General features: G+C 38.7%; 8 protein-coding genes across 13 annotated transcripts; 3 read left to right on the top strand and 5 right to left on the bottom strand.

Moving 5' to 3' along the window:
• The first annotated feature begins 50,414 nt into the window (after nt 1-50,414).
• On the top strand, nt 50,415-122,474 carry LOC129769739 (calpain-C). Of its 5 annotated transcripts, none has more exons than XM_055772186.1 (10): nt 50,415-50,855; nt 51,197-51,379; nt 117,497-118,083; nt 118,141-118,408; nt 118,470-118,953; nt 121,069-121,426; nt 121,488-121,599; nt 121,665-121,855; nt 121,918-122,050; nt 122,112-122,474. In XM_055772186.1, exons 3-10 carry the CDS (start codon nt 117,620-117,622, stop codon nt 122,136-122,138), a joined length of 2,037 nt encoding a protein of 678 aa, XP_055628161.1. In that variant the 5' UTR covers nt 50,415-50,855; nt 51,197-51,379; nt 117,497-117,619; the 3' UTR covers nt 122,139-122,474. The 5 variants fall into 5 exon arrangements, with proteins under 5 accessions (XP_055628161.1, XP_055628158.1, XP_055628163.1 ...); XM_055772183.1 differs by having other exon boundaries at nt 51,117-51,379; XM_055772188.1 differs by having other exon boundaries at nt 50,434-50,552.
• A 2,195-nt stretch (nt 122,475-124,669) lies between these two features.
• On the bottom strand, nt 124,670-174,548 carry LOC129767513 (glycosyltransferase 25 family member). The gene is made up of 5 exons (XM_055768497.1): nt 174,237-174,548; nt 173,949-174,177; nt 125,853-126,382; nt 125,589-125,792; nt 124,670-125,521 (listed from the first exon to the last, which is right to left on the bottom strand). Exons 1-5 carry the CDS (start codon nt 174,419-174,421, stop codon nt 124,852-124,854), a joined length of 1,818 nt encoding a protein of 605 aa, XP_055624472.1. The 5' UTR covers nt 174,422-174,548; the 3' UTR covers nt 124,670-124,851.
• LOC129767512 (zinc finger protein 493-like) lies at nt 140,940-143,501 on the bottom strand. Its single transcript, XM_055768496.1, has 2 exons — nt 141,314-143,501; nt 140,940-141,152 (listed from the first exon to the last, which is right to left on the bottom strand). The coding sequence occupies exons 1-2, from the start codon at nt 143,330-143,332 to the stop codon at nt 141,135-141,137; spliced, it is 2,037 nt and encodes a 678-aa protein (XP_055624471.1). The 5' UTR covers nt 143,333-143,501; the 3' UTR covers nt 140,940-141,134.
• LOC129767514 (zinc finger protein 184-like) lies at nt 150,515-153,340 on the bottom strand. Its single transcript, XM_055768498.1, has 2 exons — nt 151,531-153,340; nt 150,515-151,325 (listed from the first exon to the last, which is right to left on the bottom strand). The coding sequence occupies exons 1-2, from the start codon at nt 153,211-153,213 to the stop codon at nt 151,308-151,310; spliced, it is 1,701 nt and encodes a 566-aa protein (XP_055624473.1). The 5' UTR covers nt 153,214-153,340; the 3' UTR covers nt 150,515-151,307.
• Nucleotides 174,549-174,855: 307 nt separating the features above from the next.
• On the bottom strand, nt 174,856-175,768 carry LOC129767515 (uncharacterized protein C16orf52 homolog A). Its single transcript, XM_055768499.1, has 3 exons — nt 175,533-175,768; nt 175,255-175,467; nt 174,856-175,196 (listed from the first exon to the last, which is right to left on the bottom strand). Exons 1-3 carry the CDS (start codon nt 175,633-175,635, stop codon nt 175,009-175,011), a joined length of 504 nt encoding a protein of 167 aa, XP_055624474.1. The 5' UTR covers nt 175,636-175,768; the 3' UTR covers nt 174,856-175,008.
• A 39,267-nt stretch (nt 175,769-215,035) lies between these two features.
• LOC129767420 (uncharacterized) lies at nt 215,036-218,085 on the top strand. Its single transcript, XM_055768316.1, has 2 exons — nt 215,036-217,009; nt 217,086-218,085. The coding sequence occupies exons 1-2, from the start codon at nt 215,642-215,644 to the stop codon at nt 217,266-217,268; spliced, it is 1,551 nt and encodes a 516-aa protein (XP_055624291.1). The 5' UTR covers nt 215,036-215,641; the 3' UTR covers nt 217,269-218,085.
• A 13,245-nt stretch (nt 218,086-231,330) lies between these two features.
• LOC129769344 (H/ACA ribonucleoprotein complex subunit 2-like protein) lies at nt 231,331-232,180 on the bottom strand. The gene is made up of 3 exons (XM_055771559.1): nt 231,912-232,180; nt 231,779-231,851; nt 231,331-231,713 (listed from the first exon to the last, which is right to left on the bottom strand). The coding sequence occupies exons 1-3, from the start codon at nt 232,069-232,071 to the stop codon at nt 231,482-231,484; spliced, it is 465 nt and encodes a 154-aa protein (XP_055627534.1). The 5' UTR covers nt 232,072-232,180; the 3' UTR covers nt 231,331-231,481.
• Nucleotides 232,181-236,847: 4,667 nt separating this feature from the next.
• Nucleotides 236,848-263,836, top strand: LOC129768171 (membrane-bound transcription factor site-1 protease). 2 transcript variants are annotated; one of them, XM_055769631.1, is made up of 4 exons: nt 236,848-237,721; nt 250,350-253,326; nt 253,384-253,662; nt 263,104-263,836. In XM_055769631.1, the coding sequence occupies exons 1-4, from the start codon at nt 237,320-237,322 to the stop codon at nt 263,520-263,522; spliced, it is 4,077 nt and encodes a 1,358-aa protein (XP_055625606.1). In that variant the 5' UTR covers nt 236,848-237,319; the 3' UTR covers nt 263,523-263,836. The 2 variants fall into 2 exon arrangements, with proteins under 2 accessions (XP_055625606.1, XP_055625607.1); XM_055769632.1 differs by having other exon boundaries at nt 253,384-253,667; nt 263,104-263,247.
• Nucleotides 263,837-287,369: the final 23,533 nt, after the last annotated feature.

The raw sequence follows: 287,369 nt of genomic DNA, 5'->3' as shown, positions 1-287,369 counted from the left end.
AAACAAACAAACTTTTAATATGAAAATTATAAATGAATATTATTTTTTCTGTATCAAATATGTATTTTATATGATAGGAGCATTGTACCACTGCGACCTTTAGTTTGATCTATTATAGTGATATAGTATATAAACAGTCTTTTTTTGGAAACTCTAAAAATAATGTTAAAAGAAACTTTTGTCTAATGATTTTATATTATAACTAGCTGACTCGGCGAACTTCGTTCAACCCAAAATTGATTTTTTTGATATAAATACTTTCAAACATTCACGTCTTATTACTAAGCGAACGTTCGTGAGTTCAATCGCAGAACTCTTCATTGAGTGGTCACCTTTTAATCCTTTACAATTTCCTTTTGGGGGCTGTCCACATACCACGTGGACAGAAAGAGCACGATTTTAGACTCCCCCCCATCCGTGGACAAGCGTGAACATTTTCATACTCCTACCCCCCACGTGGACATTTTTCTCTTTTTAATGAAAATAACTAAGGAAATAACTAAATTCCATTTAAGTTTACAGGCAAACCTTTTTTTGTGCGGGGGATAGGGACCGCACAAAAAAGTCGCATAAAAAAAATCGTGCAAAACTTCACCAACAGCTTTAAAAAATCGTGTTCGGTACACATTTTGAAAAAAAAAACTTTTTTGTGCGGTAGATAGGGACCGCATAAAATAAGTTTCCCCCAAGAAAATGACTCAAATCCAAGCCATTCACCGTTCAATTTCCTTTTGTTCCCCTGCTTTGCGATGGGACACTTTACCTTTTCGGTTGCGCGTAACTGTTTTGTGCTTTTAGTTGCATGTCGAAACATATTGTTGCTTGCAATCATGTCATGCAAAAACTTAGAAAAACTTAGAGCAATTGATGAGAGGAGGGGTATGATTTCAGAAGTGGATAATTGAGACGCAAATATGATTTTTTCGCACTGAAATGCATATAAACCATCGAAAAAAACTAAATGGACGATAACTTCGTCAAATATGCTTCTTTTCATACACCACACAAAAAAAAAATCGTTAAAAAAAAAAAACGCACAAGAACAGAAAATCGCACAAAAAAAAAATTCGCACAAAAAAAACCGCACAAAACTGTATTTTATTTCAAGTTTTACTAGCTGTACCCTGCTGTACTAGGTTTGCTGTGGCTCATTGTTGTTTTACGGTAGAGAAATGAGTAGCATAACAAAGCACATGTTTCATTTAATTTTAAAATATTTGTGAGTAAACTTTTGTTTTTGTTTTTCCATTATCAGCGAAGATATGCAGGCTCTCTAGTTCTCCAACACGGAAACTCGTAATGTACAGTTGACCAGGTGAGGAACAATCCGCATCTGAATATAAACTACACAACTTCAAAAATCGAATAAAAATAAATGGATTTAAAATAATTTTCAAATACAATTTCAGTTCAGGATTTTTTCAACAATTGTAATAAAATTTGTTGATATCACATTGAATACATAGGTACAATAATGTTAATTTAAGTTCACAGCTTTATTTCAGAAGTGTACTTATTCCATCTTGAAATCCACTAACATCTTCGCCAGTGATAATCCAATTAATCTGATTGATTCGCTATCATTCGATTCAAATGAAATTCCAGTAGTATCTTTTTCACAGAGATATTCTCGATCTAATGAAAAATCATTCTTTCATTTTGGATTATGAATATTTAATGACATAACGATCGCACAGCAAATCGATGCACAGTTTTTAAATGTTCTATTCAAGACCCAGTTATTGCTTTGACTCAAAATTTTCGATATTGCATTCCGGTCTTTTATTTTTTTTTTGTTGAGTGCAGATCTTTGCCCACTCCGGAATATGATCGATCACAGCAAATGCCGATTCATCTTCACTCTGAATTTCCGATTCACCTTTAATCTGTAGCGCAATACGAAACCTTTTCCGCCATAGTTCGGAAAATTTTCAGAGGATATTGAAAGTGTATCCAAATATTTTATTATTTTTCAAATCCTTATCGACCATTCTGCAATTCATTAACCTTTTGCGGTCGTATGTCTGCTCTCAGCCACCACAGCGAGGATTCATACTAAATACTATATCCAACCGCATGCAATAATTTACACTACTTTTGTACGAATTTTAATGTCTAGTGAATTTGATCATGAATTAATACGCAGTTTCTATGGATAATAGATAACGGTACTCGGTGTAAACAAAAGATTTATAGCGTTGAGAGATAAGAGGATCATAGGAAATTATGACGACTAGTGGTGCATGGATCATCTTTCGCAAATGTAAATATTAAATCCTAGAAATTTTAAAATTCCAATAATTTGAAAAATTGTTAATTTTCGAGAAAAGTAATGTAAAAAAATGGTTTTACACGTAATTTTTCATGAAAAACTATACAGACATTTCCGTTCTAAAGCTAACTGTTCTCGAGTTTGAAAAAAATCTATAGAAAATTATATTTGATGAATAAACCATATTCGTAATATCATGAAAACTCAACCATTATGGGATTGTTTAATTTTTATAGTTTTTGGTTATGAACGTCTATGTATAGCCCGTAACTACAAAAGTCATAGGATCATAGGAAATAGCTCGGTTGTTCACAGTTTACGTGAGTTATTTGCAGAATATGGATTTCAGTGAAGAAGTCCAATGATTTAGTAAATATATATGATGCACTCTCAGTAAATATCTGATTCTCAACTCAATAATTACGGAATACGCGGAGTTTTGAAACTCTTGAATATGAAACAGTATTTATTTAATTTAGAGTGTATCGGCGATTATATTTTAATTTTTTTTTTATTCTTCGTGTCCACGTGGACATAGTCTATACTCCCTCCCCTCTCTCCGTGGACAAACGTGGATATTTTGATAACCCCCACCCCCCCTAAAGTTGTCCACGTGATATATGGATGGCCCCTTACTATAGAGCAATTCCAAATGAAATCGTCCTAAAATATAGATTTTAAAAACATGTATTTTTGTATCGAATGAAAGTTTGTACTCCGTTTGGGTTGGAGGAATTATGAGTTTTCCACAGCAATTGAGAATTTTTTGACTCAATCGTAACTTTTCAAAATGGCGTATCGAGTTTGGTTAGTGAAATCTTTGATAATCTATACCTCAAAAACTATGACTCGTTACGAAATAGTGTCGTAGAAAGAGTTATAGAGTGTTGACGTTTAAACGTGAAAAAAATATACACTGAAAAAAAAATAGTACTATTATATTTATTTACGAAAAAGAAACTTTAATTTGCAATACCTAAAAAATATTTATATATGTTTTAATTTGAAATAGAAGTCATGCAGAAAATTCAAAAAATAAGTCCAAGATGGTAAAACTATTTTTGCCAAACTTCGTGGAACATTGAGTTTTTATGAATTTTCGAAGCTACGATTTTTTGTATATTAACCATCAATTTTAGCCACAAATTATGAATCTTGATGTGATGATTTAAAACGAAAAAGCTCACATTTCCTCCTAAATGCACACCTTTTTCGATCGATGCAACATGGCCTGGTTGACCAGCACTTCTCCAATTTTGATGAAGTCAAAAATTGGATCGATTCGTGGTTAGCCGACAAACCGGCCGATTATTTCCGCAAAGAGATCCGTGAATTGCCAGAAATATGGGAAAAAGTTGTGACTAGCGATGGGCAATACTTTAAATATTAAATTTGTAACCATTTTTACAGAATAAAGCATTAATTTTTGAAAAAAAGTAACTCACCGGTACCCCTATAAAAAATATTTTTTAACACAAACTTTTAATATATTATTCGTGTTACACAATCAAAACACGAACAGTTTTCAATGTAGAATTGAAATCCTAACAACACAAATAAACCTCGTTGATTCAACCGGACGTTATGGGTACAAAAATAATTTACTTGTTTACGTTATGCCTAGATTGTACGTGAAGTCAGGTATCTTCAAGGGTCCTCTGTATATGTATATGAAGTAACTCAGATTCAAACATCGTTCATCAGTCGAACAATCTTTCTTATAGAGTGAATAACAGTTTACCACAATGGACTGCATCAAAATTTTCTCGTGGTGTAGACCGTTTGCGAAAAACGGTAAGAAACGTTCATCTGAAAAACGATTTTTAACCATGTCAGTGATAAAGAAACTTAAGTTAATGGAATGCAATGCATTTTAGATACATCTTTAAAAATTTGCGAATCATGCCGTTTGGTCAGGTTATATCTCGAGAACGGTTAGTTCTAGGATAAAACGTTATACATAGTATTTAATGAAGATTCCATTTTTCATGATTCCACTTTTGTTAAATGCTTAAGATTTCACAAAGTATTGAAATTTAAAAAAAAAATCAAAGATTCATATCTCCATTTTGGGAAGATTACCATGGTACCACTATACGTCGAATTTTGTTAAATTGGAAGGACTTCCCAATTAAAATATACAAAACGTATTGAAGGAAGGGGGGATGTTTTGAGAGTTAAAAGTTTATAATAATAAATTTAATTTTTGAGAAAGATTTTTGAGCTGTTCATTTAAAATGTTATTTAGAGTGATTTTATTCAAGTCCGATACACGACATATTGGTGATATAATAATGATGTTTTGAATCATAGATGCTTTAAACTTTCTCAGCTTTCTCAGTTTCGTTTTGTTTTCGCTGCCATCTGGTCGCTAGCTGGATGACTGATGAATGACCGAATAATTTATTTATTTAATTTTCATGAATTCGAGCATTGTTCCCGCGTTCCGCGCGTCAATGTGCAGCACATTTCAAGCCGGATATGAAGAAGGTAGTTTTCAGTGGTGAAGGCTGTGTGGTGCAAAACTGAAGATGGTATTTGTTCCGCATCGGTTGCTGTCGCCGGCGCCATCACCACGACATGACCGATACGGTTCGGATATTCTGTTGCCATTTTGCGAAAGTTGGTGCATGCTGTAGTTTGTTTCAAATGTATTTTATATTGATAGGCGCATAAGAATATTTTCAAGGGAATGAAGCAAACATCTGTGCGATCTGTTGAGAAATGGTCGGCAGTAGAAATTTCGAACCGGATTGATTGTGTGGTGGCGACGGAAGCGACAGCCATAGCAGCGCAAATTTTCACCTTTAGTTTTCAACCGAAGAACACCTCACCACAGTAAAACACCTTCTTTACATTCGGTTTGAAATGCGCTTTTGCGCCACTTGTAACATCGAAACAATGCAAGAATTCGCGAAAATTGAATGATCGATCGGAAAAAGTCACCAATAAGCTACCTGTCGGAAGAAAACATTAAAAATTCCTTTCATTATTTTGAGTATTACATTAAAATGCTTTGAACTTTTTTTAAACAACTCTTTAGTTGATTGATGTTTTCAATTTATGGCTTTCGAGAGAACAGCGAAAATACAAAAGTATTCTCCACAAAAGCAATCTCCACCAGCATTAGGAAAGACTATTAACTACTCGCTAGCTGGTACTGGTAGACTGGAATTGACTAGAGAAAGGATGAAGGTGTGCGTGTTGAATTGTAAAGACTTTCAACTTTTGCACTTGGAGTTCGGCTCCTTTAAACCTATGTAACTGAGCCTGTAAAAATAAACGATTTAAATAAAAAAAAACTTTTGCACTTAGTTTGTCTTTAGCCTTGAAAAAGCAAATTTGGCCCAAAATTATTCTAAACTCTTGACCTTGAAAGGAGCCGTTTTGGACGACTTCGACGTCGTCTGGTTGTTAGCTGTATGATTACCGATCCACAATTAAGAAGTTGACAGCTTAAACTTGTTTGTATTGAAGAGGTTCTGAAATTCGCAATTCATTCGTCTCTAAGAAGGTGGCTTGAGTGAGACGAATATTTATATGGTCGATCCGTTTTCTTAATGTTCTTATCATCTTTGGATGGAATGGTATGCACGGTGGATAGCTACGATTGTTTTCGCAGTGGTATTGATGTATTCAAATTATATTTTGCCTTTACTTCATTTACTCCTTGCGGTAGGTATAATTTGAGGAGCTCAAATTGGGCCAATTGATAGGTGAAAATTAGCACGTGTTGATAATGCTTGACATTTTACAATAATTTTTTTTAATTCGGAAACAATATTTTGTGATAGACGCGTAGAAATATTTCTTATCAATTGATGCAAACATTTTTGCGATCTATATCTCCCTGTTAGTCATAGTCCTACGTCAATAAAGACGAGCGCCTCAAACCGGCATAACTTAAAAAACTGGATGCCAACAGACGCGCTCAAAATTTTGACGAAGAACGAAGGCGATCTAGTGTAGTAGTTAACATCCGTACCTCTCACGCTAAAGGTTACGAGTTTAATTCTCACTCCAGACATTCTTCCTTTGGAATAGAAGTGAAACTGTGGTTCGAAAGAAGAAGCAGCCAAAAAAGGTTGAATGTCACTATAATACAGAAAAATAAGTACGAAGGATGCAAGCCGAGGGATGACAAAACGAACAAGGGACATCTCTCAGGCCTGCAATTTTATAAGGTCACTGCCAAAGGAGATGTCCCCAGAAAATTTAAGTTCGTTTGAGTTGATAAATTTGCCCGGAAGTTCTGTGGAGAGAAAACCAAAGTTCTCGTCACAAACAGGACAATGGGCACGGAAATGTATAAGGAGGAGTGCCTGCAGAAACCTCTCTTTCCGTTTATTATGGCTCACAAAGGTACGGCGAAGTTTTGGCCAGATGGGCTCAATCCCCCAAATTGTTCCCCATTCCGCTCAATCGAAAAAAATTGGCAATTGTCAAGCAGAAATTGAAGAAGGATGCAAACGTGACGTGGAATGCTATAGACATGAAGAGATCTTGGAATAAAATGAACACTGAAGTTGGACAACAGAGAGTTCAAGCTTTGATGGAGGGTATTCAAAGAAAAGTACGAAAATTCATCAAAACTGAAATTGTTTGAAAATATTAGAACGAAAGGAACATTTTTTTCCTGAAAAGAACAAGAAACTATCTGCATTTTGATATAAAAACATTCATTGTACTTTTAACCAATCCCGAGATACAACTGCTTTTGTGCTTTCGGATTCTAAATGAATCAAGCTTAAGAGCATTGATCAGGTTAATACAAAATCGCGTTGTGTAGCGTAAGCTAATCAAATTCCGTGATGTCGCACGGTAATGACGTATTCACTTTAACGTACATTTTCCATAAAGTGTATACTCTGGATTCTTTTTCACGTGATTTTTTGTGTGATTTTATTTTGCGCGAGAGCGTGTGCGAGTGTAGTTGTGACGAGCGTGCGTCGGTGATGGGGTAATCTTTTTTTACATGATTCTGATTATGATTACGCGATTTTTTTTAAAAGTGATATTATTTTTTGCGCGCGCGCATCAGTCGCGTAAAAAAAGAATACAGTGTATTGGGAAGATTTATCTAAACCATATAATAATATACTGCCATCCAGTGATTCATAAGTAATGAATTAGGAGTTATGAGTTATGGGAAAAATGATTTTTCGGGCCACCCTTAATTGAAAATGAGCACTCCAATGAAAAAAAAAGAGTCTAATATTTTTCGATAAGGAACAAAATTACCACTTTTCACGAAAATACAAGAATCTCTACAGGGGAACTTTGATATAACGTACACACTTTCAATGAACGAATTTCATGCCAACTCGCCTTAGGAATTGGCAGCACCATTTCGGATTGCAGTGAAAATATGCCTAAGGTAAAAATGCTCTTCTTCCAATGTATGAGAGACTTCTTGGTAGTCGTATGGACTAATCATATAATTTTCGTTCAAAATTTAAAAAAAATATGTTTAAAAAAATAATAATTTTGAATATATATTTTTTTAATGTAATTTTTTTTAATTCGTTTTTTTAATGAAAGCTTGAACAATTTCCTATATTTCATTGTTGGACCAAAATTCTGTTGTTATTACAGGTTTCAAATTTAAATTTTTTGGATTTTTTCAACTTGTTTAGAAAAAAAATATCTTGAAATCTGAAATCTTGAAATATCTTGAGGGGGGAGGGTGTATAGATAATGTCTACGTGGACAAGATAAATACATAATTTGAAAAACAAACATCTTTTTTCAGCAGTGAATGAAATTTATTCTGTATTTCCGAGAAATTTATTGGTATTTATTAATAAAAAGATTGAGCTGGCTGACAGTGTTTACCGGACGAAAATCCATATTTTTCATATCGTTAAACTTTTTTTCTTAAATGTGTATCATGATAGTAACGCACATCAACCGAGAGTAATCGATTTATTTTCATTGGTTTAAGATGATAAGGATGACAGGATGAAGACCCCTTCAAAGCATGTTAGAATTTTGTAATATTAGAAATACACGACATTGTTTTCCTACATTGGGTTTTTGGTTCAACATCCGTAAAAACCGTTTAGATTTCATCTTTTGAAAACTCCCAAGGCGAAAATGGAATACAAACAATAACTCTTTTATGGACGCACAAACTGTATATCTCGAGAAGTGTTCTTATCAGCGATGCTCTTCTTCGCTTCTATTGGTTCTATTGGTCGGACTCGATTATATGTGATTCGATTATATACAATTTTGGACTCTATTATATAAAATCAGAAAATTTTTTTTTTTTACAATTCAAATATGATTTGTTTCAAGAAAAAAAGTAACCTTTCCACGTTAAGGCGAAATTTAAGTGGTTATTATATGTATAGTGGGGTAAAAATCGCGATTTTTGAAAATTTTGCTTGAATTTTCACCAGGAATTGTTTATATCGATATTGCAGCTAAATTAAGAAAGATAGAAGTTGGGTGTCAAAGAACAAATTGTAGAGCGATTAGAGAGCTTTAATTTAATTGACAGAAACAATCAAGTTTAATATGAATTTTCGGGATAAAATTAATAACAACACATTAAAAATTACTAACTTTTAAGTTTTCACTTCTAAAATGACATAAATTTAGATGTTTTATTTCAATATCCTGTACTCATTTATTTCATCTTTCAAACAGTTTTCCGTAGCTTATTTTTTAATGTAGACCCAGTTTGGGGTAACTGAGTCCGAAATAAAAAAAAAATTCTATAACTCTGTCATTGCTGAAATTCGAACATATGAGTAGAAGGATATTTTTTATCAAATATGATCGTCTATCACCTCCTGAGAGATTCTGGATATTTTTTTTCACGTAAAAAAGGTATTTTGTGACTTTAAGGGGATGAATCAAAAATTAAATTCTTCTTTTATATTACAAAACTGTTTTTTTTCTTTGTTGACACGATTATATACAGGATTCGATTATATACAGTGAAAAGAAATCGGAGACTGTATATAATCGAGTCCGCGCTGTAACGATAATCAAATCGAGACGCTGATCATGAATCCTCAGTACACGACACATGAATCAGAAACTTCTTAACAAATACAGTAGAACTCCGATTATCCGCGAAATAGTTTGGCAAGCTCACCGCGAATAATGAAAATCGCTAATAACGCGTTAATAGACTAAAAATGGAGTGCAAAAACGAAATAAAAATATTTTAGCATGAGAACTATGTTTTATCCATCTACAGAAATCATTAACTAATTTTAGGTCAAGTTTTCGAAAAATCGAACAGCAACTTTGATAATTTCTCATGGCTTTGGAAAGTAACCATATGGTAAGGTTTTGCCATCAAATGATAGTTTACTCTATTAGCCAACACCTACTATCATTTTCATTGAATTTTGTATAACTTTATCGGGGTATAAATAAAGCAACTATATGCAGAAAGTGCACAACCATACATAACCTAACAAAAAAAGAAAACCTTATGAATTTCAAAAATATTAGGCAGTCAAAAAAGCTCTGCGGTATTTTTTTGAATTTTCATTTGTTCATAAAATTAGTTACAATCATCTGCTTTAAGTCAAATATGCGCCGTTTTGTTCGATGACTTGTTCCCAACGAGATACCAACTTCATAATACCCCTGTTATAGAAGCTCGCTTCCTTATACTTATGACAGACATACAGCTGTACTTGCGTTGTACTTCGAAAATTGTATGTCTGTCACCATGTACAGCGCTAGAACCATGCAAGCAACTCGGTACAATCGCTGTACCTGTACCGACCTGTTTTACCGCTGTACATGGCTACAGTTGTACTGTGCGCAGCGCCATAGACGGTTAGTGGTGGGTAGCATGAACAAGCAGAATCAAATCACTTGATAAACGTTCTATTCATTGACTTTCTTTTAAGTTAATAACTCAGATTGGAAACTTTTTTGTTATGTTTGATAGTTTAGACACTAAAAAAAAACCTTTTTCATTGAAATATGTGGTGGAAATTGGAAAAATATCTGATTGTCAGTTTGACATACGGTACAATGTACAACCAAAGTATGTCTGTCATGGTACGATGGTACCTGTACAACACTGTACACGTACAATGCAAGTACAGCTGTATGTCTGTCCCTGGTATTATTGGCAAAAAACTCGGATAGCCAATTTTCACAGGCCTCTTTTGTGGCTAACTTCTGACTACCTAGCTCGTTCGCCGTGTACAAAAACAGATGGTAGTCACTTGGTGCAAGGTCCGGACTATACGGCGGATGCAAAAGAACCTCCCATCCGAGCTCCCGGAGCTTCTGGTGCGTCAACAAAGAAGTGTGTGGCCTGGCGTTGTCCTGATGGAAGACAATGCGGCCTCTGTTTATCAAAGATGACCTCTTCTTCATGAGTGCTACCTTCAAGCGGTCCAGTTGTTGGCAGTACAGGTCCGAATTGAGCGTTTGGCCATAGGGAAGCAGCTCATAAAAGATTATTCCTTGACAATCCCACCAAACACACAGCAGAACCTTCCTGACCGTTAATGAGGGCTTGGCCACCGTCTGAGCCGCTTCAGCGGGCTTCAACCACGACCGTTTGCGCTTCACGTTGTTGAAAGTGACCCACTTTTCATCGCCAGTCACCATCCGCTTTAGAAACGGGTCGATTTTGTTGCGATTCAATAGCGATTCACATGCGTCGATACGGCCAAATATGTTTTTTTGCGTCAACGTGTGTGGCACCCATACATCGAGCTTCTTTGTGAATCCAAGCTTCTTCAAATGGTTAATAACGGTTTGATGACTTATCCCCAGCTCTTGGCCGATGCTACGGCTGCTACTATGCCGGTCTTTCTCGGCTAATTCAGCGATTTTGTCGCGTGGTGCATCTTCGACGACCTCTACACTAGAACGAAAACGTTGAAACCATCGTTGTGCGGTGGAAATGGAAACTGTATCGGGTCCATAAACTGCACAAATTTTATGGGCAGCTTGAGATGCATTTTTGCCTTTTTTTTTATCCCATCCGTTTATTAGGCTCATTTAGCAATTCAGCTGTCACAGAGCCGAATTTATTCGTATACATTTTTATGTTAAGATAACTATTGTTATGTATTAATTAGGCTTAAGATTCCTATCCATCGATAAACATTTGTTTTTTTTTATGTATAACACAGTAGCTGTTTAGGCCTAAGAATATTCCAATTCTATCGATACACAACACATGCTGAGTATTCCATTTCTATCGATACACAACATATGCCGCCTTTTTCGGCGTTAGAATATTCCTATTGTTCGAATGTTCACAGTTGGACTGTTCACAACGGGACTGCTGATATGAGGCTTCCATTGCTGTGTTAGAATTAGCACCAATTACCGATGCAGCAGATCGTAATGTGAGCGGTAAGGGACTGGGATTACCGACACATGATGATTGTTGCGTGGACGTAGTAGCTAGAATAACACACAAAGATGGTCAGTTGAGGGGCCCTGAGTTATTAGCTCATGATCGTTCGCTTAGTAGCGGACACGCAACCAATTAGGCTATGAAGACCCCCCTCATTTTTGCCTTTGTCATAGTAGTACTGTAAAATATGTCGGATTTTCTCTTTATTTTGCTCCATATTTGCGACACTTTAACTCACGAACGACTTAACCAAACAAAACTCTGTCAAGGACTATATTATAGCGCGCAAAAATACCTTTCCAACAAGCTATAGTATGACTCGATACAATGAATACAACTAGAACTACGCGCTTACAACGACACCTCGCGGAAATACCGCAGGACTTTTTTGACAGCCTAATATGTAAACTTTTCTTTAGTATTACTTTGATAAAAGATCACACATCACACATCACACGTTTTTGTTTGACGGTTTTCCGATTTTTTTGTCATTTTTCGAAAAACGGAAGGACGGAAAAAATGGTTCTTAAAGATTGGGGTTTCTGTAACACCAATAATCAAAATCACACCAATGGTTTTTGTTAAAAAAATGATTATTGCAGCTTGGTTGTTAATAAGATTAACTATCTATCTGTAAGGTCGTGCCAAAACAAAAGAGTGCCTAGCTCGCACTGATAAATCGGATCATCCGCTCGCTAATAATCGGGGTTGTACAGTATATATGCTAATGACAGCTGGTGAAGTCTGGTTACGTAAAACGCTACAACATATGGGTTCTACACTATTTTACCAAAAAACATTCAATGGAACGTATTTCAAACTCAAAGTTTTCAAGCAAGTCGAGACTGGTGATTCAAAATCTAAGCATTCACAACAATGTTGAGTGAAAAAAAATTCTTTGGGCCAGTCAAATGACCTCTGTTAGATATCCTCAGAGCCTGTCTCCACCAGGAGAGAGTCATTCTTTGTGTCTGAAAGACTGGCAAGCAATTCTGTATTATGATTTCCAGAATAATGCCAAACCTGCCAAGTCTCTTTGACAGCCCGGAAGAATTCTTGGAGTTTGGCTGCGATTAGCTTGTTCACCCACCGTATTTCCCAGATATTGCATCCCCAGATTATCATTTGTTCAGACGGTGGGAAAAATAATATGACAAGAATTTCGACTCATTAGATATCATGAAAAGCACGCTGCGCAGTTTTTAACAAAAAAAAAAACAAATAAATTCTGCGAAGATGGAATTTCAAAGTTGCGTGAAGGATTGCATCAGATATTAGGCACTAACTAACGTCTATTAGTTTGAACAATTTAAGTGTTGATTAAATCAAAACTACATAACACTCCACAACGTTTCAATATCTTGAACAGCGTAATGAAATCCATATCGCTTTTTTATACCTCTGAGGTCTTTTTTCGCCTCAGATTTTCTTCTATGATTTTGACTAATTCCACTAACGAAGCCCTTGATTTCATTGTTAGATTTTCTCCAAAACTTAAGCTGCTCAGCTAGTTTACGTCAGTTTACGCTACAAAATGTCCGAGATAAGATTTATAAGTGATGCTTTGATATAACGTAAATATAAAGTAATATAACGTAATAACAACGTAAATATAATTTGAACGAAATTAAGAATTTATACAAATAACTTCACGGGCAATCTTGGGAAACAAATAAAATATGAGTACAAACCGCTACTATTGATAAACTATTAATAAACTTTTTTATCAATTTAAAAACATAGCATAGCATATGGAATTTACACGAAATTCTATTACTTTCTCGATTTGTTTCCAAAAAAAATGGAGAAATGTCCACGTGGACAACAGGGGGAGGGGTATAGCTTGTCCACGGAGGGAGAGGGGGGTGTCTAGAATCGTACTTTTTCTGTCCACGTGGTATGTGGATAGCCCCTTATGGTCGTGGGTGTCACCCCTTTGAGGGCGCCCCCTACACTACGCCGCAGGATCGCGTCCATTGTGAATACTTTAGAGGGAACGATATTGAATAAACTAGTGTTCCGAATTTCCTAAGTTTCGATCAATAAAGTTGAATGTATTATCATTAACAGTGAAAAAAGTTAGTTAGATAAGCCGTAGAAGTAGAATAATTATACTGTATAAAAAGCCGCTTTCTATAATCCATTTTCATTGTGCCATAATTAGTCCGATACATTGCGTATTACTTCACATGAAATGGTATTGCGCATCAGTTCAATCGAAAGAATCGCTGCGAGTACTATTTCTATGCGATATCAATACAAAACAAATTCCACTGCAACGCCATTGTTTGCTTTTCTTCAGCTAGTGGATTTTTTTATATTCATTAGCTGCTCAACGTGACTATTAGTTGTAACCAATTACTGATTTAATCGCCCCGAGCGCCGCCGCAGTCATTTTTTTTTATTAATCACAATTTGACATATAAGTCACATTGGAATGTGACTCAGACGCAAATCGACTGATAATGAATCCTCCGAGTGCTCGTCTCAGCGCTCAAGCCGCCAGACTTGGCGACTTACTTCCACACGCAGATAGAGGAAGCTACAAAACGATTTGCATTCCATACTTATCGCACAAAAAAAAATCCCGACATTCCGCGGCGAACTTACCGTTGCTGATCCAAGGGCCGTGAATGTCAAGTGTTTACTATTGTTGATGTGTTATCGGGTTAAATATTGACTCAACGCTTTATCGAGAGTAGTATCTAGAGATGAGTTCTTCTTATTCAATCCGCATTCGGTGTACACAATGAGAATCGACTCGATTATGCAAGAAGTATTGTCTGTCAAGCATTCGCATGGAATATGAGGAATTGTTTCTACATTATGGATTTCGTACGAAACACACCCGCACAAACCTCGTGCTCCGTGGGAGTGATAGTGCATTCCTGCATGTACTTTCGCGCTGCACATTTAGTCGAGAGTGAGATTTGTTTAATTTTCTCCCGTCGATTTGCGTCCCACGCACGACATGTTTTCTTCAAAACGGAATGTATCTACTGGACGGCTAAGTTTGATCATTGTTTCAGCATGAACATTATCAGCTATGAGAATGCGATATCGCTACGAACTGATTTAGTAAAAAATATTGAATCCGAAAAAAAAATCCAAATGATATTCAATATTCTGGCCAACGCGTCTTCGTTTCATTCTTTCAAAGAAATAAAAACACAATTGAAGCAACCCAAGGTACTAATATTATATTTTATTATCTGATAGGATTGTCCCGGATCGTGTCAGGGTAGTTAATAAATTCGATTCAATTGAAAACAAAGACCGAAAGTTTCATTAAGCCATTAATTGATACACACTGTGGTCATCTGAAGAAGAATCCAGATCAATCCACTTTTTGTGAGGATGAATGTTTCTTTGTCGATCTATCAAAATTTATAACAAATGAAGTCTAATATTATAATGGAAAACTCTATTAGGGGGTATTATAGTGTAGAGGCACGAATTTCGGACGTTTTTTCGAGCTCCGAAAAAATAAAACAAATAATATTGTTACTATCCATTGTAACAATATTCGTTTATCTATCTTTCAACAATAAAATAAAAATTGAACAAAAAAAATTCAAATTTAGAAATGGTTCGAGCTGGTGAAGTGAGGTGAAAAACAATGAAAAAATCGAAGTTTTATTTTTTTCTGATATACGATTTAAAATTGATTAACTTAGTTCACAACGCATTCTTGAATGCAAAGAAAAATGATTCTAAATTTGATACTTCCTTATCAACAAAAAACTCTTCCCAAAAACCAGTTGCCTGCATTCCATCGATCATTCGAATCATACTGGTACCATTAGGACAAATGAGCAATGCTTTGTCTAATCACAACCATTCTTTCGGCGTGAATCACTAGAAATAAAAATAATGTGGGGTTGATTATGCAGGACATAGATGGCTGGTAATCGCATCAAATCGATTAATAACGCTTCAAAGCGAATATGTTTATTCCGTTCAAGACAATATACATAGATGGCAGGTATTTGTTTTAATTTCAAAGTCGTATTTCGTTATTTCTAACACACACCGAGAGGATGAAAAATAAATGATTCTAACTAATCTAGAATGATTCGATATATGTTATTATCATTATTAAAATGTATAGAATCAATGCTTACGCGTGTACGTTTGTATTCGATAGTACTTCCGTAAGCTGACGAATGAAATATGGGACATACTGTTGAATCATGAAAAATAAGTAATTTTATTCCAAATAAATATAATTTTCAAGAAACAACACAATACTCATCTTGAGAGTGAAAAAATATAACATAAATTGCCTCTTCGGTTATCATCGAAATGATGCTCTCATCAAACTTGTTTGCTGCATTTTGTCAATCTGACGACTTATGCTGGTACCAGGCAATGCTTTGTTTAATCGTAATCATTCTTTCGGCGAGAATTCGCTCGGAATAAAAATAATGTAGGGCTGATTATGCTGGATCGCATGTGAACGTTAATCTAATCGGAAATAATGACGGTTCAAATAAATATGTATAATTCGTTCAGATTCCAATTAGTGTTGTTTTTAGACGGAGTTTTTGTTCTATACTTTTGATGTTGTTTTTAATTTAACTCTTCCATACAGGTTATGAATACTGTATTGGCATAATAAAGATAATAAGGCGTCGTGCACAAATTACGTAACGCGATAAGGGGGGGAGGGGGTCAAGATTGCGTTACTTTCTGTGTATTAGAGATAGAAAATTGCGTTACGTAGGGGGGGAGCGGGTTAAAAATACGGATTTTTAGCGTTACGTAATTTGTGCACGACGCCTAAATCATGATTTCATTTCAGCGGCGCCATTTTGAAATTACATCCCTAACTCGAGTAATAAACCCTCAGGTATGTATAAGCGAATAGCTCCGACAATGATAATTACAAAGGTAATTCTGAAGTTCGAAAAAACATTTTTCTATTCTACACTTCTAAAGACGCGTCCACATTACGCCAATCGGCCTTGGCCGCCCGGTAAAGCCGACTAAATGTGGACGTACCGCCCGGGCTTGCCGACGTGCCGAAAACCGACTCGAATCAAACCGAACCCAACCCGAAACAAGTGGGTCCGGTTCGAGAAAGTCGAACCAAAACAAAACGAAGTGAATTAGCGTTGACGACATTGTACTTTGTGTTCGTGAAGGCTTCGTGCATCCGATGGGTCTTCGGCTTCGTGCACCCGATGGGGCGTCCACATTACATAACCAACCGAATATGTCGCCTGGTACAGGCCAATCGGCATCATTAGTCATAATGTGGACGAGCCTTAAGATATCAGCTTTCGGCATAGACCAGTGGTGGCCAACCTGCGGCCCTCCAGCGTTGTTCATGCGGCTCGCAGCCTGATTTAAAGAAAAAATTGTAATGGGTTGTATCTTGGACACGACCGCAGTTTTCGACTTAGAACTACGGAAGTATATTACTCAATCCACTTGTTTATCACTTCGGATATTATTTTAGAATGCATCGAATTTTTTGTAATATCTTTTTAGCTATTTAATTTTTTATTACTTCAATAGTCTCGAAAGAGTCGAGTAGAGTCGAAAGCTATCAGCACTTCTCGTTTAGTTGGTTTAGCTCGCATCAGATTTTCTCCTTCCCACTCAGATATCGATCACAAACTATGAATCTTTTGCTCCTATATTCCGCTTGAGATGTGATCGAATCCCACAACATGCAACAGTAAGGTTACCCTGCTGGAATTTGGAAACATAGTTTCATGAAATGTACGTTTATCTAAATAGATGCAGTGTATATCTATATTCCAAAATTCTGGATACTCTTCCATATCCGCACTAGCACAAAAAATTCTCGTATGCTGCTCTTCTTTGTCGTGGCACACCTCGATACAGAGAGCTTCCTCTCCTTGTATCGAGCTGTGTGTATGTGTATGAAATCAGCATTAGGCATAAATGATAGCCGCTCGTTGTGTTATACTAGCTCAATCGCATCTGTGTTTTCATTCTATTCTATTTTTGGTTTCCGCCTCCAGCCCTGAGAAGCACCCTTGTAGAAAGAAACTCTATTCCATACTCCTCCTTCACCCGACAAGAAAACAATCCTCTCCCGTTCGACGCTCTGCGGCAACCATGTTGCTTCGATTACCACCAAACGAGAAGTGGTGTGGCTTCAAATCGCGGATGGCTTGTTTAAACACGGGCAGAAACGAATGTACCAGTTGCTTGTTATTGACAGCTCTGTTCGGGAATGCACACAAATCGGCAGAACAAATGTATGGGAAAATGAAAATGCTTCCACTTTTCATTAATTTAAACTGTTTAGGTTCTATTGGATTTTACTGTAGAGTATATCAAACGAATCTTAGAGAACTTCAGATTCCATTGATGTGCAAAGTATCAGAAATTTTTTTCTTAAAAAATAGTTATTAACGTTAACTTTATTTCACAAAAACGTGACCTATTTTCTGATTTGGTACCCTTCCTGGAAGACGTAGTTCTACGTCAAGAAAAAAAATCATCTGAGCGTAATTAAGAATATAGTTGAAATTTCAATCGATTTAAAATAACTTTGTGATCAATTCTTGTGAATCATGTGTATCCAAGCTTATCATTTTCTTTTCCGTTTTTTCCGTGCTAATATAACTATCTGACAATTGTTCTCGTTAGTACTCAAAGGACTTTTCACGTTTTTGGTTCTGTTTTGCTCACAATCGAATAAATTCGTGCAAGTAACAACCGGGTTTATACGTTGTCAGTTACTCGGTGGCGAGTAAACGTCAAACGATCCACAGAATTACGAACGTACCCATACCATGAAATTTGATATTTGATTTGTATGCTGCATTAGTAAAAAAGAAAAGTGGCTGACGAAGGACTTGTGTTCCAGGGAAAATTGTCTGAAATATACTTCTTACGTGCATAAATCAGAAATTGTTTATTTGATTTGTGATGAAGCTGCTGTTGTTTTGAAATTTCAATCTGAAACGAAAGTATGAGTCGAAACATGCGCCGAAAATGGATAAATTTGTTGCCACATCCTGTGCTGGAAAATTGGCTGAGTTAGGAGCGCAAATTGTTTGTTTGAATGTTCGAAAGAACGAGTTGCCGACTATGTATTTTATTCAGTGGTGATAGATGAGAGAAGGATTTCGTAGTTACCGAGGAATTGGTCTTGACGGATATCGTCCAAATCATCAATCAACTCGCATGCATTGGATCATCGTGAGTTTCAAGCTTCTTTTCGTCTATTCTTTTTTTCACTTGGAAACAAACGCAAGTTCAAACAACAAAGGGTAAATTTTTATTTTACCCATTTTCTGAGAATTTGAGAATTTCTCAAGTGTCGACAACTAGGAAAAATGTCCAGTCGATTAATGCTGATTTTTCTCGCAGATTTTGGTACTTTAAAGCATATGAAAGAATTCTCCAGTTTTCTCTATCTCATTCAGTTTCGAATTCAGTTTCGACGATGTACATGCCGCTGAAACCATGCAGATATAACTCATTGAAACGCAATGTGATTTAGAGCTGCGTGACAAATTTGAAAACCTTGATGTCTTGGATTTCTTTTCCAAATTTGTTCCAGAACTAATAAAACATGCTCATTTCATTACTTCTTTGTTTGAACCCACAAATATTTGTGAGCAATAGTTTCAGTTATGAAAGAATTGAAATCAAAGCCAAGAAACAAAATCCACCAGCTATGGGCAAAATCGTAATTCGTTAAACAACGCTCATTCACAGATAAAACTCACCCTTCTATTCTCCGTTTATGCCTCACTTTATTTGAGACAGAAAACATTCACCTATCATCTTCGCAAAGTTCATTCTCGAGTTAAACTGAAAAATACTGTCTCTATTCCACTCATCTATTCTCAGAGAATTTTGCATTCCCTCATTTACCTCTCGGAATGACGTTAGATGGTGAGAGAATCAAATTGGAAACATTTGCTTGAGCCAGCGAGTGTCTCTATAAAATCATTCGTTATTCACTCAAATAGCAATTATTGAAGCCTCGATCTCGGCAGTAAAATATACGTAGAAAGTTGAAATCGAGTTGTTTCCTGTGCACTATTGCAATGAAATTTTTTTGTTTCTAGTATGAAACGATCTAAGCCAACGCAAAAGACCATATTAATGCAAGTTTTTATTGGTGATCGGGAAGGTAGATTCTTGTGCATTACCGTTAACAAATGCGCTTGAAAGCTGACAAGGAAGAAAGTAGAAGGGAAAATGAAATCATACATACACGAAGATTCAATCTGATTGAGTTGACTCAATCGTTATTTTTTTCGTGCGATCCTTCCAAAGGAGTATTCATGCATCGAATGTTGTTTTGCATTCTTTGTTTTGTTATGTTCACTCTCAGTCCCGAATGAAGATGGTCGAAGAGTGAAAAATGATTCATCGTGCAATCTCACGATTGCTTGCTGCATTCTCTTCGCCATGATTATTCCAAGCAGATACAAAAGTGTTTTATAATTAGGTATGGAGAAACGAGCGAATGAACTTTTCCATACTTGGCTTCGACTACTAATATGTCGATCAACTTCGGCTATTTCTGTGATTTTCTCGACAATATGATAATGATATATAATATATAAAATAATGAATTTCTTTTTCCCCAAACTAATACAGGTCGGACTTGATTATATACAGACTCGATTATATACAATTTTGGACTCGATTAAATACAGTATGAAAAAAAAGTTCGAAATATGGCTTATTCAAATAAAAAATGTAATATGTCAACGTAAAGGTGAGATTTAAGTGGCTATTATAAGCAGCAGCGTGCGGGTGGCAAACCCGGCATTTACCGGGGGCGCTGTCCCTTTGGGGCGCCAAAATCGAAAAACTTTGCTTACTCAAGCTTACTCTTTATATTCTGTGTCTACCTGGTAGCATTTTTGCAAAGGGTTTTTGTACGATGAACATTATGTGGGCAACGAAAAAGTTGCGACTCAATGTTGGATCCCTGATAGCTAGGCGACTGTGAAACAACCGTTTTTAATCCTGAACTATTTGTCCAGCCTAACGCAAGGCAAATATTTGACTAGAGAATAATCGAAGCTGGTAATGATATATTGGGTTGGGGAAAAAGGAATGTCGTATATTGTCAATATATGGCAACACTTAAACATATCATGTGTTGTACTTATCGCATCGGGTCATACTATACGGCTATTTAAAGACGACAATCTGTGCTACAAGTGTCGTTTTGACAGTGTTGTCATTGTCCTTTTCAGTCTCAAGTTATAGCGCGTCAAAAATGGAGTCCACCACGCAAGAAATTCGCCATATTTTACGTTTTTACTACCTGCGAGGTAAAACTGCAACGAAGGCGGCCGAAAAAATCCGTGTAGTTTATGGACCCGATACTGTAACGATTCGCACAGCACAGCGTTGGTTTGATCGATTTCGTTCTGGTGTAGTGGGTGTCGAAGATACACCCCGTACTGGAAGGCCAATCGTCGTGGAAACCGATAAAATCGTTGAAATCATTCACCGGTAGATCGGCATGTGAGCACTCGCTCGATTGGTCAGGAACTGGGAATAGACCATAAAACCGTTTGGAACCATTTGCAGAAGAGTGGATTCCAAAAAAGCTGGATGTATGGGTGCCACACGAGTTGGCGCAAAAATATCTTTAAGACCGAATCAACGCCTGCGATGCACTGGTGAAACGGAAGAAACTCAACCTATTTTTGAAGAAGATGGTGACTGGTGATGAAAACTGGATCACGTACGACAACCTAAAGCGAAAAAAGTCGTGGTAGACGCGTGGTGAGCCGGCCCAAACCATCGCTAAGCCTGGATTGACGGCCAGGAAGGTTTTGCTGTGTGTTTGGTGGGATTGGAAGGGAATCGCCCACTATGAGCTGCTCAACTATGGCCAGACCCTCAACTCGGTTCTCTACTGTGAGCAGCTAAACCGTTTGAAGCAGGCGATTGACCAGAAGCGGTCAGAAATGATCAATAGGAATGGTGTTGTTTTCCACCAGTACAACGCTCGGCCTCACACATCTTTGATGACCCGCCAGAAGCTACGGGAGCTCGGATGGGATGTCCTATTGCACCCACCGTATAGTCCGGACCTGGCTCCACGTAATTATCATCTCTTCCGGTCCATGCAAAACGCTCTTGGTGATACTAAGTTGGCCTCAAAAGGCCATGCGAAAACTGGTTGTCTGAGTTTTTTGCAAATAAGGAGGGGGGGTTTTTATAAGGGGGGGATAATGAAGTTGCCTTCTAAATGGCAACAAGTTTGCGAACAAAACGGCGCATATTCGACTTAAATTGGATAATTTTGAGTATTTTAAATAAAGCGACAAACTTCGATCAGAAATACGATATTTCTTTTTCCCCAACCTTATATCTAGTCTTCTAAATACGAATAACAATTTAAAAACTAGTGCAACAATCAAAAAAAGTGGTTTTTTGGGGCGCCATATTCATAGTTTGCCGGGGGCGCTGTCTACTCTCACTACGCCGCTGATTACAAGTACAATGGAGTAAAAATCGTGATTGATTCGTAAAAATTTTGCTTGAATTTCCACCAGAACTTTTTCATAAAGATATTGCAGAGAAATTAACAAAGATAGAAGTTGGGTGTCCAAGAAAAAATCATAGAGCGGTTAGCAAGCTTTAATTTTGTTGATATAAATAATCAAGTTTATTATGACATTAATAATAACACAGGTATAACATTAATAATAACACCTTCAAAACTACTTTTTTTGAAGTTACACTACTTTAGATGTTTAACAACTATATCCTGTACTAAATGTTTTCATCTTTCAAACGGATGTAAAAGGCTGTCCACATACCACGTGGACAGGAAAATCGGGATTTTACACTCCCTCCCTCCCCCTCCGTGGACAAGCGTGGACATTTTCATACCCCTCCCCCTGTTGTCCACGTGGACATTTTTGTTTATTTAATTAGTATAATTGAGGAAATAACTGGATTGCGCTTACATTAAATTTTAATTTCATTTAAGTTTTTTTCAAATTTTACTAGCTGTACCCTGCCACGCTTTGGCTATCTAGTATTCCAACATGGAAACGCGCAATATACAGTTGAACAATCCGCACTCGAAACTACATTACACATTTCCAAAGATTGATCTTGAGCAACGCCAATCGAATAAAATTAAATGGATTTAAATTCATTATCGGATACAATTTTAGTTCACGATTTTTTAAACACTTGCAAAGAAATGTGTTGCTACCACATAGAATACGTATTCAATACTAGAAAGTTGATTCAGGCTCACAGCTTTACTTCAGAAGTGTGCTTATTTCATCTGAAAATCTTAAAGCTTCCTGATGGGTTGGCAGTAGCAACAACAATTCTTGAAGTGGATTTTATATTGTGTCATAATATGAGCTCCATCAATGGCGAACTTTTCGAGTTTATGAAGAGCACAAAAACAAACATAACAATTTTATATGCATAGATTTTTTTATCAATTAAAAAGAATTTCAAGAAAAGAAAAGATGGAATAGAGACCATGCACTGATATCAAAAGATCTTCATTTTATAAAGGACTAGCTGACCCGGCAAACTTCGTCCCGCCCAAAATTTGTTTTTTGTTATCAATACCTTCAAACATTCACGTTTTCTTACTATTAGCATGTTCATGGGTCCAATCGCAGAACTGTTCATTGATTGATCTTCTAATCGACCCCGTTAAACTTTTTATGGCACCTCCCCCTTGAAGAGTGTGGTGGAGTGTCTAACCACCGTAAAACATTTATTGCACCCTAAAACCTTCACATGAAAATTTGGTTCCATTTGCTTGATTAACTCTCGAGTAATGCAGAAATTTGAGTTTCATTTGTATGGCAGCCTCAGAGAGGGGGGTGGAGAGTTTAACCACCATAGAAACATTTATTGCATCCTAATACCTCAATATGTCTAATTTGGTTTCATTTGATTGATTAATTCTCGAGTAATGCAGAAATTAGTGTTTCGTTTGTATGGCAGCCCCCCTTTTTAAAGAGGGGGGTGGAGAGTCTAACCACCATAAAAACATTTATTGCACCCTAAAACCTCCATATACCAAATTTCGTTTCATTTGCATGATTAATTCCCGAGTAATGTAGAAATTTGTGTTTAATTTGTATGGCAGGAGACCCTTCCCCCCACCACCCCTTAGAGAGAGGGGAGGGCAACCCATCACGAAAACCTTCCCCGGCCCCAAAAACCCCTACATACCAACTTGAAAATATTCTATACAAGGTCCAGTTGTTGCTTTGACAAATACATTATTTTATAACATAGTTGTAGCGTTTCAAAAATCATTAAATAAATTCGATGTCGCATTTTGCTCCTCTATTTTTTTTTGTCGAGTGTAGTTTTTTTGCCCACTTCGGAGTAAGGTTGGACACAGGAAATGTCGATTCATTTACACATTCGCTTCACTTTAAGTCATCAGCGCCATGCGAAACCATTTCCGCAATAGTTCCGGGAATTTTCCGAGGGTACTAATAGCGTATTAGAAATATTTTCGATGTTTATTTTTTGATTTTTCAACTGCTTATTGACCATTCTTCATTGTGTGTCTAGATGGCTTTCAAAATGCTCGTGGGGGAAAACTACCACCCTTACTCTATATTTCGATAGACTTGATATAATTCCATTCTGTATTCCGTTCAAGTTGTTTTTGTATTTCGTTCAATTTGCTTCTCTTCGAACATTAAATGGGCAAAAAATAGGGAATGCAAAATTATATCTCGAACGAAATAATGATTTCGAACGAAATGCAAATCCGTCGGAATGCAGAATCGGTGTATACATCAGAAAACTCACGACTCATTGATTTTTTTACTAACCTTGCCCGGAAAGTTATTTGTATTGCTCTGTGGTTTTCCTCCGCTAAATTCCTTATCGAAACATCACTTATCAAATTCGAAGAGTTTACTAAAGAACAATTCAACGCCAAATTAATGAGCCGCTGCCCCGATCCTCTCCATTTTTTTTAAATTTGTACATTTTAGGTTTGAAAAGTGCTGCCCGATTGAAATAAGTTTTTGAGAAATCAAATAATTTAATAGAAAGTTAATTGATTCCTCAAAAACATGAAGAAATGTTTAACTCATTTCAGGCCAAGCGTTCGAAAAATCGAACAGCAAATTTGATAAGGATCGTATTTGATGAAAAAAACTTCCACGCTTATGGTTAAATCTCATCTACGAAAGAATTATTGAACTTTTCCGTGAGACCGTTTTTAGACATTAATTAAAAAATTACGCTGCTTAGCACGATTCAATTGCTTTCATTTGAGAAAATTGTGCATAAATTATGTTGTGAATCATTTAATTTTTTGCAAGATAAATTGAAGGATAACAGTGTAGTGTCAAGGAAAGAATTGTAGAATGGATGGACAGCTTCAATTTGGTTGATAGAAACAATCCAGTTTATCATGCATTTTTGGAAAATTTATAATAACCTATAAAAGCACAAAAACTTATGTTTCATCTTTACCTCTAAAATTTACTTGGTTCCATCAACTTAAATGTTTTACAACTGCATTCTACGTAAAATTTTCTTATCCTTCAAATGAGAAGCATAATTATTCGAAGTAGCGTGCTTTCTAAATTAGAGTCAGTTCAAGACATAAAATTCGACTCAAGAAAAGTTCAACAACTCTAGTTGAGAATAGACGAAATGCGTACAATTTTTTCATCAAATATGATCCTCTATCACTTCCTGAAATATTCCGAATCAGCTACCTAATTCCACGTATATTTTTATCAGAACCTGGTGGTTGTATTCAAAAAAAAGTTAGGAAACACCTTTCTCACATTAAAAAATTAATTTATCCGGAAACTCTCAGTAAATGATAGATATATATATTTGATGAAATAAAAACATTCTACTCATATGGTCGAATTTAAAAAATTACGGTGTTATTGAACTTCTTTATTGCTTCGGGATCTGTTTGTCTTAATCCCTTTATAAGGCCGTGGCAAATATATTGTCTTCGAAAAAAATATTTTCTTTGCTGCACTGTGAAAATTATTATAATATTTTGATTAAACAAAGACTTCCGAAGGTTTCGGACTCCAACTTTTTTAGGACTGAAAAGATAGTACGATATTAAATTGGAAGTCATTTTTATGTAGAAAAACCGCGTCGGTAGGAAATTCTGTTTTTACTGGAATCGTTTTATTTGGGGTCTACTCTCTAGGATCATGCAGATTTTTTTTTTTCAATAAAATAAATGGTGTATTTGACGAAAAATTCAAATTTTCAATTCAAGTCTGTATAAAAAAACATTTTTTCTCGCAGCACTAGAAATATTGTTTCGAATTTTGCACAACCAAAGGCGCAATAAAATGATTTTACAAGGCAGCGGTAAACAGTGTTTTTGGGTTAACGGGCAGTGGCAGCTGTATTGCCACCAATTTTCTCAACTGTTTATAGAGTTAAAATTTGATCAAAGGTAAATAAGCAAGGTAAATCCCTTGCCTAGTTTCTACGGCCTTATAGAGGATTAAACTAGCTTTATTTCAAAAAGTGTTTTTAATAATTTTATCCCAAAAAATCATATTAAATATGATTGTTTTCATCAACTAAATTGAAGCTCTCTAACCACTTTACATTTTGTTCGTTGACACCCATCATCTATCTTTCGAGATTTCGCTGCAATATCGTTGTAAAAAATTCTGGTGAGAATTCGATCAAAAGCTTTAAAAATCACGATTTTCACTCCACTGTACTTATAATAGCAGATAAAATGTCACCTTAACGTTGAAATATTATATTTTCATGCATAAAAAATATTTTAAATATAAAAACAAAATTACAAACTGTATATAATCGAGTCTTTATATAATCAAGCACGACCAGTAACAGGCAACTCTTTTCAGTTTGGTTGTTCATCGAATTGAATTCTGTAAGAAAAAAATAATAGTAAACTGGGTTGTAGTTAATAAGTTCACGAAATTGTTACAAACTCTGAACAGAGCATTGCCATTCTGCTAATTTTCTTACATTTGCCAGTCTTTTGGTACGACACAAAAAAACTAGCACACCTCTAGAAATGTCAAATCATATTGGGCCACGAGAGTCATTCCATCTACGAAACATAAAACTCTCAGTTGCGAAGCTTTCATGGGTACTATAGTCATCATCACGGCGTTTAAACACTCTTTATGGTGAATTTTGAAATCTTTCAATACAAGGGCGCGCTCATGTCGATTTATAGCATTGTCCATTTATAGCTCCGGTCAAACACTCATGAAAGCTCCGTTCATGTCGCCAAGTGGGTTTGAAGCTTGATTTAGAAAATTCGACTACGGAAGGCTTGAATCGCTTCGTCGAAGACATGAAGCACAATATACAGTCAATCGCAAAATTGAGTGTACGCTCGTGCTGGTTTGTTATTTTTTAGTTTTTCGGGTTCAAAAAATAAATAATTAAAATAAACTGACCAGACGTCCCGCGTTACGCGTGACAGTCTTGCATTTCAACAAAATGTCCCGCGTAGGATTAAGTCCCGCGAAACGTCCCGCATTTGGCAAAAGGAACAAAAATGTTCCGCGATATTAATATATTTCAGTATTACAATTTGATCATGTTGATTTTCTTAAATGAATGAACCTCAAAATAAAACTCTTATTTGACAGACTGTTCAAGAGCGATTCCAATGCATTCAACGATTAATACGTTGAGCTGGTTTCATTGCACCGACACTGGACTTTTTGTTTAGAGAGTGTCAACAAGAACCGACGATTTTTATAAAGATTTATTTTTAAGATTTTGATGAAGATTTATAATGATTTTTATAAAAGTCCCCTATTGATCCGCAGAGACCAACGTGAGTCAAACGAAAAGTTCATCTTTCGTCCTCTAGCTCGGTCAGGGCTTAATGTGTTAAATAAGCCGGAAGAACTAGTGTATGCTGGACAGGAAGAGGCATGGTTGTTTGATGAAGTATCACAAATGAAGCAAATGTTGGCCGGAACAGTGCTGCTGCTTATCAACAGCTTTCAATAATTTTCGTTGTAGGCTTAATAAACGTAATATTTAAGGAAAATTTATTCCATTAAATTATTTTTTGTAGTAGTAGTCCGAAAATAGTCCGTTTTTTCAATGCATTCGTTAACACTAAATTGGATGAAAAATGGATTGAAATTTTCGAGCATTTCATTCGGTAATTTGAAGAAAATTGTTGAATTTGAATCGTGTTTGCCAGGCTTTAATGCCCTAACTGAGCTGAGTAATTTTCAGGCGTAAACAAAATCTAAACCACCGAAAAATCACAACTGAATGACGATACTTAGAAAGAAATAATACAGATCAGGTTTAATTGCAAGGGCACATTTTAAGTGTTTCACGAATAAATGAGACTCGCTAAACTATGGTTTATTTTCACATAACGTATATACATAACATTTTGTTTTTCGTGTTCCGCGTTAGACCTTTGACCATCTGGTCACTTTAAATTAAAAGCGACTTATATTCATCGTATAATCGATCCTTTTTACTCTTATGTAGTGATAAAAAAATTAAAATGATCACATTTCTGCTTCATTTTAAAAAAATAAACAGAACAATTTCAATAAACACGTTGAGTCCCATTTTTTTCTTGCTGCGATTTCCATTCAGTCCGCATCAAGAGCGTTTGCACAGTATAAGTGTATCAGAAATTCGGCTAGAAATAAGTCACATTTTGTAATTACATCTGAAAACAAACCTTATGTATTTTTATTTCTTATTTTGTAAATGTCAGTTCCAGTCAGTCAGCGCTTTCCTACCAAAAAGCTCAATGTCGTGCCCTAGGGACCGAAGCTTAATGTGTCAAGACGTGGCAAAATTGAGTGAACAGTTCAAGTTTTTCTTTTAAAGAAAACTGAAATCAATTCAGAAATGTTAACAGATAACAATTCTCCTATTATGTGGTATGGCTCCATTTGGCGTCCAGATTTATGGTCACTGTAGGTGGAATGCTCTTCCAGATCTCCCTAATCGTCGTTTTGAGTTTCGCTTTGTTACCTTGATTTATATTTCAGACGGTTCTTGAACTGGGAATCTTCTTTCGTTCTTTCGAAATGTTCGCACAATTACTCGTTCATCATCAGAAGACAGGATACGTTTGTGTCCTCTTCTCGGGAGATTTTCCATGATTCCTTCGTATTTCCACTTGTTTATGATTTTCTTTACTGTATAGTGTGTTCTTCCGATCCCACAATCACTGACGGAAAAAAGTACGCGAATTCGCAAAGATCTTACATACAAGGTTAATTTGTTCGGAGAAATTTATGGGGCACATTCAATTTGCGATGCCTAGAATAGAGATTGTTTTTAATTTTTAGGAATGAACAAATAGCACAACACTTTTCGCGGAATTTTATTGCACATACATAATTAAATGTGTGAGTAATTAATTTGCATCTAAATTATCAATGTACTCAAAATATTTTATGCCAAATAAATGGAAAGTTTCGTCAAGAAGCATGTGTACCCTCAATTTTTCGATTGACTGTATTTGTTTTCACTCTTTCCCAAGCGTCACATTTCCTCATAAATTTTATATTTTCTCAGGGTAAAATATATTGTGTCATTTGCTAATATTGGTTCAGTTCAGATATGGAACTTTAACAACAAAACAACAATCATTGTAGCGATTTGAGATAAAATTAAGTATTTTATTCATCGTCACGGAAAATGCTATAATTTTGTTGTTGTTTGAAATTGATTGAAATTCAAAATATACTATTACGTATGTAGAAAATAGCAATGGCCACAAATTGATTCCAGAGAAGCTCGCTCAACCACTTTCATTTTCAACATTCCAGCTGCTCGTTAGCACATCCGACAGGACTGGCTTTCTTGCCTATCGTTTGTTTGGACATAATTCGGACAGTTAGATAGCGATTTGAGTGAAACGCCGTGCCTGAACTCTATTGACCTGTGGCGTCCAAGTTATTTGCAGATGGTGGACATGCGTGTGACCAATTGTACAATTTGTCCAATGGTTTGTTGCAAATTCAAATTCAGAATGAAAATGTAAATGTTTCTGATGCATAGAGTTCGAAAAGCCTTCATACTGTGGCATAAATTACACAACACATAAAATTACCATTCGAAGCAACCGTAACATCAAGATTGAACCTGTCGTTGCTTTTGCTCTTGAACATTATGCACCGTGACTACGATTCGTCGTCGTCGTCATATTCTTCTGTGTGGGGTGGCATCGGCCATTTATTTGTGTCGAAAAGTATTGAATACATTCCCATTCTTGTCCGACTCCGAACCATGATTTGAATGTATATTAGCTGACCGACACTTTCAAAATATTAATGAAGGGCCACTTGTTTCAAGTTTCAGCTTAAGGCAATGCGAACCGGAATGGGACCCGCCGATTCGGTTTTTGCTTGCCTGATTGTCCATTTATGAAAAAACTAAATAAATATTGTAAGCAAGGTAGAAATGAAGGTATGGGGAGAAAGGAAAATCAAATGTAACGGAATGTGTCGAAACTTCGAACACAAAATAGGTTTATTCGATTGTGTCAATCAACTTACCGACTCTTTAGATTACACATTTTGGTATTTACTTATGCGGTTAAGTTAGTTTATCATTCGGGCTTTCAATGCCATCCTTGCCAGAAGAAATAATACCAAAGACATAGCAGTAATATGAATTAAATCTAGGTCATGAAACCGAAACGGTACATGCAGAAAAAGGAAGTAGAACCAGTTTTGTACATATAGCCGGAACTTAATAAATCATTACGCCGTGAAAGTACGTAAATATGATTCGCTTTTGCAATGCACGTAGCATTATATGTGTTTCGCTGTGCCACGGCACGAATCATGGTTCCAGTAATTGTCATTGATGTCACACATGCTGACTATAAGATACCGTAATTTACGGTTGAAGAAAAGTGTTATTTGAGTAATTATCGTATCGCGTGTGAATTTGTGGCAAACGGCTTGAGTGAGTGTTCTAACGCTCAGAGTATTTAAGTTTTTAGTACATTAGTTAGAACTTTTCAAAAACCCCTATGTAACGCTTTAGGTGTTATTCTAAATTTTCAAAATATTCATTGGAATTCGTTCTGTGACACATCGTTGCTTCAAAGCCGATGCCACTAGTAAGGTACTGATTTTCAGACAGCTTCTACGCTTCTACGATTTTAATGAGAGGTTGAATATGGCTGCAAGTGGTGTACTCAGGACGTCTATACAGTATTTAATCTTAAGGTTTTTCTGGTCTTCGTTTGAAAAACTCCACCTGCATTGGTTCTGATGGAATCCCCGCCTTGGTGATTAAAAACTGTATAGACGTCCTGAGTACACCACTTGCAGCCATATTCAACCTCTCATTAAAATCTGGAATTTTCCCTAACGGTTGGAAGGATTCGTTCATTTTTCCTGTTTTTAAGAAAGGCGACAAGCATTCTGTTACGAGCTATCGAGGCATTGCGGCATTGTGTGCTGTGGCCAAACTTTTCGAATTAATCGTCCTAGACTACGTTAAACACAATTGTTCCAGTTGTATAGCCGCTGAACAACATGGATTCATGAGGAAAAGATCAACATCAACAAATCTAGTGCAATACACATCATTTATAATCCGCGAGCTTGATAACGGGAAACAGGTTGATGCTATCTATACTGACTTCTCGGCTGCGTTTGTCAAAATCAACCATAAGATTGCTGTTGCCAAACTAGAACGGCTTGGCTTTCATCTCACGGGTCGTCAAATGTCCGTCAAAATAGGCGATCATGTTTCTCAACCTTTTTCTGTGTCTTCCGGTGTACCACAAGGCAGTCATCTCGGTCCATTCGTATTTCTGATGTATTTGAATGACATTCACTTCTCAATCAAATTCCAGAAGCTGTCTTATGCGGATGATTTCTAGCTGTACTTTGTCATAACTCGCACTGACGCAGTTTTCCTTCAACAAGAGTTGGACATATTTGTTGAGTGGTGTCAAAACAATATGATGATACTGAATGCTTCGAAATGCTCTGTCATCAGTTTCTGTAGGAAGAAATCACCCACCTGCTTTACATACTCTCTTCGTGGGCAGTCACTAAACCGAGAATCTATTGTGAAGGATTTGTGAGTCATGCTAGACTCTCATCTCACCTTGGAACAGCATGTGTTATATGTCGCCAGCAAAGCATCTTCTCTGCTTGGATTTATATTTCGCTTTGCAAAGGATTTCAGAGACATTGCATGTTTGAAAACCTTGTACTGTTCAATCAGCAATCAACATTAGTATACTGTTCAGTAGTTTGGGAGTTCTACAACAATGCAGTCAATCGTATTAAGTCCATTCACAGGAGATTTGTACGCTTTGCTCTTCGGAAACTACCCTGGAGGGATCCCGTTAACCTGCCAAGTTACGAAAGTAGGTGTAATTTGTTGAGCCTGCAACTTCTAAATGTGCGTCGAGATCTGTCTAAGACAATGTTTATTGCTGATCTATTACGGCCAGATATAGACTGCGTTGCACTTCTCCGACAGTTACACATACATATAATTTGTTATTCTAGCTGACTGTGCTGTGTTTTTCGTCAATTTGAGTGTTTTTATCTGTGAATCAAGTGCTCCAAAAGCTTCATCATGGATAAGAGCTGCTATGAATGCGCTGAACTGATCAAAAATCTGAATCTAATAAAATGTTATCTGTGCGATTCTGTTGCACATATAAAATGCTTCGGTTGGATTCGCTCGAATCTCGATTTTGTCAACGGACAATCGAAGATATTGTGGTTCTGCACTGATTGCCGGAAATCTGTTGATCAATTGGAAAACTATTTGGTGGAACCCGGTCAGCTGACAATATTTCTGTTGCCGTTGAAACTGTGCCTAAACCAGTTGATAAATTCTGGTTATACCTCTCACGTATTGCCCCGCACGTCTCCGAAGCAGAACTTGCTACTCTTGGGCAGACATGCTCAGCCAATTGTTAAAAAATTAATCAAAAAAGACGCTGATCTGAAGTCGCTTGCCTTTGTATCACTTAAAGTCGGGCTGGATTTGAATTTGAAAGAAATTTCACTGGATCCATCTACTTGGCCTCAGGGAATTTACTTTCGAGCCTTTGAAGAGCGGGGAAGTGGCTTCCGGGATTTTTGGCTTCCCAGTGCGACTGTACTTCCACGAATCGACCTATCAACGCCTACTCTATCAGCTCGTCAGCCAGCTCAAACTTGGATGATCTTCCATCGGTGGACTTTGGGGGCCACCGGGCCCCCAATCCAGTTAAGTTAATGCCTTTTATGAATTTGCAAAAAGATCATTATGTCTCTTTCAGCCATAGCTCATCATTTTCCGACGTCGCTGCACGTTTGCCTCAGTCGAATGTTCCTGCTCCTGAGCCTACGCTTTTTTATTATCAAAATACTCGGGGCCTTCGCAGTAAAATTTTGGAATTCAGACTGGCAGTATAGGAATCACCATATGATTGCATCGTCCTCACAGAAACCTGATCCCAATGCGTTTGACTTCCGGCGTGGTGATCATGATGCAATTAATGCTGCACTTTGCAATGCCGATTGGACCTTTTTGACGATCTGTAATGATGCTGATGATGCAGTTGATAGCTTCACCGTTATGATTCATGAATTAATTCTACAACATGACCCTCGGGTTCGTCCACGCCGTAAACCGGTATGGGGAAATCAAGAACTTGGCCGTCTCAAACGCCCCAAAAATGCCTACCTTCGCGCTTATCACTCACTCAGATGTGCTCGCAACTGTCATCTTTTCAAGTTGGCAAGCCGAGAATACAAAACATTGAACAGAATATTATATTTCAACTATGTGCGTAAAACGGAACGTAATCTTCGAGGCAACCCGAAGAACTTTTGGCGATATGTTAATGGTAAACGTAAAGAAGATGGCATTCCGTCGACTATGTTTCTTGATGATGAAGTGGCGACTTCCACCAGTAGTAAATGTGCTTTGTTTGCAAAATATGTCATGAGTGTTTTCAGCGAGGAATCAATATCACCAGATAACACAGGGTTTTCCAACTTTAAATTCCGAAAGTAAATTGAAATAAAACACACCTAGAATTCGAATTTCGATGAAACTTTTATTTCAAATTAATGTTTGGTTTATGCCATTATGTATGAAATACAACATCATTCAAATGTCCACCTAGGGCTTCCTCGCACACCTTGATCCGGAACAGGTAATTTTCGATGACTTTTCGGCACATATGGGGCGGTATCTCGGTCATAACTTCACGAATGTTGTCTTTCAAATGTTCAAGAGTTTGCAGAGAGTTGGCATAGACACGGTCTTTCGCATAACCCCACAAAAAAAAAAGTCTAGCGGGTTCAAATCGCATGATCTGGACGGCCAATTGGCATCACCAAAACGCGAAATTATGCGTCCCTCAAATTTCGTTCGCAATATGGCCATGTTCGGTCGTGTTGTGTGGCAAGTGGCGCCGTCCTGCTGAAACCACATGTCATCCGTATCCATATCTTCAATTTGTGGCAAAAAAAATCGGTCAATATGCGGCCATAGCGCTCACCATTCACAGTTACCGTCTCGCCGTCCTCATTTTCAAAGAAATACGCCCGATGACTCCACCAGACCATAATGCGCACCAAACAGTGACTTTTGGCGGATGCAATAGCCTCTCAACAATCACGTGCGGATTTTCTGAGCCCCATATACGGAAATTTTGGGTGTTCACATAGCCACCGAGCTCGAAATGTGCCTCATCGCTGAAGAAAATTTGATGCGAAAATTCAGCATTTTGCTGCTGTTGTTCGTTCACCCGAACGCACATTACGATGATGCACAGGTCTCACAATATCCGCTACGGATCCAGTTTGTTCGAATTTAGGCACTACATTAGCGATTGTGCGCTCTGTAGGCCGTCCATCACGACCAAAATCCGTCCGTAATGCTCGAAAAACATTTGCCGATTTTTCATCATTTTTATAGTATAATTTAACAAAATTAACACGTTGTGCGATGCTAAAACGATCTATATTGTAAAATGGCAGACATTCAACTAACGATATGACGCTTTGGTTGACAGCTATGTCAAACGGTTGTCAGCGCAGGGCTGTATACTTTCGGAAGCCCGAAATGGAAAACCCTGTACAATTAATGCTTGCGTTGCGTTTCGTTGCAAGTGACAGTTTTTCAGCTGGTACTTTTTCCGTTGTTGCAGAGGACGCTGCTTACGCAGTATATAAAATGAAACAATCTTTTTGTCCAGAGCCTGATGGTATTCCTGCTGCTTTATTGAAAAAATGTTGTGAAACACTGAAATCTCCAATCGCTTCAATATTCAACATCTCTCTACGAAGGCAAAAGTTTCCTGATCGCTGGAAATCATCATTCATGTTTCTTGTGTTTAAGAAAGGCAATAAGCACAGTGTGGAGAACTATCGCGGAATCACTTCTCTGTGCGCTTGCTCTAAGGTATTTGAGGCCATTGTTTTGTTCTAGAATGGTTCCGGAGTACCGCAAGGTAGCATTTTAGGCCTTTGCCATTCTCGCTGTTCGTTAGCGACACTACTCGACTATTGCCTCATGGAACCAGGTTATGCTACGCTGACGATGTAAAAATTTATCTGTCAATTGAGACCGCCTCAGACTATCTGCAACTCCAAAACTTGATTGACTTATTCGCGGAGTGGTGCAGCATGAATCACACGACTATCAGTATTCTGAAATGCACCGCTATTAGCTTTACTCGTAAAAAACAGCCCATAGTTTTTAACTATAGCATTAATGGCTCGTTACTCCAGCGCAGTGACATCGTCACGGATCTCGGTGTTATTTCGAATAGCCCAATGTCGTTTAGACAGCACTACATCTATATCATCAACACAGCGTATCGTCAGCTTGGAATTATCTTTCGGATTGGCAGAGAATTCTGCGATCCTGGCACTTTACGAACTCTCTATTGCTCTTTAGTACGTTCCATCCTTGAGTCTAGCTGTGTTGTTTGGAATCCGCATTATGACTATTGGATACTTCATCTCGAACGGATACAAAAATGCTTCATTCGTAAAATTTGTCGTATGCTACCTTGGAGAAATTATGATGCTTTACCACCTTATGAGGAACTTTGCCAGCTAGTTGGCATAGCTACTCTTGAGCAGCGACGCAAGGATATCATTGCAAAAACGGTTCATCAAATTCTGTCAGGATATTTTGACCGTCCTGCTGTTCTGTCGCGACTCCAGCTGTACTGCCCTCTTCGTCCTCAACGGAATCAACAATTGTTACAGGTTGAAGCGCACCGCACTAATTATGGACTTCATGAACCTATTCGGCAGATGGCGTTGGAATATAATCGTCGTGGAAATTGATTGTCTTTTTAGACTGTTTTGTGTGCAACTGTGAAATGTATGCTTAGTATAATATCTTTATCATTGTTATTATTTTTTGTTACTTGCTCTATTTTAATGTTATTTTCAGTTGTATACTTTTTTGTGAAAAAGTATTGGGTTTTTATGCCGCTTTGAGTTAAAATTTTACGTTTGCTCAAGGTGGCTTTTCCCAATCTGAGTATATTTTACCATTAATACCTATAGTGGGATGATGTTGAATTAAAAATAAATAAATAAATAAATAAATAAATAAGACGAATTACTTCACGTTCCCACTCGTTTCTGAATATTCCGGCATCCCGTACAAACTATGGTGCAAATGAACCTCTAACCAGCAAGTGTAAAATATTCAACAAATGTTATAATATTATTTGACTTTAATAATTCTCGTGCTAGTCTTAAGTTTATGTTTTACGATAATTTATCACCATGACTATTGAATGTATAATTTGTTTGTAATAATGTAATAATGTTTGTGTTATGTATAAGCTAGTTTAAGTAAATTGTATCTGTTGGTTTGAATGTAATCTGTTGATTCAATAAGAGGTTTTGTGCTCTTACGGGCTGGGGCAAAGTCTGCTCCGTTCAGTGTAGGCTTATTCCTCTCAAATAAACAAATATATATAAATAAAAATGTAAGGCAAAATCTGTTGGTAAGCGGAAAACCCGAGGAAGGAATTGTTCAATTTGAGTCATCTATATTTCGTTGTATTCGTCTCTTCCCGTAGATCAATATAGCGGAGAGAAAAATCGGAAAATTCAGAAAATTGTATTCCCATATGTTCTACAATTAGCTAAGCGTTGTTAGTCCATTTGATGTTGGCGCTAACGAAATTGATTTCTGTTCAAAAATGGAAACAGATTTTCAGACGGAATAACTCATTCCTATATCTTCTATCTATATAAACAAAAATGGAACGCCAAATGTGTTGGTGTGCCCTAATCCCGAGGAATTAATGGTCCGATTTGAGCTGTCTTTATTTTGTAATGTTCTCTGTATCAAACATGTATTCCATGCAACGGAGAAACATGTTGTTTCCGAATGCTTGAAGAATCTTGAACGAGAATTGTGTCTGAAAATAATTTTATATTATAGGGACGATTTTTTGTAGAAGTACAGCTAGTAAACAAATAAAAAAACCTTGGTAGGTCATACCAATTATTAAACTTTACATATCACAGAACTGAGAGCTTAAGGCCACTTTTACACTCCTAAAATCAAATATCGGCTAAGTGCAACACTTGGCGGGAAATGTTCACCCTACTACTCGATTGCTTCCAACCAGTTGTTAATAGTGTATCAAAAGGTTTAGCCTTCATTCACATTGTATCGCTAGGGGGCAAAAGAAAACACGTTCGCTTTTGTTCATAACTTTTGAATATGAGAAAAGTGATACTCACCTGCAGCCGATTTACGTTGGTGAGAAAGAGAGTTTATTTATGTTGATGTAAGCATACGTACATGCATCGCGAGAGCTGAAGAAGTCGGGTTTTGAATGCAATTTATACTTCTCTAAACAACAACATGTTTAGTGTAAAGTGTTCTGGTTGTATAAGAAAAGCAAAGCCACTTTTACTACAGCAGCCAAGCATATTTCATTTCTTGGCTCATTCGGCCTAGGTTATGTGCTTTTTTTCATCGTTACCCAATACCTAAACATGAATCGAACTACTTCGGTAACGGTGGGAAATTTGGTTTTCGTTGATGAGAACTTAACTTGTATTTCAAGAGCAATGATGATTGATAATGTACAATTTTATGTGATAGGCTTCGTCACACGATTCGACCGCATTTCATCATTCTATTCTTGCGTATGTGTATAATTGTATACTGTGAATCATTGCAACAGTAACACTTTTTTGCATTATTCACTCGCGGTATAGCACATGTCTATTGCGTACAGCGAATTTACCTCCGTTTCACTGCAAGAAACTATACAAACATAAGTAGTATTGGAAGCAAAACAAAAAAAAAGGGATTGAATGAACGGAATTCAAATTCAAAAATGGACTAACTTCGGATGGCGATGAAAAAAAAACTACAAAAGATAATTCTGTTGGGTAGCCCCCCACCGATTACACTACAACGGCTCGTCAACTGACAGCAGTCAGGTTTGACAGATTTTACAGATGCAAGAGACACGAGTTCGAAATAGCAAGAGTTAGACGTATTTTGTATTGTCATAACGTTTTAGTAAACATATTTAAATTTGTTGTTTATGAGTTATGCGTTTCATTCCAACGAAGAAACAACAGTTGGCGACGAGGAGGTGGAAGTTTTCGCGCCAGTCCGGAAAAGCACTCGCAAAAAAACGTGGTCAGGAGAATATCGCGATGGCGGAGAACAATGCTCATCATCTACAGCAGTAGGAGCAACCACTGAACATCCAGGAACAGATGTTGCAAATTCTTTCCAACCAGCAGCTGCTAAAGACGCTGGACTCTGGACTCGCTTTCGAGCAATATGGCGGAGTTCGTGTATGACAAAGACAATGGATACACGTTCGACGTATGGTTTTACAGGTATGTCGACCTTTTTGACAAGGATGGAAGCTCGATGAAGCTCCATGACGTAGCGAAAGCTCGATTGCTTCTGCGAAAACATAGCCCACACGACCCCGAGCGCTACAATAGCTTCATTCTGCCAAGGATCGCTCGTGAATTTACGTTCACAGAGACAGTCGAGAGGATAAAGTTATTATTCGGAGCGACAGTTTCCATCTTCGCCGGCGATTAAACTGTCTACAGCTCACAAAGGAGGAGAGTGACAATAACCTGGCATACTCGTGCAAGGTGAACAAAGCATGCGTTGATTCCAGTTTTGAAGCCGAAGCGTCCGGTAGCGTACTGCCCCGGGCGCATTCCAACAGCTGATGGACACGATGCTCGCACGATACCGCGTATCGTTGATTATTTGGATGACACGTAGGAGGTGCTCCCTTGGCCGAGTGGTTAGCGTCATAACTAACATGCCGGGTGTTCGGGTTCGATTCCCGTTCTGGTCGGGGGAATTTTTCGTCAAAGAAATTTCCTCCGACTTGCACTGTGATCACGCGTATTCTAGAGCTTGCCACTCAAAATGCATTCAAGGCGTGTTATTTGGCGTAGAAATCTCAACTAAGTACTAATAAAAAATGACGCAAGTAATACTACGTTGAGACGGCGAAGTTCCTCTAGGAACGTTAGTGTCATTGAAGAAGAAGAAGAAATTCCTCTGGATAATATTCGGACGGCGTTTCGTACTTGAGACCGATCATAAGCCTTTTCTCGCCATATTTGGGTCGAAAAAGGGCATCCCCACGTACACCGCTAACCGGCTCCAGAGATGGACGTTGACACTGCTTCTCTAAGATTTCGACCTACACTTCGTGTCGACGGATGCTTTCGGACACGCGGACCTCTTGTCCCGCCTAATCAATTGCCATGTTCGTCCGGAAGAGGACTATGTTATAGCGAACATCGAGTTCGAGAGCACCATCCGCAGCATCATGAACCAATTCCTGAAAGTCCAACCAGCTTCGTTCAAGACCGTTCAAGCCAAAAACCGCATACTGCAACTGGTGACCAAACACGTCAACACCACGTGGCATACAAAGAAAACGAGCATTCAAGAGTTCTTCCAGCGTAACGAGCCGAAAGTTCGAATGTACGAGTGCGGAAACACTGGTTACCGACAATGGGACGCAGTTTACCAGCGAAATGTTCGAGGCCTACTGCGAGTTGAACGCCATTCTTCACCTAAAGACCGTTCCCTTCCATCCGCAGTCGAATGTCCTCGCGGAAAAATTCGTCGACACCGTCGACACGTTTGACACCAAAAAACGTCTGAAGGGAAACGCTGCAAGATGCCATCAACACTTTTCTACAGTGCTACAGGTCCACACTAGGATTGGGCGATGTTTATAAAAAGTTCGATCTTATCGAATCGAACATAAATTTTTAGAAGTAATATGCAATTAAATTTTAAGTTTTTTTTAATCGGTCATGTTCTATAACCATCTGAAGGTTCTTTTTGTCAATGGTTCTCAACGAATCACTTATTAAATTGCATTAAAATTATTTTTTTTTCTGAATAGCATTTTCGTTTCCATTTTCAATTATGGTAAAGAAACATATTTTCAACACATTAAAGCAATATTTATAGACGCTAAACATATTAATTCACCAAAACCATTTTACAAAAAAGCACCACGAATGACCAGAACCGAATCCCATAATGCGACATATCGAACGTCTTGGTTTGTCAAAACTAGCTCATTAGTGAGCATTTCAAGGGGTTTAGGATAACCTGAATGGTCTCCGGATGACCTGCAGATCAATGTTTCAATCGAGTTATGGAAAGACGTGACCACACCTTTAGGTGGAGAAATAATTTTCTATACATTTTTGTGCATATGACACTAGAAAATCCTGAAAAACATAGATTGATCAATTTCAAATAAAAAAAATTGTAATGGGTTGTATCTAGGATACGACCGCAACTTTCGACGTAGAACTACGGAATGGAATGAATAATATAATTCCGCTTGTTTTAGAATGCATCGAAATATTTGTAATAACTTTTTAGCTATTTAATTATTTATTACTTCAGTAGACTCGAAAGAGTCGAGTAGATTCGATAACTATCAGAATTTCTCGTTTGTTTGGTTCAACTCGCATCTGACTTTCTCTTTCCTACTCAGATATCGATCACATGAACCCTTTTGCTCCTATATTCCGCTTGAGATGTGATCGAACCTCACAATATGCAACATTTCATTCATGAAATATACGTTTATCTAAATAAATGCAGTGTATATCTATATTCCAACATTCTGGATACTCCTCCATATCCGCACTAGCACGAAAAATGCTAGTATGCTGCTCTTCTTTGTCGTAGCACATCTCGATACAGAAGCCTTCCTCTTCTTGTATCGAGGTGTTTGTGTATGTGTGTGAAATCAGCATCAGACATGACTGATATCCGTTGTGTTATGCTAGCCCACTTGCATCTGTGTTTTCATTCTATTCTATTTTTTGGTTTCCGCCTCTAGCCCTGAGAAGGGCCCTTGTGGAATGAAACTGTATTCAATACTCCTCCTTCACCCGACAAGAAAACAATCCTCTCCCGCTCGACGCTCTGCGGCAACCATGTTGCTTCGATGACCACCAAACCAGAAGTGGAGTGGCTTCAAATCACGGATGGCTTATTTAAACCAAATATGTTGAAAACGGGCAGAAACGAATGTATCAGTTGCTCGTTATTGACAGCTCTGTTCGGGAATGCACACAAATCGGCAGAACAAATGTATGGGAAAATGAGAATGCTTCCAGTTGTCATTAATTTGAACTGTTTAGGTATTAGTGAATTGTACTGTATACAATTTCTCAAACAATTCTTAGAGAATTTCCGATTCCATTGGTATGCAAAGTATCAGAATTTGTTCGCTGTGAAAATAGTTAAAGGGTGTGTCACATCAAATTGCATCACGGAAAAAACGCTGTAAAAAATCGCCCAGTAGACCGATCCTTTTGAAAATTTCAGACAGTAAAATTAAAACTATTAAACAACTTTTGGCATTTTCTTTTTATTCATACTTCGAGCCCAAGCCCGTATGCTCGCACCTTCCTCTTTACCCCGTCCAAACGTCAGGTTGTAGTTTTTTTTTGAACAGAAATCCATTTTCTCTTGAAGTCCGCCTCCGATTTGACAACTTTTGGGTTCTTCCGGAGGGCCTGCTTCATAATCGCCCAATATTTCTCTATTGGGCGAAGCTCCGGCGCGTTGGGCGGGTTCATTTCCTTTGGCACGAAGGTGACCCCGTTGGCTTCGTACCACTCCAACACGTCCTTTGAAAAGTGGCACGAAGCAAGATCCGGCCAGAAGATGGTCGGGCCCTCGTGCTGCTTCAATAGTGGTAGTAAGCGCTTCTGTAGGCACTCCTTAAGGTAAACCTGCCCGTTTACCGTGCCGGTCATCACGAAGTGGGCGCTCCGCTTTCCGCAAGAGCAGATCGCTTGCCACACCATGTACTTTTGACGTAGGACTACGTCTTTCATTTCTATACCGGTGTGTGAAATCAAAGTTTCGAAAACGAAAGCGTTACGCCGGAGACCGAGATTTTGAGCGTTAATAGCTCTTAAACAACTGAACGAAATGGTATGATAAACACTTCATTCGAAAGATAAAATGTCTACGCGTTCTATACTTGTTACTTTCTGATCCAAAAACTTGTTTCAATAGTCTTAAAATTGCTTTCAAAACAGGCTATTGAAATCACCAATCGGTATAGAAGCGAGCGCCGCTCGGAAATCCACTCAGTTCTAATTTAACAGCGATTGGAGCATGTTGTCGCTGTTGTGGTGTAGCTCTTCGTTTATCATGAAAGCGCGAATGAACGGTGTCACCAAGAGCCTGTTTGTGCACCTAAGGCCAGAAGGGAATCCATCTGGAGGAGAGTGATGCCACAAACGGTTCCCCGGGAAGATCTCGAAGCAGCCGCTACACACACAAACACACATACACGCGCGAAATTCTTTCCGTTTGGATGCCATTCAGCATCGAGAAAGATCCGGAAAATAATCTGCCAGTTCCTCTGGGAATTTAAAAACACATTCATGTGAAAGAGTTTATTTGAATGTTTTCTATCCATGTAACACTGTGACTAAATACATTTGGTTTTGTGATTTTTCAATCAATCGCAATTAACAGAATAGCTTCTGAAGATTATTCTTCCCCATCAGTAGGATATTTCCGTATCCAATATTGTATGCGCCCGCAATCGATTATTGCTCAGTCGCCGAAAGTTCCGAGCTCAGAGAGTTCATTCCCCTCTAGTTTGCCTTCCAAATTGCCATCGTAAACCACACATTCTCTCGATTCAATCACGCACAAAAAGCATACTTAAGCGATATTCTGGTGGTGAGGTGCATTCATTTTTCGTGAGGACATCGACAAGACAACATAGTTGCTGAGGGTGCTGGACGGCGAAGAATCGAGATCTGCCCTGAAACGCAAGCAGTTTGTTTGAAACTGTGAGGGAGCACAGAGAAGCCGATCCTTCAGGAGAAGAGAAGGTGACCATCGAAGCAGCCGCTACACACACACATACACGCACGGAATTCTTTTCGTTTGGATGACATTCAGCATCGAGAAAAATCCGGATAATAATCTGCCAGTTCCTCTGGGAATTTAAAAATACATTCATGTGAAAGAGTTTATTTGAATGTTTTCTGTGACCAAATATGTTTCAATCAAGTGCTATTAACAGATGGTTATCGAGATGGCATAAACCACTGGTGGGCTTCCAGTATCGAGGAAAATGTGGAAATATCTAATCGTTACTGAAAATAATCTGCCAGTTCCTCTGGGAATTTACAAATACATTCATGTGAAAGAGTTTATTTGAATGTTTTCTATCCATGTAACACTGTGACCAAATACATTTGGTTTTGTGATTTTTCAATCAATCGCAATTAACAGGATAGCTTCTGAAGATTATTCTTCCCCATCAGTAGGTTATTTCGTTTCCAATATTGGATGCATAAAACCTTGTGCCTCCAACGTAACGTTCTCGTTTTTGAAGTCCCGCAAATATTCATTCATTCAGAATGAATTCAGATTCAACTTCAAACAAATGATCTCTAAATCAACGATAGTCCTACGTCACCCTTGCGGTTATACCATAGATATAACCCACTTCCTGTTTTTGGCAACCTTGGATAGTTTCTGCTGGCGAATCTCCTCCGGAACGCTGAATTTGTCCTCTGCGGAGAAGAACAACAGGCCCGGCAGCTGACGAAAGTCCGCTTTGACGTAGGTTTCGTCGTCCATTACCAGGCACTGCGGCTTCGTCAGCATTGCGGTGTACATCTTCCGGGCTCGCGTCTTCCCCACCATGTTTTGCCTTTCGTCGCGGTTAGGAGCCTTCTGAACCTTGTATGTACGCAGGCCCTCCCGCTGCTTGGTCCGCTGGACGAATGAACTTGACAAATTTAGCTTATTGGCGACATCCCGGACCGAACATCTCGGATCACGTCTAAACTGCTTAACTACGCGCTTGTGATCTTTTTCACTGACGGAGCATCCATTTTTACCGTTCTTCACCTTCCGGTCGATGGTTAGGTTCTCGATGTATCGTTTTAGTACTCTGCTGACCGTGGATTGGACGATTCCCAGCATCTTACCGATGTCCCGATGTGACAACTCCGGATTCTCGAAATGAGTGCACAGGATTAATTCACGACGCTCTTTTTCGTTCGACGACATTTTTCCAAATTTACGAAAAATTGACAGTGAAGCATGGCCAACGTGATCTATACACTCTTATCTGATTATAAGCGAAAGCTGAAGATATAATTCCTAAAAATTAAATTTCTACAGCGTTTTTTTCGTGATGCAATTTGATGTGACACACCCTTTATTAAAGTTAACTTTATTTCACAAAAACGTGCCCTGTTTTCTGATTTGGCACCCCTCCTGAAAGACGTAGCTTTACGTCAAAAAAATAAATTCCAAATTAACGCTTAAGGATTTTTTTGAACAAAACTTTCCATAACGCTATGTGACCTTAGCACCAGTACTGATTTTAAAAATAATTGGGTATAAATCTAACTAAAGCAATCGGAAATATTCACATTTTTCTGAAAATAGTGATTTGCCCCCGGTTTACGGTCGTTTCTTTGAACAGGGAATACAAATTTCATATTTCTATTCAAATATCAAAAGCATTTTGTTTTGTTTTGCAGCATGAAGGCCACAGCCACAGAGCGTTCATCATGTGCCGCCAGCTATTTTTATTTGATAAATTATTTAATTGAAAAATCATTATTAGAAATTCAACAACTGGCCAGAACTCAGCTGACAATGATCCCATAAAAGCCAATCGTGCCATACCTCTGTCATTTAGTCGAACAGTCGTACAGTGTACAGAAGTAAATCGTAGAAGGAGCAATACAAATGTTGACATTATGTTTAAAAGAAATGTTAGCTAGCCTTTGGTGAGAAAAAAATCGAAGTATACTGAAAAACAAATCTACAAAATGATCGAAAAGACCGAAAGCAAAAAAAAAACGATTTTCCACACCACGTCGCACTGCTCCAGAGGGAACATCTGCTCGGCAGACGAATTCGCACGTCGTTAGAGCTGCTTCGACCACCAACTTCGGCGCACAAAATCGAAAACTCCAAGCAAGATCAGCAGTTTGACCGGCGGCATGGCGCTAAACCAAGAAAATACTTCCGTCAGGATCTCGTCTGGGCCAAAGTGTTCCGGAACAACAAATGGCACTGGGAAGGAGGAGAAGTGCACGAACGCATTGGCAAGGTCTTGTATAACGTTTGGTTACCTGGGAAGCAAACCTTGATAAGGTCCCACTGCAATCATTTGCGAAAACGTCATCATTCCGAAAATCAACTGCCTGCGACCGAATCAGCGAAACAGTCGAAAGTTCCGTTGAGTATCCTGTTGGACTACTGGAACCTGCACAGTCCGACACCCGAAGGAAGGAAGAGCGGCCTCCTCTACCTCTAGAGCTGGATAAATTGCTACCGAAGGTCAGTGCTTCCGTGGCCGACTGGTTAGCGTCATAACTAACATGCCGGGTGTTCGGGTTCGATTCCCGTTCTGGTCGGGGGAATTTTTCGTCAAAAGAAATTTCCTCCGACTTGCACTGTGGTCACGCGTATTCTAGAGCTTGCCACTCAGAATGCATTCAAGGCGTGTTATTTGGCATAGAAATCTCAACTAAGTACTAATAAAAAAAATGACGCAAGTAATACTACGTTGAGACGGCGAAGTTCCTCTAGGAACGTTAGTGCCATTGAAGAAGAAGAAGAAGGTCAGTGTTCAGCGACAGTGCAATTCCCCTAGACAACTGTAACAACTGACAGCAGCTCGCAGATCTTCTAGGACTCGAAGACTTCCTGCGAGATATGATCCTTACCACTTTTTAAAAAAGGGGGGAGGTGTTGGGTAGCCCTCACCGATTACACCACAACGGCTCGTCAGATGCTACAACGGATGGGTCGGCGGCAAGAGAACTGTCATCTACATAAAGAGACATGAGTTTGAAAAAGCACGAGTTAGACGCATTTTGTATTGTCATAACGTTTTAAAGATGAGCAAAACGATTCATTTCAGCGAGTGGCTCAGAGCCGTGCGCTCAATGAAAAGAGCCGGCTCATTTGAGCGGTTCGATGGCTCTTTTCAAGAACTGGTTTATTCGGATATGTAAAGAATTGAGGATGTAAAAAATAAGGTTTAAAACAACAATCAGTGCAGAGAATAGTAAAAATATTACTTTACTGAAGGTTTTCTCTGATATATTTCCATCACAATAATCTTGTTTACTTTGTTTATTTATAAATATTATCTTTTCGATGTTATCTGGTGAAAGTCTGCTACATTTTTCACTGCAAACTTGTCCTGCTTTAGGAAAAACTCGCTCACATGGTACTGAAGTCGCCCGAATACATAATATTAAAAAAATGGTAGAGCCGCAGAGAGATAGATTTCCTTTCATTCCACCAAAGCAAAGGGTCACTTATTCTCAGCAAATCTGGTTCCGCCAAATATTTATCTACAATAGATATTGCAACAGCTTTTGGATCATGTGAGGATCGAAGATTGCCAACCAATGCATCAAACTCCTCCCATACAGATGACCGCGCTTCATCACCAACGATTGGTGGTAGTTTCGTAGGCGTGTAAAGGGCTAACACGAAATTATTGCGACACCGAAAATGTCATGCCAATTCTCTTATAATGTTTAGAATCAAACCAAAATTTTAGGTTAGTTTTATACATATATTTACTTCAAAAATCAAAAGAAAAGTTAATCGATGGAGCTTTGAGTGTAAAATTGAACGTATCCAGTACCAGTTTCTCAGTTTTTTTTTCCATTTTCTTAACATGTCCTTCTCGTCTTTGACTGTCTTCTTGCTCTTCCGAAGTTCCCGCTTAATTATTGCCCAGTACTGCTCCACCGGGCGCAGCAGCTCCGGACAGTTTGGCGGGTTAATGTTCTTTGGAGCAAAATGGACAGCCTCATACCACTCCAGGACACTTTTAGAATAGTGGCATGATGCCAAATCTGGCCAAAATAGCGGAGCATCGTCGTGCTGCTGCAAGAACGGCAAAAGGCGCTTCTCGAGGCACTCAGATTTGTAGATCTGGCCATTTACTGTGCCCAAGAGCAGATGGCCTGCCAAACGAGATATTTGAAGGCGAACTTCAACATTTTTTTCTTCTTAAATTTGTCGTCCACATCGAACTTGCTCTTGACGGTGAAAAACTCCAACCCCGGAATTTGCTCAAAATCGGCTTTTATGTACGTTTCGTCGTCCATCACACAGCAGCCATATTTTGTCAGCATCTTCTCGTAGAGCTTCGGTGCCCGAGTTTTAGCCGTCGATAGTTGCCGCTCATCGCGGTTTGGGAAGTTATGTACCTTGTATGTATGTGATCCAGCTCTCTTTTTTGCATTCTGGACGTAGCTCTGCGACATGCCGAACTTTTTAGCCAAATCACGGCTTGAGACGTTGGGGTTTGTTTTAATCATCCGCTTCACCTTTCCCTCCGTCTTTTTGTTCTTCGGTCCCGGTTTTCTTCCAGCTCCTTGAATGGTGAATGTTCAACATTTTTCCCAACTGCTGGTGCGACGGTCAGGAAATTCCAGGTGTTTGGAAAGAATTTGTTCTCTCGACTCGCGTTGGTTCACCTCCGTTTTCGTTGAATTCAATATCCATATGCGGGAGTTGCATGAAAAAAGTAATTGGCCATCTTGGAGTTGGATTGATCATAAATAACTGTGCTCTACTAGACAAGCCCTTTCATTTGATACCCATATGATGGGTTTTTCAGAAGAAATTTAGTCTGTCATTTGGAACGGTCGCCATTTTGGATTTACATTTTTTATAAATAACTGCGTCCTACCAAAGGGTGTGTCACTTCAAATTGCATCACGGAAAAAACGCTGTAGAAATTTAATTTTTAGGAATTATATCTTCAGCTTCCGCTTATAATCATTGCTTCACTGTCAATTTTTCGTAAATTTGGAAAAATGTGGTCGAACAAAAAAGAGCGACGTGAATTAATGCTGTGCACTCATTTCGAGAATCTGGAGTTGTCACATCGGGACATCGGTAAGATGCTGGGAATCGTCCAATCCACGGTCAGCAGAGTACTAAAACGATACTTCGAGAACCTAACCATCGACCGGAAGGTGAAGAACGGCAAAAATGGATGCTCCGTCAGTGAAAAAGATCACAAGCGCGTAGTTAAGCAGTTTAAACGCGATCCGAGAAGTTCGGTCCGGGATGTCGCCAATAAGCTGAATTTGTCAAGTTCATTCGTCCAGCGGACCAAGCAGCGGGAGGGCCTGCGTACATACAAGGTTCAGAAGGCTCCTAACTGCGACGAAAGGCAAAACATGGTGGGAAGACGCGAGCCCGGAAGTTGTACACCGAAATGCTGACGAAGCCGCATTGCCTGGTAATGGACGAAGAAACCTACGTCAAAGCGGACTTTCGTCAGCTGCCGGGCCTGTTGTTCTTCTCCGCAGAGGACAAATTCAGCGTTCCGGAGGAGATTCGCAAGCAGAAACTATCCAAGTTTGCCAAAAAGTACATGGTGTGGCAAGCGATCTGCTCTTGCGGAAAGCGGAGCGCCCCCTTCGTGATGACCGGCACGGTAAACGGGCAGGTTTACCTTAAGGAGTGCCTACAGAAGCGCTTACTACCACTATTGAAGCAGCACGAGGGCCCGACCATCTTCTGGCCGGATCTCGCTTCTGCCACTATTCAAAGGACGTGTTGGAGTGGTACGAAGCCAACGGGGTCACCTTCGTGCCAAAGGAAATGAACCCGCCCAACGCGCCGGAGCTTCGCCACATAGAGAAATACTGGGCGATTATGAAGCAGGCCCTCCGGAAGAACCCAAAAGTTGTCAAATCGGAGGCGGACTTCAAGAGAAAATGGATTTCTGTTAAAAAAAACTACAACCTGACGTTGTACAGAACCTTATGGACGGGGTAAAGAGGAAGGTGCGAGCATACGGGCTTGAGCTCGAAGTATGAATAAAAAGAAAATACCAAAAGTTGTTTAATAGTTTTTATTTTACTGTCTAAAATTTTCAAAAGGATCGGTCTACTGGGCGAATTTCTACAGCGTTTTTTCCGTGATGCAATTTGATGTGACACACCCTTTAGTCAAGTCCTTTCATTAGATACCAATATTTATGGGGTTTCGAGAAAATATGTAATCCTTCAAAATTTACAAACATACAAAGAGCTAAATAAAACCGCCTAAAAAGCAGCATGGGAAACATATATTTCTTCCGCACTGCCGCAGGCCACGGTTCGTCAGAAGGGGTGTACGATCCATGGTTCTTAACCAATAAACCGGCTATTACAAAAAAACACGGTTCTTTTATGAGCCGTGGATCTTTTTTTGAACCACGGTTCATTTAAGAGCCGTTCATTTGAGAGCCGCGGCTCATTTTTAAAGAACCGTGGATCGTACGTTCTTTCCCACGAACCGGCTCAAATGAGCGGCTCGTGAGCGCTCGCCCATCTCTAAAACGTTTTAGTAAATATATTTTAATTTGTTGTTTATGAGTTACGCGTTTCACTCCCACGAAGAAACACAACAAACTCGATAAACCAAATTTTTCTTAAATCCTAGGAAAAAGTAGATAATTAGTAGACTATTATGCCATTTCATAGTCGTTGATTTATATTTTAGAAAAACAAAAAATGGCTTTCGTTCCTAAATGGGCACTTTAGGGTATGACATAATGAAAAATACACTTGCGTAAATTTGTTTTACCGTGTTTTGTTCATCGATGCACAACCTCGGTTTTGACAGCTGGTTGTTTACATCTGACACAAACATAATTTTCGTAGCTGTTTAGTTAACTTTTGGTGCGTAGTGAGGTGTTTTTGACGCTACTCCATTCACGCTTAAAAATGTGTTCGCCAAACAATTCCACGAATAACTTACGACTCCAAGCTGAATTTGGGTTTGGAAAGTGACTCAATGAAATCGATTTTGACAGCCACGCACAAACAAGTGGTGCCACCTGGTGTAAAAACCCGGTTTCAAGTTTTGCTCTCAATACGAATTCGATTTTGAAGAAACCATGCATGTTGTCCAACCCAAACCAACACCAATATCTTACAAACTATGTTATGCGAAAACTCCACATTACCAGACAATATACACAAAAAGTAAGCTACGAATGCAGAAAGGTGGAGTAAAAATCCGCTATACTCACAAAGCAAGACAACCAGAAAGCAAAATCGAGGAGAAAAAAATTGACGTTCGACTCCGCGATATGAAAGTCGCCTTCGCGTGCGCTCTCCTCGAAAAAAAAAACAACTTCGTCTCAAAAGTTCCAAGGCAACGTTCTCAACAGCGCGACTCCAAACTCCGCGCGAGCGAGCGAATCTCCTCGGTTCGCTTTTCGACGCTTTCATTGCCAACGTTTGCCTTCCGATGTTTCTCGCTTTACGCCTTTGCGCAACCAGTTGGTTGGAAACGCTCGTCGGACGCGGACAAATTTTGTACGGTGTTTTTCGCGGTCGCGATCAACCTTTCCATCCAGCTCTCTCTTTCCTCCGCGGCGGATCTCTTGAACTAATTTAGGTGAATTCTTGGCGCTCCTCATGGTTTTTTTTTGTGTGTGGTTTTGTGGTTGTGCGGGAAGAAACGATGGATGATGGACGTTCATGGTGAAATCGTTTGATGGTTTTAGATTTTAACGGATAATATATCAACGAGTTTAAATTTTGCTCACGAAAGATTCTAGCAAAAAAGTGACGAACCCTGGCGTAAAAGTGGCGTGGCGATTGGTGTGACATATTTGGAAGCTCGCCAAAATCAGTGAAAATTTATGCATCAGTACAGGTTCAAAGAAGGAATCACCAGTTTCTATTATTTTACTGGCAAGTGAGTGAGATCATCGACAGGCGGCGAAGAATCGACCGAAGATAAAACGGTGATTGTTGGTTATGTGCTCTCTCCTGACTGCAAACACCCGTTGTGTGAAAATTAGTACGTTCAAGTGAAAACTCCCTCCTTTCCTATCCGTCCGTTTCAGCCTGATTAGTGAGAAGCAAAAAGAAGCCCCGCTGTTTTGTGAAATTGTTCCGTTCATGTTTTCTGTTGTTTTCTAAAAAAACTCTGTTTTTCTGTTTTCATTTCTTGAAGAAAACTCTGAAAGTGGTGAAGAGTTGTAATCAACATTCTGTGCCCAAGTTTCCCAATCTCCAGCTTTTGTTTTTGTCTAGAAAACTGATAACAGCGAGTTAAACAAATCGAAACGAAACCTGTTTGTCTAGTTCAGGAAGTGAAAAAGTGTAACGAACGAGATATTTTTCCACCCATCGTTATCCATCTGCATAATTTGTTGGATTATTTCCTGCTGAGTGGAATATATGAACCATCAGATCTGAAAACTTTGGTCACATCTAGTAAGTAAATTCTGTGCTGTTTCTGAGCTTTCAAAAGAGACTGAAGTGAATGATTGAATTATGGTGTGTCAATCCCTCAATCCGTTACAACATTATTTCTATTACATTTCACTGTCACAGTATCAATCTGTGTCAACATAAATCATCCCAATGCCAAAAACAGCACGGTTGTTGGCAATTTGGACTATTCTCTTTTACCGAAATCCATAAATTTTTCACGGAAATTGTATATAATCGTATACCCCAGTAGCAGGGCTTCAAAAATAATTTGGAGACCCACCGGAAATTATGTGTTTTTTAGATTATACATGTTTTTGTTTTTCAGTTTCATCAGCGACTGGAATATGGCGAAGAGCCACAAAAATGTATTTTTACCGAACTCGTTTCACCGTTTTTGATTAGATTTCTGTGTGTGTCGAAGGGTACAGTCATAATGAGTTATAAGGGTGTTTCAAAGACCAATCGAATGGGATCGATGATTACAACCACGGGATATGACAGTCTGCGTGAATTTAAAAACATGAAACATGAAATGATTTGGAAATTTCTTTACATATATTGGGTCGGGGAAAAAGAAATGTCTTATATTGTCAATATATGGCAACACTTAAACATATCTTGTGTTGTACTTATCGCATCGGGTCATACTATACGGCTATTTAAAGACGACAATCTGTGCTACAAGTGTCGTTTTGACAGTGTTGTGATTGACCTTTTCAGTCTCAAGTTATAGCGCGTCAAAGATGGAGTCCACCAAGCAAGAAAATCGCCATATTTTACGATTTTACTACCTGCGAGGTAAAACTGCAACGAAGGCGGCCGAAAAAATTCCGGCCCAAACCATCGCCAAGCCCGGATTGACGGCCAGGAAGGTTTTGCTGTATGTTTGGTGGGATTGGAAGGGAATCATCCACTATGAGCTGCTCAACTATGGCCAGACCCTCAACTCGGTTCTCTACTGTGAGCAGCTTGACCGTTTGAAGCAGGCGATAGACCAGAAGCGGCCAAAAATGATCAATAGGAATGGTGTTGTTTTCCACCAGGACAAAGGTCGGCTACACACATCTTTGATGACCCGCCAGAAGCTACGGGAGCTCGGATGGGATGTCCTATTGCACCCACCGTATAGTCCGAACCTGGCTTCAAGTGATTATCATCTCTTCCGGTCCATGCAAAACGCTCTTGGTGATACTAAGTTGGCCTCAAAAGAGGCTTGCGAAAACTCGCTGTCTGAGTTTTTTGCAAATAAGGAGGGAGGGGGTTTTGGGGGGAGGGGATGGAGGGGATAATGAAGATCAGAAATACGACATTTCTTTTTCCCTAACCCTATATTACATTTGCTTGACGTTCTGATAGCAGTTTCTCGATCGATTACCAAAGCCCAGTGCATTCATGTTTTCTGAAGGTCTTTTCACTTTTTTAGGCAGGTCTCACTCAGGTATGAATTGGATTGAACCTACTAGTATCACATAACTTCAAAAAAATGACTGGAAAGAATGCAATGCATTCGTAGAGATGCATTAAATTTGTAAGTCCAATTTTAAGCATAATTTTACCTTTTGTATCATGGGTAGACATAGTAATTATTGACTAGACGATGTTGATTGTATCTATGTCAAGCCACCAAGCATATACGCTGTAGTAAAAATAAAATGCTCTAATGAGGTGTTCTTCTTCTTCTTAAATGGTAAGATGGTCAGTGACGATATCTTGGAATCTGAGCGTCCAAAAAATTAGCGATCTAAGGATGAAAAATAGCGAATTGCTGATGCAACAAAATAAACAAATTGGAAAAACTTTTTATTAAGTAGGTTGAAAAATACGGACATGGTTCCGATTTTGCCAAAGAAACATTCATGGTTTGAGCATTATAAAATGTATTCTAAAACCGGTTAATAACCATGACAAAAATCGGCTCAAACGTAAAACAAAGGTTTATTGTACGTATTAGCATTAAGTGTTGATGGAAATCGCTTTAAAAATAATTTTTATTTAGTTTTCATGAATATTCTTTTTTATATATATAGAGGGGCTAGTTGGACACACAAATTGCTCGTTTGAGAACAACGCATATAAAATTTTCAGGTATGCCGTGTTTCATTTCGCAAACTATAAACAAATATAGAAAGCATATGCTTTACTGCTAAACCCAGTGTATTTGAAACGAGACAACCACCACACAAACCGCTTGAAATATAATTGTCATATTTATATTTTTTGCTGTAAAATTTTCATTCAATATAATAAACGCTATCATTGAATATCAGAACTCGCAATAATGTATTGAGTAATGTAGCATACCTGGATACTTTGGGGCGAACGGTTCAATGTCATCAAAACAAATGCAAGCAAGAATGCAAGCGGTTGTGCGCCGCAGGGAAGCCAGGTGATTTTTTTCAAAAGTCGTGGTACGAGAAAATGTCTTCACCATAATATCGGAGGAAAGTTCCTCGGAACGGAACTGTGATAACACTATTTGTTTATTTTAGCTTTGAAATTTTGGTTGTAACTCAAACCATATCTATGAAACTAATTGAAGAAAAGGTATGTAACCGGAAGACCTTCGACTTGTGAAGTGGTCGTTTGAAAGATCTAGGTTAATCTATTGTATAGTAGGCCCAAAATAATAGAAACTCAATGTCACAATTTTCGAGCGCAAATAAACTAATGTCTTCTAAAGACAATATATATTCAGACCGTTTGCTGATACTAAAGTCCTACTTTTTTTGTCCGATATTTTCGGACAATAGTTAGAATTTCATGGAAATAATGATTTTTAAAAATCCACGTACGCTATCATACTGCAATGTCTTCACATATTTCATAATGTCATCAAAATGTCTTTACAAAATCAAATGTCTTCAAGATGAAGACATGTCTTCAAACCTGGCATCTCTGGTGCGCCACAAAGTGGAAGAAAGACGAGATCGTTAGAAAAGATTGCCTGACTAATTTTCAACAACGATGATAATTTAATGTTTTCATTACTTTGTTTTTTCACTTGCTACATGATATTAGTTAACTGTTTGATTCAATTAATTAATTTATTATGAAGGAAACTTCTAATGGAAAAACGTTTATTATTTGCTCAAAAAAACATGCCTATTATTGACCAACTTACCCCGTGTGTGGGGTTAGTTGGTCAATTTATTCTGAAATATAAAGACGTTAAATAAAAGAAAAATGTCAAATAACTGATTCGCTGGTTATTTTTCATTGAAAGGGTAAAAGATAAGCTTCATTGTGGTACTTAACATTCTAACGCAAAACTTCGTACTACAAAGTTATAGCCAAATTTATTCAAAAATGACCGACTAGCCCCGCCCTACCCTACAGCAATTTCCCATTCTAAATCAATTTATTGGTATGTTTTTATCTAAATTTCTATTTTTTATTGAAGTTTTCGTCGTTTGACCATCGGATTCTGCAGATGATCCTAAAAGCTATTGGTTTGTTCTCGCCTAGTTCAGTAGCTGATGTTTCTACAGCTTCAACACAAATGAAGATATCATCAGACGTTTTCCAAAATCTCCAAAGTCTGGTTCTGCTACATCAGATTTGATGTATTATTCGTGGCATATATCGCTTAGTAAATTCGGGTGTTTCAGCTTCTTTTGTTCAATTCAACAACCAATAACAAAACGTGGTTCATAAAACAATAAAATAGATTTGGTCATTAAGTCGTTCAAATGATTCGTTTAATTTTTTGGTTTCGGTCGTTGTTGAATCTCTCTAGGTTGTATTTTCATTGTTTTGGGCTTCAATATTTCCTGAACTGAGTTTATCCCTTCTTTTCGATTTTAGCTGTGCAGAAGATAACTGTAAATATCTAGACCGCAATGTGTTTTTCTGATACGGACTATACAGTCCCGTTTTTCTAGACCGTGTTAGGGAAACACCTTACGATCTACACAAATTTATATGAAATTAGAAGCTCTTTCTTCAACCCTATTTCAGCATATTATTGACTATATGGAAATAGGGAATAACGTTTTTTTTATATATCTTCTTCTTCTTCTTATATGGCACTAACGTTCCTAGAGGAACTCCGCCGTCTCAACGTAGTATTACTTGCGTCATTTTCATTAGTACTTAGTTGAGATTTCTATGCCAAATAACACGCCTTGAATGTATTCTTAGTGGCAAGCTCTAGAATACGCGTGACCACAGTGCAAGTCAGAGGAAATTTCTTTGAAGAAAAATTTCCCCGACCAGAACGGGAATCGAACCCGAACCCCCGGCATGTTAGGTTTTGACGCTAACCACTCGGCCACGGGAGCACTTTTTTTTATATATCTACTACCCGAAAACGCAATCCTGTGTCAAAACGTATCGATTGAATATAGATATATTCAATTCTTCAAGAGAGAAGTTCCAAAGCAAAATAATTTCCACGATAGTAGGAGCGCACTTTTGAAATTTACATTCTCTTCTGTACTGTGCTGTAGTAAGAAAAAGATGAAAAGAGTAACGCAGACGATTGTATCAGAATTAAACAAATTCAAAATCAAATGAGAAGTAAGATGGGAAAAGATATTATTTACATCAAGGCATAACTATTACTGGAACGTTATTTTGACAAATCTGTATATTCTGTATGAAGCCCAAAAAATCTGTAATCTGTATCTACAGATTTTTGTTTTCAAAAAGTCTGAAAAATCTGTAGTTTATTTTTACTACAGTGTATACGCTTGTTGGCTTTACGTGGATACAATCAATATCGTCTAATCAATAATAACTATGTCTATCCATGATACAAAAAGTAAAATTATGTTTCAAAATTGCAGAAAATCTGTGGATTATTCTGTAGATATGGTAACTCTGGTTGACATCAATCAAAATTTTGGTTGAATTTAAAAGTTGAATGACTAATTATGTACAGTAATCGTACGATAACTCGATAACTGGAACCTGGTAACTGGAACCTGGGAACCTGGTAAACAATTGACGCCATATTCAATTCGAAGATTTGCGGCGAGGGGCATTCGAATGTAATTTGAGATGTTATGAAAATTGAAATTATTTTCGCGTGACAAAAACATTGATTAAATTACAGAGAAATATTTTCCTCTAATTATAAATCATACCTATTATTGCACTCAATGCAAACTTTTTGTTCATCCAATCTCAAGATCAAACAATTCATTCAAGTTTCCCTCGATTTGATTTGACGTTTCACATGCGGGTCCAGTTTGAAAGCGACGAACAAACTTCTTGTTTTGGTATGTGATTAGAAAAATAAACACTTCCGACTTGTTTTGTTAAAAAATAGAAAGAAATATTCTGATTTACGAGCGAAGTTTCGGTTCCAAGGCTAGTCAATGATGAAATAGTGAACATCAAGAACGCATTGATTACCGGCACATAGAGAAATTTGCTTCCTCAAATTAGTCATTTAGTAAAAAAGCGAAATTCACAAAAGAAATCTGATTTAATGTGATAGAATGAGCATCCCACGATATCAGTGAATAGATTTACGACAAATAGTATCTTCGAAAGCGGCTTGAAGTTTTACCAAGGCCTAAAATTATTTTCGATTTCTTTAGCATCATTCTTAGCAGCTCTTCACCGAAGAAGAGAAGATCGTACGAGACGTGTTGTGACTAGTGTTGTCCATATAACCGATAAATAAATTAATCGCCGAAATCTTAATTGATGAAAAAAAGGAGTTTAGTATTTTCGCAAACGACTTGCTTTACCCGCTCCCCCTCTAGCAATGGCATGAGACAGAGAAACTTCTAACTACAATAAGGTCCTCCGACTCGTGGACTAGTAAAACATATGTTGATTAAAGCGTCAACCACATTTCATAGCTACCGTTGAGCTCTCCCGCGAACTGATGTGATTTTTTAAATTTGATTAAGAACACTTTATCACTTGTGACATTCGTGTCATAAGAACTGTTGTGATGGTTCACGGGTTAGCAATCGGATTCACCATATATCACGTTACGAGTATTGTTTTGAAAAATCTAAAATAACGACCATGAAAATGGAAAACTTGCTACTTTTGCTGTCGGAAACTAATTCGGCTTCTAATTTTGAAGAGTATATTCACGTGATGGCATTGAGCTTTGCGTGTTTTCATTGGGAAAAAATGATGCTTTCAAAATAATAGTTATGGATGAAAATTTTATTTTACTTTTTGAGACGAAAAATACATCAAATTACTGGTCAGCTGTTCGGATAAATTTTCGAACTTTTCGAGTGATACCACCCATCGTTTTATGCAAAGTACTGCCTTCCAAACGTAGTATTGCCTGCGTTTTTAATTCAATGCTTAGTTGAGGTTCCTATGCATGATACCACATTTTAATTGTATTCTCAATGGCAAAATCGAAAATAAACGTATACTGATGCAAGTCCAAAGAACTTTTATCGACGAACATCTTGAACTGCGCCAGTTATTAATGGCGATGTCATCGTCTCACGTCTAAGAAATCTTTCCCCCGAATGAATATTAAAATCGAAGGATGATGAGAAAACTCTAGGCCTCGTGTTGGATGTTCACACGCAATGTAATTCATTTATGTTCATGATGGGTTAATTTCTTGTAATGGCAGAATATCTTTGAAGAGTGCTACTCATTGTTCCGAAAATATCCATGTTAAAAGAAGATGCATTATCAATGCTGGAGTTGATCTGCGAAGCTCTTCTGGAAAAGAAACCATCGAAATGTCAGCTGTCAGTATGAGAGTATAATACATCACATGAAGTAAAACTATTCCTTCGAATCGGATTTATTGGAACTAATGTCAGATAATGTCATCAAAATCGTTTAAAGAAATGTTTAATCGTTTAAGAAATGAGTTGACAATTTCGAGTAAAATTCAATTATATAAATCAATAATATCGCCACGCATAGACTTCTGTTCATCCATTCTTTTTCTTGCTAACGAAACACAAATGTTGAGGTCACATCGTTTACAAAATAAAGAAATGCGGTTAATTTTGCGTTGTAATAGATTCACTTCCTCAGCTTTCATGCTAAACACGCTTCAATGGCTATCTGTGAAGCAAAGGATTGTATATTTAACCATGGTGTTCGTTTTCAAATTTATAAATGGATTGCTGCCTCGGTATTTGTGTGATCGAATTGAAAGAGGAAGTAATATTCATAGATATAATACCAGAAAATCAGACGGAACACGTACTCTTAACTTCTTAAGTAGAGTGTCACAGAGTTCCCTATTTTTTAAAGGAGTTAGTTATTTCAATTCGATACCTAGGCACATTAAAAGAGCAACCACATTAGTGGATTTTAAAATGTAATTTAAATGGTTAAATTGTAATTAACGAAATTGTTTTTTAAAGAAGTATGTTTGTGTATGTGTATGGAAGAGCGAATTGCCATCATCGTATCAATGATAATGAAGAAGTTTTTGTATGTTCATAGAAATGAAAAGAGAAAGAAAAAATAAAATAGAGAGTAGTCTACATAAGTTTGAGCACGCGCGCGCTAATACAGCAATGAGAAATTTGAATTGTGATAGCGATTGGAACATAGTAGAGTTTGCTCTTATTGTGAAATTGGATATGTATGTTTCGGTCACACTTTTGACGCCCAACGCGACGTTTTTGAGTTTCTTGCAGACCCCAACTTGCGATTAAATTATTAAATGAAGATCAAACTTAGTTTATAGATAACTTTTACAAGATCTAGCAATGATTGTTTTCAATTAAAGACGAATTGATGACAATAACACATACCGAAGTCATAGTATAGGGGTTTTGCAAAAAACTGCAGTACAAACCATCCGTACTATAAATTAATAAAAAGTATAATATAAACAGTATAATATTATGGTCATGATTTTATTATTTTTCTTCATATCCTACAGTTACATTTAGGTGTCTATTCTATCAAATACCTTCTAAAAATCCTAATCAATTCGAGCGAGGAAAGTGTCACCCATATCTGGGTGACGGGGCGTCGAAAGTGTTAAAAAGGAGCACAGCTACGATTGGGGTTTGTTTAAGATCGAGGGAAGGAATGTTGACGAGTAGAGGAGGCTCACTAGCGATTTCTGAAGGATCAAGCAGACAACCGTCAGAATGATGGGAAAGGCTACAACCTGAAATTCATCCAACGGGTCAAATGTTCGGTTAATCTGAAGAGTTAATAGTCTGACAATTTTGGCAGTCAGGTTACAGTGAACTCAGAAGATGCTATGGGATAGCTTGACAACAAGCGTTTCTTCTTGAGATTTGACTGAACTGAAAGATTTGATGTTACCTCTTACAAAAATGTCCGAAGAAGCTTTTGAATAGACGAAGCTTAGTCAAATACCGATATCACAAAGAGGTGATTTCATATTAATTAAATTAATTAATTAACAACTAGATAATCGACCAACTCAAACCTATGTAGAGGAATGAGCGGGATTATTATTATTATTATAATTATTATTATGAAAGTTATTTGAGCTTTGTAAAAGAAGGCATTGTTGTGGTGGAAAGAGTTTTTCTTCTGTAAACTAAATTGTCTTCTCATGATATTTTTTTTCATTCCTAATGATTACAAGAATAACCTGAGTTTATTGTTTTACCAATTTGAAAGTAATTCACTTACAAAATTCTTTGTGGATTCCAAAAACTGGTGCTAACACATACTTGATCAATATCTGAACTCTAGGTCACTTCGAAACTCATACACAGAGATGCTAACCTTCCTGATTTTTCAGGATTTCCCGACTTTTTAGCACGCTTCCTGATATCCTGTCAAACACTCAATTTATACTGATTTTTTTAAATGATTCTGGTTTTTCCTGATTTTTGTACTCTTTTCTGTCATGATAGTTCTCCTGTTCGCACTTGTATATATCATACATTAAGTTAGGTTCTCTAGACGTAAATCTGTACATAACTTTTCTATCTCTACCCTCAATTGTTTCGAGGTTTTCCAAAATTACTCAAGAGAAAATTTTTGAATCCACAGTCAATATAAAAAGATTTTATATATAATTTGTTCGTCTGATTCAAAGTAGAATCAACTTTAATTATGAGACTATGGTAAATATATCTATAACAGTACTAAATATCATAAAAATTAGGAAAAATTCAACAAGTCTTCCACTGCTGATATGCTTTTCTTACTTGTCGAGTAAAGATTCATCCCAAAGCATGGATGATGAATTCAGTGAAAATTTGAATATTGATTTCTCTGCAATTGACTGCAGTGATGCTGTAGGTTTTTCGGAAAAAATATAAACGATCCAAAAGTCAGGTGAAACACTAGTATTTCCGCTTATGCGAGGATTTATACCCTGTTTATAATTTCTTTTACATATCCAGTTTTCGTCAGAAGGAAGATATACTCTGTTCCTGATGAGATTTCGAATGGATTCTGTCTTATGAGCTACTTCCAAGCAACTGATTCTCATACGTATGGCTTCGACGAGGGAGCAAACATGTTCTGGGAGGATAGAATATTTAAACTGTGTGAAAGATGATGAAAGATTGTGAAACAGAACTACGTATATAATGAAATTATATATCTTTAATTGAAAATGATGTTTTTGTTTTCTTTAAAATCGACATTAACTTTTCGGACAACCCAATATGGGCTATCCTGATTTATCCTGATTTATATTTTCATTCTCCCTGATTTTTAAAAATTATAGTAGGCAACCCTGCTTAGAAAAACAAATCCATCGTGGTGTCACTCGTCGAACGACAAAACTCATTGAGTAACCTTATAATACTTTGATTTTTTGGAATTGGCAATTGGAAACACGGATATACCAGAGAAATTCTACTAACATTGAAAACTCATAATTTTCTATATTATAGATGCAAGAATCTCGTAAATAATTCAAGCAATAAACACTCAAAATTGAATCATTTTCGTGCCTCGAATGCTTTGAATTTATAGTATCAATTTGTACCCCCAGTATATTCCCGAAATACGGTATCCTACATCAAAAAATACAAAATATTCTGAATTGCATTCATGCCAGATGAAAGCACATTGAAGCAAAGCGTGGTCGCTACTATAGCCGAAACCCGTGCAAACAGAAATTTACATAGACTATTGCTACAATTGAATTGCTGCCGTTCTACGCATAGTTGTCCCATTTTTCAAAATCAACAACTGAGAAAAACGCAATCAAAATTTCCTACCATATTTGTCTACCAGAAGCTTGAACCATTTCAGTTTAGCAATACACCTGCTTTTTAATGAGCAGTAAACTATTGTCTAATGATATGTGAAAAGTTCCTTGCACCTCAATCAATCAAGCTTGATTATAAGTTTCCAAATTCATAGTGGGACAGCTATGCCTAGAATATCAACGTGGGACAATTGAACTTGATGTTGTTTTTTGAAATACTGGGAATAAAAAACATGCATGAAAACTTCGTTTTTTGAAGAATGGAGAATTACAATAACTTTTTTTTGCGTTTTTCCTGAAGATTAGGCATGAACATCGTTTTATGAAGTAAAGAGAAAACTGTCAAAAAGTAACATGGGACAATGCGTAGATCGGCAGATTGTGAATTAAAAAGATGATGATGATCTGCGCGATTTTGAATATTCAATGAAGACATAAAACAAATGAATGAGTGTCAGCTGCCTACCTATCTCATTTGGATAGTAATCAATGAATACAGAATTCTAAACTCGATCAACTCCCGAACTGTTCGTTCAGTATGAATTTGAACGGTGTGTATGGTGTCGACATTCTTCATCGACAAGCAAATCGCCATCGGCTAGAGCTATTGGAATTTTTTTATCGCTCAAAACTCCTTGCGCTGACGGGGGACCGGTCATCCTTGAGCCGGCCTCTTCGAACGCTTAGCTAATATTGGCAGTTCCATTATTGCTGTTAATGTTTGTGCCTTTGTGCTTGTATGTATATAACCTGCCTCCGAACAGCACGAAACGCGTGTCCATCGAATCCGAAAGCAATCCAAGACAAGATGTTGACGGCTGGGATGAAGGTCAAATGTGAAAGAAATGCCAAAGCGTTGAGTATCCGTAACGCACTGATGAAGTGCGATACCTTTACTCCTACTACAAGTGCTAAACGGTTGGTGTATCAAGGTGTGTGAACATGTGTTTGCTATTTGAATTCCATTTCCAATATGTGCAGAGGCGTGTTGGGGAGGAAGTGAAACAATATATTATGAAACTTCCCGCAGTCAATAGAAACCACAAAAGCTGAATATCTAAATAATAGAATAACTGTAAAATTATTGAATTGTGACATAGCATTGCTATCTTTCATGCAAGCATGTTTTGAAAACATCAATTTAATGCAGAAGACGAAGAGAAAAACTAAGAATGTGACGTTCAAACTCTATCTATGACCAACAATAACAAGAATGCTGAAAATAACGTAACGAATGTCCTATTTTGTAAATGAAGGAAACCTCGTCTCGAATACCATTTATTGAAAAGAATAAATCAACAAGCTTCATGAACTTGTAACTATTTCACCCAGTGCACAACGGAGTTCGTTTGATATGAAACTCAACACATAAAACGCTCAACCGGTGGGCAATGTGTACGAACATAACTGTTTTCATCATGTGCAGTTGTGGCAACGCTTTCGTCTTACTTCCCCACAATATCAGTTAATGGAGCTGACAGAGTTCTTGCCTATGAACGGTTGGTCGATTAGCGCACAGACCATGAGGTGGTTTGTTTATGTTGTGGTTCAGCGTTTCAACCCACTTCAGCAGAATATTTTCGAAGTGAGAGTTGAGCATGGTGGAGCGCTCAGAAGTCGGACTTGAGTAATAAAGACAGACAGACTGACTGATTGCACGATGAATTCTTAATTGCTTGGTTTGCTGTACTAGCAGTTTTTTGTTGAAATATTTCTTTCCAGAGTTGTTACAGGTGCAAAATTTCAAAGGAAAAGGATTGCAAAGGAAATTTACCCGAAACACACAGTTGAATTTATAAAATAAAAATATCAAAATTCAATTATTTCAGAAAATGATTACTTCTTCGATAAAAGAATTGCTCTTCGATTGATTAAGTTTTAACTGTCTGAATTGTACATTCTGTCGAATATATGCCAGAAATGTGTAATGTTAAATCTTCCCGTTGAACATTTTTTATTTTTTTTAAATTGGTGCTACTGTCAGTGTACTTAATGTCAGTTTTGAGCGCGATATTTCATTCAGTATGTTTACAGCGACAAGCTAACTTTTTTTGCTCGGGAATTTTAGATATGGTTAATTCTATTAATCCAAGGAATTGTACGAAATTGTGTGTTGCAAACAAAATTTCTTGTGTTGAAACTTTGGAAATGTTGCAGAACACATTTGGTTACTCAACTAAGTCGAAAACGCGGGTGTATAAATAGTATAATGCATTTAAAGACGGCCGAGAAGGGATGAACGATTTACCACGTCATAACCATCCATCTTTATAACTGATGAAAAAATCGATAAAATGAAAGGAATGGTGATCGGTGAATTGTCATTCAAGTACAGGGTTTTCCATTTCGGGCTTCCGAAAGTATACAGCCCTGCGCTGACAACCGTTTGACATAGCTGTCAACCAAAGCGTCATATCGTTAGTTAAATGTCTGCCATTTTACAATATGGATCGTTTTAGCATCGCACAACGTGTTAATTTTGTGAAATTATACTATAAAAATGATGAAAAACCGGCAAATGTTTTTCGAGCATTACGGACGGATTTTGGTCGTCATGGACGGTCTACAGAGCACACAATCGCTAATGTTGTGCGTAAATTCGAACAAACTTGATCCGTAGCGGATATTGTGAAACCTGTGCTTCATCGTAATGTGCGTTCGGCCGAAAATATTGCTGCTGTTGCTGCCAGTGTGGAGGATGACCCGAATGTTTCGATTCCACGGCGTGCTCAGCAATTGGGCTTGTCAAACACATCATTGTGGCGAATTTTGCATTTGGACTTGCACCTACATCCATATAAAGTCCAACTGGTACAAAATTTAGAGCGTGGTGACCATGGAATGCGTCGGGCATACGTCGATTGGGTGAACGAACAACAGCAGCAAAATGCTGAATTTTCGCATCAAATTTTCTTCAGCGGTGAGGCACATTTCGAGCTCGGTGGCTATGTGAACACCCAAAATTTCCGTATATGGGGCTCAGAAAATACACACGTGATTGTTGAGAGGCCGTTGCATCCGCCAAAAGTCACTGTTTGGTGCGCATTATGGTCTGGTGGAGTCATCGGGCCGTATTTCTTTGAAAATGAGGACGGCGAGACGGTAACTGTGAATGATGAGCGCTATGGTCGCATGTTAACCGATTTTTTTTGCCACAAATTGAAGATATGGATACGGATGACATGTGGTTTCAGCAGGACGGCGCCACGTGCCACACAACACGACCGAACATGACCATATTGCGAACGAAATTTGAGGGACGCATAATTTCGCGTTTTGGTGATGCCAATTGGCCGTCCAGATCATGCGATTTGAACCCGCTAGACTTTTTTTGTGGGGTTATGCGAAAGACCGTGTCTATGCCAACTCTCCGCAAATTCTTGAACATTTGAAAGACAACATTCGTGAAGTTATGACCGAGATACCGCCCCATATGTGCCGAAAAGTCATCGAAAATTACCTGTTCCGGATCAAGGTGTGCGAGGAAGCCCTAGGTGGACATTTGAATGATGTTGTATTTCACACATAATGGCATAAACCAAACTTTAATTTGAAATAAAAGTTTCATCGAAATTCGAATTCTAAGTGTGTTTTATTTCAATTTACTTTCGGAATTTAAAGTTGGAAAACCCTGTACAAGAGAGCTAGCCCGTGAATTAAATATCTCTCACGAGACCGTTCGCCATATTTTAGTTGATGTTTTGGGCATCAGAAAAGTCGTAGCACGACTAGTGTCAAAAGAGCTCAATTTTGTTCCAAAACAATTCAACTACATATGTAAATAAATGTACATGAAGGGGCTGCTCAAACCTTGCTTCCGTTGAGTTGTTGCTGCCCCAGCGCGCACTTTTGGTTGCGGATTTGGTGCTCTGTTATGATCACGAAAGTTCATGTGTGCCTTTCCAGGATGCTTTGGTCGACGACCTTCTTGCTCACCTTCCTCTCCAGTACTATACTGGATCGCCTGATGATTGGTTCGAGTATACCTCTCGCAAACTCGTCAGGTTATGTTTTGTATAAACAACGGACTGTATTCGCGATCGTTCTTTTAAAGAGTGCGAAGGCTGGTAGTCTCGTTGAACAGTTCGACATCCCTCTTTACCATAGCTCATCGGAGATTTCACCCTCATGCGTAGGTACATTAGTTTCCCCACTTCACAGCCCATTCGTTGGAGTATCCTCTGACGACGACTGATATCCGATCAACGAGCCAATTTAACAATTAATGTTTACGATGTAGACGTGAATGCGGAAAGGTGTTTCTGGAGTCTGAGCGTCAGGTATCACGCGAGAAACTTGCAATGGCCCCAACAGATCTGAGCTGTGCTTAAAGTATGGTGAAGTGGGTCAGAGGCAAGAGATTGTACGAAGCAACCGAAGTACATGCTCTTTAAACAGGTTGACGGAAGCTGAGTGACGTACAGGGCAAAGATGAGTGCGATACAAGTTATGGGTAGGTACCCCATTCAAGAAGGTCTTACAAACTGACGATGATGCTAGTCTAGACTTATAGGCTTTTTACCAACAAACCCTCTGCAATTTCACCATTTTCTGTTGACCCATTGATGTGTGTACCTGTCTATAGATTTTAGTTCGGCTTATTAACATTTTCATCGAATGCAGGGTGCGGCATAAAAAATACGAAAATTTATGGTATTTCTTTCAAATCCTATTATCATCTGCTTTAAGCAATAATATCAACATTTTCGAATTCAGTTTGTCTCCAAAGGGTCTGATATGATATGATAAAATTTCGAAATGCCTGAAAATATAAATACAGGTAAACTTCGATATAACGTACATTTCACTTTCAAAATTGTACGTTGTATCGAATTGTACGTGTATCGAAGCATAAGAAAGAACTCTCAAACATAGTCTATAATACTTTATTGTGTTGCTTATTTAGTAGAGTTAATGAATAACTTCAATCAGAAAACGAAGCCAGCCTTTCTCATAATGTTTCCCTTCGTACTGTTGATTTAAACTTGATTCATTTAGAATCCGGAATCACAAAACCAGCTGTATTTCGGGATTGATTGAAGGTACAAAACTTGTTTTAGCATCACAATACAGATAATTCATTGTTCTATCAGAAAAAAAATATTGAAACAAATTTTCCTTTACACTTTGGAAATGTGTAAGTTATATCGAGGTAAAATGTACGTTATATCGAGTGATGTTATATCGAGGGTACGTTATAACGAGGGTACGTTATATCGAAGTTTCCCTGTAATTGTTTTGTACAGCGAAAAACAGTCTAAACATTAAGAGACATATACCTAGAAAAGCCGTAGGAACATATTTAGCACTCCAATACTCGCGCATTGGTCTGTCAGACCGAGAAATCAATAATTCGTTCATTTCTCAGAAAATATCAACACTACGAATTTGCGATTCTCCCTAGCTTCTTGATTCGTCGTTTGTCATCGTTTAGCGTGTTGCATGTGTTGGTACAAAGGGGACGTGTGCCACTTTTTTAACACTTTCGGTCTGACACACCGACGCGAGTATAGGAGCAACTTTTTTGGACAAGTTACTTTTTTCATATTCTAGAATATTGTTGAATGAAATGTATAAATTAATGTTAGTAGAGTGGAATATTTATTGAATATAATGCATAAGATCATAACCGGACTATTCTTATTTGATTTCAGTCGCTTTTGTAACTGGATTGAACGCATTCATATGTTAACTATTCGTCGATATATGCGTCGTTAGATTCATAAGTTCAAAAGCAAAATATAAATGTTTGACTTTTGTACAGTTATTCACTAAATATAATGGTCATACTTGTGAAAGAATTTCACTTGTGGAATAACTGTAAACAGTAAACTATAAATTATTCGGAGGCTTATGGTAATTTCTAACAATTACAGTTTCGGGGATCTTTTTTTATAATGGACAATATCGACAAGAAAACAAGAAAAAGAAAAGGAAGTTCCTAGAAATCCTTTTATATCATCTTTTTATGCCCCATCTAAAAAAGGCATTAATTCTTAGTTTACCAAGAATACAGAGACAAAGAATATTAGAAATATGCAAACTTTATATTCCAGGACCTTTATCATCTGGTAATTATCTAGAAGGTCGTTATACATTCTTCTCTTCGATAAAAGATCCGAAAAACACGCAACAACTGCATGAAATGTAAAAAATATGTTTGTTTCGAGCATGCAGTTATGCTATGTTCTGATTCTTACTCCAATGAAACCACAATCGATTAATACGTTTTTATGTTATTTTATAGCTCTTTATACTTCCATGAATTATATTCAGTTGCTTACTTTTAAATAAAAACAGTGAAAAATACGAATTTTGTTGTTTATGTTTGAGTATCAAAAATTACTCTATTTTGAGGAGGCTGAATTAGATGACTATTAAAACATAATACAGACGAAGAAAACATATTTTTTGGAGTTTTCTCATTTAATCATACCCTCTTCTTCAAATAAATGCCAATAAAGCCTGAAAAATACACAATGGCAACATTACAGAGAAGTTCAATTTTCGGTCTATGACACCGTGCGCGAGTATACGTGTTATGATTTTGCACGCGAGTACAGTAAAAAAAATTCAAAATTTCAATATTTTTTTTAGTGCTTAAATTTTTGATTCATTTTTTTTTGATAATTTTTCTTGATACACCGTAGTGAGATGCACATTCAGAATTTTTTTTTCAAATTTTTATCTCGAAGCTTTTGAGGATGGCGTGAAATAAACGAAAAAGTACGTTTTTCACTATAGATCCTATGTCAAACCACATAGGTCAAAAAACCGCCAAAATTTCTTATTTAAGATCCTCTACATTATTTGCCATACAGCTAGTGATTTGGTTTGGGGGCACTTTTTACTCCCTTACCCGGTCAGGCCCTTTGTTCGATGTTTTTTTTCCATTTATATCAATGACATCCTCATAACGATGCTGAAAACTAGAACCATGCCTTTCGAGCGTAGTCTTCCGATATCAACTGCCATGCGCGCGTCATGACAGACTTCAGGGTCATTAGGATGAGATGTTTTGCAGGCATGTGCTTCAACATACGCACAAATCGAATAGTACAACGAGTTAATGTTCAGACTCCGGACTGCTAAGGGGGCCACAAATCTTTCGGTCAAAACTTCATGTTTTCCAACAGCCATTGTTGGGTCTGGTTTGAAGTGTGGACGTGGCGCTCAATCCTGTTGTGAGACAACGTATTGATCCCCAGAAAAGTTGGCCTTCACCCTATTTTGTTCTAAATCACATCAGGATTCATAATTTGTGGCTAGAATTAATTGTTAACACACAAAAATTCTAAGTTTTGAAAATTCATAAAAAAACGATGTTTACCATCTTGGATTAATTTTTAAAATTTTCTACATTACTTCTATATTATAAAAAAAATTTTTTTAGGACGATTTCATTTGGAATTGCTTTATTATAAAATGAAAAAAGGGGAAACGGCATTCCCTTTGTCGTGCATGCCCAAGCGATCGCTAATCGGATTCCACTAGGTCACTGGGAGTGCAGCTATCGCCAAAATGAAGTGAGATGTATTGATCCCCATTGGTCCGCTTTTGTTCAAATGAAACTCTTCAGGTCTTCTGACTCAACTCATCACAAGATTCCTCTGGCTGATAGTTTTAATTCAAGTGATCTACAGATTCCACAGGATTGCGGTAGGATCGGACAACAGCAACACTCATGAAAATCAAAGACAGTTGCCATAAGATAATATTGAAGAAAGGAAACCAGAAGAGACTGGAAATGAAAAGCTTGCGAGGCTTAATTTCTGGAAATCATTGCCGAATAGGTGATTTTCTGAATTTACGTGGTATGATTTCGAATCAAAGATGAGTGTGTTCCGGTGCAAGTCTATCGGGATCTTCGAACTCATGCGCTGGTGTTATTCTGTGAGCAAACGGCACAAAAAAAAAGAAACACCCAGCAATTTATGTGACTCCGTTTCGCTTTTTTTTGTGCAACCCTTCTCCATTCTCACATTTTTAGATTACGATATTTTCCTGCAATTAAAGCAATTTATGTGCCGCCAAAGCGAGAGCACATACGCGAGTTTATCGCGAATCTCGGCTTCATTTCTCTCACATTTCGCCGAGTGAGTTAAGCATTTAAATTGCCAACCGGTAAAAGTAAAGATAGCATCGCACCACGCAAATCAGGTTTGTCATTTGTGTTTCGCGAAAGATCACCGATGTTGTTCGCATTGTTCCGAGAAGTGTATCAGAGACGGCGGAAGACAAATTGTGCGACCTGTGGCAGGCTGCTCACCCTCCTGCCGTCATCTTAATAATTACAGATATTCCTACTACTGCCGCCTGAGTTGCACTTCTCGTCCACAGGTGGTATAGGTGAACGTTTGTGTCGTCAAGATTGTGCAAAATTGGTTTGGCTTTCGCGAATATGTGCGTCGAAAGCAGTTTTTTTTTGTTATTTTTGTTTCTAGGTTTTTTGTCCGGTTAAATTTATTCCTTTTGTGCCACCGGAATTTTGTCGTTTTCAGTTTTCGAGGTCCTGCTGGTGATTAAGTTTTATTGGCAAAGTGTTGATATCCATATAATGTGATACGTCCAATATTAAAAGTCACGTAATGCTATGAGGAGCAGCGTTCATTCACACAAATTAATTAATAGTAATATAGGTCAAAACATCCGGTCAGATCCGATTTTAGTAACCATCTTCGAATGCGATTTTCAAAGATTGATGGTACTTCGATTATTGTAGGCCTAAAAACAACGTACTATCTTCCATGAATATACAAAAAAATTCAATCTAATTTTCAAATTTAAAAAAAAAAATTTTATATTATTTATAATATCAATTCACATTTAATGAATTCTGAGAGTTTTGTTGAGCACTCTACGCTTCATAACTAGGTCTATGTCGTACCGGCGATTACAATATAAGTCTCGATCAAGACGTTACAAAGAAGAAATCGAAATGAATGTTCTGTCTACCATGAATGACTGAAATCTCTTACCTACTCGAGGACAATGCCCAACACCCACTTACAAATATAAAACATTAAAAGATTAACTCGTGTTCTACCAGAACAAAAAAACTAGTTTGATCTACCTATATGAGTGAAATCATTCGAGTTCGCACCAAGTAAGTGTTCAGGTGTCAGCAGAAATACGCCCACGAATGAAACAAATCTTTGCGACATAAAAAATGTTGTTACTTTCATGAGCCAATGTCGAAGCGAGAGATATATGTACAAAACAACGACCACAGAACAGCTTTGCAATTAGTTCAATATTCAAGAATGTCGGGTAGCGTAACGCGTAGGATTTTCCTTCTGCTTTGCATTGTTTACTTGTGCTCTTAACTAGTTTCCAATTAAATTTGATACCGGTCTCGATAACAGCCAGCTAAGCCGGCTTAGTAGACTTGCAGTAATCACGTCTGCCCCGAGGCCGAGAAACATTGCTCTACTGCAATCCACATCTTCCACAGATTCCGTAGTTCACGTGGGCCGATTTCAGTTTTCTTTCGACAATTGGACATTGTTCTTCGAAAGCGAGCTCACCTTGTACAAATTCAGAAACAACGGGGACGCAACTTCGTGGGCTCAAATTGCTTCAATGTTTCATTGGCAAACAAATGGATGTGCAATGTGCGTCAATTCAGTGCTCCTCCACGCTCCGTGGACGATATCGCGGGTCGGTTAACAATGTGCTTTTAAATATATTTCAATGTCATTCGGTACTGCCCCCACAATAAAATACCTTCAAGGTGCGATAGTGAAGCGCCTTTTATTCGTTAGCGTTAATTCTTCGAGGAATGCTTACTGTTTCTTCGTTCGGTCAATTGTTCCAACAAAACATCTGTTCAGATAACTTAGTGAGGTTTATGGTTCCACCCCATCCAATATCGCATTACATTGGTACACTATTAATTTGCTCATAATGACGGTGACCAAGGAAAAATTAGCAAGTATGTAAAAACAAAACAATAATAGCGTCTCACAAAAGTATTTTCCATTCAGAATTTGGCCGCACAATATTTCCAAATTTTTCATGAAAAAAATAAAGTACAAAATCGGTAAGAATATATTTAAAATATTCTTCTGCTTTTTTGATGAGCAAATTTATTCAAACTTTCCGCTTAGTAGCTCTCATCATTTTTTACGCTCGACAGTTGCCCAGTATTTTTCCGTAGGACGAAAATCTGGACAATTTGGTGGACTTGGTGGATTTTTCAATAAATTTAAATATTATTTTGCTCATACCATTCTACGGCCTCACAGTTGTAATGGTAGCGGGCACGTTGGACCAGAATTCAAGGTACCTTCGTGTGATCGAATGAATGGAAAATTATCTCCTTAAAACACTGTTCCTTGAAAAGATGTACATTCGCAGTTGATCCAGAGATGAAAACCCTTGTTTTCTTTTCACAACCACACATGCAATCATCAACTAGATAGCGAATTAATCTGCGAAAACAAATTTGAACCTACCAGGAGAATTTTTGCGCGTCGTCGCGTTCTATCTCCGTTAGCTTTTCAACGCATGTATACATTGTGATGATATTTTTACCAGTAAGCGAACAACCCTTCCGGATCAAAACACTGTCTTCAATTGCCTGGCACAACAACTAGAGGCGCTACAGTAACTAGAATGAATCGGCCAAATACTAACAGGAACAGACTTTATTTAAATGATTAGGTTGGACTCGATTATGTACAGACTCGTTTATACACTGCGTTTCGGAACTATAACATTCATTTTTTTCTTAGTTTCCAAAGATATGTAAGAAGTCGGTTGAATTGAAGTATATAGTGTAGGATATAATAACTATCTCCATTTATGAGACTGACCATTTGAACTTTATTGTTGTGTCCAGGCGCGAAATATTCAAAAAACTAAAATTACAGTGTTTCATAATTATAGAACCAGATGGAAACTCTCACTCCTTTACAAAATTAACGTCAATTTCACATTAATTATCATTTTTTTTTCCCTTGTTGGGTGTGAACCACTGCGTCCATTAGTTTGAACTATTGTGGTATGCCCCATTTTTTGTACTACGCTTCAAGCTTATCTACTGCTTATTGATGAAGAAGTAGACTGAAAGCTATAGCGAGATAGGTGCCAATCAGGAATAATCTGTTTTTTTTTTTTAATTCGTTTATTTTTACAGGCTCAGTTACTTAAGTTTAAAGGAGCCGAATTCTTAAATATAATTTTAAAACTATATATATAAACAATTTTCTTACATCTATGGTTAGTAAGGTGGAAAACCGATTACTCGCGGTGTACTCGAGTTTAGGAGGGTGACATATTTTTAGGAGAAGGATGGGATATAAGGAAATTGTAACAATGTTGATGAACACTCAATTTATAAATCTATTCGTATATCTATAGTGTATTTACATTTCAACTTATTCTACTATTTATAGCAAGGGGACGAATTACCCGCAAAGGAAGGAAAGGAGGGTATAAGGATGTAGGGGCAATCACACACGAAGATCTACAGCTTTAAAGAAAACATATATATGGGACATGTAATCAAGGTCTAACCGAGCCAACACATCTCTCACCGGCACATTGGGCTGTCTTCCTCGGGCCCGAAGGGAGTTTTTTAAATTCGATCTGGCGACCAGATACACCTCGCACGACCAAACAATGTGATCGATGTCGTGATAACCTTGGCCACAAACGCAGAGATTGCTGCTGGCAAGATTGAAACGGAAGAGTAGTGCATCTAACGAACAGTGATTGGACATGAGTCGGGAGAAGGTGCGAATAAAGTCCCGACTCAAGTCCAGACTTTTGAACCACGGTTTGAGGCTAACCTTAGGGATAATCGAGTGAAACCACCGGCCCAATTCATCTTCATTCCACTTGCGTTGCCAGTTAGCGATGGTATTTTTGCGGACTAAAGAATAAAATTCATTGAAGGCGATTTGACGCTGATAAATATCGCCTTCAATTGCACCTACCTTTACTAATGAGTCAGCCCTCTCATTACCCGGAATGGAGCAATGTGAAGGGACCCAGATAAAGGTAATGACATAACAGCGTCTGGATAAAGCACTCAAAATTTCTCGTATTCTCTCAAGGAAGTACGGCGAGTGCTTTTCCGGCCTCACTGAACGGATAGCTTCGACAGAGCTAAGACTATCCGTTACAATGTAATAGTGTTCAACAGGTCGTGAGGCGACGCTGTCCAGCGCCCAATGAATTGCTGCCAATTCAGCAATATACACTGAGCAAGGATTCTGAAGACTGTGTGAGGTGCTAAAAAATTCGTTGAACACTCCAAATCCTGTGGACTCGTTTATAGTGGACCCATCAGTAAAGTACATATTATCACAATTGATACCCCCATACTTTTCATCGAAGATCGTTGGAGCGATCCTCGATCGTTGGTAATCTGAATATCCATGGATATCTTGCTTCATGGACAGATCAAAATGCACAGAGGAATTGATGTAGTCAGGGAAACAAACACGGTTGGGAATATACGAAGAAGGATCAACCTGCATGGAGATGAATTCATGATATGAACTCATGAATCCGGAGTGAAAATTTAGCTCGATCAGCTGCTCAAAATTTCCGATCACCAATGGGTTCATGACCTTACACCGGATGAAGAATCGAAGAGATAATAAATTGAAGCGATCTTTTAGTGGGAGTAGGCCTGCCAAAACCTCGAGACTCATGGTATGCGTTGAGGGCATACATCCCAACGCAATACGGAGACAAAGATACTGAATTCGCTCGAGTTTAATGAGGTGTGTTTTGGCAGCTGATTGAAAACAGAAACTGCCATACTCCATCACTGAGAGAATAGTTGTTCGATACAACATTATAAGATCTTCGGGATGGGCTCCCCACAAGGTGCCGGTAATTGTACGGAGAAAGTTTATTCTTTGTTGGCATTTTTTACTCAGATACCTAATATGGGCCCCCCAAGTACATTTGGAGTCGAACCAGACCCCAAGATACTTGAATGACATAGCATGAGTGATCGGTTTACCCAAAAGTTGAAGCTTTGGTTTTGCTGGTCTATGCTTCCTAGAAAAAACCATCATCTCTGTTTTCTCCGTGGAGAATTCGATCCCTAGACCAATGGCCCAGGCTGAAAAATTGTTCAAAGTATCTTGTAAGGGTCCTTGCAGGTCGGATTCGTTTGATCCTACGACAGACACCACTCCATCATCTGCAAGTTGTCTTAGGCTGCAATTTTGTGTAAGACAATTGTCGATGTCGCTTACATAGAAGTTGTACAAAAGGGGGCTTAAACATGAGGCCTGGGGGAGGCCCATGTAAGAGACCCGACTTACTGCCGAATCTCCGTGAGAAAAGTTCAAATGTTTCTCACAAAGCAAGTTATATAACATATTATTCAATAGAGGCGGCAGACCCCGAGAGTGTAATTTGTCCGACAAAACCTCTATTGAAACAGAATCGAAGGCCCCCTTTATGTCCAAGAATACTGAAGCCATTTGTTTTTTTTCGGCGTAAGCCATTTGAATTTCTGAAGAAAGCAACGCAAGACAATCATTCGTCCCCTTGCCCCTGCGGAACCCATATTGTGTATCTGAGAGTAGGCCATTCGTTTCAACCCATCGATCAAGGCGAAACAAGATCATTTTCTCCAACAATTTCCGTATACAAGACAGCATTGCTATTGGGCGGTACGAATTGAAGTCGGACGCGGGTTTTCCGGGTTTTTGAATAGCTATAACTCGTACTTGTCTCCAATCATCTGGAACAATATTATTCTCCAGAACCCGATTGAATAAATTCAACAAGCGAATTGTTACATGAGAGCAGAGCAAGAGAGAATTCTACCATCGAAAACTCGGAATCAAGATCGCACCTATCTTGTGGTATATCTCGAACAATTTTTTGCACAGGAGCGGAATCAGGACAAACCTTCCGTGCAAAATTAAAAATCCATCGATGTGAATATTCTTCGCTTTCATTCGTTGAAGAGCGATTTCTCATGTTTCGAGCCACTTTCCATAATTTTTTCATTGACGTTTCTCGTGACAAACCTCCCACGAAATTTCGCCAATAAGCACGTTTTTTCCCTTTGATTAAGTTTTTAAATTGATCTTCAAGGGCTAAATACGTTTGAAAATTTTCAGGGGTTCCACGTTTCCGAAAAGCTTTAAATGCATTCGATTTTTCTACATAAAGCTTGGAACATTGGCTATCCCACCATAGATTGGGACGCCTTCGGGAAATGGTGGAACCTGGGATGGGTTTCGTTTGAGCGCGAACCGCGCTGTCATATATCAAACGAGAAAGGAAGTTATACTCCTCCAATGGAGGTAAACCATCTCTGGAATTGATGGCTAGAGCAATCGCGTCCGCATATTTTTTCCAGTCGATGTGTCTTGTGAGGTCATATGCCATGTTTATAGATTCAGAAGAATTCGACCCAATGGTGATGGAAATTTTGATTGGCAAGTGATCACTACCGTTGGGGTCCTGGATTACATTCCACTTGCAATCTAACGATAGTGAATTCGAGCAAAGCGAGAGGTCAAGAGCACTTGGATTAACAGGAGGTTTAGGTACACGTGTTGTTTCCCCAGTGTTCAAAACGGTCATATTGAAGCTGTTACAAAGGTCATATATCAACAATGAACGATTGTCGTCGTACTGTTCCCCCCAGGCAGTTCCGTGAGAGTTGAAGTCTCCCAAGATCAATCGTGGCTCAGGAAGGAGTGAGCACATGTCATCAAGTTGTTTGCGGCTAACCGCAGCTCTCGGAGGCCAATACAAGCTGACAATACAGAGGTCTTTGCCTCTGATGTTTGCATGACAAGCAACAGCTTCGATCCCTCCAATAGGTGGAAGGTCAATTCTAAAAAATGAGTGGCACTTATTGATCCCCAAAAGCACCCCTCCGTATCTATCATCACGGTCCAAGCGTATAATATTAAAATCGTGGAAAGAGATATCATCTCGCGAAGAAAGCCAAGTTTCGGACAGAGCAAAAACATCACAATTGTAGTTATGAATTAAAATTTTGAATGTATCCAATTTAGGGATAAGACTACGACAATTCCACTGTAAAACAGTGATATCTCCGACCTCTCTATTTAAATTAGACATCAAGAGAGATAATCATTGCAAGGAGGGGCCATGTTTGCATCAATTGTTGCAAAATTGTCTTTAATACTGGAAGCATTGAGATGACAAGGGTTCTGATGGAGTCGGAAACATTAAAACACTTGAAGATTTGGTCCAAAAGGTCAGACAACTTTATAAATCCCGATTGGGAAGTTGAACTGGACGGAATAACAGGGACAGTTGGGGTTTTTGATGTCCCCTCGAGTGCTGGGCCATTCGAAGGTGAATTATTCCCACGGAAACCAGGAGGAACCTGATTTTGCTTGTCCGCTGCACTCGATTTTTTAGGCATGCTAACAGGGGGTATCACCGGAGGGGCTTGTCCTTGAACTTTGGGAGTGGTCACATTTTTGCGCCGGGGATTCCCTTGGAAAATGAACGGTGTGCCCCCGTTAGCTGTGTCCGCTTCTATTTCGTCAACGGGCAACGTGGCGAAGACATTTTGTGTGTTGATTGGTTGTTGTTGTTGGGCCAGTGGAGAAGCGCCCTTTAAAATATCCGCAAAAGTGCGTTTCGAGCGTTCCTTCAAAGAGCGCTTCTGTTTCTCCCAGCGACTCTTGTAATTTTCACAAACTGAGAGCTCGTGTGGGGATCCCCCGCAATATGGACATTTATGCTCAGTCGCACTGCAGGATTTCCCCTCATGTTGCTCTCCGCAAGTGGCACAGCGCTCCTTGTTGGCACAATAATCCGAAGTGTGACCAACTGACTTGCATTTGTTGCAAGTCATGGGCTTTGGCACGAAGAGTCGCACAGGTAGTCTCAATTTGTCCACCATAACGTAGTCAGGGAGGGCGGCACCAGCAAAGGTGACTCGAAACGAGTCGGACGGCGTAAATTTAGTTTGGTCCCCATCATGGGAAAGTTTCCCGAGTTGGCGACAGTCCAAGATTTTCACTTCCATTGAGGGGAGCTTCTTGAACTTGCCTTTTCCTTCTGCTTTTATTTGTTCGCTCGTCAGACCCGTTTCAGTTATCACCCCCTCAATTTCTACGTTATGGGAGGATATAAATGTTCGATATTCGAGAGTGAAATGTTGATCAGCAACAATCTCGTTTGCGTGTTTCCGTTCATTCACGACAACTCGCAATTTGTTCGGTCTAACCCTGCGAATTTCAGATACAGAAGTGTATCTGGCCAGATCTTTCATGATCTGAATCACGTTAAGGTTTTTTCCTTTCGGTTTTGGCCGGAGGAAAACAACCCAAGGGCCAGTTCCAGGTGCATCTTCTGGATAAACTCTGACACGTGGAGCGGAGACAACAGAGGGGGAAGACGAGGACGAGGACGAGGACGAGGACGAGGATGAGGATGAGGACGAGGACGAGGATTGGGTTGGATCGGAAGCATCAGAAGGGGGAAGCGAAATCGATGATGGGAGAGGGGGAGTGGAAGTAACAGTGGGTTGAGAAGGGAGGCTTGCAATTTTCTTAGAGGGGGGCTTGGTAGGATGAGCGGATTCGTCCCCAGAAGAATTATCTTCCTTATGAGGGACTCGTTTATGTTTTTTCCCAGATCTTATATGAGATTCATTATCGGAGATCTCCATCTCTGGAGATCCTCCACTATTCTCCATTTTACAAAAATTTCTGTCTTATTTCTAAATTATTATTGATTTTAACAATAATCTTAATATATAAGTTGTTCCAATAATGCGCTCTACTGCCCTAATCAGGGAGAGACAGAGGCTACGCGCTACGGAGACAACACAATAGCGCAAGAATAGCTTACGCAGCCACGTGATGATGAATCCCGTTTGCGACAGTCACGCGATGGCGATCCCGTTATGCCGAATCAGTTCAACAGCCGCAATCCGGCTCGCTGCAAGAGCGCTGCTTCCTTTGTTCCTTCGTTCCACTTCACAAAAGGTCAGGTCGAAAGCGGACAGCAATGACCTTCACTCGTACACGATTCACTCGTACCAATAGCACAATAGCAAAAGTGGCAACGCACAATACCGACACTGAACTTTACTCGTCAAGAGTTGGATAGCGAATGAGGAATAATCTGTTTGATAAAATTTATAGTCCTGATCGGCGACACAGACCAAACTTCCTTGGGCTCCAGAATAGCCTTATCAAGGTGTTGAAGTCTGCTTCTTGTTAGTGCTCCGCATTTGCAGAGCAAATGTTCCCAGGTTTCGCTTTCGGCATTACAAAAGCGACAAATATCATCTTGCACTAAACCTATGTTTTTGAGATGGTATTTACTCGGACAGTGTCCTGTTATAAGACCAGTGAATGTGCTGAAGTCTTTCTTATTAAGACTCAGCAATTGTTGAGTAATTTTAATACTCGGCGTGATAAATTTTTTTGAGATATATTGGATGAGAGATATTGGATGAAATCGATCAAATCACTTACACCCCTTTCATTCTGAGTCCCTCAAATAATATTGGAAGCTATTATACCGGAAACAAGCGAATTGAATGGAACAATCTCGTAGTCCAACGTCAATAATGTGTTTTTAACGCCATCCTCTATGATATTTTTAATAGAGAACCCTCTAAGACAGTGGTGGCCAGGTACAGACACGGAGCGGGCCGCATTAGAGTTTTTGTTATAGCCGCGGGCCGCAATGATTTTTTTCTTACTACTTTTCATAATGAAATGTGAAATATACGTATTTAACTGGTACTTTTTTGACTTACTGTTCATTTTAAATTAGAATGAATTCAATTCTATACCTGTGAAACTCATAACTCGAGAACAAAATAAGATAAAAACCCAAAACTTTTATTGAAGGTATTAAAGTATCCAGAATTAACATTTTTGGCAAATTTATTCGCTTCTTCACGCAGAGTCGAAAACAATAAGGCCAATCGTCAATCGCTGCAGCTTCTCGATAGAATTCTTTAACGATTGGTAATTCCAATGAGAACATCCACAGGCCCGTAATTTGGGGAGATGAAGTCTGGCAGGCTTGTTGTCAGTCTCGTTTTTTAACCATTCCAGGAATTTTTTGCATCGTTCCAAACATATTCGCTTCAATCTGGCCGTCAATACATGACTCACACATCGATGTACGCACCAATTAATTTCGACTGATAGACACTTTTGTTTTTGTTTGAAGAGGATTGCGTTGAACGCGTTCATGAAAACGTAGATAACATTGTACAGTCTACCGACCTCGGACTTCCCTTTATGGGCCTACCGCCCACAACAGCTGTTTCTTTGTACTGATGTAGTGTACGGAACACGAATCGTTCATCGATAGGAAACGGTTTGAGCAGCTTGTAGATCTGTTTTGCCGGTTTCCTGCGTGATTCCACGTTGGCATCTTAACGTGACAGTTGCCACATGCTCCACGTACAGACCGAACTTTATCGTTGCTAGGAAACAGAACAGGTATCGTTGGGACCTTGAAACTTGGTGAGAGAGAAGTTCAACACTGTTTCGATTTCATTCGAACTACTTTTCTTGAGCCATTTTATCAGCTGTATGACACCCGCCATGTTTTTGGTGCCAACATCTCAAACATCAAAAGTATTTGTTTTCTTCAAAATCCGCGATCCGCGTTGGCGGCATTGTGCTTCGTTTACTAGTTTAGGGGAGCGTCAACGAATAGCTGATTTTCAGTCGGAATGAACGTTTTCAAAATTAAAATTATGAATGAAAATTAGCTTTTCTATATCAAATTACCATTCTATTTCAATTAAAAACATTTTTGTTTGCAGGTGGTTGAAAAGTCTCATACGAAAATTGTTTATGAAGACAATTTTATATTATAATAAAAAAAATCAGCAACACTTTTGGAATTGTATAGCCATATGGTTTAATGAAAGTCAGAAATACGTGTTTCAAGTAATTAAATAACATGATGTGAAAATTTTCATTCAAATTTTAAAATTTAAAAACCGGCTACGTGTCTTCTAATCTGATAGAGATTACACCAACGAGTTTGGGATACAAATTATGGCCCTAATTTGAAGTCGCCACCAGACGTCGACACCATCGCGAATTACCAATTTACCACCATCTGACATATCGTGATGTCGATGATGAACTTTTACTTCAGAGGGATAGTGAGATATACGGTGACGGTAGGTAGAGTGAGATAGCGATAATCGTGTCATACACCTGCATTTTATCTAAATCAGCTTGAATGTGAGAGATAAGGTGGAAACAGAATGACGCGTTGTGCGTTGCTTCTCATCAGCAGTCATTGCTTGCGTTTTGTACTAAAACATTCGCCCGACACAGTCTGTTGATTTGCAGTCACAATCTAGCATTCGCGTCACCAGTTTTCATGTAAACAAAAACAAAATAAAGTTCGTACGAAAATCTTATTCTTGTTGTGTCCACGGATCAGTTGAATGTTTTTAAAAACAACACATTGACATATCCGCGCTGGCGGCATTGAGCGTTGTTTACTAGTCTAGGGGAGAGTGAAAGAATAGCTGATTTTCAGTCGGAATGGACACATTTTCAAAATGAATGAAAATTAGCTTTTCTATATCAAACTAGTATTCTATTGAAATGAAAAACATTTTTGTTTGCAGGTGGTGAAAAAGTCTCATACGAAAATTGTTTATGAAGACAACTCTATATTATGATGAAAAAATTCAGCAACAATGTTGGAATTGTTTAGCCATATGGTTGAATGAAAGTCAGAAACACGTGTTTCAAGTAATCAAATAACATGATGTGAAAATTTTCATTCAAATTTTAGAATTCAGAAACCGGCTTCGTGTGTTCTAATCTGATAGAGATTACACTAATGAGTTTGGGACCCGAATTATGGCCCTGATTTGAAGTTGTCACCAGACGTCGACACCATGCCATTGTCATCGCGAATTCGGCGCAAGCAGTTTAGAACAAATGTTAGCGTTTAGTACAACGATGCTAATGACGCAACGCATTATTGTGTTCGACTAAATGGAAACACACCTATTTAATATGAAGTGTCAAAGCACAATTGTCGCAACGCGACGCATAGCGCGGCTTTCTGGTCCCACCTACAGCGATGTGAAGCGTGTCTTCCAAACGACTTTCAGTGATTTTGTTCCTAGACTTTGATTTTAATTCTTTCATAACTAAAACAATTGCTCACAAATATTTGCGGATTCAAACAAAAAAGTAATAAAATGAGCATGTTTTATTAGTTCTGGAAATCGTGCTTCTGGAACATATCTGGAGTAGGAATCCAAGTCATCATGGTTTTGAAATTTGGCACGCAACTCTAAAGGTGGGACCAGAATGCCGCGCTATGCGTCGCGTAGCGACAATTGTGCTTTGACACTTCATTTTAAATATGTGTGTTTCCATTAAGTCGAACACAATAATGCGTTGCGTCATTAGCATCATTGTACTAAACGCTAACATTTGTTCTAAACTGCTTGCGTCGAATTTGCGATGACAGTGGCATGGTGTCGACGTCTGGTGGCAACTTCAAATCAGGACCATAATTCGGGTCCCAAACTCATTAGTGTAATCTCTATCAGATTAGAACACACGAAGCCGGTTTCTGAATTCTAAAATTTGAATGAAAATTTTCACATCATGTTATTTGATTACTTGAAACACGTGTTTCTGACTTTCATTCAACCATATGGCTGAACAATTCCAACATTGTTGCAATTTTTTTTCATCATAATATGAAGTTGTCTTCACAAACCATTTTCGTATGAGACTTTTTCACAACCTGCAAACAAAAATTTTTCTTTTTAATAGAATACTAGTTTGATATGGAAAAGCTAATTTTAATTCATAATTTTAATTTTAAAAACGTGTTCATTACGACTGAAAATCAGCTCTTTCACGCTCCCCTAAACTAGAAAACGAAGCTCAATGCCGCCAGCGCGGGTATGTCAATGAATTGTTTTTAAAAACTGATCCTCGGACACAATAAGAATAAGATTTTCATACGAATTTTATTTTGTTTTTGTACATGAAAAGTGGTGACGCGAATGCTAGATTGTGACTGCAAATCAACAGACTGCGTCGGGCGAATGTTTTAGTACAAAACGCAAGCAATGACAGCGGATGAGAAGCAACGCACAACGCGGCATTCTGTTTCCACCTTAAATCACACTGCGTATCAATGAGATCCATCTGCGTGTTTTCTGCATCGAAACTGAATGGGGTAGAGAAAATTGGAGAATTATCTCATGGGCTTTGAATCACCAATATCTCCGAAAAAAATTAATCGACTTACACAAATCAAATGTTTCATGGTATGGGCACATTCGTAATTCTTCGGATCATTGACGTTTAGTCGCCAGCGAGTAACTGACAACGTATAAACCCGGTTTTACTGCCGTTAATTACATGAATTTATGTGAGTGTGAGCAGATAAGAACCAAAAACTTGAAAAAGTCTTTTGAGTACTAACGAGAACGATTGTCAGAAGATTAAATTAGCACGAAAAAAAAACGGAAAATAAAACAGAAAAAGATTAGTTTGGATACACACGATTAACAAGAATTACTCGCAAAGTTATGCCGCGGGCCGCACAAACAACGTCGGAGGGCCACAGGATGGCCACCACTGCTCTACGACTACAAGAGAAAACTCTAAGCGACTTAACACTTTGCGGACCGCTCACGAGATTTCTCGTGTTTCGCGCCCCATCCGTTGCGGACCGCTCACGAGATTTCTCGTTTTCGCGTTCCTTCTTTACGGACTTGTGTGAAATTAGCGGATAAAAGATTTTGTTGCGTGCAAGTTTCTGTTCAACGTCTTGCTGGATTTAATGAATAATGAATTATTTCAGTTAAAATAAATTGATTGTTTATCAAGAAACAACCTTCAAAATAATGCTCATTAGATAGAGAATTGAATCATTCATCTTTCCACATAATTCATTTTTTTCTTGATAGTGACAAAGAAGTGAGCATGGAGCCGAATTCTTAACTATATTTTTATAACTATATATAAACAATTTCTTAATTCTATGGTTAGTAAGGTAGAAAACTGATTACTCGCGGTTGACTCCCTCCCATACAACTTGGCCTATAACTTTTCTCAGACCCTTTTCCGATTAATGTGGAAAAGGAATTGTGGCTGGAAGATAGATGAAATATTTATCTATCCGATTTCCGAGCGGCGCTCGCTTATATACCGATTGGTGATTTCAATAGCCTATTTTGAAAGCAAATTTAAGACTATTGAAACAAGTTTTTGGATCAGAAAGTAACAAGTATAGAACGCGTAGACATTTTATCTTTCGAATGAAGTGTTTATCATACCATTTCGTTCAGTTGTTTAGGAGCTATTAACACTCAAAATCTCGGTCTCCGGCGTAACGCTTTCGTTTTCGAAACTTTGATTTTACACCCCGGTATAGAAATGAAAGACGTAGTCCTACGTCAAAACTTGCAAGCAAAGCAAGCCACTTCACACAAGTCAAAACGTGCGGTCCCAGGCGTATGTCTTACATATTTCTTCCCGGTCCTTAAAGTGTTAAGAAATTTGTAACGCGATAGAGAATTTTCATAACGTATTTTTTTTTTATCAGTTCTGCCACACACATACTGTTGTTAATGTTATGCGTTGTTAGACATCTCCATTCATCGTTGCCAAGTATAATTTTTTGAATGCAGAAAACATTAAAAATAAAATTCGGGTAAGATCAGGGGCGCTTGTTTTCAGATAGAAAACCTTTTCACTCTCATATGACAGTATGAGTTTATTTAAATAGAGTGTTCCGAAAGCTTGTTTTCGCCTTTCGAAAGAAGAGAAAACAGTTCTGTATAATGGCGTACGAATTCGATTTTATATCACGGAATGTGCGGAAGGTGTTTTAATAACGTAACCTAAAAAATAACAAGACCTAATAAAATACATATATACAGCCATTCCATGCCAAACCGATATAGTGGTTCTCAGATTTAAGTCAAAAGTGGTAGTTTTGTTCATTATCGCAAATTACTAGACCCGTATTTTTTTATGTTTTTGTTAGGGTTACCATTTCCATTTTAGGGTGGTCCGAAAATTCAATTTTTTCGCATTTTTGCCAAAAATGACTTTTTTTTCCTAAAATTCATAACTTTCGAACCACTGGACCAATTCAGATGTTTGATATATTAAATTAAAGCCAATTTGCTGGTCTTTTTTGGAACTAAAGTTGCAGAAAACTACGTACTACAGTTGCAGAAAACTTAAAGTATTTTTTCGTTATTATCGATTGTATTTGTTTTTTTTTATAGTTTTCATGGTCTCGAGACCAAAGGCACTATATTTTTTTATATTTTTTCTGGAAAGCTGAGAATTTTTCACATATGTCGAAACCACGGAGGGGCTTTTTCGTTTTTGAGTTATGATTTTTCAAAGTTAACCGGTGGTCCGAAAAATCAAACCATGTACTGACGTTCAAATACGTTTAAATATTTCAGTCAAAATTTTCCATGTTCGATGTTTGGCATTGTTTGTCACAAATTTGACACTTTTTGACAAAATAAAATGATCATTACAGTTTAGTGGAAGGCAATGTCAAACATCGAACATGGGAAAAAATATTGTATAATTTAATTGACATATGGTTTTAGTAGCAGGTCAAAGGTCAAAGCAAAGTATTTTTATATATTCTCTTAGAAACAAAATTTTTAACTGCATTTCCGGTTACATGTATATTATTATTATGTATTATATTTTTATACACACATTTTAGTGATTTCTGTTGTATCGTCCACTCGTGCGGTTTAACCTAAAATGAAGGGAGAAAAAATAATGCTGAATAAATTCAAAGATCGCGTGTCACAAGTTAATAACTTCTTTCTTTCTTTCTTTGTTTTTAAGAGGCTTTACACTTTGAAGTTCATTCGCCTCTAAGTTAATAACTGTGCCACCGATGTAAGCCTGAGGCAAGATCAACCTGAGCAGGTTGCGCGCTAATATGAAAGTGATATCATGTCTCATTTCTTGTTGGCTATTCCATGCCACATGGTAGTTTACATCTCAGTTCAGAGAACAGTAGCCGGTGTAACGAATTCTGAGAGTAGGCCATTCGTTTCAACCCATCGATCAAGGCGAAACAAGATCATTTTCTCCAACAATTTCCGTATACAAGACAGCATTGCTATTGGGCGGTACGAATTGAAGTCGGACGCGGGTTTTCCGGGTTTTTGAATAGCTATAACTCGTACTTGTCTCCAATCATCTGGAACAATATTATTCTCCAGAACCCGATTGAATAAATTCAACAAGCGAATTGTTACATGAGAGCAGAGCAAGAGAGAATTCTACCATCGAAAACTCGGAATCAAGATCGCACCTATCTTGTGGTATATCTCGAACAATTTTTTGCACAGGAGCGGAATCAGGACAAACCTTCCGTGCAAAATTAAAAATCCATCGATGTGAATATTCTTCGCTTTCATTCGTTGAAGAGCGATTTCTCATGTTTCGAGCCACTTTCCATAATTTTTTCATTGACGTTTCTCGTGACAAACCTCCCACGAAATTTCGCCAATAAGCACGTTTTTTCCCTTTGATTAAGTTTTTAAATTGATCTTCAAGGGCTAAATACGTTTGAAAATTTTCAGGGGTTCCACGTTTCCGAAAAGCTTTAAATGCATTCGATTTTTCTACATAAAGCTTGGAACATTGGCTATCCCACCATAGATTGGGACGCCTTCGGGAAATGGTGGAACCTGGGATGGGTTTCGTTTGAGCGCGAACCGCGCTGTCATATATCAAACGAGAAAGGAAGTTATACTCCTCCAATGGAGGTAAACCATCTCTGGAATTGATGGCTAGAGCAATCGCGTCCGCATATTTTTTCCAGTCGATGTGTCTTGTGAGGTCATATGCCATGTTTATAGATTCAGAAGAATTCGACCCAATGGTGATGGAAATTTTGATTGGCAAGTGATCACTACCGTTGGGGTCCTGGATTACATTCCACTTGCAATCTAACGATAGTGAATTCGAGCAAAGCGAGAGGTCAAGAGCACTTGGATTAACAGGAGGTTTAGGTACACGTGTTGTTTCCCCAGTGTTCAAAACGGTCATATTGAAGCTGTTACAAAGGTCATATATCAACAATGAACGATTGTCGTCGTACTGTTCCCCCCAGGCAGTTCCGTGAGAGTTGAAGTCTCCCAAGATCAATCGTGGCTCAGGAAGGAGTGAGCACATGTCATCAAGTTGTTTGCGGCTAACCGCAGCTCTCGGAGGCCAATACAAGCTGACAATACAGAGGTCTTTGCCTCTGATGTTTGCATGACAAGCAACAGCTTCGATCCCTCCAATAGGTGGAAGGTCAATTCTAAAAAATGAGTGGCACTTATTGATCCCCAAAAGCACCCCTCCGTATCTATCATCACGGTCCAAGCGTATAATATTAAAATCGTGGAAAGAGATATCATCTCGCGAAGAAAGCCAAGTTTCGGACAGAGCAAAAACATCACAATTGTAGTTATGAATTAAAATTTTGAATGTATCCAATTTAGGGATAAGACTACGACAATTCCACTGTAAAACAGTGATATCTCCGACCTCTCTATTTAAATTAGACATCAAGAGAGATAATCATTGCAAGGAGGGGCCATGTTTGCATCAATTGTTGCAAAATTGTCTTTAATACTGGAAGCATTGAGATGACAAGGGTTCTGATGGAGTCGGAAACATTAAAACACTTGAAGATTTGGTCCAAAAGGTCAGACAACTTTATAAATCCCGATTGGGAAGTTGAACTGGACGGAATAACAGGGACAGTTGGGGTTTTTGATGTCCCCTCGAGTGCTGGGCCATTCGAAGGTGAATTATTCCCACGGAAACCAGGAGGAACCTGATTTTGCTTGTCCGCTGCACTCGATTTTTTAGGCATGCTAACAGGGGGTATCACCGGAGGGGCTTGTCCTTGAACTTTGGGAGTGGTCACATTTTTGCGCCGGGGATTCCCTTGGAAAATGAACGGTGTGCCCCCGTTAGCTGTGTCCGCTTCTATTTCGTCAACGGGCAACGTGGCGAAGACATTTTGTGTGTTGATTGGTTGTTGTTGTTGGGCCAGTGGAGAAGCGCCCTTTAAAATATCCGCAAAAGTGCGTTTCGAGCGTTCCTTCAAAGAGCGCTTCTGTTTCTCCCAGCGACTCTTGTAATTTTCACAAACTGAGAGCTCGTGTGGGGATCCCCCGCAATATGGACATTTATGCTCAGTCGCACTGCAGGATTTCCCCTCATGTTGCTCTCCGCAAGTGGCACAGCGCTCCTTGTTGGCACAATAATCCGAAGTGTGACCAACTGACTTGCATTTGTTGCAAGTCATGGGCTTTGGCACGAAGAGTCGCACAGGTAGTCTCAATTTGTCCACCATAACGTAGTCAGGGAGGGCGGCACCAGCAAAGGTGACTCGAAACGAGTCGGACGGCGTAAATTTAGTTTGGTCCCCATCATGGGAAAGTTTCCCGAGTTGGCGACAGTCCAAGATTTTCACTTCCATTGAGGGGAGCTTCTTGAACTTGCCTTTTCCTTCTGCTTTTATTTGTTCGCTCGTCAGACCCGTTTCAGTTATCACCCCCTCAATTTCTACGTTATGGGAGGATATAAATGTTCGATATTCGAGAGTGAAATGTTGATCAGCAACAATCTCGTTTGCGTGTTTCCGTTCATTCACGACAACTCGCAATTTGTTCGGTCTAACCCTGCGAATTTCAGATACAGAAGTGTATCTGGCCAGATCTTTCATGATCTGAATCACGTTAAGGTTTTTTCCTTTCGGTTTTGGCCGGAGGAAAACAACCCAAGGGCCAGTTCCAGGTGCATCTTCTGGATAAACTCTGACACGTGGAGCGGAGACAACAGAGGGGGAAGACGAGGACGAGGACGAGGACGAGGACGAGGATGAGGATGAGGACGAGGACGAGGATTGGGTTGGATCGGAAGCATCAGAAGGGGGAAGCGAAATCGATGATGGGAGAGGGGGAGTGGAAGTAACAGTGGGTTGAGAAGGGAGGCTTGCAATTTTCTTAGAGGGGGGCTTGGTAGGATGAGCGGATTCGTCCCCAGAAGAATTATCTTCCTTATGAGGGACTCGTTTATGTTTTTTCCCAGATCTTATATGAGATTCATTATCGGAGATCTCCATCTCTGGAGATCCTCCACTATTCTCCATTTTACAAAAATTTCTGTCTTATTTCTAAATTATTATTGATTTTAACAATAATCTTAATATATAAGTTGTTCCAATAATGCGCTCTACTGCCCTAATCAGGGAGAGACAGAGGCTACGCGCTACGGAGACAACACAATAGCGCAAGAATAGCTTACGCAGCCACGTGATGATGAATCCCGTTTGCGACAGTCACGCGATGGCGATCCCGTTATGCCGAATCAGTTCAACAGCCGCAATCCGGCTCGCTGCAAGAGCGCTGCTTCCTTTGTTCCTTCGTTCCACTTCACAAAAGGTCAGGTCGAAAGCGGACAGCAATGACCTTCACTCGTACACGATTCACTCGTACCAATAGCACAATAGCAAAAGTGGCAACGCACAATACCGACACTGAACTTTACTCGTCAAGAGTTGGATAGCGAATGAGGAATAATCTGTTTGATAAAATTTATAGTCCTGATCGGCGACACAGACCAAACTTCCTTGGGCTCCAGAATAGCCTTATCAAGGTGTTGAAGTCTGCTTCTTGTTAGTGCTCCGCATTTGCAGAGCAAATGTTCCCAGGTTTCGCTTTCGGCATTACAAAAGCGACAAATATCATCTTGCACTAAACCTATGTTTTTGAGATGGTATTTACTCGGACAGTGTCCTGTTATAAGACCAGTGAATGTGCTGAAGTCTTTCTTATTAAGACTCAGCAATTGTTGAGTAATTTTAATACTCGGCGTGATAAATTTTTTTGAGATATATTGGATGAGAGATATTGGATGAAATCGATCAAATCACTTACACCCCTTTCATTCTGAGTCCCTCAAATAATATTGGAAGCTATTATACCGGAAACAAGCGAATTGAATGGAACAATCTCGTAGTCCAACGTCAATAATGTGTTTTTAACGCCATCCTCTATGATATTTTTAATAGAGAACCCTCTAAGACAGTGGTGGCCAGGTACAGACACGGAGCGGGCCGCATTAGAGTTTTTGTTATAGCCGCGGGCCGCAATGATTTTTTTCTTACTACTTTTCATAATGAAATGTGAAATATACGTATTTAACTGGTACTTTTTTGACTTACTGTTCATTTTAAATTAGAATGAATTCAATTCTATACCTGTGAAACTCATAACTCGAGAACAAAATAAGATAAAAACCCAAAACTTTTATTGAAGGTATTAAAGTATCCAGAATTAACATTTTTGGCAAATTTATTCGCTTCTTCACGCAGAGTCGAAAACAATAAGGCCAATCGTCAATCGCTGCAGCTTCTCGATAGAATTCTTTAACGATTGGTAATTCCAATGAGAACATCCACAGGCCCGTAATTTGGGGAGATGAAGTCTGGCAGGCTTGTTGTCAGTCTCGTTTTTTAACCATTCCAGGAATTTTTTGCATCGTTCCAAACATATTCGCTTCAATCTGGCCGTCAATACATGACTCACACATCGATGTACGCACCAATTAATTTCGACTGATAGACACTTTTGTTTTTGTTTGAAGAGGATTGCGTTGAACGCGTTCATGAAAACGTAGATAACATTGTACAGTCTACCGACCTCGGACTTCCCTTTATGGGCCTACCGCCCACAACAGCTGTTTCTTTGTACTGATGTAGTGTACGGAACACGAATCGTTCATCGATAGGAAACGGTTTGAGCAGCTTGTAGATCTGTTTTGCCGGTTTCCTGCGTGATTCCACGTTGGCATCTTAACGTGACAGTTGCCACATGCTCCACGTACAGACCGAACTTTATCGTTGCTAGGAAACAGAACAGGTATCGTTGGGACCTTGAAACTTGGTGAGAGAGAAGTTCAACACTGTTTCGATTTCATTCGAACTACTTTTCTTGAGCCATTTTATCAGCTGTATGACACCCGCCATGTTTTTGGTGCCAACATCTCAAACATCAAAAGTATTTGTTTTCTTCAAAATCCGCGATCCGCGTTGGCGGCATTGTGCTTCGTTTACTAGTTTAGGGGAGCGTCAACGAATAGCTGATTTTCAGTCGGAATGAACGTTTTCAAAATTAAAATTATGAATGAAAATTAGCTTTTCTATATCAAATTACCATTCTATTTCAATTAAAAACATTTTTGTTTGCAGGTGGTTGAAAAGTCTCATACGAAAATTGTTTATGAAGACAATTTTATATTATAATAAAAAAAATCAGCAACACTTTTGGAATTGTATAGCCATATGGTTTAATGAAAGTCAGAAATACGTGTTTCAAGTAATTAAATAACATGATGTGAAAATTTTCATTCAAATTTTAAAATTTAAAAACCGGCTACGTGTCTTCTAATCTGATAGAGATTACACCAACGAGTTTGGGATACAAATTATGGCCCTAATTTGAAGTCGCCACCAGACGTCGACACCATCGCGAATTACCAATTTACCACCATCTGACATATCGTGATGTCGATGATGAACTTTTACTTCAGAGGGATAGTGAGATATACGGTGACGGTAGGTAGAGTGAGATAGCGATAATCGTGTCATACACCTGCATTTTATCTAAATCAGCTTGAATGTGAGAGATAAGGTGGAAACAGAATGACGCGTTGTGCGTTGCTTCTCATCAGCAGTCATTGCTTGCGTTTTGTACTAAAACATTCGCCCGACACAGTCTGTTGATTTGCAGTCACAATCTAGCATTCGCGTCACCAGTTTTCATGTAAACAAAAACAAAATAAAGTTCGTACGAAAATCTTATTCTTGTTGTGTCCACGGATCAGTTGAATGTTTTTAAAAACAACACATTGACATATCCGCGCTGGCGGCATTGAGCGTTGTTTACTAGTCTAGGGGAGAGTGAAAGAATAGCTGATTTTCAGTCGGAATGGACACATTTTCAAAATGAATGAAAATTAGCTTTTCTATATCAAACTAGTATTCTATTGAAATGAAAAACATTTTTGTTTGCAGGTGGTGAAAAAGTCTCATACGAAAATTGTTTATGAAGACAACTCTATATTATGATGAAAAAATTCAGCAACAATGTTGGAATTGTTTAGCCATATGGTTGAATGAAAGTCAGAAACACGTGTTTCAAGTAATCAAATAACATGATGTGAAAATTTTCATTCAAATTTTAGAATTCAGAAACCGGCTTCGTGTGTTCTAATCTGATAGAGATTACACTAATGAGTTTGGGACCCGAATTATGGCCCTGATTTGAAGTTGTCACCAGACGTCGACACCATGCCATTGTCATCGCGAATTCGGCGCAAGCAGTTTAGAACAAATGTTAGCGTTTAGTACAACGATGCTAATGACGCAACGCATTATTGTGTTCGACTAAATGGAAACACACCTATTTAATATGAAGTGTCAAAGCACAATTGTCGCAACGCGACGCATAGCGCGGCTTTCTGGTCCCACCTACAGCGATGTGAAGCGTGTCTTCCAAACGACTTTCAGTGATTTTGTTCCTAGACTTTGATTTTAATTCTTTCATAACTAAAACAATTGCTCACAAATATTTGCGGATTCAAACAAAAAAGTAATAAAATGAGCATGTTTTATTAGTTCTGGAAATCGTGCTTCTGGAACATATCTGGAGTAGGAATCCAAGTCATCATGGTTTTGAAATTTGGCACGCAACTCTAAAGGTGGGACCAGAATGCCGCGCTATGCGTCGCGTAGCGACAATTGTGCTTTGACACTTCATTTTAAATATGTGTGTTTCCATTAAGTCGAACACAATAATGCGTTGCGTCATTAGCATCATTGTACTAAACGCTAACATTTGTTCTAAACTGCTTGCGTCGAATTTGCGATGACAGTGGCATGGTGTCGACGTCTGGTGGCAACTTCAAATCAGGACCATAATTCGGGTCCCAAACTCATTAGTGTAATCTCTATCAGATTAGAACACACGAAGCCGGTTTCTGAATTCTAAAATTTGAATGAAAATTTTCACATCATGTTATTTGATTACTTGAAACACGTGTTTCTGACTTTCATTCAACCATATGGCTGAACAATTCCAACATTGTTGCAATTTTTTTTCATCATAATATGAAGTTGTCTTCACAAACCATTTTCGTATGAGACTTTTTCACAACCTGCAAACAAAAATTTTTCTTTTTAATAGAATACTAGTTTGATATGGAAAAGCTAATTTTAATTCATAATTTTAATTTTAAAAACGTGTTCATTACGACTGAAAATCAGCTCTTTCACGCTCCCCTAAACTAGAAAACGAAGCTCAATGCCGCCAGCGCGGGTATGTCAATGAATTGTTTTTAAAAACTGATCCTCGGACACAATAAGAATAAGATTTTCATACGAATTTTATTTTGTTTTTGTACATGAAAAGTGGTGACGCGAATGCTAGATTGTGACTGCAAATCAACAGACTGCGTCGGGCGAATGTTTTAGTACAAAACGCAAGCAATGACAGCGGATGAGAAGCAACGCACAACGCGGCATTCTGTTTCCACCTTAAATCACACTGCGTATCAATGAGATCCATCTGCGTGTTTTCTGCATCGAAACTGAATGGGGTAGAGAAAATTGGAGAATTATCTCATGGGCTTTGAATCACCAATATCTCCGAAAAAAATTAATCGACTTACACAAATCAAATGTTTCATGGTATGGGCACATTCGTAATTCTTCGGATCATTGACGTTTAGTCGCCAGCGAGTAACTGACAACGTATAAACCCGGTTTTACTGCCGTTAATTACATGAATTTATGTGAGTGTGAGCAGATAAGAACCAAAAACTTGAAAAAGTCTTTTGAGTACTAACGAGAACGATTGTCAGAAGATTAAATTAGCACGAAAAAAAAACGGAAAATAAAACAGAAAAAGATTAGTTTGGATACACACGATTAACAAGAATTACTCGCAAAGTTATGCCGCGGGCCGCACAAACAACGTCGGAGGGCCACAGGATGGCCACCACTGCTCTACGACTACAAGAGAAAACTCTAAGCGACTTAACACTTTGCGGACCGCTCACGAGATTTCTCGTGTTTCGCGCCCCATCCGTTGCGGACCGCTCACGAGATTTCTCGTTTTCGCGTTCCTTCTTTACGGACTTGTGTGAAATTAGCGGATAAAAGATTTTGTTGCGTGCAAGTTTCTGTTCAACGTCTTGCTGGATTTAATGAATAATGAATTATTTCAGTTAAAATAAATTGATTGTTTATCAAGAAACAACCTTCAAAATAATGCTCATTAGATAGAGAATTGAATCATTCATCTTTCCACATAATTCATTTTTTTCTTGATAGTGACAAAGAAGTGAGCATGGAGCCGAATTCTTAACTATATTTTTATAACTATATATAAACAATTTCTTAATTCTATGGTTAGTAAGGTAGAAAACTGATTACTCGCGGTTGACTCCCTCCCATACAACTTGGCCTATAACTTTTCTCAGACCCTTTTCCGATTAATGTGGAAAAGGAATTGTGGCTGGAAGATAGATGAAATATTTATCTATCCGATTTCCGAGCGGCGCTCGCTTATATACCGATTGGTGATTTCAATAGCCTATTTTGAAAGCAAATTTAAGACTATTGAAACAAGTTTTTGGATCAGAAAGTAACAAGTATAGAACGCGTAGACATTTTATCTTTCGAATGAAGTGTTTATCATACCATTTCGTTCAGTTGTTTAGGAGCTATTAACACTCAAAATCTCGGTCTCCGGCGTAACGCTTTCGTTTTCGAAACTTTGATTTTACACCCCGGTATAGAAATGAAAGACGTAGTCCTACGTCAAAACTTGCAAGCAAAGCAAGCCACTTCACACAAGTCAAAACGTGCGGTCCCAGGCGTATGTCTTACATATTTCTTCCCGGTCCTTAAAGTGTTAAGAAATTTGTAACGCGATAGAGAATTTTCATAACGTATTTTTTTTTTATCAGTTCTGCCACACACATACTGTTGTTAATGTTATGCGTTGTTAGACATCTCCATTCATCGTTGCCAAGTATAATTTTTTGAATGCAGAAAACATTAAAAATAAAATTCGGGTAAGATCAGGGGCGCTTGTTTTCAGATAGAAAACCTTTTCACTCTCATATGACAGTATGAGTTTATTTAAATAGAGTGTTCCGAAAGCTTGTTTTCGCCTTTCGAAAGAAGAGAAAACAGTTCTGTATAATGGCGTACGAATTCGATTTTATATCACGGAATGTGCGGAAGGTGTTTTAATAACGTAACCTAAAAAATAACAAGACCTAATAAAATACATATATACAGCCATTCCATGCCAAACCGATATAGTGGTTCTCAGATTTAAGTCAAAAGTGGTAGTTTTGTTCATTATCGCAAATTACTAGACCCGTATTTTTTTATGTTTTTGTTAGGGTTACCATTTCCATTTTAGGGTGGTCCGAAAATTCAATTTTTTCGCATTTTTGCCAAAAATGACTTTTTTTTCCTAAAATTCATAACTTTCGAACCACTGGACCAATTCAGATGTTTGATATATTAAATTAAAGCCAATTTGCTGGTCTTTTTTGGAACTAAAGTTGCAGAAAACTACGTACTACAGTTGCAGAAAACTTAAAGTATTTTTTCGTTATTATCGATTGTATTTGTTTTTTTTTATAGTTTTCATGGTCTCGAGACCAAAGGCACTATATTTTTTTATATTTTTTCTGGAAAGCTGAGAATTTTTCACATATGTCGAAACCACGGAGGGGCTTTTTCGTTTTTGAGTTATGATTTTTCAAAGTTAACCGGTGGTCCGAAAAATCAAACCATGTACTGACGTTCAAATACGTTTAAATATTTCAGTCAAAATTTTCCATGTTCGATGTTTGGCATTGTTTGTCACAAATTTGACACTTTTTGACAAAATAAAATGATCATTACAGTTTAGTGGAAGGCAATGTCAAACATCGAACATGGGAAAAAATATTGTATAATTTAATTGACATATGGTTTTAGTAGCAGGTCAAAGGTCAAAGCAAAGTATTTTTATATATTCTCTTAGAAACAAAATTTTTAACTGCATTTCCGGTTACATGTATATTATTATTATGTATTATATTTTTATACACACATTTTAGTGATTTCTGTTGTATCGTCCACTCGTGCGGTTTAACCTAAAATGAAGGGAGAAAAAATAATGCTGAATAAATTCAAAGATCGCGTGTCACAAGTTAATAACTTCTTTCTTTCTTTCTTTGTTTTTAAGAGGCTTTACACTTTGAAGTTCATTCGCCTCTAAGTTAATAACTGTGCCACCGATGTAAGCCTGAGGCAAGATCAACCTGAGCAGGTTGCGCGCTAATATGAAAGTGATATCATGTCTCATTTCTTGTTGGCTATTCCATGCCACATGGTAGTTTACATCTCAGTTCAGAGAACAGTAGCCGGTGTAACGAATTCCGCTGCTACGAATTCGACTTACATAATGTTACTAGCCACAACAACGATGTTTCAATGAATGCAGCAGGTATAGAAATGCGTGACACAAATTCACTTACTAACCTGCTTTTAGCTCTGTCACGGTTACGGCTTCTCAATCCATAGTTTAGCCCTCGTGTCTCTGCTTCTGTAATTATGCGATCGAAAAAAGGTTCGTCGCAAAAAGCATTAAGCTTTCCCGCTCGACGCTGCTTTCGTGCGCTTCTTCAAGTCGTCCTTCCGCCAAGAGACAAAAACGTTCGTACCATGTAAATAAAGCAATTAATGATTATAAAACATTGTTATTTTTTATAGGTTACATGTGTGGTTTGTGCCACCGCAGTGCAACAGTTCGTGCTTCAATGTGGCATACGTGAAGCCTCGGATCTTGCGAGTGTATCGTCCAGTCGACATGGGGAAAATGTAAAAATACATATTCACAATCAAGGTTGCGTCAATGCGACACTATTGGAAATTGTGGATTGCAAATAAAAAGCATATTTTACTTACACTACGATGTTTTACTCAACATACAGCATGTAACTTAGTGTCAAACTAACACCGACGCGCACAACACGTTTCTTCGGATGCCATTCAATCCATCCATCAGCCGATGGCATCGACAACATGCCTTTTCTCACAATTTGAAAAGGAAAGGATGCTGCAAAACAACTTTCTCCACCCAACCGTTGAGTCTCGTTGAATTACGGTTCGTTCTCTATTATTTACGTGGCGAAATTGCAGTCGAAACCCCCGGGACAGGGACTCAATTCATCTTTCGTTGTGCCTTCTTTTTGGGCGATTGAGAGAAGCATTTCTGTGTAAAGATCTTCTTCGGACAGTACCATCTGTGTGTATTTATATATGTAGGGCCTAGATGGCACATATTTTATGTAATATGCTAGCGCGAACAGGTAAGACTCGTTCAACCTGGTCAGTCATTTAGTGATAGAGATGCCGTCGTTTAGATGCCAAGAGCAACCCAATCAGTTGCAGAGCGAGCTATCGTAGCCACAAGATGCAACGAAGTGAGATGGTTATTAGGTCGAGAAATGATAAGGTACATCGTCCACGCGATGGGAAACGGTAGGTAATATAGACGGATTACGTGTTGATGGAAGAGCTGGTTGGCCAAATTAGGCTGAAGAATGAATACTCAGTCTCAGTTCTTTAAGTTGCCTTAAGTTTGCAGACTTTGAAATTATAGAGGCTAATATTAGGCTGTCAAAAAAGTCCTGCGGTATTTTTATTTTTATTTTCATTTGTTCATAAAATTAGTTACAATCATCTGTTTTAAGTCAAATATGCGCCGTTTTGTTCGATGACTTGTTCCCAACGAGATGCCAACTTCATAATACCCCTGTTATAGAAGCTCGCTTCCTTATTGGCAAAAAACTCGGATAGCCAATTTTCACAGGCCTCTTTTGTGGCTAACTTCTGACTACCTAGCTCGTTCGCCATGGACAAAAACAGGTGGTAGTCACTTGGTGCAAGGTCCGGACTATACGGCGGATGCAAAAGAACCTCCCATCCGAGCTCCCGGAGCTTCAGGCGCGTCACCAAAGAAGTGTGTGGCCTGGCGTTGTCCTGATGGAAGACAATGCGGCCTCTGTTTATCAAAGATGGCCTCTCCTTCATGAGTGCTACCTTCAAGCGGTCCAGTTGTTGGCAGTACAGGTCTGAATTGAGCGGTTGGCCAAAGGGAAGCAGCTCATAATAGATTATTCCTTGACAATCCCACCAAACACACAGCAGAACCTTCCTGGCCGTTAATGGGGGCTTGGCCACCGTCTGAGCCGCTTCAGCGGGCTTCGACCACGACCGTTTGCGCTTCACTTTGTCGTAAGTGACCCACTTTTCATCACCTGTCACCATCCGCTTCAGAAACGGGTCGATTTTGTTGCGATTCAGCAGCAATTCACATGCGTCGATACGGTCAAAGATGTTTTTTTGCGTCAACGTGTGTGGCACCCATACATCGAGCTTCTTTGTGAATCCAAGCAGCTTGAGATGCATTTTTGCCTTTGTCATAGTAGTACTGTAAAATATGTCGGATTTTCTCTTTATTTTGCTCGATATTTGCGACACTATAACTCACGACCGACTTAACCAAACAAAACACTGTCAAGGATTATATTATAGCAAAAATACCTTTCCAACAAGCTATAGTATGACTCGATACAATGAATACAACTAGAACTACCCGCTTACAACGACACCTAGCGGAAATACCGCAGGACTTTTTTGACAGACTAATACAATGAATAATTACGAAATAATTACGGTAAACTTTGAAAAATCACAACTTAAAAACGAAAAAAAAGCCTCTCTGGTTTCGAGATATGTTATTTACAAAATTCTCAGCTTTCAAAAAAAAAAAAAAATAATATAGCGCCTTTGGTCCCGAGACCATGAAAACTATAAATAATAAGTACATTGTATAATTACGAGATAATTACGGTAAACTTTGAAAAATCATAACTTAAAAACAAAAACAGGAAGTGGGTTGCATCTGTAGTATAACCGCAAGGGTGGCGTAGGACTATCGTTGATTTAGTGAAGCAATCACACAAAAGTTGTATAATACATAATACATTGCTTGTATTGTGATATGATTTGTATTCCATTTCCAATAGACAAAATATCTGTTGCATCGAATCAGTCTACATAATTTTTGCGTTCGCTCATCTTTTCTCACAACACCCATTTCTCGTTTGAGAAATTGTTGAGTAAACATTGTTTGCCAGTGCGCGTAGAGCGGGAATTCCTTCTTAAGATTCATTTCACCTCTAATAAATTGCCGAAAGACGTGGTCTTACGTTGATCGCACTTGATTGAGAAATCACAAAACCAAATGTATTTGGTCGCAGTATTATATGGAAAGAAAACATTAAAATAAACTCTTTCGCTTGAATGTAATTTTCAATTCCAAGGGGAACTGGCAGATTATTTTTCAGCAACGATGATATCAATTCGGAATCTTCTCGATGCTGGCTAACAACCAAACGAAAAGAGTTCCGCGCGTGTATGCGTGTGTGTGTCTGGCGGCTGCTCCGATGCCTCAAGCGGAACCGTGGCATCACTCTCCTCCTGATGGATTCCCTTCTGGCCTAAGGTGCACAAACAGGCTCTTGGTGACACCGTTCATCAGCGCTTTATTGATAAACGAAGTTAGCTTCACCACAACAGCGACAACATGCTCCAATCGCCGTTCAATTATAACGGAGTGGATTTCCGAGCGGCACTCGCTTATATACCGATTGGTGATTTCAATAGCCTGTTTTGAAAGCAATTTTAAGACTATTGAAACAAGTTTTTGGATCAAAAAGTAACAAGTATAGAACGCGTAGACATTTTATCTTTCGAATGGAGTGTTTATCATACCATTTCGTTCAGTTGTTTAGGAGCTATTAACGCTCAAAATCTCGGTCTCCTGCGTAAAGCTTTCGTTTTCCAAACTTTGATTTTACACCCCGGTATAGAAATGAAAGACGTAGTCCTACGTAAAAAAATGCCTATCTGTTTTCGAAATATGTTATGTAAAAAATTCTCAGCTTTAAAAAAAATGTACCGCATTTGGTCCCGAGACCATGAAAACTATAAATAATAAATACAATGAATAATTACGGTAAACTTTGAAAAATCATAACTTAAAAACAAAAAAAAACGCCTCTCTGGTTTCGTGATATGTTATGTAAAAAACTCTCAGCTTTCCAAAAAAAAATATAAAATAATATAGCGCCTTTGGTCCCGAGACCATGAAAACAATAAAAAACCAATACAATCATTAATAACGAAACCAAAATAAACATTTTGTGCAACTCTGATATTTTTTCAAAAAAGGTCAACTAATTGGCTTTAATTTGATATATCGATCATTTAAATCGGTAGTTCAGTAGTTCAAAAGTTATAAACTGTTGAAAAAATTCATTTTTTGAAAAAAGTGAAAAAAAATATTTTTCGGACCACCCTAAAATGGAAAAAATACGGGTCTAATGGTTTGCGACAAAGAACAAAATTTCCACTTAATAATGTGAGTAATGTGATAATGTGAGTGGGATAGTTGTCTGGTCTGGCTCATTTTGCTAGCAAATTCATTTGTTCCAGCTTCCGCCTCCTGCAGAACTCCTACAGCTTACGGTCTCAAGCAGAGGACGATAAATGCTTATATGTAAATAAATTTCAAATGAAATGTGTCTTCATGAGGGCGTTAGTAGTACTTAGTTGGGTTTCTGAAACGAACTGGTTAGATGACGGACCTGTGATTCGCAACTACAACCAACGTAGCTTAGAATGGTATGTCCAATAAAAACTAACAAGTTATTATGATGAATGAAACAAAAAATGGATTTGTGCCGGTCACTAACATTTGCGCTAGACTCAGACGTGGTGTATAATCGCGGTGCGTTGGTGAATCAAGTTTCTCTGCGAGACAAGAAAAAATAATGCACACGGCTAAACCTGTTTGTACGCTTTCTTCTATTTACGGTATTCAAACGTCAGCCTATTATCGATCGCGCTCGCGTCCGACTTTTATTCCTGACCCCATCAAGACAGACTTTTTCGTCCTGCCATACTGAGCCACAAGCGCACAGTTGAACAAATACATGTGTTGTGCAAAGAAAATTAGAATGTTAATGTGGCAATTCCAGGAAGTAATTGACTTTACCTGTCGATGCATTCTCTCTATCATTATCTGCTGATGAAAACACAAATGAGTGCACGAAGTCGTAGTCGATATTTTTTTAAATGAAACGCCCTGTTCAATGGTATATTGTCGAAAATAATAACATTGAAATATAGTAACGAATCCTCAGCATTCAGCATTAATCTCACCTTACAGTCTTTCGACTTTACCACATTAATCATGTTACCTGGACAGCCGGGTTGCAGATGCTGCAGAGCGAACTCACTCGAACGGATGAGAATAACAACGGCAAATGAAAAAAAAGGTATCGTTTTGGTGAAAGTGAAAATACAACGCAAGACTCCATCCACTTTGTCGTGGCTTCTCATGGACATGATTTATTCATCTGGTTTTGGGCATGAATGACGAAATCAACCAACCAAGTAAGTGTTGGCTCTCATTTCTGTCAGGTTGCGATAAAAGTTCAAGCGCTTCGGGCAGGCAGGTTTCCACAGGGAAAGATGAGATAACGTTTGGAAAGTTTCGAAACCTTACGGGCAAACACAGATGAGATTGATTGTGCGAATTTTTTCAGCCCATCACATTCGCTTCTCTCCTGTGTCCGTGCTATCACTTCCAGGGCTGTATACGAATGTAATGGAATGCTTGTTTTTACGATGTATCGTAAATTCTCGAGTTAATTTTATTGGTGGAGTGCGATTAACGCACGACGTAACGTCCACAGAATGGGACATAATTTCAAGTATTCTCCCAAGCAACTTTCATCGCAGAATTCATCTACACCATCGACGTTACGTAAAATCCAGGGAGGGTCCTATGCGGCCATCTCTTTATAGCATAGAAAACCTTGAGCATAGAAATCATAACCTAAAATTAAAATCGAAGTGCCTCGTGCGATCCTGCAACAGTAATTTTAATTTCAAATCACCAAACAAAGTTTCCGGATGGGTATCCAAACATCGTTTGCCAAAGTAAACTATCCAACGTAATCAAATAACGGGTGTTCAACAAAAAATGAGAATTTCAGTGATATAGTCAAAAAAAAATTTCAAGCAATTCAGTTTTTTTATTAAAAACAACGGATGTTCTTCAAAAAAAAATCAGTAAATATTGGCAAAGAGGCCGTGTTTAGCCGTACTTGATAGAGATGCTCTCAAAAGAGCGCTGGACGGCACTGACGTCTATTTTCCGGATGCCATTTCGCATCCTCGTGGTCAGCTGCTTGGTGTCCGTGACCCGCCAATTATTCTTGTACACCAGGCCACTGATGGAGCCGAAAAAAATCTCGATCGGACAGCACCTTGGGTACGTACGGTATCTGTTTTTCCTCGAGGTACACCAACGCCTTCTTGGCGTAATGGGAAGACCCCTTGTCCGGCCAGAAAACGTACTTCTCATCAGAATGATGCTCCTCTAAGAACGGAACCAGAATCTTCTTTAGGCACTCCTCCTGATACACCTTCTGGTTGATGGCAAGTCCGCTCGGCGCTCGGTTAAACCAGGGCTTTGAAATTCCTTTGTCGGAGATTGAAATATACAGCATAACTTTCTCCCCAAACTTATGCTTGTATTTGTACTTCACCCGGGGGTGTGGACGCCCTGTTGCTAGTATAGTTCCGGTCATTGCCGGGAATGTAGGACTTTGACAGCGGAAAATATCTCTTGTCGTCCAGCACGAACGACGTTCCGCGATAATTCTTCGTCATCCACCGGTACTAAGATTCCACGGTCGCTATCTTCTCGTCCGTGTATTCTGGGGACATAGTCTTCTTCCGACAGACGATGCTCTCCTGCTTGAGCGTTCTGTGAATGTAGGAATGGGAGCAGCGAAATTTGCGGCCAGCGTCACGCCAACTCATACCGTCCTTGTTATCGAACAGCTTTTTCAGAGATTCCTTCTTCTTTTTCGTCATGATCTTTCCCGGACTTCCCCGGACTACACTCTATCCAACTTTCGTTGCAACACAAACAGTTAGTATTTCAAAAAGATACATTCGTACATTGTTGAATGCTTACAATAAAGTATATTTAACGTCAATTTCGTTCAAAAGAGTTGTTTGTTTATTTATTGTGCTTCAATGTGATAATTTCAGCTGTCCAGTTTCTATAAGACCACTTCAAAATTCATAAGCATTATTGATTAAAAATTCAAAACGGTCGGCTGATGCACATGTCAATAATTGGCAACCTTGCCATTTCGACTAATAAACTTGAAAATTCGTGTTGGAATACTATTTATCAAATTCTACTGAACGGATTTCTCGATATGCGAAATTGCGACCTTGAGCTCATCAATCTTGGTGTACCGTTTCCCGGATCCCCCTAAGATTTTCAACAGGATTCAAGTTTGGAGAGCGAGCCGGCCAGTCCAAAAAATTAAGCTTTGGTCCTTAATCCGTTGCTTAGTTTACTTACTGGTAAGAATAGTAGCATTGTTTTGTTGGAATGTTATTTTTTCGTGACGATATCCACGTAAAACGGTAGGAGAAAGGATTCCAGAACAAGTGTGTAATCGTTTAATGATGTGAAAGCTATCATGAGCTTTCCGGTTGCACAGAATCCCGCCCAAACCATGCACGAGCCTCAACCAAAATTTATGGTTGAAAAATACTGTTCCTTCTTCCGTAAATCACGCCAGTACCCGTTGAAACCATGAGGACCATCCAAATTAAACTTTTTTTCGTCAGTGAAGGTAGTCTATGTATTGAAGGAATTTTCGTTATGGTATATAGCAAAATGTATTCTTTTGGAAACATTCTTTGTCACAACATACCATGTCCTATTGTCGGTTCATGTGAGCTTTGGCAAAACTCAGACGTCTTCCGATGTGAGATGGTGTAAAATGAGGAGCTTTAACCTTTTAAACCCACTTTATGTGAGGATTTTTTACCAAAATTTGAGGAATTGTCGCCCGAGTAGTTGAGAAGATGAAACATTGCTTTATTTGCACAACCGATTTTGAGGTCTTGGAAACTGTACTAACTATTCCCCGCTTATCCCGGTCAGAGAGCTTCGATTTAAGTGGAGCTCTCTCCTTCTTACCGTATACTTGAGAATTCATCAAATAATTGAGCACTACTAGATGGGATCAATTCGACGAGCAATGTCTCTGATATCAACATTTTCTTGGTGAATTGCATCGATTTGTCTTTCTTTTTTCTCCGTGAGCACTTTTCCCTTCGGCATTTTCCAGATTTATTGATCAAAACAACTAAAACAACGGAAATTGCAACTGGTCTTATAGAAACTTGACAGTTGAAAAATACGAAAACATTCGTTTACGCACAGCGCTTGCAAACGCACATATGAAAATCATTCAGTGTATGGTAATCACCAACACTTACACACTAGAATATAAACTGAAGCATTGTTTGTTTACAATAACACAAAGCAGCAAGATCTTATAGAAGTTGGGCAGAGTGTACCGGTCTTCCGTTCGACGTTCCGAGATGTCAGGATCCGGTAAACAATGCTCTTCGGCACATTTTCGTCCCGAAAGTGATCTACTGTAAACTTTTTTCCTTGACTTTCATGCGTTTCGAAGAACCGTACAACGCGCTCGCAGAGTGCTTGTTGTTTCGACGTCACCTTTGATCAAACTGACAGCACCCGAGCGAAAAGAAACGAGCATCCCGTTTCTAGGGAGCCCAGAGAGGAAGAAGTGAGAAAAAAATTTACGCTCTTTACTTTTTTTTACTTTTTTTTTACAGAAAGGTATTGAAATCATTCTCAATTTTTCATGAACACCCGTTAGTTGACGACTTTCTGTGAAGTAAAGCAAAAGGTTTTGTAGTCGTGGGCTGTGCTGATGATCTAGTCATAATGGTTCATGGGAAGTTCGACGTCGTGATATCGAGCACGATGCAGATGGTGAGAAACCTCACAAAATCATGGTGTCTTACAGAAGGTCTGAACATAAATCCCTTAAAAACAATTATTTCTTTCACCAAAAATAAAACAACATCCGCGGTCTTTGCATCTCGGGGAAGAGGAAATAAAACACAGCGCTTCAGTGAAATATCTAAGCGTAATTCTAAATGCTAAACTAAACTGGACTCACACTTAGATTCAATCATCAGTAAGGTCAATATAGCCGTATTTGCATGTTCTGAAATGATAGGCAGAACATGGGGCCTTAAACCAAGAATGGTTATGGTAATGAAATTCATGGTGTTGTTCATTTCGAAACCTCTCCGGAGGGCAAACGGTCAATAAAGAGTATAACTTTGGCGTTATGAGGCATTTGAGAGAGAAAATTAGTCGCAAACGGTCAGATTAGTGGAAGGATAATACTTGGATTTTGCACCAGCTCATCGCTCGATCATTGTGAACGAGTGTTTGACCAAAAATAGCAAGAATGTGATTGGACAAACATCGTACTCTCCAGATACGGCCTCGTTACTTCTTCCTATTTCCGAAACTCAAATTAGCGCTTCGTGGGACCCTGTTTGACAGCATTGAAGGCATAAAACGAATTCACTGCGTGAATTGAAACCAATTCCTGAATACAGCTTTAAAAAGTGTTTCGATGACTGGATTGTTTATTGGAAAAAGTGTATTTCTTCAGAAAGAACCTATTTCGAAGGCGGTAATATGAATTTAGACGATGAATATAGTATTTTCTTTAAAACACAAATTCCCCCAAAATCAGGTTGACAGAATGTATTCCTGTTAGACGTAGTAATTTGTCAAAGTTTGGCAGACTTTCATACATATTTACGTACAACGAAAAATGTTATTTGAAACTAGCAAAATACATACTGTATAAGTTGTGTTACATAAACCGACTTTTCATAAGAAGGACTAATATTTTAGTAAAAAGTATTATTGTTGCAGTTTGTATTACTAATTATTAATCACACTTGACATTTACTTAATTTTATATCTATTTATTGGTGAGAACTGATGAAGAAATCATCCACCTAGAAGCGATATTGTGCTATTACGCAGTATAAACGGACAGACACTCAACTATTTTGCTTCTAGACCGTCCACCTTTGGCGATATGATTTCCGTTTATGGACGCTGAGCATTCCTTAGGAATAGAATAAACAGAATTTTCACAGTTCTTCTCACTCCCACTGGCAACTGTCCGTTTCACTTCACCAGTACAATTATTTCAATAATTTAAATTTTCCACTCACATATGTATTTACTGTTTCGTACATATCTAATTACCCAGAAGCATCGTCGGTGAGCTGGAAAAGCCTTTTTCGAATGAGCACAAAGAATCATTTAATTTTTCAAATCACACATGCTCGGATTACAAAATGACGAATACACTACTGTCATCTATCCTAATAAAGCACGTGTGTAGATTTGATGCCCAAGCGTTTGTTGGAATCATTGTTGGCGACAGCACAGTGACGCGAGAAATTGTGATTCGAACTAAAAACAAAAAAAAACTGGAATTCATCATTGACACATACCGTTCATACGGCTCTCGCAATGTTTTTCTTCAATGGCACTTAAGTTCCCAACGTTCGCCTCCTCAACGTAGTATTACTAGCTCGTTTTTATTAGCACTTAGTTGAGATTTCTATGCCAAGCAACACGTCTTGAATGTATTCTGACTGACAAACTCTAGAATATGTGTAACTATAGCGCAGTTAAAAGGGCTTCTTCGACGAAATATTCCCCACCCAGGACAAGACGGATATTCCATAAACATCTTTTCTCATTTTGAATAAGTACTTATGAACGTGCGGTTAGAGGAGACGAAACAAACAAGAGAGTGCACTCGATGGAATAAATGGATGTGATCATTCGACATGGTCAGGTTAACGCCATACTACGATGTCGTGAGCTGTGCCAATAATTTATGGTCGACATGTACGCGAAGGTAGAGAGCGAATGACTGCGAATGACACAATCAACGATAGCGGCGTGAGGAAAAATACATTCACCTGCGAGATGCTATCATGAGCAATGCTGACACAGCTTTTCCTATTGCCATGTGTGATGTCAATGCATTGTACGTGTGTTCAAACAAAAAATGAAGTACGGTCGGATTTAATACCACATATCGCTGGGTTGTTGAATTGAATAAGCGAGGATCACCTCATACACACATTGTTAGTTTGGTCAGTCGACAAAATACGCTCTGAGAAAATCAATAACGTAACTGATCAACTATTCACTTGTATTCTGGAATTTAATTGAGTTAGAATTACCCGAACGGATTGCAATTTTGCATTCTGTAATCCGTTCGACTCAAGTTCAATCAAGTTGTGTAAATGCGGCAACCATGTCACGCAATTCGACATAGACTACATGGAGCTCCGTGTTCTATTTCTATGAAAATGATAATGGATTTTCGGGTGGAATAAAAACTCATTCACAACAAAAATTATAACTGAAAATTAACTCTACGAATCAAATATGTTTCCTATGTAAAATGTAACACATTCTCTGCAAGTGGGGGAAATCTTGAACGAAAAATGTACCTGATGATGATTTTATATTATGGATAGAGTTATGGTGGAGATACAAGGAAATTTATAGAAAAAAAAGTTAAGTTAGTGGTCGAACTATGTCTTCCAAGTATTCAAACTGCATCGAGTAATAATTTTCGTCCAAATTTTAACTATTTAAAATTTCTTTCGAGTTTGCCAATCTGTTAGAGATTAAATTGCTCCACGAATATGGATGATTTTGAGTCGAACGGATTTAAGAATGGAAAAGTCGATAATTCTGCCTGAAAACTCAATATTATCTTCGACACTTCACTAACTCGTAAAACGTAGTTCAATGGCGTGCCGTTTATTTCGTTTCCACCGTGAAGTGTATTCGAGAATCAGGCCCATTACTTTTTTCACTTTACATTCAACTTTTAAGAGATCAAACATGTCAGACATTGAATCAAGTAACATCATACGAGGGTCACTATTCATATTTCGGAAATAGGAACAAAAACAAATAGTTAAGCTGCGAATATATTTTTATTGTTTTTCAAAGTACTCGCCACGATGATCGATACACTTTTGCATGCGCTTAAACCAATTTAAAAGGATTTATTCCAATCGACACGAGCCTTTTTTTTGAGCGATTGTCAAATTATGTGGGATCCAACGTGAACATAATTTTCGCACAACTAAGTGTTCATGTAAAATCGCATATATGCTGGTGGAACTAATGCTTAGGGATGCCTCAATCTCACAATAGGTTACATGACGATCTTGCTTAATCATTTCGTGCACAGCATCGATGTTTTCTGGCACTACTGTCGATTTTGGACGACCTTCACGAAACTCGTCGGACAGCGAACTACAACCACGATTGAATTCACTATACCAGCGATACACAGTGGTTTTTGAAGGAGCTTCATCGCCAAAAGTCAAATTAAGTTGATTGACGCACTCTTGTTGTGATAATCCACGTCGAAAGTCGTAAAAAATCATCGCACGAAAATGTTCACGATTCAGTTCCATTTTTTGCTGTTTTGCCGTGAGTATCTTCCGAGTCGGCTTCCGAAGTTCATTGGATGTTGTGATAAATAACTGCATTTCATTAACCCACTTAACGGATGTTTGAGTTCTGTTACTGCCTCTGTTGTACATATGCTTCACGGCGAAAGAAAAGCTGACAGACGGTGTGAAAACATACCAGACTGGAAATCGCTTTTGTTAGGAGTGGAAAACGTGCGATGAGGGAAAAAAATATATAAACCTCTGGTTTACTTTTTTATCACATATTTTACAACCCTGTGCCGACATCAAGGTCGGTTGCTGCTAATGGCTACGGTTAATTTGCAATTTCGAAATGCTCAACGAGACGTCATAATTATGTTTTATGGTTCATTCTTCTGTCCGCGATGAACTTGAAGAACGAAGGCTGGGATTGGAAATCGAGAGTTGTTGTTGCTGCAGCAAGAGATTGATTGAATTCGGACGAGAATAACGATAAGTCGAATGGAGGATCGCGGAGTTACTGAATGTGCATAATAACTAGAGCATCCATCTAAATGCGCCCAAATCACAAGAAACTTGCGTTATTTTGTTATAGCATCTATAATTTGTATCGGTACAATTTACTTGCCTATAGAAAGTGAACGAAAACATAAAAATTGACGCCCATTAACACAACTTGTGAGCCACTTGAATTGTGTAAGCTTTTGTATTCCAAAGCGGTATATTTGCAAGCATGGTGATTTTTGAGATTATGATGCAGGTCTTTTCGATTTTTCTTCTACTTTGATAGGTAGGTGCTCGCCTATTCATGATCTAACAAAATGATTTTCTTCGGCTACCAAACTGTTAGTCAACATCTAACGATGTGTTGTTTGATGTAATGGAGTGCTTCAGTGAGGTCATACCATTAAATAGGAAGTATAACTTTGAAAACGCCACGATCAGTTTTATATGTTCGTTGTTGTTTGTATAGACACGGTGCTCTGGAAAAGATGTTTTGTTTTCAAAATTAGAACAAAGACTATTAATTTATAAAAAGGAATTCATATTTTTTCAAATAGTTTGCTTTGAATTTTACATCAGGAGTGGCCACACTTTTTGTTTTTTCTCTATTATAGAGACTTTCACCACTGGTTCATCACTTTCACCACCATTTTTGGATGAATGTCGGGAGTGAGAATTGAACTCGTGACCGTTAGCGTGAGAGGTATGGATGTTACCACTACACCAGATCGCCTCCACCAAACTTTTTGTCATTGCGGGCAACTAATTGTTCAAATGACAGGTCGCGGTCTACCAACGTTGATTGTATTAACGAATCATTGAAGTTTATGCACTATAGAATCACTCATTTTTTCTGAGTTTCCTAGAGACGAATGAACTCTCAGAGTTTAAAGTCTCTCTAATTCAATACCTTCCTTCCTTCCTGAGTTTCCAGAGATATAAAAGATATCGGTTGAATTGAAGTATATAGTGTAGGATATATATCTATCTTCATCTAAAAGACTAGCCATTTGAACTTAACTGTTGTGTCCAGGCGCGAAACATTTAAAAAACTTTAAAAAACCAGATGGAAAAACTCTTACTCCTTTACAAAAATAACGTCAATTTCATATGAATTACAACAAGTTTCTAATCCGTATGTCATCCTTAGTTCTCAATCCGTTCAAATAACCCATTCGGGGTGCTTTCGACCAAGCTGCGCCATGTTGTAGTGTGTAACTCGTTCTACGCAGAGGATACTGCTCGTTTAAGCTCTTCAAATCACTCATACTGCTTGTAGTTCTTGATAGAGTTGATCTGGTAAACAAGCTGACCAGTCCAGAATCTGAAGCCCCTATTCATTAAACCTTGCTATGACTTTCCGGATATCATGGATTGATGCCAAATCACCCAACTATCACATTGGTTTTGATGCAAAAACAGCAGAAAATGATTCTGGAGTACTTCGTTGCACTTCTGACTGTTCATTCGTTTTGGAGATAAGTTATCTATCTACATCAGGCCTTTTTGAGAAAATTTTCCGTGATCCTATGATGAGATTTGCTTTCCACCCATTTTCACGTCACTACGCACGAAATGTTGACCAAAAAGCTACGAAAATAATGTTTTTGTGAGATGTAAACAACCAGCTGACAAAACCGAGGGGTACATAGATGAACAAAATACAGTAAAACAAATTTACGCAAGTTGTTTTTATGCCATACCCGAAAATACCCATTTAGGAACAAAAGTCATTTTCATTTGTTTTTCTAAAAAATAAATCAATGATACTGAAATGACAAAATGGTCTACTAATTACCTACTTTTACGTGGTATTGACTGGAATACCGAAAAGTTTGAACAAACTTTTAATATTGGAGCACTTTGATTTCAAATAGGGTTGGATTTTTTGTGCCCCTCACTGTAGATGTAGCACTACATACAAAACACAATGATTTTGTCGAAAAGATGAAAGCATAGACTACTGACTGTCACAAATGTTGAACCAAAATATAGAATATCAGCCATTCCATGCCAAACCGATATAGTGGTTCTTGTAATAATGTAGTTTATTCACAGTTGAAATAATAAAGACCTAATTCAACTCGTTTACAACTTTAATTTATCCGCCGCTATCTTCAATGCGTCCGTCCGCAACCAAACGTTGGCTCCTTTCCAGTATGCCTTTTTCCCAATTCCTCTCTCCTTCCCAAGTATATATAATTCAGGTACATATAATAAAGTTTTCTATTAATAGTAGAACCGTACAGTTCTCAGATTTTTGTGAAAAGTAGTAATTTTGTTCTTTACCGCAAAACATTAGACCCGTATTTTTCTATTTTTTCATTAGGGTGACCATTTCCATTTTAGGGTTATCCGAAAAAATCATTTTTTCCACTATGACTTTTTTTCAAAAATTTATAACCTTCGAACCACTCAACCGATTTAAATAATCGACATATCAAATTGAAGTCAATAAACTAGCCTTCCATACGTTGAAGTTGCAAAAACAATGGATTTAATTTTCGCAATTATTGATTGTAGTCGTTTTTTATTATTTTTATGGCTTTGGACTAGAGGGCGCTATATTTTTTTATATTTTTTCTTGGAAGCTGAGGATTTTTTACATAACATATCTCGATATCAGAGTTGCTATTTTTCGGCATCACCATGGAGGTCCGCTCAAAATAGCATTTGTTCCCCATTTCAGGGGCGGCTGATCACTGTTCTCATGCCTGTGGGGACTCTAAAAAGAGCTGTTCACGCCGGTCCTCCGGCGAGACAGGGGGTTGGTGCAGGCCCTGCAAGTCGTCCGTAAAAATGAAATGCACAGGAAAATTCACAAAGAAATTCCAGACAGGACAATCGGTCAGACCCACGCAAAGAACACGGACTAGTGATTGAAAACTCGGTACATGGAACTGCAAGTCTCTTAATTTTCTTGTGAGTACCCGAATTTTTCGGAAATATTGAGAGCCCGCAATATCAACATCGTAGCGCTGCAGGAGGTGTGCTGGAAAAATTCGATGGTGCGATCGTTCTAAGGTATACCCCACCAGAGCTGCGGCAACACACACGAGCTGGGTACAGCATTCATAGGGAGGGGGAGATGCAGAAGCGGGTGATTGGCTGGTAGTCGATCAATGAAACGATGTGCAGATTGAGGATGCAAGGCCACTTCTTCAATATCAACACTATTAACGTCCACAGCCCCCATCTAGCTTGCATCGATGACGATAAGGAAGAATTCTACGACATAAAAATCGTCATCAGTGATTTGAACGCTTAGGTCGGCCAAGAGGAGGAGTTCAGACCGGTAATTCATAGGTTCAGCGCCCATCAGATAACCAACGAAAACGTCCTAAGACTTATTGACTTCGCTGCCTCCAAGAACATGGCTATACGTAGCATAAACTGACCAGACGTCCCGCGTTACGCGGGACAGTCCCGCATTTCAACAAAATGTCCCGCGTAAGATTCCGTCCCGCGAAACGTCCCGCATTTGGCAAACATCGAAATCCCGAAAATGTCCCGCGATATCAATATATTGCAATATCACAATTTGATCATGTTGATTTTCTTAAATGGATGAACCTCAAACAAAATTTTATTTGGCAGACTGTTCAAGAGCGCTTCTAATACATCCAAAAATTAATACGTTGAGCTGGTTTCATCGCACCGACATTGGGCTTTCTGTTTAGAGAGTGTCAACTGGAAGCGACAGCAACAAAATTGGAAAGTGATTTTTATAAAAGTCCCCTATTGATCCGCAGGGACCAACGTGAGTCAGACGACAAGTTCATCTTTAGTCCCCTAGCTCGGTCAGGGCTTAACGTTTTAAATAATCCGGAAGAACTAGTGTATACTCGTCAGGAAGAGGCAGAGTTGTTTGATGAAGTATCGTAAATGAAGCGCTGGGCGGTCTTACGGAAGTTGGCCGGAACCTGAAACATGGCCGATGAAAAGATGTATACCGGCGTGTTATTTTACCTTTTCGTGGCTTTGGTGGAAGTTTTTCACTTCTTTCGCCGGAAAGAAGTTTTTCACCAGCATCTCAAGCTACTCCTTCTAGGTGATTGCCTGCTGCTCAGATACGGCTGGTCTCGTCTGACGTTTCCGCATAAAAATGTCCATGTTGGCCAGATTCTTCTCCACCGTTTGGCCAGTTGCTTCGATCTCCCGGATTAAGGAGCGGCAAAGAGATGATATTGTAAATACTAGATCGGCTATATCTGGCGGACACAAAGTGCCTCAGGATGTCCAACTCTTTCGTTGTGGGGTGGAGCTTGCAGTATGGAAAAATCATCAAGATGCTTGACAGTGCTGCTGCAGCGTATCAACAGCCTTGAACCATTTTTGTTGTAGACTTAATAAACGTAAGATTTAAAGAAAATTTGTTCCTATAAATTATCTATCATCTATCCCAAATTACTCCATTTTTTGAATGCATACGTTAACACTAAAATCGATGAAAAATGAATAGAAATTTTCGAGCATTCCATTCGGTAATTTGAAAATTGTAGAATTTGAATCGTGCTTGCCAGGCGTAAATGCTCTGATTGAGTGAGTGATTTTCGGGCGTAAATAAAATCTAAACCACCGAAAAATCACAACTGAGTGCCGATACTCAGAAAGAAATAATACTGATCAGTTTAGACTCGCTGAACTATGGTTTATGCTCAGATGACGTATATACATAACGTTTTGTTTTATGTGTCCCGCGTTAGACCTCTGACCATCTGGTCACTTTAACGTAGCACCTTCTTTCAGTGCAGCCTCCAATACTGTTACACCAGGAGATCATCACAGCAAACAGAAACACAAATTGGCCACGTTTTATCGTCAGTCGGATATCATCGACGTCAGAACCTATCGTGTCGTTAACATCGATTCCGACCAATACCTGGCGATGGTCAAACTGCGCTCTAAACTGTCAGTCGTCAATAACATAAGACACCAGCGCTCACCACGGTACTACCTACGACGACTACAGGAGCCTGCGTAACCGGGGGTAGACGAACTGGATGCTGCTCCCCTCAATGAATGCTGAAACACCTTGAAAGCAGCAATTAGCAGCACAGCAGATACCGTCATCGGGTACGAACAACGAGGACAACGGAACGAATGGTTTGACGACGAGTGCCGAGCGCTTCTGAACGAGAAGGATGCAGCACGCGCAGCCATGTTGCAACGAGCAACTCGACAAAACGTGGAACGATACAGACTGAAGGGAAGGTAGCAAACACATCTCTTTATCGTTTATCGTTCGAGAATCGCGATTTTTTTTCAAGAAACTAAACAACTCTCACAAACGCTTTGTGCCGTGAGCCGAAATGTACAGGAGCAAGGAAGGAGGCATCTTGACGAACGAACGCGATGTGTTCGAAAGGTGGAGACAGCACTACGATGAAAACCTGAACAGCGCGCAGACAGGATACCAAGACGACATTGAAGAGGACTACACCGGTGCAGTGAAAAACAACGGTAATCTGCCCCATCTATGTAAAAGGTGACTGAATGGTGCCTACAAAATTCTTTCTCAGATCCTCTTTCGCCGTATATCGCCAATAGTAAGTAGATTTGTGGGAAGTTATCAGACCGGATTCATGCCCGGTTGCTCGACGACGGACCAAATTTTTACATTGATTGGCAACAACAACAGCCGTGAAATTCGAAGACGCATAGTCAATGGAAGTCGTGTCTACTATGGTCTCCGCAAATCCTTGAGGTCCAACAAACTTCGACCCCGTACGATGTTCCGGTTGTTCTCTAAGGGTACGAAACATGGACGATGCTTGAAGGAGTGCTCAGAACAATATACGGTGGTGTACAGGAAAACGGAGTATGGAGAAGGAGAATGAACCACGAACTAACGCAACTCTACGGCGAACCCAGCATCCAGGAAGTCGCCAAGGCTGAACGAGTGCGGTGGGCAGGGCATGTTGCAAGATTGCCGGACAGCAGCGCTGCAAAGATGGTGTTCACGTCGAATCCGATAGGAACAAGAAGAGAGGAGTCCAGTGAGCGAGGTGGTTGGACCAGGTGGAGAAGGACTTGATAAGAATCGATGCAGCCGGGAGTTGGAGAACTGCAGTCATGGATAGGGTTTTTTTGGCGAAATGTTCTAATTTCTCAATGGGATATAGAATCATTGTAAATAAATGAATAAAATACAGTCTTAAAAGTAATGTTTGATTACTGAAATCTTGTTAATTGTTAATTGGATACTTCTTAGAATGGCCACCAAATGTAAGGATCGTGATTGCGATTGATTCGAAGTGTTTTCACATAACAGTTGATTTCGTTACCATTGGAATATTTTTCCTAAACCCGTCGCTGACTATATGTACTATCTCGTCTTAGTATAAATGCTGTTTATGCAGCAAAATGATAGAATACCTCGAATATACAGGAGAGGTTAGAACTTATAATTGAGGGGCTTAGAATGCAAGGGGTGTAAGTGACTTGATCGATTTCTCTTCATCAACTTTTTCGTTCCAATATGAGTTTGCTATACCATCCGATAGATGAGGTTCTGACCTTTCTTCAAAATTGTCAAATACAGCTGGGAATGAATTTGCAGCTAAGTTATGACCAAACGAGAGAGTCGATGTAGAGAAATCGATCAAATCACTTACACCCCTTTCATTCTAAGCCCCTCAATTCTTGTTATTTCATCAAACGATATCAGAAGCCAAACGCATTGCTCCATGAAGCTATAAAGCATGTTTTGTGGAGAAGTCTCGCAGATTATCATCCCTGAAGACACACCCCACAAAAATCTCATCATTGTGATAGAAAATCCTCATCAGAAAAATATCTGCTTAAGATTCCTTGTTGAAAACTTGATACTCTATCAAAGGATATTCTAAAAGAAAATTTCGTCATCGTTCACTACAATAATGCAAAAATTTGTTGATCCTTCTCCCTCCAATGTAATCCTTTTTTGGTTCATGCATACATGCAGTTTGTTCCAGTTATATCAAAATATTCAAAATACTATCCGTTTCATCACTACTAATTACTGTCATATGCTCTGAGGGAGCATAAGGAAAAAATGAGAGAGAGACGTGATATTGCTCTGGGTTTTTTTATGCGGGTAAAAGAAAACCACGTTAATTGGAAAATCCGCGTAAAAAAACCTCGTAAATATAAATATAGCAATAAACCACGTAAGAAAAACTGGGTATATATTAACAGTCAACTTGTATAATTTCAATTTAAAATATGAAAATCTTAAAAATCGGTAGTCTACTTTGCATTTTATTAATGAAGAAGATATGAAATTTTCGTCGGTGCCATAAGTCATCGAAAAAAATCGAGAACATGGGTTGAACGACTCAAATTTTACTGTTTATGATGAAAAAATTGAGTTTCAAGAGTTCTATTTATCAACGTAACTGTTCACTCATTTGGAATATTTTACAGGGTCTTTCAGATTGAACGCTCACGCAGAAATATCGAATAGCTCCTTATAAAAATGGTTTTCGCTCCGTCGATGGTAACTCTGCATTCCCCACTTCGGGACGATAACAGTCTGATCGGATGGTTTTTAGTGTCAGGATGTACAATTTACAAGAAAGTGTATTTTTAGTGAAATCGTATTATTCGAGCAACCGAAGCCTTAATGAAACTTTGTTCTCTTATGGTAAGAATTTCAACATTTCTCGTCGTAAATGTTTCTAGTAAGGCGTCGTGCACAAATTACGTAATGCGATAAGGGGGGGGGGGGGGGGGTAGGGGCGTCGAGGTTGCGTTACTTTCTGTGTATTAGAGATATTAAATTGCGTTACGTAGGGGGGAGGGGGTCCAAAATCCGGATTTTTAGCGTTACGTAATTTGTGCACGACGCCTAAGTGTGATCTCACGTCTTGTGAAGAAGTTCGAGGAAACCGGTAGTGTTCTCGATAACAACGCTGGCAAATGTGGCGCCAAACGAACCGCGTGCACACCGCAGGAAATCGAGCGGTTGCAGCAAAGCGTCCGCGCTAATCCCCGCATCAGTCTCACTCGTTTAGCTCAAGAGATCGGGGTGTTCTCTTCCACCACGTACCGAATGTTGACGGAAGACATCGAAATGGACTTCCAACAGGACGGAGCGAAGCCTCATACCGCCAATGAAACGTTGTTGTTTCTACGTAGAGTTTTCAGAGATCGCGTCATTTCCAATCGCTTTCCTGCTCTGTTTAACTGTAGATGGAATTGGCCGCGCTATAGTCCGGATTTAAGTCTGCTCGATTACTTCCTCTGGATGTACTTGGAGGACTGTTGCTATGTTAATAAGCCACAAAATTTAGAGGAACTTAGAGAAGAGATAATTCGGATTTTCAATTGCATCGCAGTCGTAATGTTAGAGTTGTGCATGAAGAATTTTTTTTCACTGTTTAAAACGCGTTATCGAAAAAAGAGGTGGTCGCATCGAAAATGTCCTAAAATAAGCTTTATTTTCGTTTTTTTAAAATAAAAATCGATTCACTTTTGCAGAAGTTATTACAATTTGTTGCGTGAGCATTTAATCTGAAAGACCCTGTAAAAGCCCAAGTATAATGTATTCATACTAACTACTAGGAACAATAATGAGAAACATTCTGTTTATTTTGCCATTTTTATCACGAAAACGATAAAAATATGTGCCAACTCAGAAGAAATGTGCTGGTACTTTATCATAATTCATTGAGCGGAAGTACTTGTAGATTGTTCGCTCTCGTTCCAGAAATTTCATTGTTGAGGAACAGGTACATACAATTCATTATTAGCTAAACATAAAAAGTTCCAATCCTAGCCTGTTAACACGTTGACGGCCGTGCGTGTTTGCAACGAAATCTTCGTTGCTTCCATCTTCCATTTTTAATGAACCATCTTTATAACAATTCAACAATTCTATGACTTTTATAAGTTGTGAAATCATTCTAATTTCGTTATATTTTCTCTAAATTTATTTACAGACACCTCGCATACCTAAGCCCCTGGATCGGTACTCGCTCCCAATGGGATGAGATGATCGTGTGTGATAGGACTTCATTACTCACAGTTAACCAATTCGAACACAGCTAATTGCTAGCGGAACCATGACATCCTCGTATGAGCGCATCAAAGCGGAATGCAAGCAGAAAAATGTCCTCTGGGAAGACGAAGACTTTCCTGCGACTCAGTCGTCGGTTTTCTACCACCAAACGCCACCGTTCACATTCCAGTGGAAGCGCCCCCACGAAATTACCCCGAATCCGGTCTTCGTCAATGACTCGACGGCACAGTTCGATATCGTTCCCGGGAAGATGGGCGATCGATGGCTTGTCAGCTGTCTCGGCGTTTTGTACCTATCGAAGGGCCTGTTTTACCGAGTCGTACCGGCCGATCAAAACTTCGACAAGCCGTACTACGGAATGTTCCGATTCCGGTTGTGGTGGTGTGGGGAATGGTTAGAAGTTCTAGTCGACGATAGATTACCAACAATCAATGGGAAGTTAGCTTTCCTGCAGGCACAAAATTCAAATTCCTTCTGGCCTGGGCTGTTGGAGAAAGCTTACGCGAAGTATGTACATCAGGGTTCTACATTGGACGCTGCTGCTTAACCAAAGTTTCATTCCAGATTGCATGGATCCTACGAAGCTTTAAAGTACGGTACGCTTTTGGACGGTTTGGCTGACCTCACTGGAGGCATCACTGAATCGGTATCGATCAAATCTGATAGCAACATTCTGATACGACCGCCGTTGCTCCATTCCTTGTTGGATACCACTAGTATTGTAACTTGCACGGTAAATAATGGAACCACAACACAGATCCGAAACCAAACCGAAGCGTTGCCCAATGGAGTACACATAGGGATCAACTATAGACTCTGTTCGTTAGATAAGGTGAGTTGGAGCTGATATCCAGAGGTATGCTATTGGAATAACAAAAACTATGTATCTCCAGGCTGAAACCGTCATGGGTGATACTGTACAGCTGGTGCGATTGCGGAATCCCCTCGCCCAAACCTTCAACAAAACCGCCTCTTTCAACGGCGATTGGTCATCATTTTCAAGCTCCTGGGAGCGAGTGGCCATGAACGAAAGGAATCGACTCATAGAGCAGCTCGATATCGGAGAATTCTGGATGTCTTTCTTCGATCTGACACAAACCTTCACCCACCTAGAATGTGTCCATTTGGATTCCGACACCGCCCGGGATGAGCCCCAACTGTCGGACAAAAACCGTCGCTGGTTGATGCGACTCTATCAGGGCGCTTGGAAACGTGGCGTTACGGCCGGTGGCTGCCGCAACAATCCGGACTCGTTCCACATCAACCCGCAGCTGCAGCTCTTTCTAAGCGAAAAGGAGGATGTGATAATATCGGTTAACCAGCATAGTGTGCTGGAACCGAAAGTAATAGGATTCACGGTGTACAATCTTAACAACGGTAAGTGAAGATAACGTTTGCATTAAAAAAAATATAGAAGGTTGTGTCCAAAATACGACCGCATTGTTGACGTAGAACTACGCTGTTATTTTATAAAAGTAAGTTGTTTAAAACTTCGGATATTATTTTATAATGCTGTGAAATTTTAGAAATAACTGTTTAGTAGCATGGTTTCATTGCCCTGATATATATTTTTTTAAATGTAGAATCAGTTGACAGTTGATCAATTATAATTGATAATTCATTCTTGCGTTCGCAGAACAATACACTAGCTGATCGTATGTCGCAATTTGTTTTAGGTGTTTCAATGCGTTGAAAATTTACCTCGAACGCTATTCCGGTGACCTTTTTCGTAATTAACATAGACTCGGCTACAGTCGATTATATACTTGTGCACCAGCACCATTATTCCACATCTCAACTACATCAATATATCTTTGGCACCGCATGAAAACAGCAACAATGACAATACTTGCAAGTATCAAATATCATGCTACATGATATTTAGTATCGAACCTCTCAACATCCTGCGTTCAACGTAAACCAAGCGCTAGTCATAGCATGCATACAGAGCCATATATTGGTGGCTTGAAGCTACTAGAAATATAAACACTTCTCATCATTTTGCGCTATTCTCAAACTAAACGCTTCTGTTAATATTAGTGGCCTCGAAAAAAGTTGCATTACTTTCTCAAGCTCAAGATAAACGCAGGTGTCGTCCTTAGTGGAGAAAGTTTGGCGCTCTTCTCAACAGAAGCCCTTTCTGTTAATATTGCCGGCCTAGATTAGCTTTGCTGTCATCCTTGGTGGAAAGAGTTTTGCTACCGTCATGCGAAATCAAATCACAGGCAAAATCCCACAACATTTATTTTCTTGGTGAGCCAACGATAGCCTGGCTTGATGATTCCCCACACAATTTTCTATCTCAAACAATTAATGCAATGGCGTCAGTTGGATGCAATGAAATGTTTGGAATGCAATGCAAGAGGCATCAGCGAGTGAGTAATTTGGTCGCGTCCACAGCTCAATCCGAAGCGAAGACATGTGATGGCGCAAAACAAGAAAGAACAAGCGATGTTCATTGCTTCGTATCTAGAACGATACTGAAAGTTTGCCTCAGCGAGATCCACTGTTTATACTCTAGGCAAATATTCCCCTTCGTTCTTCTTCTTACGATTTCCCCTTCGTTGTTCGTCGATGAGTTGCTCGTTATTGACGGCACAGGTAGAAAAGCTCACAAATCACTAGAACAAATGTATGGGAAACTGGAAACGCTTATAGTTTTTATGAATTTAAACATTTACACACCAGTGGATTGTAATGTATAGAGCATATTAAACAAATATTAGGGAATTTCCGTTTTGTTTGGTATGTAAATCGCCGAAATCCGTTCGCGGCAAAAATAGTTATTAACGTTAACTTTATTTCATAAAGTTAACGTTACCTATTTCCTGATTTGGCACCCTTAATGAAAGACGTAGTTCTACGATAAAAATGTTTTTTTCAAATGGTGTAAAAAAACTAAGACAGATAATTGAGTTTCATACATTTCGCATGGAAGGTAATTATACAGGCACTTCGTACTATAAATTTTCCAGTTCACGGCATCCCCTTCTCACGGATTGTCACGGATAGTGGCTACATGGGCACACAGCGATGTAGCCACTATTCCCTCGATATTCCTCTTCAGAATCCTTTGGAGCTTCTTGTCGCTCAGGGTCGTCGGCCGTCCGGAACCGGGCTTTCTTTTGATGCTCTGATTGTTTTCCAATAGTGCCAAGATGTTGTAAATGCCGGAACGGGCGTACCCGGCGTCCACAAAGTGCCGCACGATGTCCGTTTTTGACACGGCGGGGTACCGCTTTTTGAACGCACACACTTCTGAACGGAGTAGCTTCACTGTTTTCGCCATCACGGTTATATTTCGACTGATAGAGCTGTCTTTTTTTTTTCTGCTGACTCGTGGGTTACTGTGATTAATGCTGCGTGGGTAGTTTCGTCAGTGCTTATGCAGGTAAACCAATGAAAACCCGGCAATTTTTGTCCATTTTTTCAATGCAAACGTTAGTCCCCTCGCGTTCTATAATCATAAACATAATTGTTGTTACTTTACAGTGCAAAACATCAATGGTTGTCTCTCGAAAAACTTTTTCAAAAAGCACAAAAGTTTGATCAACTCCCAGTACACAAACTCGCGCCAGATAAGTCATCGTTGCACGTTGGAAGCCGGGCGCTACCTAATCATGGCTACAACCTTTGAACCAGCCGAAGAAGCATCGTTCAGTGTACGTGTACTCGGTACGACCATCCGGTTGGCCCTCCTGGAAACCCAAACCCTGCTGCTGCTGGATCCGTTCCCCCTGCTCAACTCTAATGCAAAAATATCGATGGATTCGGCCAACAACAATGTGTCGGCGACGAGTAGCACTGCACAGTATGAACCAGTATTTATGCAGTTGGCAGATGATCAGAGGTACAGTTACGGCGGAACTTACATCCTCCTATCCTTCAAACTTTCATTTCGTTTCATTCAGGACATTGAACTGCTTTGACCTGCAAGAATTACTAGAAGCGTGCCTTCCCAACGACTACATTCGAAGCTGTGCCAGTCTGGAAGTCTGTCGACAAGTTGTCTGTCTGATGGATGTAGTTATTCGCAAACTTGTTTGATGAAAAAAATTATCGAAAGTTAATATCTTTTTTTATTCTAGAAAACCAATCGAGGGCGGATCAATTTCAATGATTTCAATAAGTTTATGGTCAACCTCAAAACCTGGTGGGGTGTTTTCAAGATGCACACCAAGGAAAAGTCAGGTATTTTGAGAGCTGAGAGGTTCCGGGATGCGCTCTATGATGTTGGCTTCCAACTGAGCACCGATATTGTGTCGATTCTGATACTAAGGTTAGGAACCATCCATATGAACAATTTGCAATAACGGTCAGACGATTTTTTTGTTATTCTAGATATATGAGGCGAGACGGAACGCTCAGACTGTCGGACTTCATATCCGCCATTCTGCACTTGACGATGGCTTTCGAGCTGTTCAAAGCAAAGGACACAAACCAGGATGGAATCATAAGCATGGGCATGACAGAGGTTAGTAATTGCGTTTTACATACTTCATATGTTTGATTATTGATTGAAATCCTTGTTTCAGTTCATCAAATCAGTCTTCATGTGCTGATATAGCTCACCACAACCACACGAAATAGGCTTCTCAATTAGATTGTATCAATTGCTTGGAGCATATTTCACCCTAAACCGTCCTTTTACGTAGTTTATGCATTTGCATAAGAGACAACGTTAAGAAAAAAAAAACAACAAACGAACAAACAATTCCAATACCTATTGTAGAATTTAAATGTAAAGAAACACAGTTGTTGAGTTTTGTTTTAATCAAATCGAGATGAACGATCTAGATTGTAATTGTTTTCTACGCGTGCAAACATTTAGAAACAAATTTGCTCATTTAACACTATCGTGAGTTGCTATGTAGGCGCATAAGTTGATCGAATAAAAATAGATGATTATGTACATAATGTTAAAAAGTAGTTATTCTTAAAGGATTTTGGTCGAGTTTGGTCATTCATCCGCTATCACCACTTATCAAACCCAGAAGATTGACTACATTGTTCTTCCCTCTCTGCTCTACCTCTACCCTAGGTTCCACAAAGTTTTGGAACTTTCATTCCAGTAGAACATGTTTGGTTATCTATAAACAAGATAGTACCCTATCCTTTAAAAAATGGCAAAGCTCTACCTGCCTTATCTGGGACGGTTAAACCCAGACATGGTGAGGGGCTCATAACCGACTACAACCAAATCCTCGACTCCTGTGTAGTCTGAATCCTCCGAAATTTTATTTCGATTGGGATCATCCTGGCTATGGCACAGACTGCTTCTGATGGTATTTATCTATATGCCCTGGCGACTCGCGTCGCCATGTACCGCTACTACTTATTCAGCCTCCTCCTAGTCCTGTGTATCTTAAAGTCTGCTTCATTTAATATTGGAACACAAACAATTGCGTGTAGTTCAGTCATTTATTAACGAATTCATAATTTGTTTTTCATACAAATGTAGCATTTTCTTTACTCTTTCATAAAAAAAAATTTAAAAAATTATTCATTGCTGTTTCGAAGAAATTCTCGTACTTTTCCCGTAATAAGGCACATTAGGCGGCGCACACCCTTTTCGTCCACCGTTTTGGCGATTTGATTCCACCAGTTCTTCATTTGAGTCATGTTCCTAACAAGTTTTCCCTTTGCCTTAAGCCTCCGCTTCGTGATTGCCCAGTATTTCTCTATCGGCCGGAACTGGGGGCAGTTTGGGGGGTTGAGGTCCTTCGGTATTACGCTGACCCCGTTCGTTGCGTACCATTCCATAACCGTTTTGCTGTAATGGCAGCTTGCGAGGTCCGGCTAAAACATTACTGGACGGTCGTGGGCACGAATAAACGGCAGAACCCGTTTCTGTAGGCACTCTTTTTTGTAGACTTCTGATGTCATTGTCTTGTCAGTGAGAAAGACTTTGGTTTTCTGTCCACAACTGCATATCCCCTGCCAAATCATGTACTTGCGGGCGAATTTATCCGCAAACACGAACTTAAATTTTACAGGTACATCCCCCCGAGCCGTCGCCAAATAAAATTTTTGACCTGGGGTTTGCCCAAAGTCCGCCTTCACGTAGGTGCTTATGTGTAGGAGTTGGGATTTTTCTGGAGAAATTGTGAAGCCTGTTTTATCTGCCCATTCTGCAACGGAGTTGATGGCGGATTGAAGTTTTCTTCTGGCCATTGGTTTGAAGTGATTGAAGGAGATTAGAGTAATATCATCTGCATTCACCAAAACATGAACATCAGGTGGAATATTAACGAAGAGGGATTGCATACAGATCAAAAATAAAGTAGGAGAAATAACTGACCCTTATGGAATGCCGTTTTCCTGGATCCTAATCCCGGAACGGTAGTTGCCGATTATGACTCTGAATCTTCTATCACCAAGGAAACTTTGTACGTAACGACCCATGCGACCTTTGATTCCCCATTCCTCGAGAGATTTGAGGATTGGGAAACGCCAGGCACGGTCGTATGCTTTTAACAGGTCAAGAGATACAATGTCACCATGCATGCATCTTTCCAGGTAGGAATCGAGGAGATCCTCAAGTTCGGTTAGATAATCGTCTGTACTTTTATTTGGGCGAAAGGCAAACTGGTGATCGTCGAGTAGCCCACGAGACTCCATTATAGTGATGAGTCTCCTATTGACCATCTTCTCAAGAACCTTACCTATACAGTTCAGTAGAGTAATTGGACGGTAACTGTCGGCAAAGATTTTATTTTTACCGGGCTTCGGGAGAGGAACCATTAGTCCTTCCTTCCAGTCCACAGGAATTTCTCCTTGGTCCCAAACTTTGTTGAAGAGCGATAGTAAAATGGTTTTACCGATTAGGGGAAGATTCTTGAGAAGCGAGTAACCAACATCGTCAGGACCGGCGGATGAACCATGTACTCCGCGAAGAGCCCATTCAAGCTCCTCAATTGCAAAATCCTTATTATTACACAGCTGTGACAATCATCAGTGATGAAGATTCTGCATGCTGCTTACATATGCACACCGAGAAATAAAATCGTTGCAGCTACACTGTCAATAGGTATACCATAATGGTGTAAAATATTCCAAATGACGTTTCTTTCGCGTTTTGAAGTAAAAGCACTTGTTTCAAAAAAGCTATATCCGTATATTAGAAGCATACAACTATGCAAATCGTTAAGACTACAGTAAGGCACATCGATAATTTCTGGTAAACATTCCATTGTGTTCAAAGTATTAACTAATATAATCTTGTCTATGACTTTGTATCGCAGCCATAGCGCTCGCTTTTGAAACACCACGACGCTAAAGTTCTGTCCTTCTATTTTTAACACTCAACTCGTGCTCGTTTCTAGTAATAGTTGAATCTATCAGCGTATTGCTATTAATCTGTTCCTTGTCTCCCTTCTTTTCAATTGAACTATCCGTTGTATCGTTACCTGGTTTCGGAACGCTATCGATGCGATCAGAGTCCTCGGTATCCGAAATATATCCTTCGTCGCCCGTATAATGAGTAGGGTACAGAAGCAATGGAGCCGCACTCCATGCAACCAAGGTGCGATCGTGAAAATGACTTACCCAAGAATCGTTTGGATGATTGTTGAACATAATGGGGATATACTCGTCCACAGGGAGAAGTTTTTTGAGAGGTTTCTCCGCCAATAGCTTCTTCGCTCCATCCAGTGTGATTATGTAGCCTAGGGTCCAATACGAATATCCAGCCTTCACAAGATTATCCGATGTGTTTATCCACTTTTCATCCTCTTCTTGGAGTCGCTTACGACCCAGATAAATCAAATCCCAACCGCCGATACGTCGAGCATCATCTAGCACCTGGCGAACACGTCGCTTGAAGTAGGGTTCAAATCGGATATCATCTTCCAGAACTAGCACTTCCTGCTGATCGAGCTCCACCATCCTCTCCCAAATGTAATAGTGGCTGAGGAAGCACCCTATTTCGCCCATCGTCATAGGTCTATGGACAAATCGAATTGAAAAAAAATAACGCACTATGCCATGCATACAGATTACACGGAACCCACCTTTTATGATAAGGATCTGTATATCCAGGAAGAAATTCGATGCCAATTTCTCGCAGCACATCGTCGTTCAATTTTTTGCCATCCACTGCAGGAAAATATTCCACGTCCAAACCCAGCACGTCATAATTGTTGAACATTTGCCTTCGCCGCAGCGGCCTCCTCTCCAAATTGATCATATAAATGTGCGATAAACTCAGTTTATCTCTGAAAAATTAATAAGTGTGTAACGGGGATGAGAGCAACTTTAGAACAAGTTTAGTCTACTTAGGAACATCCGGAATGAACTGCTTCATATCATCTTTGATTTTCAACGCACCATATTCGTTGACAATATAAACCTTTGTGTTGGTCAGTTGCTCAAAATCCTTCTTCACTGTCTCTCCTTGCTCCAACGGAAACAGAATGAATCCATACAGTGCTGAATTCGAAATGTACATCGGAATTCCACTGAAATTCGCTGACATCGCGAATATGATGATGTCATCCTGCGGGCCATGGTAACGTCCAGCTGTAAGGCGTTTCTTCTCGAACGTGAGATTGAGTGACTGTTCGACGTTGAGATTTACCATCACAGCACTATGGACCATCGGGACCGGAAACTGGCCGGTCTTGTCGTAGTTTAAAATTTGCTTGTAGTCATCAGTCCGATGGTAGTAATAATCGGTCGTCATCCCGCACCAAAAATTGGAGTATAGCCCATCAGACAGCAGCATTGGAGCGACGATTGGCAAGTTCAGATCAACCAGCGTGTTGAGAGCATCTGGATTTGTGAGGAAAACGTCCGCGTCGAGGAACTGTGGATATTTTTTTTTATTTATTAGTCGTATGATGAGCTACAAATATTGTTCATGTGTGGTACTAACGGGTCTTTCAATAAGGACTTGGCAATTTTTTAATAAAACACAGTTTTTTAGAGATGAGTTTCAATTTATTCTGGTTGTAGTTCAACATCTTACATTAAAAATGAAATTCGATTTCGGTGATATGACACCCATGTGCGATCGATCCGTTGAACTCAATCTTGCACCACTCGGCCACTAATTTCGACCGAAATTTTGCGAATGTCGCGTTGAATGTTGTCTCTGAGCTCTTCTAAAGCTTCTGGCTTGTTGGTATAGACTAGGGATTGTTAACCGGTTTTACCGTCATCTTTCATTACCGAATTACCGGTAATTTTACAATCAATAACCCGTAATTTCGATATTTTTCCTTCAACACCATAAATAATATTTGCCTTTATGCCGCTTTGAAATATTACTCGAGAATCAAAATAAGATTGAAAAAACACAACTGGCAGTGTTGCGTCGATTCTACGACTTCCGAACCAGTGTTGCCACACGTTGGGGAAATCAAGGTAAAACCGACACCACCTGATTGTTCCAGTTAGAAGCAATTTTTTGCAAATTTTCCGATGTCCCCTGTATACACTTGTCATTTTTACGTTTCGAGTCACTCTACAGCTGCGGAAGTCGCTTTGCTGTCAAAACAAACAACAAAATAAAACCGGTCAGTAAACAAGAGTTAGTTCGTGTAAAATTTTGCTAGTGGAATATGGGTGCTTCCTTCAGTTAGGGTAAAACCGACACCTGATTTGTGTTTTACTGACGGAAAAAAATGCGTCCTTAGTTTTTGTAGATGCCTTGTGTTTATATTTGGTTTACAAAACGGCAAATCTGGACTGATAAAGCAGCCAAAACCAACGTTGAACAGGGCATGCCTGGCAGAGCTCATGGTATCTCTTTGTTCAACGCTCTCCGGCACATCTATCGTAGATGCTCACCCAAGATGGGATAAAAACTCTCATATTTACTCCGGACAAGGAGCAGGAATTTGTCCATCACCTGCTTGATTTTGAGAACCATCTGGCTTTTGAATTGGCCAGAAAAAACAACGTGAAACATTCTTTCAATACGGGAAACATGAGTGCTGGCTAAGACTGCATCAGCAACGTGAGCTGTGGGGCTCAATAAGCCATCAGCGAACAGCTTCTTCTTGCAGTTGAAATACACGAATTTGTTTGTTTTTTATCATTCAAAATCTGAGCAATCTAATTACATACAATTTGCAACTATCTCCCTCTCTTCTCTTAAAGTGTCCGCATAGCATACTGATACCCTCTTGATACTTTGAAATTATTGCAACAAGTTTTCATTCGATCTCACCCGCGCTCCCATTTATTTTACTTAAAAACATCATTTTTTGTATTCTATCAAAATTCACGTTCTATTCAAAAAATGATTAACATATACTGTGAAATGTTTCATGAATAGTTGAAGAGAGGTTCTTAGGGTGTCGGTTTTACCCTGATTTCACCTACAGATTTATCTGGAATGGTACAGATTTTCGTCGAAAAGTACAGATTGTGTGTGATGCCCAATAAGAGTATGACCGATTTGAACATGTGTTCTCTTAAACATATCATCACCGCAGGCGTACGCTTAGCTGTGTCTATATAACGGCGGTGTAAAAGTCCTACACCGCATAAACCATTGCCCAGCAACCGTTGTCACTCGACTTGACCTAAATCATCTACGAGCACGAGGTAAGATGTATTTCTATTAAAACAGCTACGCTGGGTGATTCCCTAAGAAAGTTATATTCATGAAACACACAGATTGGTACATATTTCTTTCACGTGTGAGGTTTGTTACATTTGAACAAAGCTACATTAAAGAACATGATGACTTTCACGCCGCAGTATCGCTTGGTGCTACTAATCCTAAAAGCGTTTACAATGCAGGTAATACAGGGAATTTTGGAACTCAAGCCGCTTCAAATCCTATACGCTTCGGGCGCCCGTTGGCTTTCATTAGCGGCGGTGGTGAAGAGATAAGTTCTACGATGAGAATTTACATGATCTGGAGAATGAATTCCGCACCCTAAAGACAAAATAACTCCGTATAGAAATCACAATTTAAGAAAACTAACATGTGCAGGATTGGTGGACAAAAGTTGGATGCCTAAAAAGGATTAACGGTTCGCTCGCATTTTCGGCGCTTCGATGCTTTTAACGTAGGACTACGTCTAACCGGAAGATATAGGGGGTGAAATGGAAATCTAGGCACTGAACAAATAGGAAAAAATGCAAACGCTTATAACTCGAGCATTTCTCAATAGATCACAAAGGTTTTTGCATCAATTGATAGGAAATATATTCACGCATCTATCATAATGAATAACATTTCATTTTTCTTGAGATAAATAATTGAATAATTGTGAAATATCAAGCATTGTCAAAATGCACTATGTGCCCATTTTTTATTGGTCCATATTGTGCTTCTCAAATCGTACCGACCAAAACGGGCAACCAGAGCAGCAGCGAAATACAATGAAGCACGATTGGAAAGGAAAAAGAAAAAAATTAACGAAACATTGGTCGCAGTCTCACACATGCGTAATTCTCGAGCCAGCCAGTCAGCTTAAAAATCCCCGCTCCGCTGCCGTAACGATCATTCTTTGTGTGGACACCGACTGGACAACATCGTTGCTGGACGAGCTGGACGGCGAGGGATCGAGTGCCTTTCTCAAGGCAAGAGGGTGGAGGTGGTAGCGCTGGAGTAGAATAGAGTAGAGTTTTCAAAGGGCCTTTCTCAAGGCTAGAGACGAATGAACTGCAAAAGTTTAAAGTCTCTATAATACAAGACCTTCCTTCCTTCCGTAACGATCATTCTCATTCAAACCGTACACCACATCGGTTCGCATCACAACAAATCAACAAACCAACCCAAGCAGCCATATCTGGACATGGTAAAGAAGGAAAAGTGAAGGGAAAGGCAAAATCCCGCTCGAACCGTGTTGATCTGGAGTTCCCCGCAAGGGTAGCTAGGCCGAGCGCGTTAGTACCAGTGCACTAGTCCACCTAGCCGGCGTTATATAGTTTCGGCCGCCGAAGTGATCGAGTTAGCTGGCAAAGCTGCTCGCGACGATAAGAAAACCCGCATTCGGAACAGAACACATTCGGTTCGATGGACATCAAGACAACAGGCAGTTGCAGCGAGTGGCGAGTGGCAAACGCAATCGCAAAACGGCATCAGGTAGCAGAAGAAAAAAGTTTGTTTTTTATACAAACTGCTTTGGTGGCAAATCCAGAACAAGGCGGCATCGAGGGCGTTCGAAATGTTTTTTTTCAAAACCAATTGGATTCCATAAAACAAGGCGCTTTTCAGGGCCATTAAACCTTCCAAAAAAGAGTTTAGGAAATACAGTTCAATGCTTTCTAAAACATTATCCAAAATAATAATAAAACACAAATTGATTTTTTCATAAGTTGTACTGAGCTTATTGATTTTCATCAATTCTTAAATTGCTTCTAGATTGAAAGTACAGTAATTTACACTTATCTCGACATTTAGCTAATTGGACGGACCTGTAATGTGACATATTTAGTTGGACATTTTTGTAAACATAGAGTTCGGGGTCCAAATTATGACCCCATATTGAAAGTCGACACTGTACCGCTGCCATCGCAAATGTTCAATTACAGGTTAAAATTACCTCCAATCCGATACTGAGTGGTGGTAATGCGACGTGCCATTGAATGTAATTTACTGTAAAATATGTCACAAGCTGGATGGAAAGAAATTTTCCAACTGTGAAAGCTGTGGCGAGTGGTAAATGCAATCGCTAAACAGAAAGGTTTAGCCGAACAAGATGGGGATATCGAGTGATAACAAAACAATAAACTCTTTAGATTGAAGATAATTTTGTGATCCTGAAAAGGACCCTTTTTAGCCTGCATGTGAATCCAACGAGCGAACAAATCGTAATGAATGTATTTTTTTTTTGCCATCGCTCCCTTTTAATGCCCATTCGTTCGTCTCGTTGGAATCGCCCCTCTGGCTGAGTCTGCCAATTTGTCTCTATCCTGTGAGTGTGTACCGCTAGAGTATAAAACACGCGGACCCCAAAAAAATATCTTATTTTATTTCAAACCGTAAACCCGTGTGGTTGTACGGCATCGGCATCGTGGACATAACAAAGGAGGACAAGTCAAGGGAAAGGCAAAGTCTCACTCGAACCGTGCAGGTCTCCAGTTCTCTGTTGGTCGCATTCACTGATTGCTCCGCAAGGGTAACTAGGCCGAACGGATTGGTGCCGGAGCACCAGTATACCTAACAGCGATTATAGAGTTTCGGCCGTCGGAGTGCTCGAGTTGGCTTGCAAAGCTGCTCACGACAATCAGAAAACTCGCATCAAGAACAGAGCAGCTTCGGTTCGGCGCTCATCAAGGCAACAATTAGTTTCAGTGAGTGGCAAAGTGTTTCTCCGGCACGTCGCATTAAATGCAATTTACTGAACAACATGTCACAAGCTGGATGGGAAGAAATTTTCCAACTGTGAAAGCTGTGGCGAGTGGCAAACGCAATAGCTAAACAGAAAGGTTTAACCGAACCAGATGGGAATATCGAGTGATAACAAAAACACAACACCAAAGGTTCTTTTCAGAACCATCAACATATTCATAAAGAGTAAACAGTAAACTAATCCATTTTTCAGGTAGATAGGTAGGTATTCACTTAGGAGAAGAAAATAAAACAATATATTTAAAATATATATTTAACAAAAGCTGTCCCCTTTGTATAGTCCTACGTCACTCCGGTTATGTCCCCGACATTACCCACCCGTCTTTTTTGTAACGTTCTCACTGTGCCTCACTCCTTGTCAACTGTCGAGCGATTTTTTTTAACATAATAAAAACAAAAATAAGCTTCCAATTCGGCTCTGCAACGATACGATGAACGCTCTTTTTAGATCAAAAGATTCGATTAAACAACGGCAGCTCGAAAATTTTAATAAATTATAGTATGCAATCTTGATTCAGTAAAACTATGTCTGAGACGAACCAGCCCAGGAGGCTGAAAGTCTCATAAATAGAGAATTAAAAAAGGTAAAACTATGTATAAGCATCATCAACACGAATAACTTTCAAGTGTAAATGTAGTAATTGTAGTAAATAAATGAGTATGTTTTTCATGCTAATAAAATAGATTTTTCTCTACAACGAATATTTTCGATGGTACAGATTTTTGGTACCGATTTTTGGAAGAAAAAGTACAGATGAGAAAGATTTTTAACCCCACTGGTACAGATTAAAATGTGGCAACACTGCTCCGAACTTCAATTCAAAAATCGCTGCTCGATATGAAAACCAAATACAGGATAAGCTTCAGCGATGAAGAACTGACAGCGATAAAGGAATTAGTTGATGCCCTCCAACCAATTCTGGTCGCTATTGAACTGCTATGCCGGAAAAACTGCACCCTTTATGAAGCTGACGTTGGATTGCAATTTATGCTAGAAAAGCCATCAGAGCAACCATCAGAAATTTCGAAGCAGCTGTTTAAAGCCCTGATTGAAAGGGTTGTAGAAAAACATTTCGGCATTTGCAATTGTTCGTGACTTGATGAAATTTGACGATTATGGTATTGATTCAGTAGCTGGACAACAGGAGGAAAAACCCACTTGACGATGCAGAACCTGCGGAAACATTGAGTATCAAGGAACGACGAATGCAGTAATGAAAGGTATCAACGTCTAGTCTAAGCTCAACGTCTATAAATGGATTGATGAAAACCCTCAGACAAAAGTTTTCGTACAGAGAGGAAATACATTAGTACATTAGAGGAAAATAATTGATAATGGTTTTCGATGCTCTTCGTATTGTACGTCCAGCATCATTAGACTCTGAACGTGCGATTTTTTCTTCTGGAAATTTTGTTAATGAGATCCGATCTTGATTAGAAGACGACGAAATTAACATTATTTGTGTTCTTAAGTATTACTTTCGCCACAATAGATCAAATAACTGGTCGTAGTGGAAAATGTACCCAACAGGGGAAACAAAAAGTATTACTTTAACCAACAAACTAAGTAGCAAAAACTTGCGAAGTGTTTTTTGTAAACTAATCATTATCAATATAAGCCGTTTCTTTAAGAAAATGGTTTATGTTGAAGTATTTTTTACCGGTAATGAAATATTCATTACCGAATAACCGGTTATTGAAATTTATACCGCACAAAAAAAAAACCGCACAAAAACAGGTTTTACTGTATAGACCAGTGACTTGACATCGCCCCATAAAAAGAATTGTGCAGAATCAGCGGTAAAACTGGTGAATACATAGTGTTGTGATTCAATTTTATCGCAGGCATTTTCACTGGTGAAATATATGTTTTCGGGCAGCAAAAGATAAGTTTTTATGTGCATTTTGTGTTCGTAAAATATAATTAAATAGCTGAGTGAAACGGGTATTGAAGTAGCTTATATCACATATCACTATAGTGGTGGTAGTGTTGAGAAGAGCTTGAGTATCTCAATCTGCCGCTGTTCTATTGACTGTTCTCCTAGCACAGGGGTTCTCAAACCACAATGGGCAATAGACCCCTTTTCCAGGATTAAGTTATGCCTCAGACCCTTATACCAAATTTTTTTGAACAAAAACCTATTTCTAGTTTTTGTCTTATTCATACAAAATTTTTACTAATTTAAATACTTTACGGTTGGTTCACCTCTTATAAGGCCGTAACAACTATATTGTCACCACCAGAAAATATTTTTTTGTCGCATTTGGAATATTTTTCTTGACCAAAGACTTCTAAAAGTTTCTGGCAATACTCAATTTTTTTTTGGCTGCTAAAAATGTACAATATTGATTTGGAAGTAATTTTTATGTAAAAAACGCGATTTCAGAGCGCCGGCAAAAATTCTGTTTTAATTTGTTGAACATGCAACAAGTTTATAAGTTTTTCACTGTAAGCGTTCTATTAGAATCTACTGTGTAACATACATGCAGTTTCTTCAATAAAAAAAGGTGTATTTGATGAAAAATTCTTTTTTTTCTTTGTAAAAAAATCGTTGCACTAGAGATATTGATTTAATTTTTGTATGACCAAAGGCACAATAAAATGAGCTTACATGGCAGCGGCAAGCAGTGTTTTTGGGGTTAACGTGCAGTGGCAACTATATTGCCACCATTTTTTTCAAGTGTGCCAATAGTTTATGTTTTATCAAAGATATTGTGTTCGAGTCCATTCCTTGCCTAGTTTCCACGGCCTGATGAAGGGTTAAACCAGGGTTGCAAGGTGTTTTGAACAGAAATCTGGATGTTGGAAAATCAAGTCTGGATTTATCTGGATTTTTGTCGACATTTTTTTATATTTAATTGGGAATTTTATTGTACATTTTCACGAGAACGTCGTTTGATTTTGTGGAAGCAGACACGGTTTGCTAACGAGCAATGACAATGAAGTGTCTTTCTCAAGGCAGGTGAAGAAGGAGTTTGGATGGAATGTATCCACGAAGGCCCTCCAAGGACTAGAACTGTTAAAATTTAAATTCTCTATAAATCAACACAATCAATCAATCAACATTTTTACCGTCTGATGTATGAAACTTGGTTTAACAGTTATTTTTTCTTATCATATACCGACGCATTATACTTAAACTTAATGGTTGCAAACATGTGCACCGAACCACTTTCTTCGGTGTTCAGTGAATTTTTGGGAAAAAAAATTCTTAATTGCGAGAATGTCATTTCGCCATCACGGGTAGATGAGACTAGAACCCCAAAACATGACTACATTGGTTCGCTTCGAAGTTTAACCCAAACAGAAAAAAAATAAGAATATTCGGGATAATATGGAAATTGCGAATAAATTACCTTCTATAATTCCTCATTCATGCTACAATTTTCTGGGATTGTCTACCTGTCCTATGAACAGTTTGAACAGGTGGACGAGGCGCCACTGCATATCTGTCAAGCACTCTTTGCACCACTGCTTCTAGTGAAAGCCATCTAGTCGCGCATGGATACAGTAATTTCAAGTGTTAAAACCCTTCAAGAATTTCCTGAATCTCATTACATTAGGGGAAGGGAGGGTAAGCCCGCCACTGAGGATAAGACCGGCACCCCCTGAGTTTTACTAGAAAACTCTGATTAACTACGATTTTGAATACATGTTAGTATTTATTATTTTAGACGTTTTCAATCACATCGAACCCACCGTGATCCATAAATTGTCAAAATATAAATCAAAACAAACGCGAGTGCCGATGATATGTAGCCGGATGTAATTTTCCGTCAGTGAAGTTTAAGCTTTTATTGTTGAACGCGGTTTCAAATTCTTTTCCGTTGCTCTACAGTTTGTCCCCTGGATTGTTAGCAATCACTGTGATTCGAGTTGAGGTAAGTTAAAGCAATAAGTTAATAGAAATAGTTCTCTTGAAAAATGTGTGCTGTAGGGGTAAGTCCGTCACCCTTTGAGTGGGGGATCCCGGCATGGTTTGCGTTTAGTTGAAGGTTTCTAAGACATTCCATCAATTTCAGATGCCTCACAGCTACCAAAGGAAAACGAATTGAGGGAGTTGGTCCCAGGAGAACACCCTTGAAAAGAGGCTATTGTTAGTGGAGTTTCTATCAAACGTGCTTCGACGACTTTTGAACTACTGATGTAAATTTAATGTTGGATTTAAGCTGTTCCATAAAATTAAATGAACTTCATCATTGAACGAAAAATAATGGCTATATGGTCCTAACGAAAATAATAAACTAACTGCCACTAAACATAATTTAATCAGTTTTATTGCCATCATAATCACAAAAACCTGAAAAAATTTACCTACAGTCATGAACTCATTCTTCTCTGTGATTTCATGTCGAATCTTAATGTGATTAAAAGCGTCGTATGACGGATGTTGATTCAAGTAAGAAGAAAAACTGACCATCGATAAGTGTTCAATGTGGTCCTAGATTCCATTAAACTTGTAATTGAATTGTGGTGTGGTTTGGTAATTTCTTCTCCATATTCCATGTTCATCGGAATTTGTTCCGACCATATCTCCGGAATCGGTTGAGCGATTCGAACCATACTCGACAGCGACATTTAGAATTAGAATACCTTCTATTTGCCGACTGTCACATTCAAACTGGTTCATCTGTTGCCAAGTATAAATCAAGAAATTGAGATGACGGTCTTACCCCATAGGGTACCGGTATTACCCCCATAGGGTGCCGGTTTCACCCGCACTGGTTGATGAGCTTCATTTTTATGGCAGTTTTTTAAATTGACTATTACTTGAGAAAATTACCGTTTAAATGTACTGATATTCCTTATATCTCATGGCAATTTTGTCCCTCTTGAACAACGAAACCATCTCGTCATACAACGTTTTAGAATGCATTTCGGTAACCTATATAAGGTCATAAAAACAATCATTCACGAACAGTATACCATTCTTCCGATAGCTGGTTCTGGCTACTAAGGGTGCTCATACACTGTTTGACTGAAGTCAAATATTTGACTCTTTTTGACGGATAAAATTTGATCAACGTGTACTAATTAAATATATTCGACACAAAACACAACAAGCAAATATTCAATTATTGGATGCCTAAATAATTTTTTTGGTCTCTTCTTCGCACCTGCCAGTAGTTAAGTTACCCCAAATAATTCAGTCGAGTTTTTTCCATGTTCGATGTTTGACATTGTTTGCCACTGTTGATAATTGAAGAGTGGCAAACAAAATAGTGTTTGTAGAAATTTCAAACCAAACTTAAACTATCAAAAAGTGTCAATTGTTTGACCTCCGGACAAACAGTGTTCGACTATCTTAAGGCTAGTGACTATTTCTTCGACAATCAACCTGAACGGATTGCTTCGTAAATGACTAATGGGCTCCTCGTGTTGACTATCTCCGGGAACATGCGTGTTCACAGCAGCCACCTTTGTGCTTCTCAGTTGCAGCATGATTCAAGAAATCCTTCAATCCTCCAAGACACTTTATGTCTTTACTACATACTTTGTAGAAATCGGTGCTCTGAGAAAGCCATCTCAGTCTGGCCTCCTAATCCCTTCGGCGAAATCAGTGATGCCATTTTGAATAACTGTTAAATAAAATTAGCACAAACTAGTTTTCTAAACCAACTCAATAAAGTCAATTTTGATTGCAGAATATTTTTTTTAATCTGGAAAAAATTGGACAAAGTGCGGAAAGTGCGGATATAATAGACAAAGAATGGTCTGGATATCTAGATGCTTCACCAAAGTCTGGAAGATTCCAGACAAATCTAGAAGTCTGGCGACCGTGGTTTATGCTAGTACATTATTTTTTCATCATAATTAATTATATAAATATTAATTTAATTGTAAATAAATTGATACAAATTACTCACAAATACTGGAGTAGGCAATTAATTTTTGAAAAAATATATATAAAAAACGCACGTTAATGACAGAAATTAAAATTAGAAAATCATCTTCTTTCTTTCTATTTCTACTCAAGTAATCTTTTGAATTAAATTAGTAAATCAGAGCATTTAAGTTCCAACAGACTAAAGGTCACGAGTTCAATTCTCATTCCCGACATTCTTCCAGAAATGGAAGTAAAAGTGACGAACCAGCCAAATGAGTTGAAAATCACTATAATACAGATAAAAAAAAAAAAAAAGTTCCAACAGATTACAGAACACAAATGCACTTGCCAAATGTTTCGTCTGATACAAACTTATGCGCGTTCATCCATTTGGTAAGTTATTGAAAAGTATAACAATATTATTTCCGCTAGATATCAAGTTGGATCACGTAACACAACTTATATTGTATCTAGAATGTTTCAAACAAGAACTTGTGTTAATTAATGGGGGGGGTAGATTTTTAGACATCGTCGACCCCCAAAATCAATTTTCGTTCATGTCGACCCCTGAGAAACCAATATCGACCCCAAAGGGTTATATCGACCCCTTTGAGAACCCCTGTCCTAGCACTTTATACCAGCACGCGCTTGTGTTGTTGTTTGTTTTCATTTCCTCGCAAGGACCGGCTGATGGCGTGATGCGTAAAAATATAGATGTTTTGAAAAAAAAAAATAAAAATGCCGTTTTTGTTTACGACACTTGTTCATTATTACATGGAAATGGGTTCGCAAATAGTCATTTTGATAAATCTGTTGGTAAAATATTAAGTGATATTACAGAGCTGAAAGGTTTGGTTGAATAGGCCAACAACTTTGAGTTTAAAATTAAGGAAGCAGTGCGGGCGGAAATTGCAATTTTGTTCAAAAACAATGTTGATATGAATGCAAACGCAGATACAATTTGCGTCCAAATTCAAATAAAGCGCCGACGTGACGAGCAAGCTGTTCAGAATGAAAATCCAGCTTCACTAAGTTTTGCGGCGATATTGAAAGACGCAAGGAAAACAACAATTGAGAATGTAGGTAATGTTGTGAGTAATAATAAAAAGAAAACTTTGACCAGGGAAAAAATTTTAATCATAAGATCAAAAACCACACAGGAATCTGATATTACTAGAAAACTGTTGAAAGATAATATCAATCCCAAAGAATTAAATATAAATGGACTGCGGTAAAAATGGTTCTGTTGCTGTCTCTGCTTCAGATGAAACCGCAATTGAGTAAATCAAGGTTAATGTTGAGGAAAGACTGGGTCAAGACTACAAGGTTAAGATACCAGAAGCACTGAGGCCGAAGATCCAAATAATAGGACATAGCGAAGAAGTGAATGAAAGTGATTTGAAAATTACGTTGATAAAACAAAACCCTGCGTTGCAGAAAAACAAACATTTTGAAATAAACAAGATCTATTGCAATAGTAAAATGAGATATAATAAATACAGTGCGATAATAGAAGTCGATGGGAATACTTACAATAAAATGATAGAAGCGAAGTCAGTATTTGAAAAATTTAAAAAAGTTGAGTGACTGATGGATTGGTGGTTCTTAAATGCTACAAATGCAGTGAATATGGTCATAAGATTGTTGACTGCCAATCAAAACACAGCGTTTGTCCGAAATGCGGAAAAAATCATGAACTGTAACGAAATGAAAAACAAGCGAAGAATAGACTTAAGGTCCATTTATACGTTGCTAGTAGCTGACTTCACAATGAGCAGCTACTGACCCGGTGAACTCGCTTGACAAATGGTTGACTCGCCTTGTCCGTTCACACAATGTGAGCTGCTGGCAAGAAACTAGATACTACGGCACGGGTTTACCAGAGATGCCAGACGATTTTTCAAATGTTCATCAAATAGTCAGAAACAGCAATCAGGTCCGAATTTGTCAGATGAGGAAAATGAAAATGATAGTAGATTTGCAGAAGGAACAAATACGCCTCGAAAACTAAAATAATGAAGGAAAATCTACTTTTTTATATCGATTATGTATTCTGTTTCTTAGAACAATACTTTTTTTTGCAAGTTGTGAGTGAATTCTGAATGAAAATTGTGCCCGATAATGATTTTATATTCAGATTCCCAATAAAGTTATCTCAAAAAGAAAACGTATTAGTTTTCCAATAATTTTCAAATCTATAAATATCTTCGCACATTTTCAAATATCTTAAAAATAGAGACATGTCAAGACAATGTAAAGATTTGGCATCCCTGATTCGAGCGCTAAATTCTGTTTTTGACGTTTTGAGGGATGCGAGTGCGAGTAAATTCAAAAAACTTTGAAGTAGCTCGCACGCCGAATCACACATGACACTAACTGGAATGATGTGTTCACACGGTGTGAGTAGCTGCACTGCAGTAACTGACTAGATCGACTCGTATGCTTACTCGCACCGTCTGAACCCGGCTTTAAGGCCCATTTATACGTTGCTAGTAGCTGACTTGACAATGAGCAGCTACTGACCCGGTGGACTCGCTTGACAATTGGTTGACTCGCCTTGTCCGTTCACACAGTGTGAGCTGCTGGCGAGAAACTAGATACTACGGCACGGGTTTACCAGGGATGCCAGGCGACTTTTCAAATGTCCATCAAATAGTCAGAAACAGCAATCAGGTCCGAATTTGTCAAATGATTGGTCCAAAATCGACTTCTTTATTGGCAGTTTTCATCTTAGGTTTTCAGTTGAATGTATCATCACACAATTTTATAGCAAAACAAACGCTGATCGTGTTTAAAAATACATACTTTGTGCTGAATTTCTTTGAACTGAAGGTACTATCCGAAAAAGCAGAAAGAGAAAAGGATTCGGGCCAGGAATTAGATGCAAAGAAAAGGAGCAACAAATACAATATTGAAGGAACTCTACGATGAGGATCCCCGAGATTACAGAGCAGTGTTGATAATAACACCTGAACAAGTGAAAAAACTGTTGGATTTAATTGCTCCACGAATACAACGCCAAGATACAGTCATGAGGGATGCTGTACCTGCAAGAGTTAAATTAGAAATGACATTGATGTGCCTTTGTTTTGGAATATCGTTGGGATTGTTGTCGATATTTTTTAGAATCTCGAAAACATCCATAGCTCAGATAATTCCGAAAGGATGTGATGTTATAAATGGTAGTCTAAAAGATTTTTTTTTTTAATTTTATTTATTTTGTGAAATGAAAATGATAGTCGATTTGCAGGTGCAATAAATACGCTTCAAAAATTTTAATAATGAATGAAAATGTACTTTTTTAAATCGAATATGTATTCTGTTTCTTAGAACAATACTTTTTTTTGTAAGTTGTGATCTGATAATGATTCTATATTAGAGATTCTCAAGAAAACTATCTCAAAAAGAAAGCGTGCCCCGCCAGCGTGCAAAACGAAATAACAATTATTTCGTTTAGAAACTATGAGGGTTTTATTTGTTTTTCCAATAATTTTCAAGTCTATAAATATCTTCACATATTTTCAAATATCTTAAAAATAGAGACATTTCATTACATTTGGCATCACTGATTCGAACGCTAAATTCTGTTTTTGACGTTGTGAAGCATGCAAGTGCGAGTAAATTCAAAAAACTTTGAAGTAGCTCGCACGCCGGATCACACATGACAATAACTGGCATGATGTGTTCACACGGTGTGAGTAGCTGCACTGCAGTAACTGACTAGACCGACTCGTATGCTTACTCGCACCGTCTGAACCCGGCTTTAGATACGCAACACTTTGCGTGGAGTACAAACTGCCCTATATTCCTCCGAATTTACGAGAGAAAGAAGGAACAGGTGGAATTCTCTATTTAGCCATCTAAGAAAGGAACTCATGAAAGTTGTAATGTTCTTTATCTGAATGTGGCTGGATTACGTGCTCGAGTTTTCCGACATTTTTCACTATATATCGCGACTACAGATTTTTTGAAAATTGAAAATTTGATATCTTGTAAGTAATCGATTGAAGTTTGATTGATATTACTTGATGGAAAGTGTGCGAAAACGATAACTTTCTTCACACTGTTTCGCAAAATTATTGATTTTCGGGCGAAGGGTGAAGGAGGAAGATGAAAGAAATGAGTGCCATTGTGGCAACCATTTGTGGCTTCCTTCCACCTTCACCTTAATACGAACAGTGGCTTCTAAGTTCTGTACGTAGATAAAAATTGAAATAAAATTCATTTTTGGTTGTTTTCTTTAATATAAAATGTTTTACATATCTCTTTACATATGAAATAAATAACGATAGATCAACAGAAAAATAAAAGCGAAACCATTTCGCAAATTTGATTTCGTGGGTATGGAGCAATACATAAACGTGTTCACTCTTATTGAGCATTATCATTTGTCTAAATTAATCGAAACCGTTGCTTTAGAAATCATCCTGATGCTGAAACGAAGAAAAACAATAAAATTGGTCACTCTTCGTGCTCAAAGTGCAAAATGAGCTCCCATGCAAGCGTGTTGTTCCGTCTATTCCTAGACGCTAACCTGTTAGAATCTATGATTGGAAACATGCTTGCATGGCACGTCTGTAACAACAATACCCACCGCTCCGAAGTTATGCCGTTTCACGTGCATCGACAGATGATCGCTCCTCATGAATGCCTGTGCACATATGTGACAGACGAATTTTTTCTCCCCCATATGTTGTCGTCTGTGTCGAGATAATTCAAATGAACGAGCAAATGATCGATCACAATCCTCCCAGGGACATCGGAAGGGAAATGTATTTCCGTGTAGAATCTCGTGTGCTTTCAAGTGGCTAGCTTGTGTGTAACTTTTATCACAGCCTGCAAAGGTGCAGCGATGATTTCGAGCCATTCCCACTGTTGGCGCCTTTGGTTTCCGCCATCTTCTGGGTTTGCTGGCATGATTGAAGGCGGATAGTTTCGAAGATGACGGTTTCGATTTATCCGGAGTTTTGACTACTTTGTCTATTACAAACTTGGTAATATTGTGTCGTTTCATATGACCACGCAGATGGTCGCTTCTCCCAAAGCTTGCCGCACACTCCGGGCAGAGAAAATTACGTTCTCCCGAATGCTTTCGATAATGTCGCGTTAAAGATTCCGATCGTGCAAAACGACTATTGCAACCGTCCCAACTGCACACGAAGGGTAGTTCACCGGTATGCACTCGCATGTGAGCTGTAACATGCGACGATTTCGTGTAAGTTCGTCCGCAACCTTCCCATGGACAGGGGAATTTACGTACTTTGGTGGACGTTGTTTTCATAGGTTGGTCCTCGTTCATACATATTTGGAGATAAACATCTGGATCCTCTTCCAAAACTATGAGATTCTTTTCTAAGTGAATGTCTGCATCGAAAACCTGAATCAAATGTCGTGGATCTTCCGATTGCTCTTGATTTTCTGATTCTTCATCAATAAATTGGATATGGTCGTCCGTCACATTACTTATTTGTTCCTCCGTATAACTTTGTTCGGAATCACTTTCATGGCAGCTTTCAGTATTTCTCTCCGAATTTGATGTTTCTTTATATTCGTCGTGTTCTTCATGAACCAATTCAACATTTTCATTCAGTAGCAAAAACTTTAAACCGCTCCCAGTCGGCTCTTCCTGTTCGCATTCCTCCTTCTGAGACTCCCCCTCGCAGATCAATTCGCCGGAGTGATTTTCCTCGTGCGACCATGCGTTGTTGTGCCGTTTCACGTGCATCGACAGATAATCGCTTCTCATGAATGCCTGCCCGCAGAGATGGCACACGAATTTTTTCTCTCCCATATGTTGTCGTCTGTGTCGAGACAATTCAAACGAACGAGCAAACGATCGATCACAATCCTCCCAGGGACATCGGAATGGAAACGTACCTCCGTGTAGAATCTCGTGCGCCTTCAAATGGCTAGCTTGTGTGTAGCTTTTATCACAGCCGGCAAAGGTACAACGATGATTTCGAGCCATCCCCAATGTTGACGGCTTTGATTTACGCATTCTTTTGAATTCGATAGGGCGTTTCAAAGCAGACAGTTCCGATGGCGGTGATTTCAATTTCGTTGGACTCTCGGCAACTGTCTCTATTACAAACTTGTGATTGGTCGTCCGATTGTGATGGTCGCAAGTCACATTATTTGTTTGTTCCTCCGTATAATCCTGTTCGAAATCATTTCCATGACAGCTTTCAGCGTCCCTCTTCAAATCTGATGTTTCTTTAGTCTCATCGGGTTCTCCATAAACCAATTCAACACTTTCATTTTGCAGCAAAAATTTTAAACCACTCCCAGTCGGCTCTTCCTGTTCGCTTTTATCCGGCTGCGATTCCCACTTGCAGACCAAATCGCCGGAATGAATTTTCTCGTGTGCCTTCAAATGCTCTAGTTGTAGATAGTGCTTCTGGCATCCGTTGGTTGCACATTCATAAACTCTCAACTCTGTTTCTTTTTTTTCAACAGTGCCTGTTTGTTCAACTGATTTATCAACCAATTTTGTGTTCACACTAGAACCAACGCCCGACTTTTTGCAGCTCCCTGCTGTAGTATCGTTTTCAAGTAAATATTGCAAAATCGTAACATTTGCTGGAAAACCATCTTTGTCTCTGCCGGATGCCATATTTGGATGCAAACAAACGAACTCGATCAACTTCTTTATATACAAAGCAATAATTTTTCCAATAGCATTATAGAGAATAATAATTTTTCCTAATCTAAATTTGTATTATGACAACTTGGAAACACAACACATGAAGTAAACAATTCACCCTGCGACTGATCTCATCCAAGCGTTGATACTATCAACAGGGGTGTGCGGATAGGCACTACTCAAACGCATCTAAATTAACATGTCAAAAGGGCCTATCTCGAAAATGTAAAACAAATTTTTTATTGAATTTACGACTAAGACTGTGTTTTTCATTTTTATACTGGTGTGTAAGTTCAATGTTTCGAAAACGAGAGCGTTACGCCGGAACAACAAGATTCTGAACCGTAATACTCTCTAATACTTATGACAGACATACAGCTGTACTAGCGTTGTACTTCGAGAATTGTATGTCTGTCACCATGTACAGCGCTAGAACCATGCAAGCATCTCGGTACAAACGCTGTATCTATACCTACCTGTTGCACCGTTGTACATGTCTACAGTTGTACTGTGCGCAGCGCCATAGACGGTTAGTGGTGGGTAGCATCAACAAACCGATTCAAGCCCTTGGTAAACACTATTTTTATTGATTTTCTCTAGAGTTAATAACTCATATTGGAAACATATTCGTTGTGTTTGATAGTTCAGACTTAAAATAAAAACCTTTTTCATTGAAATATGTGGTGAAACTTCTGATTGACAGTTTGACATGCAGTACAATGTACAACCAAAAAATGTCTGTTATGCTACGATGATACCTGTACAACGCTGTACAAGTACAAAGCTAGTACAGTTAAATGTCTGTCCATGGTTTAACCCACGAAATGGAAATGAAACCACTTTATTCGAAAAATTGAATATCTCCGCTTTATAGGCTTGTTACTTATACAGTAATTTACATTTAAGGTGAAGGTGGAAGCTAGCCATTGTAGTAGTATAGGTAAACCCAAGTGTAAAAATGGGGTAATAGTGTTTTTGAGAGAAGAGCAAAGGACACGTAACTAGATCAATTCACTTATCAGACTGTGTGGCGCTTCAATGACACGAGTCTTTGAATACATTTGAAAAAAAAATAACAATTCAATACTAAAGTAAAATGTATGAACGATATGTTCCGATGAACAATTGCAAATATAAATATATATAAAAGGTGCATTTGCATATGAAGTAAAATTCTGATTATACGCGAGCGTAACATGAGCAAATTTATAACACATGCGAATTGGGGCTCTTTTGGTATTAACCAGTTCTTCCGCATAGTAACTCGATGTTGATAATTCCTTAATATTTTCCTTCGTTGATCGTATTGTTTTCACATACTCACGTTGGAGAGCCTTAACCCTTCTCTTCGTTGGCATTTCAATTGAATGTAATACTTTTCCGTTTACTGTTTTTGAAAGCATAGGCAGCCGTGGCAGTGTTCCGAGCTCTGCAATACAATTTTCTTATCCAATGTTAAAGTTGCTAAAACTTACATTATAGACCTTACATATTGATATCAACATATTTTTATTCTATTGATTTTCATGACATGAAACGCTATGTCTCAGGAATAACATTTTATTGAGTGGTTTTCATAGCTGTTTCGATGATGTTGTCTGGCATCAGTGTTGAAAAAATAACGATGCTTTCACCAATACAAACAAAACCATTGCCGAAGATTGAAAAATGAAAATTTAACTTTCAGAGCACTTGCTCGAGGTTTCCGACGTTTTTCACTATACAGTGTGACAGCAGATGAAAATTTAATATCTTGTGAGTAATCGATTAGAGTTTGGTTGATATTACTTGATGGGAAGTGTGCGAAAACGATAATTTTCTTCACACTGTTTCGCCAAATTATTGATTTTCGGGCGAGGGGTGAAGGAGGGAGTCGAAGGAAATGAGCGCCATTCTGGCAGTCATTTGTGGCTAGCTTCCACCTTCACCTTAATGTGACATGTCGAGGCACCTCTCAATGTCGCATTGAAGGAAATTTTGACCTGTAATTGGACATTTCCGATGAGAGTGGTACAATGTCGACGTCTGGTGAAGACTTTCAATGTGGGGCCATAATTTGGGCCCGAACTCGATATTAACAAAAATGTCCAACTAAACGTGTCGCATTACAGGTTTGTCCAATTAGCAAAATGTCGCAATAAATTTAAATTACTATAGATCCAAAAACTTGTTTCAATAGCTCAAAAATTTCTCTTAAAGCAAGCTATTGAAATCAAAAAACAATGATGCAATCGTATCCAAGAGCATCGATTTCTATTCTGTTTGCACGTGGAGTGGAAATGAGAATATATATTCGCTTGTAAATGCACCTGAGCGAAGGAATGTTAGGCATATGGAGGTTTTAGGGTGTAATAAATGTTTCTATGGTGGTTAGACTCTCCACCCCCCTCTCTAAGGGGGGGCTGCCATACAAATGAAACACAAATTTCTGCATAACTCGAGAATTAATCAAGAAAATGAAACCAAATTTGGCATGTGGAGGTTTTAGGGTGCAATAAATGTTTTTACGGTGGTTAAACACTCCGCCCCTCCCCCCTCTCTAGAGGCAGCTGCCATACAAATGAAACACAAATTTTTATATTACTCGAGAATTAATCAAATAAATTGAACCAAATTTTGCATGTGGAGGTTTTAGGGTGCAATAAATGATTCTATGGTGGTTAGATACTCCTCCTCTCTCTTAGGTGAAGCTGCCATACAAATGAAACACAAATTTCTGCATAACTCGAGAATTGATCAAGCAAATGAAACCAAATTTGGCATGTGGAGGTTTTAGGGTGCAATAAATGTTAGACACTCCACCCCCCTCTCTAAGGGGGAACTGCAATACAAAATTCAACGGGGTCGATTAGAAGATCAATCAATGAACAGTTCTGCGATTGGATCCATGAACTTGCTCATGGTAGGAAAACGTAAATGTTTGAAGGTATTGATAACAAAAAACAAATTTTGGGGGGGACGAAGTTTGCCGGGTCAGCTAGTATATATATATAAATGGATTTCTGTCTGTCTGATTCTTATGGAATCGGAAACTGCTGAACTGATTGACTTGAAAATTTATATGTAGGGCTTTTGGGATCGTGGAAGGTTCTTATGATATTCTGAGACCCCTCCCTCCTCTGTAATGGGGGCTGCCATACAAATGAAACACAAATTTCTACATTACTTTCATTGCTTCGTTTGTATCGTCCCGCTCGGGGATGATTCTCTCGCACTGGAACGGGTGGCCTTCTTCCTCTTCTACATGCCCGGGTGCGTATAGATTTTTAAAATTCTCAAGCATATGGTTTTGTATCGCAGCAGAATCGCCGTTGATTTCATCTCTTTCGTTTCGCAGCCGCTCGATGATAGTTTCTAGGCGCACTCGCTCGCCCAGCTGGTAAGTCGATAGCGGCTCACCAGCAACGAAGGTTTCGTTTATACGCACGAACATTTCGGAGAAAGTTCGCTGGTGTGTTAGCATTTTTGCCTTTATCCGATTGATGGTGGTGAGCATGGACCGGTTGTTTTGGTAGCCATCGTACGCATGCCGTAGTAACTTATATATCCGCTGTTGTTCACGATGGAAGTTATCGAAGGCTGTTTTGGACTTCCATCGGAAAAAGGACTTTATTTTAGGCTTTGCGCACGACAGCCACCATTCCATCCACGACGGATAATTTCGGCGTTGACGAGTCCAGTGCTGCCACCGTATTTGGAACTCGGTAATATTTTCTACGGTCAGTAGATGCGGACGTAGGGACCAAAATCCACGACCATGTGCTCTGTCGGGGAGGGGAAGGCAAATTCTCGCGGTGACGGCCTTATGATCCGAAAAACAGCACACATGTACAGCTGTTGTTCTCAGCTGTTCTCGGAGACCGTTGCTCACATAAAATCGATCGAGTCTAGACGAGGAGTTATGTGTGATGTAAGTGTATTCCGTCTCTCGTGGACGGAGCCGCTGCCACACATCATGCAGATGTAACTGCTGTACGGTGGCTAAAAGAGCGGGACTCGAATTTTGTCCCGTCGCATCGCATTGACGTATTACGCAGTTGAAGTCGCCTCCTAAGATGACGTGATCGGTACGATGCCGAAGGTAGTATGCAATAGTGTTATTGAAGAACCGCTCTCTTTCAGCACGAAGAACGGAACCAGATGGGGCGTATACATTACATAACGTAGTGTTGTGGACACGGAGAGCGAGCAATCTCCCGTCTAGGCTTTTCTCTACATGTGAGAATTTGATGTGTTCTTTTAAAGCGATTGCCGTTCCTCTTCATGAATTGTCGACATTACAAATAACGTTGTAGCCTGGCAAGAGAAGCTGTTCGTTCCCAACCTCCTGCAAAAACACAATATCCAACTCGGAGGTGCGAACGAACGTGCTAAGGGCGTTTAACTTGGTTTGGTTGGTGATGGTATTAATATTTATCGTTCCGATGTTACAACTGACGTACTCCATTTTATTGAATTTCTTCGTCGGAGATTCTAACGTGTATTGGTTCAGTGACGATGATATCTTCTCCGAAGTGGCGCATTTTCTTGCCTGGTGGTTGTCTACGCGAGCGCCGGCTGGCGTTCGAGGCTTGAGAAGTTTGTGAGGTGTCTGTTTCGTTGCCATCGGGTCTACGATGCGACGTGATGGCGTTCGGGAATGAAATAGGCGAGAGCTGGATTACAGCTTGTGATGTGGACGGTTTCGTTATTGAAGGTGTAGCGGGAGGTGGCATCGTCTTTTTTTGTTGTGGTGTTGCAGATTGTGTCTCACTCATTCCAAGGAGATTCGGCTTCAGACTCGAGTTATCATGTTGTCCGATATCGAGCGGACTTATTGCTATCCGTTTTGACGAAACTGATGATAGTTTACGGAGGTTCGTTGGTTTGGTGTGTTGAGTTTTAGTCGGGTTTCCCTTCGTTACGCTAGCGTACGATTGATCTGCTGCGAGCTTCTGCACCAGCAGTTTCTTGTTCTGTACACATGGAATGCCAATGTGTACAAATTCGTGGCAGTGTAGGCAAGTTTGCCGCTGCCCCTTATATCTCACCGCAGTTTCTTCTCCCTGAACCGTCACGAGAGAAGGAATGTTCTTCGTGACCACCATGCGAACAATACGAACGCCGGTTTTAACACCACCGAAGTCGCTGTATCGGTCATCCCACAGAAGGTCACGAACACTTATTACTTCGCCGTACTCGGCGAGAAAATCAGCAATCTGTTCATTAGTGATGCTTTCGGGTAGCTCAAGTAGTTTTACCTCGACCGCGCCGTCCTTTCATCGCAATTCGTAATTTGTATGGTTTTCCTTCAAACACGAACTCATGCTTGTTGTCGTGCTGCTCAACTATTTGTAATGTCAGAATATTGATGCCCAAAAATCAAAAAATCCGGATTTCTGCGTTGTCGGCCATGTTCAGCTGTCATTATGCTCTCACATGTCATGATATTGTCAATAAAATTGACCGTGTAAGGTCCGCTTTACGTGTTTTGCTATTTTTTTTTTTTGACAATACGTTAATAATACGTGAGATAGAGTAAGTTAAAATGACGGAACTAGTACCCATTATGTGTTGTTTCTGTGCTATTTTTGACGTAGAACTACGTCTTTCATTTCTATACCTTACACCCCGGTAATCAAAGTTTCGAAAACGAAAACGTTACGCCGGAGACCGAGATTTTGAGCGTTAATAGCTCATAAACAACTGAACGAAATGGTATGATAAACACTTCATTTGAAAGATAAAATGTTTACGTGTTGTATACCAAAAACTTGTTTCAATAGCCTTAAAATTGCTTTCACAACAGGCTATTGGAATCACCAATCGGTATAGAGGCGAGCGCCGCTCTGAAATCCACTCAGTTATAATTAAACAGCGATTGAGGCACCATCGCAGAAATTAATGGATGTTTCCCTAACACAGACGTCAAAAAAATGGAGCCTGGGGAAATCGGCGTTTCAAAATAGGTACAAGCAGCGGGTACTTTTGTACTCGTTTGCTTTTTTGCAAATCGGAATGTTTCCCTAACACAGACTTTAAAACCATGGAGCCTGGGGAAATCGGTATGGTAAAATAGATGCAAGCAGCGGACACTTTTGTACTCGTTTGCGTTTTTGCAAATCGGTATGTTTCCCTAACACAGACTTCAAAACCATATAGCCTGGGGAAATTGGCATTGCAAATAAGATACAAGCTGCGAGTACTTGTACTCGCTTGTGTTTTTCTAAACCGAAATGTGTTTTCTCAACACGGATTCTGAAACCAATTAGTTGGGAAAATCGGCATTTCAGATCTCGGCAGTACTTTTAAACCCCCATGCATTTTTACACTCCGGAATGCGTTTTGCTAACACGGTCTACAAAAGCGGGTACAAATGCAACGCTTTGGCTCGGTTATTCAAGACTGCATGCCCCTTCATGTCGCCAGCTCATTGAACTTACATACATACCATTTGAGAATTTGGCAAAATGTTGATAACCATTTGCTGCGATAACCACTATCATAATGCATGAATTGACTTAAATTGGAATTTGTTTGCAATTGAATTCGTGAATTGTTTCATTCATTCGCTAGTTTAATCAATAATTTAATCAACAGCTTTGCGCAGCGGCGATATCGTACCCAATGAGGAACATTCAAAGTGCGATTATTGCTAATTGAAAAAACACAAATAATTACTAAGCCAACGGCAGTCCTACGTCAACCTTGCGGTTTTATCATAGGTATAACCCATCCATAGTTTTTGAAACTGGTCTTTTACGGCGGCTTGACTGCGAATGAATATATATAAAATATTTCTATTTTCAGACAACTCTATGGCTCGATATGTGGCACTCGGATGCGTGAACGAACGTTCACGCCATTGATGCCCGGGCTAGAGTCCAACTCGAATTATGAAAACATATCCCACAAATTATCATTTCATCGATTCCCGTAGGATGTGACCATTCGGAAGAAATGGCTTCGATTCTTCGGACAGGACCTAAACAGCAATACTAAAAACATGTACATTTGTTCGCTTCACTTCAGTCCAGATTGTTTCATGCATATTGATGGCTTGGGTGTACAATATCGTCGAAAACTGATATGAACAGGTAAATTTAAACAAATCCAGATTATATAATTAGTACATAAAATAGTTTATTTTTAGCTGTTCCTTCTGTCAGAAAGGTTTACAATGATCATGCCTCGGGAAATAAAAACCGGAAAGCTCACCGAAAAATCTTGATTGACATAAAGTAAGAGTTGAATCCATTAAAAACATCCGCGGAACCTATTCAGTTTTCTAATGGGAGGAAACATGACTATCCCGAGAGGGATATTCCGTCAAAGGAAATCAGAAGCAGCACCATCAACAACTCTAATGAGAAACCTAGTGATTCGCCCGGTTCTGATAGCCTAATTCAAGCACTGCGGTATCGGAAAGCTACAGAAAGCTTCAAGAAGCTAACATCCGAATTGCCGAGCCACAATTTCCACTAGGTTTTGATTAGAAAGAAAACTTAATTGGATTATCTTTACGCCAATGGATAAATATATACGTTGAGCTAAAATACAATAGAAATAAACTTAAAAGGACAAATTTACCGTCCCATGATACTTGCGAAGCTAACACGTCACAGCCAAGACGGATTTATGGTACTAGGTGAGGCCGTTTCGTCACTAAGTTGGTTAGTGATGTTGACCCACCTTAGGATATATTTCTAGGCGCCTTAATTTAACCATTAATACGAACAGTGACTTCTAAGTTCTGTACGTAGATAAAAATAGAAATAAAATTTATTTTTAGTTGTTTTCATTAATATAGAATGTGCTACATATCTCTTTACATATGAAATAAATAACGATAGATCAACAGAAAAATAAAATCGAAAACAATTTCGTAAATTTGATTCCGCAATACATTAACGTGTTTACTCTTATTGAGCATTATCATTTGTCTAAATCAATCAATACCGTTGCTTTAGGAATGATTCTGATGCTGAAACGAAGAAAAACAAGAAAATTGGTCACTCTTCGTGCTCAAAGTGCAAAATGAGCTCCCATGCAAACGTGTTGTTCCGTCAATTTCTAGCGCTTTCCAATTTAGAAAATTTACCCTCCTTACCCTGTGAGTAGACTCTAACCTGATAGAATCTACGATTGGAAACATGCTTGCATGGCGCGTCTGTACCAACAATACCCACCGCTCCGAAGTGATGCCGTTTCACGTGCATCGACAGATAATCGCTCCTCATGAATGCCTGCCCGCAGAGATGGCACATGAATTTTTTCTCTCCCATATGTTGTCGTCTGTGTCGAGATAATTCAAATGAACGAGCAAATGATCGATCACAATCCTCCCAGGGACATCGGAAGGGAAATGTATTTCCGTGTAGAATCTCGTGTGCTTTCAAGTGGCTAGCTTGTGTGTAACTTTTATCACACCCAGCGAAGGTGCAGCGATGATTTCGAGCCATTCCCACTGTTGGCGCCTTTGGTTTCCGCCATCTTCTGGGTTTGCTGGCATGATTGAAGGCGGACAGTTTCGAAGATGGCGGTTTCGATTTATCCGGAGTTTTGACTACTTTGTCTATTATATACTTGGTAATGTTGTGTCGCTTCATATGACCACGCAGATGGTCGCTTCTCCGAAAGCTTGCAGCACACTCCGGGCAGAGAAAATTACGTTCTCCCGAATGCTTTCGATAATGTCGCGTTAAAGATTCCGATCGTGCAAAACGACTATTGCAACCGTCCCAACTGCACACGAAGGGTAGTTCACCGGTATGCACTCGCATGTGACCTGTAACATGCGACGATTTCGTGTAAGTTCGTCCGCAACCTTCCCATGGACAGGTGAATTTACGTACTTTGGTGTACGTTGTTTCCTTAGGTTGGTCCTCATTCATACATATTTGGAGATTAACATCTGGATCCTCTTCCAGAACTATGAGATTCTTCTCTAAGTGAATGTCTGCATCAAAAACCTGAATCAAATGACGTGGATCTTCCGAGTGCTCTTGATTTTCTGATTCTCTATCCATAAATTGGATATGGTCGTCCGTCACATTATGTATATGTTCCTCCGTATAACTTTGTTCGGAATCACTTTCATGGCAGCTTTCAGTATTTCTCTGCGAATTTGATGGTTCTTTATATTCATCGTGTTCTTCATAAACCAATTCAACATTTTCATTCTGCATCAAAAACTTTGAATTGCTCCCAGTCGGCTCTTCCTGTTCGCATTCCTCCGGCTGAGACTCCTTCTCGCAGATTATTCCGCCGGAATGATTTTCCTCGTGCGCCTCTAAATGCTCTTGCTGCTGATAGTGATGCTTACATGCGTTGTTGTGTCGTTTCACGTGCATCGACAGATAATCGCTTCTCATGAATGCCTGTCCGCAGAGATGGCACATGAATTTTTTCTCTCCCGTATGTTGTCGTCTGTGTCGAGACAATTCAAACGAACGGGCAAACGATCGATCACAATCCTCCCAGAGACACCGGAAAGGAAACGAACCTCCGTGTAGAATCTCGTGCGCCTTCAAATGGCTAGCTTGTGTGTAGCTTTTATCACAGCCGGCAAAGGTACAACGATGATTTCGAGCCATACCTAATGTTGACGGCTTTGGTTTACGCATTCTTTTGAATTCGATAGGGCGTTTCAAAGCAGACGGCTCCGATGGCTCTTCTGTTTCTTTTTTTACAACAGTGCCTGTTTGTGCAACTGATTTATCAACCAATTTTGTGTTCGCACTGGGACCAACGCCCGTCTTTTTCGAACTCTCAGTTGTCGTATCGTTTTCAAGTGAATATTGCAAAATCGTAACATTCGCTAGAAAACCATCTTTGTCGCCACTGGATGCCATATTTGGATGTAAACACATGAACTCGATCAGATTTTTGATGCACTTAGCATTATTTTTTCCAATAGCATTGTAGAATATGATAATTTTTCCCTATTCTAAATTTGCATTATGGACAACTTGGAAATACAACACACGAAGTAAACAATTCACCCTGCGACTGATTTCAATAAAGCGTTACTGCTATCAACAGGGGTGTGCGTACAGGCGCTACTCAAATACATTTCTAGATTACCATGTCAAAAGGGCCTAGCTCGAAAAGGTAAACAAACTTTTTATTACATTTTTGATGTATAACTACGTCTTTCATTTCTGGAACTGGGGTGTAAGTTTAAATTCTTGAAAACGAGAGCGTTACACCGGGGCAACAGCGTTTTGAGCGTTAATACCAGAGAAGTGGAACTTGAGAGAAAAAGTGGCAATGATTTGCGATAAGAAAATGTAAACAGTGAAAAAAGTGACAGATGGTTTACGCTTTAAATATTGAACAGAATGTTGAGATGTTGTCAGTTTCGAAGACACTCTGTAAAAAGCCATTTTTATTTCTGAAAATACCCTCGTGAAATTGTATTTAGAATTTACAAGGTAATGAAACATTAGCATCAATTAGTTTCTAGTAATCAGTTTTTTAGTTGCCGGCGAAATTGATTAACATATGTGATGTTGACCATGAAAATATTATAATTGGTTTGTAGTAGTATTTCAGGTTTGTCGAAAAAGATTCATTAAATCACAAAAATTCGAAAGAAAGTATCTGTTGTTGAAACAATGAAAGTTTCAATGGTTTTATTTCAAGAGAAGTATCATTTTATAGCACACTAGCTGACCCGGCAAACTTCGTCCCGCTCAAAATTTATTTTTCGTCATCACATCCACGTTTTCTGACTAAGCGCATGTTCATGGGTCCAATCGCAGAGCATTGGTCTTCTAATATAACCTTTAAAATTACCTTTTCATATAAAATTCCTAGTGCTTCTTCCAAAACTCGACATTATAATATCAGATTATTTTCAGACACAATACTCGTTCAAGATTTTTCAACTACTTGCAAATAACATGTTTCTCCGTTACATGGAATAAATGTTTGATACAGGAAATATGATAGAATAAAGACAGCATGGACGTTTTGCTCTTATCAACACATTCGGCGATCCATTTTTATTTATATAGATAGAAGACGATATAGGAGCGCATTTATCACATTAAAATCCATTTCCACTTTCGAACGAAGATCAATTTCGTTAACGCAAACGTCAAATGGACTATCAACTCTTGTCAATATGTAATTGTAGAACATATGCGAATTGATTTTTTCGAATTTTCCCATTTTCCTTCAGAGTTTTCCGAAAATTTTCAATTGTCATGTTTGATTGGAATATGTTTGGTTGAAATATGCGTATTATTTTTATGGGACCCCCTCCCCATTCCAAAAGAGGAAGGGGTGTCATACAATCATAGAAAAATTTCTCATACTCAAAAACCCTCACATCCCAAATTTGATTCCATTTGCCTGATTAGTTCTCGAGTTATGCAGAAGTTTGTGTTTCATTTGTATGGTAGCCTCCCCTTAGAGAGGGGGGAGTAGTGTGCAACCACCATAGAAACGTTTATCGATCCCTAAAACCTCTGTATGCCAAGTTTGATTCCATTTGCATGATTAGTTCTCGAGTTATGCAGTAGTTTGTGTTTCATTTGTATGGCAGCCCCCATACCCTTGGAGAGGGAGTAGGTGTGTAGAACCACCGTAGAAACATTTATTGCCTCCTAAAACCTCCATATACCAGATTCTGTTCCTTTTGTTTGATTAGTTCTTGAGTTATGCAGAAATTTGTGTTTCATTTGTATGGTAGCCCCGCCCTTAGAGAGAAGCGGAGGGGTATCTAACCACCGTAGAAACGATTCGTGCCGCCTAAAAACTTCACATGCCAAATTTGGCTCGATTAGCTTGATTAGTTCTCGAGTTATGCAGAAAATTTGTTTCATTTGTATGGCAGCCTCCCCTTAGAGAGGGGGGAGTAGTGTGCAACCACCATAGAAACGTTTATCGATCCCTAAAACCTCTGTATGCCAAGTTTGAATCCATTTGCTTGATTAGTTCTCGAGTTATGCAGAAGTTTGTGTTTCATTTGTATGGCAGCCCTTATACCCTTGGAGAGGGGGTAGGTGTGTATTGCCTCCTAAAACCTCCATATACCAGATTATGTTCCTTTTGCTTCATTAGTTCTTGAGTTATGCAAAAATTTGTGCTTCATTTGTATGGCAGTCTTCCCTTTAGAGAAAGAAACGCTTCGTGTCCCCTAAAACCTCCACATGCCAAATTTGGCTCGATTAGCTTGATTAGTTCTTGAGTTATGCAGAAATTTATGCTTCATTTGTATGGCAGCTTCCCCTTAGAGAGGGGGAGGAGTGTCGAACCACCATAGAAACATGTATCTAGAATTTACAAGGTAATGAAACATTAGTATCAATTAGTTTCTAGTAATCAGTTTTTTATTTGCCGGCGAAATTGATACCAATTAATTTTCGTTTTGTTTTAACATTTGTGATGTCGACAATGAAAACATTATAATTGGTTAGTAGTAGTATTCCAGGTTTGTCGGAAAAGATTCATTAAATCACAAAAATAGGAAAGAAAATATTTGAGCTTGGGTAGACTGTATAATTCGTAGTTGCTCTCCGTGATTGACCTGAACCAACCAAATTGCACAAAGAACACACAGAATGACGTTTGGGACCAGCAAATCATTCTCGTTGTGCAATTTTCGGTGATCCGAACTTTAAACGGTCAATAACGACGCCGGTCACATCCTTACAGTCACCAGGGGAAGGGAAGGAATGTTAGTATGATATTCGCCGCCCGAAGGTCGGCTCAATAGCGTGGTTCCCTAGCGTTTACCATGGAAGGGATATTTGTTAGTGGGATAGGTTTAAAATCAGGATTCACTGTGGTAAGCGATGTGATTATGTGAATGCGAACTATCGACCACTCGACGAAACGAAAACCCTAAAATCTCGTGTTACGAGACGCGGCAGAAATTATCTTTTGGTATCCTAAGAAGGAAAACCTATAAAATGTAAAATTTTTCGACCAGCTATATATTCTATCGTTTAACGCATGTACTTTTCATCGAAATCCAATGGCGACGGCGAAGAGTTATCTTTGGGAAACCTGAGAAGGTAACCGAGAGAAATATATATATTCTATTACTCATCGCACGTACTTCTCATCGAAATATCTCCGCGTTGTCTTTGCGAACCTGACAAGGTAACCAAGAGAAATCAACATATTCTATTATTTATCACTCGTACTTTGTATTTAAATTAATAAAGAATTATATAATAAAAGTTAAACGAGTTAAACAATTAATTAATGTATTTGTACGCATTTTTCTACAAATTTGCATCAAAATGACACCCGGCATTGCTTCACTGAATCCTAGGAGTGAATCAACTAGAAATCAACTATACATTATACACAAGTGAACACTTACACACTAACTAGAAACTTTTTACGTCAAATTTTCAAGGTACAAAGAGAGGAGAATTAAAGTTAATAAAACTTAGCCTTCCGCCTGCATATCGGACACTTACAGAAAACAGATACACTTTTCTATCGAAAAGCATAACCCTTTTGATCCACTCCCAGTATCCGAAATCTGAATCAAAATCAGAAATATAGTTAAGAATTTACAGTTTCTCTCGGGAGTCTTCAATCTGAATATTTCATCAGAAATATGAATTAGTGAATTGTAAACCAAAATCGAGATACACAATTTTATAATAAACAATTCACAGGATATATTTGAAGTTGCATCAATTATATACACTTTAATAATTGGATAGGTAACCGATGTCAGGAACCCCCAACCAGAATATAGAAATGCATTATATATTAAAGTCGAGAACGGTAGTCTCAAATCAACTCCCCAAGTTGCCAAATTGACTGCCCAAATTTTACCTGAAATATTAGTTTTTGACGACTTCAGCATTGTATGGCAAGGCTACCCCACTATGCCCTCCACCAATTGGCTCGATTCATAGGTGTGTAAAAATCGAATCAATAAATCAATCCATTTAATACTACCGGTCACCCTAAGACCACAATCCCCTATATATTACACAGCTGTTCCAAACACAAACAAGCACGATACGCTTCTACATCCCGAAAATAAAGCTAAACATCAGGTATAACTAGGTATCACCACTACCAAGGATACATACATACACAAATATTGAACATAATAAAATAGTGAAACATAAGAAGAAAAAGAAATCGCTCATAGTTGCTTTTCACGGAAGCAACTGCTATCGCGGTTCAACATAGCAATTCAAAAAGAGAAATAGAAAGAGGAGAATGCATTTTATTCCATTTATATTTTATTTATTATATTTGTGCTGTTGTTGGCGGAACTGCGATGTCCAAATAGTGGTGATAATATCACTGCACATTCTATATATTGATGCAACTGCGCTCCTTTCTGGTATCCGCTTTTGCGCTGGCTCGATGTAGCGTAATGGTTCACTAACATACATGCACTTTTCCGTCATATGGGAACATGAACGAACGTGAAATGCCCGAACACACACAGTGCTAATCCGATGTTCCACACTCGACAGCAACATGCAATCAAAAATGGCTTCGCCGGGAGATTATTCTAATTAAACTACATTATTTCCGTAATACTTTCAATTGCATTTGAACGGATTTCATAAAATTAAACTTCACCGAGACACAAAGTGCATATTTTTGCGAAACTTGAGCACTTTTCAACTATTAAACGACCAACAAAAACAGATGCGCAAGGAGTGAGCAACACACACGTCTGATCGGCACGGTTGCTCGACTCGAACTCAAAAATAGAAAAGAAAACATTTGTTGTTGAAACAGTGAAAGTTTCAATGATTTTATTTCAAGAGAAGTATCATTTTATAGATATACTAGCTGACCCGGCAAACTTCGTCTCGCCCAAAATTTATTTTTCGTTTTTGACGTAGAACTACGTCTTTCATCAAGGGTGTCAAATCAGAAAACAGGTCACGTTTTTATGAAATATAGTTAACGTTAATAACTATTTTTGCAGCGAACGGATTTTGGCGATTTACATACTAAACGAATCGGAAATTCCGTAAGATTTGTTTAATATGCCATACATTAGAAACCCCTTGTTAGTAAATGGTTAAAATTCATGAAAACTTTAAGTGTTTCTATTTTCCCATACATTTGTTCTGTCCATTTGAGTGCTTTCCCGAACAGAGCTATCAATAACGAGCAACTTATCGACGACCAACGGAGGGGAAATCGTAGGATTTAAAGTCTCCGTGAACAAAGGAAAAGAAGAAGAATGAAGGGGGATACTTGCCTAGAGTATAAACAGTGGATCTCGCTGAGGCAAACTTTCATTCGGCATCGGACTGTTGAGTAATCCAGTTCACTTTGCTTTCGCTGCGCTTCGATCTAAGATTGGACCCCACCAGTGGTAATCCAACTTGGAAATCGTCGTTTGATTTTTCTGTTCGTTTTTCACGTTATTCGTATCGTGTGTTCTTCTTTCCGCGTCATAAATTGGACGCTTCGCGTAGTGTGCGATGAGCAAGAAGAAGAGGAAGGCAGGCTCGAGCCCTGCAAAAAACGAACGCATTGGCAGGGGCAATAAGATTTCGAGATAAGCGTCATCTAATGATGCACGCGGTGTTGGTGCAGTGAAAAGCGCTCGCACTTAACCGAGCCTTCGCGAATGTGACACCGCACCGAACAACAGCGAAGTAGGCGACTTCGGCGCGTCGGTCGAAAATGTAAACGCCCAGGCAGCAACCAAAATCAAGCTCCCCCCGCTGGTGGTGAAGGCGGTCGCTCTTGACAAACTAATCAGCGAATTCGCATCGATGGGTGTTACAGCAGAGTACAAGCTGTGTGGCATAATTCGGTCTTTTGACGTAGGACTACGTCTAACCGGAAGATATAGGGGGTGAAATGGAAATCTAGGCACTGAACAAGTAGGAAAAAATGCAAGATTTGGAACGCTTATAACTCGAGCATTTCTCAATAGATCGCAAAGGTTTTTGCATCAATTGATAGGAAATATATCTACGCATCTATCATAACGAATAACATTTCATTTTTCTTGAGATAAATAATTGAATAATTGTAAAATATCAAGCATTGTCAAAATGCACTATGTGCCCATTTTTGATTGGTCCATTTTGTGCTCCTCAAATCGTACCGGCCAAAACGGGCAACCAGAGCAGCAGCGAAATAGAATGAAGCACGATTGGAAAGGAAAAAGAAAAAAATGAACGAAACATTGGTCGCAGTCTCACACATGCGTAATTCTCTACCAGCCAGTCAGCTTAAAAATCCCCGCTCCGCTGCCGTAACGATCATTCTCATTCAAACCGTACACCACATCATTTCGCATCAGAACACATCAACAAACCAACCCAAGCAGCCATGTCTGGACATGGTAAAGGAGGAAAATGAAGGGAAAGGCAAAATCCCGCTCGAACCGTGTTGATCTGGAGTTCCCCGCAAGGGTAGCTAGGCCGAGCACGTTAGTACCAGTGCACCAGTCCACCTAGCCAGCGTTATATAGTTTCGGCCGCCGAAGTGATCGAGTTAGCTGGCAAAGCTGCTCGGGACGATAAGAAAACCCGCATTCGGAACAGAACACATTCGGTTCGGTGGACATCAAGACAACAGGCAGTTGCAGCGAGTGGCGAGATGCAAACGCAATCGCAAAACGGCATCAGGTAGCAGAAGAAAAAAGTTTGTTCTTTATACAAACTGCTTTGATCCAGAACAAATCCAGAACAAGGCGGCATCGAGGACGTTAGAAATGTTTTTTGACGTAGGACTACGTCTTTCATTTCTATACCGGGGTGTAAAATCAAAGTTTCGAAAACGAAAGCGTTACGCCGGAGACCGAGATTTTGAGCGTTAATAGCTCCTAAATAACTGAACGAAATGGTATGATAAACACTTCATTCGAAAGATAAAATGTCTACGCGTTCTATACTTGTTACTTTTTGATCCAAAAACTTGTTTCAATAGTCTTAAAATTGCTTTCAAAACAGGCTATTGAAATCACCAATCGGTATATAAGCGAGCGCCGCTCGGAAATCCACTCAGTTCTAATTGAACAGCGATTGGAGCATGTTGTCGCTGTTGTGGTGAAGCTCTTCGTTTAAGCGCGGATGAACGGTGTCACCAAGAGCCTGTTTTTGCACCTTAAGCCAGAAGGGAATCCATCAGGAGGAGAGTGATGCCACAAATGGTTCCCCGGGAAGATCTCGAAGCAGCCGCTACACACACATATACACGCGCGGAATTCTTTCCGTTTGGATGCCATTCAGCATCGAGAAAGATCCGGAAAATAATCTGCCAGAGGAACACAAAATACATTCATGTGAAAGAGCTTATTTTAATGTTTTCTATTCATAAAATATCCATGTAATACATTTGGTTTTGTGATTTGTCAATCAAGTGCAGTTAGCAGGAAAGCTTCTGAAGATTATTCTTCAGAACAAGGTTTTTCGTATCCTATATTGGATGCATAAAACCTTGTGCCTCCATCGTGTAACGCTCTCGTTTTCGAAGTCCCCCAAATATTAATTTATTCATTCATTCAGAATGGAATTAGATTCAACTTCAAACAAATGATCTCTAAATCAACGATAGTCCTACGTCACCCTTGCGGTTATACCATAGATATAACCCACTTCCTGTTTTTTTCAAAACCACGAGTACTAAGTTTTCTAAATTGGAACCATTCCATAAAACAAGGCGCTTTTCAGGGCCATTGAACCTCCCAAAAAAGAATTTATGAAATACAGTTCAATGCTTTCTAAAACAATATCCAAAATAATAATAAAACACAAATTGGTTTTTTTCATAATTTGTTTGCCAGGATATGATGAGTATGTGAATTTGGCAGTTGTTCTGAGCTTATTGATTTTCACCAATTCTGAAATTGCTTCTAGATTGAAAGTACAGTAATTTACACTTATCTCGACATTTAGCTAATTGGACGGACCTGTAATGCGACATATTTAGTTGGACATTTTTGTAAACATAGAGTTCGGGGTCCAAATTATGACCCCACATTGAAAGTCGACACTGTACCACTGTCATCGCAAATGTTCAATTACAGGTTAAAATTACCTCCAATCCGATACTGAGTGGTGGTAATGCGACGTGCCATTGAATGTAATTTACTGTAAAATATGTCACAAGCTGGATGGGAAGAAATTTTCCAACTGTGAAAGCTGTGGCGAGTGGCAAATGCAATCGCTAAACAGAAAGGTTTAGCCGAACAAGATGGGGATATCGAGTGATACCAAAACAATAAACTCTTTAGATTGAAAATAATTTTGTGATCCTGAAAAGGAACCTTTTTAGCCTGCATGTGAATCCAACGAGCGAACAAATCGTAATGAATGTATTTTTCTTTCTTTCTTTCTTTGTTTTTAAGAGGCTTCAAACTTTGAAGTTCATTCGCCTCTAATGTATTTTTTTGCCATCGCTCCCTTTTAACGCTCATTCGTTCATCTCGTTGGACTCGCCCCTCTGGCTGAGTCTGCCGATTTGTCTCTATCCTGTGAGTGTGTACCGCTTGAGTATAAAACACGCGGACCCCAAAAAAATATCTTATTTTCTTTCAAACCGTGAACCCGTGTGGTTGTACGGCATCGGCATCGTGGACGTAACAAAGGAGGACAAGTTAAGGGAAAGGCAAAGTCTCACTCCAGTTCCCTGTTGGTCGCATTCACTGATTGCTCCGCAAGGGTAACTAGGCCGAACGGATTGGTCCCGGAGCACCAGTATACCTAACAGCGATTATAGAGCTTCGGCCGTCGGAGTGCTCGAGTTGGCTTGCAAAGCTGCTCACGACAATCAGAAAACCCGCATCAAGAACAGAGCAGCTTCGGTTCGGCGCTCATCAAGGCAACAATTAGTTTCAGTGAGTGGCAAAGTGTTTCTCCGGCACGTCACATTAAATGTAATTTACTGAACAACATGTCACAAGCTGGATGGGAAGAAATTTTCCAACTGTGAAAGCTGTGGCGAGTGGCAAACGCAATAGCTAAACAGGAAGGTTTAACCGAACAAGATGGGAATATCGAGTGATAACAAAAACACAATACCAAAGGTTCTTTTCATATCAACATATTTATAAAGAGTAAACAGTAAACTAATCCATTTTTCAGGTAGATAGGTAGGTATTCACGTAGGAGAAGAAAATAAAACAATATTATTAAAATATATATTTAACAAAAGCTGTCCCCTTTGTATAGTCCTACGTCACTCCGGTTATGTCCCCGACATTACCCACCCATCTTTTTTTTTTCAAGCAGTTAACATTGTTTATTTTCCGTCTTCATAAGGGCTTCGTTTGTGCCTTTGAGAATGCATCAATGCATTAAACTGACGTTATGGCGAAGCAGACGTTAAGGTTGTGCACCAAAAAATTATTTGGAATACTAAGCATCTTGAATATCTTACTGGAATGTTATGAGTTATTTGGGTTCGCGTGCCAGTCGCAAAACTGCCTTCAACTAGGATTGCATTTGCGCTAATATTGATCATAATGAAGCATTGCTACTGTTTTCGAGGTTGTTATTAACAAAAAGAGTTTATTTCTCTTGTTTAGTCATCAAGAAAGTAAATGTTCATTTACATTTACTTTCTTGATGACTAAACAAGAGAAATAAACTCTTTTTGTTAATAACAACCTCGAAAACAGTAGCAATGCTTCATTATGATCAATATTAGCGCAAATGCAAAATTTTGTATGTGATTAGGTTTTGCTTGCCAGTAGCAAAACTTCCTCCACTAAGGGAGACAGCTGCGCTTATCTTGAGCATGAGAAAGAAATGCAACTCTTTTCGAGGCCAGTAATATTAACAGAAGCGTTTCTTTTGAGAATAGCGCAAAATGATGAGAAATGTTTATATTGCTAGTAGTTTCAAGCCACCAATGTATGGCTCTGTATGCATGCTATGGTGAACGCTTGTTTGGCGCTTGGTTTACGCTTAGTTTGTACGAATGATATCTAGAGGTGCGATTCCTTTGAGGCAATACTAAATAACATGTAGCATGATATTTGATACTTGCAAGTGTTGTCATTGTTGTTGTTTACATGCGGCGCCAAAGATATATTGATGTAGTTATGAGATATGGAATAATGGTGCTGGTGCAACATGTATATAATCGACTGTAGCCGAGTCTATGTCAATTTCGAAAAAGGCCACCGGAATAGCCTTCGAGGTAAATTTTCAATGCATTGACATGAAATAAATTGCGACATACGATTGTTTTGCGAGGGCAAGAATGAATCATCAATCAATTATCGTGAACTGATTCTACAATGAAAAAATCATTTCAGAGATTATTCTACTAAGCAGTTGTTTCTAAAATTTCACAGCATTATAGAATAATATCCGAAGGTATAAACAAGCGATTTATATAAAATAACAGCGTAGTTCTACGTCAACAATGCGGTCGTATCTTGAACACAACCTCCTATAATTTGTTTTACTAAGCTCACATTCATGGGTCCAATCGCAGAGCTGTTCATTGAATGATCTTCTAATCTAACCTTTAAAATTACCTTTTAAAATAAAAATCCAAAACTCGTCATTATAATATCATATTATTTTCAGACACAATACTCGATCAAAAATTTTCAACCACTTGCAAATAACATGTTTCTCCGTTACTTGGAATAAATGTTTGATACAGGAAATATGATAAAATAAAGACAGCATGGACGTTTTGCTCTTATCAACACATTCGGCGATCCATTTTTATTTATATAGATAGAAGACGATATAGGAGCGCATTTATTACATTAAAATCCATTTCCACTTTCGAACGAAGATCAATTTCGTTAACGCGAACGTCAAATGAACTATCAACGCTTGTCAATATGTAATTGTAGAACGGTGACCGGAATAAATCGCCACAGTAAACAACTGCAACAGAAACAACCGCTTAGAAAAAGTGTAGTAGGCTAGAAATATTTGGCGCGGGAAAAACATCATGTGCCTCACATTTCTATTATAAATTTATTCTCTTGTTCTCGTTTTTCGAAATTTATTCTGAGGACAATGTAATGGGGACGAAGTCCCCATTTGGCGAGGATAAGGAATCGAGGCGGCCCATGCCGCCAAGATGACGCAATCCGAGTCCACCGCCGACCCGCCGTCGGAAGCGGCGGTGTCTCGCACGCAAACCTGGGATCCACTGATTGCCCGGTTAGTTTGAAACATAGGATACGATCCTTTAGCAATGTCCGACCGAGCTCTAGCGAGCGTCGGACGGTATACGTCTGCCCGGGGCGTTACGTTTGCCTGGGGCGATACGTTTGCCCGGTTAATTCTTGTTTTGAAATACAATACCGCGCCACAATATTTATAGCCTACTACACATTTTATAAGCGGTGGTTTCTGTTGCAGTCGTTTTCTGTGGCGATTTATTCCGGGAACCGTTTGGTTGAAATATGCGTATCTCCATTCCAGAGGAGGAAGGGGTGTCATACAATCATAAAAATTTTTTCTCATACCCAAAAACCCTCACATCCCAAATTTGGCTCCATTTGCTCGATTAGTTCTCGAGTTATGCAGAAGTTTGTGTTTCATTTGTACGGTAGCCCCTCCTTTAGAAAGGGGGGTAGAGTGTCTAACCACCATAAAAACATTTATTGCATCCTAAACCCTTTATATGCCAAATTTCATTTCATTTGCTTGATTGATTCTCGAGTAATGCAGTAATCTTTTAGCGAATTCGTTTTTGTTCAGTTTCAACCCCAGTGCCGCACTAACTGCTGTCAAAACGTTTTTTTATTCACTCAGTTTCGCACTCAGTGTCGCACTAGTTCGCCCCGAAAGCTGTTAGTTTCGCACTGAGATGTTTCACGGGTTGGCACTCGGGTTCACCAATACAACTATACTGAACTGTCAAGTTCCGAATATTGTTTTGGAAAATCTAAAAATAAAGACTATGAAAATGGAAAACCTGCTGCTTTTGTATAATGGGAATCGTAATCCAATTCGGATTCTGATTTTGAAGAGTAGAGTAGACGGCATTAAGCTACGTGTGCTTTCATTGGGAGGTGAAAATAATGATGGATATTCAGGTGGAATAAATTTCAAAATCAAAATTATGAATGAAAATTTACTTTAACGTATCGAATTTTTATTTTATGTGATTAAATAAAAGTTTTTTTCCGATATCGCAGAATATTGAACGAAAACTGTGTCTAATGATGGTTTTATATTATAATAGTAATTATTTGTGGAACAAACAGGAAATGCATCGACAAATGGTTAAGTGAGTGTCAGAACTACATGTGTTAGGTAATCAAACAATATTAAGTAAAAATTTTCATTCAAACTTTTATATGTTTACACTGCACTTGGCCCTTCTGATCTGATGGAGAACAATTTACCTCCCAAGCACTAATATCACCACCAGACGTCGACACTGTACATTTGCCGTCGTAAATATAAACAAATCAGACTATATAACGCACACCAACAAACCACCGCATTCTTGAAACTGAAAACGTTTTTTTATTACAGAGTCAGTTTGGCACTGACTCAGTTTTAAAAACGAATTCGCTATTTGTTTCATTTGTATGACAGCTCCCCCTTAGAGAGGGGGTGAGTGTCTAACCACCCAATTAGGTACATATGAGATGGAGCAGTAGGCAGAGTAAATTTGTATTGGTAAACAAAATATGGTGTTGTCATTATTTGCATTCAATATGAAATTTATATGGAAGAGACGAAACAATATTGAAATAACTCACAATTTGATGATGTCATGAGCCAAACTGCTCATGAAATCTTGTAACTGATTATTTTTTAATAGATGATAATTCTATTATGTCTTACTTCCATCATTTAAGGAGCAAAACCGTCTAGAGAACAGTCTTATTCATAGTCCTCGGATATAGCAGAATTTTCAATGAAATGTTGCTTAATTGTAAACTATTTTTCTCAAATCACAAATATCATCATGTCATCGCTAAAAAACGAAAATTTGTTTGTTTCTATGAAGATGAGAGATTGAAAATGACACACAAAATCATCACTTTTATTCATGTTTTCCGACATCATTTCAAAACAACTGCAACACTGCACACTGTCACATTATATGCATATTCAGTGAGAACTCCACGGAAAAATCTGTTTTCAATTGATAAAAAACATGCCGAAAAAAAGACGAGTGGGTAATGTCGGGGACATAACCGGAGTGACGTAGGACTATACAAAGGGGACAGCTTTTGCTAAATATATATTTTAAATATACTGCTTTATTTTCTTCTCCTACGTTAATACCTACCTATATAACTGAAAAATGGATTAGTTTACTGTTCTTTATGAACATGTTGAACGTTCTGAAAAGAACTTTTGATGTTGTGTTTTTGCGTTTTTTTTTACAAACTTTCTCAATTTTTTCTCACTATCTTATAGTTGCTTCTTGATATTTTTCTGAAGGCTTTGTACTTATTAAATGTTCAACGCCGGTCATCTTTTGGCGTATGCACATATCGTACAATCAAAATGATGGCTATGATAGGGAATGCATAGTGGTCCTCAGCTCATTCACTATCATATATTTCACTATTGAGCACATTACCGTACCTTAAACTGTGGCTTCGGAGACGAATGAATTGTAAGATTTGTAGTCTCCGCAAACAAAATAAATAAAAATGAAAAAGAACTGAGGTTTTGGAAACGAACTCTACGATCTGTCGAGAAATAGACGAGCTATAAGCGTTCTGAAAAACCAACAGTGAATACAGGGACGGATGACCTTCGGAATAAAGTCCTTTAAAATAAGAACAGAGCAGCAGAAAATACATAGCTCTTCATGTTGCTCCATAGTTATGTTTCTATACAATGCAGATTTAACCTCAGTCAATTTTCAACATCAGTTATCAACCAAAGAAAGCAGTTCTTGCTACCACGAAAATTCGTGAATGCCATCATGCATACAATGTGTTGTAATTTGAAGCCACTTTTAATTCGGGAACCATGCATGGGTTTGTGAAAACTGAATGATCAATTTAAAAGACCTCAACCACCAATAAGTTCAAAAACAAGCATAAACAAAATAAATCAGTTCATATTATATATCAAATTATGTCACTTTAGAATGCATTGGTATTGTGAATAACTTTTGATAACTCCTCTTTAAAAGGTTCAATGGCCCTGAAAAGCGCCGTGTTTTACGGTGGCTGGTTTTGCCACCAAAGCAGTTTGTATAAAGAACGAAACTTTTTTCTTCTGCTACCTGCTGCCGTTTTGCGATTGCGTTTGTCACTCGCCACTCGCTGCAACTGTCTGTTGTCTCGATGTCCACCGAACCGAATGTGTTCTGTTCTGAATGCGGGTTTTCTTATCGTCACGAGCAGCATTGCCAGCTAACTCGATCACTTCGGCGGCCGAAACTATATAACGCCGGCTAGGTGGACTGGTGCACTGGTACTAAGGTGCTCGGCCTAGCTACCCTTGCGGGGAACTCCAGACCAACACGGTTCGAGCGGGATTTTGCCTTTCCCTTCACTTTTCCTCCTTTGCCATATCCAACCATGGCTGCTTGTGTTGGTTTGTTGATGTGATGTGATGCGAAACGATGTGGTGTACGGTTTGGATGAGAATGATCGTTACGGAAGGAAGGAAGGTATTGTATTATAGAGACTTTAAACTTTTTCAGTTCATTTGTCTCTAGCCTTGAGAAAGGCCCTTTGAAAACTCTACCCTACTCTACTCCAGTGCTACCACCTCCACCCTCTTGCCTTGAGAAAGGCACTCGATCCCTCGCCGTCCAGCTCGTCCAGCAACGATGTTGTCCAGTCGGTGTCCACACAAAGAATGATCGTTACTGCAGCGGAGCGGGGATTTTTAAGCTGACTGGCTGGCTCGAGAATTACGCATGTGTGAGACTGCGACTAATGTTTCGTTCATTTTTTTTTTCTTTTTCCTTTCCAATTGTGCTTCATTCTATTTCGCTGCTGCTCTGGTTGCCCGTTTTGGTCGGTACGATTTGAGGAGCACAAAATGGACCAATCAAAAATGGGCACATAGGGCATTTGGACAATGCTTGATATTTAACAATTATTCAATTATTTATCTCAAGAAAAATGAAATGTTATTCGTTATGATAGATGCGTAGATATATTTCCTATCGTTTGATGCAAAAACCTTCGCGATCTATTGAGAAATGCTCGAGTTATAAGCGTTCCAAATCTTGCATTTTTTCCTACTTGTTCAATGCCTAGATTTCCATTTCACCCCCTATATCTTCCGGTTAGACGTAGTCCTACGTCAAAAAGCGTTTTCACATGGATGTGGAGGGCAATTGAATGTAATCACAAATATGGACGTCACAGTATGAAAAATAGCTATGGCAGCGCATGCTATCACGCACACTACGCTTGCAAATTCTGCCATCTGCTCCACCTAATAATCCTTCTCATGGCTAACCAGCGTAAAAACATTTACTGCATCTTAAAACCTCCACATGCCAAATTTGGTTTCATTTGCTTGATTAATTCTAGTAATGCAGAAATTTGTGTTTCAGTCTCAAACTATCATAAGAACCTTCGCCGGCCCCCAAAACCCGAGTTTCCGAGTCCATAAGAATCAGACAGACATACAGACAGACAGAAATTCATTAATATATATATATATATATATATATATATATATATATATATATATATATATATATATATATATATATATATATATATATATATATATATATATATATATATATATATATATATATATATATATATATATATATATATATATATATATATATATATATATATATATATATATATATATATATATATATATATATATATATATATATATATATAAGCTGAACCGGCAAACGTTGTTCTGCCATGAAAATTATTTCTAGTGAATATGTTGATTGTAAAATAAAAAATAACTAATGTATTGTAAATGTGTTTAAATGTTTTAAAGATCTACACATACTTGAAAGGTTCGTTACTCTTTCTTTCATACTTGTGTTTGACATACCGAGGTATAGAGCGCCAAGTCGATGACAAAAATTAAAAAAAAAACACAAAACATTCCTTGATATATTTCATTCACGAATCTGACATGTTTGTTCTCTTGAACGTTAAATGTAAATTGAAAAAAAAGGAATAAATTTAGTTGTTGCAAATTTGTTGCTCTTAATCGAATGTTTTGCTCAGCTGAGGCGAATATGGCAATACTGAACGGTTTTCCATGTCAATGTCTGCGTTGTTAATTTTTATAAATGATTGTCCGTCATTATCAGTTTTCATTCGTTGATATATTGGACATCCACCTAGGCTTGCGGTCGTGTCGTTGGTGAAATCTTTAAGAAAATGCATTGTACAGTTTCCATCTGCCATGCAAGGCTATAAAAAAGGCTATGTTTGTGGTAACAATATCGAACAATCATCCATATTTCGTCATTAGCAGACCCGAAAGCAATTTTAAGTTGTTGAAATTCGAATGAAAATGTTTATTCGATGTTGTTTGAATACTTAGTAGACATAGCCTTGACCCTAAATCAACTATGTTTCTATAAATCTCCTTGCATTTCAGCCAAAATATTATCCAGAATATAAAATAATTATCAGAGACTATTTTCGTCAAATATTTTCCCTACCTGTAAAGAATGTGTTATTCTGTTACACAGAACACACAATAGAGCCATAGTTCATTTAAAATTTTTGTTTTGAAAGCGTGTTTATTTCACTCGCAAATTCATAACAATTTACGCTTCACAGAAATGGAACACGAAGCTCAATGACGTCTCCACGCATTGCGTTTCAAGGTCGGATGACATCCGTTCTCTTTGAAAATAATCTACGGGTCGATTATTTGGATATTATTTATACCAAAATACTAAAATCGCGATTAAAAATAGGAAATGGAGGTAAACCTTTGAGGTTATATGTACTTTTATGCCAAATTTATAAAAAAAATAAATAAAAATTATTCAGATTTTTTTTTGTCTAGGACCACCCTAATCGATATAAAACATATGGTGATCGGTACCCTAGCGGTATCATATATCATTTACGTCCTATCCTCATGCCTAGTGATCCCCGATAATCGTTCGATTAATCGATTAATCGAATACTTCCTACAGAAATCGATTATTAATCGAACGAATACTGCACAACCAATAATCGAAGCGAACGAATAATTTACGTCGATTAATCGATCCAAACGCTGAGAAAAAAAGGCGGGTGGGTAATGTCGGGGACATAACCGGAGTGACGTAGGACTATACAAAGGGGACAGCTTTTGTTAAATATATATTTTAAATATATTGTCCTATTTTCTTCTCCTACGTGAATACCTACCTATCTACCTTAAAAATGGATTAGTTTACTGTTTACTCTTCATGAATATGTTGATGGTTCTGAAAAGAACCTTTGGTGTTGTGTTTTTGTTATCACTTGATATTCCCATCTTGTTCGGTTAAACCTTCCTGTTTAGCTATTGCGTTTGCCACTCGCCACAGCTTTCACAGTTGGAAAATTTCTTCCCATCCAGCTTGTGACATGTTGTTCAGTAAATTACATTTGATGCGACGTGCCGGAGAAACACTTTGCCACTCACTGAAACTAATTGTTGCCTTGATGAGCGCCGAACCGAAGCTGCTCTGTTCTTGATGCGGGTTTTCTGATTGTCGTGAGCAGCTTTGCAAGCCAACTCGAGCACTCCGACGGCCGAAACTCTATAATCGCTGTTAGGTATACTGGTGCTCCGGCACCAATCCGTTCGGCCTAGTTACCCTTGCCGAGCAATCAGTGAATGCGACCAACAGGGAACTGGAGACTTGCACGGTTCGAGTGAGACTTTGCCTTTCCCTTAACTTGTCCTCCTTTGTTACGTCCACGATGCCGATGCCGTACAACCACACGGGTTTACGGTTTGAAAGAAAATAAGATATTTTTTTGGAGTCCGCGTGTTTTATACTCTAGCGGTACACACTCACAGGATAGAGACAAATCGGCAGACTCAGCCAGAGGGGCGAGTCCAACGAGACGAACGAATGAGCGTTAAAAGGGAGCGATGGCAAAAAAATACATTCATTACGATTCGCTCATTGGATTCACATGCAGGCTAAAAAGGGTCCTTTTCAGGATCACAAAATTATCTTCAATCTAAAGAGTTTATTGTTTTGTTATCACTCGATATCCCCATCTTGTTCGGCTAAACCTTGCTGTTTAGCGATTGCATTTGCCACTCGCCACAGCTTTCACAGTTGGAAAATTTCTTCCCATCCAGCTTGTGACATATTTTACAGTAAATTACATTCAATGCGACGTGCCGAAGCGCCACTCAGTGTCGCATTGGAGGCGATTTTAACCTGTAATTGAACATTTGCGATGACAGTGGTACAGTGTCGACTTTCAATGTGGGGTCATAATTTGGATCTCTATGTTTACAAAAATGTCCAACTAAATAAGTCGCATTACATGTCCGTCCAATTAGCTAAATGTCGAGCTAATTGTAAATTACTGTACTTTCAATCTGGAAACAATTTAAGAATTGGTGAAAATTGAATAATCAGGAAAGTCCCCAACTATCAATAAGCTCAGAACAACTGCCAAATTCACATACTCATCAGATCCTGGCAAACAAATGATGAAAAAATCAATTTATGTTTTATTATTATTTTGGATAATGTTTTAGAAAGCATTGAACTGTATTTCCTAAACTCTTTTTGGAAGGTTTAATGGCACTGAAAAGCGCCTTGTTTTATGGAATGGTTCCAATTTAGAAAACTTAGTACTCGTGGTTTTGAAAAAAACCATTTCGAACGCCCTCGATGCCGCCTTGTTCTGGATTTGCCACCAAAGCAGTTTGTATAAAGAACAAACTTTTTTCTTCTGCTACCTGATGCCGTTTTGCGATTGCCTTTGCCACTCGCCACTCGCTGCAACTGCCTGTTGTCTTGATGTCCACCGAACCGAATGTGTTCTGTTCCGAATGCGGGTTTTCTTATCGTCGCGAGCAGCTTTGCCAGCTAACTCGATCACTTCGGCGGCCGAAACTATATAACGCCGGCTAGGTGGACTGGTGCACTGGTACTAACGCGCTCGGCCTAGCTACCCTTGCGGGGAACTCCAGATCAACACGGTTCGAGCGGGATTTTGCCTTTCCCTTCACTTTTCCTCCTTTACCATGTCCAGACATGGCTGCTTGGGTTGGTTTGTTGATGTGTTGTGATGCGAACCGATGTGGTGTACGGTTTGAATGAGAATGATCGTTACGGCAGCGGAGCGGGGATTTTTAAGCTGACTGGCTGGCTCGAGAATTACGCATGTGTGAGACTGCGACCAATGTTTCGTTCATTTTTTTCTTTTTCCTTTCCAATCGTGCTTCATTCTATTTCGTTGCTGCTCTGGTTGCCCGTTTTGGTCGGTACGATTTGAGGAGCACAAAATGGACCAATCAAAAATGGGCACATAGTGCATTTTGACAATGCTTGATATTTCACAATTATTCAATTATTTATCTCAAGAAAAATGAAATGTTATTCGTTATGATAGATGCGTAGATATATTTCCGATCAATTGATGCAAAAACCTTTGCGATCTATTGAGAAATGCTCGAGTTATAAGCGTTCCAAATCTTGCATTTTTTCCTACTTGTTCAGTGCCTAGATTTCCATTTCACCACCTATATCTTCCGGTTAGACGTAGTCCTACGTCAAAACGTACGGCCGTTACAGTTTTATCCTGAAAATCAATCATTATCTTTGACGCTCCCGTAAGTTCATAAACGAAGCTCAGTGCCGTCAACGCGAATTGAGCATTCTTTACGACTTTAGGGGAGCGTAAAGGATAATAATTGATTTTCAGGTGGAATTAACATATTTTTGATTCCATATGGCTTTCTAGCAAATGAGAAATATTAGTCTGACGGATTATTTCTCTCAGTATTGCGATTAATCGATTATTTGGGTCGATTAATCGTATCGAATAACGAACTGCTGAAAACTATTCGATTAGCTGATGAACGATTAATTTCAAAAATCGGGGATCACTACTCATGCCTACCAAGTTTTCAGTGCATAACTTCATGAAAATCGGTCGAGCCGTTTCGGAGTAGTTCGACCACGAACATCGAGACACGAGAATTTTATATATATATAGATATATAGATAGAAGAAGAAGATATAATAGAAAAGATACCATGTAATTACATAAATTTTGTTACTAATACTTATGTCGTTAATTGTGTATACTTCCATAAATTACGACATCCTTAGGCAATGCGCGAGATTTTGGGGAGGTTTTTGTAATTCAATCACACATATCATAGAGACCAAAACAAACACTAAAAATATAGACACACTATCGACTACTCTTCACAAGGCCAATAATGTTATTCAAAACTGGTTAGTTCTAGAGGCGAATGAACTGAAAAGTTTAAACCCTCTTAAAGCCAAAAAGAAGAAGAAGAAGAAAACTGGTTAGGAATGCTTCCATGTTTAGGGGTGTGCAGCTTCCAAAGAACTACAGAAGACCTGAGTCGGTATCGGACTTGACGAGGAACCCCGGAATGAAGCATTGGAAAGTAGTTCCACATGTGCTGTTATGCATACGTGGCCACGGAATTTGAAACGCCGTGTGTACTACTGTGCATATGACAGCGAGATTGTTAAGAATAAATCCAAAGAAACCCGGTATATAATATCGGTATAATTTCGTACTTACGAATAGATAATCGGCCCACATTTTACGCCCTTTATTCAGGGCTTCTTCCTTGAGCCGGATTACATCAGCGAATCTTTCCTCGGACCAATGCAAGCTGCTCTCCTCATCTTTTCTCCGTCCCACGTCGCTGCGATAACCGAAGTCAACACTGTGATACAGCCGAGATGCCTTTTTCAACCAATGTTTCGTAATTTCGATGCTTCGATCTTCATTATGGTCGGAACGTATCCTATAATATGTTTTACACATTGGGTCATACACCTTTCGAGAGTAACGATGATAACGTACCAAAGAGAGATGCGATCTTTCGGATAATCTAAACTTTCGAGATAAGAGAAGAAGAACGGAAGTGTATGTTCCTTGTTTCGAATCAATGTGGCAATCAGCACCTTCGGCTTCTGAAAGCTCACATCGGCGAATACACTATTTAACACTATTGCTAATGGCACTAGAATCCAGCAAGGGGAATTCATTTTAAAAATGTTTCCTCATTGAGTTTGTACAATATCACTGAGTCAGTAACGAGTATGAAGACGGTGTAGTTTATTGTCAGTTTATATCCTACTGTTTATGAGATTACAAATACCACCAGAGTTAAAGATTCTTACATACACGCATACTCGTTCTCAGAATCACATTTGTTTATGTTTTGATTATGCTTTCCAGCCATCCCAGCATCAGCATCGTCACATAAGAATGAAATTCACCCTGCGCATTGCAATGTTATTTTTTATGTACTGGTCAACTGGATCATTTTACAACTTAAATGCATTTTTATTCAGATGTTTTGCTATTTGAATACATATTTTACAGTTCAAGTGACACAGTCTGGGCTTTACATCTTTGGTTCAATCAACTGGATCATCATGAATCAACTTTGTTTATGTGGAGATAGGTGGAGATGAGCGTATAGAAAATAAAACAGAACGATGCGAACTATTTTTATCTCTATCTCATATATTAGTTTCTAGGAATACTTATCAATAAAATGGAATAAACAAAATAGGATCAATTCCTTAAGTTAAAGTTACAGATCGAGGCTTGAAATTACATTAGAGTTTTAAAACTGCGGCAAGCACACCTTCTCCGCAAACAATTCCGAGATCATCGTTATCCAGAGAGCTATTTCGAACATTATGTATGAGATTCCAACTTGATGTGAGTGGGGCAAATTATACGGTTGTCCTCCGATTTCATCCACGTAGAAACCAAGGGGAAATATCACGGCAGCAAGACAGAAAAGAACCACTGAAAGAGAATATTTTATCGAACAGAGTTCTAGAACCCAATAGGTATATCGCCATACTCGCTGTGAATCCAACCCATCTTGCATAGGGAATAACATTCCGATCCCAATTGCTGGAAGCGAGAAGTATAATTGTGGTAGTGATACAAATGCATCCCACAAAGATGCAAATGAGGGCCACCAGCCATTCCGGTTGTAGTTCAGGGGTAAAGCAGACCTGTGGTCGATTATACAGTGTCATGCATGTCCACATCAAACCGAGCCGTGTTTCTCCTGGAAGTCACAAAATATGAGAACAGTAGTGAATGTTTTTGGAAGAGAAAAATTGAAACACTCACCACCCACACTGGTCACAATCCAATCGGGCATTGCGAGGCTCACTATGGCGCAAACATCGGCTGCCATAAATAATGCCGCACTAATAGTGGTTAATTTGTCCATTATGTATAAAGTTCTAATACTCTAAAATTCAAGGAACCATCTTCACCAGACTGGAGCTTGCGGAAACAGGCGGAAACAACAAATTTGCAATTTTGTTTTGGTTTGGTAGCTTGGTTGCCAGATATTTTTTAAAGTTTGTTTACCACACCATTGATATGCAAATCATGTTTTAAGGATTTGTACCACCTTTCAATATATAAAGCATGGTATATGCATCATTTGCATGACAATGAAAAATGAAATGAGATATTATAAAAAATGTACAAATGTTGTTCATTTTTCATCACACGATAAATCCAATACGCAAAACGAACGTTACAATTAAAATAATTATTACTCATATTAAGAACTGTAGAAGGTATGAGAGCGGTCCGGCAAGTACTTATGGGCACCTTACACGATCAACCGGATTGACAATAAGTGTCTTCAATATCGTGACAGCTAGGCTTTCAACATCTGATCTAACCTCAATCAATATTTTTCCACCTTACACGGTCAATATCGCCCTCAACCCGAGACAACGAAAATATCCGCGATGGCTAGTGGCGACATTCGAGTTTGGGATCCAAACTATTCTCTATCAGATTAGAAGGCTAAAAGGCAATTTTCAATTGGTAAAATTTGAATGAAAATATCTACTTGGTATTATTTAATAAGTTGAAGCGCGTAGTCCTAACCTTAACTTAACCTACTTCCTCTGAATTTTCAGATATTCCTACTAAACAGTATTATTATAATATAACGTCAATTTCAGACATAATTTTTGTATGGGATTTTCTCACCACTTGCAGAAAAAAAAAGTGATTTGCATTCACATAGAATACTAATTTGATTCGTAAAAGTTAATTTTCATTCATAATTTACACTTTAGAATTCGGTTTTTCTTCTCAAAAATACATCATAATACTCGTTTCACAAATACAGACTGTTCCTTTCAGTTTCAGAGATGCCAGATTATTTTAGTTTGCCAAAATATATGCAAGTTATTTTATCTGCAAGCAAATGTTTTTATTCCATAAATGAGACTATGACAGTAGAACCCCGATTATCCGCGAGCGGGTGATCCGCCCTGCGGATTATTCGTGACTGCGAGTTCCATAGTAAATCAATAGGCCTTTCCGGAATTTGTTAGTGAGTGGTAGGCCCATGCTCTTTTGTTGTGGTCATGGCTTTTACATTATTTAGCCACTGGTGTACACGACCTTATAGATGGATAGTTGATTGATTTTTGTATTGATAGAACATAGTTTTTATGTTGAAACATCTCTTTTCGTGTTTGCATTTTTTTGTCCTTTAATGGGTCATCGCGATATTCGTTAATCGCGGTGAGTTTGCCCGACTATTCCGCGGATAATCGGGATTCTACTGTAGCTTGAATTAACACATGATGTTTTTTCATCTGTGATTTCCCCAGATCTTCTCATTCTCCAAATTTTATAGCGGAGTGTGAAGAAACACACAACCCGCTCACTAGCGCAAAGAATGACCGAGTTCAACGTTAAAAAATTCCTAAAACGTTGTTAAGTTTCATCCACTCTCTCACCATCACATTGTCAGTTTACTTTGAAGTTTTGATTTGTATCGTGAAAAGTACCGTATTTTGCTATTCAAAGTATCGGTTTTCCAAACCAAAGCTTCCATTTATGATTCCTACAATTTCAGTAGTTTATAAATTTTAATTGCAATCGCAAAAAAGACTAACAAAAATTAAATGTGCGCTTGCATATCTGGCAACTCAGTCTGGAAGTCCGTGAGGTAAAACGTCAACATCATGCATCTATATGAAATGTCACGATATTGATGCTCGAAAATCAGAAAATCCGGATTTCTGCGTCGTCGGCCATGTTCAGCTGTCATTATGCTCTCAAATGTCATCATATTGTCAATAAAGTTGACCGTGTAAGGTCCGCTTTACACGATCAACCGGATTGACAATAAGTGTCTTCAATATCGTGACAGCTAGGCTTTCAACATCTGATCTAACCTCAATCAATATTTTTCCACCTTACACGGTCAATATCGCCCTCAACCCGAGACAACGAAAATATCCGCGATGGCTAGTGGCGACATTTGAGTTTGGGATCCAAACTATTCTCTATCAGATTAGAAGGCTAAAAGGCAATTTTCAATTGGTAAAATTTGAATGAAAATATCTACTAGAAGTAAGCGCATAGTCCTAACCTTAACATAACCTATTTCCCCTGAATTTTCAGATATTCCTACTAAAATGTATTATTATAATGTAACGTCAATTTCAGACATAATTTTTGTATGGGATTTTCTCACCACTCGCAGAAAAAAAGTGATTTGCATTCACATAGAATACTAATTTGATTCGTAAAAGTTAATTTTCATTCATAATTTACACTTTAGAATTCGGTTTTTCTTCTCAAAAATACATCATAATACTCGTTTCACAAATACAGACTGTTCCTTTCAGTTTCAGAGATGCCAGATTCTTTTAGTTTGCGAAAATATATGCAAGTTATTTTATCTGAAAGCAAATGTTTTTAAATGTTTAATGAGACTATGACAGTAGAACCCCGATTACCCGCGAGCGGCGAGCCCTGCGGATTATTCGTGACTGCGAGTTCCATAGTAAATCAATAGGCCTTTCCGGAATTTGTTATTGAGTGGTAGGCCCATGCTCTTTTGTTGTGGTCATGGCTTTTACATTATTTAGCCACTGGTGTACACGACCTTATAGATGGATAGTTGATTGATTTCTGTATTTATAGAACATAGTTTTTATGTTGAAACAACTCTTTTCGTGTTTGCATTTTTTTTGTCCTTTAATGGGTCATCCGCGATTTTCGTTAATCGCGGTGAGTTTGCCCGACTATTCTCCAAATTTTATAGCGGAGTGTGAAGAAATACACAACACGCTCACTAGCGCAAAGAATGACCGAGTTCAACGTTAAAAAATTCCTAAAACGTTGTTAAGTTTCATCCTCTCTCTCACCATCACATTGTCAGTTTACTTTGAAGTTTTGATTTGTATCGTGAAAAGTACCGTATTTTGCTATTCAAAGTATCGGTTTTCCAAACCAGAAGCTTCCATTTATGATTCCTACAATTTCAGTAGTTTATAAATTTTAATTGCAATCGCAATAAAGACTAACAAAAATTAAATTTGCGCTTGCATATCTCCCCCAACTCAGTCTGGAAGTCCGTGAGGTAAAACGTCAACATCATGCATCCATATGAAATGTCACGATATTGATGCTCGAAAATCAGAAAATCCGGATTTCTGCGTCGTCGGCCATGTTCAGCTGTCATTATGCTCACAAATGTCATCATATTGTCAATAAAGTTGACCGTGTAAGGTCCGCTTTAGCCTCATCGCCCGATGGTGTCAGTATCGCAAGGGATATCACTTATCGTGTAGTACATTCTTGTGAACAGCTACTGTCAAAATTTCAGCCGAATCGGACTCGTAGTTTTGTTTTGACCGTGTGTGGAAGCGGGTGTGTCCGCGGAAAAAATGGAAATTCCGCCGTCGCCACGACCAAATTGGCCGAATTGCACTACGAACTGTTGCCCCACCACCGTATTCTCCAGATTTGGCCCCGTGCGCCTTTTGGTTTGTTTCTAAACTTGAAAAAGTCACTTGCCGGGCAGAAATTTGAGTCGAATGGGGAGGTCATTGTCGCCACGGAGACCTACTTTGCAGACATCGAGAAGTTGGAGCATCGCTGGTTCAAGTATATCGAGCTAAGGGAGAAATAACAAATAAATCACCACTTTTCCAAAATCTTTTTTTGCAGGATAAATACTTATCGGTCTGCCCTTGTATTTTATCTTGACTCAATGAAACATTATCACTCTATATTTTTGCCTCTTTTTGGACTCTAAATTGATGAAACTGCAATTAATAAGGATTCTGTTCCCCATCGTTCTGGTATGGGAGCAATACATCGTGGCGTCACACAATGTATGAGCACAGTTTTCCAGCCTGCGTAAGAGGTGAACACGATAGCGCTCATGAAGGTCCACTGATCACCGGTCATCGAGTAGTAAAACCTAACTGGATCACAGTCTCGTCAGCCTGAGTAAGAGGGGTACACAATAGCGCTCATTAAGGGTGCATGCGAAGCGGTCACCAAGTGGTGGAATCTAAGCGGAGCAACATGAGCCCACGTACTATAGCAATAGCACATGATGGGCGCAGATGTGTCGTGTCAGCATATGTGTTATGTTTCGAACCCGTATCATATTTTTTTCTAAGCCTGTATAGGGACTCGATTGATGATTGGAAACATGGAGAAAGTCTATTGCCGGTCGCGAGCCCGGAAATGACCAGCGTTGGAGCCAAAATTAATCCCAAGTTCCGGAAAATTATGTGGGTAACTCCAACTCCAATTTATCCGTGCCGAGGGATGAATATACGAGGGGGTTTAAAAAATACTCTGTCGCTAGCGGAATGTGTAGGGACCAGGGCACCCTCCACAGTAATTTGACCTTACTGTGTGACAGCAGGATTCTGACACAGTGGACCGGTTTTTCCCTAGCGACTTGTGAGATGCAATGTGTAAAAAGGTACAAACAACAAACAGAAGAACAGAAAAAGCGAACGAATACAGAACGTTAATCGTTTTAGTCAAAAAATTGAGGGAAAGTCAGATGTCTTTTTAGCTACTGCCAACGTCTCAGGTAACAAGCTAGCAATACCTCATTCAACCTACATAGCTCAGGAAATACCATTCTCTATTCCAGCGATACCTCGTCAGCTTATTCTAAATCTAAGGTTTGAAAGGTTTAAGTTTGTGGGCCCTTACGACTGGCAGAATCAATTACTTTTCTCACCATTAACTATTCAGCTTCATTGTATGTTTTGGCGGAGTTTTGGCGGAGCCGTTGAAAGTCTAGAAGTAAGTTCGCTATGTTCTGCGCCCCGGAGATGTGTAAAATCTTATATTGGAAACCTCGTAGACGTAAAACCTAACGCTCAATTCGGGCGCATGGGGGTGATGTAGACGAGAAAGATAAGTTAACGCCTTACAATACATTAATAGATTAAACTCTCTGTCGATTAAATAATTCTGGGAGCGCTCGACACTCCACACCAACGAAAGAACCTCTTTCTTCTCAGTCTGACAGTATCGTCGTTCTCTGATCACAGCCCGATTAACGCGACGTAAGTTTACACACAATCGTAACTCCCCGGGCAAACACATGTAACTTGACCTTTAAAATGCCTTTATCGAGAAGCTCGACCAGTTTCTTGTTGACCTCGTCCACCAACGGGATTTGAACTCATCTTAGTGGCTGAAAAAGAAAACAGAAACAATGGCTGGATCTATCTATATGGACCTTTAACCCTTTAATCTTTGGGAATGCATGTTTTTCCGATTCACAAGCTGCGTGGTAGTTCTATAACCAAGTATGTTACGATGTCCGTTTGATGATGTAAAACTCTGCATTGAATGCCTGCTTTGCCAATTTAACCACTGCCGTAAATTATCCTAATATTCTCAATGGTAAATCACTATCGCACGCCTTCAGTTTATTATCACTTCCTTTGGCGCACTTCTGAACTTTGATGCACTAGTCATAATTTCAGAGTATATTATTAGTCTATTATCATATCGATTGAAATACCCCCAATTTCACATTCGTTCAAATTCGTCTGATTATCGGTATAATATGTGTAATATATCTTCTGGTCATCAACGTCTGCATGACTTGTTATTTTTTATATTTGTCACTCTCAATTTTTCACATCTAAACATGTGCAACATGTCCCTCATCCATCTGAAGCGAATCTTAAAATGATTTCGGATGGGCAAAAGCAGGAGTAAAAACAGAAAAGCACTTTATCTGTTGAACACGTTTTTAATATGATATGAAGTGACCGTTCCATGGACGACATGTAGCTCCGCAATCCTTATCGTTGACTGATTGTCCTCGAAGTAACTCACCGGAAATTGTACAACAATTCCTAAATCTTCAAGCAGACGATTCAGCCATATTTCATAGCAAGCAGCAGCACACAATGCATTCAGCTCCGCTTCTGTTGAGGAAAGTGAGACCACTTGCTGTTTTCGTGTCATCCAACCGATGGTACACCCAGTAACTTTAAACAGGCAACCACTGACAGAGCGCCTGTCCTCTGGATTGTTGGCCCAGTTCGCATCCGAAAATACTTCAACCAAAGGAGCTTCCAAATCAGCATAATACATCAGCCCGATATCCAAAGTCCCTTTTATGTGCCTTAAAATGCATTTTAAATATGTCCAGTGTTCATCCGTGGGGCAGCTTTGAAATTGACTAAAGAAATTCACTGCTGCCAAAACGACGATGCCATAGCTCTAGATTTTTCGGAATCATCCACATGTCATCATAGAACCACTCGCGCTGCGCTTTTTCGTGTAAAGATCGAGACGGTACAACTTTCCACAACGAGAACCCATTGCGACGGCTTCTGAGCCACGATATATCACTACTCGTCCGTATTTATACGTCACTCTCATTCCCGCATCGTCAACTCTAATCACGGAGAAGAGATTACAACGAGATTCTGGCACAAACAAACCGTTTATCACGGTGCATTCTATTTCCTTTCCATTTACGTTCGACACAACCTTAATCGTACCGGAATATTTGGATACTATAGATTCGCCATGTTTCGCGATGGCGATCTCAACCGGACACTTCAATGGGGTCAAGTTCTCGAACAATGATTTGTCATTGACAATGTGATCTGAACATCCCGAGTCTATGAACCACTGTACACGACACTCTCCGGAAAACTTTCTCTTCTCTTCAGCATCACAACTCGCAGCAACAGAACAAACACCACTCGATCCGGATTCTGCTGTGTGCTTGTACTTATCACCACAACTTTTCATCATCTTCTTCGAGGGGCATTCGGACAGTTTATGTCCCTCACACCCAAAGCACTTGAACTTCTTTTTCTTTTGCTGTTTAGAGCTCGTGCCCACAAAAACAGCTGAATCGTTTTTCACTGACGGTTCACTATGCATTCCCTTACGCTTCGTTCCCTCGTCCAAAAGACGACACTTTACGAACTCCATGTTCAGGTTTGCCTCCGTCATGGTCTCCAAAGCAGTAACCACAGTGTCAAACGAAGGACCCAACGTGAGCAAATGATGGCAAATAACGTCTAAGGGTGGGTTTAGACTAGTGATATATTCATGTGAAGAAATATGATGAGATTTATAGAAATCGCATCAACCGTTTACACTAGCGTGAACTTCTATAATGAATATATTCATTTTTTTTGGTGAATTTATTCACCTGAAGTAGAACTGCATCCAACTTTAGTGATTGATCACCAGTGAGAAATTCACAAGCGTTCACATATGCTTACATATGATTTATTCAAGTTATATATACCTCGAATAAGTGTATCATATTTATTCTCACCCGTTTACATCTATTTCACGTGAATAAATCCATCTATAGCTATAGATCTCCCTAATATAAACCCGCCATAACTCTTCCATCTCTGCTCCCGTTCCACGGAACTCACGCACCAGCCGATCGAAGCACAGGAAGTGTTCCTGCAGCGTACCGCCCTCATACCGCAATGCCAACATCCTACGCTTAAGATGCATACGGCTGGCGATACTGCGTCGCTCGAAAACTCTGCTCAGTGCTGTCCAAATCTCCAACGGTGTGCGCTTTCCCCGCACAAAATCCAGCTGGGAATCGTGAATCCTTTCTTTCTTCTTCTGTTTTTCGCGTTCTCTCTCCTTACGTTGTTTTCCACCGTGTCGCCAGGTTCCTGCTTCAATGCAGCAATATCGTCGATCTCGGATTCAACGCACTACAGCAGCTCGTGTTCTTCCAACAGCACCTGCATGCGAAACTTCCAACTCGCGAAATTAGCACCATCGAACAGCGGCAGGTGAAACTTTTCAACGCGATCTTCTTCAGCCATCTCGACAATCACTTTCACTATTTACCCGTAAATCGTTTCAAAACGTTTCAAAAAAATAACCTAAAATGATTTCGGATGGGCAAAAGCAGGAATAAAAACAGAAAAGCACTTTATCTGTTGAACACGTTTTTAATATGATATAAAGTGACCGTTATATATGTGACAATTCATTTGACAAGTTAGAGGACTATGGCACAGCAATGGAACTCCATACAATTCACTGACTAAAAAGTGTCCACATTTTCATCGCTTGTTTACGTGAAGAATATAATTTTTTCAGGCACACTTGATTTGAGAGTGTATGGATTTCTAGCTGTCTTGACTCAAGGTCTTTAATGAAGAATGAGAAGATGGGAAGGTTTATATAAACATGTTTATAATAACATAAGTTTATTCAAATATTAATATTGCTCTTATTTAACTTTCAGTGCAATCTTATCAAAATTTGAAAGAGAAATTAAAAAAGGAATGTTTTTTTTCAATATTTTTCTGAGATGGTTATTAAAAATCCATGATTAATATTGCTTTATTATTTACCCTCCATTATTTGTTAATTTCTCCTGCTTTTCGTTCTTTGACCTATCATTTTAACAATTCAATTTGAGAGGTTTAAAATTGCGACAAGATAAAAATTTTGTGTGAAAGAGCGAATTGTGTCGCAAATTCTCTAAACGTTATAATTAAAGTTTTTCTGTAGTATTTAATTTTTGAGTTTGTGTGAATGACAGATTAAAGTTGATTCATAAAAGAATAAGATTTCATTTGATATGACGATTTTTGAAATCGACTGTAAAGTTATGACGTTTTGTAAGAAATGTTACTTACTTAATCAGTAAAAGGCCCTAGTGGCATGTGCTGTACACAAAAGTTGTCTCCATTCACATGAATTTTATATTTTTTTCCAATTCTAAACTTTCAAACCAACATATCATATCTTTCCGTTATCCGCAAACATGCCAAGCAGTAACTTAAACAAAACAAACTCATAAACGACAAAAAGAGTCTTAGATTGTATATTTTTTTATATATTTTTCTCAATTTTACATTACCATTTGCTTATTGGCGTTTTTTTAGTTGGAGTGCCTTTTAATTGGCGGTTCACCAGTTGGAGCACGCGCCAATCAAAAAGCAATCATCTGTCATAATTGTATGTCAGTTTTACTATGTTGTTCCAATGCCATTTTTATTGGAGAGTCTTTGAACGTTAAACTCTAAAAATGAAGGCACAGTATAAAAGTGTTTAATTTTGCAGTTTGTTTGACAAATGTATTCGTTTGAAAACATTTATCAATACATATACATATATAAAGTGAATTATATCACATCCACTATTCAAGGAAGTTAATAATATTTTCTAGCATCAATCCAAATGCAGTAATTCTAATTATTATTATGGCCGCACTAAAAGACATGAAAAACCACAAGAAAAACGCGAACTTTGAAATTTGTGAACTATTGCAGTATTACTTCAGCCATTCCATGCCAAACTGATATACAGGGAAACTTCGATATAACGTACCCTCGTTATATCGTACATTTTACCTCGATATAACGTACACATTTCCAAAGTGTAAAGGAAATTTATTTTCAATATTTTTTTTTCTGATAGAACAATGAATTATCTTTATTGTGATGCTAAAACAAGTTTTGTACCTTCAATCAATTCCGAAATACAGATGGTTTTGTGATTCCGGATTCTAAATGAATAAAATTTTAATCAACAGTACGAAGGGAAACATCATGAGAAAGGCCGGCTTCGTCTTCTGATTGAAGTTATTTATTATCTTTACTTAAACAGCAACACAATAATGTAATATAGACTACGTTTGTGAGTACTGTATTATGCTTCGATATAACGTACAATTCAATACAACGTACAATTTTGAAAGTGAAATGTACGTTATATCGAAGTTTACCTGTATTGGTTTTCAGATTTTTGGAAAATTGGTAGCTTGTTTTCGTTATGGTAAAACATTGAACCTGTATTATTATTTTTTTGAGTGATTCGATTTTTTCACTTTTTCCCAAAATGACTTTTATCAAAAACTCATAACTTTTGAACCACTAAGCCGATTCAGATGATCGATACATCAAATTGAAGTGAATTAGCTAGTCTTTTTGGAAAAATATCAAACTTCCAAGAAATTTGAATTTTGTTTTCGTTATTCTTGATTGTATCCGTTTTTATAGTTTACATGGTTTCGGGACCAACGGCGCTATATTTTTCTATATTTTTTCTTGAAAACTGAGGATATTTTTACACATTTATATTTTTTACTCAAAATTAGATATATTCTTTTTTCTTTTTTGAGTTATATTTTTTTAGATATAGCCGATAGTTCGGAATATTAATTTCTTCCCCTTTTACCTATTTTCAAAAATTCATAACGTTTGAACTGCTAGAGCGATTCAGATGATCGATATATCAAATTAAAGCCAAGAATTCAGAGTTATTCGAGAAATAATAAAACGAAAAATAAATTTTGGAAAATTTATTATTTTTTAAATTATTTTTGTTTTCGTGATTAATAATTGTATCTGTTTTTCATAAATGAAAAAAAAATATTTGCACGTGTGAAATTATTGACTTAAATTAACTATGTCGATTATATGAATCGATTCAGTAGATAGAAGTCATGAATTTTTAAAAAACGTCATTTTTGGAAAAAAGGAGAAAAATGATTTTTTGAACCATCGGTTAATTTTGAAAAATCATAATTTAAAAACGAAGAACACATTTTTGAATATGTTATCTAAAAAATCCTCAGCTTTCGAGAAGAAATATAAAAAACATAGCGCCCTTGAATGAAAACTATAAAGAACAATTACGATCAATAATCAAGAAAACAAAATTATTTTTTTTGCAAGTATAGTATTTAAAAAAAACTGGCTAGCTGGCCAATTTGATATGTCGATCATCTGAATCTGTTTAGTAGTTCAAAAGATATTAATCTAAAAAAAAATATTTTTGGAAAAAAGGAGAAAACTAGATTTTTCGAACCACCCTAAAAGGGAATGGGATCTAATATTTAACGAAAATGAACAAAACTACCAATTTACACGAAAATCTGTGAACCACTATGTCGGTTTGGCATGGAATCTATATATAGTACTAAAAAAATATAGTTTGGTGTCAATTTCCCCAGCAACTAAAAAACTGATTACTAGATACTAATTGACGTTTTATTACCTTGTAAATTCTAGATACAATACCAACAGAGGGTATTTTAAAAAATTAAAATAACTTTTTATGGGGTGTGTTCGAAACTAAAAAAAAAATATTCAGAAATCATATTTTTATGTTGTTTTTTATGCGTACCTACATTATTTAGTCGTATAATTATTGTATCATTCAATTTATTCCGATGAGAATGCTTTAAAATATTTCAACTGATGCTCTTACCACATTTTAATTTTTTTTTATTCTATGTTCAGTTTCTATGGCGGAGCTTCATTCGTAAATTACACATTTGTCATCATTGGTGGAATACGATCATAAATGTTGTTATGAATAGCACAGCAAGTTATGATTACAAAACATATGGATTTATTTTGATAATGCATTATACATAAACCGATAAAAATGCATTATAATATCTATCCACAGCGTTTTAGCGTCTATATGTATATTTTATTCAATTTCAGTTCGTAATTTCTATACCATTCGCCGTGTTTATCATGATGATGCTAACATTAATAACATTATATACGAACCTCTCACCTTATATATGATGTCTCCCACCCTTATAGAGACATCTTAACATTATGTTCAATTTTTAGAGCGTAAACTATCTGTCAATTTTTTCACTGTTTACATTTTCTTGCCACAAATCGTTACCACTTTTTTCTCTCAAGTTCCACTTCTCTTCTCTGACTATGGTCACGGCAGTGGAACTTCATACAAATCACTCGTCGAAAAGTGTCTCCTTTTTCACCGCTTGTTTACATCGACGAATATATTTTTTTCCACCATGTTTCGTGGGAGAGTGTATGACTACTGACAGATTTCTACTACGAGGTGTTTAATGAAGGATGAAAGGTGGGAATGTTTATGTTTATATATGATTTATCATACGATTTAATTGAATACATAAAAGTTGTCAACAAAACTGGAGTTAAGCACATTTTTAAATTTGAACAAATATTGATAAAAGATTCCCTGCATTTCTTAATGTTTATTGCGTGATTTGGTAACTGTATAAGTTGTTTGGAACGAAGGTTTAGTGTAATGATTTTATTTTGAGGATTATATTCACAAACATACAAGTATGATTAATATAAATTGCATGTATATGATGCGCCTGGAAACGTGGCGGCGATATACATACATCCTAGAAAATAATCAATCGTATAATTACAGTTTATATTACATCATATACCCCAATATACATGTATATGGCCTCCAATTTCATATGCATATGCCAGTTATATACATCATACAAGTAATGTGTCTTAGATGTATGTATATCGCCTCCAATTTTAGATTTTTGACGTATGACTACGTCTTACATTAGGGGTGCCAAATCAGAAAACAGGTCACGTTTTTCTGAAATAAAGTTAACGTCAATAACTATTTTTGCTACGAACTGATTTAAACGTTGTATACCAATCGAATTGGAAATTTTCTAAGATTTTTTTTGTTCGATATGCTATATATTACAATCCCATAGTCTGTATATGGTTTAAATTGATGAAAAATGGAAAAATTCCCATTTTTCCATACATTTGTTCTGTCCATTTGTGTGCTTTCCCGAACAGAGTTGTCAATAACGGGTAACTTATGCAGCCGCTAGAACAGAAACAACGAAGGGGGATAGCGAAAAGAGAAAATTTGCGAAGTAAACTCCAACCTTGCATAGCAAGTAAGCTGTCGCTAGCATATAAGTATTGCATCTCCTCTGAGGAAAATTCTCAGAATATTTCTGTGCCCGAAACAACAAAGGTCGCTTATTTTACTCGTTTTGTGTTTAATGTATCCTCTCGAGCTGTAAACGCTAGTGAATATTTCACTTAAAGTGCATCTGGCATTGCAATTAACACAACCATCCGAGTCATGGCAAAGCAGGCGAAAAAAGAGCAGAGTACAATTGATTATAGGTGATTTTTCATAAACGGTCATTCTCGCGATATTTCATTTTTAGCACTGCATCTGTTAGACGCGTGTTTGATGCTTGCTGAATGGCGATGCACTTCTTCTTCTTTTGAATTATAGACACTTGAAACTCAGAAAGTTCATTCGTCTTCTATGGCGATGCACGGAAGATGCCTCTCGTTAATATTCAGTGCAATGCGTGCATTGATATAAAGAAACGAATCGCGACATGTGACCAATTAGTGTATTGTTCTCGCAAAGGCAAAAAATGATCATTGCTTCTCGAAATGAGTCTACAAAACTACGCAAGCCATTAAACCTTTTCAGGGTCTCCGGAACTTTTTACTAAAGAGTTATTTATTAAATTTCGACGTATTCGCAAATAATATTCGAAATGATAAACAATCAAATTTCATAAGAAAAAAGATTGCGTAGTCCTACGTTCTAAGCGGTCGTGTCTCGGATACAACCCCTCGAATTTTTTTACGATTTAATGTTTGCTAGGCAAGCCCCAAGGCACTTTTAAATTGTTAAAATATGAATTAAATTTTTTACTTTATGTTATTTGATTACTTGAAACATGTAGTACTGAACTTTATTTAACCATTTCTATATAAATTTTGCAATATTTCCACTAAAGCACAATAAACAATCAGGAATGAAGTATCCGAGTGCAACTCTTTCGTATCATATGTAAGAACTTTAATTGCCCTAGAATCATATTTCAGATAGCCGTACGAGATAACTGCGGCTTGATAATCCAAACAACCGGAGTTCAAATCCCATCGGAGCAATTTTATAACCGTCGCCACCACCCAGCAAACATTAAGTCGTATGAATAGCTATAATTGGAGGCGATATACATACAACCAAGACACATTTGTATGATATATGATGCAAATAACTAGCATATACACACAAAAGTGGAGGCGATATACGTATATGCCATATTTTGTACGCATATAAAGCCGTATATAACGATATGCGATGCTTTTTGGACTGATATGCGATTTGATACGACAACGTTACCACTCAATCCATCGATGACATGGAAAATCGTGTTTTTGCATTTTATGCGATTTTAGATATATATGATCGATATTTTGATTCATATTTTATGCGATTGTGATTTGATACGAAATTATATGTAACTTATCATGTGCAAAGTTATACGATTTAATGTTTGCTGGGCACTATATCAAACATTTATATCCCTAAAAGTCAATTGATTAATTCCTATTTGTACAAACATAAATGTTTATAAGGGTTCTATATACATATAAAAATGGTGATTCCCCGGGCCGAACATTTTACTTAAATATTTTCTGCCATTTTTTTATGGCAGTGATGAATCGTATATTCATATGACAACAGACTTATTATGTTATTAGGTATTGCCTAATAACCTTGCATGTACAGTAAGTTACCTCTAATTCGACATTTAGTTAATTGGACAGACCTGTAATGGGACACAAATAATTGGACATTTTCATCTCTAATTGGATATTTTGTAAACATCGAGTTTGGTACCCAAAGTATGGCCCCAGATTGAAAGTCGCCACCAGACGTCGACATTGTACCACTATCATCGTGAATGTCCAATTACAGGCAAATAACCTCTAATGCGACACTGAGTAGTGCCTCGGTATGTCGAGGATTAGAGGTATGTATTGTTACTGTATATGCTATTTGGGCGCATCATATACCACTCAAAATATCAGATATTCGATGCTCGATAAAAGATAGTTATACGATTTAATGTTTGCTGGGTTGGCTTACTTGGCAGCTTGGTTTGTCAAGTTCATAATCTCATGTTTACAGTTAAGTGCAATTGAATGACTAAGTTGAACTAATTTATTTTTGTCACCATGTTTATCAGAACTCAGAATCATGTATTTACAATAATCTATAATAATTATCATAATTATCAAGAACGTTTTCCACCATTCGTTTTTGTGTTGTCTGTAGTAAATCGTATATACGCATGACAATAGTCGTACTAGATGCATGTAGGAGTCGTATATTCATCCATCCAATCGTCGTGAATACTGTTGCAAGTGGAAAATAAATGTGTGTTTGTTGCTTATGATGCGAACATAAATAACAACATAATACAGTAATTTAAATTTAATACGACATGTTGAGGCACCACTCAGTGTCGCTTTGGAGGCGATTTTGGCCCTTAATTGAACATTGGCGATGTGAGTGGTACAGTGTCGACGTCTGGTGGCAACTTTAATGTGGCGCCATAATTTGGGCCCCGAACTCGATGTTTACAAAAATGTCCAATTAAACGTGTCACATTACAGGTCTGTCCAATAATCTAAACGTCACATTAAATGTAACTTACTGTATATAAACAATATTTATTCCCAGCTGTTTTGAGGCATCTCGTACAAATTGACAATATCATTCAGTTGTCAGTGCAAGTCGGTTCAATTTTTAGAGTGTAAAAAAAGTTCACTGTTTACATAAAAGCAATCTCGACTCGGTCCCACTTTTTCGCTTGAAGTTACTATCCCCTGCTATGGTGTCAATAAAGAAGATAATGTAAAGGTGTGGCAGTTAGGTTGCCAGGGTTGCCATTCTAACAATACAAAAAAATTTGATGCTCTCAAATTTCGAATCTCTCAAGCCGCAAAAATGTTTGTGGAAAAATACTATATTTCTTGGTCTTTTCTTCATTATAGAGTAAAGTGACCATATGACCAGAGATCTAACGCGGGACACCAACAAAAAAAAACAACGTTGTGTATATAAGTTATGTAAATATGAACTGTAAAAATATACAAAAATAATTTAACCGGTCTCTTTTATTCGTGAAATTTTTGGCATGACAAATCATGCGCTAAGCTCCAAAATACCTTCAGTATAAATATATTTTTCCCCAAGATCTTTCAGTTCATTTTGTACATTTAATGGTACAAACTGATTACTTACGCTTTCACGGTGCTTAAACCAAAGATCGGCAATTTTAGATACAACTTACAACTGATTGTAATATTGCCACTCTCAATATCCATCAATATGGGAAACTGCAGCCTAACAACCACTGAATTCATCTTCGAAAGAGTCTCAAAGAACTCTGGAGTTTTTATCAATAGACAAAACATTGGATTTCAATGGTTAAAATATTTTGAAAACTCGATTACCCAGAATTTTTATATACTCCACCTCTATTTCCTCATGAAAATCTTCCAACGTTAACGGTATAAATATTAAAATGACTGTAAATCTTAATAAATATCCCTTCAACATCTACGGGAAGTTGATCCGCAGCCGCCTGAATAGTGTTGCTGAAGATATAAGCAACTCGTCCTACAACTATTGTCGGTATTTAAGTTCATCCTTAAGCTTGTCATAAGCGGACCTTACACGGTCAACTTTATTGACAATATGATGACATTTGAGAGCATAATGACAGCTGAACATGGCCGACGACGCAGAAATCCGGATTTTCTGATTTTCGAGCATCAATATCGTGACATTTCATATAGATGCATGATGTTGACGTTTTACCTCACGGACTTCCAGACTGAGTTGCCAGATATGCAAGCGCACATTTAATTTTTGTTAGTCTTTTTTGCGATTGCAATTAAAATTTATAAACTACTGAAATTGTAGGAATCATAAATGGAAGCTTTTGGTTTGGAAAACCGATACTTTGAATAGCAAAATACGGTACTTTTCACGATACAAATCAAAACTTCAAAGTAAACTGACAATGTGATGGTGAGAGAGTGGATGAAACTTAACAACGTTTTAGGAATTTTTTAACGTTGAACTCGGTCATTCTTTGCGCTAGTGAGCGGGTTGTGTGTTTCTTCACACTCCGCTATAAAATTTGGAGAATGAGAAGATCTGGGGAAATCACAGATGAAAAAACATCATGTGTTAATTCAAGCTACAGTAGAATCCCGATTATCCGCGGAATAGTCGGGCAAACTCACCGTGATTAACGAATATCGCGATGACCCATTAAAGGACAAAAAAATGCAAACACGAAAAGAGATGTTTCAACATAAAAACTATGTTCTATCAATACAAAAATCAATCAACTATCCATCTATAAGGTCGTGTACACCAGTGGCTAAATAATGTAAAAGCCATGACCACAACAAAAGAGCATGGGCCTACCACTCACTAACAAATTCCGGAAAGGCCTATTGATTTACTATGGAACTCGCAGTCACGAATAATCCGCAGGGCGGATCACCCGCTCGCGGATAATCGGGGTTCTACTGTCATAGTCTCATTTATGGAATAAAAACATTTGCTTGCAGATAAAATAACTTGCATATATTTTGGCAAACTAAAATAATCTGGCATCTCTGAAACTGAAAGGAACAGTCTGTATTTGTGAAACGAGTATTATGATGTATTTTTGAGAAGAAAAACCGAATTCTAAAGTGTAAATTATGAATGAAAATTAACTTTTACGAATCAAATTAGTATTCTATGTGAATGCAAATCACTTTTTTTTTCTGCAAGTGGTGAGAAAATCCCATACAAAAATTATGTCTGAAATTGACGTTATATTATAATAATACTGTTTAGTAGGAATATCTGAAAATTCAGAGGAAGTAGGTTAAGTTAAGGTTAGGACTACGCGCTTCAACTTATTAAATAATACCAAGTAGATATTTTCATTCAAATTTTACCAATTGAAAATTGCCTTTTAGCCTTCTAATCTGATAGAGAATAGTTTGGATCCCAAACTCGAATGTCGCCACTAGCCATCGCGGATATTTTCGTTGTCTCGGGTTGAGGGCGATATTGACCGTGTAAGGTGGAAAAATATTGATTGAGGTTAGATCAGATGTTGAAAGCCTAGCTGTCACGATATTGAAGACACTTATTGTCAATCCGGTTGATCGTGTAAGGTGCCCAATAGACGTCTTGGCCTTCCCTAAGAGGGCCGCAAAAGTTCGTGTTCATATTATCTGCCGAATATGCAGAGCAATGTGCATATGATATTTGATAAAAATTTCAAAAATTGATGTCGCGATGATTTCAGACGTACGATTCTTAACGGTTACATTCTTGTAGTCAAAAACAGAAGGAGAAGTTTTGACGTAGGAGTACGTCTTTCATTTCTATACCGGGGTGTAAAATCAAAGTTTCGAAAACGAAAGCGTTACGCCGGAGACCGAGATTTTGAGTGTTAATAGCTCCTAAACAACTGAACGAAATGGTATGATAAACACTTCATTCGAAAGATAAAATGTCTACGCGTTCTATACTTGTTACGTTCTGATCCAAAAACTTGTTTCAATAGTCTTAAATTTGCTTTCAAAACAGGCTATTGAAATCACCAATCGGTATATAATCGAGCGCCGCTCGGAAATCCACTCAGTTCTAATTGAACAGTGATTGGAGCATGTTGTCGTTGTTGTGGTGAAGCTCTTCGTTTATCATGAAAGCGCGAATGAACGGTGTCACCAAGAACCTGTTTGTGCACCTTAGGCCAGAAGGGTATCCATCAGGAGGAGAGTGATGCCACAAACGGTTCCCCGGGAAGATCTCGAAGCAGCCGCTACACACACACATACACGCGCGGAATTTTTTCCGTTTGGATGCCATTCAGCATCGAGAAAGATCCGGAAAATAATCTGCCAGTTCCTCTAAGAATTTAAAAATACATTCATGCGAAAGAGTTTATTTGAATGTTTTCTATCCATGTAACACTGTGACCAAATATGTTTCAATCAAGTGCTATTTTTTGGGACAACCGGATATTCGGATAAAGACAGACAACTCGTCAGTTATATCACACACGTATTTATTGCTCGAAGTTTAGATACAGAGTAAAAATAAAATGGATGCCGTAAGAGGCTCGAGAGAATATACAGGAGAGATAAACGTTACACTTCTAAACGATATAACGCAAATTATACCTCAATACCCCTCCTTAATTTGTGGAATCTCGCAGTCCTATGGCAGCTCTAAGACGTTAAAATTGGCCAGTAGCCAAACCCTTCGTAAGGATGTCAGCTTCTTGCATTTGCGTTGGTATGTACTGCAGCACAATGCTTCCTTGCTGAACCAAATTCCTTATGAAGCAATCCTTGATATCAATGTGTTTGAGTCTGCTCCTATCGCGAGGTTCTTCAATTATCCTTATTTTGGACTGATTGTCCTCATAGTACGGTATTGGCGTTTCGATTTTATAGCCAATATCTTCAAGTAAACGCATCAACCATACTCCATCACATGTTGCCTCGCAAAGAGCACATAACTCGGCTTCGGTCGAAGACAAAGATACTGCACGCTGCTTCCGGGTCGTCCAAATCACTGTGCAGTCAAATACCTTGAAAAGATATCCAGTAATTGATCTCCTGTCGCTGATATCGTTTGCCCAGTCAGCATCACAGAAAGCTGTCATCAAATGACAATCATTTCGTCCCGTATAGATCAGTTCTAGATCGAGCGTGCCCTTGATATAACGCAAAATACGTTTTAAATGAATCCAATGCGCTTCTGTTGGACATGATTGGAATTGGCTGTAATAATTTACCGCAGCCGACAGATCCGGACGAGTAGTAAGGGTTACATACATGAGACAGCCTATTAGTTCTCTGTATGGCTTACTCGTACGATTCTCTTCAATACCCTTCTCCAAACGTAGGCGGCACTCCATCGGAACAGAGCTTGCCTTACAATCGGTCATGTTGAAACGATCGAGTAAAGCTTCCAGGTATCTTCGTTGACTGATCTTCATCGTTCTACGTTTTAGGTCCCGTTCAACTTTCATACCGAGAAAACTAGAAATTTCTCCTCCATTTGTCATTTCAAAACCCTTGGCAAGACTCTTCTTCACTTCTTCAATCGGATTTAAATCATGTCCCATGACCAGGATGTCATCAACATATAGGATTGAAAACATTTTCTTTTTTTCATTTCATACGAAATTTCCACGAGACGAAGTTCTTTCCATCAAAGATGGCGACTCGACGAATCTCCTCCTGTACGGAATCCGCCATTCTGCAGCCAAAAACTGTTTCACTCCGCGTTACCGACACGAACAAAAAAACTTAAAGCACTTTCACGACGCAATCCGGAACCGCTACTGGGTCCATAACCTTTTGGGACAACCGGATATTCGGATAAAGACAGACAACTCGTCAGTTATATCACACACGTCTTTATTGCTCGAAGTTTAGATACAGAGTAAAAATAAAATGGATGCCGTAAGAGGCTCGAGAGAATATACAGGAGAGATAAACGAGTTAAGGAAACATCTGTGCAACTGGCTGTTAACAAAGAATGGGAACATTAGAAGATGCATGCTCTCAACGCATTCATGACAAGGATCATGAGATAGGCCAAAGATTGCAAATAGCCAACAACAATCTAAGCAGCAGCGATAAGGACTCCCACGACGAAAGCGAGAATGCAGGAATCCTAAACAAACCGATGAAGATGGAAACTGGAGGAACACAAACAGAAGCGCAATACCACAACAACGGAGGAGACGGAGATAAGCATGTTGGCGTGGCAAGAGAAGAAAAGGTTGAACGTTGTAGCAAATCTGTAAATAAATTAGTCTTAGTCCTAATGTCGTAGAGTAGAGTACTCTTTAAATCCGAAAGCCCGGATCGGGTCTTTAACTAACGTTACACTGCTAAACGATATAACGCAAATTATACCTCAATACTATTAACAGATGGTTATCGAGTTAGCATTCACCACTGGTGGGCTTCCAGTATCGAGGAAAATGTGGAAATATCTAATCGTTACTGAAAATAATCTGCCAGTTCCTCTGGGAATTTAAAATTACATTCATGTGAAAGAGTTTATTTTAATGTTTTCTATCCATGTAACACTGTGACCAAATACATTTGGTTTTGTGATTTTTCAATCAATCGCAAATAACAGGATAGCTTCTGAAGATTATTCTTCCCCATCAGTAGGATATTTCCGTATCCAATATAGAATGCATAAAACCTTGTGCCTCCAACGTAACGCTCTCGTTTTCGAAGTTCTCCATATATTCATTCATTCAGAATGAATTCAGATTCAACTTCAAACAAATGATCTCTAAATCAACGATAGTCCTACGTCACCCTTGCGGTTATACCATAGATATAACCCTCTTCCTGTTTTTTGTCTTGATGAATTAAAGCATCGGAAAAAATACGAGAAATAGTATTACTCCATGCTCTTCATGATCTGCCCAACAGAACACTGAATCACAACATTCGTTTCAATCGGTTACGATTCCCACACAGATCACGAAAGAATTTTGGCTCATAGAGAAAACGATCTAGAACTAGCGACTAACTAATAGCGAATTCGTTTTTGTTCAGTTTCAACCCCAGTGCCGCACTAACTGCTGTCAAAACGTTTTTTGACGTAGGACTACGTCTTTCATTTCTATACCGGGGTGTAAAACCAAAGTCTCGAGAACGAAAGCGTTACGCTGGAGACCGAGATTTTGAGCGTTAATAGCTCTTAAACAACTGAACGAAATGGTATGATAAACACTTCATTTGAAAGATAAAATGTCTACGCGTCATATACTTGTTACTTTTTCATCCAAAAACTTGTTTCAATAGTCTTAAAATTGCTTTCAAAACAGGCTATTGAAATCACCAATCGGTATATAAGCGAGCGCCGCTCGTAAACCCACTCAGTTATGATTGAACAGCGATTGGAGCATGTTGTCGCTGTTGTTGTGAAGCTAATTTCGTTTATCATGAAAACGCTGATGAACGGTGTCACCAAGAGCCTGTTTGTGCACCTAAGGCCAAAAGGGAATCCATCAGGAGGAGAGTGATGCCACGATTCCGCTTGAAACATCGGAGCAGCCGCCACACACACACACACACACACACATACACGCGCGGAATTCTCGTTGCTGAAAAATAATCTGCCAGTTCCCCTTGGAATTGAAAAATACATTCATGGGAAAGAGTTTATTTTAATGTTTTCTATCCATATAACACTGCAACCAAATACATTTGGTTTTGTTATCATGAAAAACGGAAAATGTTTCACATCGCGAAAATCAAGTCATTTTCGAGCGATTATTTGCTTTCTACTCATATAATGCTGCGACCAAATACATTTCGTTTTGGATTTTTTCAATCAAGTGCGATCAACGTAAGACCACGTCTTTCGGCAATTTATTAGAGGTGCAATGAATCTTTAGGAATTCCCGCTCTACGCGCACTGGCAAACAATGTTTACTCAACAATTTCTCAAACGAGAAATGGGTGTTGTGAGAAAGGATTAGCGAACGCGAAAACGACAAACGGGAGAAAGATACGTTTGGAGGTTGAAGGAAATTGGCAGAAAACTTCTTCATTCTATCATTCAAATAATGTGATTCATACCACATCGTTTTGCCAGAAAGAGATTATTAATGTTCAAAGGAGGAATCGAGTCCTCCGAGGAAATTACTCAGCGCAAATTAGAGTCGACTATGATTGCGGCATTCGTACACAAATAATTTTATAATGCAGTTTCACCAAAGTGATTTCTTCGGATATATTCACTACATCATGTCATGTATTTCATATTCTTCATAAGGAAATCCATATCCATGGCACCTATCGGTAACGAATTATTATCGAAACCACGATTTTCGCTAAATGCTCCTTTCAGTTCGGCCTGTAAAGAACTTTTCTGTACTCTAATCCATCAAATTTGGAGCCCTGAAAAGGGCCGTTGATTATATGCTAAGCTAATATAGCACGCTCTTCTCGGATACGATGGGCCAGCTGGATGTCCTTGGGCATGATGTGACGCGTTTTGCATGGATAGCACACAAATTGGTATCTTCGAATAAGCCTCCTGCAGCGTCATAACCGCGGAACTTTGGAAGCGCAAGTCGGTTTTGAAGTCCTGAGCAATTCCACGAACCAAATGCTGCAAAGGTAGCTTGCGGATCAGCAATTCGGTCGATATCTGATAGCGACGAATTTCATGCGAAGTTCCCGGTCGATAGCGATGTGGCTTCTCCACCTATCCTGCTACTGGTGCGCTTATCCGAGCTGACTTCGTGTGCCTTACCACCGAATGACTAACGAGCTGTCTGCGAAAGACTAACGAGCTCGAGTCCTCACGGTGCGAGAGTAGAGTAAGAAATGAACGAAAGCAAAGGAAGCGTCATTTTATAAACCATAAAAGTATAGAATCTAAATCCCACCCTTATTATATTCGTGAGTATACAGTAAGCTTATATAATAAAGAGGGTGGGGTTTACATTCGATTCCTTTATGTTTTATAAAATGACACTTCCCTTGCTTTCGTTCATTTCTTACTCTACTCTCGCACCGTGAGGACTCGTTTCATCGGGACTAAGCAGACAGCTCGTTAGTCCTTCGGTGGTAAGGCACCACGAAAGCAGCTCGGATAAGCGCACCAGCCGCAGGAAGCGTGAAGAAGCCACATCGCTATCGACCGGGAACTTCGCCTGAAATTCGTCGCTATCAGAAGTCGACCGAATTGCTGATCCGCAAGCTACCTTTGCAGCATTTGGTTCGTGGAATTGCTCAGGACTTCAAAACCGACTTGCGCTTCCAAAGTTCCGCGGTTATGACGCTGCAGGAGGCTTATTCGAAGATACCAATTTGTGTGCTATCCATGCAAAACACGTCACATCATGCCCAAGGACATCCAGCTGGCCCATCGTATCCGAGGAGAGCGTGCTATATTAGCTTAGCATATAATCAACGGCCCTTTTCAGGGCTCCAAATTTGATGGATTAGAGTTCAGAAAAGTTTTTTACAGGCCGAACTGAAAGGAGCATTTAGCGAAAATCGTGGTGTCGATGATAATTCGATACCGATAGGTGCCATGGATATGGATTTCATAATGAAGAATATGAAATACATGACATGATGTAGTGAATATATCCCCATATCGAAGAAATCACTTTAATGAAACTGTTTACCGTTTGTCGTTTTTAAGTGTTGGGAAAGGGCATTATTTTTGCTGAGTAAATTCCAAGAAAAAATCCATTCCTTCTTTAAGCGTGATTCATTCTGCTTCGGATCAACGGAACAGTGATAATCATTTCATACAAAAGATAAAATGTCCAAGAGTTATATGATTGCTATTTATTGAGTCGGAAAATTGTTTCAATAGCTTAATGATAGCTTCGAAAACAGGTTATAAAATGACGCTTCCTTTGCTTTCGTTCATTTCTTACTCTACTCTCGCACCGTGACGACTCGTTTGTTTGGGACCAAGCAGATAGCAGGTTAGTCTTTCAGTGGTAAGGCACACGAAAGCAGCTCGGATAAGCGCACCAGCCGCAGGATAGGTGAAGAAGCCACATCGCTATCGACCGGGAACTTTGCGTGAAATTCATCGCTGTCGGAAGTCGACCGAATTGCTGATCCGCAAGCTACCTTTGCAGCATTTGGTTCGTGGAATTGCTCAGGACTTCAAAACCGACTTGCGCTTCCAAAGTTCCGCGGTTATGACGCTGCAGGAGGCTTATTCGAAGATACAAATTTGTGTGCTATCCACGTAAAACGCGTCACATCATGCCCAAGGACATTCAGCTGGCCCGTCGAATCCAAGGAGAGGGTGCTATATTAGCTTAGCATATAATCAACGGCCCTTTTCAGGGCTCCAAATTTGATGGATTAGAGTTCAGAAAAGTTTTTTGCAGGCCAAACTGAAACGAGAATTTTCGTTTGGGTGCCATACAGCATCGAGAAAATTCCGGAAAGATCTAATCGTTGCTGAAAAATAATCTGTCAGTTCCCTGGGAATTGAAGAATACATCCATGCGAAAGAGTTTATTTTAATGTTTTTTAATTATATGGCGAACACAGCGACCAAATACATTTGATTTCGTAATTTTTCAATCAAGTGTAATTAGCTGGAAGGCTTCTGAAGATTATTCTTTCCCATCAGTAGGATATTTTCGTATCCAATAATGGATGCATAACATGAAAAACGGAAAATGTTTCGTATCGCCAAAATTATATAATTTTCAATCGATTATTGCTCAGTCGCCGAAATTTTCATACTCAGAAAGTTCATTCTCCTCTAGATTGCCTTCCAAATTGCCATCGTAAACCACACCTTCTCTCGATTCAATCACGCACGAAAAGCATACTGAAATGATATTCTGGTGGTGAAACCCATTCATTTTTTGTGAGGCGTCGTGCACAAATTACGTAACGCGATAAGGGGGGAGGGGTTAGATGTTGCGTTACTTTCTGTTTATTAGAGATAGGAAATTGCGTTACGAAAGGGGGGGGGAGGTTCAAAATCCAGATTTTTGCGTTACGTAATTTGTGCACGACGCCTGAGGACATCGACAAGACAACATCGTTCCTGAACGAGCTGAACGGCGAGGGATCGAGGTATTCATTACCTGGCTTGACCTGACCTGAAATGCAATCAGTTTGTTTTAACTGTGAGGAAGCGCAGAAAAGCCGATCGATCAGAAGGAGAAGAGAAGGTGACCAAGAGAGTATCAGCATCGAATTACGGTTCCTCGGGAAGACATAGAAGCAGCCGCCACACACACACACATACACGCGCGCAACTCTTTTCGTTTGCTGGTTATCGAGAGGAAACCTGGAAAGAAATGATCGTTGCTGAAAAATAATCTGCCAGTTCCCCTTGGAATTGAAAATTACATTCAAGCGAGTTTATTTTAATGTTTTCTATCCATATAATACTGCGACCACATACATTTGGTTTTGTGATTTGTCAATCAAGTGCAGTTAACAGGAAAGCTTCTGAAGATTATTCTTCAAAATAAGGTTTTTTGTATCCAATATTGGATGCATAAAACCTTGAGTCTTCAAAGTAACACTCTCGTCACCCAAATATTTATTTATTCATTCATTCAGGATGGATTTAGATTCAACTTCAAACAAATGATCTCTAAATCAACGATAGTCCTACGTCACCCTTGCGGTTATACCATAGATATAACCCACTTCCTGTTTTTATTCACTCAGTTTCGCACTCAGTGTCGCACTAGTTCGCCCCGAAAACTGTTAGTTTCGCACTGAGATGTTTCACGGGTTGGCACTCGGGTTCACCAATACAACTATACTGAACTGTCAAGTTCCGAATATTATTTTGGAAAATCTAAAAATAAAGACTATGAAAATGGAAAACCTGCTGCTTTTGCTTTTGTATTATTGGAAGCATAATCCAATTCGGATTCTGATTTTGAAGAGTATATTCGAGTAGACGGCATTAAGCTACGTGTGCTTTCATTGGGAGGTGAAAATAATGATGGATATTCAGGTGGAATAAATTTCAAAATCAAAATTATGAATGAAAATTTACTTTAACGTATCGAATATTTATTCTATGTGATTAAATAAGAGGATTTTTCCGATATCACAGAAACATATTGAACGAAAACTGTGTCTAATGATGATTTTATATTATAATAGTAATTATTTGTGGAACAAACAGGAAATGCATCGACAAATGGTTAAGTGAGTGTCAGAACTACATGTGTTAGGTAATCGAACAATATGTAGTACAAATTTTCATTCAAACTTTTATATGTTTACACTGCACTTGGCCCTTCTGATCTGATGGAGAACAATTTACCTCCCAAGCACTAATATCACCACCAGACGTCGACACTGTACATTTGCCGTCGTAAATATAAACAAATCAGACTATTGGCGATCTAACGTACAAATCTACACCTAGGCGGCGCTGCGGTGAAAGTGATGATGGTTTTAAATTTTGTTATGTGAGCTTATGGGAGGTTTGTAGTTCTTTCCATAAATTACAATGTTAGAATCATAAAAGATTATTTGATTGCGATGAGTTTGTAAGAAATTTAATTCTGCGCAATTTTATATATAACATGTTATTTATTTACCTCTTTCAGTAGTGAAAACTATAAAAATGTTGACAATGGTTGAATTAAAGAAGGAAATTCGAGAGCACAATTAAACACAAGTAGAAAAATGCACGATTCCTGCATTTGAGAACTACCTTGGAAAGCCCGTAAGTAAAATATACGTGATTTGTTTTTGAGTTTTAAGGCCCATTTATACGTTGCTAGTAGCTGACTTGACAATGAGCAGCTACTGACCCGGTGGACTCGCTTGACAATTGGTTGACTCGCCTTGTCCGTTCACACAGTGTGAGCTGCTGGCGAGAAACTAGATACTACGGCACGGGTTTACCAGGGATGCCAGGCGACTTTTCAAATGTCCATCAAATAGTCAGAAACAGCAATCAGGTCCGAATTTGTCAAATGATTGGTCCAAAATCGACTTCTTTATTGGCAGTTTTCATCTTAGGTTTTCAGTTGAATGTATCATCACACAATTTTATAGCAAAACAAACGCTGATCGTGTTTAAAAATACATACTTTGTGCTGAATTTCTTTGAACTGAAGGTACTATCCGAAAAAGCAGAAAGAGAAAAGGATTCGGGCCAGGAATTAGATGCAAAGAAAAGGAGCAACAAATACAATATTGAAGGAACTCTACGATGAGGATCCCCGAGATTACAGAGCAGTGTTGATAATAACACCTGAACAAGTGAAAAAACTGTTGGATTTAATTGCTCCACGAATACAACGCCAAGATACAGTCATGAGGGATGCTGTACCTGCAAGAGTTAAATTAGAAATGACATTGATGTGCCTTTGTTTTGGAATATCGTTGGGATTGTTGTCGATATTTTTTAGAATCTCGAAAACATCCATAGCTCAGATAATTCCGAAAGGATGTGATGTTATAAATGGTAGTCTAAAAGATTTTTTTTTTTAATTTTATTTATTTTGTGAAATGAAAATGATAGTCGATTTGCAGGTGCAATAAATACGCTTCAAAAATTTTAATAATGAATGAAAATGTACTTTTTTAAATCGAATATGTATTCTGTTTCTTAGAACAATACTTTTTTTTGTAAGTTGTGATCTGATAATGATTCTATATTAGAGATTCTCAAGAAAACTATCTCAAAAAGAAAGCGTGCCCCGCCAGCGTGCAAAACGAAATAACAATTATTTCGTTTAGAAACTATGAGGGTTTTATTTGTTTTTCCAATAATTTTCAAGTCTATAAATATCTTCACATATTTTCAAATATCTTAAAAATAGAGACATTTCATTACATTTGGCATCACTGATTCGAACGCTAAATTCTGTTTTTGACGTTGTGAAGCATGCAAGTGCGAGTAAATTCAAAAAACTTTGAAGTAGCTCGCACGCCGGATCACACATGACAATAACTGGCATGATGTGTTCACACGGTGTGAGTAGCTGCACTGCAGTAACTGACTAGACCGACTCGTATGCTTACTCGCACCGTCTGAACCCGGCTTTAAGGCCCATTTATACGTTGCTAGTAGCTGACTTGACAATGAGCAGCTACTGACCCGGTGGACTCGCTTGACAATTGGTTGACTCGCCTTGTCCGTTCACACAGTGTGAGCTGCTGGCGAGAAACTAGATACTACGGCACGGGTTTACCAGGGATGCCAGGCGACTTTTCAAATGTCCATCAAATAGTCAGAAACAGCAATCAGGTCCGAATTTGTCAAATGATTGGTCCAAAATCGACTTCTTTATTGGCAGTTTTCATCTTAGGTTTTCAGTTGAATGTATCATCACACAATTTTATAGCAAAACAAACGCTGATCGTGTTTAAAAATACATACTTTGTGCTGAATTTCTTTGAACTGAAGGTACTATCCGAAAAAGCAGAAAGAGAAAAGGATTCGGGCCAGGAATTAGATGCAAAGAAAAGGAGCAACAAATACAATATTGAAGGAACTCTACGATGAGGATCCCCGAGATTACAGAGCAGTGTTGATAATAACACCTGAACAAGTGAAAAAACTGTTGGATTTAATTGCTCCACGAATACAACGCCAAGATACAGTCATGAGGGATGCTGTACCTGCAAGAGTTAAATTAGAAATGACATTGATGTGCCTTTGTTTTGGAATATCGTTGGGATTGTTGTCGATATTTTTTAGAATCTCGAAAACATCCATAGCTCAGATAATTCCGAAAGGATGTGATGTTATAAATGGTAGTCTAAAAGATTTTTTTTTAATTTTATTTATTTTGTGAAATGAAAATGATAGTCGATTTGCAGGTGCAATAAATACGCTTCAAAAATTTTAATAATGAATGAAAATGTACTTTTTTAAATCGAATATGTATTCTGTTTCTTAGAACAATACTTTTTTTTGTAAGTTGTGATCTGATAATGATTCTATATTAGAGATTCTCAAGAAAACTATCTCAAAAAGAAAGCGTGCCCCGCCAGCGTGCAAAACGAAATAACAATTATTTCGTTTAGAAACTATGAGGGTTTTATTTGTTTTTCCAATAATTTTGAAGTCTATAAATATCTTCACATATTTTCAAATATCTTAAAAATAGAGACATTTCATTACATTTGGCATCACTGATTCGAACGCTAAATTCTGTTTTTGACGTTGTGAAGCATGCAAGTGCGAGTAAATTCAAAAAACTTTGAAGTAGCTCGCACGCCGGATCACACATGACAATAACTGGCATGATGTGTTCACACGGTGTGAGTAGCTGCACTGCAGTAACTGACTAGACCGACTCGTATGCTTACTCGCACCGTCTGAACCCGGCTTTAGGTTACATTAGCATCATTTTCTTAGTTCAAAAACAAAATCCAGATGTCTCACCGATCGTTTACGTTTTGCGTTAGATCGCCAATATAACGTACACCAACAAACCAACGCATTCGTGAAACTGAAAACATTTTTTTATTACAGAGTCAGTTTGGCACTGACTCTGTTTTAAAAACGAATTCGCTATAAGTTTTGACAAATGCGGGACGTTTCGCGGGACATAATCTGACGCTGGACTGTCCCGCGAAAAGCGGGACGACAGGTCAGTTTATTATAGAGACAAACATACCTAAACTTCTCTCAAGAAAAAAAATGCTTCAATCAAGCTCACGCTTACAGTTACAATAACTTTTATCATACTGGTTCACTAGCCATTTCATTTCGCGTTTTCAGCCCACTAGCTGCAGAAACTTCTACCGTATTGGGCTCTATCATTCCATTTTATGTTCCTAGCCCCATAGCGGCAGAAACTCTTCATGTTTTGCCCAGCGGTCACTCAATTTTACGTTTCCAGCCCCCTAGCTTAGTTTGGCCCTCTAGCTATTGAATTCTATGTTTCGAGCCACTTAGCTGCAAAAACACTTAATATTTTTACGTTCTGGCCACTCAATTTTACATTTCCAGCTCCCTAGCTGCAGAAACTTTTCATGTTTAGGCCATCTAGTCACTACCCACGTTTCCAGCCCACTAGCTGCAGGAACTTTCCTTATTTTGGCCTCGTATCACCTCAGTTTAGGTTAGGTGCACCCGTGGCCGAGTGGTTAGCGTCTCACATTATCATGCCGGGTGTTCGGGTTCGATTCCCGTTCTGGCCGGGGGATTTTTCTTCAGAGAACTTCGACTTGCACTGAGGTCACGCGTTTTCTGGCCCCTCGGAATGCATCGAAGGCGTGTTATTTGGCTTAAGAAATCTCAACTAAGTATTAATAAATGACGCTAGTTAATGCATACGTTAAGACGGCAAAAGTTTCACAGGGAACGTTAATGCCATTCAAGAAGAAGAAGAATCACCTCAGTTTAACGTTTCCAGTCCCCTGGCTGCAGAAACTTTTCTTGTTTTGAACTCAAGGCCGCACAGATTCATGTGTCCAGCCCTCTAGCTGCAGAAACTTTCAACATTTTGACCTCCGAGCTATTCAATTTTGCGTTTCCAACCCCTATCTGCAGAAACCTTTATCATTTTGACCTCCGAGTTATTCACCTTTGCGTTTCCAGCCCCCTAGCTTCAGAAACTTTTGCGACAATTTTGGCTTTGAGCTTTTTTCACTCAGCGTTTACCCATGTGCCAAAATTTTCATAAACAACAACTTGTAGCGATATTCCTCCCAGATATATCATTTTCGTCGAAACATTGGCATCATACCAGTACAAAATAATGACCGGTTTACTCATTCGATTTTACAGTCTTCATACGCGTACTATACATAACAAAGGCAATTTATTCACGTCTCCCACTGCTTTCTTTTTACGATAGGAAAAGTATGGAAATATCATTCGCTCATTTCTCCACAACTAATTATAAATCACTCTTGTATTTGCTTGGAATAATCATGGCGAACAGAATGCAGCAAGCAATCGTAAGATTGCACGATGGATAATTTTTCACTCTTCAACCATCTTCATTCGGGACTGAGAGTGAACATAACAAAACAAAGAATGCAAAACAACATTCGATGCATGAATACTCCTTTGGAAGGATTGCACGAAACAAAATGTCATTGCAATAGTGTACAGGAAACAACTCGAATTGACTATCTATATTTTACTGCCGCGATCGAGGCTTCAATGATTGCTATTTGAGTGAAAAACGAATGATTTTACAGAGACACTCGCTAGCTCAAACAAAAGTTTCCAATTTGATTCAATTGCCATCTAACGTCATCCAGAGAGGCAAAAGAGAGAATGTAATTTTTTCTGAGAATAGATGAGCGTAATCGAAACAGTATTTTTCCGTTCAACTCGAGAATGAACTTTGCAGAGATGATAGGTGAATGTTTTCTGTCTTGAATAAAGTGAGACATAAGCGGAAAATAGAAGGGTGAGTTTTATCTGTGAATGAGTGTTATTGAACAAATTTTGATGCGATTTTGCCCATACCTGGCCATCACTGCCTACAATATCCTCTATTGACTGACGAGTTATACGGGTTATAAGATCTCTAGCACAAGCTTAAGTAGCATTAGAGCAACTAGATAGGGAAACTATCGAAATGTCCAAGCCCAGATCGAACGACCGAACACACATCTGCGGCCTAGTTTGATGAGTTAAGAATCATTTTTCGATATCACTTTGACTTGGGACATACGAAGAGCGAAGCCGTCCCTATCCTTCGCAATTTTTATGAACCAGTTGTTAATATAAAAACATGCAGGAAGTGGTATAATAGGTTCCGAAGAGATAGGATCTACAAGGACTTGTCGCGGTCTTCTTCTTCTTCTTATATGGCACTAACTTTCCTAGAGGAACTCCGCCGTCTCAACGTAGTATTACTTGCGTCATTTTCATTAGTACTTAGTTGAGATTTCTATGCCAAATAACACGCCTTGAATGTATTCTGAGTGGCAAGCTCTAGAATACGCGTGACCACAGTGCAAGTCAGAGGAAATTTCTTTGAAGAAAAATTTCCCCGACCAGAACGGGAATCGAACCCGAACCCCCGGCATGTTAGGTTTTGACGCTAACCACTCGGCCACGGGAGCACGTCAGGTTGTCCAAATATTATCATAAATATTGAGCACGTCCGTTATGATGTTAAGGGATAATTCAAGGCAGTCAACGAGATCTTTGGCTAGAACACTGTGGCTAGAACGCTTCGTCCTCTTAGTTACGCCTCTCGCAGGATGGGCTATCATCCATTCTAGGCAGGCACGAGGATATTACAGAGACGGGTTAAGCTGTCTCAAGTTATGCAGGAGAGAAGCGAGCGTGATTACTTGCAGTCCAGTCTGGTAATCATTGATGAATGGAAAATTTTGACCTATGTCCTATAAAGAAGATCCCTCTGGATGAGAAAAGGTATGCCATCGGAAACTATTCCAAATAAGTTCCACATTTACCGTTCCTTTATGTTATGCGTATTTTAGAATCGTCATGGTGTAATCCACTGGAAGTTACTAGATACACGTGAGACAATCGATCAGGATCAGCTTAGCATAGTGGCCAACAAGTTAGGCAGATCCCATGTCTCAGCCCCTAGGAAACTCATATCTTTGTCGCACGACAACGCGCCCCCGCATAGACCATGAGGGACAGTAGCGAAGACGCAAGAATTAGGATTTGAGATATTAGAGCATCCACCATACTCGCCCGACCTAAGCCCAACAGATTATCACTTGTTCAGATCTATGCACAATCGTATGAGGAATAGGAAAGATCTAAGCAGGTGGTCATGGACTTTCTTACAGAGTATTTCAGCAGCTCATCCGATTCATTCTTTGCTAGGGGAATTGATCAGCTCAAGACTACGTGGTGTTACGTTATAGCTAATGATGAAAAATACGTGCCGAAGGAACAGGTGCATGTAAGGTGCAGGATGATGGGAATAGAACTTTAAAATAAAAGAAGCAAGGGAGGCTCATCAATCAATAAATAAGCGCCTTGACTAGGTGGTTTCTCTTAATTCAGTCATTCTTTTTCTTTCGCCCTAATAATTGCAGCACACCATAATATTCGTGACTATTAAAACAAACCAACCCCGGCTTCTGAAAAGAGTCAACCAGTACTCAGTGCGTGAAGCAACCTTCATCGGCATCGGCGGTCATACCCCGGCACTGGTATCGAGGCTAGTGGAAGGAAGTAATCTTGGAATAGTACCAAGGCTCAGAACAGCGATAATCACCCTCATTCCGGTACACGATCGGCGATTGGATTCCAATCCGATCGGCGATTGGATCAATCCGATCGAGTTCGAAAAGTTTGCATTGTACCTGTTCGCCTTAAATGAATTTCGAATTCGAACTTTCATTGCAGCAGTCAGACAACAGTGAAACCAAAACAAAAATTATAGGTTGTCCAAGATACAACCGCATTGTTGACGTAGAACTACGCTATTATTTTATATATGTCGCTTGTTTATACCTTCGGATATTATTCTATAATGCTATGAAATTTTCGAAACAGCTGCTTAGTAGTATAATATTTGAAATGGTTTTTCATTATAGAATCAGTTGGCGATAAGTGATTGATGATTCATTCTTGCCCCCGCAAAACAATACACTAGCTGATCGTATGTCGCAATTTATTTCATGTCAATGCATTGAAAATGTACCTCGAACGCTATTACGGTGGCCTTTTTCGCAATTGACATAGACTCGGCTACAGTCGATTATATACATGTTACACCAGCACCCTTATTCCACATCTCATAACTACATCAATATATCTTTGCCACCGAATGGAAACAACAACAATGACAACACTTGCAAGTATCAAATATCATGCTACAAGTTATTTAGTATTGCCTCAAAGCAATCGCACCTCTAGGCACCGTTCGTACAACGTAAAGCATTCTCAAAGGCACCAAAGAAGCCGTTTACATTTTCGACCGGCGCGCCTAAATCGCCTACTTCGCTGTTGTCCGATGTGGTGTCACACTTGCGAAGGCTCGGTTCAGTGCGAACGCTTTTCACTGCACCAACATCGCGTGCATCATTAGATGACGCTTGCCTCGAAATTTCATTGCCCCTGGCAATGCGTTTGTTTTTTGCAGGGCTCGAGCCTGCCTTCCTCTTCTTCTTGCCCATCACACACTACGCGAAGCGTTCAATGTACGACGCGGGAAGCAAAACACACGATACGAATAACGAATAACGAAGCGCAGCGAAAGCAAAGTGAACTGGATTGCTCAACAGTCCGATGCCGAATGAAAGTTTGCCTCAGCGAGATCCACTGTTTATACTCAAGGCAAATATTCTCCTTCATTTTTCTACTTTTCCTTTGTTTACGGCGACTTCAAATCCTACGATTTCCCCTTCATTGGTCGTCGATAAGTTGCTCGTTATTGACAGCTCTGTTCGCGAAAGCACACAAATCGACAGAACAAATGTATGGAAAAATGAAAATGCCTAAAGTTTTCATGAATTTCAACCATTTACAAACCAGGGGATTCCAATGTATAGCATATTAAACAAATCTTAGGGAATTTTCAATTCTTTTAGTATGTAAATCGCTAAAATCCGTTCGCGGCAAAAATAGTTATTAACGTTAACTTTATTTCATAAAAACGTGACCTGTTTTCTGATTTGACACCCTTAATGAAAGACGTAGTTCTACGTCAAAACAAAAACGGCAAATGGTTTTAAAAGTTATAGTTTCTGCAGGAAGTTATTTTTGGCGCATTCGTCTACAGTTTTTTTTATTTTAGGCTCATTAGCATTTTAGCTGTAACAGAGCCAAATTTTAATCGTGTACATGTCACATGGTTATCATATCTATAATTAGTACATTACACAGTTGCCATTCGCCAGTATTCCTTCTATACCATTACATATGGTACATTTACACAGTAGCCATTTAGGTGTAAGAGTATTCTTTCTGTTCTTCCATTATCCAGTTGGACCACCGGACAGCGGAGACAGTTGATTGATCATTGTTGAGTTATTTATAGAACAGCAGCCCGATGTGTCTTGCAGAGCAGAGCAAATGTATGGATGAATCGATCTTATTTCGACCGTGGATCGATCTCCATCGCTGATGATTGTTGCGTGGACGTAGCTATTCTGTAACAACACAAAGATGGTCAATGAGGGTCCTGAGTTTTGAACTCACAATCGATCGCTTACTAAGCGAACGCGCAACCAATGTGGCTACGGAGACCCCCAATTCGTCTACAGTTGAATTCAAGAAATTCAAAACCATGTAAAATTATTATAGATTTTGATTTACAATTTTTCTCATTGATTTTTAGAGCGGTAAGCGGCCACAGGAGGTTACTCATCAGATAAATACCACACAGCAACGACACGGATGGACGGTCTATCATTCGCTTTGAGAACATTTTAACAGGAAACAGGTTTATGAACCTGAAGAGTAGCATTTTTCCGAAATTTTCCGATAATGAAGGCAAATCTTTGAAACGTAAGGCTGCAATTCTGGTCCGGTAGCGGTTTGAGAAACTTTTTATACAGTGCTATAAACTGCGCCACGAACCCTTCCAGATGGAATATATGTTTGATTCTTTGCTGCATCCGGTGTTCAAACTGTCCGGCAAAGTTCAACGTTTGCGTCTTCCGATTCATATTCCGTTCCCTTACCGCTCCCAGCTTCTGTGGACTTTGCTCGAGGACAATCTGATTGGCGGTTTCTCGGAGGAATGCTAATTCACCGTAAACGGATACTGTTGTACCTTGCAAGCTTCCTTAGCGGCAAACAAATGACAATCTTACACTTTTTTTTAGAATATCCTCCTCAGATGGAGCTGTTACTTTTATTCCCAAACAACCTCTAACCGCGGGAATAACCCGCGAAGTATGATTGACGCACAGAATCTATCTGCACGTAGACATCTACTTTTTCATGGTTCTTCTCAGTGCATGCTGGGCATCTTTGGGCAGCTCATCCACCTCAGACAAGACGGTCGTCTTAAATTCCCTCTGCCCGCTGAGATCAATCTGCTGCATCTGAGCAATTTGCTTGATCAAATTCGTCGCGACCACCCTGTCCTATATCCCGGCATTCGATGGATTCACCTCGATGTGGTAATTACTGCTGGCGGTCATGATTTCCACCTTCCGGCTCGAGGGCGTTCCACCCCCGGTAAAATTCTCGCAGCAGACACATGATGCAAGTTTTCTTATCATGCTACGAAGATGCGAGAAATCCCCCTAGGAAAAATATTGATCAGATACGCAGCTTGCGTTTTGTGGTAGTCCAGTTCGGACAGCTCACGCGGTTGGTAGTGCTCAACCCAGAGAGTACACAAAAATATTCCTGAGCATTGTTTTTAAATTGATCTTTTTATACTCAAATGCGACAAGGCGCACCAAATCTAAACAGTGCCCTTTAAGGCCCATTTATACGTTGCTAGTAGCTGACTTCACAATGAGCAGCTACTGACCCGGTGAACTCGCTTGACAAATGGTTGACTCGCCTTGTCCGTTCACACAATGTGAGCTGCTGACAAGAAACCAGATACCACGACACGGGTTTACCAGAGATGCCAGGCGATTTTTCAAATGTCCATCAAATAGTCAGAAACAGCAATCAGGTCCGAATTTGTCAGATGATTGATCCGAAATCGGCTTCTTTATTGGCAGTTTTCATCTTAGGTTTTCAGTTGAATTTATCATTACACAATTTTATAGCGAAACACACGCTGGCCGTGTTTAAAAATACTTTGTGCTGAATTTATTTTATACTGAAGGTACTATCCGAAAAAAGCAGAAAGAAAAAAGGATTCGGGCCAGGAATTGGATGCAAAGAAAAGAAGCAACAAATACAATATTGAAGTAACTCTACAATGATGATCTCCGAGAGTACAGAGCAGTGTTGAGAATAACACCTGAAAAAGTGAGAAAACTGTTGGATTTAATTGCTCCACAAATATAACGCCAAGATACACTCATGAAGGATGCTAAACCTACAAGAGTGAAACTAGAAATGATGTGCCTTTCTTCTGGAATATCGTTCAGATTATTGTCGAAATTTTTTAAAATCTCGAAAGCATCCATAGCTAAAATAATTCCGAAAGTATGTGGTGCTCCAAATGGCAGTCTAAAAGATTTTTCAAAATTTGATTTATTTCGCCTTGACAGCAGCTTCGTGTACCAATTTGTGAAATAAAAATGTTAGTAGATTTGCAGGAGCAATTAATACGCCTCAAAAACTAAAATAATGAATGAAAATCTACTTTTTCTAAATCGAATATGTATTCTGTTTCTTAGAACAATACTTTTTTGCAAGTTTTGAGTGAATTTTGAATTAAAATCGTGCCCGATAATGATTTTATATTTAGATCCCCAAGAAAACTATTTTTAAAAAACGTGCCCCGTCAGCGTGCAAAACTAAATAATAACGATTCCGTTTAGAAACTATGAGGGTTTAATTTGTTCTTCCAATAATTTTCAAGTCTATAAATATCTTCGCATATTTTCAAATATCTTAAAAATAGAGAAATGTAAAGACAATGTCAAGATTTGGCATCCCTGATTCGAGCGCTAAAATCTGTTTTTGACGTTTTGAGGGATGCGAGTGCGAGTAAATTCAAAAAACTTTGAAGTAGCTCGCACACCGAATCACACATGACACTAGCTGGCATGATGTGTTCACACGGTGTGAGTAGCTGCACTGCAGTAACTGACTAGACCGACTCGTATGTTTACTCGCACCGTCTGAACCCGGCTTTAGAAATTTGATAAATGTAAAGCACGATCTAAAGATTCCGCAACCAATTGGCGACCGCAACCAATTGGCGATCTAACGCAAAACGTAAACGATCGGTGAGACATCTGGATTTTGTTTTTGAACTAAGAAAATGATGCTAATGTAACCTAAAACTCAAAAACAAATCACGTATATTTTACTTTCGGGCTTTCCAAGGTAGTTCTCACATGCAGGAATCGTGCATTTTTCTACTTGTGTTTGATTGTGCTCTCGAATTTCCTTCTTTAATTCAACCATTGTCAACATTTTTATAGTTTTCACTACTGAAAGAGGTAAATAAATAACCTGTTATATATAAAATTGCGCAGAATTAAATTTTTTACAAACTCATCGCAATCAAATAATTTTTTATGATTATAACATTGTAATTTATGGAAAGAACTACAAACCTTCCATAAGCTCACATGGCAAAATTTAAAACCATCATCACTTTCACCGCAGCGCCGCCTAGGTGTAGATTTGTACGTTAGATCGCCAATTGACGAATTTACGCAAAGCTGAATCAGCTCATGCGACATCTACATTAGAGCTCAGAACCACCAAATTGAGGGTGTTTGTTTATTTTACGCACTGAAAAGCAAAATTCGGTGGTGATTATTCATTTTATTTCTGTTCAGATTCATTTCAATCATTAGATGTCGTCAGTATATGGTAAGAAAGTTAGGGCTTTGTATATTCACGATGGTTTCAACACGCGATTGGACCAAAGTCATTGATAATCTTCAAAAATTTTAAGTTTGATAATGCATACCGGTTATTGATACTATGGATAATTGCGATGAAATCGATATCATATCAAATTGGCTGATATCATTGATTATGTAGGGGCCGATACGAGAAGAATTTGCAGTATTTTTAGCGCAAAACACCCTATTCATCGTTTACTTAGTTGAAAAAAAATGAAAGTTACAATACTTATGACAAGCCATTCCTCGTAATATACATAGCACATTGTAAAATGATGATTTTCTAACCTTTTCAGTGTGGAAAGAATACATGAAACCGGGAAATTTGAAGATAAATTCTGATTTTTCTAGAAAATTTGAACGAATTTCATACCAAAAAAATAAAACATCCTCATTTTACTCGCTGCGCCATCTGGTTGTAAGTCCAACGTAAATTCGTCAATTGGCGATCTAACGTACAAATCTACACCTAGGCGGCGCTGCGGTGAAAGTGATGATGGTTTTAAATTTTGCCATGTGAGCTTATGGAAGGTTTGTAGTTCTTTCCATAAATTACAATGTTATAATCATAAAAGATTATTTGATTGCGATGAGTTTGTAAGAAATTTAATTCTGCGCAATTTTATATATAACGTGTTATTTATTTACCTCTTTCAGTAGTGAAAACTATAAAAATGTTGACAATGGTTGAATTAAAGAAGGAAATTCGAGAGCGCAACCAAACACAAGTAGAAAATTGCACGATTCCTGCATGTGTGAGAACTACCTTGGAAAGCCCGGAAGTAAAATATACGTGATTTGTTTTTGAGTTTTAGATTACATTAGCATCATTTTCTTAGTTCAAAAACAAAATCCAGATGTCTCACCGACCGTTTACGTTTTGCGTTAGATCGCCAATTCAGTAAAATAATAATTTCAAATCATCTCTGGATGGAATAGGTGCAATTTTGTTTTGGTTTTGCTATTGACAGCCACGATGGCAGTGAAGTATCTTTTATTGTGGGAGGGGCATAAGTTTCCATTCAAAATCATTCATTAAATAGAAAACTTAGAATATGTGAAAATATTTTTTTGATATTTTGTATGATATATTTTCAATCAAATTTCTTTCCGTTCTTTGTATTGTAATATTATAGAAATTTTAAAAATCTATATTTTCTTATGGTTCAGGTATTCCGGCTTCTGGAGTAGCATTAACATTTCGGCCATTCAAGGAGGTAGCAGAGCGTGAAAGTATCCTCCTAGCCACTAAATTTCGTTTGCGTATGTTGTTTCGTGAATTTCACATGCTTTTCGATGATATTTGAACACATCAGTGATATGACTGTTTTTAGTGTGTAAAAGTGAATTAGGTTAAGAGTAGTCATCATGAGCGATCAAGACGATCCTCTAGCGCAAAACCAGACAACTCCTCGCAGTTCGCTTGGTTCGGGCGTTCTATCCTACAGTAATTCGTCGATATCACCTTCCACTAGCTCGAGTAGCTCTCAAGGCTCAGCAAAATCGGCCGTTAGCGAATGTCTTGGAGCATGGTTGAACTATTTGCAGATCATGAACAACCTGTGCGGTGCTGGTCATCGCTTAGCTCAAACCATAGCCGCCCTCGAACCATGGGCCACTCTCGAGCAGCCATCGCAAGCCGGTGGCCCTGGTGTACAACAGCAGCAGCAGCAACAACAATCGCAGCAACATCCGTTCGTTGTTCCGCAGATACCATCCCACATGGCGTTCCAATTCATTACTGCCTGGGACGATTTGGTTCGCGCATCGGTGTTTGCAACAAGTACTGTGAAATCGCACATAGTAAGTGTTTTGCAGGATTTCAAAACACAGCCACTCAGTTCGATAGAGCAGGAAAGTGAACTGCAACATATAAGAGAACACAATCAGCTCATACTACAAGACAACGCTCAAACTATGATCAATCTCCAGCATCAGTTCTGTGTGGCTTCTTGTGATTCGTTTGCCCAACTGATGTGCTGTTATCAATGTCAAACACAAGTTGGTTTTCCACATGATCCCGAATGTCCTATGATTCAGCATCCGATGTCTGCGGCTGCTGCAATTGCTCGAAACGATCAACGGTCGCAAACGCCTTCACCACACTTTGGTTTTAAGATGCAGGAAGCTCGATTATACGACCGAGGATCGATTTCGACACAAGGTTCGTCCGATCATGGGACCACAGCGTATGAACAGACACGTGGTCCATCACCGCACGATATTCGTGGACCAAGTCCAATCCAGGGTTATCTGGATAACATACGAGGTCCTCTGCCGAATCCTGGCCACCTTTCCGGAATGAAGGCTCCCTTTTATCGTGGGTCGAGAAGTCCCCTAAACTTCCCGCTGTTTACACTCAATGGCCAGCGACGTTGGTCCGAAGCTGCTGCTGGAGAAGTGAACTCTGAGTCAACGCTCGATGCGGAGAGTCAGATGCGTCGATGGTCAATGCCGTGGGAAGCCAAAGCGGACAAAACAACCGTTCACTGGAATCAAACAAGAATAATGCCAATCTCGAAGCTTGCCGTTCCCCAGCAATCGTCATGTCAGAAATCATCCACTGGAGATAGAAGTCAAAGCACAACACCCGATTCGACTTGGCACTCGTCAGTTACCAGCCAGGATGGCCTAGTGGAGGCGATACAGTTACTCTCATGCCGGCCGATTTACAGACTGCCGCAGATGCCTCCGTCAAGTATTGGACCACCGTTTGTCGAAGAACCGAGCAGTGCGGTGAGTTGTAGAAGATTTATTTTCCCAACAATAAGACCTTTACTCATACTGTTGTTTTTACTGTGTCACATTACAGAACTTTCAGCAGGCTCAGCAACCACAGTGTCCATCCAATCCCGGTCTGTACGGAATTTGGACCCAGCAAAATCCTCCAAGTGCAATGCTTCGTCAGCAGTCGACCCAAGAACGCAATGCAGCACCCTTTATGCAATATATACGGGAACAGGAGGGATCTCTAGATGAAACTCAACCGCCTTAAAGGCTATAAATAATTGACGGAACCACTCTGATCGGTACAGAATGATATTAGCAATGATTAATTAGTTTAAATTGAACTAATTCCGAAGCTTCTGTAACACGCTTCGTCGGATTATTTAAAAAATGTCGTTATTTATTAGCGTTGGATTAGATGGATAGATGTTCTAAGTAATTTCGTTAGGTGGTTGTCTAAAATAAGTTCTTATTGTCGTGTTGTATGTATGTCCTTTTAAACGATAACATATGCATACCAAAGATTTCAGCGTGTTTACCATACGTACAATAGTTGTTTTACAAACCTCCCAAACTCCAAACTCCCAAAATCATGATAAGTTATAAGACGACGTGTGAAAGATCGTTATTATTTATTCACAACAATTGTAATGTAACAACTCATTTAGCAATTACAAAGTTAAATTATGTAAAACTCAAACTAGCATGACACAAATGTAGCTGTAATATTTTTGTGCAAAATATTAAAACACCGAATGAGTGTACTTCTTAAAAAATGTATTTTACAAATAACGACCACATATATAATATACATGAAAACCTTGGATAGCATCCTTGGTATGTGCTTTGTTTAGTAAAATGGAGAAACTAGAGTGGCTTATCCAGCAGACGTGAAAAACAACAGAATTGTTATGGGACTTTTCGCTGTACGTGGAAACCGTGTTCTCTCGATTGCGAACACACAAACTAATTCGATCGAGGGGAAATCGAGGCACCCTCATATCATGACCTCAAAATGTACATTGTTCATTGGGATATTCATTGAAACAAGTATGTCGCTACAAGTTTTTGTAACACTCAATAAATTTGGATGGAAAATGATTGTTTTGTTTCATTATGTCGGTGCGAAATTGAACCTTCCGCTCGGACTATTTCAAGCGTAGTTGCGTCACCATTAGCGAGAGATTTTCTTCAAAAATGAATGCAGACATCCTTTAAACCGTTCGAATACACATTTCATAGACGTTTGACAATTTTTATGAGTTTCATTTTAAAAAGGAAAATGAATCTCTTAGAAAATAAGCTGCTCGTCATGAAGATTAGATAACACAAAACAAACTAGCTCTAATTGAATACCTGGACCTGATTCGCAACCGACTGGCTAACTAAAAAAAGCGGTGCTTATACAATCAGGGCAATCCCAATCATGAGGTTGGGAGAACTCGAGAACTGATCAAGCAAATGGAATCAAATTTTGCATGGAGGTTTTGAAGGTCAATAAATGATTCTATGGTGATTCGACACTCCTCCCCTCTCTAGAGGGGGGCTGCCATATAAATGAAACACAAATTTCTGCATAACTTGAGAATTTATCAAGCAAATGGAACCAAATTTGGTTTATAGAGGTCTTAGGGATCAATAAATGTTTGTGTGGTGGTTCGACATTCCTCCCCCTCTCTAAAGAGGAGCAAAAAGACATTTTTTGCACAACTCGAGAACTAATCAAGCAAATGGAACCAACATTGGCATATGGAGGTTTTGAAGGGCAATAAATGATTCTATGGTGGTTCGACACTCCTCCCTCTCTTGAAGGGGGCAGGGGCTGCCTTACAAATGAAACTCAAATTTCTGAATAACTCGAGAACTAAAAAGCGAATGAAGCCAAATTTGACAAATTTTTAGGGACGAAAAATGTTTCTATAATGGATTTAAATATTTTCCTCCTCTTAAAAGGAGAAACATAAATTTCTGCATAACTCGAGAAATAATAGAGCAAATGGAACCAAAATTGAAATGAGAGGCTTCACAATGGGGGCTGTTTTTTTGTTTTTTTTTATTTCTTTATTTTTGAGACTTTCAGCCTCCTGGGATGGTTCGTCTCAGCAAAAACGGCCGAAACCATACCGCGATGTGTGCTTACTATAAACATAAATTCATTTTACATGCACATATGAACAAGTAATTAACAATAAAACAATGAACAAATAACAGATTTATAGAGGCGAATGAACTGAAAAGCCTCTCAAAGCCAAAAAGAAGAAGAAGAAGTAAAACAGATTCCATCACGGACACATTAGAACTTTTTTTCCCCTGGTCGTTTGACGAGGATATCCGCTTACCATGGCCCCAGGCCACAGATGGGGAATTCGCGCCACTCGAAGATACCAACTGTTCTTGTTCCCCTAATCGCGAAGGAGAAGAAACAAGGATTTTCGATTTCATCACAATTTTTTTGTTTAGATTTTTAAAATACAGATCGGCGTCTTTCAAAAAACAGAGCCGTGCAGCAGTTCGTAAGGGTTCGTCGCCAAGCACATCACGAATGCTCCCGCTGATCCCGTGTAAGTTCCGGAGGTTCTCGTACATTGAGCAAATACAGACGATGTGTTCGACTGAATTGCGAACCTCGCACAAGCCACAAAGAGGATGAAAGAGTCCCCTGTTGAAGTTGTGAGATATGTTGCAGTGGCCGGTCCTTAGCCTGGAGAGGATTCGTTGCTCTCTCATCGTTTTGACGTCTTCACATCTGGCTATGGATCCTTTGATTCTCCGGAGGAGCAGCGTCGCTTCAACGGACCATTTTCTCACCAGAAAGTTTTGAAGGTGTTGGCGATCCATAGTCTGATGTCGTCTAGCGGTACTTTGCGCGTTAAAAGTTGTCCAAGGTGACCGATTCCGGCAAAACGGTCGGCCGCTTCATTGCCGGCTATGCCACTATGTCCGGGGACCCACATGAGGGCTGTATTCGGCAGCAGATACCTCCTGATAGCTTGTATTTATGGGTGCCTAGTTATAGCCGCGCCAACGGCATCGATGACGCTAGCCGAGTCGGTAACTATCAGGATCGGTTTGCCTGACGGGATAGTGGCAGCTTTAAAGATTCCGGCAGCTTCGGCCGAGAACACCTGGCAGATGTCGACGAGTTTCTTGCTGGAAATAAGAGAATTATTATGACCGCTTACCCCGAAACCAACTTCTTGCATCCCTTTGGAACCGTCCGTGTAGCGAATTTCATAATTGTGATATTTTCTTGAAACAAGTTCGACAAGAGTTTGTTTCAGACCCACAGAGCTCGCCCCAGCTCGGAAGTTGTTCCTGATTGTATCATCCACTCGGACCACCGGCAACCTCCAGTCGTTAGTCCCAAACCAAAGCTGTTTAGCTGTCGGTGGAAGATTTGAGTGTGTCACCTGCTGCAAGATTTCGTTCGTTAAACCAGTCAGGTGTATACCCTTACCTCCGCCGGTTTTAGTGAGGAAGCTCGCAGTTCTGGAGACTATCGCCGCATTCATGAAAATGTCAAACGGAGGTTCTCCTATTTCGGCGCATACCGAGGCTGCTGGTGTTGATGGTAGCAGACCAGAGAGAATCCGTAGTGCATTGTTGTAAATCTGTGATAGATTTTTTAGGAATTTATCTCTGGCCTGGCATGTCACTTCGAGCCCGTAGGTGAAGAAGCTGCTGATGATGGCTTTGGCCACTCGTAAACGGATCGTTTGGTTGTTACTCCGGTGAGGTTTAGAGATGGTTTTTAAGAGATTTACCCGGGTGGCGCAGCTTTTCTTCAACTCGTCGAAATAGTGCCGGAAGGTTACAGTCGACCACCACTCCCAGGATTCTCAACGTTCTACAGCGGGGAATGCAGTCGTTGTAGATTTTGACTCCCGAATTGCAACATTGGTGTTTGTGACTACATACCACCATATGACTACTCTTTTGCGCCGAAAGTGCGTGTTCTCCACCATTACCAAAAGGATGTCGTCCGCATACGTGAATACGAATACTCAATTCGGGGCTGTGGTAATAACGATGAAGGATTCATAAAGATAAAGGAGAATTCTACGCGCAGCTAGGGGGTCAATACGATCACTGTCCAAAACACGACATCAAAATCCTCATCATTGATTTGAACGCACAGGTTAGCCAAGAGGAAGAGTTCAGATCGGTAATTGGTAGATTCAGCACCCATACACCAACGAAAACGGCCTCAGACTTATAGATTTCACTGCCTCCAGGAACATGACCATAAGTAGCGCCATCTTCCAGCACAGCCTTCAATATTGTTACACCACGCAGCGACTCGAACATGCATTGCAGGGGGTAGATGAACGAAATGCCGCTCCCCTCGATGAATCCCGAAGCACCCTTAAAGCAGCAATGAGCAACACAGCAGATACCGTCATCTTGGTGAACGAACGCGAGGTGACCGAAAGGTGGAGGCAGCACTACAATGAACACCTTAACAAAACGACGTTGAAAAGGACTTCACCGATGCAACGACGACGTACCGCACCCGATGACGGGTGAAATTAAGGAGACCATTAATCAACTATAGATTCACAAAGCAGCTGGTAAGAGAGATACCAATTGACTACGATATTTGGCCAATACAACAGAGTACAGGATCGCATGGGAATCTGAAATTGGAGATGATGTTGGACCTGGATATTATTAAGTCGGTTCCAGGCACTTTGCCTTTGGTTTCTCCAGACATGTATATAGCAAATCAAGCTGCCTGCGCGAATCATACCAATTGCGTCTTGTCGATGAACTGCTGGGATATGTTTTCGGGCGCCTACCATCAGGACGAGATATCGGAACGATTACGGGCAATGACTAAGTTTATAGCCAAACGGGATCTTTTCAAATACAATCGAGTCATGTTTGGAGTAAGTTGTGCCCGAACTATAATGGAGTCGATTGTGCCACAAAATATTGGTGTCAGTTTTCGCGGATGTGGAAAGTGTCTGGATGATGCAGTCGTTTACGGTATGTCGATTGAAGAGATCGAAGATCATCAATGCAGTGCTAACATGTAAAGCCATCGAACATTAATCCATTAATGACCAAGCTTTAAAAATTTGTTTAACACTCCTATACTCGAGCAATAAGCAACTAGCAACTGTTAACATGCAATAAGCAATATAATCGCCAATGGATTTTTCCATCTAATTTTTGTTGATCTTGCACACCGACGCAATACGATATCGCTGCGCCTTTATAGAGCAACACATGTCGCTAGCAACACGGCGTGTCGGTTGAAGAGCAACTTATCGCCCATGTTTTGACAAGTTTCGTACAAAAATCCGATTGTTTGCATAATGTCAGGGGTTTTTATTACTCTGGTATGCGAAAAAACAACAAAATATGTTGCTTGTTGTATATTGCGTATTGCAGTTTGCTAGTTGGTTATTGCTGCGGTGTGCGAGCCGCCTAAATTAAAAATGTTTGACTGCCGTATAGTTGTTCACTAAATACAATGGTCACACATATACACACTTGTGAAAGAATTGCACTTGAGGAAGAATTGTAAACTGTAAACTATAAACTAATCGGTGGTTTATGGTTATTTTTTACAGTTACAGTTTCGGGGATATGTTTTTATAATATTGGGTTGGGGAAAAAGAAATGTCGTATATTGTCAAGATATGGCAACACTTAAACATATCTTGTGTTGTACTTATTGCATCGGGTCATACTATGCGGCTATCTAAAGACGACAATCTGTGCTACAAGTGTCGTTTTGATAGTGTTGTGATTGTCCTTTTCAGTCTCAAGTTATAGCGCGTCAAAGATGGAGTCCACCAAGCAAGAAATTCGCCATACTTAACGTTTTTACTACCTGCGAGGTAAAACTGCAACGAAGGCGACCGAAAAAATTCGTGTAGTTTATGGACCCAATACTGTAACGATTCGCATAGCACAGCGTTGATTTGATCGATTTCGTTCTGGTGTAGTGGCTGTCGAAGATACACCCCGTATTGGTAGGCCAATCGTGGTGGAAACCGATAAAATCGTTGAAATCATTCAAGTAGACCGGCATGTGAGCACTCACTCGATTGGCCAGGAACTGGGTATAGACCATAAAACCGTTTGGAAGTATTTGCAGAAGATTACATTCCAAAAAAAAGCTGGATATATGGGTGCCACACGAGTTGACGCAAATAAATCTTTTAGACGGAATCAACGCCTGCGATGCACTACTGAAACGGAACGAACTCGACTCATTTTTTAAGAAGATGGTGACTGGTGATGAAAAGTGGATCACGTATGACATCCTAAAGCGAAAAAAGTCGTGGTCGAAGCGCGGTGAGCCGGCCTAAACCATCGCCAAGCTCGGATTGACGGCCAGGAAGCTTTTTCTGTGTGTTTGGTGGGATTGGAAGGGAATCATCCACTATGACCAGACCCTCGACTCAGTTCTCTACTGTGAGCAGATTGACCGTTTGAAGCAGGCGATTGACCAGAAGCGGCCAGAAATGATCAATAGGAATGGTGTTGTTTTCCACCAGGACAACGCTCGGCCTCACACATCTTTGATGACCCGCCAGAAGCTACGGGAGCTCGGATGGGATGTCCTATTGCACCCACCGTATAGTCCGGACCTGGCTCCAAGTGATTACCATCTCTTCCGGTCCATGCAAAACGCTCTTGGTGATACTAAGTTGGCCTCAAAAGGCCATGCGAAAACTGGTTGTCTGAGTTTTTGCAAATAAGGAGGGGGGGTTTTTATAAGGGGGGGATAATGAAGTTGCCTTCTAAATGGCAACAAGTTTGCGAACAAAACTGCGCATATTTGACATAAATTGGATAATTTTTAATATGTCAACCCCTTCCCGTATTATTTAATACGTCACACATCAAGTGATTTCACTAGCCTGCTGAGCGTCGATCATAAATACGACATTTCTTTTTCCGCAACCCTATATATGAGCGGGAAAATATCGACGGGAAAACAAGTCGCAGAAAGTTCCTAGATAACCTTTCATATTATCTTTTATGCCCCATCAAAAAACAGGCATTAAGTTTTTGTTAACCAAGAACACCAAAACAAAGAATATTAGTAATATGAAAACTTGGAATCCCAGAACCTTTATCATCTGGTAACTATTTAGAAAGTCGTTATACATTCTTCTCTTCGAAAAAGACCCAAAAACACGCTACAACTGCATAAAATGTAAAAAAAAGTATGTTTCGAGCATGCAGTTATGGTATCTTCTGATTCTACCATCAATGAAATCTAAATCGATAAAAATGTTTTTATGTTATTGCACAACTCTTTATACTTTTATGAACTATAATTGCTTACTTTCGATTAATAACAGGTATCATAGTTTAGAATGAAGTTTGGTATTGTGGATGTTCAGATGTTTGATTCGTACGTCTAGCGTCGCAAAACTTGGAGATAACTAGACCGAGTTTCGGTAATTCTTAATGAGAAAGTACCTTGAGTCCATCAATCGGCTAGAAATTCGAATTTCGTTATTTGTGTTGGAGTATCAAAAATTACTCTGTGTTGAGGAGGCTGAGTAAAATTAATTAGAGACTATTAAAACTGAATGAAGATGAAGAAAACACATTTTCTGGAGTTTCTTAATTCAATTATACCCTCTTCTTTAAATAAATACCATTTAGGCTTTAATATACAATAACAATCTTACAGAGAAGTTCAACTTTCGATCTGTGACACCGTGCGCGAGTATACGTATTATGATGTTATACGCGAGTACATGAGGGTTAACCAAAGTCATTGGTGTAATTTAGATTATTGGCATTGCAGAAAGCCCAATCTTCATGAAATATTTTTTGTCGTTCTTCAGTTTTCCGGAAAATGACAATAAAATCGAAAAATCGCCAAACAAAAATATTGGCCAAAATTTACATTTTTGTCCCTGTAGAAGATTCAATCCAATGGTTATTATCCTACATCACAATGTGTGATCTTCTATCAAAGTAATACGGTAGAAAAGTTCACATATTTTTGAATGTTAGTAGGTTTCGTTTATTGTTAGGTTATGTGAAGTTATGTACTTTCCGTACACAGCTTCTTTAAATCAAATTTATTGTCCAATAAAGGTATACAATTGAATTTGAATTGAATCGAATTGATAGTAAGAGGTAGTTCAGATAGCTGATGATGGAAAAATGCCAACCCGGTAACAATATGAGCTGAAATAATAAAATAAGAAATGTTGAGGCTGCATTCGAGGAACCACTTTGATAATTTCCAAGCACATTTACAATATTTTATTTAACTTAGGGGTGTGTCATAGTTTCGAATGAAGTTTGGCATTGTGGATGTTCAGATGTTTGATTCAAACGTTTAGCGTCGCAAAACATGGAGATAACTAGACCGAGTTTCGGTAATTCTTAATGAGAAAGTACCTTGAGTCTTTCAATCGGCTAGATAATCTAAAATTCCAATGATCCAAGATGTTCCATGTCACGTATACTACCGGTGGTTTACGTAGAACTTGATCTTTAGGCTACGTTTACCTATTTCACATTTGGGCAGATTGATCTCATGCGCCAAAAATATATGTTTTTGATAAATTCAATTGTGTGCAAAATATACCTGCTAAACGATTGGGACATTATGGAAAATAAAGTGAAAACAACATCAGAGAAGGTAACTCATATCGATCGATGATGTAATAAAATATTCCTCTGAACACGTTCGCCGCCTAGCGCTTCTCGGTGGCACGAAAATAACAAGAGAGACAAGCAATAAACAATGATAAGGAGTAGGTTCAGGACTACTTTTCGCATAATATTCATAATATTCAAACTGAATAAACTGTCCATTGGAGCATAATCATGTTCCGCGAAAGTATATTTGGATGAGATCCCAGTGGAAGAAAGCATGTTGGCCTAGCCGAAGACGTCCGCATTCAACTTTTTGATAAATTATGAAAATGCAGGACGAACTTTGTTTGTAGACAACTTTGACATGATCTAGCATTATCCTTTTCAAATTTGAAAGGCTGACAACAAAAACACATGACAGTGTCATATAGTATGGGTTACGTAAGTAACAGTAGGAGAAACTATTCGAAATATTTATTAATAAAAAGTATAAGGGAACTCGGAGGAATGTGGTCACCCTAAGGAACATGCCCATTTCCTGTGTCCACATGCCACTAAAATCCTCGTTTTTCGGAGAATATTGTAGCCTAACTTATTGTAGTTCAAGCTAGTAAGCGCTTTTCATTATGAAAATTGAAAATAGTAGGGTAAATGATCTTGGTTTGTCCGATTTGGGGTGTTTTTACGCTACTAGTAAATGCAAATCGATTTTTCTTCATGAAAATCACACATAATCGATACGAGTTTGGGTTTGTTGAAAAACCCAAAGTCTCTAGTTGCTAATGCTACCACAAGGCGTTGAAATTATTCAATTTTCTATGTTTTTAACGATTTTCCTTAAAGAGGAATTATGATCATGGTTTGACCACCTCTGATCATGGTTTGCCCAAAAAATTATCATGGTTTGTCTGGTTTTAGAAATTACCATTTTTGAATGAAAACATTAGAATTCACAAGTAGATGTTGCATTTATCATTGCTTGAGTTTACTGTCATCATATTGATTCATTCATAATTTAGGCTTTTTAAAGGGGGTCTTCGTAGCCACTTGGTTACGCGTTCGCTTACTAAGCGATCGGTCGTGAGTTCAAACTCAGGGCCCTCAATTGACCATCTTTGTGTTGTTATAGAATAACTACGTCCACGCAAACATCATCAGCGATGGAGATCCACGGTCGAAATTAGATCGATTCATCCATACAACTCTGCTCTGCAAGAAACATCGGGCTGCTGTTCTATAAATAACCCAACAATGATCAATATCAACTGTCTCCGCTGTCCGGTCTACTGAACAATGGAAGAACAGAAAGAATACCCTTACGCCGAAATGGCTACTACTGTGTAATTTACCATAACTTAACGCCTAAATGGCTACTACTAACTACTGTGTAATTGATACAAATAGAAGGTGTATTTTATAATCCTTTAAAACATGTGATTCCGTAAAAATATACTATAAAACTACTGTAAGTCATGAAAAAGACAATTTTTTTTATATGTTTTGAAACATTCAAATACCTTATTTGACACAGGAGCACTGAATTAGAGCATTCAAAAAAGTGGGCAAACCATGATCATATTTTCGACTGGACAAACCAAAATCATTTACTTTACATTTTTCATTATTAGAAAAAACGTTGAATATCGAAAAAATTTTGAGGGGGGGCAAAGTAATCACTCACCCATATCAAGCTAGAAGAGATATATTTATGCGTGTTTTCTTGGCCAAATTTGTTTAAATCATTATTGAAATAGTAGGTACATGTATGAAATAAGCTAGGCCTATTCACCTAGAGCCGCAATTGAAATTTTCTCATACGTAAAAAATCATAGTAGGAAACACATTACGTTTTTTATAATAAGGTTTGGTTTTGGTTGGGGTGGCATTTTTTTCCTGGGTTAAAATCCCAAATGGACTAGGAGCAGAAGGTGAAAAGCTATATTAGCTTTTGAAAACAGAACATTGTCAGTAGTAAACATCCACTGACCACTTTGCCCCCCATACAACTAAATTCGAAATATGCGAAATAATCGCTAAAATCACTACACATCCTAAATTCATATTTAGGTGCATATTCCATCAACTTCCCTTGAAAAATCTTATTCAATTTGAACGAGGAAAATGTCACCCATATCTGGGTGACGGGGAGCATGTATGTATTTGTCAACCGTTTCTTGGTGACGAGGCGACGAACGTGTTAATCTGTACCTCAAATGACGTGGGAATTGTACCTGAACTCGGGACGCACAAGGGAGGCAACACCTGTTCCCCGAAGGACCACGTGGGACCTTCACCACAAATCGGAGTGGAATCACTCCTTCCCCAATCGATCTCACTGGAGTTTCTTCTGCCGACATTGCGCAACTTCCGCTACCCTGTGTCATTATCACCGAAGTATCCACCTCCAAATCACAAAGAAGCGCAGAGGATTGCAGTGACGCCGAACCGTTTTTTCCCGCCGTCGGGTCAAGTGAACGAACGCTGGTTGAGAATTCTACTCCCAGTTGCCGCGCACCGCTGTCTCGTTCGACAACACCGCATATCGTTGCCACTGCGATCCGTCCAGCTGCCGACACAACACCATCCACAGTTGATGTCCCAATCCGCCGAATATCCGCCCGTCTTGCTGCCAGGGCTAAGCCGGCCGCCACAACCACTCCACTGGAAGCTCATGCCAGGTCTGTTTCGCCTATGCCAGCCGAAGCGAGGTTCGATGCCAATATCTATGATGCATGGAGACGTAGCCGAGGTGATCTTACGCAAGCTATGGCCGGGAGTTCCGGCTCCGGCTCCCTTTCCTCGGCTGCTTCCGAGTGGAATGGCTGCCCAACCTGTTATCGTCGGTGGAGTTCCACCGGGAATCGTCACATCCAGTACCACTACACCTCTGATTCCCCACCACACCACCCATCACCAGGAAAGTATGTTCACCAACACATCCACCAACCTCGCTCTGCAATGGAACATCAATGGACTGTACAACAACCTGGGAGAACTGGAGATCCTTGACTGAGAGCTATGTCCGTCCATCATCGCACTCCAAGAGATAAATCGAGTTTCCCCAATAAACATACAGAAAATTGTCGGCAGTTAATTCCACTGGTACACTAAGCGGGGCTCCGTTTTGCAACATTCCGTTGCTTTGGGTGTCCGGAGTGGCCATTGCCACTTTCAACAAAACCATTATGGAGGCGGCCGAAGCCTCCACCCCAAGAACGAAAACCTATCCGGGGAAAAAAGCGCTGCATTGGTGGTCGGAGCGGAGCGGAGAAAGTTTCTGCGTACGGCCAAACGACTACCAGTAGGAGACCCAATGAAGGAAGTTGCCATGAACAGGTACCGAGCGCAACACATCACAGTACGGCGATTAATCCGAAAGGCGAAGTTAGACAGTTGGAATGGTTTTCTAGAGTCTATCAACGAAAACCAGTCCTATGAGGATTTTTGGCGCAGAGTAAACGCACTAAATGGGAAGAGAAGGCCACACAACCCCATTCTTCAAGTAGATTTTTTTTTCTCTATTATAGCGACTTTCAACACATTTTGGCTATTTCGTCACTTTTACTTCCATTTTTGGAAGAATGTCGGGAGTGAGAATTGTTCTCGTGATCTCTGCGTGAGAGGTATGGATGTTATCACTACGCCAGATCGCCTCCACCCTCTTCAAGTGGATGTTATAACCTTCAGCGATCCGGGAGATAGTTCGAACACGCTCGGTGAATATTTTACGGAATTGTCCTCGATCTCCAAATATGAGCCCGATTTCATCCGTCGACAGGGAGCGGGTATCACGTCGGTCAGCAACTTTGTGGTCCCTGTGAGTCGTCCTAATAATCCTCTCAACCGGAACTTCACCATCGAGGAACTTTCTGTCGCCTTACGTTCCTTTGAGGTCAAAATTGGACCGAAAGCTACGCGGGCGACATTCCTCTGATGGCAGAGGGTGATACCAAAGGATTCCACGCATCAGGATACAGGCAGCCAATGGCATGGCCGGTGGGCGGCCGAGAGAGGATTTAGACTTTCAGCGCAAAAGAGCGGCCATATGGTGATTTGCAGCGACAGACATCAGGGTCCCAACTCCAGGGTCCAGCCATACAAAAACAACATTCCCCGCCGAAAAACACTAAATATCCTTGGAGTGTTTGTTGACCACAAACTTAGCTTCCTCCGCCATTTCGAGGAAGTTAAGAAGAGCTGTGCCACCCGGTTGAATCTATTGAAAACCATTTCCAAACCGCACCGGAGCAACAACAGAAATATCCGGCTACGGGTGGCCAAAGCCATCACACGATCCTGCAGCAGGTGGCACATTCCAAACTCCCCCCGGTGGCAAAACAATCCTGGTTTGGTGCGAACGACTGAAGATTGCCAACTGTTCTCGTCGAGAACGGTATTAGGGACAACATTCGAGCCGGGGCGAGCTCGATCGGTCTGCTAGAATGTTTCATGGCCATCATAGCAGAAAAATACCATCTCCACGAGATCAGATACTCGGACGGCTCAAAAGGACCATCGGGAGTTGGATTTAGGGTAAGCGATGATAATAATAGTATGATTTGCAGCAAGAAACTCGCGGACATCTGCCAGGTCTTCTCGGCCGAAGTGGCCGGCATCTTCGAGGCAACTACAACTTCATTTTCCAAGCCGTTGTTGGTCGTCTCCGATTCGGCAAGCGCCATTGATGACATCGGTGCGATCAGGTCCAAACATCCATTTGGACCATTTGATGATGATGATGTTGGATTAAAGAGGCTTTAAACTTTTCAGTTCATTCGCCTCTACAACCATTTGAACCGAAAGGCGGTTCGCATAGAGGTGGAAATTCCTCAGAAAAATCAAGGGCACGATTGTCAGGTTTGACGATGTTAAAGGAATGAGAGAACAACGAATCCTATCCAGACTGAGGACCGGTCACTGCTCGGTCTCACACGGATTCAATAGAGGACCCTTCCATCTACTCTGCGACCTCTGCCAAATAAACAACTCCGTTGAGCACTTCTTGTGTGGTTGTCCGAAATTGGATGATCTGCGAAACCTTCATGGAATCAGCGGGAGTGTAAGAGACATCTTGAGGGACGATCCAGCAAGAGTAGCAGCGCTTGTCTGCAACATAAAAGATGCCGAACTATTTTTTTAGATCTAGCGTCTGAACAATGAATCAGCCAAGAAGATCCTTATTCATTCCCCTCCACGATGAAGGGGAATAAGAACACTTCGGCATCTTCAACGGCACGGCTTCCTCTCCACTGGCCTAGAGCCATGAGTCGAGGACATCTTTGCCATCTGGTCCAACAAGCAATCAGCAAGTTCTTTGTTAAGTTATGTATCGCAAAAAGATTCATGTGTTTATTTTTTACGTCCAATTTTTATGAGATAATTTTATGTGCAATCTGTTCCCAACGAAACCTTGCAACAATACCGTCTATAAAGAGGCGAACCAGCCCAGGAAGCTGAAAACCTCTCAAATAAAGAATAAAAAAAATGACGCGAGATAACAGTCGCTCGCTTCATTCTTTAAGCTACTTCACTTTGAGCACATTTTTTTTCTACACGCGTCGAAAACAGGAGAGTACATCACTGCGAATCTCATCTAATGATTTTGACCATGCCATTTGACTTCAGGAATATCTCAAATTATTTGTTTTGCACAATAAAGGACAATATATCAATCTCTAGCCAAATTATCAAATAACGTCAACAACAAATCCGGCACTTCTGGAAAAGAAAAAAAAAACACGGAATTAAACTTCAAAATGCTCTCCAATGGAGTTTCTCCATTTATTCAGTTCAAACCTCTTATTACTCAATTATATTTTATAGTTACTTATTACTCATAAAGCGGAAAAATCTAATGTCCTTAAAATTTCGTACATCATCCACGCAGCATATTATCTACGACGGCATCGGCAGAGTGTTAAATTCCACCTTCAGTTTGTCGAACTGTTCTTGATAATCGGGGTGCTCTCTGATTAGCATTGCGACTGTGCCTCGTTTCACCCCCATTGCTGCTCCCAAATCCTTCCGGCTCGGTGTATAGCAATATGGGATATTACGTTCCTCACAAACAGCGGGCAAATGGCACATGATCTCCACCGGGGTTACATCTGCAGCGAAAATGACAATCCTGTAAATATTGAGAAATAAAGCAATGGTAACGTAAATAATTGAATAAATTCCATGCTTGCTTACCCTGTTTCACCTTTCCTCAGACGAACTTGGACATCCTTCAATCCGTTACGTAAATAAGATTTGTGTTTTGAGGCTGCAATCAATAATTAAAAATAATAACAAGCTAAAATAACATTAAGATAACCATACAAACCTTTTTCGATGAGTTTATGAATCTTCTTGGTTAGTTTCTTCGGCGCCATGGGCTGAGAGATCGCATTCGCATTTTTGAGTTTCTCATCATAAGTATCCTCTTCCTTAACGATTGTGGTGTCTATTTCGGAATCTGGTTTCTCTACCTTTATCTTGCCCATTTTGTATAGAAATAAGATGTTTAGAAGATACGGCGTTTTAAAATACAATGCCGCATGCACGTGTAACAGCACTTCTCGAGTCTTGTGGGTAAATAATGAAACAACACAAAGCTTACTCTCAGCCATAGGGCAAAAGTCTGTAGCATTTGATGTTCAGCTAGAGTCACACTGTCATTGAATGTTGGAAAATTCCCCAAGGTAAATAGAAACATTAGAGAAGGGATCTTTAGTAAAGCCGGGTTTATATGGTGCGAGTAAACATACGAGTCGGTCTAGTCAGTTACTGCAGTATAGCTACTCACACTGTGTGAACGCATCATGCCAGTTAGTGTCATGTGTTATCCGGCGTGCCAGCTACTTCAAATTTTTTTATTTGCGCACTCGCATCCTTCAAAATGTAAAAAAAACAGCATTTAGCGTTCGAATCAGAAAAGCCAAGTGTAAAAAAATGTCTTAATTTTGAAGATATTTAAATACATGCAAAGATATTAAGAGACTTGAAAATTATTGGAAAAACAAATAGTTTCGAAGCATGCTCTCTGTTGGCCCAGCCAAAGAAAAAGCGAAACTGTTACCGAACAGCTTATTTATTTACGGCTTCGATCTATAATAGCAAGAACATAATCATTGTATTCAATAATGTACTTATAAATAACCTACAAATCAGTGGCCTTTATAAAGCACTGGCTTTTCTTTTCTGCTGACCAACAATGTCGGAGTTGTTTCAGGAATGGATCTGAATAATATTCAATTTTATAAACACATATACAAAGGAAAACTCTACATTTACCTCCGACAGTTCTTTAAAGAAAATAATTTCAATCACGACAAACATTACCAATTTAAACAAATCAATTTAGAAATTTTCACCCGCACGCGTTCTGTTTACAATTGTTTTGACTTGTACCTTTCTCTTTCCGCTGAAAGACGTTTCGACGTTTAGAGTCCTTCAAACGTAGGCTGGCGGATCGTTGTGCGGTATTAGATGAAACTGTTGCCAGTTTGCTCGATGTCGCTGTGGCAACACTCTCTTTTTGAGATAGTTTTCTGGAAAACAAGAATACAAGTCATCCATGAGTGTAGACATCAGAAGATATCTCCATATGCCGTGCGAGGATATTTGGGAAAGTTACCTGACATCCTTAAGCGAAGATAGAATATTTATATTAAACTAGCTGACCCGGAAAACTTCGTTCCGCCCAAAATTTTCTTTTTCGTTATCACATTCACGTTTTCTTACTAAGCGCACGTTCATGGGTCCAATCGCAAAACTGTTCATTGATTGATCTTCTAATCTATCCTTTGAAATTATTTTTTACTTTGAAATTTTAGTACTTCTATCAAAACTCAACATTATAATATCATATTATTTTCAGACACAATTCACGTGTAAGATTTTTCATCCACTTGCAAATAACATGTTTCTCCGTTACATGGAATAAATGTTTGGTACAAAAAATATGATAGAATGAAGATAGTCCTAAATCGGACATTCCTTTCTCGAGTTTTACTCTTATCAACACATTCGGTGATCCATTTTTATTTATATAGATAGAAGACGATATATGAGTGCGTTTTATCACATTAAAATCCATTTCCACTTTCGAACAAAGATCAATTTCGTTACCGCAAACATCAAATGGACTAACAACGTTTGTCAATATGTAATTGTAGAATACATGCGAATTGAATGTTTCGAATTTTCTCATTTTCCTTCAGAGTTATCCGAAAGTTTTCAATTGTCATGTTTGGTTGAAATATGCGCATTGTTTTATGGGACCCTCTCTTCTTTCCAGAGGAGGAAGGGGTGTCATACTGTCATAGAAATACTTCTCGTACCCAAAAACTCTCACATCCCAAATTTGGTTCCATTTGCTGGATTAGTTCTCGAGTTATGCAGAAATTTGTGTTTTATTTGTTGAATTTTTTTTCACTGTTTCACTGTTGAAATTTGAATGAAATTTTCATACTTCATGTTATATGACCTCGCTTAACTATTTTTCTATATAGTTTTTTGTATTTCCACTAAACTTAATAAATGCAACTGAAAACCTGAGACGAAAACCGCCAATCGAGAAGTCGATTTCGGATCAATTATCTGTCAAATTCGGGCCTGATTGCTGTTTCTGATTATTTGATGGACATTTGAAAAATCATCTGGCATCCCTGGTAAACCCATGCTGTTGTATCTAGTTACATGATAGCAACTCACACTGTGTGAACAGATAAGACGAGTCAACCGATTGTCAAGCGAGTTCACCGGCTCAGTAGCTGCTCACTGTCAAGTCAGTTACTAGCAACGTATAAATGGGCCTTAAGGCTAGGTGACAGTGCTCGTTTTTGTGACTAAAGAAAACAGATAGAACAGCGCAGATTGACCAGGTGGCGTGAGATGGTGCAGCGCTCGTGAGACGCTGTAGCCGAACCACAGTTTCTCGTGCTGGTCGAGCCTGCAGCGTGTGTTTGTATTGGTAAATTATTATGAAGCGCAAGATTGTGAGTGAAACTTGTCAAATATAAGGTTGGGGAAAAAGTTATCCTTTATTTTCTCGATAGATATATAATATCGCGTAGTATCGATCATACAATTTTAAGTAAGGGCTCGTTGTAAAGAAGATATTTCACCCTTGACAAAAATCTTTTGCTGTTTTTTGTTTGTTCCATTCAGTTGTGAGCTACAGGGTGTTAACAATGGAGGTCAACGAAGAGTAAATTCACATTTTACACTTTTTCTTTTATAAATGCGAAAATGCAAGCCAGAGCGCTGAAATTGTGAATGGTGTTTATGGTACCAATTAGGGATTGTTAACCAGTTTAACCGTTACCGGTTTTACCGGTAATACCGGGTAATTTTTCATTACCGAATTACCGGTAATTTTACAATCAATAACCGGTAATTTCGGTAGTTTTCATATTGACACCATAAACCATATTTCGCTTTATGTCGCTTTGAAATATTACTCTACAATCGAAATAAGATTGAAAAACACAACTGGCAGTATTGCGCCGATTTTACGACCTCCGAACTACAGTTCATAAATCGCTTCGACAAATTTTACAACAAAACGGTGTATATTCGACCCAAATCGGATAACCAATAGCATTTTAGAAATAGTTTTGATTTTCACCTTAAAATAATGGATTACTTTTTCCCCAACTTTATATTTTTTTAATTTTAATGTTTTTATTTTATTTAAATATCATCGGTGTATGCTGGTGGGAAAACAAATCGACACTCCCGGACAGATTGCAAGGTGGACAAAACTCCGACGGCCAAGCACGAAACAACCCGATACTTTTCGGATAACGCGTGAACCGGTGGAAAAACAGAGCGTACACAAAAACACGTCCTTTATTTATACTGTACGGTGGATAACTAACGCTTCGCAGTCACCACCAGAACCTCCGTTTTGTGATGGGCTATTTGTAGTTACGCATCCCTAGATGCAGTTTTTAATGACGTTGATCGCCTCAGTCGCTAACACAACTTTTCCGAGCGTTTTGTCTACTACTGTAAATACGCTCCTGATTCAAGGTGTGGCACGATGAGGCTATATTGTTCTCATGCATCCTCTTCAGTTTGCTGCTTTTTACTGTCATGCTTTCGCCTTTCTCCAGAAACGAGAGAATATTGTAAAGTACGAATTGTTCATATCCGGCATTTACAATATGTTATTAAACTTTCAGAGCCTTTACATAAATTTCCAGTTGTTAATAAACAACGAAAATACAAATGAATTTGATTACTAGTCTACATCTGAAATTTTAATGGAAGGTTACTGCAAAATCAGGAAATTTTATTTCGATCACTGAATCGGCACTCCACCCTATAATTCATTCTTCGATATCACACTGTTATCTCTCTTGAGGCTCACTTTTGAAAGATAAAGTTTGGTTCGAAATTTGTACAAACACTATTTTGTTTGCCACTCTTCAATTATCAACAGTGACAAGTAACGTCAAACATCGAATATGGGGAAAATTCCACTGAAATACTTAAGGTAATTCAACCATGTATCGACAGGTTTGAAGAACAGACCGAGATCATATCTTAGGCATCAAATAATTGTTATATGGTTATCTGCGTGTTATTTGGCATAGAAATCTCAACAAAGTACTAATAAAAATGACACAAGTAATACTACGTTGAGACGGCGAAGTTCCATAAGAACATAAGTGCCATTTAAGAAGAAGAATAAGAAGAAGAAGAAATAGCAACCATCTGCATGGTCGAATATACCAGAGGGCAAACAATGTTAAAGCAATGGGCGAAATAAAATATCAAGAGCATACCACTCACTGGCAAATTTCGGAAAGCTCTGTAGAACTACTATAGAACTCGCTTCAGCAAGTAATCCGATAGCTGGTAATCGGGGTTCTACTGTACCGGCTTGTTATGTTTTGTGTCGAATATGTTTAATCAGTACACGTTGATCAAATTTTATTTGTCAAAAAGAGACAAATATTTGGCTTCGATCAAACAGTGTATCAACACCCTTATCTCCGGTAATTTCACTTCATTTTGTTCACGCTGGCGATTGATGTATTTTCGGCGTGTTGAAATGAAATTGGATAGAAATAAAAGAATGAGTAGTTTGATGTTATGAAATGAAGAGATGAGCGGTTTGAGATCTTCAATTTAGTTGATCGAAACAATCAAGTTCATCATGCCATAAAAAAATTGAACTGTGTAACCCAACACCCTGTATTTTTTTTATAGTTCAGCATACCCTTTATTAAACTTGCTCACCCCTTGACTGACATTTGTGTCGATTTTGCAAAGTAGAACAATAACAACAACGAGTTGTGCAGGTCTTTTTGCGAAGTGAAATATTTAATGTTGCTGGTGATTGTAAATATTACCAACTAATTTTATCTTCAGAACAAAGCTGTAGATTACGTAATGTTTGCTGGAAGTCAACACCGTACACAACGATGTACACCCGAATAATTGATCAGTTTCTCAAAAGAAGGAGATAGTCGACTTAGTTTCGAAGCTCAGCAAAATGACGAAAAAGAAATGCTTTTTATTCCTAAAATGAAGACAACTGTCGACAATGGCACCAGAAAGAAGAGTGTCGAAGAAGAAATGGATAACTGCGCGAAATGATACGTTCGATAACGGGGATAGAAAAATATTTACGCCGCGAAATTTGGTTTTCCTCCGAAAAAGGCAGTAGCGCCTGGTGAAGATTCGAAAGGTGGTGTTTGTGTGCGCGAGCAACGGGAAGCTTTACAGTGTTGGAAAATGAGAACTTCATATTTTGGTAGCTTACTTACCAAATGTGCGCTAATCTTGCTCTTGCTGCTGTTCAGTGATTGTACAAATATAACCAATAGTTCTAGTAATAGCAATAGTTCTAACTTGAATTTAAGTGAAGGCATCAGGTTAAATAATGTAACAACGACTGCTGCTGGCCACAGTGCCGGCAGTGGCTTCCGATCCGGGGCCAATTGCTGTGATAACATCGGTACTAACAACGTTAATAATAGCGATAGCGATAGTCATTCGGTAGATCCAGTTTCTCACCGTCTGGAGGTTGAGTTTACCACAAATATTGTTCAGAATGAATATATTGTGCAGTTCGATAGTTACTATAGTCGGTGGACTAGAGAGAAGTATATCCAGGATGCACTGAATGGATCGAAGGTGAGCTTTATGAGTTATATGTAGGGAAAATCAGGGTAAAACCGACACCCTGAGTATTTGCCCATGTTTTCAAGACGTCGCATGTTACTTTGACTTCAAATCGGTACAGAAAAATCGCTTAAACGCTAAAGCCATTCAACAGATCTCTGTTGATCATTTATTGAGTAGAACTCCAATTTTGGTAGAATACAAGAATGTGTGTTTTTAGTTGAAATAAATGGTAGTGCGGGTGAAATCGACACCTCATAAACTTCAAGCAAAGCCTTCAATCTTCTTGCATATTTTATCATGCTATTGGATCCTTCAATTCAGGAAAACTCAACATCGCCCTTCCACACCTTTTCATCCCTTTACCTACATCGTGACCCATACCCGGCCCCAAAGTTTTTGGCTGTTTTGGATGGCAAAAATACATTTTCAGCCATTTTTTCCATAACATATCTCGATATTAGAAAGGCTTTTTTTTCGTTTTTGAGATATGATTTTTCAAAAGCAACTGTAACGAAAAATCATTTTCCCCTTTTATCAAAAAATGACTTGCAAAAAAAAAAAAAAATTCATTTGAATTACTGAACCGATTTAAATGAGTGCTGACCTTCATTAAAAAAGTATCACACTTGCGTGAAGATTGGATTCTAGTCGCATAGGTCTAGTCTAGTCAAATAGGAATATTGAACAAAGGCTTAGAAAATGTTAAATTTGCAAATTAATAGATCAAAACCGAAAATTAACACCTCTCTGATTCTCGGGTATGCTAATCTCAGCTTTCCTAAAAAAATATAAAAAACTAGCTGACCCGACAAATTTCGTCCCGCCCAAAATAGATTTTGTGATTTGAATACTTTCAAACATCCACGTTTGCTTACTAAGTGAACGTTAGTGAATACAATCACTGAACTCTTCATTGATTGATTACCCTTTGACCCTTTACAATTTCCTTTTACTATAAATTGTCTAGTACTTCTACGAAAATTCGGCCTTATAATATAAAATTATTTTCAGACACAATTCTCGTTCAAGATTCTTCAAGCATTTGGAAATAGCATGTTTCTCCGTTGCATGGAATACATGTTTGATACAGAGAATATTACAAAATAAAGACAGCTCAAATCAGACCATTCCTTCCTCGGATTTAGGGCACACCAACACATTTGGCCTTCCATTTTTGTTTATATAGATAGAAGATATAGGAATGCGTTATTCCGTCTGAAAATCCTTTTCTACTTTCGAACAAAAATCATTTCCGTTAGCGCCAACATCAAATGGACTAACAACGCTTAGCTAATTGTAGAACATAGGGGGTTTTAATTTTCCGATTTTTCTCTCCGCTATATTGATCTACGTGAAGAGACGAATACAACGAACTATAGATGATCTCCACTATATTGATCTACGGGAAGAGACGAATACAACAAAATACAGGAGGCTAAAATCGGACCATCCCTTCTTCGGGTTTTTCGCTTACCAACAGATTTTGCCTTACATTTTTATTTATATAAATAGATAGATATGGTAATGCGTTATTTCGCCTGAAAATCCATTTATACTTACGAATAAAGATCAATTTCGATAGCGCAAACATCGAATGGACTAACAACGCTTATTATGATGTAACTTTCGAACATGTGGGAATTCAATTTTCCGAATTTTCCGACCTTCCTTCAGAGTTTTCCGAAAATTTTCCGGTTTTGCTCCCCACTATATTGATCTACGGGAAGAGACGAATACAACAAAATAAAGAAGGCTAAAATCGGACCATCCCTTCTTCGGGTTTTTCGCTTACCAACAAATTTTGCCTATATATATATATCTTTGATATAAGATATGGAAATGCGTTATTTAGCCTGAAAATCCATTTCCACTTACGAACAAAGATCAATTTCGAAAGCGCAAACATCGAATGGACTAACAACGCTTATTATGATGTAATTTTCGAACATTTGGGAATTCAATTTTCCGTCCTTTCTTCAGGATTTTCCGATTTTTCTCTCCACTATATTGATCTACGGGAAAAAACGAATACAACAAAATATAGGAGGCTAAAATCGGCCATTCTTTTCTTCGGGTTTTCCGCTTACCAACAGATTTATATAGATAGAGCGCCTTCAATCTTTAACCGAGAAAACCATGAAAAACTAACTCAATCAATAATTACAGAAACGAGAATCCAAATTAAAAAGAGTAATTTTAAAACTAACTCATAATAACTACAATTTGATATGTCGATCATTTGAATCGGTCCAGTAGTTCAAAAGTTAAGAATTTTTGTAATGGAAAAAATTGTTTTTTCGAACCATTGGTTAACTTTTAAAAATCATATCTCAAAAACGTAAAAATAGCATCTTTGATATCGGGATATGTTATGTGAAAATCCTCAGCTTTCTAGAAAAAATATAAAAAAATATAGCGCCCTCTAGTCCAAGGCCATGAAAACAATAAAAAATGACTACAATCCATAATTACGACAATAAAATCCATTTTTCTTGCATGTTCAATATTTTTCAATATAAGGCTAGATTATTAGTTTTAATTTGATATGTCGATCATCTAAATGGGTTCAGTGGTTCAAAAGTTATAATTTTTTGAATTTTTTTTAAGGCGGTCCACGGAGTGAGGGAGGGGGTATAGATTACATCCACGTGGATACTAATAAATATTTTGGAAAAATATATATCTGTATTCAACAATACAGGTCGGATTCGATTATATTCAGACTCGATTATATACAATTTTGGACTCGATTGTATACAGTTTGACAAAAAATCACATTTCAAATATGACTTGTTTCAAGAAAAAATGTAACCTTTGAACGTTAAGGTGGAATTGAAGTGACTATAATATGTACAGGAAAAATCATGATTTTTGAAGATTTTGCTTGAATTTTCACCAGGATTGTTTATATCGATATTGCAGCGAAATTAAGAAAGATAGAAGTTGGGTGTCAAAGAACAAATTGTAGAGTGGTTTGAGAACATTAATTTGATTGATAGAAACAATCAAGTTCATGAGTTTTTGTTATAAAATTAATAATTACGCATTAAAAAATACTAACATTGAAATTTTCACATCCAAAACAGTTATTTGAATCAACTAAATTAGATGTTCCACTATTATATTCTGTACTTAGTTTTCTCATCTTTCAAATGAAGACAGCAGAATTGGCTTACGCAGCGTACTTTTTAGTGTAGAGCCAGATTGAGGGAAGAGAGTCCAAAAAAAGACGGGTGGGTAATGTCGGGGACATAACCGGAGTGACGTAGGACTATACAAAGGGGACAGCTTTTGCTAAATATATATTTTAAATATATTGTTTTATTTTCTTCTCCTACGTGAATACCTACCTATCTACCTGAAAAATGGATTAGTTTACTGTTTACTCTTTATGAACATGTTGGGGGTTCTGAAAAGAACCTTTGGTGTTGTGTTTTTGCTTTTTTTATACAAACTTTCTCAATTTTTTCTCACTATCTCTTGATTTTTTTCTGAAGGCTTTGTACTTATTAAATGTTCAACGCCGGGCATCTTTTGGCGTATGCACATATCGTACAATCAAAATGATGGCTGTGATAGGGAATGCATAGGTGGTCATCAGCGCGCGTTTTGTACTTTAGCGGTACACGCTCACATAGAGACAAATCGGCAGACTCAGTCAAAGGGGCGAGTCCAACGAGACGAACGAATGAGCGTTAAAAGGCAGCGATGGCAAAAAAATACATTCATTACGATTTGTTCGCTCGCTGGATTCACATGCAGGCTAAAAAGGGTCCTTTTCAGGATCACAAAATTATCTTCAATCTAAAGAGTTTATTGTTTTGTTATCACTCGATATCCCCATCTTGTTCGGCTAAACCTTTCTGTTTAGTGATTGCGTTTGCCACTCGCCACAGCTTTCACAGTTGGAAAATTTCTTCCCATCCAGCTTGTGACATGTTGTAAAGTAAATTACATTTAATGCGACGTGCCGAAGCACTACTCAGTGTCGCATTGGAGGCGATTTTAACCTGTAATTGAACATTTCCGATGACAGTGGTACAGTGTCGACCTTCAATGTTGGGTCATAATTTGAACCTCGAACTCTATGTTTACAAAAATGTCCAACTAAATATGTCGCATTACAGGTCCGTCCAATTAACTAAATGTCGAGATAAGTGTAAATTACTGTACTTTCAATCTAGAAGCAATTTAAGAATTGGTGAAAATCAATAAGCTCAGAACAACTGCCAAATTCACATACTCGTCATATCCTGGCAAACAAATTATGAAAAAATCAATTTGTGTTTTATTATTGTTTTGGATATTGTTTTGGAAAGCATTGAACTGTATTTCCTAAACTCTTTTTTGGAAGGTTTAATGGTCCTGAAAAGCGCCTTGTTTTATGGAATGGTTCCGATTTAGAAAACTTAGTACTCGTGGTTTTGAAAAAAACCATTTCAAACGCCCTCGATGCCGCCTTGTTCTGGATTTGCCACCAAAGCAGTTTGTATAAAGAACAAACTTTTTTCTTCTGCTACCTGCTGCCGTTTTGCGATTGCGTTTGCCACTCGCCACTCGCTGCAACTGCCTGTTGTTGTCTTGATGTGTTCTGTTCTGAATGCGGGTTTTCTTATCGTCGCGAGCAGCTTTACCAGCCAATTCGATCACTTCGGCGGCCGAAACTATATAACGCCGGCTAGGTGGACTGGTGCACTGGTACTAACGCGCTCGGCCTAGCTACCCTTGCTGAGCAATTGGCGGATATACCTACGGAGAACTGCACACCTGCACGGTTCGAGTGGGACTTTTGCCTTGTTGGATTCACATGCAGGCGTAAATGGGTCCTTTTCAAGATCACAAAATTATCTTCAATCTAAAGAGTTTATTGTTTTGTTATCACTCGATATCCCCATCTTGTTCGGCTAAACCTTCCTGTTTAGCGATTTGTTGCCACTCGCCACAGCTTTCACAGTTGGAAAATTTCTTCCCATCCAGCTTTGTGACATGTTGTAAAGTAAATTACATTCAATGCGACGTGCCGAAGCGCCAGTCAGTGTCGCATTGGAGGCGATTTTAACCTGTAATTGAACATTTCCGATGACAGTGGTACAGTGTCGACTTTCAATGTGGGGTGTTGGATATTGTATTAGCCAAACGATCATCATAAAAACTTCGTAATGTCAGTGCTATAAAACAGAAAAACTTTATAACGCAAACAAAGTTCTTGTTAGCCTATTCATTGTCAGTTTAGAAAAACCCAGTCTAATCATGACAATATAATTGTCACGCGAACAAAGTTCATCCTAGATATATCATTGTAAGCTCAGAAATCTCAGAATCATCATCACAATTATCATTGTCACACTAACAAAGCTCATCTAGCCATAACATTGTCAGTATAGAAAGCTAAGACAATCATCATCACGATGACCCGTCTTGAACAACAATCCCACTTGTTACGCTACACAAATGTCCATCCAAACGCAACACAATCCTCATTGTAACGCAACACAGTAGGTTTTGTTCTCGCCTTTATCATGCCAAGCTTATAAAACTGACCGAATGACCAAATAAAACCACTCCAAAGGTAGACTCGAGAGAACTCAGTTCAAAATTCAAACGCTTCTTCTTAATTCATCCGAAAAACGGTACGGTTTCCGGATCGGTTCATCTGTGTGTCGAGCAGTAAAGCCTTCGACGTCCGGTGTTCATTTCAAGCACCAGCCGGTGCGTTATCATGGGGTCATAATTTGGATCTCTATGTTGACAAAAATGTCCAACTAAATATGTCGCATTACATGTCCGTCCAATTAGCTAAATGTCGAACTAATTGTAAATTACTGTACTTTCAATCTGGAAACAATTTAAGAATTGGTGAAAATTGAATAATCAGGAAAGTCCTATCTATCAATAAGCTCAGAACAACTGCCAAATTCACATACTCATCATATCATGGCAAACAAATTATGAAAAAATTAATTTGTGTTTTATTATTATTTTGTATATTATTTTAGAAAGCATTGAACTGTATTTCGTAAACTCTTTTTTGAAAGGTTTAATGGCCCTGATAAGCGTCGTGTTTTATAGAATGGTTCCAATTTAGAAAACTTAGTACTCGTGGTTTTGAAAAAAAAAACATTTCGAACGCACTCGATGCCGCCTTGTTCTGGATTTGCCACCAAAGCAGATTGTATGAAGAACAAACTTTCTTCTTCTGCTACCTGCTGCCGTTTTGCGATTGCGTTTGCCATTCGCCACTCGCTGCAACTGTCTGTTGTCTTCATGTCCACCGAACCGAATGTGTTCTGTTCCGAATGCGGGTTTTCTTATCGTCGCGAGCAGCTTTGCCAGCTAACTCGATCACTTCGCCTTTCCCTACACTTTTCCTCCTTTACCATGTCTAGACATGGCTGCTTGGATTGGTTTGTTGATGTGTTGTGATGCGAACGGATGTGGTGTACGGTTTGAATGAGAATGATCGTTACGGCAGCGGAGCGGGGATTTTTAAGCTGACTGGCTGGCTCGAGAATTACGCATGTGTGAGACTGCGACCAATGTTTCGTTCATTTTTTTTCTTTTTCCTTTCCAATCGTGCTTCATTCTATTTCGCTGCTGCTCTGGTTGCCCGTTTTGGTCGGTACGATTTGAGGAGCACAAAATGGACCAATAAAAATTGGCACATAGTGCCTTTGGACAATGTTTGATATTTCACAATTATTCAATTATTTATCTCAAGAAAAATGAAATGTTATTCGTTATGATAGATGCGTAGATATATTTCCTATCAATTGATGCAAAAACCTTTGCGATCTACTGAGAAATGCTCGAGTTATAAGCGTTCCAAATCTTGCATTTTTTCCTACTTGTTCAGTGCCTAGATTTCCATTTCACCCCCTATATCTTCCGGTTAGACGTAGTCCTACGTCAAAAAAGTTATATAACATCATTGTTGAAATTCGAACATGTGCGTAGAAGGATTTTTTTTCATCAAATATGATCATCTATCACCTTCTTAGAGATTCTGGAAAAAAATATGAGAAAGGTGTATTCTGACTTTAAGGGGATGAATCAAAAATTAAATTGTTCTTTTATTTTGAAAAACTGAATGAACGAAAAATATATGCATATTACAGAATTCGATTATATATAGTGAAAAGAAATCGGAGACTGTATATAATCGAGTCCGCGCTGTATATGAAAAATATTCTGCATTTCCGGGAATTTTTTCGTATTTCTGAATATAAGGCTGTCTAATAGTAGTGCGCGGTGAAAATTCCATATCTTCATATCGTTGAAATCCTTTGCTGAAATTTGTGTTCTGAGAGTAGCGCATATGAGCTGAGAGCGATCGATCTATTTTCATTGATTTTATAGAATCTTACATTACCATTATCGATCAGAATTGAGACGCTATAATCGGCAGGATTCGATTCAGCTTCCGCTCTAAATGTAAAAAACCGTATCTTTGGAGCAGTCTCTTTAGCAGCGATGCTTTGCGTTGAATTGTAATATTTTCTGGAATACGCTTCTACGCTCTATCCAACTTCTATAAGACCAGGCGATGCTCTTGTTCCTTTGTGTCATTGTAAACAAATAACGTTTCAATTTATAGTGTAAGGATAAGCGGGAAACAGTTAGAACAGCTTCCAATACCTCAAAATCGCCTCTGCAATAAAATCAATCGTTAAATTTAAATGTTTCCCGGGAAAAAAAAATTAACTTCGTCAAGTTTTGGTAAAAAGTTGGTAAAAGGTAATGGTTAAATCTCCTCATCTTATACCATCTCACTTCGAAAGACGTCTGAGTTTTGCCAATGCTCACATGAGCCGACAGTGGGACATGGTATGTTATGACAAAGAATGTTTTGAAAAGAATACATGCAAGACGGTATTTTTGTTTATTTTTAACTTTGCTAGGTTATCATCAGTGACGAAAAAGTTCAATTTGAATGGTACTAATGGTTTCAACTGGTACTGGCGTGATTTACGGAAAGAGGATTAGTAGTTTGTGCTCCCGTGGCCGAGTGGTCAGCGTCGCACCTAACATTCAAGGCATGTTATTTGGCATAGAAATCTCAACTAAGTACTAATACAAATAACGCAAGTAATACTACGTTGATACGGCGAAGTTCCTTTAGGAACGTTAGTGCTATTTAAGAAGAAGATGAAGGAGCAGTAGTTTTCAACCAAGAACTTTGGTAGAGGCTCGTGCATAGTTTGTAATTGGAACACTCAAGATAGCATCCACATCCCTTGATCTCAAAAAAATAAGAAATAAAATAAATAATAATAATTGAAATATCTTGAAATATCTTGTTGAAGCTCTAACTGTCTGTGTTACAACGAAATATATTCAAGGTGGTCTTATAGAAGTTGGACAGAGTGTAATTATTGGGTTGACCAGCAAGTTCGTGTGCGCAACTGATGATAATCGAATCGATCAAGAATAATCATCGGTATACGAGACATCAATTAGCAAGTTCCTTACAAGTATCTATGTTCATGAGAACCTTGTAAAGCTTGATAAGATAAAACGCTACAATGTGTGAAATCTACATACTTTTGACCAAAACATATCGCTTCATAAATGCAATGAAAACAGTTGGAAGCAAATAGTGACAGGTGAAGAAAAATATATGATGATTTACAACAATGTTGAGCGAAATGAACCATCATTAGGTATCTGCAAAGCCGGTCTTCACCCGTAGAAAGTCATTCTTTATGTCTAGTGGAATAGGAGAGAAACTCTGCATTCTGAGCTTCTACCAAACAACAAATCGATAAATTACAACGAGTACTATTCGCAGTTAAACTCAAAATAAAAATCGTCAATCTACAAATAAACGTTCAAAATTGGTTAAGGCGTCCTCTTCCAGAATAATGTCAAACCTCATGTTTCTTTGACAACCCGCCAAAAATTTTAAGAGTTTGACTAAGATGTGATAGTCCACCCGCTATCATCAGATATTGCATTTTGTGATTATCACTCGTTCAGACCGCTAAGAAAAAATATTTAACCCAATATATGGCAAGGGTCCGAAAAATTGAACAGCAACTTTGATCATTTTTCATGGCTTTGGAAGGCAACCATATGGTAATATTTTGGCATTCAATGACAGCTTAGTCTATTAGCTACCATGTACTATCAATTTCATTCAATTTTACATTACTTTATTGGGCTATAAATTCGGTTTAAGACAACCATGTGTGGAAGGTACATAACCTAACAAAATGTTTTAAAATTCAAAACTATGAAATCTTTTCTACAATATTACTTTGATAAAAGATCACAATCTGTGATGTAGAAAAAAACCATTCGACTCATTGGACACAATTTTTTGAAGAGGAAACAAAGAAGTTCTGCGATAATGGGTTTTACGAGTGGCGTGTAGGATGACGTGTAGGATGTGCATCGTTTTGTGGAACAAAACGATGCACATAGAATCGAAAAATGTATGTCTTAAATAGTTTGCTTTTGATTTTTTCTTAAAAATCGGCATGGTTATTCGAAACAAAACAATATTTTCCAAGATTGATGAAGTTGAACGAAAAATATAGTTGATAGATGAAAAGCGGGAACTTATTATTGAAGCTCAGACGAAGAAAGATTTTGCAATAGTAAACTGATCTGAATGGGATAATGATTTTGCGGATCGGCTAAGTGAACGGTATCAGATATTAGGCACTGACTTACATCGACTAGTTTGACCGACAGTTTTGGAGTTTTGGAGTTCGAGATTCAGTTTTTCTTTAATGATTTCCAATAACTATATTCCAATAACGAAACACTTCAATTCATTGTCTGATTTCATTGAAAATTCAAACAGTTCAGCCAGCTTGCATCGATTTATGATAGGAAATGTCCGAGATTATATTCCCATGTGATGTTTTTTTTTATCCAAAATATATATTTTTATTATGGCTCATATAGCGTCAGGCTAACGGGGTCAGGAGTTCAATATTTCGACAATGTTTGCTTACAACTATGTTAGTAATATGTAACCGATTACTCGCGGTTGGCTCGAGGTTAGTATTATAAGTGTTCTCATAATTGGGATGTTGCAGTCTTCAATGGTCTGTATGTGTGCCCGACACGGGATACTTCCTATTGGTATGCAGCTGACTGTTAGCGTGGAAACACACTAGACGGCTCTCCCGCGCATTTCTCGCAATGACAAGTCGCAGCAGGAGCTCGATGAAAAACAAATTCAGCGGCTTTCGACGGCTTCACTAGCGGCCATTATTATATTTTTATAGACGGATGCAAGTCGAGTCTATGGTACAAGGTACAACTGTTTGGACAGTAAGCTGATTAGAGGGGAGGTATATAAAGACAGAATGGTGGAAAACGGAAGAGGGATGTTTACCTGAGCGAGAGGGAGAAAGAAGTTGATCACAAACGTCTGAAATATTGCAATTCTCGATAATTTGGGTGGTATTCAAGAATCCGCAGCTACATGACCGCAGAGTGATTTTCACGTATTGGCTCACCGATAGTACAATTATTATTGCCTTGCTTCATGTGCACCGCATAAACACTAATACTATCACAAAACCGTTGCGGCGCATCATCTCCATCGAGCCACCGCAGAGAATGAGGAACCTTACAACAGTGACTTTAGAACTCTCAGTTTAGAACCGGCCGGTCCCGCTCCGCTTTGTGTGTATTATCTCATTCACATTCCATTATCGAGGCCCCGCGGCGACCTGTCATTACAAAATCCGCGCGGGAGAGCCGTCCAGTGTGTTCTTACGCTTAATCACCAACGCCCCCCTAGTCTGTACCAAGGCGCGTAGAAGTATATTCTAAGGTGGGTCAACTTGCTAAAACCAAGGCGCCTAGAAGTATATCCTAAGGTGGGCCAACTTGCTAAAACCACTTTTCAGCCATCTTGGAAGTCTACTGTGTTTTGTTTGTAAACAAAACACAATACGCTATTGCCGAAGCTCGCTCGTGATCAGTCTGTCTCTTTCACGCTACAAGCAAATAATTCCCCTTCTACTTTCTTCCGTGCTGTTTTCATATACCGCTCCCCTAACCAACTTAGTGACGAAACGGCCATAGACCCGTCTTGGCTAAAACCACTCTTCAGCCATCTTGGAAGTCTACTGTGTTTTGTTTGTAAACAAAACACAATACGCTTGTGCCGGAGCTCGCTCGTGATCAGTCTGTCTCTTTCACAATTCAAGGAAATAATTCCCCTTCTGCTTTCTTCCGTACTGTTTTCATATACCGCTCCCCTAACCAACTTAGTGACGAAACGGCCTCACCTAGTACCATAGACCCGTCTTGGTCTGTACCCCATATCTAGCGTGGAGCGTCTTTCTCGACTCGAGGAATCCAGGATAGAATGATCACTAGCCGGCGCAATCATCAGCTCGTGTAGAGTTGTCATGAGCGGTACAACCTTTGGCTCTTGTTGAATCATTCTTGGACTGCACAACCTTCGGCCCGTGTATCTTTAAAGAGTGTGTGTATGTATTGCCGCGACTAAGTAAAAGTTTATAGATCGGATAGGAAGGAAACATCTTCATGTGATGTTTTGCTATACCGTAAATATTATGTTCCTAACGTGATCACAACGTGAATGAAATGTGAGAGAAAAAAAAACAGCAATACGAATGATTCCACAGGTTGTTGTTCCCCAAAGCCCCAATGTTCAAAGAATTGAGAAGGCACATCTACTAATATTTAAGTTTACATTTTTATAATGTAATAACATAGGATAGAAAATAGAAACAAACATAACATTGAATTTAGGTGCAATTCAATTCTTTTCCCGTTTATTTTTTCCAAGAAATGGAGAAATGTCATGTGAACAATAGGGGGAGGGGTATAGAAAATGTCCATGCTTGTCCACGGAGAGGGAGGGGGGTTTCTGAAATCGTACTTTTTTCTGTCCACGTAGTATGTGGACTGTCCCTAGGTAAAAGGTAATTAAGCTTAAGACACATCTAACCTCTCCTGTATATTCGAGGTAATTTATCATTTTTCTGCAAAAAAGCATTCGGACTAAGACGAGATTGCACATATAGTCAGCGAAGGGTTCACGGAGAATATTCCAATGCTAAAGAAATCGACTATTATGTGAGAACGAATCAGTCGAATCAGTCGCAATCACGATCCTTACATTTGGTGGTCATTCTAGGGAGTATCGTCAAATAACAAGATTTGCTAGAATTAATATTAATATAATTTTGAAAAAAAATCTGGCATTTCAGTAATCAAACATTCATTAAAATTATGTATGAATGATGTTAATGGAATATTTTGTTATGGCTTATCTTGTGTTAATGAAAAATTATTTATATTCAATCCGGCCGGATAGGAGAGCATTAACTTTTGAGCAATTAAAATGTAACCATCTGCGAACTTTATGTGCCTTGTGCTTTGGGTCATTGGCTTGGTAAACTTGAATTCTCGATTCCATCACATTTTGTTGACACTTTGCTTCATATTTTCCTTCAGGATTTTCAAGTAAACATTCTGATACACCATCGATTCAGACCAAATTAGTGGGGGTTCTAAACGTAAGAAATGGCAGGTGGGCGTCGGAAAATTTGCAAAAAATTGCTTTTAACTGGAACGCTCAGAGGGTGTCGGTTTTACCCTGATATCCCCTACTGAAATTGAACTAAACGATGTGTTTTTGCAGGTTAAAAACTGGCGCATTCTGCCCCGTACGAATCCCGTAAGCGACTTCCCAAGCGACTTCGAAGTTTTAAGATTGGACGCCCAAACATCTACGGATGGGATTAATTTGCTTACATCACATCCATCTGTTAAGTCAATATCGCCGCAGCGTGTTGTACACCGAGCGTTGAAATACGTCCCGGTTGTTGACGAAGAACAAGAAGACGACGGCGGCGCTGATGATGCGGGATCGGTAGAGGAGAATGGTGAAGACGACGAAATTGCGGAGTTTATTGAAGAATTCGCGAATTTCAAGAGGAAACTATCCACCGAAGTCAATGAACTAAATAAAAGCCAAACTGAGTCGCAGCACAATGTTGTTCCTCCGGTGGGTGCCACGAATCGGCACCTCAATCGACGATTGTTGAGAGCTATTCCCAGACAAATTACGTCGCTGCTCAGAGCGGATGTGCTGTGGGGAATGGGTATAACCGGCAAGGGGATAAAGGTAGCCGTTTTCGATACAGGACTTTCGAAGAATCATCCCCATTTCAAATCGGTGAAGGAGAGAACAAATTGGACCAACGAAAAGACGCTTGATGACGGTGTTAGTCATGGAACGTTTGTGGCGGGTATAATAGCCTCTTCGAAAGAGTGTTTCGGTTTCGCTCCCGACTCGGAGTTGCATATTTTTCGGGTGTTCACAAACAATCAGGTTTCCTATACCTCGTGGTTCTTGGACGCTTTCAACTATGCAATTTTGAAGAATATCAATGTGCTGAATCTTAGCATCGGAGGACCCGACTTCTTGGACCAGCCCTTCGTTGACAAAGTGTTGGAGCTATCGGCCAACAAGGTCATCATGGTTTCGGCTATTGGTAACGATGGGCCACTCTATGGAACCTTGAACAATCCGGGAGACCAGATGGATGTGATTGGAGTTGGGGGGATGGATTACAACGATAACATAGCGAAGTTCAGCTCACGTGGTATGACGACGTGGGAGCTTCCTAATGGGTATGGTCGTTTGAAACCGGATATTGTTACGTACGGAAGTCAGGTGAAAGGTAGCAATCTGCATGGAGGCTGCAAATCCTTGTCCGGCACTTCAGTTGCCTCACCAGTGGTCGCGGGAGCTGTGACCTTGCTGGCAAGTGGAGTGATCAATCGTTTGGATCAAGTAAACCCCGCATCGATGAAACAGGCTTTGATAGAAGGTGCTCAGCGGCTTCAGGAGAACAATATGTTCGAACAAGGGCATGGAAAGTTGAATATTTTGAAAAGTATGAAAATTCTATCCACTTATAAGCCGAAAGTGACACTATCTCCGGCGTATCTCGATTTCACCGAAGACTACATGTGGCCTTACACGACACAGAGCTTATTCTACACGAGTGCTCCGGTTATTGCAAATGTCACAATCCTTAACGGAATGGGAGTCATAGGGAAGGTAATTACCAGCCCCACATGGCATCCGTACACTAATGAAAACGGCCAAATGTTGAACATATCGATAGCATTCTCGGAACAGCTTTGGCCGTGGTCCGGTTGGATGGCGGTCCACATCGGTGTCAACGAATTGGGGCGAAAATTTGAAGGATTGGCCCAAGGTCACATAACGTTGACAGTTCAAAGTCCCGCTGGTCCGGGAGAAAATGAACCCCGAAATGGGACGGTAAGTTTCCCTATCAAGGTGAAACTCATTCCTCAGCCGCCAAGACACAAGCGAATTCTTTGGGACCAATATCACAGTCTGCGATATCCTCCCGGGTATCTTCCAAGAGATAATTTGAAAATAAAATCAGATCCACTGGATTGGCGGGCAGATCATATCCATACAAACTTCAAGGACATGTACACTCATCTGAGGAATGCCGGGTATTACATGGAAGTACTTGGGGCACCGTTCACGTGTTTTGACTCCAGCCTTTATGGAACACTCCTGATAGTGGATCCCGAAGAGGAATATTTCCACGAAGAGATCGTCAAGCTAAAGAAAGATATTCTCGAGAGGGATTTGAGCGTAATCATTTTTGCCGATTGGTACAACACCACCGTCATGAGGAAGATCAAATTCTACGATGAAAACACCCGTCAGTGGTGGATGCCCGACACGGGAGGTGCAAACATCCCCGCCTTGAACGATCTTCTGCGCGATTTTGATATCGTGCTGGGAGATAAAGTCTCCGAAGGATACTTTGACATGAGAGATCATCGAATGTATTACGCGTCCGGAAGTAATATCCTGAAATTTCCGATCGGAAACAATACCATTGTGGTGGAGAGGGACCTTTTCGATCAGGGTTTGGATCTGCTTGTGCCCGATGAGAAAAGGCAAAAAATTCGATCCAAGACGGCGGTGCTTGGGTTGCTGCAAACCGACCACAGCTACTCAAAGGTTCAACCCGCGACTCCAAATCCAGAGACGTATAGCAATCTCAATCAAGACCACGATGCGGACCGCAGCGATGAAGCTCAAATCGATAGGAGTTCGATTATCAATAAGAGAATTTTGTTGAATGCTAAATCTTTTCCCGATGATGATGATGTTCCTAACGAAGGTGGAGAGCAACGACAAGATTTCGAGAACAACGCTGTCGGCAATTCGGACGTAGATCTCGTGAAAAATATGGAGGGGGAAGATCTGGACGATATTCAAAAGATACAACACCCGGAGGAGATAAGTCAGTTACTTCTGGAGAAGAAACAAAATTTTACCGGCGAAAAAATGATAATGGTTGAAGTACCTCAGTCACTACTTAAACTACACACAGCAGAACAGATGAAATTAGTTGGGCCAAATCGTAGCGCAGGTGAAAAGAGTAAAACGATGTCCGGTAGAATTGCAATATACGGTGACTCCAACTGTCTCGATTCAACACATTTAGATAAACCATGCTTTTGGTTGTTGGATTCTCTGCTAGAATACACGATGACTTCACATGTGACGAATTTGCTGAAAGATTTGAACAGCAGTCGGCGTAACGAAATTATCAACGGTTTGTGTTTTTTCAATGTTGGTTGAGAACAAACTTAATGAACACTTTTCATTGCAGATAGTAAACCCCCGCTTCGATTGGCGAACAACAATCTTCATCTCTATTCTAAGGTCCTGGGACACGACAACGAGAAGAAAAAGTTACCACTGTGTCAGTCACTGAAATGGGAACAACCGGTTTCGCTTAACATGTCATCGCTCAATGGGTATGGACCGAACGAGCGGCTGTTGCTCCAGCAGCAACAGGAACTTCAGCAACATCAGGCACAACATGGTCTCTTCGGCAACGAAATCGACAATAGCGTTAATCTGTTCCGGAAGCTTGAGAGTCAAAAAGGTGAGGTATGTAGTTTCCTGTGGTTTCGTCGAATGCTTTGCTTTCTTGCTTGGGATATGTTTTAATTCTCCTTGATTTTCCTGTTATGAGGGATATGATGACTCAAGATAAAATTATGCGGTGTGTAATTTTGATAATTGAGATATTGCACACAAGTTTGTATTCAACATGTCATTCTGATACAGTAAACATTCGCTAATTAGGCGAAAAGAGAAGGCCAATTATCGACATTCGCGTTTTAACTGGTCCGGAATGTAAAACGTCAAATGAAATCGAGGGGAAATTCAATTAATTGTTTGATTCGTGTTGATCATGAAATTGGATAAACAAAAAGATGCCAATGGAAGTTTCGCATTGAGTGCGACAACAGGTATGAAATATAAATTGAGGAAATTATTTTTCTGTAATTTAATCAATGTTTTTGTCATGTGAAAATAATGTCAATTTTCATAGCATTTCAAATTACATTCGAATGCCTCATCAACAAATCTTCCATTTGAATATGGCGTCGATTGTTGACGAAATGCTGCTTTTTAATTGGTCCAAGGACCAGTTAGCGTTCGCCCAGTTAAAAAGCAGACCAGTTAAACCAGGACCAGTTAGCGAACGATTACTGTATTCAGAGAATTATTTTTCGTCATGTTCATGTCCCGCCTGTACAGGCACTGACCTAAGTCAATGGGTGACAAGGTAGTTTTTCTCTCTCGGGCATTGTTTAGACATTCCTTGATCTAGAAACCATAGATATGCTCGAAAATAGTTTTCACGAGATTCTAGATGGTTTTCCCCCCCAAGCCGCTTATAATCGATTGAACTGAGCTGTCTAATGATTTCGTTGGATGATGCGTTACCCAAAGCAGTTTTTTTTTGTGAACTAGATTTAACTGTACTGTTAGTAACAATTTACAGCGATTCTTTTTCAATTATTCACTTACTTAACTCAGTATTTCTCATCCAATAAAAGTTTTACTGATTTTCATTTTTTTTCTCAAATTCTAAATCTACAGTCAATCGCAAAATTGCGTGTACACATGCTACTTGACAATACTTCCAATTTATTCGGTTCAAAATATTGTTAATACATTTCATGTCAAATTTCAAAAACTGACCATGTACGTTTTGTTTATTGGCCCAAAAAATTACCTGTGCAAAGTTTCAGCTCAATCGGACATGATTTAGGGGTGCCTCAAAGCACTCGAAGTTTCGATTTTTTGGCCACTCAGGCTAAGTCCCAAAAGGTCGATTTTCGGCTAAAAATTGTTTTCGAGATAACACCAGATCTCGACGTTTTATTTTTAGTCATTTGGAATCGAAAAAAATCGATTTTCAAATTTTCTTTACTTCCCCCTTGGAAGATTTTCGAGGATCAAAAAATGAAAACTTTGAGGGCTTTGAGGCACCCCTAATTCATGTCCTATTGAGCTGAAATATGGCACAGGTCATTTTTTTTTGGGCCAATAAACAAAATGTGCATTGTCGTTTCTTTAAATTCGACAATTATTTTTTTCCATACCTTCATTGCCTCTCAGGCTATGTCCCAAAAGGTCGATTTTCGGCCGAAACATTTTTTTCGAGATGACACGAGATCTCGACATTTCATGCATTTTTAAGTCATTTGGCATCGGCAAACTTTTTTCGATTTTTCAAATTTGCTTTACTCCCTTGGAAGATTTTCGTGGATCAAAGAATCAGAACTTTGGGCGCCTTGAGGCACCCCTAAATCATGTCCGATTGAGCTGAAACTTTGCACAGGTCATTTTTTGGGCCAATAAACAAATTGTACATGGTCGGTTTTTGAAATTCGATGATGAAATTTTTTCCATACATCAATTGCCACCCTAGTGTACACCTTAAATTTCTCCAAATAAAAAAAGTCACAGGGGGGTTGTGTCCGGGACACGACCGCATAGTTGACGTAGGATTCCGTTAGGCTATCTATTGATTTTGGATATGTTTGGAGAATTACATCGTTAAACCTTTTGATAATGATTTGGTGACCCTGAAAAGGGCCGTTTTGTTTGGTTGTTGTTATGTATGGATGAAATAAAGAAAAAAAAACTCACCAATGCAATATAAAATAATTACCAATACCGAACACAATTTTGATGTCTCTGTTAGGGAATACATTTCGGTAGGAACTAAAGCTTCCTCTACTTTCATGTATTTGCAATGCCGATTTCCCCCAGGCAGCTTGGTTTTGATGTCTCTGTTGGGGAACACATCTCGGTAGGAACAAGAGTTCCCCCCACTTTTATGTATTTGCAATGTCGATATCTCCCAGGCAGCTTGGTTTTGATGTCTCTGTTAAGGACCCGCCGCATGTGTCGTCAATATCGACCAATCAGAAGTGGGTATTTCCGTTAGGAGATTTTTTAATTGTTCGATAGTTAGTTTCATCACATATATTATTTTCTTCAATATAAAAAATTGTTAGGGAGTGCCGAAATCGATTGACGCAAAAATTTCATCAATCCATCATGAAATGACTGAGCAATAAGCGTTTGAAATTGGACAATTTTCACGATGTGCTCGATTTTCGATTTTCAATTTGTACCCCAATATGTTCCCGAAAGACGTAATCCTACGTCAAAACTCATTGCAAATTAGTCAATTTTTCTGTCAATGTTTAATGTCTACACCCAACCACTGCTAGGGCAGTGTTGGTTTTTGTTTTTTATTGATGTTTGAAAAAGTTTTTATCAAAATGGCAAGTGAGAGGAAATAAAAAGATATTTTTTTCCAAAATATATATTTTTATCAAGGCTCATATGGCGTTAGCCCGATTACTCGCGGTCGACTCGAGGTTAGTATCACAAGTGTTCTCGTAATTGGGATGTTGCTGTCTCCAATGCTCTGTACTTGTGGCCGACACGGGATACTTCCTATTGGGATGCAGCTGATCGTTAATCAGCAACGCCCCTCTAGACTGTACGCCATATCTAGCGAGGTGCGTCTTCTCTACTCGAGGAATCCAGGATAGAATGGTCACTAACTAGGCGAATAGATATTGTTACACGTACAATGATAGCAAGTAAGACTTGTCGACGAAAGACATCGTGGGAAATAGCAACTGCTATCGAAGGAACCCACTCTAAAGTAAAGAAAATCAGAAACAAGTGGAAATACGAAATATCCCGGGTAGAGAATGCATACGGACCCTGTCTTGATGAACGGGTAATTGTGCAAAAAATGCGAAAGGACCCCAAAAACAAACATTCTTAAATTGACTACCGTGGTAGCCGGCAACATTGAAAGACCTGTCAGCGCAGACACAGTCCGCAGAGTAGCATACAGGAACAATCTGAGAGGTCGTGTTGCCCGTAAAAAGTCTTTCATTTCAAAGGTGAATATAAAACAAAGACTACAGTTGGCTAAGACATATGAAAACAGACCTAAGAAGTTCTCGAGCAAGGTCCTTTATACAAATGAGATGAAAACCAATCTCTTTGAATCGGATCAAAAACAGATGGTGTGTAGGAAACCAGGATCGATGCTCCTGATTTCCAGCATTTGCTTCCTACAGTAAAACACGACGGCGACGGTAGTGGATGTGCGGTACAACGGCGGCTTCTGGAACTGGAACCATGGAGTTTATCAATTCGGTGATGGACAAGATTACATTAATTAATTACTTTATTGAACATTCTGAATGGTAACCTGCAGTCTCCCATGCAGAGATCGGGTCTCCCTCGTGATTACTACTTTCAACAGGATGCAAACTGATCTCATTGTGCGGGAGTGCTTACTCTATAATGTCCCAATCAACTCAAATCACTTTCGCAATCACCGGACTTGAAAACTATTGAGCATCTATGGTGAGAAAACAAGAACGGTCTGAAGAATAAAAATCTAGGGAACAAAGTGGAACTCATTAGTTTACAGTTACCACAAATCTCGCCTCGGCGCTTGCAGGCATTACTGGACGCCAAAGGGTACCATACCAAATACCAGGGGATTCATTTTTGTTATCTATTAACATTTCTGAACTGATTTTAATTTTTTTTCTAAGAAAAACTTGATCTTTACACTAAATTTGGCAAGTCTGATTTTTTGTTTGTATTTTAAACATGAAGTAGAAATATTTTTTTCCATATCACTACATAAAAAAAGCCTAAAGTAAAGTATCACTATATAAAGTAAAAAGGATGGATTTTACGATGAAAGTAAGTCGCTTTTAATTATTTACTTTTCAATCCCTCAAAAGTAACCAACACGATGTGTACAATCAATTTTGCGATTGATTGTAAATCAAGGGAATTCAAAACGTTACTCAAAATCCATGAAATTCATTTTTTTCTCACTTCGAAAACATTTCAGGTATTCAGTTTTCGTCTTCAAGCTTCGATTGTCTCTTCTTGAATGATCTAGCAAAATCCCGAATTTCAGTTGGGGTTTGGGTTGGGATCACAGTCTGGGATCTTATACCGTTATATCGCTTCAGTCGTGACCACGTTTCATTTGTTGAATTCCATGGACTAGCCTTCCAGTACTAATAGTGATTGGAAATGGTGCCCAGAAAGTTTGCGATTGCTATTGAGTCGGAAACAGTATCGTTCAACGTGCGTAGGGTTATTCCATTTCCTTTATTTCTCTTTTCCAGAGAGTGAGTTTACTCGTCGTCATAAATCTGTGGATGTGTGTTGTGTATGTCGTCAATGAATTTCTGCCAGCTATTAACTTTTGCGCTACATATTTTGTTTTTACATTAAACTCAAGCCGTGTGATACATTTTCACTGCTCTCCTTTTATTCGAATTTGCAACAGCTAATCGCTCATAAGTCATTTCTTCTTGATTTCTGGCAGCTATTACCTCGCAGGATCACCAACGGGTTGTCTCGTTGCTCCGCGGAGGTTTGGGAGCTGGGTTGAAATGACCTTCTGAATCATAAGCCAATTGATTGCTAGGCTGAGGTACCGAATGAGATGATCCAGTAGTTTTTCGACACTTGCTTGGAGTCCTATTCAGATCACCTGGTCGTATCGCCATCGTGATCTGGTGGGAGTTGGTTGGTTATCGTCAATACGAATAATGATCGGCAAGTGGTCACTACGGCTGGAGAAGTTCAGGTCTATCGCTGTTTGAATTGTATGTGTCATGATTTAAATTTGGATGATTCGGTAAGAACAGCTTGGTTTTTCGTCCCGGGATTCTCGCATATTGCCGAGGGTACGCGGGTACCGCGTAAAAAAAGACCAGAGCAATATTACATCTCTCACTCCGCTCACATTTCGTCTTCATGCTCCGTCAGAGCATATGACGGTAATCAATGCTTGCGACGAAACATACCGCTTATGACGGAAATTAGTGCCGCACTCTATCACGATGCTTACGTAGATACGTGCGATGGGGAGGTTGTTAGAATGCCGGACAGCGGCAAAGATGGTGTTCGCATCGAATCCGGTGGGGACAAGAAGGAGCGGGGCCCAGCGAGCGAGGTGGTTGAAGGTAGTGGTGGTGCAAAACTTGGGAAGAATTGGTGCCGCCCGGGGTTGGAGAACTACAGTCATGGATCGGGTTCATTGGCGAAGCGTTGTGAAGAAGATCTAATCTCAATGGGATGTAGAATCATTGTAAACAAACAAAAAATGTTGCGTCCGGTTTTCCGCCACGAAATTCTCACAGTTCGTCGGAGGAAAATTATGCGCCAGACGCTGATACCTAGTACCGTTTGGCCTGTAACTTCCACACTAGATGGGCTTTGGCTAACCAGGGCCACGTTTGTTTTTGGTCCCCTGTTGTCATCTGAGGGATAGTTGGCTGAGACTCGCTTGTTCGTCTTTCTTTCGCACAAGTTACGGCAAAGTCTTCATCTGTTCCAGTGTTTCATAGTCCTCTGGTACGTCAGAGGAGGCATTAAAGTCCGTACTGATGTTTCTGATTGTTGGAGCGTTGTCTTCCATTTCGTCAGATTTCTATGGATTGGTTGGTAGACGATGGTATTTCTTGTACTTTTCGGAGGTGAGGTTATTGCAAGAAGCAAGCTCTGTAAGTTTAACGTGTTGGTCCTTCCCCATAGTTTCAGCCAGCAATCGTGCAAATTTGGTGTTGAGTTCTGAGAAGCGAGCATCGTTAGTTGCGGTGATTATGTGAGCAGTGGTCTTGATTCGGTGTGATCAGTCATACATCCTTCTAGCAACGATACCCGGGTGTGCCATGAAGTGTTGAACTTCAAATCTTCACTCTTTAATTTATAGTGGGCATTTTCTGCTACTTACTGCATGTGAATCACTTGAGCAGTGCTTGCAGTAAGGATTAGCTTTGCATGGTAGCTAAAGGGTGTACCGTTTAAAATCCGCATACACTCAGATTGCTCTAACTTTTGGTCCGTTGGGTAAAATTAATTGAAATTTTGCGTATACATAGTTCAATGTGTATTGTTTACACTCTGTGATTTGATTTCATCAGGTGCGTAAAAGTGCGTGAGGTGTGGAATTTCACGGTATCTGTTGTCATGAAACGGTTCGAAGAGCGTCTGAATGTTGATCGGAAGCGAAGGTCCGAAAACAAGCCAACAATCCGAAAACAAGAGAACAATCACGAACGCGTGGTTGGGGCCTTAGAATGGAAACCGAACGCTTCAGGCTGAAGTGGCCAAAAAGTTGCATGTGAACAAGACTTTCGTGCAAAATACCAAAACTTGAGCTGGACTACGTACGTTTGAGGTTCAGAAGTCCCCAAACCGTGACGAGAAACAGAATACGGTGACAAAAAGCCGTGCCTGGAGAATGTGCGACTAGAAGTTAACGAAACCACACTGCTGCGTAATGGATGACGTGACATTCATGACGAATGAAGGCGGACTTCAACCAGATTCCAGGAAACCTGAATGTGATCGCCAAGAATGATTTGGGTGTTCCCGAGAATCTCCGGACACAGAAGACGTCGAAGTTCGTAATTTGCTAATTGTTCTTGCGGAAAGCGGAGTACACCTTTCGTTACCACAAGTATTATGAATGGATTGGTGTATTCGGAAGAGTGTCTACAAAAGCGGCTTCTCCCTCTCCTGAAGGCTCACGACGGTCCGACGATCTTCTGGTCGGATTTGGCATCGTGCCACTACACGAAGGACATTCTAGAGTGGTATAAGGCGAATGAAGTCGATTTCGTGCCGAAAGATCTGAACCTCCCAAACACTCCGGAACTGCGTCCAATAGAAAAATTTAGCGCCTTTCTGAGGAGGTACCTTCTAAAACGACCTAAAGTGGTGAAGACTATAGAAACAAAAAGAAAGTATGGGTTAAAATGCTTAAAACTGTCGATGCTGAGATCGTGCAGAACGTTATGGCTGGGGTAAAAGCTAAGGTTCGCGCATTCGGATATAAAGGCGAAATAAATTAAATGAATGATACCAAAACCAACTTTTTTTTATCCCATCTGTTTATTAGGCTCATTTAGCAACTCAGCTGTAACAGAGCCGAATTTATTTGTATACATTTTTATCTTAAGATAACTATTGTTGTATATTACACTGTAGCCATTTTTAGGCGTAAGATTCCTATCCATCGATAAACATTTTGTTTTTGTTTTTATCTATTACACAGTAGCTGTTTAGGCCTAAAAGTATTAAAATTCTATCGATATACAACACATGTCGAGTATTCCAATACTATCGATACACAGCACATGCCGCCTTTTCGGCGTTAGAATATTCCTATTGTTTGAATGTTCACAGTTGGACTGTTCACAGCGGGACTGTTGATATAAGGCTTCCATTGTTGTGTTAGAATTAGCACCAATTACAGATGCAGCAGATCGTAATGTGAGTGGTAAGGGACTGGGATTACCGACACATGATGATTGTTGCGTGGACGTAGTAGCTAGAATAACACACAAAGATGGTTAGTTGAGGGGCCCTGAGTGATGAGCTCATGATCGTTCGCTTAGTAGCGGACACGCAACCAAAAAACTTAATTAATTGTGAATTTTAAACCGCAGTATATGCCACATTCAATTTCCACTGATAACGTATTGATAGCAACCGTAGCATGGCATTGGTGTTGAATCAGGGCCCTGCTATGTATGATGCTAAGATCTGAAATGTGGAAATGTCATGTCGTTATGAAGAATCTACAATCGGTACGGTCAGTAGGGAACACGTCGCAGGGAACACATGCTGAGAACATCAATGTCGAGGAACACGATAAGTTGGCTCCTGTCTGTACAATAGGGGTTTAATGTGAATGTCGTCCACCCGTATTGAATAGCAAGGCTGGGTTCGAACACTGATCCAATCAAAATTGACGGACTCCCTTGCTGTCTTCTTTTCTGGTGATACTTCTACTGTAACTCTTTGATCATTCTGTCTTTTTCTTATTTTTTCCGTCTCATAGTCAATGTGTTCCGGACAGTAGCACATCAACAGTGGTTCAGTATGGGGTGATCAAATATGTTCTTTTTACGCTCCATCAATCAGTTTGCTCTTTTTTTAAAGGTACAGTAATCGTTCGCTAACTGGGCGAAAGTTAACTGGTTCTTGGACCAGTTGAAGACCAGAATTTCGTAAACAATCAACGTCATATTCAAATGGAAGATTTGCTGCGAGGGGTATTCGAATGTTATGAAAGTTGACATAATTTTCGCATGACAAAAACATTGATTAAATAACAGAAAAATAATTTCCTCAAACTATATTTCATATCTGTTGTCGCACGCAAGATTCCATTGGAATCTTTTTGTTTATCTAATTTCATGATCAACGCGATTCAAACAATTCATTGAATTTCCCCTCGATTTCATTTGACGTTTTATATACCGGACCACTTAAAACGCGAACGCCGATAACTGGTCTTCCATTTTCGCCCAGTTAGTGAACGTTTACTGTATAAGCATCTGTTTCTGCCATTTTATGATATAGAATATCCCTCGCGTCAGCAATTTTGATTCCCAAGAAAGTCTCTACTGGAAAGGTCTTTTAGGGAGTGCTTTCGATACAATTCACCAAAATTGCTGACGCGAGGGATTTTCTATATCATAAAACGACAAAAACAAATGCTTATTCCTTTAAAAAAACCAAACCGATTGATGAAGCGTAAATAGAACATAATTGATCACCCCATACTGAATCAGTGTGAATGTGCTCGGTGAATCGTCATTAGAATTTCTTATTCGGGAAAGTATCGATTTTAAGCATAGAATTTTAGTTTCGGCTTTGCTAGTATACTCTTTGTGTGTCAATTAAAAATGAAAATGTAGAGATTGCCTCCATATTTTTCATGTTTCGACACTTTTTTGTATGTAGTCTACATTTGATTGTGTTTCAAAGTTCGTCTTTTGGTATTCCAACCCTTCTTTATACTCCCGTTCTATAAACTGTTCGTTTTGTTTAAAATTGAACATTGAATATCTGTTTGTATTTTCCTTTTTCTCGCTTATCGCTTTTCAAATATTAAATCAATTGCAATAAACAATAACATTGAAAACATTCAACCGTTTCTTTACAGCAACCGTAATCAGTGCGAATGATGAACCAGACGTACCAGGATGGCGAAATAAGAAGACGGATAAAATTCCGCCGAACGCTCCGAACACATTCATAAATCCATCGGTTGCGCGTTCATCCGTAGCATCACTTGGTGTTGACATCCCGGTGGTTGATCCCCGGATAGCTGGACCAGCAGCGATCGATAAGCATCAATCTATACATCAGCAACAACGTTTCGGCGAAGACCAAAGTGATGCATATCATAGTTCGGATGGCATCAGCAGCAGCAGCAGCAGTAGCTTCGAGTTAACCTCGAATTGGTTCCTAATGGTGTGCTCCCTGCTGCTACTTTTGCTGTTGCTCAATTGGATCCGCAAAACGAAGGGCTTAACCATTAAGCGTCGATTGAACTACATAATAAAAAAGATAGGTTTCTAAGGTGGCACGACTCGCGAATGAAAGAATTTCGAACTTTTGCTTTGTTGTTTTATTGGGCAGAGTGCTAACTACATTCGTTGTATGTTTCAATTTATGTGGAATTGACTCTGAAGTTTTATTTTAACGTTTTGTCGCTTTATGCCACACTCCGAATTCTGTTGCCCAAATAATTAGACCTTTACATTTAATCCTGATATCCGCAGCAGGGTAGTAATGAAGGTTGTTAGGTATCACTTTATAATTTTTACGTACATTATGTAAAATTAACTTACCAGATATCGCAAAGATTCAACTGATAAATAAAATAAATCAATTGTCTATTTTTATAGGAAAACACAATCTTTTATAAATTTGTATCCGAATACAAGAATGCTTTCTGGAATTAACGCGTTTGTGGTGCTACTATTCTCACTCGATTTGCCCTAACATGTGTTTCTAACTTGCGACGTATTCTATGAATTCGGAAACATGTGTAGAAGAAAACCTCGAAGAGTGAGAGCATACTCATTCCTAAGCACAGATTGAATGCTCCTCCTAAGTTCCCTGGAAATGACGAATAAAACTTGAGATCATCGATTGGATAAAAATATATTTGAAAAACACACCGAGAAGAGATATCCATGAGCTAACCGTTATATCTTCGATGGTCTTCACTAGAGGTTTGTCGAAAAACACGTGAAAAATGAGTTCATAAGCGCTTAGATTATTCGAGCTGAAATGTAGCAATTGTTTGAGAAGTTGTCCCTCGAAGCTCATAAAAAGTTAAACATACTAGAACTTGTTTGTTGAATATTCATGATGCGAAATTTCCACTACAGTTGAAGATGTTCTGTAAATAACATCATCGTGTCCCGAAAAACATTCGCTTCTCATGTTTTCAAGGTAATCTGCAAATATATTTCATCAGTATTATCTGCCTGTGATGTTATCGTTGTATACATCATACCATTGCTGCGGGAGAGGCAGAAGTAGTCCTTAATTCTGCAAAATTTTGTTATTCTCTCAGCACCTGAAGTCGATTGGTTTGGGAAATAATACGGATAACATCCACACCGTTGATGTATTCTGTCAAAAATGTTTTTTGAATCGCGAGCCGGAAGGTGATAATTTGTAATCAACGAAGAATGTTTGGAGATCGTCGGAGAAATGCTGATGAATGTTTCCGTATTTGCGCTGAGAAATTCATATGGCCAATTGTCTCGAGATGATTCATACCGATGGTGAATCTGCAACTATGATTCAATAAACAACATTCTAATACAAAATTATTATACGTGTATAATAATGAGAGTACCTTAAATCTATTGGAGTTATGTTCTTCAAAATTTCCGACAGTCGCCCTTACACTCAATCCACCGTAGAATCCATATGTATTAATGCGTTGTGGTGTAGCCGTTCGCTGTGGATTTGCAGAGTAATTGTAAGCGCAGCAAATGCCGTGTTGTTCGTTGAGAATCCTTTTCCACCCAACATTTGGAAAGGTCTCGAAACAAGGTATCTTGTTCGATGCCCAAAAGCAGGCCAGGATGAGATCTTCACAGGTTATTATTATTCTGTTAACGGTGTGTTCGATGGTGAGATTGTTCGTCGTTAGAACTTTGTCTAATACTTTGATGTGTCGAAGTTGGAGTTTGATGTTACGAAATCTCGAATTTTTATACAACAACACATGAAGGGCCTCAAAGATTTCTCTCTTGGTTAATCCTGCCGGTAATGTTCTGTAAAATATTACAATTTTCTTAACAAAGTACCAATAATGTTAAGATCATTTAAGAAAAATGATATGAAAACTTAGATTGAAAAGTAAATGTATAAAGGACGATTTTTATTGGTTGATTTTTCGTTTTAAGATAAAACTCAAACTTGCGAAAGTGCAAATATTTATTTGGATCGCTAAATTGGTGCCAAATTTGTGAAAATTGAAAATAATTGAATATACTTATACATGCAGTATCAATACGATTGATCATTTTCGACCAAAAATATTAAAACAAAGATTGAAAAGTAAATGAATAAAGGACGATTTTTATTGGTTAACTAGCTGACCCGGCAAACTAAAATTTGTTTTTTGTCCTCACGCAAGTTCATGGGTCCAATCGCAGAACTGATCATTGATTGATTTTCTAATCGATCCCGTTGAGTTTACCTTTCACTATAAAATTCCTAGTACTTCTACCAAAACTCATGATTATAATATCAGATTATTTTCAGACACAATTCTTGTTCAAGATTTTTCAACCACTTGCAAATAAAATGTTTCTCCGTTACATGGAATGAATGGTTGATACAGAAAATATGATAGAATATAGACAGACACCCAAATTTAGTTCTGTTTGCTAGATTAGTTCTTGAATTATGGAGAAATGAATCCTTCATTAGTATGGCAGTCTCAGAGAGTCGGGAGGAGTGTCTATTCACCATAGAAACGTTTCGTGTACCCTAAAACCTTCGCATGTCGTCAAATTTGACTCCATTTGCTTGATTAGTTTTCGAGTTATGCAGAAATTCGTCTTTCATTTGTATGGCAGCACCCCCTTAGAGAGGGGGTGGAGTGTCTAACCACCATAGAGTCATTTATTGCACCCTAAAATTTCAATATGCCTAATTTGGTTTCATTTGCTTGATTAATTCTCGAGTAATGCAGAAAACTGTGTTTCATTTGTATGGCAGCCCCCCCCCTTTGAGAGGGGGGTGGAGAGTCTAACCACCATAGAATCATTTATTGCACCCTAAAACTTCCGTATGCCTAATTTGGTTTCATTTGCTTGATTAGTTCTCGAGTTATGCAGAAATTTGTGTTTCATTTCTATGGCAGCCCCCCCCCATTTTGAGAGAGGGGTGGAGAGTCTAACCATCATATAATCATTTAATGCACCATTAAACCTCCAGATGTTAAATTTCGTTTCATTTGCTTGATTAATTCCCGAGTAATGTAGAAATTTGTGTTTAATTTTTATGGCAGCCCCCCTTAGAGATAGGGAAGGAGTCTCAAACTATCACGAAAACCTTCCCCGGCCCCAAAAACCCCTACATACCAATTTTTATGTTAATCGGTTCAGTAGTTTCTGAGTCCATAAGAATCAGACAGACAGACAGACAGACAGAAATCCATTTATATTTATATATATATATAGATTTTTCATTTAAATAATAAAACTCAAACTTTCAAAAGAGCAAATATTTATTTGGATCGCTAAATTGGTGCCAGATTTTGATTTCTATCACAAACTGTGAAAATTGAAAATAAATTGAATATACTAACACATGCAATATCAATACTATTGATCATTCACGACCAAAACGATGCTTACTGTTTCACTTCCATATTTATTAGTTTTTATGCGCTGTCGACACCTCAAGACATCGACGATTATCGTCTGGAAATTCCAGTTCCTGTGACATTCCTCACGTAGATTGAGAGCGGGAATGCGGTGAGAGTTCATTTGCGTTTGTTCAAGTGATAATTCTCACGGCATTCGCCTGGAGGATCGCGTGACATACGTGACAATTGTCATCGCATCTCACATGCCGCGCAGTGCTGTTGGAAATTGAATCGTACGGCAATGGGTTTAGGCCCATTACAACACGTGCTTTATCATCTTGGCTCAGGACACACCTCATTCGATCCCAGAATCAAAACCAGTTGCTCAAGGATATACACCCTTAGGCCGAGGACATAGTGAACGCGATGCGATGCGGGCGCGGGCGCCGGCTCGTTTGCGGAAAAGCTCTTTCGTTCACGCAAAATGCAAATCAAATGCAAACTACCAGGACCTTGTTAAATTATTATTATTGTTTTTTTCGATGAATTATGTAACTTTATTCTAATTTAAATAATGCATATTATGGAATATATCGCATGCAGTTTATTACTATGTTAAATATCTCACAATTCAATTGTTTACAAAATGAAACATATAATCATATCTGGCATTCTTGTGCTGGGTTGTTTACATGTATAATGGAGTGGAATCAAACATCAAAAAACGCGCGATCTAAAGTGATCAGTATGTCATAACACGCGATGAGCTCCAATTAAACGCTTCGCATCGCATCACATCGCACCGCGTTTAATATGTCCTCGGCCTTAGGGTAAGGTGACATTGGCTCGGAGTACGCACGAAAATTTGAATACAATTCGTACGACCACTTTTCTGCATCTAGTGTCCCCGCCGTCTTATTCTTGCTTTCGAACGAATACATAACGTTCGAAAGTATGCCTCATTCGTATCCTTGTTTTCGTACGAACGTGCTTTTTCGTCTGTCAGTCAAACGCTACTGTTGAGTTGCGAATCAGATCAAGTGTAGAAGAAAATTCAATTAATGTTTATGTTTTTTGTGGTTTATTGAGACGAGGTGGTATGTAAAAAATACTCAAATTGATATTCCCTAATGTTTATTTTAATTACAGTGGGAAATTTCTATAGAAGCATAAACAATAATAGAGACGATTTTCGTCTGTCGATATTTTCAATTTTGTTGTCGGAGAAAATCATTTGGTAGTCGAGTATTAAATGAATTGCTAATCTTTAGTGTTGAACAGGTGAGTGATGATGGCTTTAGTTTTTTTAACTTGTTCACAATCATCATCGCTCAGTTCCGAGCTAATAATAATTTTGGAATGATATTCCTGGTTCGCGTTATGTTAATCGGCATCAGTATCACTAACGTAAAGTTCTCTATATTTTTATACCAATACGTCCAACTTTTCAGGTCAATTTTTCATAGGTTCAGATGGAATCATTCTTTTAATAATGTATGCAAAGAACATGTAGCATTAGTTTCTACTCATGTCTTTAAAGGAGAACTGCCTTCGAGTGTACTAAGCAGAAACAGAGAACATTCGGTACTTACATACGTATTGAAGTCACCTCAGTAGTTATCTTTTGTAATGTTCGGAAAATCGCAAAGGAAATAACGACAAAGAAAAACATCCAATGGAAAACTGCACGCATGAGAGAAAGCGCAATTTTTATTATGAATTAATTAATTTTTCTGAAGTCAATGAAATAAGGGCGAAGTTCTCATCTAACGAGAATAAGAAACCGAGTTGACGCAATTCCAGTCGCCCGCAAACAAACTTGTGGTGCACCGATTGCCCAGTTAGTTTGGAACATAGGAGACGATACTTTAGTAAGGTCCGACCGAGAGTTAGCGAGTTGCCATTGACTAGCATACAATGTTCAAGAAATAAACGATACCTATGAATTTTTAGTAATTAGTGAGTTTTGATATGTTGAATAAATGAATGAGTACAGTTTACTTTATCAACCGTCGTTTTGGATCATGCAAATTGAGCAGTTTATCTGCATACACTCGCTTCGAGGCAGCAAGCAGAATAACTTCAAACAACTTTATCGAGAAACTTACGGAAAATGCTCGTGTTCGCATGAACACCGTATATTTACACACCTGGACCAGTACCGCAAACTTGAAACTAGCGACCGACAATTCCAGATAGCTACAGTGGACCAAAGTTTCGTTCAGACCTAACACCAGGCTGAACTCCGGGCTGAACCGGATTTTCAATGGTAGGGCAGGACATTTGGAACGCATTTCGCATGTCAGTGGCGATAAAAGTTTTACAAACACTTGCGGATCGAAAGTTTCCCACGAAACATGCCCGTGTGGATCATCGTTGAATTCCTGTAATATATTAGGGTGTCAAAAAAGTCCTGCGGTATTTCCGCGAGGTTTCGTTTTAAGCGCGTAGTTCTAGTTGTATTCATTGTATCGAGTCATGCTATAACTTGTTGGAAAGATATGTAATATAGTGCTTGACAGTGTTTTGTTTGGTTAAGTCGTTCGTGAGTTATAGTGTCGCAAATATGGAGCAAAATAAAGAGAAAATCCGACATATTTTACAGTACTACTATGACAAAGGCAAAAATGCATTTCAAGCTGCCAATAAAATTTGTGCAGTTTATGGACCCGATATAGTTTCCATTTCCACCGCACAACGATGGTTTCAACGTTTTCGTTCTGGTGTAGAGGTCGTCGAAGATGCGCCACGCTCCGGAAGGCCTGTCGTCGAAAATTGCGACAAAATCGCTGAATTAGCCGAGAAAGACCGGCATAGTAGCAGCCGTAGCATCGGCCAAGAGCTGGGGGTAAGTCATCAAACCGTTATTAACCATTTGAAGAAGCTTGGATTCACAAAGAAGCTCGATGTATGGGTGCCACACACGTTGACGCAAAAAAACATCTTTGACCGTATCGACGCATGTGAATTGCTGCTGAATCGCAACAAAATCGACCCGTTTCTGAAGCTGATGGTGACTGGCGATGAAAAGTGGGTCACTTACGACAACGTGAAGTGCAAACGGTCGTGGTCGAAGCCCGCTGAAGCGGCTCAGATGGTGGTCAAGCCCTCATTAACGGACCGCTTGAAGGTAGCACTCATGAAGAAGAGGCCATCTTTGATAAACAGAGGCCGCATTGTCTTCCATCAGGACAACGTCAGGCCACACACTTCTTTGGTGACGCGCCAGAAGCTCCGGGAGCTCGGATGGGAGGTTCTTTTGCATCCGCCGTATAGTCCGGACCTTGCACCAAGTGACTACCACCTGTTTTTGTCCATGGCGAACGAGCTAGGTAGAGTCAGAAGTTAGTCACAAAAGAGGCCTGTGAAAATTGGCTATCCGAGTTTTTTGCCAATAAGGAAGCGAGCTTCTATAACAGGGGTATCATGAAGTTGGCATCTCGTTGGGAACAAGTCATCGAACAAAACGGCGCATATTTGACTTAAAACAGATGATTGTAACTAATTTTATGAACAAATGAAAATTCAAAAAAAAAAAATACCGCAGGACTTTTTTGACAGCCTAATATCATTATGCTTTTCAATAACCGCAAAGCAAATGGATTAATACAGTGACTCAAACCCGTAATCGTACTCCACTCCGTACTCTTTTCCCTTCTTTTGGAAGTCGTAAACAAGCTTTCGGAACATTCTATTTAGATAAAGTCATAGTGTCATATGAGAGTTATAAGGTTTGCTATCTGTTTACAAAATAATGGTTTTTTATTTCTATAAAAATGGCGAATGTACGTGCTAATGTATGAAAATTGACTCAAACTCATAATCGTACGCTGGTTTAAGTCTCAACTCGATTTCGAAGGCGTTGGCCAATTTCCGAATTCCATTATTAGTATGGTATCCCTTGTTCATTGCAATTATCTTCAGCTGTCTTTAGCTTTATCTACGAGTTTTTTGGTGTATTCGGAAGAAATATTCATCATTTTTATCATCAAGTGGTTATTAAAATCGTTATTTTTAGAAATTTGATGGTTTCTAAATTTCCTACACAAATAACTTCCTTAGTTTTTTATCGGGATTGATATCGGGAGATTGTGAAGCAATATCAATAACTTTTGAACAACTGCAATGTAACCATGTACGAACTTTACATGCCTTGTGCTCTGGGTCATTGTCTTGGTAAAACTTGAATCCTCGATTTCAGCCCATTTTGTTGACATTTTGCTTCATATTTTCCTTCAATTGATCATCTTGAAACATTCTGATCCATTAAAAAAAAACATTCGCCATTTTTAGAGAAATAAAAACCATTATTCTGAAAACAGATAGGAAACCTTTCAACTCTCATATGACACTATGACTTTATCTAAATAGAATGTTCCGAAAGCTTGTTTCCGACATTCAAAAGAAGGGAAAGAGATCTGCATGGTGGAGTACGATTACGGATTTTAGTCATTGTATAAACTGAATCTACCTCAATTTCCATCCTTCATCGGATTCCAGCTGTAGTCCAATTTTACTTTCTTCACCACTCATCGCAATCTTTTCTTTGCAATAATTTTAATAGATTGTGATAATTTTGTAGACAGCGACATTGTTGTTTACTGCGTTTTGACAAATCAACTCCTCTAGATAGGTTTGAACCAATGATACCTATTCCGAACGTGTTCGAATCAGAGCATTCGTACGAAAGCAGATACGGCCGTTAACAAGATTAAGGGTAATAGAGACGCGTTGATTTATTTAAGTATACAAATTCAATTTTGTTACGTAACGATTACGGCTACCTCTTTCCCCCTATGTCACATTAAGTAACGTTTTTTTTGTGGCTTTTCTTGGAGAATGGCATCGCCTATTTGCCCACAACACTCTACACCAGGGGTTCTCAAACTATTTTGGGCAAGAGACACCTTTTCCAGAATGAAATCATACCTCAGACCCCTATAGCCAAATTTCTTTGAGAACCGTATCTTTAGATTTTTTCTTTCTGAATAATTATCAATTTAACAACATTGCAGTCAGTTAAATGAGTAAACTTGACATTATTTTCTAATGGAGGCGATTTGGCGTAGTGGAAACATCCGTACCTCTTAGGCAAAAGGTCACGAGTCAATTCTCTCTCCCGACATTCTTCCGAAAAAATGGAAGTAATCTGACAAACCAGCCAAAAGTGTTTGAGAGTCACTATAATACAGAAAAAAAATATTTTCCCATCATATTCAACAAAATAAATAGACATGAAATTTAGTAAATATCAAGTGTAATTAATAATTACTAATACAAATTACTCACAAGCTATAAAAAACATTTAAATCGCAAACCAATCTATCCGCAACTACCAAAATATCAAAAAAACTGTTCAATATAGGTTAGTTAAAGCCTTAAATCTTTGCGTTCGTTGATTTTCAAATGGTTTCTTCGGTTTCGGGTTGTTTGTAATCACACTGAAGTCTTTTTCGACAAAGTATGATGATGAAAAAACGAGAAGATATTTTTCAGCAATGTCCCACAACGCAGGATACTGTGTTTCAATATTGCGTTGTAACCAGAACTAATGACAACCTTGGTTGTACTACTGCTTAAGCTCCTTCCATGGGTGTGATGTAGTACGGATTTATTATCCATTGAGGAATTTGAAAATTTTGAAGATCCTAAAACATCTTAGTGAAATCTTTGTGTAATGCGTCCAAGTGAGTGACACATGGTAATATAATATGGTCTTGAAGCTTTTGTGATAATTTGTGAAATTTTTGTTACGCCATGCACACTGGTAACCCAGCATTTTGTAAATTCTTTATCAATAACTTTATTCAAGTTCATTTTATTTAGCTATGTTAATACGTCGTAATCTCTTGGATTAAATTAGTAAATGAGTGTATTATTATTCAAACTCCATCGTATTTTAAATCGCAAACTAAAAAGAAAACAGTAAAATATCAGGAGCATGTTTTCTCATGAATTTGATGATGACTTCTTTCATGTTAAATTGCGTACATGTTTAAAATACAGAGAAATTAAAAAAGTGTCTTTAGGACTTGTACGGTCAAACACGTTATCTTGCGCGAAGTTATAAATCTTTAGCAGTTTCGATTTACTTGTTATGGTGAGTTACTCATGGAGTGAGTAACCAACCTCGTTCGGTCCCGCTGATTTGCCGTTGGTGACGGCCAGTGCCAGGTAGAATTCGCGGATGTGGAATAGGTGGTTGACGTACGGGTATTTGTCCGGTATTTTGTATCTCCGTATCGAGCGTTTCTTCTGGAGAAGTCTTCAGGGTAACCACCCAACGTTGATGAACGCTGATCGTTCACCACGGACAGAGTAATGCCCTGCATTTCCTACTCCCCGAGAGGGCATTGACTCGCCGCCATAGCTCAACCGAAGTGCGGTCGTAAACACACCGTTAATGAACGTTTTCCTCCTCGATTCAACTGCAGTTTTCACTACGAAAAGACAATCAACCAATCCAGAAAAGCCAGAAAAAACAATCAATTTATCTTGGTGAACTTACAGGTTCGTGGTTCTAGAGGGTAAGTAAGCGTTCATTTTCAGCCTACAGCTACAGATTGCCGTCTTTACTATTCTACCTGTCGAAGGTCGATCGTTCTCCAAATCCTTACAAGACACTGTGAATTTAGAATATATGTACAGTTCAGCAAACTCACGAGTGGATCGTTCGGGTTTTTCATTGCGAGTGTGCTGGACAGACTCTCATTTATCACGTACAGGGTTTGGAAACATTGAGCTAGCATACTTGGTAACTGTCTAAATTCGTTGGTTTGAGTTCACGGTGGGTAAACAATGAAGCCGTCCATTAATGATGTAACTACTTTTTTGCATCAGAAATGAAGTTTTCGCTTCACTTTGTATGGATGTTAAAATAAGATTGTGTACACGGTAACCAGTTTCGTATCAGGGGGAGAAGAAGTGTGGATTGAAGTCAGGTTGAATGAAGAGGCAGATTTTTATTCATTGGTCACTTCAATTAGAATAACCACTTGCTAGAATAGTTCATCAGTCATCCTAACGCTCGTCAATTCATTTTTAGTCAATTCAAGGCATGTTGACGGCGAATGCCGAAGTAGTCCTAGTCGAAGCGAAGCTACTGAGAGTTCATTTTTCATCCCCGAAGCTTTCGGGCCCTGCTGTGGACACCTTGATGTAAATAAATGAATTTTCCTAATAACAAATGTTTGTAATTTTATACACTCTACATAAAACAAATGGCATCTTGTTTCGGTGTCCGGAGGTTCCCTCTTGGTGAATTGATTAGGCCAAAAATCATGTTTATCATAGAGCATTAGGAAACTCTGCAAGACAATGGAATAGCTAGATACATTATTGACCGAAGCTTTTAAACTTGGTCCGATCTGGGGGAAATTGTGTTGAATAATGTTCTAAACAGAATGTGTCTAATTCGCTCACATGGATGCCACTTACAATCCATCGACAAACTTTCTAGCCCTGTGTCCAGCAACATTTTGTGGAGGACAAATAGTGATCGCTGGGAATGGAACCTGAAGAATCGTTGTTTCGGGAGCAACTATCGTTCGTGTCGGCCACTCAACGTGTTTTTTCCACAGCAAACAAACAATCACCATGGCCAGGCAGAACAGTGTTGAGAGAATTCCAATCCAGACGATTCGTGGGAAACCGGAAGTCACATTTCGACGTAAATAATACATTCCGTTCACTTTAGTCATTTCCACATATTCGTAGAACGTTTCGGTCACTATCAGCCATCTGTTGATTCGTTTAATTTGAGCCTTTCGATGGGATGCTTCATTACGAAGAAAATTGTTGTATTTGAATGCTTCGGTTGGCTGAAACGTCCGGGACTTATTAGCTAAATTCATGTCTAGATGTGAACTGACCCAAAATGGTACGTTAAAGCTGCTCACAGCCAATGGGATTCAGTGTTAATGTGCACTGTAATTATTATTAATGAAAGCAATTATACTAACTAGATACGGAACACGAGAAGGTGATTGTAAATAATAGGTTGAATATGAATAAATAACAGCTTCGCCATCGTATATTCATAGTTTCATTTTGCTTTTCTATGATTTTTCAAATTAAACTTCAGCTTGAATTCTGCCGAATTTCATAAAACCCAACACTGGGACAAAATAACTGAAAAGCTTTTCCCGTTTTAAAATGAACATCGATGTGTAGCTTTAAATTACGCCCAGTGCAAACTGTTGAGCCGAAGGTCTGTCCTGAGCCTTGCACTGCAGCGGAGACAGTGTATATCTATGGTCATTTAGCGCAAGAGTGAAATTTAAATTTAATGCTAATTTGATAAAATTTGGAAACTTCCTTTCTTGGCGCTGATTTGTGATCCGACACTTTTCGCCTAGACGAGTTTGCCACTTCCTATCCCTCAGCGCACGAATCACGAGGGAATGAATGAAAATTTAAATACAAGAGACAATTTCCACTTTGCGAGAACTAACGAGGCAAAAGTTGTTAATGACTTTTAGCGTTTAATGAATAAATTCGACCCGATGTAGAGAAATCGGGATTGCGGCACTGTGGCTCGCACTTTCGTCAACCACAAGAGGCCCACCTGAAAGGGGTGGTAATTTTAATTTATTCAAAATGATGAAAATCACAGAGACACTGTTTCGTCGGTGCTAATTAGAGATAATGATTTTCCATTTACAGACATTGTGCACACATTAAATCGTCCTGCTGGTGGGATACTTGCAGATACGACAAACTATGTGAGCTAAGAAAAGAACATTGGCTTACATAAATATAATGTTCCCCACAACCTATGTTACAGAATTATTAATTTTTGGGAAATAGAAGAAAATTGCGCGGATATGCTCAGTTTACAACAGAAACAACTGCGATGTAAATATTTGAAGCCAATTGAATACAATTAGAACTTCTAGTATGGTAATTACTTTCCGACTGTCCTATTGTATTTGTGCCCGAAGGGGAACGGCTTTTCAACTTCAAATGGATGAATGCCACACTGTAAAATAGAACGGAAGAAAGTGTGCTCCATTAATTTATAGAGAGAGGAAAGTTTATTTAACTTTCACCTCATTGCGCTGTGTTGCCTGCGGTTACCTGGGGGGATGAGGGTGTCGGTTGAGAGGTGTAAAATAACGAGATAACAGTTCATTTAAGATTAGTGCTCCTGAGTTATTAATAGGTCTTCTGAAAGTCTTAACTATACGGTTGTTCTGTGTTGGAAAAAGTTGCATATCTATGTAGATGAAGTAGCCTGAGTTTAAACCTTCAGCTTTTGGAATATTACACATGTTTATCTTGATGTGTGTAGATGTAGTGGACAAAAATTTCGAGGAAAAATAAAAAATCAATTTCTTTCGTTTTTTTAAAGATTTTATGGACTGGCATATTTTTTGCTTTCATTTCCTATAACGTTTATGATGGACTTTTTCGTACGAGGATATTTTTGTTTGAATGAAAAATTAGCCCTTCGTTGAATGAATGAATAATTCAATGAACAATGATCGCATCGCTAACCGAAAGATAGTTTTAACAACTCAAATAAATTATGTACAAGTTTAATTTGCTGGTTTGACAAAACAAATTATAATTTTTTTTGCATCAATGTTGTCAAAAAGTACCAAAAACAGAGCTTTAAAAATTCATCCATAATTTTGCAAATATAACAGTAAGTTCTAATGTTAGCAGAAAACTTTTAGCCTAGTGTATCCTCAAAACACATGTGGACGTTTCTTATTGATACTTTAGGCGGTTTTTTTAGCCGATCGATCAAAGTTTGGAGTAAATGAAAGGAGCACTTCAACGCATATGGTACCAGAAGTTTCGTAACTTTTGTTTTCATGTGTTCGTAGGTTCTAGAATTGCAAGGAGGGACGACACTCACACGTATACATACGCATTCCCACATAAACATGCACTCATCACCCACAAACTCAAGGGGGAATTTTTCATTCAAATACTAATATCTCTGTGCTGGAAAATCCTACAGAAATGTTATATGGGGATCAAATGAAAGCTAGTTGATTGGCGTAAATGGATTTACTATTGACTTAGTTCATAAAAAAATGTGTTAGTTCAAAAATATTGAAAAATCAGAAAGAAGTCGTTCTTTTATTTCTTCCCAATATTTTTGTTCACTACATCTACACATACATCAAGACAACAATATGTTCGTGAAATATTCCCAACCTTCAGCTTTGGGCTTTTCAAGCTTTAAAATGATGTATATTATTATTGAAATAGATTGTATCGAAAGCTTGTTTTCGAATTTTGAAAGTAGTGAAAAAAGATCTGCATGGTGGTGTACGATTTCGAGTTAGAGTCACTGTATGTACATCGATTGCGTCTAATGACAGGCGCATATCGAATTTTCGCATAATTTACTCTTTATATTTTTCCATATCGTCAACAAGGAACAACTGCAAATTAGTCGCATGTAAATCGGTTGCGAACACTATAAAAAGAGGAAATATTGCAACTTAGGCCTCGCCCGATGGCAACTACAGCGTAAAAGCAAAGCATACACAGTCGTGTTGCTTTCGGTGAACAGTCAGCATCGAATCGCGGTGCGTTTCATGCCTTCTGGTGGATAGCGCTTGTGTTTTTTTTTTTGCATTACTTGTACTGTTGAGTCCCTGAAGGGAAACAGAAATTATATCGCAATCCAACTCCTTAGTTACACACAGACAGTCAGAAATGCATGAAAATAGCTGCCACCCGCGAAGTGGATGAGTTTTTTTTTCCAACCGTGAAGCAGTTACCATCCAAATAGTAGAAGCAGAAGCAACAGTAGTGCAATTCCAAATGAAATCGAACTAAAAATGCAGATTTTAAAGATTTGTCTTTTTGTTTCGAACGAAAGTTTGTATTCCGTTTGGGTTGGAGGAAATATGAGTTTTCTACAGCATTTGGGAATTTTTTGACTCAAGTGTAACTTTTAAAAAGGGCGTATCGATTCTAGTGAGAGAAATCTTTGAAAGAGCCTATTTACTGTAAAAAAGTAAAACTCCTAAGTGTATTACTCTTGTGGCAAAGTAACAATGTCAAACAATTTTGCGTGTGATGCAAAAACATTGAAGCCCCCAGACGGCATAAAAATCAACGTGAGCAAAATTGCAGCGCTATTTGCAAGCAAAACTTCTGGCTGGATTGAGCCTGTGATTTGAACTCGCGAATGGTTAATTTATACCGAATAAGTTGAAAACGGTCAGAGCTTAAATCGCAATGTTTCTTCTCTTCATATTGCCCGTAGTGGGCGAATTATGTGCATCTGATTAGCAGTGGTATCTCAATATTTTACCGAGAAAGAGATGTTTTGAATTATAGCGGTTCAAAATTTTTGTATTTCATCCGCCTCTAGCCATGAAAAAGGTCAATTTAGAAAATTTTACATACACTCTCAGCCTTGAAAAAGGCTTTTAGACGCCCTACTCGCCGCCGAAGATTGATTGGTAGATGTATGATTGCCAAATCGCAATTCCTGTATTGTACCTCACCTATTTGTTATTCTGTGATATTCGAACCACCTTATAACTTTGAAGAACTGTCAGAAATGGAAAAGGTAAACTAAAAAGGATAATCACAGGTAATTTTGCGTGCGGATGTAGTGTTTGCGGCCTCGATATAAGGTATTTTGAGGGATTCCGAAATTTAATTCACTGATTATATTTCGGTATGTGAGTTAACATAGAAGTGATGTAAGGTGTGTAACAAATAAGTGAATTCATTTTAGGGTGAAAAATTTGAATGATTGGAATAATTTTACTGGTAGAATGAAGCGGAAACGAGGGAAATGGAGACAGCGAAGAGTTATGACGTAGGACTACGTCTTTCATTTCTGTACCGTGTATGTTCATAGCTTCGAAAACGAGAGCGCGACCCTTGGAATGTAAGGTTTTGAACGTTAATAACTCTTTGGCGACTGAAAGAAGTGGTATGAAAATCACTTTATTCGAAAGATAAAATGTCTAAGATGTTTCGCTAGCCTAAAAAATGCTTGGAAAACAGGCTATTGGAATCACACAAATCTGTATATAAGCTGGTGTCTGCTCGGAAATCAATTTAGTTATGACTAGAAAGTGACGAGAAGATGGTCTCGTTCGCTCGCTTAAACACTATACTCTGCTCTCCTAATTCCATTTCTTTTCTGCAGTCGGATCGAAGGAGTGTTATGCGACAAATAAAGTGTGGATGACAATTCGTTACAGATTTTTTACAAATGGTGACATTGGCTATGGATTTGATAGCGGAGAAAATGAAATGTTTGATATGGTGTAGAGAATATTACACTATATCAAAGAAACCATACTGATTGAAGAAAGCAGAATGTTTAATATCATTTGTTGACGAATGTCACAATCGATCGATGATTTTAATTGACGGGGAGGGTTGTTTTATTTGTGCTGGGTATTTTCGAGGAGAAATCGATTCCGCTTTGAGCGTTAATAATTCTTTTCCAGCTAAACGAAGTGGATTGTATTAATTTTATTCAAAAGATGAAATATCTAACAGTTATATGCTGATAATATACCGACCCGAAAACCTGTTTCAATAGCTTAGAAATTGCTTTGAAAACAGGCTAATGAAATCCCAAATCTATATATATAAAACAATGCCCGCTCGGAAATTGATTTCAAAAATGTTGTTTGATCTTTTCTGAAACGGACACGATTTGCTGAGCAGCGTCGAACGGCAATGAAGTGTCTTTGTCTAGGCAGGTGGAGAAAAAGTTTGGGTTGAGTCGCCCCCTAGAGCCCTTGTCAGAGCTAGAAACGAATGAACTGTAAACGTTATAATCTATATAATTCAAGAAGAAGATAAAAAAGAAGAATAAGAAGAAGCAGAAAAAGAAGAAGGGGAAGAAATCCATTAAGTTGTGATTGCGAAGTGACATGAGAATGATATCGCTAGCTAGCCAAGCACCAGAGCTGAAATTTGTCACTGTCACTGCACATATTTTAGCTACTACGACGACCATTGCAACATTATCATCGAATGACGTGCAACAAAACACAAACTGACAACACAAGTTCATCACTCTTTGCTGTTAAATGGTTTGTCAGGCTGCTTTGACTATCAAAGCATGTTGCTGGTCATCGCACTATTATAAGTAAGTTTAATCTCTTGTCGGCTTGTATAATACAAGTTTACACGTTTACGTTTATTTGTTTACGTTGCGCTTTGTGAATATCCTTATTATAAAAAATGCTCATATATAAATGAGTCTAGGAACTGCCAAATAAGTGCATTTGGATGTTGGGCAGGAATTCAATCGAAGAGGAATTTTTGACGTAGACCTACGTCTTTCATTAAGGGTGCCAAATCAGAAAACAGGTCACGTTTTGATAAAATAAAGTTAACGTTAACAACCATTTTTGCCGCGAGCGGATTTTGGCGATTTACATACCAAACGAATCGGAAATTCCCTAAGATTTGTTTGATATGCTATACATTAAAATCCCATAGTCTGTATATGGTTTAAATTGATGAAAATTGGAAGCATTCCCATTTCTTCATACATTTGTTCTGTCCTTTGTGTGCTTTCTCGAACAAAGCTGTCAATAACGAGCAACTTATCGACGAGCAACGAAGGGGAAATCGTAAAATGTAAAGTCTCCGCGAACAAAGGGAAAGAAGAAGAACGAAAGGGAATATTTGCCTAGAGTATAAACAGTGGATCTCGCTGAGGCAAACTTTCATTCGTGAGGAAATCAACTGAACAGCATCGTTGCTGTGGACGCGTTCAAATTACTCACTCGCTGATGTCTCTAACATTGCAATCATTGCAGCAAACTGACGCCATTGCATTAAGGTTCTGAGCTACACAATTGTGTGGGGAATCAACAAGCTATCGTCAGCTCACCAAAAAAATAAATGTTCTGGAATTTTGTCAGTGAAATGGTTTCGCATAACGGTAGAAAAATTCTCTCCACAAAGCATGACAGCCAGGCTAATCTAGACTGGAAATATTAACAAAAAGGGCTTATGTTGAGAAGAGCGCAAAACAGAGATAAGCGTGTTTATATTTAGTTGCTTCAAGCCATCGATATATGGATATTTATGTGCGTACGTGCGTGCTTCATTAACCGTACGTGAAAATAGTGCATCTTCGCTACGCTGAACCCCCATTTGTATCTGCTCCCGTGTGCATTGGTCCTGTAACGATGCAACAATCGCCTAACTTTTTTATGCTATGATTGAGGATTGTTTGGTGGAGGAAAATATTTACGCTAGGGTATTAGTAATGAATCTCTTCTGAGGCAAATATTCGGCCTTTTTCCAAGCAGTTAACGTTGTTTGTTTTCTTTCATCAATGCATTGATTTGACGCTATGGTGAAGCAGGTGTTAAAGTTGTGCACCAAAAATTTATTTGGGGAATACCAAGTTATTCAATTAGTTATATTAAGTTATTAATTTAATTGAGCTCGCGTGCCAGTCGCAAAACTTTCTCCATTAAAGATGACAGCTGCGCTTATCTCAAGAATGTATTGTTCTGCGAGCACAAGAATGAATCATCAAACAATTATCGTCAGATGATTCTACATAAAAAAAACATTACAGGGCGACCCAACTGGTAGAATGGTTATTTCAAAATTTTCGTAGCATTATGAAATAATATCCGCAGTTATAAACAAGTGACTTGAATTAAACCACAGCGTAGTTCTACGTCAACAATGCGGTCGTGTCTTGAACACAACCTCCTATAGTTTTTTCATTATCTTAGCATGTGAAGATTTCACATTGCTAGTTGAAATTTCTGAACACCTTAAGTGTAATGTCAGGAAAAATGATACATGTAACGAATTACATAATGACATAATTTATGCAAGAAGCCTGAGCGTAATTGTTTCCTTATCTCAGTGTGTCTGGGTTTAATGGTAAATATTTTTTTCTGCATTATAGTGACTTTCAACATATTTGGCTGGTTCGTCACTTTTAACTTCCATTTCGGAAGAATCTCGGGAGTGAGAATGGTAAATCATTGAAATTAATTTGAAGTTAAAAAATCTTCGGTCACACCTTCAATGAATGTTAGTGTTTATACCGAAATTCTTGTAAAGAAAAATGGAGAAGTTAAAGAGAACAATTTGTAGATATCTTTTGATAGAATCAAAAGGTATCTGCTAATTCTTCTCATTTTCAGTCATGTTTTTTATTAGAAAGAAAATTTAAACTGTTCGTCTTGCTTTAATTAGTTCCCTGGATTTTCAGGTGCGGTATGTTGCACTAGGATATGTATGCAAACGGAGCATCGCTAGGATTTAGTAGTATGTTAATATCAACACTGTCCAATTCCAGTGGTGTATACATATTTATAAATATGTAAGAGAAGTATTGGATAGGCACTTTTGTTGCAGTGGCGCACCTGTAATTGCGGTAAGATGCGGTATGAGAGAGAACGGATATGGTTAATTTTTGACGTGGGACTACGTCTAACCGGAATATATGGAGGGTAAAATGAAAACCTAAACACAGAACATGCAGGAAAAAATGAAAGATTTCGAATGCTTATAGCTCGAACATTTCGTACTGGATAGGAGAGATGTTTGCATCACTTGATAGGGAATATTTCTACGCATCTATCGCAACTAACAAAATGTTGTTTTTCATTAGATAAACAATTGAATAACTGTAAAATATTAGGCGTTATCAAAACGCCCTAACTGCATCGTTTTGATTGGCCCGATTTACGGTATCCCTAACACAGCCATCAAAACCAAGCAGCCTTGGGGAAATCGGCATTGCAAATACATGAAAGTAGGGGGACTTTTGTTCTCATCGAAAAATGTTCCCTAACACAGACTTTAAAACCAAGCAGCGAAATCGGCATTGCAAACACACGAAAGAGCCTAGAGGCGAGTGAACTGAAAAGTTTAAACCCTCTTAAAGCCAAAAAGAAGAAGAAGAACACACGAAAGTAGGGGGAGCTTTTGTTCCCACCGAAATGTGTTCCCTAATAGAGATTTCTAAACCAAGGTGCCTGGAGAAATCGGTATTTCAAATTCATGCAAGTCGGGGGTATTTTTGTTCCGACTGGAATGTGTTTCCCTAATACAGACTTCAAATCCATGAAGCGTGGGGAAATCGGCATTGCGAATTCATACAAATCGGAGGTATTTTTGTTCCGATTGAAATGTGTTTCCCTAACACAGACTTCAAAACCGAGGTTTCTGGGGAAATCGGCTCTGCAAATAAATGCAAACTGCGAGTACTTTTGTCCTCGCTTGCCTTTGTGCAGAGTGGAATATGTCTGTCCTAACATGATCTTATAAACTTAGGAACCTGGGAAAATCGTGCAGCCACTAGAAGCGAATGAACTTCCCAGTTTCAAGCAAATTCGAGATTCGAGAAGTATGTACACTTTTGGGGTGTAAACTTCAGAGGGAAATGTAAAATAAAATAATCGTTAATTTTTTTTTGTCTTAATTGGAAAGATTTTCAGCCTTAGGCTGGTTCATCAAACGTTTGATAATTCTTCCGTACATATATTTTGTTCTAGTCATCATACCAAACGTAAAAGGTCCGTCATTAAATTTACTTGTAACGAAGAACAATCAATCACAATAAATGAATTGACTTTACACGGCATTTGTTCATTTTTTTCACTCACAGAGCAAATATATTGAACTCAATTGAATTTGGAAACTGTTTCATTCAATCAAGAATTTAATCAATACAAACGAATGATTGCTAAGCTAAGGTAGTTCCACGTGAACCTTGCGGTTATATCATAGATATAACCCACTCATTTTTATTGAGGATCATTTATTAAACAAATCAAATGAAGGTAAAATCAAGTTTATTATTGATCCATTCCATGCCAAACCAATATAGCGGTTCTCACATTTTCGTGAAAATTGGTGGTTTTGTTCCATATCACGAAATATTAGACCTGTAATATTATTCATTTATTAGTAATTTAATATTTCGCTATTTTCTTTTCTTTTTTTCCAAAAAAATATATTTTTTATTTTCATAACTTTTAATTACCGGACCGATTCAGATGATCGATATATCAAATTGGAACCAAAGAGCTAGTCTTTTTTGAAAAAATCACACTTGTCGAAAAATTTTGTTTTCGTTAATAATTATTGTATTTGTTTGCATAGGTTACATGGTTTGAACATTGAAGTATTTTTTACATGATACTCCAAGAATCAGAGAGATTTGTTTCTCGTTTTTGATTTATGATTTTTTATAGTTAACATGTTTTGGTTGCGCAGGTAACCTAATAAAAATATAACAGATGAACTAATTCTATTCGAAACCTGCCATATGCATAGTTAGATACCATAAGATTGTCTTATCAAAGAATTGAATCTAATAAAAATGGATATCGATATCAGAATCAATTGCACATTAATGGTTAAAGCCATTCAATCTTGCAACATTCTTTCGCAATTTCTGCAAAACTTTCCTGTCGTGAGCTCGCTTTCTCTGCAAAGGGGGAAACCCCAAGCTACTGTGCTCACCGTTCGACATAGCATTTACTTTAAAATAAATCAATGAATAAAAAGACGGGTGGAAAATGTCGGGGACATAACCGGAGAGACGTAGGACCACACCAAGGGGTGTCCATTATTCGAATATCATGAAGCACAGATCCCAGAATGACCAACTTTTCATGTACGAAATTACGGAAACAATATAAAAAGTTAAAATAAAACCTCAGCACTCAGCAAACACTCAAACGTTTAGATTCAAATACGAAAAAAATCAAAATTTGTCGTGCAAATGTCGTGCGGTGCAAATGTTGTAGGGGTTATTATTCAGCCGATACCCATATTGATGGGGCTTTGAGAAAATATGTAATCCGCCATTTTGTAGCGGTCGCTGTCTTGGATTTTCAAGATCATGAAATACGCATTTTTTTATAATGACTGCAGAGATAAAGGTGTGTTCCAAATTTCAGATCAACCGGCCAACAGGAAAGGGTCAAATTTCAATTAATGTGGTACAGCGCCATAGACAAACCTGTTACATACAAACATACATATATGTCACAGCTAAATGAAACCGTTTAAAAACTCCAGCATTCTATCAAATCGAGCGCGATTAGCCACTCATTCGTCCGGCGCGACGCTTCCACCGCTTTTAACATACTTCGATATGCTCTCCTGCTCCACATCCCATTGAAACTCCTGTCTCTCACACTTGCGGTATCGCACCGCATACATCCCCGGCAAATGCAGCGATATCTCTCATGCTTAAAATCAATTTCGAGATAGCGTCTTTCCTGCTTGGCGTCGATGAGCGTATTGACGAAGCCCCGCAACAGGCATCTTGTTGCATCGTACTCGGTCAGTCACCATCTGAACAAGTATTCCGTCAGTAGCAAGTGACTAATACTTATGACAGACATACAACTGTACTAGCACAGCAGTGGAACTCCATACAATTCACTGACTAAAAAGTGTCCACATTTTCATCTCTTGTTTACGTGAAGAATATAATTTTTTCAGGCGCACTTTTTTTGAGAGTGTATGGATTTCTAGCTGTCTTGACGCAAGGTCTTTAATAAAGAATGATAAGATGGGAAGGTTTATATAGACATGTTTATAATAACATAAGTTTTTTTTTAAATATTAATATTGCCCTTCTTTAACTATTCAGTGCAATTTTATCAAAATTTGAAAGCGAAATTAGAAAGGGAATTTTTTTTTTTCAATATTTTTTTCTGAGATGGTTAATAAAAATCCATGATTACCTTTACTTTATTATTCACCCCCCATTTTTTGTTAATTTTTCCGTTCTTTAACCTATCATTTTGACAATTCAATTTGAGAGGTTTAAAATTGCGACAATATAGAAATTTGGTGTGAAATAGTGAATTGTGGAAAATTAAGTGGCAAATTTTAAAATAAAGTTTTTCTGTAGCATTTAATTTCTGAGTATGTTTGAATGACAGATTGAAGTTGAAGAAGAATAAGATTTCGTTTGATATGTCGATTTTTGAAATCGACTCAATTGTTGAAAAGTTATGACATTTTGGAAGAAATCTTACTTAATCAGCAAAAGGCCCCAGTGGCATGTACTGTACACAAAAGTTAAGAATTGGAAAAAAATGTAAAATTCATGTGATTGGAGACGACATTCACATGAATTTTATATTTTTTTCCAATTCTTAACTTCCAAACTTATTCCAAGGATCAACTTATCATATCTTTCTATTAATCCGTAAACATGCCTTGTAGTAACTTAAAAAAACTCATAAACGACAAAAAGAGTCTTCGATTGTATATTTTTGATATATTTTTTACAGTTTTACTGTACACATTCACTTATTGGCGCTTTTTTAGTTGGAGTGCTTTTTAATTGACGGTACGCTAGTTGGAGCACGCGCCAATCAAAAAGCAATCATCCGTCATAATTGTATGTCAGTTTTACTCTGTTGTTCCAATGCCATTTTTATTGAAGGGGTCTTTGAATGTTAAACTCAAAAATTGAAGACACAGTATAAAAGTTTTTAGTTTTGCAGTTTGTTTGACAAATGTTTTTGTTTAAAAATATGTATAAATATATATACATATATAAAGTGAATCACATCTACTATTCAAGGAAGTCAATGATATTCATATTTTCTAGTATCAATCCAAATGCAGTAATCCTAATTATTATTATTGCCGCACTAAAAGACATGAAAGACAACAAGAGAAACGCGAACTTTGGAATTTGTGAACTATTGCAGTATTACTTGAGCCATTCCCTACCAAACTGATATAGTGGTTTTCAGATCTTCGTGAAAATTGGTAGCTTGTTTTCGTTATGGTAAAACATTGAACCTGTATTTTTTTTTGGGTTATTCGTTTTTATTCACTTTCTTCCAAAAATGGCTTTTATTAAAAACTCATAACATTTGAACCACTAAGCCGATTCAGATGATCGATACATCCAATTGAAGTTAATTAGCTAGTCTTTTTTGGAAAATATCAAGCTTGCAAGAAATTTGAATCTTGTTTTCGTAATTATTGATTGTATCCATTTTTGAAAGTTTACATGGTTTCGGGACCAATGGCGCTATAATTTTCTATATTTTTTTCTTGAAAACTGAGGATTTTTTTTACACATTTACATTCTTTACTCAAAATCAGATGTGTTCTATCTTTCTTTTTTGAGTTATAATTTTTTAATGTTAACCGATAGTTCGGAATATTAATTTCTTCCCCTTTTTCCTATTCTCAAATATTCATAACATTTGAACTGCTAGACCGATTCAGATGATCGATATATCAAATTAAAGCCAATGATCTAGAATTTTTTGGAAAATTATTGCACTTGCGAAAGAAATGAAATGTTTTCGTGATTAATAATTGTATCTGTTTTTTATAGTTTACATGGTTTCGGGACCGAGGGCGCTATATTTTTTATATATATTTTTTGAAATCTGAGGATTTTTATGTTCTTGAGTTATGATTTTTCAGAGTTTACATGTTTTTAAGATTCGTTCGATCATCCTATGCGATTAGACAATATATATGCGAATAGAATTCCCTTTTTTTGCAAGTATGAAATTATTGACTTCAATTAACTATGTCGATTGCCTGAATCGGTTCAGTAGATCAAAAGTTATGAATTTTTGAAAAACGTCATTTTTGGAAAAAAG

Source organism: Toxorhynchites rutilus, chromosome 2 (genome assembly GCF_029784135.1).
Source record: "Toxorhynchites rutilus septentrionalis strain SRP chromosome 2, ASM2978413v1, whole genome shotgun sequence".
Lineage (NCBI taxonomy): Eukaryota > Metazoa > Arthropoda > Insecta > Diptera > Culicidae > Toxorhynchites > Toxorhynchites rutilus.
This window is presented reverse-complemented; position numbering and strand designations above follow the sequence as displayed.

Excerpts from the sequence above, each read along its gene's own strand:
- LOC129767515 (XM_055768499.1), bottom strand. The coding sequence starts at position 175,635 with ATGGACAAATTAACCACTATTAGTGCGGCATTATTTATGGCAGCCGAT. Across the intron at positions 175,468-175,532 it reads GATTGTGACCAGTGTGGGTG|GAGAAACACGGCTCGGTTTG; the intron begins GTGAGTGTTTCA and ends TGTGACTTCCAG. Across the intron at positions 175,197-175,254 it reads ATGGGTTGGATTCACAGCGA|TGGTTCTTTTCTGTCTTGCT; the intron begins GTATGGCGATAT and ends ATTCTCTTTCAG.
- LOC129767514 (XM_055768498.1), bottom strand. The coding sequence starts at position 153,213 with ATGTGTTTACATCCAAATATGGCATCCAGTGGCGACAAAGATGGTTTT.
- LOC129767420 (XM_055768316.1), top strand. The coding sequence starts at position 215,642 with ATGAGCGATCAAGACGATCCTCTAGCGCAAAACCAGACAACTCCTCGC. Across the intron at positions 217,010-217,085 it reads TCGAAGAACCGAGCAGTGCG|AACTTTCAGCAGGCTCAGCA; the intron begins GTGAGTTGTAGA and ends GTCACATTACAG.
- LOC129767513 (XM_055768497.1), bottom strand. The coding sequence starts at position 174,421 with ATGAATTCCCCTTGCTGGATTCTAGTGCCATTAGCAATAGTGTTAAAT. Across the intron at positions 174,178-174,236 it reads AAAGATCGCATCTCTCTTTG|GATACGTTCCGACCATAATG; the intron begins GTACGTTATCAT and ends AACATATTATAG. Across the intron at positions 126,383-173,948 it reads TGTGGGCCGATTATCTATTC|TTCCTCGACGCGGACGTTTT; the intron begins GTAAGTACGAAA and ends AAATATCCACAG.
- LOC129769344 (XM_055771559.1), bottom strand. The coding sequence starts at position 232,071 with ATGGGCAAGATAAAGGTAGAGAAACCAGATTCCGAAATAGACACCACA. Across the intron at positions 231,852-231,911 it reads TCATAAACTCATCGAAAAAG|CCTCAAAACACAAATCTTAT; the intron begins GTTTGTATGGTT and ends TATTGATTGCAG. Across the intron at positions 231,714-231,778 it reads CTGAGGAAAGGTGAAACAGG|GATTGTCATTTTCGCTGCAG; the intron begins GTAAGCAAGCAT and ends CAATATTTACAG.
- LOC129767512 (XM_055768496.1), bottom strand. The coding sequence starts at position 143,332 with ATGGCATCCGGCAGAGACAAAGATGGTTTTCCAGCAAATGTTACGATT.
- LOC129769739 (XM_055772186.1), top strand. The coding sequence starts at position 117,620 with ATGACATCCTCGTATGAGCGCATCAAAGCGGAATGCAAGCAGAAAAAT. Across the intron at positions 121,427-121,487 it reads CAGTTGGCAGATGATCAGAG|GACATTGAACTGCTTTGACC; the intron begins GTACAGTTACGG and ends CGTTTCATTCAG. Across the intron at positions 121,600-121,664 it reads AAGTTGTCTGTCTGATGGAT|AAAACCAATCGAGGGCGGAT; the intron begins GTAGTTATTCGC and ends TTTTTATTCTAG.
- LOC129768171 (XM_055769631.1), top strand. The coding sequence starts at position 237,320 with ATGAGAACTTCATATTTTGGTAGCTTACTTACCAAATGTGCGCTAATC. Across the intron at positions 237,722-250,349 it reads ATGCACTGAATGGATCGAAG|GTTAAAAACTGGCGCATTCT; the intron begins GTGAGCTTTATG and ends GTGTTTTTGCAG. Across the intron at positions 253,663-263,103 it reads GAAGCTTGAGAGTCAAAAAG|CAACCGTAATCAGTGCGAAT; the intron begins GTGAGGTATGTA and ends GTTTCTTTACAG.